A 217,560-nucleotide genomic window follows, 5' to 3' on the forward strand; every position below is an offset into this window, starting at 1 on the left:
TTGGTATTAAGCTGGTTCCGTTGCATGTTGCTACGGAGGGTGAGGCAGGGCTGCCCGTTGCAGTTAAACTTGTATCTGTTTTCACACTCTATTTTATATTAAGTTACCTCATACAAGATTATAAAGGGGGTACAATGTTTATATATTTGTTATTTATTTATTTATTTATTTATTTATTTATTTATTTATTTTGGGATGGAGTCGCTGTCCCCCAGGCTGGAGTGCAATGTACGATCTCAGCTTCTGCAAGCTCCACTCACGGATTCCTGTTCTCACCTGCCTCAGGGTAGCTGAGACTTGAGAGCTGCAATGCCACGTCTGGCTAATGTTTTGTATTTTTAGTAGAGGATGAAGGACATGACAAAGCCAGGATGGTCTGCATCTCCTGACCACCGTGATCTGCCCACCTCGGCCTCCCAAAGTGCTGGGATTACAGGCATGAACCACCCGTGCCTGGCTGGGGGTCAATGTTTAAAATTAGGTTAGGGCTAGGTGCACAGGCTCCTTATAGTATCAGGGCTTTAAAGGTATCATATAATCTCAGTGCTTGGGAGGCTGAGGCGGGAGGAGGATTACTTGAGGCCAGGAACAGGACCAGCCCTGCCTCTCCTGGGATGTGGCCATAATGAGATCCCTATATCTACTAAATAAATAAATAAATAAAATAAACTCAAATAAAATTACCCAACTGTGGTGGTGCACACCTGTAGTCCCTAGCTGCTTGGAACTGGTGGAAGCATCCTTGCAGGCCCAGAGTTCAAGGCTGCAGTAGACTATGATCATTACCCACTACATTGTAGCCTGGGCAGCTTAGAGGTGAGGCTTCATCTCAAGAATTAAAACACTGAAAACAAAATGGAAATAAATGAAATAAGTGGGACCTGGGCATAGCTATAGATTTGGAGCCACAGGTATAGATTAAGATCCATAATTTATTATTAGGTACATTTATACGTCGCAAAATTAAATTCCGAAACCTATTTTTGTTTAGAGACACAAAGCCAATCAATACCCTTTTTAATCCTTTTAATGTAGATCCTTTTAGTATACATTTTATCACCCATATTGTTATATATATCATTTGTCATATACATTTTTAGATATACATTTTGGATTTCTAATTGGGTTAGATTATGGGCGCTTGTTGTTTTAATTATATAATATATAATTTATTTATTGTATAATATTTTTATAGGTGTATTTGTTATGTATATTTTGTTGGTTCCTCTTTCTCCCTTCCTATATCTAGGGTGTTTTTCCTTCTTCTTCTCCCAGCGTTGTTCCATTTTAGGCTTTGGCCCACTAAGTTTTGGGTTTGTCTCATTTGGGCAAGAGGAAGTGGTGGTGTGGCAGGTGTGTGTGGTAGGACAGGGGTGTGTGTTCAGTTGGTATTGTGTGTGTGGGGGCAGGGCTGTGTGTTGGGTATATATATGTATGTTGATGTGTGTGTGTGTGTGTGTTAAGGCAGGATGTGTATGTTGAGGGTGTGTATGGGCGGGGCTGTGTGTGTTGGGTAGGGGTGTGTGTGTGGGATATGTGTGTGGGGGCCAGGGCTGTATGCCAAATTAATGTGTATGTGTGTATGTAGAGTGTATGTATATGTGGGAGCAAAGAGTGTGGTAGGGGTGGAGGCCATATATACATGTTGGGGAGGGCGATATGTATGTGTGTTAGAACATGGTGTATGTTAGGGATTTGAGTGTGTGTTGAAATGAGGCGTGTGTTAGGGCTAGAATTATGTGTGTATTAGAAGACAGAATTGTAATGTTAGAGGGAATTATAGGAATTATATTCAGGGCTAGTGCAATATTTTATGGGCATGTATGTGTGTTAGGAGTGGGAAGTGTGTAGTATTTAGTATGTATAATATTGAAGTTAAGAGCCTTGTTGGTGGGAGGTGTGTTGGGGTGGGTGTGTGTGTGTGTTTCAGGCGGTGTGTGTGTTCAGGCGGGTGTGTGTGTTGGGGGGGCATGTGTGTGTTGGGGGTGATGTGTGTGTGTGTGTTAGGCCAGATTGTGTATTGTGTTGCAAAAAGGACAGGGGGTGGGTGTGTTAGGTGCAGATGTGTGTGTGTGTGTATTTGGGGTGGTGTGTTTCATGTGTTAGAGGTAAGGTATTTTGTGTGTTAGAATGGAGTGTGTGTGTGTGTTAGAACATATGTATTTATGTTGGGTGTAGAGGTATGTGACTACAGGGTGAAGTGCTGTGGCATATGTGTGTGTGTTGTGAGTGTGTGGTATTGGGGCAAGATCAATGTGTAATATTTGGTGGTGAGGTGTGTAGTAATGTATGTTGGGGTAGAGGTGTGTGTGTTAGACCTAGTGTATGTGTTAGGAGCCAGGTTGTGGTGTTGGGGCTGGTGTATGTGTGTTGGGGCAGCTGTGTGTATTGGGGTGGGGTTGTGTGAGTGTTGGGGGGTGTGTGTGTTGGGAGGTGTGTGTTAGGCTGGTGTGTTTGTGTTGTTGCCAGGTCGTGTTGGGGCAGGTGTGTGTGTCAGGGTGGGTGTGTGTGTTGGGGTGTGTGTGGGGTGGGATTGTGGAGTGTTGGGCAGTGTGTGTTTTGGTGGTGTATGTGTGGTGAGGCTGGAGTGTATGTTGGGAGACAGTGCATGTTGGGGTATGTGTTGGGAGTATGTGTATTGAGCAGGTTGTATGTGTTGGGGTGTGTGTATTTAGGGCCAGGTTGTATGTTAGGGTGTGTGTGTGTTGGGAATTGTGTGAGTGTTGGGGCAGAGTGTGTATTGGTAGGTATGTATGTTGGGCAAGGTTGTGTGTGTTGGGGAATTGTGTGTGTGTTGGAGGTACGTAGAGTATTAGGAGTGGAGTGTGTAGTATTAGAGGCAGGTGTGTGTATGTGGGGCAGAGGTGTGTATGTGTGTTAGAGGGTGTGTGTGTGGGAGGTGGGTTGTGTGTGGGGTGTGTGTGTGTGTGTGTTGGGGGTTGTGTGTTGGGGTGTGTGTTGGGGTGGGTGCATGTGAGTGTTGGCGGGTGTGTGTGTGTGTTGGGGTGAGTGTTGGGGCTGTGTATGTGTTGGGGCGGGTGTGTGTGTGTTGGGGTGGTGTGTGTGGGGTGTGTGTGTTGGGGAGGGTGCATGTGTTGGGGTGGGTGTGTGTGTGTTGGGAATTGGAGTCTTGGGAGGCAGTGTGTGTGTGTGTTGGAGTGGGATTGTGTGTGTGTGTTGGGGCATTGTGTGTTGGGGGATGGGAGTGTGTGTGTCCCAGATGGAAGTGCATTAAAGGGAGTGTATGTTAGAGGCCAAAGGAGTGTAGTAAAGTCACGTGTAATGGCAATGTTAGGGCATGTAGGGAGTGAGGTGTAATTAGAAGTGTATGTTAGAATTATGGCAATGTGTTGAAGTGAGGTGTGTGTGTGTGGGTGTGTGGTAATGTTGAGGAGCAGGTGTGTGTGTGTTAGAGTGAGTGTGTGTAGGCAGGACCATGTACTAATAGGCAGAGTGTGTATTTGGTGCATGTGTGAAGACTGGAGGGATGTGTGTGTGTGTTAGGGGGCATGTAGTAGAGTAGGGTTATTATTAGAGGTATGTAATAGTAGGCATATGTGTGTAAATATTTAGAACGCAGAGTGTGGCATGTATGTGTATTAGAAGCCAGGTGTAATGTGTATGTATGTATTAGAAGCCAAGGTGTGTGTGTGTGTGTGTGTGTGTGTGAGTAAAGCGGTGTGTGTGTTAGGGGGCAGCGTAATGTGAAGTGAGGGATTGTGTGTTGGGGGGCCATATGTATTTGGGGCCATGTGTTGTGGGGTAGTCTCGCGTGTGGGTGTTGGGGTAATGTGTGTATTGTGTGTGTTGGGATGGTGTTAAGTGGAAAGGATTAGCCATGTATGGGCAGGTGAGAGGCATGTCATGGGGTGGGGAGTGTATGTATGATGAGCAGGAGTTATACTATAAGCCAGACCATAAGGAAGACTAAGAAATTATTGAGAATATTGAAATTATATATATTTGGGCCTTGCATCATATTATGATGGGATATGTTAGAACAGAACTCACTATTGAGAGCTGGATCTCTGAGAAACATGAGACTTTGTGTCAAATCATAAAAGCATGAGATATCTCTCAACCAGGCAGCCAATACTGAGGCAGGACAGAGGCTGGAGACAGGTGAGCCAGGTTATGTGTTAGGTGTTAATACCAATAATATTAGAAGCCCAAGAGTATGTGTGTCTCAGGCAGGTATATATATCTATGTTAAGAGAACATGTAATAGAAATGAGGAGTGTAATGTTAGAAGTGTATGTTAGAGTGTATGTGGTAAGGTGTAGTGTAGAAGTAGGTGTATGTGTGTTAGAGAGCAGTGTGTGTATGTTAAGAGGCAGGTGTATATGTATTAGAAGTAGGTATATATGTTAGAATTATGTATGTATTGAGGGAGCATGTGTAGAAGTGAGGAGAGGAGTATGTGTTAAGTGTATAATTTAGAAATTATATATGTTAAAGATATATGTATTAGAAGTAGTGTATATGTTAAGTAGGTATATGCTAAGTAGGTGTATGTGTTAGAGGGCATTAATATGTGTATGTGGCCAGGTATATATATATGTATGTTAAGAAGTAGATGTATGTATGTTAGAAGTAGGTGTGTGTATGTTAAGTGAGTGTATGTATGTATATGTTAAATTGGAGTGTATGTGTTAAAGTGAGTGTATGTATAGAAGGCAGGTGTATGTGTAGGAGCATGTAGAAATGAGGGAGTGTATTGAGGAGTTATATGTGTTAGAGGTATGTATGCATTAGAGGCAAGAGTGTGTGTGTGTGGTAGACGGAGTGTATGTGTTAGGAGTAGTTGTGTATGTGTGGGATATATATATATATATATTAAATAGGATATATATATATATTAAAGCCAAATGTAAGTAAGGTGTATGTTAGAGGCATGTGTAGGAGCCAGGAGTATATGTTAGAGTATATATATTAGGCAAGAGTGTAATATGTTAAAGGAAACATGTACCAAGTAGAAGTGTCAATGTTAGAATTAGCTATATATAGCCCAAGTGTAGTGTGGTGGGGGCAGGTGTGAGTGTAGGGGGGAGACTGCCCTGTCTGCAGCCAGTGTTTGCCTTCCCCTTTCCTTTTTCTTTTGCTTCTTTTTCTTCCTTTTTTTTTTTTTTTTTTTTTTTTGAGGCCGGAGTCTTGCTCTATGCATGAGCTCAGATGCAGTGAAAGCGATCTCATCACCACCCAACCCCTCTGCCTCCCGGATTCAAGGCAGGCTCTCCTGCCTCAGACTCCCGAACAGCTGGGTACGAAAGTGCAGCCGCCCGGCTGATTTGTGTGTATTTTAGTAAGGCGAGATTTCGTGTTAGCCAGGATGGTCTCGATCTCCTGACCTCGTGATCCGCCTGCCCGCCTTGGCCTCTCAAAGTGCTGGGATTACAGGCGTGAGCCACCGCGGCCGGCCTTCCTTCTTTTTTAAGCAAAGTCTGTTAGAATGGCTTGGATCTCGAGGTGGGTAACATTTTTCCTTTTGATTTTTGTTCCCCACTCTATCTTTTCAGTGTTTATCAGATAAAGTCCTGCTGACCCCTCATGGCCCTGTCCTTAGGGCTCTGGAGCTACTGCGGGAGAATGACCCTGTCGGTATTTTTGAGGCTGTGTTGAGTGCGGCCCCCGTGGTAAGCTCTGGCGCTCAGGGAGACCCACGCACCGAGCATTTCATCAGCCCCTCGGTCCACTGGCGGCCTCCCCCGGGGCCTCAGGCAGGGCAGGGAGAGAGTGCTTTGTCCTTCTTCTATTCAACACTGTGCCCCTGGTCCGAGCCTCCTGCCACCAGTCCCCAGCCGGTCCACACCAGCCTCCTGAAGGCAGCCTCCCCCACCGGCCGGCCCCCCACTCCCCCCAGACAGGCTCCCCCACTCCCCGCTCCCCCACCTCCCAGGCTCCCCCACCCCCAGACAGCCCCCACTCCCCCACAGGCTCCCCCCACTCTCCCAGAGAGGCTCCCCCCACTCCCCCAGACAGGCTCCCCCCACTCCCCCAGAGAGGCGCCCCCACTCTCCCAGAGAGGCTCCCCCACTCCCCCAGACAGGCTGCCCCCACTCCCCCAGACAGGCTCCCCCCACTCCCCCAGAGAGGCTCCCCCCACTCCCCCAGACAGGCTCCCCCCACTCTCCCGGGCAGGCTCCCCCCACTCTCCCAGACAGGCTCCCCCGACTCCCTCGGCAGGCTCCCTGATTCCTCCTGGGCAGCTCTCCCCCTACTGGGGCCTCCTCCGTCTCCCAGCTGCCCCCATTACGCCAGGCAGCCTCCCCTTACTCTTTGAGGCAGTCTCCCCCAATTCCCCCAGGCAGCCTGAAAAGCCCCCCAAACAGCAGCTCTGTTTGCTCCCACTTAGCAGGGCCGCCTGCGGGACACCCCCAAACACTAGGAGGAAGTCCCTCCCGTGGCTCCCTTTGGAGGAGCCTTGGGGAACCTGGCCAGCCAGCCAGGAAGCGAGGCTGGCACAGTTCAGATCAGAGCTCAGAGGACCCAGGTCCTGAGTTCGGAGCGGAGAGGCGCCCACAGCAGCAGCACCAGGCGGCGCAGGCGGCGGCACCGCACGTCCCTGGCCGCCCGGTGGAACCAGTTACTGAGAGCAGAGCAGTGGCGCCTCACTCCACCCTGCTTGCTGCGCCGGCTGCTTGAAATGCGGGTTTTATTATCAGGTGTAGTGAGGCCCATAAATCAGGGGATGTTGCCCTTGAGAAGATGGTTTGTTACAGTTCCCCAGAGCAGGGGCAGCACCACACGGCGTGGGTCGGGGACACACGCGAGAGCGCTTGGGTCTGCTGGAGTCAGGGGGAGGAGAAGGAAACGTGAGCAAGAGCCTTTATTGGGGTTTCTGTGGGAAGAAACAGTCAAGGCAGGGTGAGCAGGCTTTGGACTGGCTGGTTTGAGTAATTTCAGGGCTCTGGGACAGAGGAGCTGGACGGAGTTGTCTGGTACCTGGCCCTGGTATGATCAGGGCAGGGAAATACTGGCCCTGAGTGTGAGAGACAGAGGAGGTGGTGGGCTGTGGGCTCTGGGGTGGCCATTGGCATCTGAGAAGGAATCTCTAGTCCTGGGAGGGGCAGCCTCTCTATGGTCAGCTAGGCCCCAGGACATCAAAGCATCAGACACAGAAAATAAAAATGTTGCTGTGGGTAGCAGTAATTCATTTTTTATTACCACCCACCATTGCAGTATAAGGAGATAGCATATGCTGGTTATCTATTCTTCCTTTTGTTGTTGTTGTTGTTGTTGGACATTGGAGTTACCTCCAGCTTTGGCTTTTACCAATATAGCTGCCAGGATTATTCTCGCACATATATTTGATGGCCACACATGTTCACTACTCTTGGTATAGACCTTGGCATGCGCAGTTTTCATAGATATTACTGAAGAGTTTTTCAAAGTGATTAAGCCAAATTTTAATGTTGTTGGCACCCTTAAGCCTTTTGGTCTGAAATAATCACTGTCTCTGTCATTCATTCAGCAAATCATTATTATTTTATTATTATTATTAGTTTTTGAGACGGAGTTTCGCTCTTGTTGCCCAGGCTGGAGTGCAGTGGCACCATCTTGGCTCACTGCAACCTCTGCCTCCCGGGTACAAGTGATTCTCCTGCCTCAGTCTTCTGAGTATGTGGGATTACAGGTGCCCAGCACCATGCCCATTAATTTTTTTTTTTTTTTTTTGAGACGGAGTCTCACTCTGTGGCCCAGGCTGGGAGTGCAGTGGCCGGATCTCAGCCACTGCAAGCTCGGCCCCGGATTCACGCTTTGCTCCTGCCTCCGAGTAGCTGACTACAGGCTCGCCACCTTGCCCGGCTAGTTTTTTGTATTTTTAGTAGAGACAGGGTTTCACCATGCTAGCTGTGATGGTCTCTGACCTCCTGGACTCCTCGTGATTCACCCGCTTCGCCTCCCAAAGTGCTGGGATTACAGGCTTGAGCCACCGCGCCCGGCCCCTAATTTTTTGTATTTTTAGTAGAGACAGGGTTTCACTGTGTTGGCCAGGCTGGTTTTGAACTCCTGGCCTCAAGCAATCCATCCACCTCGGTCTCCCAATGTGCTAGGATTACAGGGATTAGCCACCGCGCCCGGTCCAGCAAATCATTATTAAGAGCAACTCCTTTGCCAGAAAATGTTCTAGGCATTGGTGATACCAGGGGTGATCCCCAGAAAACAGGGCATTCTAGAGGAGGCCCTATTATAATAGACAAGGACAGCTGGGCGCAGGGGCTCACACCTGGAATCCCAGCACTTTGGGAGGTCAAGGGAGGAAGAGTGCTTGAGCCAGGAGTTCCAGACCAGCCTGGGGAACATGGAGGCTTAAGCCATCCTCCCACATTGCGCCTGGGACTACAGGCACAAGCCACCACACCTGGCTAATTTTTGCATTTTTTGTGAAGACAGGGTTTTGCCATGTTGCCCAGGATGGTCTCAAACCCTTGGGTTCAAGTTAATCTGCCCACCTCTGCCTTCCAAAGTGTTGGGATTACAGGCATGAGCCACCTCGCTGGCTAGCTACTCAGGAGGCTGAGGTAGGAGGATCACCCGAGCCCCGAAGGCAGAGGTTGCAGTGGGCTGAGACTGCACCACTGCACTTCAGCCTGGATGACAGAGTGAGATCCTATTTCAAAAAAGTAATAATAAAGTAAACAAGTAAATAAGTACATGCTATAATAATTTACTTCCAATAGGGATAACCCCTAATTACATATAATTATAGTTATAATTTCAGTAAGATGACTTCTATGAAGGAAACAAGGCTGAGTGGGGACCAACGTTGCCTCTCCTCCATCCTCTCCTAGAATTCTGTCTGGCTATGAGGCTGCTTGGATCCTGAAACTGTCCTCAAATCTCGATTCCTCCATGGGCTCCATTTCAATAGAGGGGTATGGTTTTTATTTTTTTATTTTTATTTTATTTTTTTGAGATGAAGTTTGGCTCTTGTCGCCCAGGCTGGAGTGCAGTGATGAAATCTCAGCTCACTGCAACCTCTGCCTCCCGGGTTCAAGCAATTCTCCTGCCTCAGCCTCCTGACTAGCTGGGATTACAGGTGTGTGCCAACACGCCTGGCTAATTTTTGTATTTTCAGTAGAGACGGGGTTTCATCATGATGGCCAGGCTGGTTTCGAAGTCCTGACTTCAGATGATCCACCCGCCTCGGCATTCCAAAGTGCTGGGATTACAGGCGTGAGCCACCTCATCCGGCTCGGGTGTGGTTTTTAAACAAGCACTTTTTAAATGTCTGTCTCTAGTTTAGTCTTGGGAGCCCTGCTCCCAGTCCTCCATCGGGTCTGCTTTCCTCAACGTCTGTTTGTCAGGCTCTGCTCCTTCTTGGGTCCGTTGCCCCTTTCATGCTGTGTGTGCCGTCTCCGGGTCACGGGCTGTCTGACTCCTTGCAGGCTCCTGGGAGGTGTAGGAGGGCAGTGTGGAATGTGTTCTGCAAACACAGGGCAGTGGAGGCCTTTCTGCAGGGGCAGCCAACACTGTGGTGGAGGCTGTTGGGTGGAGGCCCACCCTGTCCTGGCAAAGCACTCTGGCCGGGGATTTACAGTCGGGGCCCTCTTGAGAGGTAACCAACACCCCACCCCTGCTGCTGCCTCGCCCAGGGGCAATGGGGGTGTGGAGGGAGGCCAAGGGGCCACTGAAGAGTAGCTGGCCATGGCAGCCTTCCTCTCAGTTTCCAGTCCACAAGAGTCCCTGCTTTCCAATGCTGTGTGTGTGTGCGTGTGTGTGTGTGTATACACTCCCAAACTTTATATTTAAAATAAATTATATTTTGGCCCAGTGGGGTGGCTCATGCCTGTAATCCCAGCACTTTGGGAGGCCAAGGTGGGTGGATTCCTTAATTCCAGTTCAAGACCAGCCTGGTGATCTGCCTGCCTCGACTTCCCAAAGTGCTGGGATTACAGGCGTGAGCCACTGCACCTGGCCTAATAAACTTAATTTAATTTAATTAATTTATTTATTTTTTTGAGATGCAGTCTTGCTCTGTCGCCCAGGCTGGAGTGCAATGGTGCAATCTCAGCTCACTGCAACCTCTGCCTCCCGGGTTCAAGCAATTCTCCTGCCTCAGCCTCCTGACTAGCTGGGATTACAGGTGCCCGCCACCACGCCCAGCTAATTTTTGTATTTTTAGTAGAGATGGGGTTTCACTATGTTGGCCAGGCTGGTCTTGAACTCCTGAGCTCAGGTGATCCGCCCGCCTCGGTCTCCCAAAGTGCTGGGATTACAGGCGTGAGCCACCGCGCCCAGCCATAAACTTTATTTTTAAGAACAACTTTATATTTACAGAAAAACTGTGATGATAGTTTAGAAAGTTCACCTATATGCCACACCCAGTGTCCTTTATTTTAATATGATAATAGGGTGCGTTTGTTGCCTTTGATGGACCAATGTTGATACACTATGATTAACAATGGTCCAGCTTTACTAGGCTTTCCTTAGTTTTACCTAATGTCCTTTTTCTGCTCCAGGATCCCATTCAAGACACCACATTACAAATGAAAATGTATTTTCTGTCATTTCTGGGACCAGCGACAGGTTGAGGAGGCAACACCGTGAAGCTGGGTTTCTGGCTCCCCAGGAACTTGGGGAGCACTTGGCAAGGGCATCAGGTTTGATTTCATGCATCCTGAGTGTCTGTTCCACACCCAGGTCTCCTTCAATGTGTCCTCTGACTCGTCCCCTCTCTGGCATCGGTTTCCTCATCTGGAAAATGAGGGCCTGGGTGAGTTTCCTCTGGATAGGCGGTGGCCTGGGGCTGAGGGAACTGGCAGGCTTGGTGTTGTCCTGAGGGTGGGGCTGGGGCTCAGGGTGGTAGGTCTCACGGAGTTCAACACAGGGGCGAAGGCTCTGATTTTGGAAGCTTTTTAACTCAAAGGTCAGGGGCCAGAGTCCTGCCCCAGCCTTGCTGTTAACTCCTCTGTGCCTCAGGCAAGGCGCTCCTCATCTCTGGGCCTCAGTCTCCTGATCTGTAAAGTGATGGCTGGTGGGATGGCTTCTGAGGACCCTTCTGGCTGGGAACAGAGCAGGCTGCCCTGGGAACAATGAGTCTTCTCCCAAGTGTGCAAACTGGGCCGGGGGGCCTGCTGGGTGTGGCAAGGGGTGATGGCCATGATGGCACTGTGGGTCCTCCTGCTGATGGAAAATCTGGCCTCTGTGCCCACCTTTCCCATGGCTATTTCAGGGGATGGTGGCTGGCGGCTGCAAGACACCCATGCCCTCCTTCTTGGCCCGTTCCAGACTGCCTTTGGCCCTGAGTTAAAGGAGGCCTGCCAAGTGTACCAAATCCTGGGCCATGGACTTCCACGGGATGCACAGAAGCGCACCCTCACTATGTGTGAGCCTGTGGCAGCTCTGGCTGCTGTGTCAGTCAGCTCCCAGGCAGCTGCCAGCGGAGGCCAGGCTCTGGCACAGCAGGTCCACCCTCCAAAGATCCAAGGGAGTGAGAGAAGGAACAGAGGCATCACTGAGAAGGTGAAGATGAGGGGCCCTGTGCCCTCACCCCCCAAAAACCAGACTTTCCATTTGAGAACATTCAGGTTCTTCCTTGTTTTGAAGCCTTTGCATCTGTTGTTCCCTCTACCATCAATGTCTTTCCCTTTTCTAGTTGTTTAACTCCTACCCACCCCTCAAGGCCCAATGCAAAAGTCCCTTCTACTGGATCCTAGCTGCTTCAGGGCCTACCTGTGTCATGGCACGTATCACCCTGAATCGTAACAGCCACTTCTGTACCTGTGTCCCCATCCAGACCTCAAGTTCCCTGAAGGCAGGAGTGGGTCTGACTCACCCTGTGAGGTTGCTGCATACGCATTATCTCCCCTTTGCATTATTGGTTAAACGGGCGGGTGGAGGAAGGGAGGATTGCTGCACGAACCTTTCCTAAGCTCCTGTTTACTGGCGCATCCATTCCACGCCGATCCTCCGCAGTCCCTCTATCCTACCAGCGGCTCCTCCGTGGGGCAGGGGCGGCGGGAGTCACAGGGGCGTGCCCGAGAGCGGGTCGGGGCTGCGGAGAGAACGGGGCCGGGGGAGGGGGCGGGAACCCGACGGCTGCCTGCGGGTGAGCGGGGCGCGCAGAGCCGGTGGGCGGCCGCGACGGCAGCAGTGGCCCCGGCGCATCGAGGGACCCAGGGACTCGCGCAGATCGCGCGCGGCCACCTTGGTCCTGCCGGGGAGCTTTATTTCCAACCGAGACAGCTGAGGTTCCCAAAACCCCAGCGACCCGTCGGGGTCTGGAGGGCGCCGGGGCCCGGCCGCCCAGCCCAGCCAGAGGTGCCCCGCCCCAAGCCTGGCGCACCTGGCTCCGCCTCGCCGGGACCCCGCCCCCGCCCCCGCCCCCGCCCGGATCAGAGTCGATTCCGCGCCGCGGCTGCAGCGACAGGTGCAGCAGAGCCGAGCCGGCCGCGCTCCGAACGGCACCTCCCGCCCCACCATGGGCAACAGCGCGAGTCGCAGCGACTTCGAGTGGGTCTACACCGACCAGCCGCACACGCAGCGGCGCAAGGAGATACTAGGTGAGCGCGGCGCGGGGCTCCCACCGGGTGGTGACCACCCCGTTGGCCTGTCTAGAGTCGCATCGGGGAGTCGAGCCCAGATGGGCCGCTCCAGCTCTGGCCCAAATGCCGGCGGGCGCTCCGCCATTGCTGCTCCCCTCGCCGGAGTCCCCGGCCGGCTCCCCGAGGGTCCCCCACCCTGGCCGGCTCTGAAACTCCCCGGGACCTGAGGATTCCGAAGACCCGAGTACGGGTCCGTGCGCCAGGGAGCGCGTCTCAATTGCTCCTCGCGGGTCGCGGGACACGAGCCACTCCCGGGGCCGGGGCACTGGGATGCTGGGACGCGAGGGCGCAGGAACGGCCCCGGGACGCGCTACGAGGCGTACGCGCACCCTGGCGCGGAGGCAACTTGCGCGCTGCGGCGCCTCCACCCGCAGTCACTGGGCGCCTGCTGTGCTCAGAGCCCCTGGGTCCCGCGGCCACGGGCGCCCCAGCCTGGAGTTCAGGGCGGATGATCGTCAGGAAGGGAGCAAACGCGAATGAGAGGGGCGCGTGTTTTTCTTTGAAAAAAAGCAAAGATGGTACTAAGGAATCCGTCTATTCTGGCATGTCGCTTATTGTGTGGCGGCTGTTTTCCTTGTCGCTTCGTGTCCTCTGCGAGGAGGGCATCTTTACCCACTCGGAGTCACTCTCGTTCATGTCAGAGGCCCCATCCAGCCCACAAGCAAGGTGGCCGCAGTGAGTCGTTCTTGGCCAGGGCTTACGGGGTCAAAGGGTCAGCGTCTGGAGAGTGGCTTTGGCCAGATGCCACCAAATCGCCGCAGGCTGAGACAGGCCCGCTCCCACGCGGGAGACACCCCTGCCTAAGTCAGCACCGCGCGTTGGCACACCTTGTAATCTTCAATCAGACCGGGGAAACAATACTATTACATTGTGGCTTTAATTTGCACTTATTTGATGGATGGTTTCACATTTTAATTGGGTGTTTTGTTTTATTTTATTTTATTTTATTTTATTTTATTTATTTATTTATTTAGAGACAGAGTCTCCCGATCTGGGCTCACTACGACTCCGCCTCCCAGGTTCAAGCGATTCTCCTGCCTTAGCCTCCCGAGTAGCCGGGATTACAGGTGTATGCCACCACACCCAGCTAATTTTTGTATTTAGTAGAGATGGGGTTTCACCATGTTGGCCAGGCTGGTCTCGAACTCCTGACCTCAGGTGATCCACCCGCCTCTGCCTCCCAAAGTGTTGGGATTATAGGCATGAGCCACTGTGCCCAGCCAACTTTTTCTTTCTTCCTCTTTTTTTAATCCCATGGCAGCATACTGAGATACCATGACTTTTAAATGTTTGAAACCCAAGATATATTGGGTGGCTAGCCTGTGACTGCATCCCGAGGTAGCTGGGGCCTCAGGAGCTGGAAGCCTCTGTGTGGGTTTGTGACTGCTGTGGTTTCTCCTGGGAGGTGAGTTGCAGCCCAGCATCGTCTGGTCCCAGCAGCGGTAGCTGCCTCCCCTATGCGGTAGAGCTCCTGGGGAGGGCCAGGACGAACCTTGGGGGTCATCTGACCCTCCCTCCCTGCTCATGATGTGAACAGGGCAGGTGTCCTGGCTACTGCCCCTCAGCAGGTCTGAGGTGGGGCTGAGGTTGAAGCAGGGGCCTGCTTGGCCCTGTTTGCGTTTCTGTCCCCTCCCCTGGTTGTCCCCAGCTTCCCCTCACAGCACTCACTGGGTATCTGGCCCCATGTGGAAAAGGCAAGAGGCACATGGCAGCCAGTGTCCTGGTCCCTAGGAACTCATATCCGTAGAATAGGAGCTGGGCCTACCCAGGGCCACCTGGAGGGACCCAGACACTCTGGGCTGTGGCCTCACTTTCCCAATCTGCAAAACGGGCAGTCGTCCTACCAGGCAGAGTAGGTGTGAGGACGAGATGAGACCTCAGCTGGGAAGGTGCCCGGGATGGTACCTGGGCCTCCGGGACATGGGAAGGAGCTCTCTCTAAAGAGGGAAGCCACAGGCCCTGGAACCAATCCAGGAGGCTTTCTGGAGTGGGTGACTAGGAAGGTTGAAAGACTTGGAAGAGGGAGAGGCACCTGGGGCCAGGGCTTGGGGATCACAAGTCCTCAGGGCCGGCTCTCCAGCTTGACCCACGCTCCTTTTCCTGCATGGAGGAAGCAGGGGCTTCCTTTCCACCTGTTAGTTTCAGCTAATATGCTTGGAACGTGCCATTCCCTCCCTCCCTGGCACTGGCACAAGCTGTTTCCCGGGTGAATGTCCCTCCTCCCTGCTCTGCCAGGCTCTCTCTTGGTTAGCTTTGCTCGCTTAGTTCAGTCCCACCTCCTGCAGAAAGGCCTCCACTCCTCCCAGGCCTGGCCCAGCTGGATGGGGACCCCTCCTCTGGGTTCCCCTCCATGGCTACAAGCCCTCTGGGCTCTGGGCTCTTTGGGGGCACAGTTCAGGAGCTTGGATGTGGAGCTGAACTCCTGGCAAGGACCCTGACACCCACTCATTAGCCACGGATGAGTCTGTAAACAGAGGAAGGAGTTGAGGCCTGGGCGAATTAAAAGGGGTTAATAAATCATACCTTCCTAATGGGGCTGTTGTGCAGATGAAATGAGGTGATATGTAAAGTGCTTATTCCCGGACTCGTGAGTATCAGCTGCGATAATAGTTAATGTCTCAGAGATAGACCTGGCAAGGCCTGTCGTTTCCCTAAGGGCAGGGAATAGTCTCCATGCCTGTGCTATTCCCAGTCCTCGCAGAAATGCCGTGAACTGCCAGCATCTCTCTATAGAAGAGGCAGGAGTGAGGCTCCGAGAGGGGTAGCAACTTGCCTGGGAACACACGGGCCAGGCTGGTGCTCAGGCAGCCTCCTGCCCCACCCAGTTGGCTCCTGCAGCCCATGCCAAGCTCCTGGGTGCTCAGGGATGTTCAATAAAGATAATAATCTCAGAGTCAGAATCCAGGAAGTCCTTGCAAAGAGCTGGCTCCAGGAGCTCCGTGGGTTGGGGCCAAAGTCCGTCTCCAGCTCCTGCCTGGGAGGGAGACATGCTCCCCAGCACATAACTTCCTACGAAAGTGGGGTCTCCTAGGCCAGGGCTGAGGCTCCCTGGCCTGAAAGGGCAGGACCGGAGCCAGCAAAACTGGTCCCATCAGAGATCCAGCCAGGCGTGGCCGGTGGAGTAAAAGGCAAGCTCTGGGTTTGTTTTTTTTTTTTTTTGGAAAATGAATAGCTTTGTAATTTTGTTTGTTTTTAAATTATGAAAGCACGGCACACATGGTAATACAAAAATTCAAATAAAGAAAAACAAAAGAGGAAAACCCGGAAGCGAGACTGCTGGCCGTTGCTAGATTATTTGCTTCAGAAAGGCTGGGACTGGGGCTCTGTCAGTGGTAACTGGTAAAATCCAGAACCAAACTGCCAGAGCCACGAGAGGAACTTGGGGCTCCATCTCCCAGCCACGGAGCTGCATGGCTGCAGGGCAGCCCCATCTCTGTAATGTACATGGGCCTGGCTGCTCCCAGACCTTCAGTATATATTTGTCACTGGAAATGAAAGGCAGGTTTAGTGAGCGGCCGGTGAGAAGGTGAGCACTTTCCACAATTGCCAGATCCAATTAGGTCCCAGGGCGCCTTCCACAATGGACAGGGTCAGGCTTGTCTCTTGGCACAAAACCTCAGGTGGCAGGGATGGAAGCTGTGGGTAGGTGGCTTCCCGGAGCATTAGGCCAGGGCTAGGGAGGAAGACGTTTAGGAGGGAGGGGATTAGGAGGACTTTGCTGCCTTTGTGAGGAGAGGCTTGTCCCAGGTCGGGTTGCTCAGCCGTGGATGGGTGGGGGAAAGGCCACGCTGTATGGAAGCACTTCCTGCTGTGGCCACCAGGTGACACTGTCAACCCTGAGCAGCTTTGTGGTGGAACAGGGAGCTGGGAAGCAGGTGGCAGCAGAGGTGGAATGATGGAGTGATGACAGGCAGTGACAAGGGGCACCTCCCATATGGCCAGTAAGTGACTGTCATGCGATGGCATTTGGCCTCCCTGGGAAGGTGGTAGAACAGGTCTCCCTAGATGTTGCCAGAGCCAGGGCTTGGGGGCTCAGAGGGGTCCAGTGTGGAGGTAGTAAGAGGCCCCTTAGCTTTTGGTAGCCCTGCTGGGGACAAGACAAAAGTGACTTTATTGCCAGCCAGTCAGGAGGGGCAGGGGTGGAGTAGCCTGCGACTGAGAGGAGGAGTCTGACATGGGGTGGGCCCTGTCTCTGCCACTCTTGGAGGCAAGGGCACAGCAGCCTCTCTGGCCTGGCTGTCTGTTTCTGATGCAGTCCCTCTGCTCAGTGGCTCAGTGGATTTGTCAGGAGAATTTCTGGGCAAAAGCTGTAACTCATCAGAGTCGCACCAGGGTGATGCAACTGTCCTGCGGGTGCAGGGAGCTTTGGGCTGGCCTCCCTTCAGCAGGCCCTGCCTCCGACTCTGCCCTCTGGAATTTTATGAGCAAGCCTGCTAACTGATGTAAGTGTGCAGATCTGCTGGTGCCAGACGTTTCACACCTTGGCACCGGCTGCCCCTTCTTTCCCATGGGCCCCTAGGGAAGACCCCATGTCCATATGCTCACAGCCACAGAGGCTGTCAGAGCAGATGCCTTACAGATAGAGACTGAGGAGACAGGTCCAGAGAGGGACAGGGGCTTGCCCAAGGGCGCACAGGAGTCTGATTGAGCCTGATCCATGACTTTTTTTTTTTTTTTGAGACATTTTGTTGCCAGACTGGAGTCCAGTGGTGGGATCTTGGCTCACCGCAACCTTTGCCTCTTGGGTTCAAGCAATTTTCCTGCCTCAGCCTCCCAAGTAGCTGGGACTACAGGCGCATGCCACCTTGTCCAGCTAATTTTTGTATTTTTAGTAGAGATGGGGTTTCGCCATGTTGGCCAGGCTGGTCTTGAACTCCTGACCTCAGGTGATCTGCCCATCTTGGCCTCCCAAAGTGCTGGGATTACAGGTGTGAGCCACTGCGCCCAACCCTGATCCAGGATTTTCTCTGGGTGCTTTGTGGCAGTGTAGCCAAGCACTGCATCACTGCTGATGGAGTCCGAGTCCATATCAGGGCCCTGCTCAGCATTGTGCAGGCCTGGAGTCGGGGGTCGTGAGTTCAAGTCTTGGCTCTGTCAGCCTTGCTGCACGTTCATGGGCCCTTCTTTGCACCTCCCTGGACCTCAGACCCTTCATTTCTGTGTCCTGCCTGGACAGGGTGACTTCTAGCAACAGCTGTTGTTCATGGCCACCTGCCCAGATGCCTCGTGCCTCACCTGGGGCCACTGCTGGAAACTGTGTGGATCTGTGTATCTTGGTTCCAGGTGGCTGTGCACGTCGGGCTCTGTGCTACCCCACGGAGCAGAGAGCCCTCAAGGCACATGTGTCACCCAGCTACTCCTGCCATCCAGGCTGGAGGTCTGGGAGGGCAGAGTCACTCCGGAGGTCAGCTGAGTGCCCACAGCAGGACAGAGCTCCCCAGCTGGGCGAGGTTTGGGTGTCTAGCCAGGAATTGCAGGTCTGCAGTTCCTCGCGGGGCTGCCAGGGAGCCTGTGTTTCTGCCTGTCCTTCTCTGCCTTGGGCTTTCCCCTCTCTTGTGACCCAGAGAAGATGGAGCCCAAGGCCATGGAACCCATTGACTCCCACTCCCCAGTCCCACCCATTCTCCCTGTCCCCCTTTCCTTGAGGCCCTGGAAGAGGCCCCGAATTGGTCAGTGTTCTCCAGAGACAGAACTGATAGGATCTATGTATCTATGTATGTGTGTGTGTATCTCTCTGTCTCATCTATTATCTATCTATCTATCTATCTATCTATCTATCTATCTATCTATCTATCTATCTATCTATTTTTGCCATTACTGTCACCCAGGCTGGAGTGCAGTGGTGTAATCACGGCTTACTGCAGCCCCGAACTCCTGGGCTCAAGCGATCTTCCCACCTCAGCCTCCCAAGTAACTGGGACCATAGGCACACACCACCACACCTGGCTAATTTTTAAACTTTTTGCATAATAAGGTCTTGCTGTATTGCCCAGGCTCATCCTGACCTCCTGGGCTCAAGCAAACCTCCTGCCTCAGCCTCCCAAAGTGCTGGGATTACAGTGTAAGCCACCATGCCTGGATCGATCGATCTATCATCTATCTATCTGTCTGTCTGTCTGTCTACCTACCTGCCTACCTACCTACCTATCTACCTATCATCTATCCATTCAAAGAGGGGATTTATTAGGGGAAATGGCTCATGTGATTATGGAGGCTGTAAAGTCCCATGACAGACTGTCTGCAAGCTGGAGACCCAGGGGTGGCAGTAGGGGTAGCATGGTTCAGTCTGAGTCTGAGGGCCTCAGAACCAGGGAACTCGATGGTGGAACCCTCAGTATGGTATTGAAGGTCTGAAAGCAGATGGAGGGTAGGGGGTGCTGGTGTGGTTCCTGGAGTCCAAAGGCTGGAGTTTTGATATCCAAGGACTAGAGAAGCATGTGTACAGCTCCAAGAGAGGGAAGCAGGGGGAGAAGGAGAGAGGGATGGGAGGAGGGAGAGAGGGAGGGAAAGACAGGAGGGAGACCCTTGCCTCTGCCTTTTTGTTCTATCGGGGCCCCAGCTGACTGGATGGTGCTGGTGCACATTGTGGGCAGGCCTTCCCCACTCAGTCCACTTACCCTCTGCCAGTCTGGAAACACCTTGACAGACACACTCCATAGCTCTTGAGGAGTTCGAGTCCCCTTGGCACTCAGCTCTGGCGCCCCTTGCCTTCTCCATGATGCCCACCCTGGCATCTCCATGACGCCCACCCTGACATCTCCTTCCCATCCTGCCATCCTCTGGTGCCTTCCTGTTGCCCTCCCTGCCCAATGCCCTCGATGGACCCATCCTCGCCACCTCATCTCACCCTTGCCTTGCCTTGGGCTGCACCGGAACGGCTCCTGCTGAGACGCCATGACCTGGCTAAGTCCAGGGACGCCTGCACTCTCTTCTTGTCCCTGAACCTCTGTGACCCCTAGCAGCTAACCACTTCCAAGCCATGGCTTCAGTTACTACCCCATCCTGACTGCACCCAGGGTGACCTCAGCCACGGCCCTCTCCTGCACATCCAATCTGCACGGCGTGGTCGCGAGTGTTCCTGGCATGTCCCCACTCCCACTCCCCCAGGGACCTGGGCGCTCTGAAGCTGAAGATGGTAGATCTTTGCAATCTTTGCAAAGAGCGTGGGTTGTTTTCTCCTGGCAAGGAGTTAGTCAACTGACCTTCTTGGGTGGGTGCGGAGTAGACCCATTCCTAAGACAAGGCTTCTGGGGGCCACTGGAGGCTGGGGTGTTCAGTGAGGCCTCTCTGCCTCAGTGGGTTGGGACTCCCAGCCTATGCCACCTCTGGAACTCCTTGGGTGCAAAGCTCCAGGAGCTACTGTTTTCAGAACTGTCACGGGGCTCCTGCTCTAGCAAAGCTTCTCTGGGCCCCGGGCCTTTGGCAGGAGCCCCTGTACCAGCAGTGTGGGCGTCTCGGGCTCCCTGAGTGCCATTCTCTGCTCGTTCAGCTCCTTGGGGGTCCCTCAGCCCCGCGCTGCAGTCCAGCAGGTGCCTGCAGGCAGGTGAGGTGACCTGGGGCTCCCTGCATCTGTTTCCTCCTTGAGTCACGCCTGTGCTGCCCGTGTTCAGCTACCTCATGCACTGCCCAGTTTTTAGTTACTTCCAGCTGGCAGCTCCCGGGCCTGTAAGCTTTGGGCCTGCTCTTGTTAAAACAAGCCAGGGCCAGGTCATTGCCCCAAGACCAGCTCTTACTCTCAGAGCACCTTTAATGACAACAGCACCAGCTCGTGCCTACTGAGCGCTGGCACCCTCCGGGCTCAGACTATCGTGCTGGCCTCCCCACAGCCTGATGGACATAGAGGAACGGCATCCCCATTTCCCAGATGGGAAGACGTAGGCTGGGGGGGCCCCTGCTGTTGGCCAGGTCATGGCTGGGGATGGGCCCCTGAGGCTTGTTGGGACCTGCCTGCACTAGGCCTCCTGCCAGATGCGCCAAGTTAGAAACAGCCCAGAGTTCACGCAGAGGGGACTTAGGGGCATGCTTGTGGGATGGGCCAGCCCAGTGGCTGTTTCTGGGCTCCCAGCGGCTCTGGAGGCCCCAGCACACCCATAGGAGACAGGACCAGCCCATAACTGGGGCTGGGTGAGGGGCTGGCAGGGTGGGCACTGGTGTCCTTCTGTGTGCAGGTTTCTCCTCTCTGGTGGTCCAAAGTGGAGTCCCTGAAGGCAGGCTGGGGCTTGGAGGGCAGCTGAGTCCTAGGAGGTGCCGAGGAAAGCAGGAAGGGCACGGGGCTCCCTGAAGGTGGGCTGCACAGGGCGTGGGGAGGGACCCTGAGGCCGCACCACACAGGGAGAACTTAGTATCTCTGTTTAGCAGATGGGGAAAGTGAGGCCCACTCTCCAAGGTCAGGGCTGCCAGGCTCTGTCGTGGCTCTCGCTTCTGAAGGGTGCAGGAGTGGCTGATGCTTGTCTGCACCCAAGAGCTGGAGGCCTGGGCTGGCCCTCCCCAGAGCTGCTTGCTTGTGGCTCACCTGGCACAGGTGTGGCCTGCCCCTCCCTCTTGCCCCAAGGCTTGGCCTCCTTCCAAGGGGAAGCAGCAGCTGGTTGCCTGTGGAACGGGGACTGGGAGCGGGGCCGGGCTTAGGGTGGGAGTGGGGCTGGAGCTGGCCGGCCCCCAGGTAGGTTGGCTACTGCCCTGGGGGCAGGGGCGTCCCTGGGTAAGAGGGAGGCAGTGGGCAGTGGTGCCCTTGGACCTGCGGTCTCAGCCTACATCCAGGCACACAAAGGGGACTTTGCATGCGACTCCTTAGCCCTGTGCCTGGGCCAGAGCCTTCCTGAGTGGGAGCTGCCAGTAGGTCCTCCTTGCTTTGCCTGACAGGAAACATTGCTTCCCTGCCTGGGACCACTTTGCTGCGGGCGCTGGGCCCCGACCTCTGGGCTGAGGCCCCCAGTGTGCCTGAACTGAGGCATAGCCTCTGAATCGTCCCCGCTGGCCCGGACCTACTAGGTGGGAACAAGCTGGGATGAGGCCTGGCTCAGGGAGCAGCAGGGCCTGGCTGCCAGCATGGGCTGTATGTACCTCTGCTGCAGTCCTGACTTCTGAGTCTGGCGGGATGAGGCTCGGTCGGGGGAGGGGGGCAGCAGGCCCTCGAGGGACAGGCCCTGTGTGCAGGGGCAAAGGGACCGGCGAGGTTTGCTGGCCACTCCTGCCTTCTCAACCCTTGGCCACCGCAGTGGGAAGGAGCGTGCAGAGGAGGGTGGGGTGCAACCCCACTGAGCAGGGCCTCACACCTCCCTGTCTTCCTTGCAGCTAAGTACCCGGCCATCAAGGCCCTGATGCGGCCGGACCCGCGCCTCAAGTGGGCGGTGCTGGTGCTGGTGCTGATGCAGCTGCTGGCCTGCTGGCTGGTGCGCAGGCTGGCCTGGCGCTGGCTGCTCTTCTGGGCCTACGCCTTCGGAGGCTGCGTGAACCACTCGCTGACGCTGGCCATCCACGACATCTCACACAATGCGGCCTTTGGCACGGGCTGCGCGGCGCGCAACCGCTGGCTGGCCGTGTTTGCCAATTTGCCTGTGGGTGTGCCCTATGCCGCCTCCTTCAAGAAGTACCACGTGGACCACCACCGCTACCTGGGTGGTGATGGGCTGGATGTGGACGTGCCCACGCGTCTGGAGGGCTGGTTCTTCTGCACGCCCGCCCGTAAGCTGCTCTGGCTGGTGCTGCAGCCCTTCTTCTACTCGCTGCGGCCCCTCTGCGTCCACCCCAAGGCCGTGACCCGCATGGAGGTGCTCAACACGCTGGTGCAGCTGGCGGCCGATGTGGCCATCTTTGCCCTCTGGGGGCTCAAGCCCATGGTCTACCTGCTGGCCAGCTCCCTCCTGGGCCTGGGCCTGCATCCCATCTCGGGCCACTTTGTGGCCGAGCACTACATGTTCCTCAAGGGCCACGAGACCTACTCCTACTATGGGCCCCTCAACTGGATCACCTTCAACGTGGGCTACCACATGGAGCACCACGACTTCCCCAGCATCCCGGGCTACAGCCTGCCCCTGGTATGTGGCTGGGGTGGCAGGGCTGTGGCAGGGCAGGACTGCACGGCCATCTGAGGAGGTGGAGGCCCTGGAAGGGCCTTGGGTCATACCCAGCAGCCTCTCCCTTTTTGTGCTGGTCATAGTATGGCCACTTGCACTTGTCCCCAGGGCAGGAGGAAAGGCCACACAACACAGGCGAGTCCTCTGCTGGAGGCTGAAGCAAATTCAGGGAAGTAGGGTCTGAGAGGCATTTCACAGTTCAGGCTGCCTGAAGCCGCCATGACACTGACGGGGTGTCTTCCTTGAAGCGGGGCGCATAGCAACACTGCATGGGGAGCACTACCCTTCCCATCTGCAGGCTCTTTCCCTGTCATTCCTTGCCATTGCCCTGTGACCCTCTAGGGGCCAGAGAGGACAGGGTGGGCCTCGCTCTTTGCAGCCCAAGGGGCTTGGCCAGAGCTGATGGGGAGTGGAAGTCCCAGGTATGGGCACCTCTGCCTCGGGAGACCGGGAGCTGGAGAATTTCTGAATGAGAAAGGAGGAAGGGGAAGGGGGAGGGGGAGGAGGAGCCGTCCCTCAGCCATTGCCAGCCTGCGCCTTGGTAGCCTCTGGCTGTCTGGAAAGAGCTGGAGTGACCTGCAGGCAAAGGGGGCGGGAGAAGGTGGCACTGGGGAGGTGTTCGAGCGCCTGAGTGTGCGCCTGTATGCACCGGGGTGTGCCTGTGTCTGTGTGTGAGCATGTCTGCCCTGTGACAGTGTGTGGATGCCTGCCCACGTGTGCAGGCATTTGTATGTGTGCTTGAGCGTGCGCGCCCGTCTCTGTGTGTGTGGTTATGTGTGAGCGCTTACCCGGGTATGCAGGTGTTTGTGCATGTGTGTGTGCACCCTGGCTTGTGTGACTCTGGAATCCCTCAGACCGAATTCCAAGCCTGGGCCATGGTACTGCCATTCCGGCTGGCAGTACCAAGGCGGTGCTCTGCAGCAGGCATCATCTCACTTGAACCTCACCACAGCCCAGGAAGCAGCTGCCCCCTCATCCATTGTCCCTGTTGTATACATAAGGCAGAGGTGCAGGGAGAGAGGTGCCCGCCTCAGGAGGTGACGGGGCGGAGGGGAGAGGTGCCTGCCTCAGGAGGTGATGAGGCACAGGGAGAGAGGTGCCCATCTCAGGAGGTGACAGGGTGCAGAGGGGAGAGGTGCCCATCTCAGGAGGTGGCAGAGCAAGAATCCGGACCCAAGTTGGCGTGAGTGCCTGCTGTTAGCCACAAGCCTTTACCTCTCCTGAGCAAAGTGAGAGGCTCTGGGTACCTGGTGCTGGCCCCGCCTCCTGTGGCCCTGCTGCCCTGGCTTTGCGGCCGGGCTCCCTGCGTCCTGAGAGCATCCTTAGGAGGTGACGGGGCGCAGAAGGGGCAGGAAGGGCATCCCTGTGGTGGAAGCTGGGCCAAGGCTGCATGCTGTTGAGCAATGGGGTGGCGTGGTGGTGGTGCAATTGCAGGTGCTGAAGCTGGGAGCACTTCCTGGAGGAGGTGGGTGGGGGTGTGTGTGTAGAACAAAGGCTGGAGGGGACAGCAGGTGCTCAAGAGGCCCTTGGAATGTGACAAGCAGTGAGGCTGGCTGAGGCCGAGGTTGGCGGGTCACAGGGCTGAGATGCATGGGCGTGACACCGTGGCTTGGCAGGACTCAGGTAGGCACTCAGCACTGTGCAGGCACCGCGGGAAGAACCCCCCCCAGCGGTGGGGTCTGCCAGACCAGAAGGTGGGGTGGGGCCAAGTGGAGTGGGGCACTGAATTCTGCAACTACCACCTGGGGCAGGCGCTCCGAGCCGAGCCTGTGGGTGCCTCTGCCATAGCGTCCTGGGCTCAGCTCAGGCCACCAGGCCCTCCAGCAGCCAGCACCAGCCTTCTGGGCACCCAGGGAGTGGTAGGTGGCAGGGAGGGCCAGAAGGGTGGCCTTGTGTTTGGCTGAGCTGGACGTGGGCACCCCAGAGGCGACAATGTGTGTGCATTATGTACACCCGTGTGTGTGTGTGTGCACGCAAACATGTCTATACATGAGTGTGTGTGTGCACGCCCGCCACGTGTGCTCGGGTGTCTGAGTGTGCTCACGGGTGTGGCCCCGAGGAGAACCAGCCCCTCAGCCCCGCCCTCCTCTCTACAGGTGCGGAAGATGGCGCCCGAGTACTACGACCACCTGCCGCAGCACCACTCGTGGGTGAAGGTGCTCTGGGATTTTGTGTTTGAGGACTCCCTGGGGCCCTACGCCAGGGTGAAGCGGGTGTACAGGCTGGCAAAGGACGGCCTGTGAGCCCGGGCTGCCTCCTGGTGGCGGTCATCGTCCCCCACCAGCCCCTTTGCCTCATGCCCCAGCACCGAGGGGCTGCATTTCCTTCCTGTACCCTGGACTGCTGCCCTTGTCCCCGAGGAGTGTCCTGGGCAGCCACACCTGGAGACAGCAGTGTGGGCTTCAGGGCTCCACCTGCACATGGAGTTGCCCTGGACCTTCAGCGTGGCCCTCCCTGTCTGGGCCTCACCAGGTGAGACCTGGCCCTGCCCCATCGTGACCTGCGTGCTCTGAGCCCACGGTCCCCACGGAGCTGACTTCTCTGGGGTGCCTGTGCCCTACATTAAACCCAGTGTTTGTTTCACAGCCCGTGGATTGTGCTCTGAGGGGGTGGTCTGGGCTTGAGCCTGGCCACAGGGAATGGGGCGCTAGGCCACCCCAATGGGTGGAGCTTGAGGCCTGAGTGCCGCTTCCTCCAGGCCAGGCCCAGGTCCTGCCATGCACTCCTGGCTCTTTGTGGGATGGTGGCTGCTGCTGGGTGGTGCTCCCTGAGGCCCTGCCACTGTGATGTGCACACACACTGAGGTGTGGACAGCAGAAAGCTCACTTTGGTCATCTGTGTGGCCCAGAATCCCCTCCTAGCAGCCCGGGGACCCCACTGCTGGCTCCCCCATCCCCCTGAGCCCATACCACCTGCCTCGCCCACACCCCTCAGGCCTGTTCACCTCCTGCTCTCCCTATCCCTGCAGCGGGGAGCATCCCTGAGCCCAGAGAGGGTCTGTACCCCATACCAGCTCGGAAAAGGGGCTGGCATGGGGTGGGTCCTGATGTCCCAGAGGTGGGCAGGCAGCAGGAGGGGTCCCTGGGTGAGGCCCTCCCTGCCAGAGAGGGATGGAGTGGGCCCAGCCCTGCAGCTCCCACCACAGCCCTGGGGAAAGGCGGCGTCAGCCTCCACGACTTAGGAAGGGAGACTGAAGCTATAGTCAGGGCTTGAAGGCCTCTCCATGAGTGGGGTGCCAGGGGCTGTCCCTGCTGACCTGGGAGATACAGGCCTCCCCCTATACCTGGGAGTGGCCCCACATGGTGCTGGGCTCCTGTGTCCCTGAGTGGGCAGCTTGCTGAGTGGCGCAGGGAAGGGGCCTGAGCCCAGGACTTGTTCTGCGAAGGAAGTGCCGCTGGCCCCAGCACCAGGACTTTGAGCCGGGCAGCCCCTCCCTGTGCACACAGGCACACCCACAGGCCGAGGGGAGCCCCAGAGCACCCACTCCTCCTGCTGTGCCTGACAGGCACCTCGTCTAGCACACTTCTGCAGACAGCGCAAAGGGACATGTCCCGGCCTCACCCACAAGCTGGAGGCTGGGCCCAGGGTCAGAGGGTGGCTCTGAAGACAGTCCTTAGAGCTCTCCTGGGGAGACTACAGGACTCCTGGCCTGGGGGGCAGCAGGGAAGCAGGAGAGAGCAGCTCTGAGCTGTGGTCTGCAGGCCCTGGGTTAAAAGTGCCACCAGACCTAAGCGAAGCCACTCAGAGAGCTGAGCCTCCTAAGGGGCAGAGCAGTCCTATTACTGTTGCTAGGGCTGCCAGGAAGCCCAAAGACATGCAGTGTGCTAGGAGCTGGCCCTTGAGATCAGCCACTGGGTCCCCCCAGCAGGCCAGTGCTGGCTCCCTCCCGTGCCATGGCCCTCGGGAACTGCTGGACACACTGCTCTGTGGCCGCGGGAGGTCATGTGGGAGAACTAGGGGCATGAATGGTCACAGGATCTCAAGGCCTGCCTGTTGGTGACCCTGGGTCCTTGAAGCCGAGGGTCAGAGCCTCTGTCTCTGGCTGCTGCCTCAGGGCAGGGGTCTGGGACAGCCCATTGCAGGCCAGGTGGTCCTCCCAGGAGACTGTGGGGCTGAGAAGGCAAAGCTGCCTTGCATCTGCCTGGTGCCTGCGGAGCCCCACGTCCGTCCCTGCCCCGAACAGGCTGCTCGCGGGGCCCTGCCCGTCAGAATGCACACAGAGGCCTGTGAGGTTTGGGGTGTGGGCTGCACTTAAGAGCCATCTTTCTGGGGGTCCCATAGGGAGTTCCCTACAGACAGGACCTGAAGCCCAGCCCCAGGACACCAGCCCACCCTGCCAGGGCTTGGGAATGTTTGAGCCCAGGTTCCTGTTGAAGACTACCACCTTGCTCCTACCTACGACTCCTGGTCACTGTGGTCCCGGGCGCTTCCCTGAAAAGGGGCATCCCCAGCCTGCAGCGTGAAGGATCAATGCGAGGGCCTGAGCCTGAGGGTGCAGACAGTAAACTGTTTATTACTGTGTGGACACAGACACCGTGGTGCATGACAGACAGTTTCAACACCATGAGCGCTGGGGACAGAGCTGCGCCTGGACAGCTCTGCGGTGTGCAGTGGCGCCACACCGGGCCGGCGGTCACTGCCAGCTGAGGCGTTAACAGCGTCACCTGGGAGAAAACCTGGAAACCGTCTAATGAAGCAGGTGACTTAGGGGCATCTCTCTAGAAACCCAAAGAAATGTACCTTAAATAAGCAAATATAAAACACAAAAGATGAGCAGACCTGGTGTTCTGTGTCAGGTAGAATCTAAAAAACCCAGGAGTTGCACTTGGTTTCCTCACTGTAACGTGTGGTCACAGGTCAGGACGTTTCACGGCAGCGCGCCCAGGCTCCTGTGCGTGCTCCGGTGCACTGGAGTCTGGGGCTGGCTGGGCTCCTGGCTGTCCTCTGTCGCCGGATGGGCTCGACGTCTCAGCGCTGCGAGGCAGGCCCCTTACGTGGTGCTGATCCCGCTCAGCTCCTGCCTGATGGCTGCGGGACAGGGGGCGGCAGCTCAGGTGCAGCCAGGACCGTGCAGCCTGGCTCATCAGGGCCCTGCACCCCTGGTGTGGACCTGCCTGGTATCTGCCCCGCTCCATCTCCAGGGAGCCCCACCCAGGCTATGGCGCAGACCTCTGGGGTGACGACAAAAGGCTTTGGGTCTCATCTGCCATTCCTCCTGCGGTGGCCCCTGCTGTCACTGCCCTTTTAGGGGAGGACCTGGCATGGAGACAGAGGCTGATGCCCTGCCTGTGGCCTCATTGCTGCTGAGGAGTGGTGGGCACTGGAACCCTGGTGTGAGGAGCTGCTTTGTGTGGGGACGCAGGGTCTTTGTAGGCTCTGGACAGGTGGGTGTCCAGGTGCCGGGGGCCCGGGACCCCTTCCCCCAACATAGTGGAGGCCAAGGCTCTGCCCTTCCAGCTCCTACAGGGGTCAGCAGGAAATCTTGGCCCTGGACCCCAGGGACCACCCTGGCTCTGCTCACTCCTCAGGAGAGGCGGGGCCTCTCTTGTCTTCTTGCCTCCTCCCCGCTTCCTCACCACCCCAAGCTAGTGCACCAACCCCCTGCCTCCCAAATTTGGGCCTTTCCCTCCTTCCTCTGGTATCCATCCCCTCCCGGACTCCCCCTCCTCTATGTCAGCTCAGGCCTCTCCCTGGATGGACCTTGTTGGGCCAAGAGCCAACAGCTAGGAGGTGGTGAGGGGTGGTGGGGGCAGGCATCCCCCAGCAACAGGGAGCTGCTTCTCAGGGCCCCTGGCATAGCCCCTGCCTCCCCCTCCCCTGGCTCTCAGCCAGGGTGGCCTCCACCTGGGGCTGCACCACGGCAGGTGGAGAGGCTGTGGTGGGCCCTGAGTTTCTGACCCAGCTGTGCCTGGGGCCGGATGGCGCCTGGCAGTAAGGTGGTGTGACCAGTTGGCTGGGTGCCTGCCTATCGCCCAGGCTGCCTCTTTCCCCTCGTTTGTTAACTCCTTATCTCCCCAGCCCAGGCCTTTGGGGAAACTGGACAAACAGGAACTGAGTGCTCTCTGCTCAAACAAGGGTGGGCCGGCTGCGGGAGGAGGCCTGGGTCTTCGGACTCCCACCTGCCTCTTACCTCTGCCATCAGCCTCCACCCCTGTGTGCTTGTGGGACCCTTTTGCCCAGGTCACTGTGATGCCCTGGGGGCCAGACTCAGCTACACACCTAGGTGTCAGCCTTCGTCACCCTGGTTGGGGAGGCAGGTGGGGGAGCTGGCACAGGCTGTGCTGCACAGCTCTGTCCCCTGAGTCTGCCCTGCCCAGACTCCCCCTTTTCCTCTGGCTGCAGATCTGAGCCAGTGCGCTCAAAGGCTCTGGTGGAAACCAGAAGGACGGATGTGATGCATTGAGGCCCGCCCTGCTCTGGAGCCAGAGGCTGCTCCCCGCCTGCGCCCCAGTCCAGGACCAGGCAGATTGTGAACGAGCTCAGGCCTGGAAGGTGCTTCTGTAGTGCTTGGTCTCCCTGTACCCCCAGGAAGGCAGAGTGGTCCCCTCAGAACCCCAACACCAGTGACTCGAGGTGGCAGTATCAAGAAGGCAACATAAACCACCAGGGGGTGAAATGACAGAAGCTCAGGTGGCTTCCTCCAGACCTGGCTCTGGAACGATGCTGGGGTCTCCCCTCCATGCACTTCCCACGTGGGTCTTCCAGGAAGGTGCAAGGGTGTGGAAGGTCAGATTCAGGTGTCATACCACCAGGGAGCTACAAATTCTTAGGCAAGCCACTTAGCTTTCCTGAGCCTGTTTCCTCAAGTAGAGATTGTAAGAAGAATGAAATCTCTCACAGGGCCCAGTACAGCATGGGCTTCAGCTCAAAATTGCAGGTCCCCACCCTGGGTGACAGGGACCCTCGTCCTGTGGCCCCGCCTGGGGCTCCACTCACCGTCAATGATCTCTTCCTTCACCTTGTGGAGCTCTCTGACCACCTCCTCTAGGATCTCCTGTTGGGAGAGGAGCGTCCAGGTGAAGGGACAGGCAGTGGAGACAGAAAAGCCGGCCTGGGCTGGGCTATGTCCAAAGGGTTCGGGGCCTCCTGGGCCTCTCCAGAGTTGCATCTGTCACCCTCGTCTCCTCGTGGCCCCTTCCCACGCTGAGGGGGAACGGTGTGGGAGGCCTGGGAAAATCCTGCCACCACCTCCCTCAGGTAGACACCACTGAAACTAAGGGCTGCCTCGGGGCAGAAAGCCCCAGAGACAGGCCTGAGGGAGGTGCCCAGAAAGGTTGAGGGACATCCTAATTCTGGTGATGGCAGGGGCTGGGGACGAAGGACAGGCTTGGGCACCCCCTTTCCTCCACGGCTGTTCCTTCACTGGCCTTTTGGCAGCCACGTGTGGGCCCCCAGGGCCTGCCTGGCCGTGCTGGTCAGAGACGGTCCCCAGCCTACTGGCTGCCCTCGGCCTCTGAGGGAAGGGCGCAGGGCACGCTCACCTGCTTCATCCGGTCCAAGTCGAAGGCATCCAGGGCCATGTCATTCACGCTCCCAGCAGGCTTCATCCTGGGAAAGGGCGGGTGCGGTAAGTGGGAGCAGGGCCTGTGGGTGCCCTGGCTGGAGATGGGTGTGGGGGAAAGCTGGTTGTGCAGAGGCCGCGCTCAGGCCGGGCCCACCTGCTCCCCTCGCTCCACAGAGGCTGCTTGCTTCGGACTCTGGCCACCTCAGACCCAGTCTCTACCTGGAGAGGTCTCCATGGATACTGTGACCATATTTCCCAACCCGAGAGCCAAGGCTGGCTGGGGTCAACAAAGAAACTGCTTTCTGATCAGAGAGCTCTTACACAGAGGTGGCAACTTAAGTGACAACATCGCACCCACCCGCTGCCTCCCTGGAAAGAAAAACAGTATCGACAGCCTCCTCCTCAGGCTGGGAGCTCATGCTCCAGGTTGAGCTGGGGCTCGGGGAAGCAGCAGCGGCAGCAGGAGGTACAGTGTGAAGTTGCAGAGTTGACACCAGCCTGGAGGCACGCTCCTGACACACACCAGCAGCCCCGGTGCTGGAGCCAGCGTTCGATCTTGGCTCACTGCAACCTCTGCCTCCCAAGTTCAAGTGATTCTCCTACCTCAGCCTCCCAAGTAGCTGGGATTACAGGCATGTGCCACCAAGCCCAGCTAACTTTTGTATTTTTAGTAGAGACGGGGTTTCACCATGTTGGCCAAGCTGGTCTCGAACTCCTGACCTCACGTGATCCACCCACCTGGGCCTCCCAAAGTGCTGGGATTATGGGCGTGAGCCACTGCACCTGGCTGGTTTTGCTCTTTCGGGGTAGTTTGCATGGACCACTTCTTTGAAAAGTTTCTGAACTAAGATAACTGATTTGAATTTTATTTTTATTGATCTGAGACAGGGTCTCACTGTATCACCCAGGATGGAGTGTAGAGGCATATCATGCCTCACTGCAGCCTCAACCTCCCAGGCTCAAGTGATCCTCCCACCTTAGCCTCCCAAGTAGCTGGGACTACAGACATGTGCCCTACTTTTTAAAAATTTTATCTGTAGAGATGAGGTCTCACTGTATTGCCCAAGCTGGTCTCGAAGTCCTGGGCTCAAGTGATCCTCCCGCCTCGGCCTCCCAAACTGCTAGGATGACAGGCATGAGCGCCGTGCCGGCCTGATTTGAATGTTAATGTGTCACATATGCACCTTCCCTGGAAGATCTTGGCAAAATGCTTGTCTATCTAGTCTTTTCAACGTGACTTGGTGCTGCAAGACACACTGCTGGGACCCAAGTTCCCTCCCACATGGACAGGATGGAGGCTGGAGCCCATGGTTTCAGGGAAACGTATGTGGCATGAGCCCCTGGGTGTGACCACGGGCACAACACATTTATCTGGCAGGGCCAGCCTTGGCTGCTGAGGGGTTACGGGCACAGATGAGGACCATCTGGTGACTCTGAGGACCACTGTTGCCCACAGCCAGGGAGAATAAGGATGAAGAATGCGTGTTCCCACACCCTCCAGATGAGCTCAAGAAAGAGTTGGCCAAGCGTAGCCCTAAATAGGTCTGTAATTCTGGGTCCTGAGAGTCAAACGCATCCAGCCAGAGGCCCCTGGGTCCTTCAGACCTCTCCTGTGGGTTCCAGACCCTATTCCAGCAACAACTGCTAGGACACCTGGGCCGACTGCTCCACCTCGCCAGGCCCTGGCCCTCTCCATCTGCAGCCCTAATAGCCACCCAGCGAGAAACACAGCAGGCTTCCTAAGCAATGCAACACACCAGAGGGGTGGTGGTACATGCTCCCCTTGGAGCCATCTGGAAATCAGAGAACAGATTTGTCTCAGAGCTGAAAAGAGACCCTATTCCAAGCATGAATGGCCTTGACAATGTTCCTGCCCAGTGAGCGACCCTTGGCCACCCACAACATGGCAGCCTGCCTTTGCTGCACCAGCAGGACAGGGCGGGGTCCATTGGGAGCGCTGCAGGCTCCCCCTGCTGCTGTATCTGCTCCAGGGCCCTCGCTTTGCCCACTCTGGTTGCCTTCCCCTCCCCAGCCATCATCATGGCACCCTGTGCCTCAAGCTCCCTGACGGCCCTGCACATGAATACAATGTAAACTTCTAACTCGTTGCTCCCTCACACCCTGCACATGAATACAATCTAAACTTCTAGCTCAGCGCTCCCTCACACCCTCTTCCTCACCCTTCCCGTTCCCCCGCCCCATGGCCTGCTGTCTACTCCAAGGTGTGGGAGAGCTCGCGGGTGGCTGCAGGCTCAGGGCCCTGGCACTTACCCTTCCTTCTGCTTGGAAGGCTGTCCCCATGATCTCCGTACAGCAGACTCCTCCTCGTCCGGGTCAACGAAAATGCCAGCTCCCGGCAGAGGCCTGCCCCACCCCACTCCCCAAAGCACCCTGTCCCTTCCACCATGTGGCCCCGCACCCTCTCCAGAGCACCCCTCAGGACCACAGTGGCCTTGATCACGCGGTGCTCTTTGCAGGCAGGGACTGTCCCCAGCACACGGCCCGGCTGACCATAAGCCTTCGACAAACCCCAGCTGACTGCTAAGACCGCCTCATCTCTGTCCACCTGCACTGGTCTTGGCATTGCTGCCAGGGCCAGGCCAGGCTCTGCTCTGCTCGACACCTGTTTAGCTCTGCAAGGCCAGTTTCAATGCCTCCTGCTCTGTGACAAGGGTGGTTTCCCTTCAACTTGTGGTGGCAATGGAGACATTCTTGATGCAGGTTCTAGAGGCCTTCAAATTCAGGCCAAATGTGCCTCCAGATACTATGTGGCTGGCTGCCTCTGCCTTTTTGGGCAACCTCAGTTCCAAATGTTCTATCATGTTGTCATGCCAGCTTTTGACTCGGGAAATATGGTCAGCATGTCTGTGGGGAAACTGGCTCTGTGTGCTGGACGCAGAGGAAGGACTCTGGGCTGGAGGAAAGGGGTGGGGCTCAGGGCCAGAGATAGGACTAGTTGAACTGCAGTGTGCGGCCCTGGCTAGTGACCACACTCCATGTCCAGCTGTTGTTTGCACAGCTGTCCCCACCACTGCCCTGTGCAGCAGGGGTTAACACACCTCACTTTGTCGGGGGGGAAAGAGAGGCTTGGAGAGGCCACCTAACTTGCCCACTGTCACACGTAGTGAGTCCAGAGCTGGGACTCCAGGTTGGCACCCTGCACTACCTCTGTGGACAGGTCACTGCCCTCCTTGGTCACTGCCCTCAGAGGGAGGAGGAGGAGCTGTCAGGACCCCAAGGTCCTGGGTCTGAAAGAACAGATCATCTTCCCAGAGCAAGCTGTTAAATGCCAGGACGTGAGACAAGGTGCAAGGGTGTTAGTCACGGGATGGGGGACAGAGGAGCCCCAAACCCTGGGGAACATGTGAGCAGGAGGGTTGTTCGGTACCTAGAGTGAGGCTGCGACTGAAGGGGGCTCTTAGCTTCGGGGCTCTTTGCCACAGACGGGGTTCTACGGCAATGGAATGAAACAGACATGTGAATCGGCGCCAGCGCCCACCTCTGCCCCACCAGCCTCACCACTCAGGCCTTCCCGGGGCAGCTCACCTGGACAGAATCGAGGACACAGGTTTCTCCACCGAGTTGCTCCGCTCCCAGGGCTTCCGGCCAGCCTCTGTTAATTCATTTCATGGATGAAGAACCTCACAGCTGAGAGGACTCAGTAGCCACCCCAATCCCCTAAACATCCCAACAGGAAGCCCTCACCCATGCCGAGGGTGCAGAGCCCCGTGGCACAAAGGTCTGATGTGAGTCGAGCCAAAACCTGGCTCCTTGTTCTCAGTCCCCCATGGCCTAGGTCAGATTGACCCTGACCTGTCACCTGGTTCTGAGGCCTTCACTGTGCCAGGTCTCTCTGGAATGTGAGTCTGCTGGTAAGGGACCCAGTGACCAGAGCCACAGGGTGAGCAAGCAGGACCTCCCCGGACATCCCAGCACAGCCTTGCTCCCACATGTGGTGCGGCGGCCAGGCCCCTTACCCTGGCACCTGCTACTGAGGGGCTCCTTAGTCTGCCCCCAGTGCTGCGCCTGGCTCTGTCCCATGCTGGCTGGCTTGTCTTTTCTTTTTTAAGGTAAGTGGTATTGGGTTATATTTTGTTCTACTCCAAAAGATTTGTTGCATTTGTTGCATTAAAAAGATTCGTTGACTTTGCAGGATGAGCAGAGGCAGAAGACAAAATCTCTAGGGGTAGTGGGGCAGCTGCCTGGCCCCGAGCTGAGCCTTGGCACCCTGCAGACCAACTGTGGGACTGAGGCAGTTTTCCACAAAGCCACCTTCTGGGACAGGCGCTGGGCCTGCAGGCACTAGACCTGGGGCTACAGACATGTCCCAGGTGTGTGGCCTTGAGCAAACCACTTTCCACACAGATGGGAACCAGGGAGCCCACTCACTGGACTGTTGGAAGCGGCAAACAGGGCGGGGCATTGATCATGTTCATCAACCAGAGGAGGCAGACCAACATGCCAGGCAAAGTCTTTGGAGGAGAGGACATGGGGTGCAGTCTCACAGGGAGGCGACACCCAACCCGAGCATGCCCGAGAGACACACACGAACAGCTGGCAAGAGCCTCCTCTGTCCAGCTAGGGCAGCCTGACGCCCCTGCCTCTCCTCGCTATGCTCACGAGCACAGGCCTGGCACAGAGCAGGTGCTGCAAAAATGGCTGTCGAATGAACAACCCTGGGGTCTTCCTCCCACTGCGAAGCCTCATCATACTCTCCTAACTACCTCCCATCTGCCACAGCTTAGACAGAGAGAAACCTGAGCCAGGGAAGGGGCTGCGTTTTGGGTGGAGCAGGATCTACTGCCATCTCTGTAATGTCAGTCATCAGCTGGTGTTTCACCGGGAGACATGAGTGCTGACAATGACACTGCTTAAGAGCACTGGCCCCGGCCAGCCTCAGGAGCCCTGGACACAAACTCCCACCCTGGGTATGTGCTATCAGGCAAGTGCCTTCCCTCATGCGGGACTCAGGGTCCTGGTGGGAAGGTGACGTGCAGGTCACCCTGGGGGCCCCTCAGTGGGTCTGCTCTAGCACTTCCTGTGCTCCCGCACGGGCTCCTCGGGGAGGCTCTGGAGGACCCTTAAGAACTGGGCCTCCCAGCGGCCTGGCCCTCTGCTCAGGCATACTAAAGAGGCTGGATCGGAGGGTCCTCTCAGAAGGGTCCCCCCCTCCCACTCTGAGACCTCATGCCTCAGTGGGGTCAGCGGGGGGCGCCCTCTCACCTGAGGAGTTAGGTGGCTGGCTGGCTGCTCGGGTCCCCGGAGAGGGGGAGGTACTAGGATCTTCCTAAAATGGAGAAGAAGGAAGTCTGTTTAGGAAGGCCACCTGGGGCTAGGACAGGACATCACTGGACACTTCATTAAACCTGTTTTCCAAATGTCCCCAATGAACACACATGACTTTTATAATTAGCAAAACATTAAATATTTAAAAGTGAAAACTCAAAATCTCAGTGGGGAGTGAATCGAGCCAGTGGACAAACCTGGGGAAGGGAAGGCTGCAGGGAGCTACAGGTTCTCTGCAGGGTGATGCAGAACTTCCTTCTGCCCCTCAACACCCCCAAGCCCTGAGCCCGCCGTGGGCCGGATGCCTCCCGTGTGTCATCTCGCTGACTTCTCGTGAGCACCCCGTGGAGTGGCCTGCTCCCCCTGTGCAGCACACACACCTGCCGGTGTCATAGGTCTGTGGCAATGCTCGAATAGTGGCCATGTTCACCCAGCAGTGGAACACCTAACACTCATCATGCACGGCATGTGCGTCAGGACGATTTTTCAGTATCAAGTACGTGCCACTGATTTAAGAGTAGCCCTTCCACTTGACGGAGCAGGATGCACAGCATTCAAGCTGCTGACAGGCGGCCTCCCAACCTGACGTGTCATTCCACTCCGAAGCAAAGAACCTCTGTCACCGTGGCAGAGGTCTTTGCTTTGTCTCCTCTGCTCACTACGTCCCCACACGAGAAGAGGCCTGGCACCTATGAGGAACACCCTGCGTATCTGTGTGGTGAATGAATAAGTCCTGGGGGGCTCTGGTTGAGAGGCAAAAGCAGGTGCCAGGCTGCAGGTGTTGGGATGAGGTCCTTAGGCCTCCTCATTTTAAAGACAGCTGAATAACAGATTATGTCAATCAACACACACGTGTGGGGGCCACGATGCAAGCTATATAGGGTGACATCAGAGTCAAAAAAAATTATCATCTTTTCTCGTATGTTTTTTTTTTAAACCCTCCCTGCTTAAAAGGGAAGTTATGCTTCGACTCCAGGCTGGGAAAGAGGTGGCCGCAGCACTCCCCGGCCCTGGGCACAGAGGCTCGCATCCCTCCTCTGGCAGTCGCAGTCTGTGAGGCAGCCGTGCCTGGCGTGCCTGGGTGCAGGTTTTCAGGTGGTAGAACTGGTCCTCGGAGCAGTAACTCCATTGGCCCACGGCCAGCTCTGCCATGGCAGAGTGCCTGCCCAAGTCACCGGACTCCACATTTGGGGCTCTTTTCATCTTTCAGAGAAGCCTTCTTTCTTCTCTGTTAATGATAAACATAGTGCATGTTCACTGCAGAGAATCGGTGAAATACCGGGAAGCATAAACAAGAAAATGAGCGCCGGCCATCAGCCTCTCTCCCTCCCACTGTACTTGTTTGGTGCGTGGATCTTCTGAAGGCCCTGCTCTCTTTAGAGGCTAGTCCCGAGTGTGAGAAGGGACCATGGCAAACAAGAACCAGCTGTAGCCAGGGGCCTATCAACAAGAGAGAAAAGATAGGGGTCTGAGGAGGAGAGTGCCATCCTTGGGGTTGAAGGTTTCAAGAATGTTCCTCTTCTAGAAGCCCCTGGGCTTTGAAATCCATTCTTAGAGCTCGAGGAGTGAGTTTCAGTTTTCAGGGGCTGGGACTGCAACATACTGGCACCTGATTAAGAAAGGCCAGCAATGTCTTCGGAGCCCCAGGCCTGTGGCTGGAACCAGGCCACAGTATTTTGATGTCTGTGATTATGCTGTGGCCTGCCATTTCAGAAATTAATGGCAAGTCAGTTGGCTAAACTCCACAGCATGTGCAAGGTACGGAAATGGTGGACGTGAGAGAAGCCCAGGCCTGGCCCTCCAAGGGCCTAAGATCTGGCAGGAGACAGTGAGTCTGCACAAGCAATCGTGCCTGTGCTGAGGGCCTGGGGAGAAGACCAGGGCTGGGATCAAGTAGTGAAGAGCTTGTGAGGCCTGGGGGTCGGGAGGCTGTTTTTTGTTGTTGTTGTTGTTGTTTTGTTTTGTTTTTGAGATGGAGTCTTACTCTTGTTGCCCAGGCTGGAGTGCAATGGTGCGATCTCCGCTCACTGCAACCTCTGCCTCCCAGGTTCAAGGAATTCTCCTGCCTCAGTCTCCCGAGTAGCTGGGATTACAGGCATGTGCCACCACACCCAGCTAATTCTATATTTTCAGCAGAGATGGCGTTTCACTATGTTGGCCAGGCTGGTCTCAAACTCCTGATCTCAGGTGATCCATCTGCCTCAGCCTCCCAAAGTGCTGGGATTATAGATGTGAAGTGTTGCGCCGGCCGGGAGGCTGTTTTTTAAGGAGTAAGGTTTATGCAGAGAAGTGTAGGCTGAATGGGAGCTGGCTAGTGGGGCAAAGGGACCCTTATGTGCCCAGGACGGGGCTGAGAGGTGCGGATCAGCTGGGAGGGCTATAGCCTCAGGGTAACACCAGCATGACCCTGACTAATGGGAGGACAGGGCAGGAAGCCTACTCTGGTCCCTGGCAGTTGTATTTCCTCTCTCATTCTGCACTGAGGTGGAACCTTTAAGGCATTTGTAGTTAAGGCTAAACTTAGCCCTGTCAGTAGCAGTCTTTTTATAGGAAAAGCTTAACACAGAGGAAAAGAGAATTAGCTGCCCTAAGTGGAAGCAGATGTTGGGAGTTCCGGCAGCCAGGCTGGCTCTGGGCTGCCTGCTAAGGACAAGAGCTAGGGGTCCAGGGCTCCTTTGCCACAGCTCACCTGAAGCTCCTGCTGGAAGAGAGGTCTTTAGAAACAGAAATAATTTGAAAATAAAAACCTCTCTGGGCTTCTGGCAGACGTGCCCCACTGCAGTGTACTCTTGGAGTCCCAGTTCCGACGAGACCCTGGCTGGTCCGTGCTCCCTGGGGCTCCTGGGCAGGCGAAGAAGCCCTGCGGTGCAGTGCCAGGGCCCCAGGTTTCTCCCCTGTTGGGCTGCAGCTCCAAGGGTGGAGCAGTGTCTGGTCGGTGGTGCTCAGTGAGGGCAGGCCTGTCGCTGGGGCCAGGGTGGTGCAGGGCCAAGCGCTGCAGAGACCCTCCACCCCTCCTGTGAATCACCTGAAGAAGTGCCCATCCCACGCAGGTCCCAAAGGCCTCGCCTGAGATCAGAGAGCCTCCCTGCCGATGCACTGATCTCAGTGGGAAGCCTGAGGGTGGGGCAGGCTGCTTGCTCACCATTTGGCTTTCATCTTCCTTCTTCTCAGCTGGCTTGTCTGACTGGGAGGCTGCTTTTCTCCTAGGCACAGAGAAGGGGAAGATACAGATCAGCTCCTCACGTTCTCACACTGTCCCAGAACTCTTCTGCTTCCTCCCTGCCAGACCCACCCCAGCACTCAGATAAACCTGTGGGGGAAAATGACGGTGTGAAGGAGGCGGCTTGTCCAGGCCCCATCTGGTGAGGAGCCAGGCCCAGGCAAATGTCCAGGACCTCTGTGTGCTCATGGCCTGGGACATGAAACTGGTTTAGATAGAGAGGGCGAGATGCCTCTGTGTCTGTTTAGCTCTACTGGCGGCAGCTGTAGTGTCTGAGGGGTGGAGGGGAGGCGGGCGCGCTCTGTTCCCAGGACACCGAAGACCTGGCCACATGGGACAGAGAGGCACTTCTCTGGGCTGCAGTCTGTCACACAGGTCAGGACATTGGACACTTTCACCCTAAGGCCCTCGTGTCTCGGAACTCAGTTAACCCAGCCATGCCCTCCCCAATCTAGAATGCCACTCAGAGCCTGGAAATGCTCAGAAGAGGAGCCCTGGCATAGGGCCACGTGACGCCCTCCCCAGGATGAATCCCCGTTTCATGTACTCTAAAACCTCACCCACATTTTTTGGCCTCAGTGGTATCTGCTGACCTCCCAGGTCTACACAGGCAGACCCTCAGTGTTCCCCAGAGATAGGCTTCTGTAGCTCTTCAACTTGAGATGAGTTGCCCATCAAGCATGGAACTGGTCTGAGGTGTGGTGAGGGGCCGTGGCCTCTGTCTGTGGCCTGTCTGTGATGGGCCCAGCTGGCTCTCCCTTCTTTAGCTCTCATCTCAGGACAGGTCTGCCCACCTCGTCCCTCAGCCCAGAAACCAGGGAACCACCCCTGACACCAGCTTTTTGTAACAGTCAGCCTGGTCAGTCCTGCCTCTAAATCTGGGAACCCGCCTGTCTTTTTTGTCTTTACTTTTGACACCTTCCTGCATGCCCCCATCATCTCTTCCTGGACTGTCAGAGTCTCCTAACTGGCCTAGCCATGATCATTTTCACCTCACCAGCTGCCCCCAGCAGCCAGCGTCCCATCTCCTAGAAACAGAACGCTGACCAAGCCACCCGCTCGCAGGGGGTGTTGGCAGGAGGAGTGTCTGTGAAAGTGCTGCTAAACAGGGGCTTTCCGTCCACATTTATTTCCCTCCTGTCCTCCACTACTGGCAGAGAGACTCAACTGCATGCCCTCAGAGGCAGGAGACAACCGACATGAAAAGAAACCTGGCAAGGGCATTGTCATGGTCAGCTCCGCCCAGGAGCCATCACTAAGGTGGATTTCAAAGAGCAACCTGATTGACCCCTGCTGAGCTATGCAAAGCATGTGTGTTCTCGGGAGGGCCTTGGCTCTCCCACCAGCATCTGGCATCTCACTGGCTCCTGGCAATACTGGCCTTTTCCTGTTCTCAGACAGAAAGGTGCTTCCCCTCAGCGTGGTCTAGGACTCAGGGAGAGCATTCATATTTTCTTTTCCAAAACGATTTCTATTTCTCTGTGGCCCATCCTCCCCTCTGAGTGCTCTGAGGTGGAACCCAATGCCCTGCACCAGGAGGCTCCCTCTTCCAGCCAGACCTTTGGTCCATTTCCTCCACACCTAGCTCTCCAGGCACAGGGGGCGTCAGCCTTCCCAGCTTTACCTTAACTCTGCCCACTGTCCCTCTTACAGCACAGGACATCCTCATCCTTCCGCGAGCCCTCCCGGCCTCTCCCCCATGGGGCCCTCCTGGCCTCTCCCTCCGCGGGGCCCTCCCAGCCTCTCCCCTGCGGGGCCCTCCTGGCCTCTCCCCTGCGGAGCCCTTCACCTCTGTGTGACCGCTGTCAGCCCCGCACACCTGGACTCACTCACAGGAAACTGCTCAGAAGCCTGCCTCCTGTCTTGGCGATTTACACATGCTGAGGCCCGTGCTGTGGATCCACCTTGCTGTTCCCTGACACATGCGGAGCCTCCCCTCCCTGCCATCTGTGATGCACGCAAAGAGGCCCTTGGCAGGAAACCCAGGCTGTGTCCCCGCCATGAAGTGCCACACCAGCTGCCTGCACCTGTGGGCCTCTGTCATCTCGCGTCATCCTCATGGAGCCACGGGAAGGTAATGAGAGGAACTAGGACTGCAGTGTGAAGACCCTGGGGGCACACAGAGTTCTCACTTGGGTCAGCCAATTGGAAGGCAGCTGGGAGGGCCAGGAGAAGGCGACAAAGTGGCAGGGGGTGGAGGTTGGGTTACCAAGGGAACAGGGTCCCTGCTGCAGCTTCCTCTATTCTGGCAGGAGAGGCCTGCTCCTGTGCCCTCTGGTGCCTAGGTGAGCCACGATATTGGTAGTCCAAGGTGAGCACATTCCTGATGCCAAGTCATATTTTAAAATAAAATCCAAGCTTTGCATCCCTTTTGAGAAACACCTGGATGATCTCCCCACCTGCTCGGGTTTCATCTGGGGAACAGCAGAGAGCCACAATGGCAGGCTGCAGCCACACCTGCTGCAGCGAGCAGACACACATGGCCAAGTCTCAGGCCCTAGAGTCCGGCCGGGATGTAGATGGAACTGCTCTCTCTCCGTCACTCAGGGCAATGGCCTCTGGGCTCCTACCCTTCATAACTCCTCCTGAGTCCTCCATAATGAATCCTGGAGGATGGGGCGCCTTCACCACACATTCACCAGAGCGTCCTCTGCAAACTCGACCACTGTAGCCACATCTTATTTCTGTTAGGATCTTAAGAGCAAGGACTGTTCTTTTTCCTGCGTTTATCTTTGAAATTGTCTCCAAATTTATCTCTGCTCAGGACAGGGCTAGTACATGATAGATGCTTCAGGAAATACTTGCTGAGCTAAAATGAAGGATTTGGAGTTTAGAGGACTCCTGTGGGCTTGCTGCTTCACACTAAGCCCTTGGGAAGGGTAAACTTAAGTAACAGTTTCCCCTGCTTGGCTAAACCCAGGGAACAAAGATTCTGGGGTCAAGCAAGGATTCTGTGTGCAGCACTGGGGGCCAGGAGCTTCCCACTAGGCACAACAAGTCTCGGGAGGTGTAGAGACCTACCTCTTGGCCAGCAGTTTGTTCATTTCCTCCATGAGGCCTCCTCCGCCACCCCCACTGCTTGCCCGGTTGGCATCGGACTTTGAGGTCCCACTGGGACTGGAGCCTCCAGATGCATCTTCTGGCTGAGGAAAAAGGAGGCCACGTTTTAGATTCTGCTGCTGATGGCAGAACAGGGAGCAGCAACTACGTGAGGGGATGCAGGCGACTATGTGCGTGTGAATCCTATGGCAGCAGCACTGCAAGGGGCCTCAGGGGCCATCTAGTCCATTATTCCCCAACCCCACAGGGGAGAAAACCAGAATCAACGGAGGGACAAGGACCAGCCCAGGTCACACAGGTCGCAGACACGCCCCAGCCTGCAGGCTCATGGTCAGTGTCTTTGCCAAGACCAGCCATGACACATGGCGGGAGGGAGGGAGGGGAGAAGAGACTGTTCTGTGGGAAGGAAACGCAATATAAGCCAAAGGTCTGTATCAGAGCTATTCTTACAAGCACAGTTCCAGAATATATGAGCAAGGGTTAGGGAAGAAACAGCCAGGTGGACCTAGTTGCCAGGATACAGCTTTGTACAGTGGAAAGGGCAATGGACTTAGATTCAGGAGACCCAGGCTTGAGTCCAAAATCTGCTATTTATAAACGGTGTGACTTGCGCAAATTATTCAGCTTTTGTGCTTCCACTTCCTCATCTCTAAAGCGGGACATATTTCTGGCCCCACGTATGAAGGTCAATGTGAGGCTCAATGGCTAACTAAAGCACCTCATAATTTCAAATTGCTGTCCCATGCGATTTCTTATTTGAGAAAAAGGGGCCAAGGGCCAGCTAGCTTTGGGCAGGGAGGCAGTTTGCTCAGCGTCTCACAGATGGGGGAAGGAATACCATCACTTTGCAGACGGCATAAGCATCCCTCGGTCCCATTCCCGCCCCGCGCACAGGAGGTCTTACCCGTTGGACTCTTCTCAGCTTGGCCCCAGCTATGGCAGCGGCCAGTCCTGACATGGAGCTCTCGTCGTGGCTGGACCCCTGGGCTCCTCCAGCTGGCAGTGGGGGTGGGGGAGGTGGGGTAGCCCCTGTGGGTGGAGGTGGGACTGGGGGTGGGGGTGGCGGTGGAGGCCCACTACATGAGATGGGGGCGCTGGCTGCAGATGAGGGATGCCCTGGTGGGAGGATGGGCCCTGAAACGCAACAGTGAGGCTCAGCGAGCTCCAGCACCCAGCTGGGGGCTAAGCCTGCTGCTCTCAGCTCAGGTTTCCCAGAGGAAGGACAGAGGGCAGGCTGCTCCTCAGAGGGATGAGGAACAGCTCCAGGCCTGCTTCATCCAGGAAGCCCCCATGGGATGAACTTGGCTCTGGCACAATTATTCCCTATTCTGGTGTCCTCAGTACTCCGGGGCCTGGCTGGACCCACAGTGTCCTCTATTTGCTTAACATTCCTTGAGCCCAGGCAATTTCCTCTTGCTCCAATCATGTTTTTCCAGGGGGAGAGGAAGCTGGCTGGTTACAGTTTGTGCCTCTTCTCTTCTCTGCTCCTTCTAAGCACCTAGCATCCCCTAGGCAGAAGCTAGTCACCAAGATCCAACTGTGACTGACACTTGGTCTTTGGAGGCCGTGGCAGGTACTGTGGGTCCCAGGGCCAACTGGGGGCGTGGGTCAGGGCGCAATGCTGAGTGCTGGGCTCCAGCATCATCCATCCAGCCCCCTCCGCCAGTGCTGCCTGAGCCTGTTTTGTGCCAGGCAATGTGCTAGGTGCTGGGTATGGTGCCGGGGGAAACCAGCCACAAGCTCTCTGCTCAGGGTGCTCACAGCCTGTGAGGAACAGTCAACGAATTGCACGGGTGAATGCAGATGGAAGACTGTGGCAAGCTGACAAGTGTTACCAAGGGCAGGCACACGGCGCCATGTTGGTATACAAAGAGGCGCCCCAGCCTGGCCAGAAGTTCACGGAAGACTTCCTCACAGAAGTAACTGTGGAGCTGGGACATGACTGGAGAGCAGGGGTTCAGTTAGGTGAAGAGGCGGAGGCAAAATGTGAGGAAGGAGGAAAAGGATGGAAAGTGCTTGAGGCACTAGAGAGAGAGAGGGCGGGCACAGGCTGTTCCAAGAGTGATGGGGAAGGCACGACATGATGACAGTGTCAGACCTGCATCAGAAATGCAGAGTGGCTGGTGGGGGGGGCAGGAAACCTGCAGCAGTTAGGTGGGGGTGATGGGGTCAGTCAGCATCTCATGAGCAGGGCGCTCCTGTAACCAGTAAGGGCTCGAGTTTCTCATCAGTAAACAGGGTAATAGTCACCTGCTCACTTCATAAGGTGTTTGAGAAAATGAAACAAGACAAAGAACATGAAAGCACTTGGTAAATTATCTAGTCCTTTGCCTATCAGTGAACACAACAATTTCTGGAAAACCCTTGTCCTTCTCCTTTAATGTGCTAAGCTCCACCAAACGTCCCAGACGGACGCGTGGCAGCACCTCCTGTGGGAAGTCTTCCCTGACCCAGGGTGGGCCTTCAGCACCTGCTCGTCACTTGCCACAGTGTGCGCTATGTGACATGGCAAGGGTGGGTTCGCTGTCTCCTTGACTGGACAGTGGGCTCCCTGAGGGCAGGAACTGCATCTGCAGTCGTAGTCATGTCCCCGGCCCTTAGCACGGTGCCTGAGACACGGGAAGTGCTGGCTGAATGTCTACTCCGGAGGAGGTTGGTGGGCAGTGGCCAGACCCAGCTGAGCAGACTCCCCAAGCCTCTGCTCTGCTGTCTTTGCTACCCTCACCATCTGAAGTGGCGGTCGCACTTTGAGACCTAGGCTCCCCATAGCTACTCACACAGCGCCCCATGTGTCCCTGGGCCTCATCTACGTGGAGGGGCTACCACCCGGCACCAGCATGGGAGTCAGCCCTAGGGGAGGAGGGCTCTCACCTGTGGCCGAGGTTCTTCTTTCTAGAGATTCCTGACGCTGCTGCTGGTGCTGCTCCATTACTTGTCTGAAAAGCAACCACAACGGGGCAGTCTGACTTCTCCACACTGGAGAGCACACTTGGTGCCTGCGCTGCGCCCACAAGGCCCCGGCTTCAGAGTCAGGTTTCGCCAGTGCTCCACAAGCACCACGGTGTGCCACAGCTGCCTCTACTTAACAGGAGGGGGATGTGGCTGGGTCCAGCTCCCGAAATGGGAGCACCGGCTCTCTCCTGAGTCTCAGGCACACTGAACACAGAGCTCCTCATGGAAGGCCAACGTGATTCCACTCCCCAGAGTGACCAAGCTCTTCCCTGGGCTAGATGGGCACATCTGGCTTTTGGGGGCCTGTGGCCTCAAAAGACCCAGTCTCAGGAACGCCTGTTCTTAGGACGTGGCCAAGCTTCCTGGCACAGTTCTCAGGTGTGTTAGTTGCCAGCAGAAATGGACACAAAGGCTACACTTCTCATTTTCTTTACCACAGACCGGCCACAGCCCGCCTTCGTCTAGGGGGCCGTTTGGTATGCTGTGGCACACTGCTACATGCACCACAGTGGGAACTCACATCCCAGTTCCTTATGGCAGAGTGGCCTCAGGGTGCTCTTAAAGGCAAGATGAATGAGGACACTGAGCCCCAGATACATCTACAGAATCCAGGGACCGACTTCTGGAGTGAGAGGCACCTTAAGAAATCATGCAGGCCACAGACAGCATCAAGAGCTCAGCTGGTGTGGTGCAAACTGAACACCTGCTATGGAAACACAGGGTTAAGGACTGCTCTGAAGGCAGCTCTGGGCTTGGTGGGAGTGCCAGAAACATCTATTTCATGGGGTTCTTGTAGGGTATATGCCTTAACTAAAACATTATGGAATGCCTGGATGCAGTGGCTCACACCTATAATCACAGCACTTTGGGAGGGTGAGGTGGGCGGATCAGGAGGTCAGGAGTTTGAGACCAGCCTGACCAACATGGTGAAACCCCGTCTCTACTAAAAATACAAAAATGAGCTGGGTGTGGTGGCGTGCGCCTGTAATCCCAGATACTCAGGGGGCTGAGGCAGGAGAATCTCTTGAACCCAGGAGGCAGAGGTTGCAGTGAGCCAAGATCACGCCACTGCACTCCAGCCTAGGTGACAGAGCAAGACTCCATCTCAAAAAAAAAAAAAAAAAAAAAAAAAAAAAGAAAAGCCCCTTTTAGCATTAAGGTCTGAAAAGCTCCCAGCAGCATCTATATTAGTGTCTCAAACTGCTGAAACCTCCCCAGCAGGAGCCACACACCTAGAAAACCATGGTAAAATGACGATGTGTGAAAAATATTCATTCCGTCTGAACCTATGATACTGTTTGGATGCTTGGAGTCTCTGCCTCACTAAGTCTTGCCCCTGTCCGCCTCCAATAAAGTGGCGTGGGACAAGCGAGAGTCTCCCCTGCCGTGTGTGTGTTCCTGCCTTGAGGCAGGTGTGTGTGGGTGTGTCTTTGTGTGTGATTCCGTCTTGGGGCAGGTGTGTGTGTGTGGTCCCACCTTGGGCAGGTATGTGTGTGTAGACCTGCCTTGGGGCAGGTGTGTGCTTGTGTGTGTGTGGTCTCGTCTTGGGGCAGGTGTGTGTGTGTGTGTGTGTGTGTGTGTCTCTGGTCCTGCCTTGGGGCAAGTGTATGTGTTTGTGGGTATGTCCCCTGCTGTTTTTTTTTTTTTTTTGAGGCCGGGTCTTGCTCTATGCAAGCCCAGGCTGGAGTGCGTGGCAGGATCTCCAGCTCACTGGCTCCAGCCTCCCAGGTTCACGCCATTCTCCTGCCTCAGCCTCCCGAGTAGCTGGGACTACAGGCACCCGCCACCATGCCCGGCTAATTTTTTGTATTTTCAGTAGAGACAGGGTTTCACCGTGTTAGCCAGGATGGTCTCGATCTCCTGACCTTGTGATCCACCCATCTCGGCCTCCCAAAGTGCTGGGATTACAGGATTGAGCCACCGTGCCCGGCTGCTGTCCCCTGCTGTTCACACCCCGACCGCCAGGCGGTGCTCCCATTCCCAGCCGGCCAGTGACCCCACACAGCTTGGTTTGGGCCCTGGGGTACAGAATTCAGCACTGTGGGTGTTGAAGCAGTTTCGAGAGAAATGAAGGACCCATTTAGCGGCCATCCACTCCTGTATGCTTACACCTGGCATCTGGTGGCTCATTCCTTCACGCCTTTTTGTGGGTAGGGCCGGCCTTGGGTCCTGCCAGGGAGCTGCAGCTGGAGTGAGACCTGACTGCCAGTCTGGGTTCTGCCTGACTCCCTGGTTACTCTGGGCAAGTCACTTCCATTCTCTGGGCTTCAGCTGGCTCATGGGGACAACAGTAAGAAAAGCCCTGAGGGTGAGTGGATGAGACAGGCAGAGCAAAGCCAACACCATCTTCAAATTGGGAAACTGAGGCTTGGAGAGGAACTTGCCCAAGGCTGCAAGGCATTCATTTCTCAGTCTCAGGAAAAGGCCAGAGGAGAGGAGGTCTTGGGATAAGCCCCATGCCATTTGGTGAGAGGGGGAGGTGGGGGCAGACGCCGGCTTTCCTGACTCCTGGTCCAGGACTGGACTCGAGCGCAGCCACAGAGAGTTGCAGCTTGACTCCCTGTCTGACAAAGCTGAGTGAGGAAGGCCTGGGCTGGGCCCTACCTCCCTTGACACAGAAGAGGCAGAGGACCCATCGCTGAGAGGGCAGACCTAGGTTCAATGTGACCTTGGGAGGCTGCTCCATGGGGACCCACCATGACTGTAATTTCAGGACAACAGCCTTGGCCCTTCCTCTTCCCTTCATGCTAACACTTTAGAAGCTCCATGGGGTGAGAGTGTCATGGGGTGAGAGGGTTCATTCCTATGGTCCCTAGCCCCATCCCATGGGAGCGACTGCCCCCCAGGCTGAATCCCTCATGCCTGGACTGTCTCCTGCTACGTTGGGGAAGAGGAAGTGAGGCGACAATGGCGAGCACTTGGGCTCTGCTGGGTCACCCTGAGAGCCATCCCGCTGGAGGTCAGTAGCACTCTCTATAGAATGCCAGACTCCCACGGTCATTCCTGGTCTTGGTGTCCGGGACTAGCGGCTGTGCACTGGCCCCCTCTTTCTTCCTGGTCTGGCCTGCACCCTGCACCCTCCTGCAGTGTATGCCTCTAGGAGTCCTGGCCCTGGCTGCTGGTACATCCTCACCCATTGAAGGCACCCCTGGCCACCCAGCCTGGCCCCTGTGGGTGCTGGGTTACCTTCTCTGGATGTCCATCTCATCAGGAGAGGGGCCATTCTGCACCTGACGCTGGCTGGAGGGGCCTGTGGGCAGAGAAGCACAGAAACAGAGTGGTTAGAGGAAGAAAGGCCCCAACAAACCCACCTGGAGTGCTCTCTATCTGTGCCCACCTCCTGGCTGCAGAAGAGACATCTTTAAGAATCTTTTTAAATGTTGGCCTCACTCACACCTGTGCACCACTCACCTCACTCTCTCAATCAGCCTCTCTCTCACTCATGGCTCTTCATTCTGAACCAATAAATGAGACCCAAACTTTCACATGGTTAAAAATTACCCCTTTCAGTTACTGACCCTGCTTGCCTTCTCTCTCAAACTATCTTCTTGCTGCTTCAGCCTTCTTGCTGGCCACCATCCCCTCAACCCTTTAACACTGAATCTGGCCTCTTTACATCCCACCAGGATGTTCTAATTAAAATCACCAGGGAACTGGGGATTGCCAAACCTAACAAATCCACTTGATTCCACTTTTTTTTTTTTTTTTGAGACGGAGTCTCGCTCTGACGCCCAGACTGGACTGCAGTGGCGCTATCTCGGCTCACTGCAAGCTCCGCCTCCCGGGTTCACACCATTCTCCTGCCTCAGCCTCCCAAGAATCTGGGACTACAGGTGCCCGCCACCACGCCCGGCTAATTTTTTTTTTTTGTATTTTTAGTAGAGACAGGGTTTCACCGTGTTAGCTAGGATGGTCTCGATCTCCTGACCTTGTGATCCACCTGCCTTGGCCTCCCAAAGTGCTGGGATTACAGGCGTGAGCCACCATGCCCGGCTGATTCCACTTTCTGAGCAAAGGACAGACACTGACAGCTGGTGGATGTCGCGGTCAGAGTTAAAACCTGGGTGTGTCTGAGCTGAGGCCCATGCTTCTAGCCCTGGGGTGACCCCTGCTGTCTGAAAAGGGCGTCTGGAGCTGCAGGTGGGAAGCAGCCAGGCCCTGCCCTTGCTCCCCTTGTTCTGGACTGGTGCGGAACTTTCTGGCCACACCCCTGCCCTGGACCCTGAAGGAGGGACCTCCTGCTGTGCAGACCTCCTGTTCAGAGGAGGCTGGAGCTGGCGTCTGTGCAGGGCTTCCTGTGCTGTGCCACAGCTAAGCTTCCGCCCCCACCTAAGAAAAAGCTGACTGTTCCTTCTCTGCCAGCTCAGGTGTCACTAGGGGACTGCAGAGTCACAGTGACTGGGGGAGGGACTCTGGGCAGGCTGCTCTCATACTTCCCTGACTAGATGGGGAAGTGGCTTTGTTTCTGCCCCAGGATGTCCCCACACACCCCTGTTCCCTCCTACTTCATAGAGGACCAAGGTCTTAGTGGTTCTTCCTTCCTTGTTCTCAAGAAACAGAAGGAATGAATATGTGAATATTACGAGAGCAATGTCCAGGCACTTTTCTTAATTTAACGTTACATCTAACTCTCATTCTCACACCCCTGTAAGAAGGCTCCCATAAGGACTTGTAACAGCTGGGAAGCCAGGCTCAGAAAGGCTAAATGGCTTGCCCAAGGTCTTATATACAGCAAGTGGCAGATGCAAACCACGTGCAAATGCCACTTTCTTTCTTAAACTCAATCAGACCGTGGTGTCAGATTGAGACCAGCTTGAAGAACGAAGGATGAAGCTGGCAGACTCATATGCTGCCAAAAGAGCTGCAAGCTGTCCTCGGACGGCGTGCGAGGTGCTGTGGACATGTGTCCCCACCCCCCCCGACTGCCACTCATCCTGGCTGAGGTGGGAGGAATTCCTGGCATTTCTGCTCCATGTCCGGCTTATGCCTGAGCTGCTCTGCTGTGAGTTTGGCACAGGCCTTGGGCTCTGGCTTGGACAACTGGACATCCGCCTTGTTCTAAGACCGGGTCTCAAGGGCTGAGTTCACTCCTAGATCTGGATTTCATCCTTCTGGGGGCTGAGTCCCTGTCCCAGCGACCCTGTCTAGCATTTGGTCTGAGGGTTGGCCCTGCCCTAGGATGGAGGCCTTTCCACGCTTGGGCTCCACCAGCTGCCGCAAGATCCTTCTGTGTCTGTGGGCTGGCCTTGCCCAGGTCACCGTAACTGTCTTCCACCCTTGTCAGGACCCCAGATGGCCGCCAGCTGCCCGCAGAGAGGCCTGTGTGGTTTTGTGCTTTGGATTCCCCATTTTGCCTGCTGGGCTGGCGTCCTCCCAGCACCCTCCCAACCCGTTTCTCCAGAGGGTGGGGAAGTCCAACAGGAGCCCTGGCCCTTCGAGGGGGCTCTGGCCCCTGCATCTAAGACCTAATTAAAAATTGGCTGGAGTTTTAGACACGACGGAGCAGGAAAGGATAACACTTGATTGCATTGATTGCATAAAGCTTGCCATTCTTCTTAAACTAAGAAAATGTTCAATTGTTTTGAGCCATCATGGCCCTGAACATCATGAAGTACAGTCCCTTTGTTTTAGGGGTAGGAGCTAAGGCACAGGGGTCTGTCCAATGTCACCCAGGGTAACTGTGACAGACCTGAGGTTCCCATCGCCTCCTTATTCCTGGCCTCCTCCGCCCCCAGCACAGCTTCCCCGTGGCCGTCAGCAGGAGGGACAGGGACGAAGGTCATTGCTGCAGACTGCTGGTGGCCCTTGGGAAGCTCCAGGCAGCAGTCCCTCGGCAAGTGATTCTTCAGTGGGAGGAGTAGCTAAGGAAGGCTCCTGGCTGCTGGTAATCAGACTCCCTCGTGTCTCGTGGTGAGGCACTACACATGACTTCCCTGGGTGATGCAGACAGAAGCCAAGGCGGAGGATGTGGCACCTGTCCCATGCTGCAGATGAGTACCTTAGAGCCACTTCCTGCCGCCCGAGCTGAGCTTGGATCCCACAGGAGCCAGGGTGATGGGGATGGTGGGGGTCCCAGTTCTTCCCTCTCTGCCTCCCACAGCTTGTTAGGTAATGGAGTCTCATTGGTGCTGTGTTGGCTGCCCCACAGAATGCCCCGCTTCTCTGCCGCCACCTGGCAGCCTTGGTGTCTCTCTCTCTTGGACCCTCACCTCCACTCTCATTCTGACAGTGCGGCCTAAATGACGTCTGGAAAACACAGACATGACCTGCACTAGGTTGGGCCCAGGCTCCACTGAATAAGATTCAAGGCTTTCAGGCTAGGCCCCAGCCCACCTTGTGGCTGCGCCTCCCCGACAGCCCTCCATAGCTGACCTCCTGCACCTGCACACTGGGCCTGGCCGCACTATGCTTCCCGTCTCTGTTTTGTGCGCTACTCAACCCATGTGGGTCACCTTTTTCTGCCGTCTCCACCAAGCAAGGCTTCCAGGCCCAGCTTGGTGGTCACCTCTTCCATGAAGCCCTCCGCAGGTCCTCATGCTCCTTCTCACCAACCGGTGCCCATGCACCTCTCTTAAAAACTCACAGCTTTCTCACCCATATTCTAGTAATTTGGGAGCTGCCTTCTCTTCTGTACTAGACCCCGGGCTTCTCGCGGGCAGAGAGCACGTCTCACTCTGCACTCCACTCTCACAGCCTGGCTCACATCAGACACTCCGTATATTCTACTGAACTGAGTCGGGAAAGGGAGAGGGGGCTCAAGCTCACTTATCCTGGGGGAAAGGTTCAGGTGAAGGAGTCATGCTGAACTGACCTGAGTGAAAACAAAAACCTAGGAGGTAAGCCACAGAGATACAGGGCTTAGAAGGGGTCCCCCAAGTTCATGCTTGTCCAGAGAAGAGGCAGCAGTGTAATGATGCCCTGCCAGCACCAGGTACCCTCTGTTGACCAGAGGCATTAAGGACAAATTAAAGCCATGGGGCTGCTGACCCAGCCTTTGTCGCAGGGCTGTGAGTTTCAGACGCCTTTCTGCTAGAGGACCTGTAGCTCTGCACACAGTGGCAGAACGTGGAGTCACCTTCTGTGGTCATGAGGTGCGCTCCTTTGTACAGTAAATGTACAGCAATGACGGTCTGTGGATCACATCTTAATTGTCTCGTTCCCATGAGGTACTAACCTGGGCAGGCAGTGGGCACGAGAGGACCTGGCCTGCGTTCTGCCTCATACCTGCCTAGCCATGCACCCCTAGGCAGGCTACTGTGCCCTGATCTATGAAATGGGAGTCCTAATGCAATAATGCTAATAGTGGTACCTCACCAAGCTGCTGTGAGGAATAAACAAACTCTAGGAGTAAAAAGTATATGGTAAGCCATAAAGTGCTGGAAATATTTGTTTGCATTACTGTTGAAAGTACACTGTTGATCTTTCTGCTGAGTTGGATAGGAATCTGCCTGTGTGCTGGCTTAAGTGGCCCTCTGCCCCCGCGGCCTTGCTGGTGAGGTCCCCTCGGCGGAGCACCTTCTTCTCTACAGGCTGCATGCACTCACTGCCCAGCTGGTCCCACCATGGCCCCCTGAAGTACACAGGACGAGTGGTGGTGGTTCTCAGGGGTGAGGGGACTTGCCCAAAGCCACAGGGTTTGTGACGCTGGCCCCAGTATCCCAAGCTTGTAGAGTCTAGGAGCTGATCTTGCCGAGGCAGGGGCCTGGCCCATTGACTTGGGACTCCAACTAAGAAAACTCTCATCCTCTTCTCACTCATCTCAGATAAATTTTGTCGAGTCAAAATAAAGAGGATGAGATAGGAAACAAGCATGAGAGAAATTCAAAAATTAAAAAAGGAAAAATAAAAGGACCCGTCACGCTACAGACAAATGAAAATCAGAAAGGGAAATTTTAGGTCCAACATCAAACAAGAGCAGGGTGGCTGGGCATTCCTGGTGTCATGTGGGTCCAGCCCTTGGTGGCAGGGCTCACACCTGGTAGCAGGCCAGGCCATAGGTTCCCTGGCTGACCTCTTCTCTGAACACAAAGAGCTGCAGGAGGACAGAGGCTGAGACCCAGCCAAGGCTCAAGTCCAGGCTGGCCTGCTCCAGGGCCCGCTGGACTATGATGACTCTCAGGAAGGAGGTGACTTCCTGCTGTCCTGGAGGCCCACTTTCCAGCTTCAAGTCTAATTTCCATCAAACACCCACTCCTCCCAAACACAGCAGTGACTCAGAGGAGCCCTTTCACTCTTAGGAGCCATGAGGTGGGGAGAAACACACAAGAGGGGAGGGAAGGCTGGGCCAGACTCAGTCATGCGCCCTCCTGAAAGGGAGGGGTGGTGAGATGGGGTGAGGGGGCCAGTCACAGGGGACAGGAGCTGATAGACCCAGGGCAGTCTATATGACTGACGGGGAGTGGGGCCAGGAGGTCTGAGTCCCTTCTCACTGGGGAGAGTGAGCCCTGGAAGAGGCCGGCTCCCGTCTGGTGGCATCTCTACCTGGGACACACTGCAGGCGTTTGGCAGGTCACTCCCCTTTGTTGCTATTCTGCAAGCAGGGACATGAAGAATTGCCATGTGCCCTTCACAGGCTGCTCCGAGGAGGAGATGAGCTTATACCTGGTCTTTGTATTGTACCTTTTCAAAAGGCTTTTATAGCATCTGTCGCTGACATAAGGATTTGACAAAAGATTCCAAAGAAAGGTACTGCCATCTTCAAGAAAGCTGTCCTGGTGTAGTGGAAAGGGGTAGGGAGGGCACAGAAGAGAGGAAAAATCTGGGCACGGCCGGGCACGGTGGCTCACGCCTATAATCCCAGCACTTTGGGAGGCCGAGGAGGGCAGATCATGAGGTCAGGAGATCGAGACCATCCTGGCTAACATGGTGAAACCCCGTCTCTACTAAAAATAAAAAAAATTAGCCGGGTGTGGTGGCAGGCACCTGTAGTCCCAGTTACTTGGGAGGTTGAGGCAGGAGAATGGTGTGAACCCAGGAGGCGGAGCTTGCAGTGAGCCGATATCGCGCCACTGCACTCCAGCCTGGGTGACAGAGCAAGACTCCATCTAAAAAAAAAAATCTGGGCGCACATTATGGGCTTCACAGAGAATGAGCCAGATGCAGGTGACACTCCTCCCCTCCCACTTCCTCATAGCCTGACTGAGGTGCTGAGACTCAGTCGGGTCACAGGACAGAACCAGGTCAGGCGTGGCCCAAGTGTAGGAGAGCACCTGCTCGAGGGACTCTGAATGTGAGTCCCTGAGTTCACCAGGATCCATGACACATGCTTGCACGCAGCAGGAAGGGCAGGAGGAAGAGCATGGCCAACAGAACAGCCTGACTTTAACTCCACAGACATAACTGCTTTGCTTACCTCTGTATTCCCAGTACTTACCATAGTTTTTGACCTATAGTCAATGCAATACATACTTGTTAAGTACGTGGATGACTGGCCCTGGGCAAACTGTCTGAGCATCTTCAGCCACTGGGCGAGACTAGAGTGAGTGACACAGTCTTAAGAGAAAATAGCAGAAGTCTAATGGTTCATAAGCTCCCAGAGCGGGAAACAGTGGCTGAGCCGAGGACTGGGTCTCACGAACTATCAGTAAGTGAGATACCACAGGCTACCAATGGCAGTGCCACTTAGAAAATACAATGAGTTGGGGTAAGGAAAGAACTCAAGTTTATTGAGTGTCTATTACACTATGTACTAGATCCTGTGCCAGAGACTCAGATGCCACCTTGTTTAGCCTCCCTCGTCCTAGGAATCCTGCTGTGAGCTCCACTTTACCCATAAGAAAGCTGGAGAGTTGGAGAACTGAAGTAGCATCTTTGTGGCCTCTGAACAGTCAACAGTTAAGCCAGGCTTCAACCCTAAAACAGAGGACTCTAAAGCCCTCCACAGAGTCACCAAGACTGCAGGTGGATAGGACACATGGAGGAAGAAGGGTCAAGCGGGGCACAGAGGCAGGGAGAGCAAGAAGGGGAGCCCAGCCCTGGCTTGAGTGTGAGAAGCTGCAGCTCGGAGCCCCCTGGTGGAGCCCCTTCTTGGGCAGGAGTGTGGCACACTGCAGCCTCTCAGCACCCAATGGCCTTGCTGCCTCAATGCCCATCCATATGGCACCAGGAGAGGTATCCCAGGAGCTGGACAGGTTCTCAGGGCTGTACAGAGAGCCTTGGGAGCCACCCGGTCTGACCTCGAGTGCGAGGCCCTAGCCGGGGTGGGTGGTTCTCACTGGCAAAGTCTTATTCCCAAAGGGTGAAATCTGTCTTGCCAGGACTGCCCCCAGTGGTCTGTCAGGACCACAAAGGCTGTCTCTCTGTGCTGGTCTGGCGGCCCTGGTGCGCTCCCCTCCAGGCCTCTCTTGGTCCCCGTCCTGTCTTCTGTCTTCCAGTCCCTTCCCGCCTTGGCTGTGCTCTTCCGGACAGTTCTGGTTTGTACTAATCCCCTTCAGAGTGAACTCTGCTGGAGTTCTGCCAGTAAGTTAGGTGTGTGGGAGTCCCTCTCCTCTCTGGGCTTCAGTTTTCTATAAGGTGAGAAGGGTGGAACCAAGGATCATCAGCTCCAAATTTCTACAACTCTAAAGGACAAAGGAGGAAATATACTAAAATGTTAACAGTGGTATCTCGGGATTGTGGACTTATATTCCTTTTTTTGGATTTCCAAATCATGCACTACCTCTAAACAAATAAATGTCTAAGAGTCCCTACAGAGAATCCCTGCTCTGCGATCCATCCCCCACGAGGTGTGGCAGGTGCGGGGTAGGCAGGGAGCGCGGTGTGGCTCCTGTCTGAGGTAATGCATTAATTTATACAGCCAAAGGCAGGCAGACGAGGTGAGGCACTACTGACCCCTCCTCCTGACGAAGGCCTTCCTCTTGCCCACCCCTGAACATTTATGAGGCTCTGGGACACCAGCCCCCAGCTCCTCTGGGATGGAAGGGATGGGCTCAGTTTCCAGTTAGTCTCTATGGGAAAGGCATCCCCTGGGGCCCCTGAAAAGATAGAACCTGAGATGCTAGGAGTGCCAGAGACAAAGGATCCAGCACTTGCTCAGTGATGCTTGATGGAATTTCTGGCCAACAAACGACAGCCACCTGGTGTGAGCTGGGCAGAGTCCCAAGTCCTTCTAAGGCCTCCTCCCTGCTCTGCCATCTTTCTGGCTGGCTCCTTTCCCTCTTTCCAGAGGGTCCCCTCATTTTACAGTGAGATTGGGCCATCCCCGGCACATGTCTCCCTCTTGTCACAAGGCCCTGCTTTCCTCACAGGTGCCATTCCTATCACCAAGCGAACAAGTGTCCAAGCAAGGATGGAGTCTGTCAACTGGGCTAAGCTTGGTCTGGCCACTACTTTTACTGTCACCTGGCCAAGGCCATACAGGAATTGGTGGCAGAGCTGGGACCAGAGCCCATAACAAATGTCTCCCGGCCCAGGGCTCTGTCCACCCCAGTGCACTGATGCTCAGCCCTGGTTAATAAACAGACAGCTCTGCATTTGTCTTTGGGAAACAAAGGCAGCTAGTGTTTAACTCTATCCTCCGAGCTCAGCTCAGGAGGAGACAAATACCCGACTGTCACCCTCCCTATTCTAACACGAGCTTAGACAGCTTAGTTGCTTGCTTAAAGGAACCCGGAGTGAATTTTCCAGTCTTTCCGGCTGAGTCCTTACCACATGAATTTAGGCTCAAACAGGCTGACGTGTCTTACTCAGATTACCACAGCCAATGACCCACTGAAATCCTGCAACAGACCCTCCTGCCTAAGCCCTGGCCCTGGGCTTAGCAGAGACAGCTCAGCTCCATGGTGACCAACAGGTAAAGCTGTGTCTAGGAGCTCAGGGTCTGAAAGACCTGTCAGGCTGGAAGGTCATCACTTACAGATGTGGGGATGGCACTTCAGAAAGTGGGAGACTGACCAGGGCCACAGTGGGAAGCACCACCAGCCCTTGCAGTCATGCACCAAAAAGGAGACACCGGAGAGGAAAAGCGTTTGAATTCTGACAAAGGACAACAGGGGGCCTGGTGCTGCCCATGTACCGGTGAGCAGCACCCCTTGTGTAGAGGGGTCCCGAGTCCCAGGGAAAGGGCAGGGGCTTGCCCAAGCTCACATTCACACTGGGGAAAGCAGGGCTAGACCCAGTCTCCAGCTTCCAGGCCAGGACACCCCACTCCCATGGCTTGGGCCCACTAGGCTGTGTTCCTTAGGTGAGTTATTTTCCCTGTAGAATACTTTTTCTCTCTTCCTAATATGCTTATTTCGGCACACAAAACTAACCTTAAAATGAACCTCAAACAGAACAAGTTGCAATAAAAATCTGCCACATCTTAAGCTTAATGGTTCACAGAGCATCACTGCTTTTTTTTTTTTTTTTGTGACTAATCTGCCCAATCATCCATGGCTGGGCCTATTAACCCCATTTTATAGGTGGGGAAACTGAGGCTCGGAAAAGCTACCCAAGGTCATGCGCCTCCAGTGAACGGTGCTGCTGGAACAGAAGCTCAAGTCTCCCAGTACCCAGCTGCTGGTTCCACCCTGCCGCTTCCGCAAGGATGTCATTGCAAACCCCGTAGTTGGTCAGTGACAGATACTCGCCCCAAGATCCAGCACTCCCACCCCCACCCCCGGAGCAGGTGGGAGTGAAAGGAGAGGCCCATGAGGAGCAGGGAGGAGAGAGAGGGGCTCCCGTCACCTACAGCTCACTCTGCAAAGCACGGTGCAGTCCCAATGGCAGAAGCAAAAGCAGTGGAAGGCCCACTCCCTGCTGACCATCACGGGCAGGGCTCCGCGGCACAGGCCAGGGGCACCTCTGACACCGGGCCACTTACCTCTTCCCTGTCGCCTGGCTGGCGCAGTGGGAAACTGATACGCCATCCAGCCACCAAGTGGGCTTCCCCCCTCAATCTTTAATGAGGCTGCTCAGCTAACCTATCAGAACCTTCCTGCCCACCTGACTCCAGCAAGCTCCCAGGGCCCTGGCCCTGGAGGACTGTCCAGACCCCTCGTGGGGCCCAGCTCACAGGCCTCGGTGACACCAGGTGTCTGCCAGGAGACACTCCTCTTAACCCTGTGGGCAATGGGATGGAACAGGGTAGGTGTGGCGTCAGAAGGGAGCAAGTGTGCAGAGAATGCCTGTGAGGCATGCCTAAATTTGGCGCCACCCCAAACTTTGGTATGGGAAACCCAAGTTGGCACCCTCTCACAGAAGTAAGGCCCATTTGATTCCCTCCGGCCTTCCTTTGCTTGGCCCCCTGCTGGACTCCATGAAATGCTTCCTCTCCTGCAAACTGTCTCTTAGGAGCATCCTCTCTGGCCTGTCTAGATCCAAGCCTCATGCTCTCACTTGGAGAGCTTTCCAAGAGTCTCCAACTGGCCCCTCTGCCTCCGCTTATCCCATTGAGTCTGCTTACGGAGTCAATTTCAGAAAGCACAGGTCTTCCAAGCCATTCCTGGGCCAGGAAACTACTGTGGTTCTCCACTGGTCCACATGGGAACCTTGGGATTGGGTTCATCCTTACTTTGGGATTGGAGGCCTCTCAGGCTCCAACTTGCCTGTCCTAGTGCCCTGACTGCTGCTCCCAGCCAATGCCACCAAATCTCTCCCCTCCCTAAATGTCCCAACTCCCTTAGCGCCCTCTCTCAGGAACACCCATCATTCCCTCTTTGCTTCCCGGGAATCCAGTTCAAATAGGCAAAATACACATGGATTTTAAGAGCACAACACCGGACTTCAAAGGAATCCCCCCTCCACCCCTCACACTTGCTGCCTTGTGGGGGGCATCTGGAGCTTGGGACCTCATTCCTTCCTTGATTTCCCTCCTCCCGGCCCAAATCCTTCCCCCACACGATGAACAGACTGATTCTAGTGGGCCTTGTGACCCTGGGCCGGCTACTCACTTCCTCTCACTGGGACTTAATTTCCACACCTAAGGGGCTAGAGAGGAAGCATGAGGAGGATGATGATAGCAGCACCCACCGCTGAGTGCTCACTACCTGCCGGGCACTGTTCTGAGCACACAGACTGGAAGCCATTTAGAGTTAAATCTGAGTCCTGGCTCTCACTTGCTCTTTGACCTTCCTCGCAGCTTCAGGCATGAGGCTAAGCCCTGGGATGTTATGCTCAAAGCCTGCCCTTCTAGGCCTGGTCTTGCTTGTTCCTCAGCCCTCCCTTTCTCTTCTCCCACATGCATCCAAGATGGCAGCACTAGGTTCACATGCCTCTGCGTCGTTGCCTATTTTGCTTCTTTTTGGGCTACTCTTGTAACTGGTGAACGTCTGTCCAGCCCCTTTAAGACTCAGATCAGGCATGCCCGCTCTCGGGCCTCTCCCAGTAGCTCTCCCCTTCACCACAGCCGCCCCCGCAAGAAGCCCTGTGTTCTCTCCATCATAGCATAACATACACTGTATTGACAAGGCTCTCTCTCCACCCGGCTGTGAGCTCTGTGAACACAGGGACCATGTCTTATTCATCTTTGTGTTCTGGTGCATGGCCCAGAATAGATGCTCAGTAATTCACAGATGGGGTCATAGCTGTGGATACAAATGCTCCCCTGGAACTTACAATCTAGAGAGGAGAGACAGGCAACAAATAAAGATACAACATGTAGGAAGAAAAACACAGCAGAGAATGAGAATTAAAGGAATGTGTGTGGGTCGTTCTTCAGACAAACTGCGATTAGGTGGTGTAAGCAGAGGCCCGGATGAAGTGAGGGAAGGAGCCCTGAGGTTTTGGGGAGAAAACATTCTGGGCAGAAGGGGCCTTGCGTGTAGAGGCCCTGAGTTAGGAGCATGCTTGGCACATCTGGGGCATGGTGTAACTGGAATGAAGGAGGAGAGGTAGAGAGTAGGAGAGGAAGTGAGTTCAGAAAGATAGCGTGCCGGGCTACGCAGGCCACGGTAAGGATGTGGACTATATTCTGAGTTAAGCTAAAATCCTAAAGAGTTCTGGGCAAGGGCTGATGACCTGACTGAGAGGTGAAACGCAGTCTGCTTGCTGTGCAGGGAATGGACCAAAGTGGGCTAAGCGCAGGAGCAGGCCAGTCAGGCAGTGGCTGCCGTGAACCCCCGCTGTGTGGACACCCTGGATGAGTGATGGCAGGCAGCCGACAGGCAGCGGGCAGGGCCTCAAACACTCACAGCCTGTCCACTCTCACACTGGAAACTGTATCTCAAGTTCAGCACTTGGCTTTCTGAGTCTCCAAGTTATCTACCAAAATATTTGAGCTGGCTCTTATCCTATATGACCTGAAGCTGGCAGGCTACTTGTAAAACTCATTCCTTAGGAAAGAAATGATACATGCTACGTGAGGAAAAAAGAAAACAGCTATGAATGAATTCTTCCCTCACTTTCGAAGATGTGGGTATGTGGCTAGAAAGACGGGGCAGGTTAAATGTTTGTAACAATCAACCTCTGACCAAGCTGGGTTATGGTTTAGAAAGGTGGAGGGCTGCCAGCTGAGCAGGGTCTTTTGTGAGGCAGTCTGCTCCACTGGGCAGAGACCTGGACTGGAAATCAGGACATCTGGGCTCTGGGCCTTGAGCTCTGCATTCACCAGAGTGGCCTGGGGCAAGTTTCTTAGCACTGTGAGCCTTTGTTTCTTCCTTCTTAAAATGGAGAAAGTAATTCCTGCTGTCTCCCTGCAATCTCAGGGGGTTGTTGTGAAGGCCCAGGGAGCCGAGATCCAGGCACAAGAGCATCCAGGAAGGGGTTTGTTCCTTTCTGTAAGGACTATATGGCTTAGCTGTGGGGGGTGGCACACCAGAATGAAATGACCCTGGCTACAACTGAAGGGTGAGATCCCAGTGTCTAGGGCCTGGGCACTCCAGGAACAACTTGCATTCATGGTGTCATATGCTTACAAATCACAGTCCTATCTATTTTATCATTTGAGCCTCATGACAACCCTGTGAGGTGGTTGTTACACCCATTTTAAAGATGAGGAAACTGGCCGGGCACGGTGGTTCATACCTGTAATCCCAGCACTTTGGGAGGCCAAGGTGGGTGGATCACCAGAGGTCAGGAGTTCGAGACCAGCCTGGCCAACATGGTAAAACTCTGTCTCTATTAAAAATACAAAAATTAGCCAGGCATGGTGGTGCACACCTGTAGTCCCAGCTACTCGGGAGGCTGAGGCAGGAGAATCGCTTGAACCCAGGAGGCAGAGGTTACAGTGAGCTGAGTTCGCGCCACTGCACTCCAGCCGGGGTGACAGAGCAAGACTCTATCTCCAAAAAAAAAAAAAAAAAAAAGATGAGGACACTAAGGCTTACAATGGTGAAATAGCTTGCTCAAGGTTTCACAGCTGCTCCATGTGACAGGGTGGAGCAGGCGCCTGGAGCTAGGGCATGGTACTACTCTGTCACCTGCCCCCAGAATCTGTGCCACTTCTGTCAACCTCTGTGCTGACCATGGCAGGCACACCTCAGCTGGCTGCTCCCTGAGCCCCACCAGGAGGCATCAGGAAGGTGCTGGTGAGGTAAGGCTGGGGAATGAACCACCACCTATCTCAAACCCTGACTGGGCACATGGCACCTGGGCTGTAACTACGGAAGACTAAAACTCCAAAGGAATCTCGCCAGTAGTGTTAGGGAGATAATCCTGGGACTGGTGGAAGGAGGAGACCTCTCTTCTCTGGGATGTAAACTGCAATAAGCCAGCAGCTCTTTTGAGGATAATGGCAGCAGCAGGATGTGGGCGGGATGCTCTGAAATTAGGGGCCCCGTGAGGCATGCGCAGTACCGCCAATGCACAGAGGGAGATCCCCAGGGTATGGCAGAGCCTCTTCTCAGACCTTGATTTGAATTTCCAAACCACTGAGATCTGCTGGTGCCGTGGTCCTCCTCCTCATCAGATCCCCCCATCCACCCCCAGCCCTGCAGGGCCCAGGTTCAAGCCCCGCTTCCCTCAGAAAGCGTTCCCTGGCCATCAGGATCCAAGCAGCCTGGCTTCCCTCTGTGTCCCAATGTGATGGCTGCTGGGACTACACAGGAGTTGATATTGTTAGTCACTTTTTTTTTTTTCCCTGAGACAGGGTCTTGCTCTGTTGCCCAGGTTGGAGTGCAGTGGTGTAATCACGGCTCACTGCAGCCTCAGACTCCAGGGCTCAAACAATCCTCCTACCTCAGCCTCCTGAGTAGCTGGGACCACAGGCACACGCCACCAAAACTGGCTAATTTTTAATTCTTTTCTAGAGACCAGGGTCTTGCTATGTTGACCAGGCAGGTCTTGAACTCTTACACTGAAGTGACCCCTGACCTCCTAAAGTGCTGGGATTACAGGCATGAGCCACTGTGCACGGCTGATATTGTTAGTTACCTTTGCAAGTAATTTTTTTAAAAAAGAGTAACTTCAAACTGTTACAGTAATTTAAAGGTGACAAAGAATGTTTACAAACATCATCCATCTCATGGTTCCCTCACAACAACCCTGTGAGGTGGGTCTGATTCAGCCATTTCACAGATGGGGAAACTGAATCTTAGAAAAGTCAGTCACATGCCCAAGGGCACACTCCTGGCACAGCTGGTACTGGAACCAGATCCGAGTTCACGTCCGAAGTTCCTTCCACAGTACGTACACCTCAGGGCCACAGCAGCTGAAGGCCCTTCCACAGGCTGTGGCTGGAGAAGGCGTGCTCCTCTGTTTGGGGTGGTGATAAGTAGGCCAAGGTGACGGGTGCGATTTCTGTGTGAGACAATTCCATTAACCATGTCCCTCAATCACAGATAGCACCCCTCACCTTGAGCCCAGTTTCACAGGCCGGCCAGCAGGCGGTCTTGGTTCAGGAACTCCGACTTAGTCTGCAAAGAAGGGCGCGATGGCAGGAAGTGTCAGGCTACACAAGGCACATAATATGACGTGGGCGCAAGCTGGGCGCTCGTTCAGTCACCAGACACCTCTGATGTATCAATCTCTCTTCGGGGCTCCCGAGACACAGAAACAGACACCTGCCCTCGAGGAGCTCACAGTCTAGACAAACAAACCCAGGGTCCAAACAAATGAGACAGCAGCAGTGTACGCGGAGTGGGAAGGGGTGCCTGAGGTCTCCTGGGGCACCGGGAAGGCTTCACAACAGCAGGGCAAAGGCTGAGCAGAAGGAGACCAGGAGTATGGAGAGAACGTGCATGAGGGCAGGCGCGGGGCCCTTTAGATGCAGCCCAGGGAGGACAGACTGAAGAAAGACAAGAGAAGGTGGATGGGTTACAACCCCATTATGACACTTCAGGTGACAATGGGAGCCAGTGAGTCAGAGGGACCCAGGGCTCAGGCCAGTGCACAGCCTTCACTGCTGGACATGGTCCCACAGGACCTCAATGCTGAGCTGGGGCCTGGGCTGAGTCAGGAGACAGGACTCCAGGCACGGCAGCCTCTGGGTCCTGGTGTGCGCCTACAGCCAGGGATGGATATACTGAGAGCTTATAATGTGGGTTTTTGGGGTCCAGAGACTAAGATGTAACTTTCCGAATTTCCAACCTGACTGGATTCATGCAGTGGGAATAGCAGGACATGTCAAGTGGCAGCTGACTGTTAGGACAGAGGCAAAAGTAAGCCCTGCGGGAGTGCAGGAGGGAGCGCAAAGTCACGGTGCGGGCGGGCGGTGGCTGGAAAAGGCTCCATCTGTGGAGCCACATTCTGACAGGACGAGTGAGATTTTAGAAGTGTGGGGAAAAGTGAGAGGGGAAGAAGGGCCAGGGGCACAGGAGAGCCTGAGTAAGAGTGTGACTGACGGTGTGACTTGGGTAGCTGCTGGCATGGAGGTGTACGAAGGCCCTGCCTCATCCAACATCTGGAGCCCCGGAGTGAGAACAGGGGTGGGTAAGTAAATAGACACATCCAGCTTTCAGAAGGTGGCCACCAGAGGGCAGCTGGGAGCAGGCAGGAGGCCAGGGGCTTGCCGTCCTGTTCCCTTCAGGCAGGGCCAAGCTAGGCCTGCTTTCTCTCAGGTGGCACAAGGTGTCAAATGGCCTTGGCGGCCAGGGAGATGAAGACAGTACAGTACTTCCTTCTCTTTAGGGGAGAAAGAGAGGTAATTTCCAATGGAAAGAGGTTCATGAGAAGCAAAATTCAGCCCCACCTCCAAGAGCTATGAGGTTTAACAAACTTCCACTCCCCTCCAAAGAGCACATGGAGCTGGGCCTGATTCTTCCCGGGAAGGCCTGTCTGTAAGTCCCTTTCCTGGGCTCTTTCTCAACACTGTGCTGAGGTTGCAGCCATTGGGCCACTGGGCATCGATGAAGGGCGTAAGAGGTTGAAAAATTGGGAAAACATTTATTATCCAGCACCAGGAGCTTCATATTTTGAAATATACCAATGATGTTATTACACGCAAACCAAGTAGGAAAAGGATGTACATTATGCTCCAAGAGCCAAAGAGAATAAGCACTTCATCTGTGTTTTAATTTGCCTGGATTCCCACTAAGCTATGGGGTTTTTCTTTTTCTTTTCTTCAGAGTCCCACTGCATAAAATCAATGAAGAACTACTCTGGCTGCATCAGGGCGAGGGCCCTGGTATACCTTGGTGGACCCCTGGAACTCCTCAAAATAGCCAGTTTGAAATCCACTGCATTCAACCCCCAAACTGCAATAAACTTGCCTTTGACCACACATGCTTCTGTCCCAACCCCACCCAATCCAGCAGCAGGGGCACATCTGACAAGATTTCATTAGTGAGAACCAAATGGGAAGAAACAGTCAAAATTTAGTTACTCAACCCTCTCCGTACCAGCACTGTTTTCCGTGCACCTCGGCCCTCTTCCTAAAGCCTGGTCCTTTTCTGGTCCTTGGCCTGGAAAAAGTGATCTTTCATGAGGGAATGCTAGCGGAGGAATGCTGGGTGTGGCCACGGTTCTGCCCAGACTTGTCCTGTGGCCTGCACACACCCTCCCCCTCACTGGGTCTTTGTTTTGTCACCTGTAAATGTAAATCCAGTCTCATGACACCCAAGCCTCCTCCCCTGGCTCCCACTCACTGGCCCTACTATCTGCCTTCTACACCAGCAGAGGCTTTGAGGGGGATTTTCTTTAAAATTCACTCCCACTATGTGGTCGAGTGCCATCAGCTTGCGGTTTTGCTTCAAGTGCCACCAGGGCCCTGCTCTCCTGGAGTAATGGGAGACGATGATACGATGACTCTGGTAAGTTCTGAGAGGACCTACAGTGGTTTAATGGAAAACTGTTGGATGTGGGGACAAAAAGAGGAGCAGCATGGGGCACAGCCCTGAAGGCCACATATCAGGCACCGGGCATCTTCGTGTCATGTGAACTGCCACCGGCCTCTGGTGTCATTCCATCTGCTGATGGGGGAGGTGACTTGCTCAGGGTCACAGAGACCCAACGTAGCCCGGCTCCAGGACATGCACTCTTCCCACTAGACCAAGCTGCTCCCACGACACTTCCTGGCACTGGAGAAGAAGAGGAGTGTGTTCTCATCCCAGCTTCTCTTCCTGACTGGGTCATATCAGGAAATGGTTTGGGCCAAGTACTCACTTCCTCCCTCTGGGGCTCAGTTTTCCTGGCTGTGAGATGAGACAGACACTGTGCTATCTACACAGCACTGTTAAGCAACGACCAGGCAAGACACGGATACAACGTAGGAAGGAAGCAGCCCGAGTTTCACAGAACTTCAACTCTCTCAGGCCTAATGGTCCCCTTTTTATTATAATATTTTGTAATGACGCTTGTATTATCCTGAAGTGAAATTCATAGATTACATAGCCTATCTACATAAATTAGGAAAAGATCAGTATAATGCTTTACATGTACTGCAAAGGAGAGAGAAAAGAGAAGTAGTCTATAATAACATGTGCATTACAACACATAAAGAACCAGATCCAGCTACGCTAGGAGACGGAGGTGGTCCACACCTGCACCCACCCACAGACCCACTGGGAGTGCTGCTGCCGCAAACGGATGTGACGAAGGGGAGGTCTATGGATGACTGAAACGTCACAGTGACGATGCTGGAGATAGGACTTTCCAAAACAGAAAACAACTCTTGGTAAAGTTACAAACAAAATTAAGTATGATTTTCTTTTGATGTATGCAGTAGCTGAATTCCTAGAAAATTCAGCACATACTAAACCTGGTTAAAAAAAAAAGTGCTTTTTCTTAAAACAGAGCAAGCTCTGGCTCAGATAATAAAAGAGTTTTTCAACGGCATGTTTTGGTGGGACATGCAAAACAAGACTTCACTGTGCAGGATGATCCTGCACACTGCAATGTGTCTAGCGCCCCTGGCCCCGCTGCCCCTAAATCACCAACACCTTCTCTGTTTCCACTTTGTCTCTGGTGAGAGCTTCTTGTCTAGTCTGACGTTGCCATTTCAGAGTCTAGAACATCAACATCTACAAAGAAGACAAAACGTAACTGAAGCCACATGCGAGGCAATGGCTGAGTGGGGGCAAGAGCCTCCTCCTGGCTTCCAGGGCAGGTTCTCCCCCTGACTCAAGGAAGCTCATGGAGAGTCAAACTTTCTGCAGAGTTTCAGACACTGTGGCAGGGGAGGCATGTTCCTTATTCAGCTGGGACGTGGCCAAGCGGCTGCTGCTGCTACAACCACTACTACTTACTGCTAGTCACCATCACAGCCCTTCCTGCCTGTGCTAGGCTGTCTGTCTCAGAATACTTCTACAGCCATCGTCCCCTTGGACTCTCATGCTGCAAGACAGACATGCCACGGATAACCACCTACATTGCATAGACAAAGAAACCAAGGCCCAAGAAAGAGAAGTGAGTTGCCCAAATCACATGCAAAGGAAGAGCACAGCCAGGTCTAGCACCCAGGTCTCTTGGTTCCCTCAACACCATGACCTCTTACCAAGCAGATGACAGCTTACCCAGCACCCTGAAGAAAAGGGCCTCTTGCCTGGTAAAAGACTGCGGAGGACAATCAGTACTCTGTGTTCCAAATGAGGATACTGAGGCTTGCAAATGTCACTAGACCTGATGAGGTCACATAGTAAGCAGATGGTGGGACTAGGGCAAGAGCCAGGCCTCCTGAGTCTCAGTCTGGAAGGCTAGAACTGCGGTCCCTGTTCTTAGAGGGTTGCTGAGATTCAAAAGGTGAAAAGGTTCGTGCAGTTATCACACATATCCTGAGTCCCCGTGGTGGGTCCCCTCTGTACTTGTTCTAGAGAGGCAGGGATGACTGAGACAACACAGGTTCTGCTCCCCGTAAGACTAGCGTGCTGGTAGGGATGCTGGTACCAAAGAGGCATCCTGAATAAAACATGCTAAGTACCACGAAGGAGTAAACATGCAGGGCCAAGGGCACTGGCTGCAGCTGCCCAACAGGAGGCAGTAGGTGGAGCAGCAAGGGTGTGGCCCTGGATGTTGGCATGACCGGTGCAAGGTGTGACTCTGGGGCCCAGTGGCTCTACTGTGAGGCCAGCTCCCATCCCTTCTTTTCCTTCAGCTACAGCAGTAGCTCCAAAGGTTTTTTTTTTTTTTTTTTTAAAAAAAAAAGGTAAAGGGAGGAGAAATTGGATTATACATCCCTAAAACCCTTCCTATCTTTAAATTCACTTGTGACTGCAGCTCAGTGAGGGGATTCTTTATCTACACATTTGATCTCACAGTGGAGCTGCCATGCTTCTTTCTCACGTTCCTGCAGTGATTCATCCAGGGAAACTCTTTCTCAAATAGGCACTCGGACTTCTTATAGTTCCAAATAAAGACTATTATTAGGACCATTAACTGTTATGACTATTTTTAATGCATAACTACCTCATCCCCAACATAATGGGAGCTTTGTAAGGTTTATAAAAACCTTGCAAAGTTCTCTAAGAACTTTCTGAGGAGCAGGGAAACATCTTGGCGCTGGGACCCTCACGCTAGTGTGGAGAGCTCCTTATTCCTTAGAATTGTCTCAAATAAACCAAGTGGCCACCTTCACTAGTTAGGAGGCACGACCCATAAAATAACTCATGCTTTGAGACAATATTATCCACATGAATAACCAATTGATCCAGTACGAGGAAAGGAGCAGCCAAAGCCAGAGATCTGATAAACCATGAAAAGTAATGACTTTCAGCTTTCAGGACCAGATATTACAATAAAGAAAAAGAAAAGTAATGGCTGAAGGTCTGCCTGAGAGGAAGAAGATTTAAACCACTACTGTCATAATAAATAGAAGAACTCAAAAGTCAAGTCCCCTGGGGCTGCTGAATGCAGAGGCAGACTCTGCACTTGTCCCCAGCCCAGTGCCACCTGAAAAGGTCACAGTGGGTTTTAAAAAGACAGCAACTATTTGCCAAATACTTACTGGGTGTTAGGAACTGTCCTGAGCACTCTAAAGGGATGATTACAGTTAATCCTCAGAACAACCAATGGGCAGGTACAGGTCAGGCAACTGGGGTACACGGAGATCAAGTAACTTGCTCAAGATCAGTACATACACACACCCCCCCCCACATGTATACACACCCACTCACACGCACCCTCCTGCAGCACGTGCATGCATATACCCATAGCACACAGGGCCCTGGGCGCAGGGATGTGAAAAACACAGACAGGTGGCACATACCACCTGCCCTCAGGAGCTTGTATCTATGTACTCAACACCCAACAGCTCTTTTGCGTCTGTAGATGCATCATGCACTGTGATGGGTGCTGGGATCCAACGGGGAACAGGAGCTGTTGTGTCTGTGCCTCTCACAACAGCCTTGTGGGAGACCAAACAGCAACCGGATCTTAATGTTACAAAGTTGTAAATGGCAATGGGGAGCATGGGGAGCACACAGAAGGGGCGCCTCACCCTGACCTGGGGTGGGCATGAGGGGGGGCCACAGAAGTCGTCCCAGAGAAAGGGACACCCAGTAGGAGAGGAAAGATCAGTACATGAGCAGGCAAAATGAAGAGGAAATGGATAAAGAGAGGTAGAAACCAAGTGTCCCGGGAGGCCAAGCGGAGAGACAGAAGTTGAGGGAGGAGGAAAGCTTTGCTGAGAGAGCATTAGGCTGGATCCAGAGGGCTGGGGAGGATGTTGATAAGCAGAGATGCTAAGAAAACATTCCAGGGAGGGAACAATATTTGAAAAGCTTGGCATCCAATCCCTATAGGACGCTGCCTTTTCTACATCTGTCCTTGGCTGTGTGCCTTTCTACTGTTTGTATATTTTTAGAAAAGAAAAACACAAGCTCATCTGAAAGCTCCCTGTGTGCTCTTGTCATTTTTGGTATCCTTTTCCTTAAAAAAAAAAAAAAAAAAAAAAAAAAAAAAAAAAAATCTCTGGGACAATGTAAAATGACAACCTCTCAAGCCCCAGAGCCACGAAATCTTGCCTCTGGTTTCTGTCCCTTTTTTTTTTTTGGGACGGAGTCTCGCTCTGTCACCATGCTGGAGTGCAGTGAGGCGATCTCAGCTCACTGCAACCTCTGCCTCCTAGGTTCAAGCGATTCTCCTGCCTCAGCCTCCCAAGTAGCTGGGACTAGAGGTGCACGCCACCACGCCCAGCTAATTTTTGTATTTTTTCTTTTAGTAGAGATGGAGTTTCATCATGTTGGCCAGGATGGTCTTGATCTCTTGACCTCGTGATCCGCCCGCCTCAGCCTCCCAAAGTGGTGGGATTACAGGCATGAGCCACCGTGCCCAGCCTTTCTGTTCATTTTTAAAAGTAGGTGACAGTACAATGGTGGGTGCCAAGATCAGCAGGCAGCAGAGAAATACTCTGGTCGGAAGTGCCCTTTAAGGAGAGAAGAGGAACGGGTGGGTGTCGGCCGGCACGGGAGAAAGAAAATGCCAATCCTCCCTCTGGCACTTCTGGAGGAATCTAGGTCTCCTAGCTGCTAGCTCGCCCTTCCCCACCATTACACCAGATGGCGTCTCTTTGGAAGCCAGACGAGGAAGAGCCAAGGAATCTGTGACCCACCAACATGACTCTAGGCGCTAAACAAGAAGTTTCTCCAGCAGAAGGAAAGGTCCAAGGAACGACAAACACAAATAACAGTAACTCCTAAAATGTAGGCAACGTAGACATCACCTGACAGTCAAAGAGGTGTACTTATCCTCTATCATGAGCCTGGAACATACCACATGACATCAGGCTGCCTCCATTCATTTGCGGAAGGAAATACAAGATTGCTTTGTCATTAGAGGATGCACGCACCTGGGGAGTGGGAAATCATGCAGATATAACAAAAGGTGCAAGGAGGCTGTGTTCCTCCATGCTGTGCTGCATTTGTCAAAGGTACTGATAAAAATAATGGAAAAGATGAAATTGCCTACTAATGTATGAAAAATGTTCATCCTTACCAGTAAAGAAAAATGCAAGTCAGACCAGGCGTGGTGGCTCACACCTGCAATCCCAGCATTTGGGAGGCTGAGGCGGGTGGATCACTTGAGGTCAGGAGTTCCAGACAGGCCTAGCCAACATGGCGAAACCTTGTCTCTACTAAAAATACAAAAATTAGCCAGGCATGGTGGTGGGCGCCTGTAGTCACAGCTACTCAGGAGGCTGAGGCAAGGTAATCGCTTGAACCCAGGAGGCAGAGGTTGCAGTGAGCCAAGACAGTGCCACTGCACTCCAGCCTGAGTGACAGAGCAAGACTCCATCCTCCCCAAAAAAGAAAAATGCAAATCAAAATGTTTTCCCTTCTCTTGTGTTTACAAAGATTAATGAGAGTATTAATGCCTAGTGCTTATGAAGTCTGAGGGGTGGGCAACTGCCTCTTGCTGGACAGCGTGTAAACCAGGATGTTCATGCTAGAAGGCATTTGGCGAGACTTCCCAAAACTTTATTTTCTAATTTTTATTTATTTATTTTTTGAGACGGAGTTTTACTCTTGTTGCCCAGGCTGGAGCATAATGGTGTACATCTCGGCTTACTGCAACCTCTGCCACCTGGGTTCAAGTGATTCTCCTGCCTCAGCCTCCCAAGTAGCTGGGATTATAGGCATGTGTCACCACGCCCAGTTAATTTTGTCTTTTTTTTTTTTTGAGATGGAGTTTCCCTCTCGTTGCCCAGAGTGGAGTGCAATTGTGCAATCTCAGCTCACCGCAACCTCCGCCTCCTGGGCTCAAGCGATTCCTGCTTCACCCTCCCGAGTAACTGGGATTACAGGTATGCGCAACCATGCCCGTCTAATTTTATATTTTTAGTAGAGATGGGGTTTCTCTATGTTTGTCAGGCTGGTCTTGAACTCCCAACCTCAGGTGATCCGCCTGCCTCAGCTTCCCAAAGTACTGGGATTACAGGTGTGAGCCACCGCACCCGGCCTAATTTTGTCTTTTTAGTAGAGACAAGGTTGGCCGGGCTGGTCTCGAACTCCTGACCTCAGGTGATCTGCCCACCTTGGCCTCCCAAAGTGCTGGGATTACAGGCATGAGCCACCATGCCTGGACCCAAAACTTGAAAAGCACATATATTGTTTGACACAGAAACATGCCCAAGGAAAATAACTGGACAAGCATACAAGTATGGACACATGAGATACAAAGTACACATACACATAAAAATACAAGAATGCCCTCTACCACATGAGGGTAATCGTGGAAAATGGGACAATCAACATGTTTCCAAGTAGATGGTGCTTACATCATGGCATTATCTTTGCATGGTCCTCAGCAGACTACCTTAGCCACATAAATATTGGAAGGTTCATACTTCCATTTTTTTTTTTGAGACAGACTCTTGCTCTGTCACACAGGCTGGAGTGCAGTGGTGCAATCTTGGCTCACTGCAACCACTGCCTCCTGGGCTCAAGCCTCAGCCTCCCAAGTAGTTGAGACTACAGACACATGCCAACAAGCCAAGCTAATCATGCACACTGTATGATTTCATTTACATGACGCTCAAAAACAAAAGTGGACTTCCTATCTATTCTTAAGTTCAGGGACTGTGGGGAGGGGCCTTTCGGTGCTGACCACATTTTCTTTCTCGGTCTGGCACTGGGAACCGCGCACGCACGTGTGTAACAGCTCAACAAGCTGCATCTGCGCATCTGCGCATGGTACTGTCAGTAGACTTGGACCTCGGCTGAAGCAAAAGCTTATTCGTCAGTGGGCTGTAGGACCTCCAGTCCATGCAAAGGAGGCCACTGCCAGCTGAACCAGAATGGATAACTAACTGTTCCCCCTCATGAAAGCTTCAAACCAGGGTACTCTCACATTCTATGCACACATCCAAACTAGCTGATGTTTCCCACCCCTGCCTCAACAAGACACTCATTCAATCCCAGGGGATGTAGGAGGTCGGGTTCTGGATCTTACCATCTGACACCGAGAAGTTATTTCCTCATAATGGGGCATGGCTTTCTTATCTGAAAATGAGGGCAGGATTAACTGAGTTACCTGTGATTCTCTGGTGAATTTAATAAAATAACTAGTAGTTTTTACTTAATTTAAGCACTAGCTCTGAAAGTGCCTTATTTTTTTTTTTGCCCTCAAGGTAACTGCATGTACAAGTAAAATAAAGCTTAACTCCCACATCCTGGAGGCAGGCGAGGTAAGTTCAGTTGGAAATGTTAAACTCAGCTCACGGTTCTTGGGTGGAAACAGTTTCGTAAACATTTGCCGGGCGCTTACGATGCCTCAGGCCCTGTAATCATCACTCAACACTGCCACGGTTAAGATGCTTCTTTACGATGCTATCCAAGTGCTAAGCAGAAAGTCCACAAACTTTGGAGCATTGTCAAGAAGGGAAAGCTGCAAGTACCTGCTCTATGCACGACCCGTGGGAAGCATGTTCAAAACATGTTCTTTATTTACTTAAAAAACCCACAAAACTCTCCTAGAGAGAGAGAGAGAGAGAGAGAGAGAGAGAGCGGGGGAGTGTGTGTGTGTGTGTGTGTGTGTACGTGTGTGTGTAAGAGACAGGCTCTCACAATGCTGTCCAGGCTGGACTCAAACTCTTGGACTCAAGTGATTCTTCTACCTCAGCCTCACGATCTGCAGGCATAATGCACCACCATGCCCAGATCTCCTAGAGCTTAAAGCGGGTCCTAAAGCTCCAACATATCAGGCTCTGTACACACATTTTTTTCTTTTTTTTTTTGTAGAGACAGGGTCTTGCTATGTTGCCCAGGTTGGTCTTGAACTCTGGACCTCAAGTGATCCTTCTTCCTTGGTCTCTCAAAGTGTTAGGATTATAGGCCTGAGCCAGCACGCCTGGTCCCAGGACATATTTAAATGCCATAGCCCTCCAGGTCCTGAGTACTGTGTCTCTTCATTTCCCACCTCAATTCTGGTAGCAGTAACAGCAGCAGCAACAATAATGATCGTAATAATACTCACAAATGCTAATAGAGTTGTTACTAGGCCAGGCAACCTAAGAAACATTTTACATTCTAGTTCATTTAAATGTAAAAACAACCCTATGTCCCCCCATTTTATAGGTAAGGAAATTGAGGCACAAAAACATTCAGTAACTTGCTCAGGAGTTCCTCTGCTAGCATATGTCAGAACCAGGACTCGAACTGACCAGTGTGACTCCATGCCTGGTTCTTAACCACCAAGTTCTCCCAAGGTAGGCTCTCCAGCCAACGGCAGGACCATAACCCAGGCAATCAAGACACCCATCCTGGGAAAGCCTCGTTTCTCCCTCCAAAGCTACCACTGCAAATGTCCAATAAAAGCCACACGTAATTTTGCTTCTTTGCTTTAACTGCCCTGCTGAAAAACTTTTTGCTAGTCCCTCTCCCATGGTCTACCCTAAGTATCAAGCCAGCCCAACGTCTTCCAGTATTTGGGGCCTTTCACTGTGCAAGCCCCAGCGCCGTTCCAATTTCATTTCCAATCTCTTTCCTGTCGGCACTCCAGGCCCCAGAAATGCTGCATCGCCCTCTTCCCAGCACATGCAGGCTCACTCCGGCCCTTCTGCCTTCGCTGCTTTTCCTGCCTGCGATGCCCACTCCAGCCTCTGCCTGTGACCTGCTCACCCAGAACTCCGGCTCAGATGGCACCACCACTGTGGAAGTCTCCCTTGGCGGCTCTGACGGGCAGTTACTTACATCCTATTCTGTGGTCCCTAAGTACCTTACATGTACCTTTATTAAAACACTTACTGCAATACATTCCACTTAGCTGTTTGAGAACCTGTCTACCCTGAAAAACGAAGAGCCTTGAGGGGAAGGCCGCTGTTCACTTCTCATCTATTTTGCCAACACAGTTTCTTGCCCTAAGTATTTAATAAACTTTTGTTAAACATATGAATGAATAATTAAATTCAAAAATAAAGTCTTGATTGTTTTCTCCCATCTCTCTCAAACGATTGTTCTGGAATACGGAAACAGGATGGCAAGTTTAAAACAGATCTGGATATGTAGCTTCAGGGACACATCTGTACAAATCTACATCTCACAAGTGGCAAAGAGATACAAACTCCATTCTTTCCTCCTCTGAACTGTTGTATCTCTAAATCTAGAGGCAGGCAGCAGCTTTCTCTGAGGACACATGCAACCTCGGCTCAATGCAGTGACAGTGCTAGGACACCTGGAGAGCCAGAGCTGTGGGAGGGCAGAGGTAGAACAAGAGAGGGTCTCGGCATCAGGCCAAGACAAAGTCCTACTTACCTCCTTCTTGGGAATTCATGATGTTCAGGGCAAACAGCATTGCATTGGAGAACGTGGTTGCCTCTTCTTTACTTGCAAAGTTTAAGCCGTAGACCTGGCGGGCATCTCGCCACTGGTGGAAGGTTGGCGTGGCCTGATTGTACTTCAGCCCTTTCACGATTGAATAATTGATCACAACCTGGAGGAGAAAGGAGAGAGAAATACGTATAAATAAATAAAATGTAAGTGAGCTGGAGGGCGCTGCGATGGGGCAAGTATACTGTATCCTTGAGAGGACAGGAAGATGAGGATGGGGTTTGAAGAAGGGAAAAGCAGTATCAGGTAGATTTTCAGACCATAACATATAGAACAGTGAGGGTTTGCAAAACCTGTTCTTTCCTTTCACTAACAATGCTATGTAGTTACAACCTCCAGATGAACAGCTGAGCTCGGAGGCAGGTTCCCTGGGCTCTGGTTTGGCCCTGCCTCTCAGCCACTCCACTCATGGCAGTCACTGTACTTCGCTGGGGTTATGATGGGGATAATAATTCTGACTTTATCAATCTAATGAGGTTACTGCGAAGATCACACTGTGATACGTATCTTATCTACATCTTATTTATAGCTTACCTTCTAGATATAAAGCTCCTAAGGGCAAGTCTTCTATAATTCATATTTATGCCTCCTATAGCCCTCTGCACAGTGTCCAATACTTCGAATGCATTAATAAGTGGGTTATTTGTCAAAAGAATAACTTGGGAAAGTTTATGTACCACACATGTATACAGCATTATTCATACCTTCATTATTAATCAAAAAGCATCAACTACTGCCAGGAGCAATGCCAGGCCCAGCAGGGAAGGATACAGAGACGACAGAATCCAGACATTCAGGTGCTTACAAGCTGCCAGGGGATTCAACACCAGGTCTGCCTGACCTCTAAACCTCTGCTCTTTTAGACATTTAAAAGAGGATTATTTCAAAGGACTTTAAGATTATATTCCTAAGTGGTGCCCTGGAGGAAAAGATGCTGGGGCTGGAGCCCTAATTCTGCTTCCCATCCCTTCTAGCTCAAAGCCACATGATCTAACATCACCACACTCATGAATGATCAGTTTTTTGGTCTGTCAAATGGAGAAGAATGTGATATGGCTATGGCATGGCACCCTCACAGTGTGTTGTGAGGATTAAATTACATATGAGAAAGTAACTGACACAGCTCCTGGCACAAGGTAGGCTGTCAGTGACTGAACCGAGAAATATGATGATCTCTATGAATGGAAGCATGCAAGCAGAGTCTGGATGAGGCCGGAGCACCAGCTCTTAGAGACGTCATGGAAAGGATTTTGCTTTAGAAGTAAGTACAAGATGATTTCTCAGATTTTGTCTGGCTTTGAGGTTGCAAGGACTGTGTGATCTGAGGTTGGGGAAAACTCTCTCTATGCTGATTTCTCATTTTCCTCTACTGCTCCACACAGCTGTGCTGCTGGATAAGGTAAAGCCAGAGGACAGCAAACATGAGTGACATCCAGAAAAGCTGTTTTCCAAGTCTTGGGTGGAAGGTGGGCTTGGGTCTTCCTATGACAGGCAGAGGCAGGGAAAAGGGGAGACACACACACAGTACACTAAATCAGCTAAAGAAGTGTAACTGAGGCCGGGCATGGTGGCTCACACCTGTAATCCCAGGACTTTGGGAGGCCAAAGTGGGAGGATCACCTGAGGTCAGAAGTTCAAGATCAGCCTGGCCAATATGGCGAAACTCTGTCTCTACAACAAATACAAAAATTAGCCGAGGATGGTGGTGGGTGCCTGCAGTCCCAGCTACTTGGGAGGCTGAGGCATGAGAATCGCTTGAACCCAGGAGGTGGAGGTTGCAGTGAGCCGAGATTGTGCCACTGCACTCCAGCCTGGGTGACAGAGCCAGACTATGTCTCAAACACCACCACCACCACCACCACCCGTAACTGTTTCACAATTTAATTGTTACATATTCACAGGCACATATTTTGGCCAGCATCTACACACAAGTTCCAGGGTGGTTCTCTATTTTTTTGCTCTTTGTGCTAGGAGTATAGATTCACATGCATACACCACTAAAACAAAAGATCTGGACTGTGGGAGACTAGGTTTAGTTATAGGTCATCAGAAAAATGACTAATAATAACTAGTAACTAATAACTACCAGAGAATAAGAACTAGCAAAGTTAACTGTTGTTAAAATAGCTCTTTAGATTACAGGACACATTAATATTGGTACAGCGACCAGAATGAGGGAAGAGAAGAAGCTGCTCCATTCTGCCCTAGTAAATCCCTATCAGAAGTTCTGTGTTCAAGTTTTTTTTGTTTTCATTTTTGGTGTTGCATTTCTAGTGGACAGTAGTGAACTGAAGCAAGCCAGGGGAAAATGCTTTAAAAATTGAAGAAGGTCTCGAAACCACCTTATATCAGGAATGGTTAAGAGATACTGAAGCAAGATAAAAGATGCTTCAGTGTCTCCCGACTACTGTCTCCAGATATTTGAGGAGATATTCTGGGGAAATGAAATTTAGAACCCTATGATTTGATTTTAAAAAAAAATTTTAGTATGGTTTTTTTTTTGGATGGAGTCTTGCTCTGTTGCCTAGGCTGAAGTGCAGTGGCGTGATCTTGGCTCACTGCAACCTCTGCCTCCCGGGTTCAAGCATTTCTCCTGCCTCAGCCTCCCGAGCAGCGCCCGCCACCACACCCAGCTAATGTTTTTGTATTTTTAGTAGAGATGGGTTTTCACCATGTTAGCCAGGATGGTCTTGATCTCCTGACCTCGTGATCCACCCACCTCAGCCTCCCAAAGTGCTGGGATTACAAGCGTGAGCCACTGCACCTGGCCTTTAGGATGGTTTTTTTTTAAGATAGTGTCTTGCTCTGTCGCCCAGGCTGGAGTGCAGTGGCACAATCTTGGCTCACTGCAGCCTCCACCTCCTGGGTTCAAATGATCCTCCTGTCTCAGCCTCCGAGTAGCTGGGACTACAGGTGCATGCCACCATGCCCCAGCTAATTTTTGTTTTAGTAGAGTCAGGATTTCACCATGTTGGCCAGGCTGGTCTCGAACTCCTGACCTCAAGTGATCCTCCCGCCTTGGCCTCCCAAAGTGCTGGGATTACAGGCATGAGCCACTGGACCCGGCCTAGAACCCTATGATTTGAGATCTCTGGTTGGCTACACTCTCAGAGGGGAACTTAAGGTGAGTGAGAATATTTTTTCCCCCAAACCTCAAAGTGGCTCTTGGAGGAAATGAGAATTGAGGGGCAGCTGATGCCTAATCCAGAATATGGATAGTATGGCTAGCAGATAATCATTGAAGGGGCTAAACAGCACCTTAGGGATTATCTAACTCAATCCGCTCTTTTTACAGTAGGGAAATGAGGTCCAGGGAGAATGAGTGACTTGTCCAAAGTTACACAGTAAGCTAATGGGAAAATTGGATTTAGAAGCTGAGGACTTTGTGATTTTTTTTTCCAGTATGGTAGTCCCCGCTTATCCATGCAGAATTGGTTCCAAGACCCCCAGTGGATGCCTAAAATGTGGGTAGTACAGAACCCTATATAGACTTATGTTTTTTCCTATCCATACATACCTATAATAAAATTTAACTCATAAATTAGCCATAGTCAGAGACTAACAACAATAACTAATAATAAAATAGAACAATTATAATGTTTGGGACGGCACATAATTTAAAATTTATGGCCGGGCGCGGTGGCTCAAGCCTGTAATCCCAGCACTTTGGGAGGCCGAGGCGGGTGGATCACGAGGTCAGGAGATCGAGACCATCCTGGCTAACATGGTGAAACCCCATCTCTACTAAAAATACAAAAAACTAGCCGGGCGTGGTGGCAGGCGCCTGTAGTCCCAGCTACTCGGAGGCTGAGGCGGGAGAATGGCGTGAACCCGGGAGGTGGAGCTTTCAGTGAGCCGAGATCGCGCCACTGCACTCCAGCCTGGGCGACACAGCGAGACTCCGTCTCAAAAAAAAAAAAAATTTAAAAAAAAAAATAAAATTTATGACTTGTTTATTTCTGTAATTTCCCATTTAATATTTTTAGCCTGCAGTGGACTTGGGTATGTGAAACCTCAGAAAGCAAAGCCACAGCTAAGGGGGGTACTGTTGTATAATGAGCTGAAATCCTTCTTCCTAGAATTCCCTCTCTGGTCCTAGCACTAAGCTTTGGAGCCTCACAAATCACTTCCAACTGCAGGAGGTTTTAGGATTTGGACTGGGAGAGTGCAGTGAAGCCTTTCTAGAGGATGCATCCCTGTTCTGTAAGTTCTCTGGGCTCTGCCACACGTGGCTGGTCGCTGACTGAGGGCTCCTGGCCCTGCCGTTTCTGTTCTATCTGTAACCGCAGTACAAAGGCTGCTCACCAAGTGCTGCTGTTTGGTGTCTACACACAGCCCCAACAGTCTACAACTGCTTTGAAGACAGTTGTACTAGGTACAAGGAATGAGCAGAGGGTTTTACATCAGAGGGTACTGCATTAAAACCCTGGCTTTATTACTTTTCGGTTGTATAACCTTAGACAAGTTGCTCATATCAGTTTCCTCATATGTAAGATGAATATTATAAATAACACTGCACTGAATAGTCTTGTGAAGATGTATTTCTACAGGATATATCCCTGTAAGCCAAATGGCCAGAGAGACATGAGCATTACAAAATTTGTATTTATTATTTGAAAATTGACTTCTAAAACAGGAGTCCAGTGCAATGTGTTTTGGACGTATGTGCAGTGACAAAAGGCCAATGTCACTTGACCATCTGTTGAGGCGGCCAGTGTTTCTTAATTGCCAGACCTGACCAGCCAACAGCTAAAATCTCAGTATCTAATGGTTCCACCTCTTCGTTTACTCTGCTTAGAGTGAGTCAGAGTATCCACCTGAACATGTGCATTTTTGCAAGTCCACTTTTGGGTGAGGCTGCTTCATTTAGTACCCATCACCCAACACTCACCTGTAGAGATAACCATGTTTCTTATTTCTAGCACCATTGGCAAAATATGTCTGTTCTTTCTTTTTTTTTTTTTTTTGAGATGGAGTTTCGCTCTGTTGCCCAGGTTGGAGTACAGTGGCGCGATCTCGGCTCACTGCAAGCTCTGCCTCCCGGGTTTACGCCATTCTCCTGCCTCAGCCTCCTGAGTAGCTGGGACTACAGGTGTCCGCCACTACACCCGGCTAATTTTTTTTATTTTTTAGTAGAGACAGCGTTTCGCTGTGTTAGCCAGGATGGTCTCGATCTCCTGACCTCATGATCCGCTTGCCTTGGCTTCCCAGAGTGCTAGGATTACAGGCGTGAGCCACTGCACCCAGCCGTGTCTGTTCTTAAGCTACACAGAAATGGACTCCTGTGGTATATGGTATGTACTCTTTTGTTTCTGGCTTACTTCCTTCAACGCAGTGTTTATGAGTTTCACCATGTTATTGCACATATCCATTATTTCATTCTTTTTCCTTTTTGAGATGGAGTTTCACTCCTGTCACCCAGGCTGGAGTGTAATGGCACAATCTCAGCTCACTGCAACCTCTGCCTCCTGGGTTCAAGTGATTCTCCTGCCTCGGCCTTCCAAGTAGCTGGGATTATAGGTGTATGCCACCATGCCTGGCTAATTTTTGTATTTTTAGTATTGATGGGGTTTCACCATGTTGCCCAGGCTGGTCTTGAACCCCCGACCTCAGGTGATCTGCCCACCTCAGTCTCCCAAAGTGTTGGGATTACGGGTGTGAACCACCGAGTTTGGCTGAATTCTTATTGACTGTTACACAGTATTCCATTTTTTAACCACAACTTCTCCATTCTCCTGCTGATGGATATGGGTAGTTTTGCATTCTTGGTTGTTATGAATACAACTGTTACGAACATTTTCATACATGTCTTTTAGTAGACATAGGTACTTGTAAGGATATAAGAAAAACTAAAGTGTTTTTCCTATTCTCTTCAGACCCCAGAATGAGATGGGCTCTCATTCTGTCACCCACGCTGGAGTGCACTGGCATGATCATGGCTCACTGCAGCCTCGAACTCCCGGGCTCAAGGGATCCTCCTGCCTCAGCCTCCGGAGTAGCTGGGACACAGGTGTGTGCCACCATGCCTGGTCAATTTAAAACTTTTTTATTTGTAGAGACGAGGTCTTGCTATGTTACCCAGGCTTGCTATGCTGCTATGTTGAACTCCTGGGCTCAAGTGATCCTCCTGCCTCAGCCTCCCAAAGTGTTGTACACTCATACAGTCGAGAGCCACTGCACCTAGCCTCTATTCTCTATTCTCACACACCAAGTAAGCAATTCTGCAGATTCTCAAGTACACATCAAGTGTCCTCTATAATTCTGATGTTATGTACCTGGAGATAGCATCAGGTTCCACAGGTTGAGGGCTGAGTCCCACAAGACTATCCTAACTTCAGATGCCAGTCCAAGTGCAGGTTGTGACTTGTGCTTCTGACCCATAGGCTATAAATCAGGGTTATCATGATCCCTGCCTTGGGTCTGATGAATTTGCTAGAGTGCTCACAAAACTCAGGGAAACAGCTTACCTAGGTTTACTTGTTTCTTAATAAAGGGCATAACAAAGGCTACAGATGAGTGGGCAGATGAGAGATGCACAGGGCAAAGGATGCGGGAAGAGGATGGAGCTTCTCCACCCTCTCTAGGCATGCCCCCTCCAGGAACCTCCACCAGGTCAGCTCTCTGGAAGCTCTCCCAACTCTGCCTTTTTGGGCCTTTTATGGAGACTTCACTGGACGGGTACGATTGACCACTGTGTAGAAATGTGACTGGACAAAAAGGGTATGATCTCACACTAACAGACTGAGTGGGAAAACCCAGCAAGGCCTGTTTATTCAGATTCTCCTTGGCCTCTCTGCAGCATTCCTTCCTCCAGGGTATGGGGCAGAACCCATTCTGAAATGAGGGTCTTAGCACCTACAATCAGACAAGGTAGGTCAGGGAATTTCGTTAAGACCAGTTTCCAGTCAGAAAAGCAGGGGACGATTCCTGCCTTGGGGAGAAAAGCGGCAGGTGAGGCCGGCAGCATGACGACATTCTAATAAGGGATCTGGAATCTACCAGCTAGAAAGTGTGGATGAAAACTCATACATACATGATAATATCACAATCTTCTATCCAGTGACCATGCCAAATTCACTTAATATAATTATATTAGTATATATTCTTATATTACTATAATAGTTTGTAGCTTTCACATTTTCCACATACACTATCAAGTCATCTGCGATGTAAGATGGTTTTGCTTCTTCCTTTCCAACTGCTAAATCAGAGAGGTGACAGTGAACATTCTTGTCCTGTTCCTGAATTCAGGGGGCAAGTGGGATACTGAATATGATATCAGCTATAGTTTTTGTTTTGTTGTTGTTTGAGGATACCCTTTATCTGATTAAATAAATCACTTTTATCTTTTAATTACAGTTTCCTCAATTTTTATCATGAAGGGATACTGAATTTTACTAAATGCTTTTTCTACACCTGTGAGACGACCTTATGGTTTTCCGGCTTTATTCCATTAAATTAATCTTGCATTTCTGGAACAAATCGTATTTGTCAAAATTTTCTTTTTAATACATTATTAGATTCAAGTCATTAATCTTTTGTTCAGGCTTACTTACTGCATTATCGTTCATTAGAAATAATGGCTTGCAATTTTCTTTTCCTGTAAGGTTCTTGTGCAGTTTTTGTATCCCGGTTATACAGCATGCTTATAGGAAGACACCATAAGAAGTGGACTTTGCTTCTCTCATCTCTGAAGGAGTAATGTAAGATTGGCATTGTTTCTTCTTTATGTTTTTCAAGGAATATGTCCATCTTATCTAAGCTGTCAAGTTTACTGGCATAAGGTTATTAATAATGTTATCCTATGTTTTTAATGTTTCTACGATCTGTAGTGATTTCCCCTTTCATTCATTATATTGGCAATTTGTGTTTTTCTTTCTCACTCTCAATAGAGGTTTATTAATTTTACTTTTCAAAGAACCAACTTTTTCCCTCAAAAAAACCAAGATATTTTGTGTGTCTCTATCATACATCTGCTTTCTACTTTATTAGTTTTTATTTTTTCCTTCCTTCTACTTTTGTTGGGTTTAATTTGCTGTCATTTTTCTTCTACCTTCTTGAGATAGTGGCATAGATCACTGAATTTCAAACATTCTTCTTGTTCTCATATATGCATTTATAGCTACAAATTTCCCCATATGTACCTTTTTGGGGCTTTTTTGTTTTTGAGACAAGGTATCACTTTGTCATCCAGGCTGGAGTGCAGTAGTACCACCATGGCTCACTGCAGCCTCAAACTCCTGGGCTCAAGTGATCCTCCAGCTTCAGCCTCCTGAGTAGCAGGGACTATAGGCACATGCTACCACACCCAGTTATTAAAAAAATTTTTTTTGGTACAGGTGGAGTCCCGCCATATTGACCAGGATGGTCTCAAACTCCTGGCCTCAGGTGGTCCTCCTTCCTTGGCCTCCCAAAGTGTTGGGATTACAGGCATGAGCCACTGCGCCCAGCTCATATGTACTGTTCTATCTGCATCCCACAAGTATTGCTATGTTATATTGTCATTACTGTTCAGTTCAAAATATTTTCTAGTTTACATTGTGATTTCTTTTCTGTCTCATGGTTCATCCAGTATTACACTACTTAATTTCCAAACATTTGGAGATTTTAAAAGTTACCCTCTGTTACTAATTTCTGGTTTAATTCCTCTGTGGTCAAAGAACATACTCTGTATGAGTTCCATCCTATTTAACTTGACACTTGCTTTATGGCCCAGCATATGGTCTATTTCAGTAAATGTTTTATGTTTACTTGAAAAGACTATGCATCATACAGTTGTTGGCTATAGTTTCTACAAATGTAAATTAGCTCAAGTTGGTTAACAATGTGATTCAAGTTTTCTGTCCTTACTTATTTCTATTTCTTTATTCAATCAGTAGCTTGGAGGTACGATTAGAATCTCCAGCTATGCTTCTGAATTTGTCCCTTTCTCCCTTTAGATTTTTGCTTTATGTGTTTTGAAGATATATGAATGGATTCATACAAATGTAGAGATGCTATGACTTCTTTTTCAACTGTCCTTTTATCATTCAAAAGTTTGTCATTATCTTTAGGAACACTTGTTGCCTTAAAGTCTACTTTGATATTAACATAGCCACATCAATTTCTTTTGGCTAGTGTTTGTAAGGTTTATCTGTTTCCAATTGTTCACTTTCAACTTTTTGTTTTTGGAGGCTTGTTGGGATCTCCTTATCAGCTTTATTTTAAAAATAATTCTCCAAGGTTTGGCTGAACTGATCTGGACACTTGCTGAAGGATGAACATTTTAAAATGTCGAACTTTTTGCATAACAGCCCATAATTACAACGTTTGCACAAGTTTTATTCTGGGGAATGTAGGAGTAAGTAGGGTGCCTTTCCTGTTCTTTTAAAGAAAGGTCTTGCAACTCCAAATATAATCATGGACCACATAAAGATGTTTTGGTCAACAACAGACTATATACGATGGTGGTCCCATAAGACTATAGCACGGTGTTTTTACTATACTTTTTCTACACTCACGTATGTTTACACACACAAATACCACTGTTACAACTGCCTGCAGTATTCAGTACGGTGACATGCTGTACGGGTGTGTAGCCTAGGAGCAACAGGCTGTACCACACAGCCCAGGCGTGTAGCAGGCTGTACCATCTCGGTTTGTGTGAGCACACTCACACGACAACAAAATCCCGCAGGGGCGCATTTCTCGGAATGTATCCCCGTCGTTACGGGGTGCATGACTGTACTGTCTTCACACGTTCTGGGGGCTTCTGGGTAAAAAGAGTCAAGAGTCCTTTACAAAAAAGAAAGATGCTTGATAGTGGAGAACTATCTTCTTGACCCCACATATACCTGGATCTAAAAACTACAGAATCTACAGACTGGCAAAGACTTTAGAGGTCTCATCTCATCCAAATCTCTACTTGATGACAGACTGTCTTTCCCAGAATCTTACCTCTCAGGCTGGCAATGTAATAGTTTCCATCTTTCAACGGTATGTTTGTAAGAAAGCTCATCCTTTTACTGCGTTAAAATCTTTTTCATTATAGCATCCATGCAATATTCCTAGTTCTGTTCTCCAGGGTCCACATTGAAAGTGAGATTTCTCTTCCACATGGCACCCTTCAGAGACTTGAAAACTGTGGTCATGCCCCCTTCAGTTTCTATCTTCTCCAAGTAAATATCTCTTGTTACTCCTTTGATTGTTCCCCATATTATACCGCTTTCAGATCTTTCACCAGTTTGGATGCCCTTCTTCTTGTAGATTCCAGTTTGTTGTACTCAGATGCGGTACCAGCGTTCTGTGGGAAGAATGACCCATGCAGACCAGAGCAGGACAGTAGTCTCCCTTCTTCTGAACCTCTGCCTCCACAAATTCGCTCCACCTCTATTAATTTATTCTACCTCTATCAATTCACTCTACTACTAATTCAGCCTGAGAACTCACTAACATTTTTTGTTTTTGTTTTTTTGAGACACTCTTGCCCTGTCACCCGGGCTGGAATGCAGTGGCGCGATCACAGCTTACTGAAACCTCAACCTCCTGGACTCAACAGAATCTCCCACCTGGCCTCCTGAGCAGCTGGGACTACAGGCATGCCCCACCAGGCCCAGCTAATTTTTATATATTTTTTTGTAGAGATGGGGTCTCACTATGTTGCCCAGGCTGGTCTTAAACTCCTGGGCTCAAGTGATTCACCTGCCTTGGCCTCCCAAAGTGTTGGGATTACAGACATGAGCCACTGCAACAGCCACATTTTTTGGTGACCAAAACTCATTCTCAACTAAAAATCCTTTAGGTTTTTCACCCTGAATGTGCGATTTAGTTAGATTTTGGCTAATGGTACCACAACTTACTATATATTTTCCCCACAACTGATTACCTGGTTTTATGTCTACCTGTTCAGCAAAATGGTGATAATAATTCTTGTATCATTATCCTTACTGGGAGAATAAAATAACAGGCATGAAAAGTGCTCCATTAACCATAAAGAGCATTAAACATGTAAGATATCCCTATTTAGTTATAAAAACCAGGAATCTTTGACTTTCTTAACATGTCTGACCACTTTAAGGTGGTAGTCCACATGGGCTAAAACCAAATCTGTGAAAATTGGTCTTTCTACTGAGGTCCCTAAAAATTGTTATGGACCAGATTTCCTGCCATTTTCTCTAATGTCTTGGTTTACCAAGAATTTCTTTTCCATTCCTAGCTAAACATGCCCCATCCCTCAATCCTGTCTGACAGCCTGTCTCCTGAACATGCGATTCCAAGTGGGAGGCTGTGCTCCGAACTTCGCAATCAGACTCCAGGAGGCCTCTAAGAATCAACATAGCCCTCCAAATTTAAACAGGATACCACTGAAGACTGCTGTCAGTCCCTCCCGGGGTGGGGAAAAGGTCTCTTTCTCAACATGTGGTTTCCTCTGAAGGAGGCTGTGAGGTGCTGAGGTCCCTGAGAACAGGTAGTGTTTGGGTTTTGGGGAGCTCTCCCTTCCCATGCCCTTTCCAGTACACCATGCTGTCTTCCTACTGTGCCCTGGAGGGCAACCAAGAGGCAGGAAGGGAATGGAAAACTTGTCATAATAAAAGTAATCACTTAGGGAACATCTACTATGATTCAGGAACCGCACCTAATGGACCTTGTGTCAAAGATATGGAGGTACTGCCCTCACAAGCCCCAACTACCAGGTGTTCTAAAAACTTGAGATATTTTTGACACCATAATTGGGTCCAAAGGTTCTGTATATCCTGCAATGTGTGGCACAGTGTGTCACTAAAAGGCAGATCTAGAATTAGTGAATTGGAATTTTAGGAAGGCAGCTTCTATAAGGTTTCTAGAAAGACATTTATACCATTATACCATTAAGGCTCATCAACAACGGAAAGGGATGCCTCTGGAGGTACCAAGCTTTCAAGGTTAGAAAGACTACCTTTTTTCTTTTTTCTTTTTTTTTTTTTTGAGACGGAGTCTTGCTCTGTTGCCGGGCCTGGAGTGCAGCGGTGTGATCTCGGCTCACTGCAAGCTCCGTGTCCCGGGTTCATGCCATTCTCTCGTCTCAACCTCCTGAGTAGCTCGGACTACGGGTGCCTGCCACCATGCCTGTCTAATTTTTTTGTATTTTTTAGTAGAGACGGGGTTTCACCGTGTGATCCAGGTTGGTCTTGATCTCCTGACCTTGTGATCCGCCCGTCTCGGCCTCTCAAAGTGCTGGGATTACAGGCATGAGCCACCGCGCCTGGCGACAAAGACTACCTTTTATCAGGGGTCCTGGGGTAGGGATGTCTCTGTTAGCCATAAGCATCTGAAACTTAATACGGCTATTTTGGTTAAAGCAAAAACCCAATCAACAGGCAACACATTAAAACAGAACCTAGAGTTTCTGTTCTCTCTCTTCTGATTGCTGATTTTTTCCAAGATAGCAGCTAACCTGCCGCTCAACTTAGCTGAAGCTTGACCCACTGAGGCTGCCACAAGATGCTGTTTATGTAGAGTTTTTCACAAATGCTATAATTACAGATCTGTTAACTTCACTGCTATAAATGCCCTTGTGAATCTCTAAGAAGAGAGTCGGAGGGAGAGCACCGAACTAACCAAAGTCACTGTGGTTAAACAGGTTAAACAGCCTGTTTCTCCACGTCCCTATTTTAGGCCATGTCACATCAGGCTCTTTTGCCATTAATTATGTGTGTAGGACTATTCACGACACAGGTGGACATGATTGTTCTCTCGTATTTATGTAGGTATTTACCAGGTACACTCACAAACTATCTTATCTGATTTGCCTAGGTTGAACTATCAGGGAGAGAAATGACCCCAGCTTCTCCCAATCATCTTGATACTCTTTCTAAAGTAAGACTTAGAAGGCTGATGAACCCCAAATCTTAATAGCCACCTTACATGTGAGTAAGATGAACACATTTTTGCAATACTACTTTTTCAAAGCTTTCCCACATCTATTATTTATTTTAATCTGACAATAACACAGTGAAACAGGGAGGGTATGGATTTCTGTCTCCATGTAACATAGGTAAAAAGTGAAATCCAGAAAACAATTTGCTTAAGGTGTCATACCTTGAAGTATGAGGATATGGAGTCATAATCCAAGCCCAGGTCCTCTGATTCCAAATATTGACCTTTTTGTTCTGACCTCTTAATGATACGTGTGTGTAAGGGGTGGGTGGTGAGGAGGTGGTGCACAGGCTCACGGGTATAATCTGTAATTCCAGCACTGACCTGCTGATCCTGCAGCTTGACTCCAACGACTCTGAAGGTGTTGCTGGCAGTGTTGTGGTAGATGTTGATCCGGCTGAATCCCTGCTGGCCAGGTTTGATTGGTACCCATTTCTTACTGGTGTCATCGTAGACCATCACGGAAGCCCGGGCTTGGCAGATACTCTGTTCACTGCGGAGCAAGAAAAAACTGGTGTCAGCCTCAGCTACAGGGGATGGAAGTTGACTTTGTCCTTTTCTGAAATAGAGGCCATTTGCTACTTGACATAAAGAAACTTTCCAATTGCCAGAACTTCCAACTGTCTATAGAAGAACTGTCTGGTGAGGTGATGAGCTTACATTCTCTAAGGAGCCTGCAGAATGGAGAGAAGGTTCTGTGCCAAAACTTTCAATAGCTTGGAAGACTCACAGCTTTGTTTTCAGGGGAGAAGTTGCTTGAATAAGAAAGGAATTACAATTATAATTTGCCAACTGTTCACAACATTCCATGTACTGTATTATATAAGAGAATGTGGCCAGGCACAGTAGCTCACGTCTGTAATCCCAACACTTTGGGAGGCTGAGGCAGGCAGATCACTTGAGGTCAGGAGTTCGAGACCAGCCTGACCAACATGGTGAGATGCCCCCCCACCATCTCTACTAAAAATACAAAAAGTAGCTGGGCATGGTGGCACATACCTGTAATCCCAGCTACTCGGGAGGCTGAGGCACAAGAATTGCTTGAACCCAGGAGATGGAGGTTGTGGTGAGCCAAGATTGCGCCACTGCGCTCCAGCCTGGGCGACAGAGCGAGACTCTGTCTCAAAAAACAAATAAAATAAAATAAAATAAAATGAAAAAGAGAGAGAAAAAATGCATTAAAGCACCTAAGCTTCACAACTTAAGAAGCAGCTATTTATTACCTCCATTCTCCATTTTTTAGATGAGAAAAAAGTGGCTCAGAGACTTGCAAAGATATGTACAAGTTCACACAGGTATTCAGTGATTAAACTGGAGATTTCCAACCACTTCTGTCTGATTCTAGAGCATATGACATAAATAATATTCTTTGCCACATCCAACAAAATGCTTCATTTATGGCATTATACTAGGGTAGCACCAGATAGGCTACACAGGCAATGAAATATTTAGGTGATCTAAAGAAAAATGCGGCCAGCACTCTTGGAGGCCGAGGTGGGTGGATCACGAAGTTAGGAGATCGAGACCATCCTGGCTAACACAGTGAAACCCTGTCTCTACTAAAAATACAAAAAATTAGCCAGGTGTGATGGCGGTCACCTGTAGTCCCAGCTACTCAGGAGGCTGAGGCAGGAGAATAGCATGAACCCGGAAGGTGGAGCTTGCAGTGAGCCGAGATCGTGCTATTGCACTCCAGCCTGGGTGACAGAGTGAGACACACACACACACACACACACACACACACACAAAAATCTCATTTGTTCAAAATATGACAGAGAAGCAGGGAAGAAGCCCCTGGAAGGATAAAATGGCCATCACTAAAATTAACACACTAAAACTCCTGCCACGGTATTCAGAGGAAGTCTCTCAGAGCCCACCGGCTCTTCATAAGCCTACTAATCTTTAACGTCTTCTCCAGCATATTAGAATTCCCAACTTTAAAAAAGCAATACTCCTTCGTTCCTATTTTTTTTTTTTTTTAAAGAGGGAACCTTGCTTCCTGAAGGTAGGCACACTGGCCACAATGAGGAGTGGTCATCAGCACGCGAGGCTGCGTAAAGACAACAAGGGACTGGAAACAGTATTGTAATGCCCAACAATTTGGGAGCAATCATACAGAAGCAAAGTGTGTACGACAGTGGATTATTATAATGCTGAGACCAAGCAGTTGAGAAAAAGTCGTATTATGTTCACTTCCCCACACTTAAGAAGACAAGCAAAGTATTTGATAAAGATCAAAGATCTGTACCCCCAGCCCTGTGGTTATGAGACGAAACAAAAAAAATAAAAATAAAAACAAAAACAAACCGTGGTTTTTATAGGATTAGTTCTCTGTGACTTGGAAACCTCAACTTGACCAGCATAGGCAGTTCCTCAGTGTTCCAGAGGGCTGAGCTTTCTCAGGGTCCAACTCCCCTACTTCTTGGAGACTGCGGATGATCCAGTATATGGATTATTATCACACTTTTTAACAATATTTTTGTGTACAGTGCCATATATAAGGCCTTCCCCTACATATTCCCTCAATTTCACTTTGAATGAACCCCATGCACATCTTACGGCGTGAGGGCCAGTGCTGGGTCTCGGGCCTGCTCTGAATGCCTGCACTGCTGGGTCTCCATCTTGCTGCTGACTACTTGGCTCTGTCTCTGGCGTTTAGGAGCCTAGGGCACACTTGACCTCAGCTGTCCCAGCTTTGTGTTGAGGGTCCTGGGCACATCTGTGGACAGATGTATTCAGAGTGAATCATAAGGGTTTTGGTCTGCAATTTGTGCTGCATCGTTCTTCCCTGTAATTCATCATTCATTCCACAATATTTAAGAGGGTGGCAGTTACCATCTCTGTGTTTTGGGGCCTGAAACGTTATCTTTTAAGAGAATGTGCGGCTGGGCGCGGTGGCTCACGCCTGTAATCCCAGCACTTTGGGAGGCCGAGACGGGCGGATCACGAGGTCAGGAGATCGAGACCATCCTGGCTAACACGGTGAAACCCCGTCTCTACTAAAAAAAAATACAAAAAACTAGCTGGGCGAGGTGGCGGGCGCCTGTAGTCCCAGCTACTCGGGAGGCTGAGGCAGGAGAATGGCGTGAACCCGGGAGGCGGAGCTTGCAGTGAGCCGAGATCGTGCCACTGCACTCCAGCCTGGGCGACAGAGCGAGACTCCGTCTCAAAAAAAAAAAAAAAAAAAAAAAAAAAGAGAATGTGCTTAGGTAAAGTTGTTCCTTCCCTAGTTAAGTCTTTGGGGCCCTGTCCTCAGGAAGTCTAGTAATTAAGAGTAAACTAGCTGGGTATGGTGGCTCACACCTGTAATCACAGAACTTATAGGAGGTTGAGGCTGGAGGATCACTTGGGCCTAGAAGTTTGAGACGAGCCTGAGCAACATAGCAAGACCTTGTCCCTACAAAAAATAAAACACATTATCCAGGTGTGGTGGTGTGCGCCTGCAGTCCTAGCTACTTAGGAGGCTGAGGCGGGAGGATCACTTGAGCCAGGTTGAGGCTGGAGTGAGCCGTGATTGCGCCACCACACTCTAGCCTGGGTGATAGTGTAAGATTCTGTCTCAAAAAAATAATAATGATATTAATAAATAGGCGGGTGAGGTGGCTCACACCTGTAATCCCAGCACTTTGGGAGGCTGAGGCAGGTGAATCATGAGGTCAGGAGATCGAGGCCATCCTGACTGACACGGTGAAACCCTGTCTCTACTAAAAATACAAGAAATTAGCCGGGCGCGGTGGCAGGCGCCTGTAGTCCCAGCTACTCGGGAGGCTGAGGCAGGAGAAGGGCGTGAACCCGGGAGGCAGAGCTTGCAGTGAGCAGAGATCGCGCCACTGCACTCCAGCCTGGGCGACAGTGCGAGACTCCGTCTCCAAAAAAAAAAAAAAAAAAAAAAAAGTGTAAACTGTACCCAGAACCGATAGACGTTGGGTCAAATCATAGTTCTATCCCAATGTAAATGAGCCATAAATCAAGTGATGGGCTAAATTCTGGCACTTACTGCTTCTGGTACACTCAGCTGCAAACTGTGACAATCGACAAGTAGGTGTGTGTTCTGGATGCTGTCTCAGGAGCTAGGAGAAATCCTGAGATGCAGCATGGTCTTGGTTAATAAAACATGGGTTTTATTAAATCAGAGGGATCTGAGTTGGAGCCCAGCTCTACCACTTGCTAGAAGGTGACCACAGAGTTGGAGTCCAGCTCTACCACTTGCTAGAAGGTGACCACAGAGCCCCTGACATGATTCTGGGGGAGCACTCTGGGAAGGTGCTGTGTGAGGGGCAATGCTTTCTAGAGTCCCTGTGTGGCAGCCATGGAAATGTGCCTTTCAGTCACCCTGGAAAAGAACCTGCTATGGGAGCAGGTGCACAGAGGCCATGCTGCTCCCAGGCTGCTCCCAGCCACTGACTGAACATGGCAGGGGGACCAGTGCCAACCCATTCCTGCCCAACACAGGACCCTTCTGTGGGGGAAGCCTTGGTTTGGGGACGTTCTATCAGCCTGGCCCAAATGTTCTCCACACTGTGATGTGGTCTGAGACGCTTCTAGTCCTTCCTTCCTGGCCTTTCTCCTTTCGCAGACTTTTGACCTGTGTCAGAACCTGGCACAGAGCAGGTGCCTAATAAATGCTCACTAAATAATCTCAGAGCTGAAAAGAACTATAGACACGAATCCACTTTTATGTCCAATGAAGCTGCCCTGACAAGTCCACACTGAGCTTTAGGGGATAGGAAACTTAACTTACTACTCTCCAAAGCAACCTGTTGGTTGTAAATGGTTTTAATTTAGACAATCCCTCCTTGTTCTGAGTGACATGCAACTCGCTGCTCTCCAGAGTCACACAGGGTGCTCTGCAGAGCCTGAGACAACCCACCAGATAGCTGAAGGAAGAGCGCTTCCCTCCATCAGCCACACAACAAACTACCAGTCTCCTCGCCATCCCAGTAACTAATCAGTCTGGGTCCTAAAACCGGGCCAATATTTCAGGCTTAGTCTGACCGGTAGATGCTAGTGGGTCACAAAACATCAATGAAAGAGAGATAGGTAGAACAGTACCTGCCCTCAGCGAGCTCCCAGCTAGTTAGGCAGTCAGACGAGTAATTATAAACCTTATGCAGCCAGGAGGGATGCGATGGAGCGGGGGACAGGGGAGGCTTTCTTCTTTTAAATTTTTATTTATTTATTTATTTTTTGATACAGAGTCTCACTCCATTGCCCAGGCTGGAGTCCAGTGGTGCGATCCTGGCGCACTGCAACCTCTGCCTCCCAGGTTCAAGCGATTCTTGTGCTTCAGCCTGCCATGAAGCTGGGACTACAGGCATCTACCACCACGCCTGGCTAATTTTTATAATTTTAGCAGAGACAGGGTTTTACTATGTTGCCCAGGCTGGTCTTGAACTCCTGGCCTCAAGCAATCTGCCTGCCTCAGACTCCCAAAGTGTTGGGATTACAGGCATGAGCCACTGTGCCAGGCCTGGGGAGGCTTTCTGAAGAAAATGCTGTGTGGGTTTTAAGATGAAGACTTTCAACCCCCAGATGAATTCAGGAAGGGGATGTGGGGTTTTAGGCAGAGGAGAGAGGCAGCTGAGCAGAGGCAGGGAGGCAAGAACCGCATGGCATATAGAGAACCGCGAGCACTAGGTGTGGGTGAAGCGTATCGGGCATCACACACCTTTTAGCGGAGTTACAGAGATGGCATAAATAAAGCACTGTGCTTGCCACTAGATGCCTGAACACCAATAACCATTTTTCCCATTTTTCTTATTATGATTATAGCTACAGGTTCTTTTTATTTGCTGTTGTTAGCACTTTAGGTTCAAATTAAACTGGTGGTTAACCAAAACCCCTGGTTTCCCCCCACCCTTTAAATAAGTGTTGGTTTGTCTCTTATTTTATTGCTACTAACAAAACCTAAATGCAAGGAAATACACATTTATTCTACTTAAGATTTGTTTTGCTAATTTGGGCTTATTATACCTTTGAAATTTTTTTGTTTTAATAAAATCTCGATTGCTATCTAACCTCGACATTGCCTCTGAGCAATATATATTCACTTGCCTTCTCAACATCTTCACCTGGATAAATACTCAAACTCCGTAACATACACATCCTCCCTAGGCATCGTAAATTTAATTTGTCCAAATCATCTATCTCTTGAGGAAATTTATTATTATTATTATTATTATTATTGTAGAGACGGGGTTTCGCCATGTTGCCCAGACTAATCTTAAACTCCTGGGCTCAAGTGATCCTCCCACTTGGTCTCTTTGGTCTCTCAAAGTGCTGGGACTACTGGCATGAGTCACTGTGCCCAGTTACGAGGAAATGTGATAGGCAAAAGTTTTCTTAAATTATTTACTGAATAACTGAATGGATGAGCTATTTTTTAAAACACATACATACGAAATTTCATTTACTAAATGGTTCCCATGAGGTCTGCATGTCTCACAGACTTCTTTCATACGATCAAAACAATCTGTTGATTAGTTGGGGAGTGAAATCAGTCAAAATACACTGGTTTGTTCTGTATGGTGTTAAATTAACAGGTTGGTGGACTTCTTTCCCCCCTGGGATCTAACAGGCATCTCTGAGCTGTAGGTGTAACTAGAATTTCTCTCTTGGGGGAAGGCTCTTTTCAAGCAAGCAGTCCAATTCCCCTGTCATTTTGGGCCTTTGTACATGTACTTGTGGGGCCCATATAATTTGCGCCTGTAATTTCTCTCTGTGTGTCATGTGAGACCTAAACTTTTTTTTTTTTTAATTATACTTTAAGTTCTAGGGTACATGTGCACAATGTGCAGGTTTGTTACATATGTATACATGTGCCATGTTGGTGTGCTGCACCCATTAACTCCTCATTTACATTAGATGTATCTCCTAGTGAGACCTAAACTCTTATACGAGAAAGACCATGTGACTCTAGGCCTCAGCTTCCTCATCTGTACAAGGTGAGTCTGACCTCAGAGCTCCCTCAGACAAGCGCTGAGTCCTCGCTGAGCTCTGCCCATGAGTTCGGCATGGGGCAGGGCATGGCAGGGAAGATGGGAAAAACCATAATCTTTGTTGTGTTGCTGGTTCAGCAGTTAATTTTTTTAGACCATACACCAAGCTTGTCCAACCTGTGGGCCGCATGCAGCCCAGGAAAGCTGTGAATGCAGCCCCACACAAATTTGTAAACTTTCTTAAAACATTATGAGATTTTTTTAAAAAAGCTCATCAGCTATTGTTAATATCAGTGTATTTTATGTGTGGCCCAAGACAATTCTTCCAATGTGGCCCAGGCAAGCCAAAAGACTGGACACCCCTGCTATGTATCATAGACCACTTTTGAATGTCTGTTGAAATCTCTCACTGAAGAGAGAGAGAGAAAAAAAAAAGCAAAACACACCCCAAATTTCCTGCATGTAACTCTGAAACCTAATCATAGACCTTCCAGGACTCGATGTAGGAAATCAGTAATGCATTTCAAGATAAAACTATTACACAGGCAGCTGGGTGTGATGGAACCTGCCTGTAGTCCCAGCTACTCAGGAGGATGCAGGAAAAATCTTGCAGCATGGCCCTCTGTAATGACAGCCTGAAGTCATTCTTGGGCTCTCACTTTCTAATCCTTCTGGGAAAAGTCCAGGCTCTGTGCCGCCGGACTCTCACTCCCCTACTCCCTGGGTGGCTGGGAGCAAGGTTTCTGAATTCTCATGGGCTTACATAGACACACCACCCTAGCCCTGTTACTTCCTTGAAGGACAGAGCGTAAATTCATAAAGTAAGGGCAAAAGGAAGGTCCACAGGGTGGAACGGGGCTAACCACAAGAGGTTTGTCGGGAAATGCAAGTCCAGGGTTGAACCTGGAAAAAGCACAGGATGTAGACCTGTCCACAGAGAGGCTGGCTCCTGCAGCCCCTTGCTTGCTTCTCCCTCTGCCAGAGCGCTTTTCAGTTTGTCCTGCCTCTCAGAATCTGCTGAGGTGTCTGCACCACCAGCCTGTGAGCTCCTTGAAGGCAGGAACTGTGTTGTTTTCCCTTTGGTAAAGCCAGTCCCTGTATGCTGTAGACATCAAAAACTGTTAAACAAATGACCCTGACTGTGGGAAAAACAGTGCATTTATGATTGTGTGCCCATGGGAACATTCTACTCACAATCCTCTCCATTTATTCTCAGAGAAAGTGTAACTGCCAAGCAAAAGCACCCGTCACAGATTACCATCAGCCTTCTGTCTCATAACAGCCTGGGATGGGCGAGTCAGGAAACCACAGCTCTGCAGGTGGGCTCCTGTGCAAAGCGAGGCTCAGCCCTGTCTGCTGCCTCTAAAGATGCAACTCAGCTCTGCCTGGGCCCAGGCCTGCAGAGAGAGACCCGCTCCTCCAGAGGGAGGCCTCTGGGAAGGCACAGGCTGCCCACTTTTGCTCCTCTGGAGTGTCAGCCTAGGAGCCACTCTCCTCCTTCCTGGAAAGCAGGTGGCCAATGCCTTTCTCTCCCTGGGACTGGCACAGTGGTCCTTCTCAGCCTTAATGCTCGGACTTGGGAGCTTCCTTTGGACAGAACAACTCTTCATACTCTGTCTTGAGGGCCAATTTTGTCTTCCCAGTAGGACTGGGAACCAGCATTTGCCCATAACAGAAGGATTTCCTAGGAGGTAGGGCATTCGGCACTAAAACTGGGATAATCCAGGGCAAACCAGGGTGAATGAGCTGCCCTGCTGGGAATTCCTTTCTTATCTTTCACCACAGTAACCATCGCAAGGGTGGGCACCTAACAAGCAGCCCCCCAGCTGATACCACTGGACCTCACTCCCTACTTCCCGCTGTTCCCCACCCAGTTCGTCCTATCACTTGCTCTCTCCATGTCCTCACCCTGCCCCACCCCCACCCTGCTGTCACTCTCTGAGCCCCCACTGGAACCTGGCCCCTGGGCCTAAGAATACACTTAAATAAGCCCAGACAAGGTTACTGCCTTTCCACTTCCAGCTCCAATGCATGCTTTCCAGCTCTCGAGTCACTGGGCCTGTTAGTGAGTCAGGCACTGCTGACTATGTCCTCACTTCTGAGAACCTCTCCTCCTTAATCCCCAGTCTTCAAATTCTCCTGGCTTTCCATTTCGCTCTCTGTGATTCCTGTTCCGCCTCCTTCACAGGTTTCCTATTTATCTCTTATGTCAAGTGTTTTTAATCCGGGGTACAGGGAAAGGCCTGAAGAGTCTAAGAAACCTCCAAAATTATCTGCAAAAGTGAGAGTGCACGCTGCTTCTGGAAATGCATTTACCATGTTCTTAAATGGGTTTGCGCTCCAAAACAGATTTTAAAATCAATGTGAACTACGTGGAATTTCTTATTTTACTCTATGCTCACGAGTCTCAAAACTGTATGCACGGCCGGGTGTAGTGGCTCCCACCTGTAATCCCAGCACTTTGGGAGGCTGAGGTGGGCGGGTCACAAGGTCAGGAGATAGAGACCATCCTGGCTAAAACCCATCTCTACTAAAAATACAAAAAAAAAAAAAAAAACAAACCAAAAAAAAACTAGCCGGGCGTGGTGGTGGGCGCCTGTAGTCCCAGCTACTCGGGAGGTTGAGGCAGGAGAATGGCGTGAACCCGGGAGGCGGAGCTTGTAGTGAGCCGAGATTGTGCCACTGCACTCCTGCCTGGGCGGCAGAGGGAGACTCCGTCTCAAAACGACGACGACAAAAACAAAACAAAACAAACAAACAAACAAAAAACTGTATGCACTGTAAGAGTCAGGTGAGTGTTTATTAAAACATAAATCCCTAGGCCCCCATTTAGGAGATTCTGATGCAATAAGTCTCAGGCGGGGCAGGGTCTCTATTGTAACACACATGCTTGCTGGTTCTAGGCAAATGGTCCATGAAGGAAACTTTGAGGACCATTGGCTTTCACATCTCCTCACAGGCTCTGTCATCCATGCCAGGGTTTACACGATCACCAATACACTAATAAATCCCATAAAGATGAGTCTCCAGTCCTGTCCTTTCTTCTAAGATATGGAGCTATATTTCCAACTGTTGGACATAACTTAGAGACTTCACATATTCTTTCTACTGTTTCCCATTTCAGGGAATGGAACCAACACCTACCCAATCCCCTGAGTCTGAAACCTGAAGGCCATTTCAGATGCTTTTTTGTGCTTCACCCTCTATGGACCAGTAGCCATCTATTCTATTTCTTAAACATCTTTTGGATCTGTCCCTTTCTCTCCCTTCTTGCTGCCAGTTCCAGCCCTTGTTATTTCTCATTTAGACCACAATAGCCTCCTAGCTATTCCCCTGCCTCTGGTTGAAATCTCATGCCTCCAACTCTTCAATTGCAATGTCACCAGAAAGACCTTCATCAAAGGCAAACTGACTGAGCCTCTTCCCTCATTGGGAGCTCTGCCACTTACTAGCTATATGACCTCATACAAAACTTATGTATTCCCCAGTTTCTATCTATAGCTTATACTCCTTTATCTGCCCATATCTTTCCTCTTTCCTCATCTTCTTTATAGGGTTGTCTGGAGAATTAAGACTTAATATGTGTAAGCACTTGGAGCAGTACCTGACCCCATGCGGCATGAGGAAGGGAGTCATCGTTATTACAGAATATAATCCCAGCTCTGGGGCAGGCACTCAGGGGCCTTCACATTGTAGCCCTTGCCAAAGTGTCCATAGCCGACCCAACCCTTGGCTTAGTCTTGTGGAAATGCACACAGGCCCCTAACACACACCCCTGCACTCTGTGGCCTCTGCTCTGGCTCAGGCCACTTCCTCTGCCTGGGATACTTTTCTCAGCCGAGCCGAGCTGACCCAAGCCGACCCACTAACTCCTACTCATCCATAAAGACTTGGAATATCTGTTATCTGTTTTAGGAAATCTTCCCTGAAGCCCCAGGCTGAGTTAGATGGTCCTTCTCTGAGCCTTATTATCCCTATTGTCATGGTCCTATGCCTACCATCACAGCACTTACTGTAGCAATGTCTACGCTAGGACCCTCTGCTGGCCAGTGAACGCCTCCAGGGCAGGGGCCATTTCTTCTAGGCAGGCTTCTCTCTATGTAGAGTGAGGACTTAGGCCACAGTTCTCTTCCTATCTGTTGACCTCTAGAGGTCCAAGACTACAGGGTAGATTCCTCTGCTGGTCCCAGGGAACTTCCCTTCTTGCTCTGCTGGACCTGAGGCTGCCCACAAATGGCCTAGCACATTTCAGCGAGGAAGGACCTATCTGATCACACAGCCCAACCAGCAGCCTGGTACTAAAGCCAGGCTGTACCTGGCAGCGAAAGCATCCCCATGACACTGGGCCAATTAAGATGACTTTTCTGCTACTCCTCAAGTAATTAGGAAGAGATATTTCTCCTGCCCAAGATGATTTCTTTTTCCTACACCCAGAGGTTTGAATCTTACCTTTTCTCAAAGCTCACATTGTCATTGCTTTCAAAACACACCTATCCATCCATTCCCATTCATTTAATAACTACTAACAGGCATATGGCTCAGCTCTGAAGGAGATTACAATCTATCAGGAAAAACAGATCATTGCAAAATGGGTGTACCAGAGTATTGGGAAGGCAGAACCTCAGGCTTTGCATGAGGAGTTCTTGTCTGTAAACCAGAGCTGATAAAAATAGTATGGTCTATTTATATGGTGATTAATAGATAAGACATGAGGGTGCCCAGTACCATGCTGGGTATATTCCTCATACTCAGGAGGTGTGTGTCTCTGTCCCCCAAACCCCACCCCAAGGTGCCATGTGCCTCTGATTACTTTCAAGCTGTCACGACAGCCACTTTGAGCTATCTTCTTCCCAAGACTGTGGGCTTCTGGAGAACAGGCCCATGTCTGAGTTCAGATACCCTTCCTCAGCGAGCCATCGTCCTCAGCGTAGCCTGGTGCCTCTGGCCTGGGCTCTGCAGCTGCCAAGTGCATTAGTAAGGGGTGAGTACTGAAGGGTGGGGGGCTAGAGAGAAGTAGCCATAAATACATGTTCCCAAAGCTAAACAGAAACACAGCCAGACTGAGGCAGTTTGTAAAGTCCTGACTTGTTTACCTTCAACATACAAGCAACAAAAGTGAATCTTAAAAGCTGGACCGAGAACCATCAGTAAGGAGCCTCCTGGATGGAAGCAGAGCAGCCCACACTGAGGGGTTTATACAAACCTGTCTGGGCACTCCAGCGCAGAGCAGAGCTGGGGTCTACCCAGAGCCCCAAGACAAGGCCCAGCACAGAGGAGACAGGGGCCTTCTCCTGTGCCAAATTCCAGTCTCTCTCTGAAGCACATCACTTGCTAGTTCAGTAGACCCCCTGTAGGCATGCAGCTTGGCTCTGGTAACACAGGTGACATCTACACTGACTTCACACAATGCTCAAACCACTGTCACAAGGTCATTATCACATTTATTCCCACTTCACATTGTGTGCTTCCCCCGAGTCACACACGGAGTCAAGTCAGAGACACTGCTGGACAGGACCCTGCCTCCTGCCATCCAGAGGCCTCTCCTTCCAGCTCTCGGAGAACTCTCTCACACTATGAACTCCCCTCTGCCCACAGGCAGCCCCGCCCTGTCTCCCCTCAGCCTGCCCCAGCCTCACCATTCTACTTTTGCCACAGACTTGCCCTCCTTGCCCTCCTTGCCTCCTGTGTGAAACTTCTCCATTGGCTCCCACGACACCGCACAGCTTGGCTCTTCTCTGGACTGCCCCTTTTCTGACCACTGTCTTTCCCACGGTGGAGAGGGGCAGAGAGAAAGAGTACTTCACAGAAAGTCTGGCTGGCTGGTGCCCACCAGGAAGCAGTGTTGTGCTGGGAAGCAAGGCTGGGCACAGAGAGTTAAGGCCAGCCCTCACCATGGAGTCAGCGTGGGGAAGTGAGAACACTCTGGACAACAGCTCCAGCTCTGCCCCAGGTCTGGCTCTGTCGCTTGCCAGCAACAAGACTTCAGGGAGGTAAGTTGACAGCTCGGTAAGACGAGGAGAATCATCTTTTTGGACTTTCTTTTGCATTTGCTGGAGATCAAATAAGGCTGATGAAATAAACAGGAGAGCAGTTTACTAACATGATTAGCACCCAGCAGATACCATCTTGAACAAGGACAATGCTGGTTGAATAAACAGCAAATCCATATGAGGCAGGACTTCGGGTGGAATCCGCACGAAACTGCCTTCCGTGTCCACATGGAGAGCTGTCATTATCACGTAGTCTTTTAACTTCTAAGGAGAAAAACAAGGTGGCAGGTTCCTCACTGTGGCCTGGGGAATTGCCTCAGGCCTCATCAAGTGGGACCAGGCTGTCAGGTTCTGTCTTTGTGGAATGGCCCAGATCCACTGTGGAGGTCACTGAGGGCCCACTCCTGAGCCCTGCTGTTGGGAAATCACAGTTTCTGGGCCCTGATTTGCTCCTGTGCTTTCCTCTAGCCTCTACTCACACTGCCCTCCATCCCCACTACTGCCCCCAGGGAAGACTCCCTGAACCACACTGAAGAGAATGCTAATGCCCACTCTGGGCCCCTGCCGCTCGCCTCAGCTGCTTAGCTTCTCTGCAGAACACTTACCATACACTTGCCACTGAAGTGAGGGGCAAGCGCCTCCACGAGGCAGGCTGTTTGGTTTGGTTTTTAAAGTAGTGTTCAACTCGGTAGCTCTAGTAACTGGGACCTAGTGATTGCTCAACAAATGCCTTTCAATAACTGCTGGCTTTTATGTTTGCTGAGTTTTGCCAGGTATCGTGTTTCTCAGCCTGCAAGGATTTTTGTGGTGGGGGTGGCACGACTCACTTGAGATCTGGCCACCTCTGCTTTCTCTTTCTTTTTTCCTGTATTTATTTGAAAAATAAAACAAGGGCTGGGCACAGTGGCTCACACCTGAAATCCCAGCACTTTGGGAGGCCAAGGTGGGAGGACAGTTTGAGCCCAGGAGTTCGAGACCAGCCTGGGCAACACAGATCCTGTCTCTACACAAAATAAAAAAAGTTAGCCAGGCATGGTGGTGGGTGCCTGCAGCCCCAGCTGCTCAGAAGGCTGAGGTAGAAGGAGGATCCCTTGAGCTGAGGAGGTTAAGGTTGCAGCGAACCGTGTCTGCATCACTGCACTCCATCCTGGGTGACAGAGCAAGACCCTGTCTCAAAAAAAAAAAAAAAAAAAAAAAAAAAAGAATAGAAAAAAGAAAAAGTGCTGTACGTGCAAAGTGTCACAAGAGGAGGGCATTTAGTTCTGCCTGAGGGACCCAAGGGATGCTGTCATGAAGGGGAAGCAAGACTTTTCAAAAGGAAACAAGGAACCATTTCAAGCAGAGGGAAGAGTGTCAGCAAAGGCAGAGTGGTGGGTGGGGGGACCTCAGTCATCACCCTGGGGCCTCATCACTTCTCAACACCTACCCAGGGGAATGAGGAAGCACACCCACGTTGCCATGTCCCAATTCAGGGACTGAGAAACAGAGACGCTTGGAATCACAGCCTCATCAGAGCTGAAAAACATTCTGCAGTGATTTTCTTAGGAAACAGGCCTAGAAAAGGAAGTAACTTGCCTGACACCCATGGCTGACCCACGGCAGAGCCTGGACTAGACAGCAACCTGACGTTCTGTCACGCAGTAAGGCTTTTCTGCTCCACTTGGCGACGCAGCAAAACCCAACTCCAACTTTTACTATTTTGAAGCTGTTTTTCACTCCACCTTTTTACTCTGAAAAATTTCAAACCTACAGGAATATACAAGGGACACTCTTGTACCTTTCACTAAACATGCCCGTGGTTAACATTTGCCGCATATGAGTTATCTCTGCCTTTCCCCTGAGCCATCTGAAAGTCAGCTGCAGCTATCATGATACTTCAATCCTAGGGACTTTAGCATACATTTCTTTAAAATAAGGATATTCTAATATATAACGTAAATACCATTGTCACAACAAAGAAAATCAACAATTTACTAAAAATCTAATACAGAGTCCTATTAAAAGTTACCCATGTAATCCCAGCACTTTGGGAGGCCCAGGTGGGTAGATCACCTGAGGTCAAGAGTTCGAGATCAGCCTGGCCAATATGGTGAAACTCTGTCTCTACTAAAAATACAAAAATTAGGTGGGTGTAGTGGCACACGCCTGTAGTCCCAGCTACTCGGGAGGCTGAGGCAGGAGAACTGCTTGAACCCGGGAGGCATAGAGAGGTGTAGGTTGCAATGAGCGGAGATAGCTCCAATGCACTCCAGCCTGGGCAACAGAGGGAGACTCCGACTCAACAACAACAATAAAAAGTTACCCAATTTTTACAAAATGTTAGATTTTTTTGGGATGCAGGATCTGCTCATGGATTACATTTGGTTGAGCCGTCTGCTTACTCTCTTTCAAGCTAAGCTAGAATGTGAAACTATTTAAAATTTTTTCATTGACAAAGGTGTTGTGTGTGTGAAGAATTCAGGCCAACTGAAAGTAGACTGTAGGTTGATTAAGAGGTGACTGCCAGATCTCCAATGGAAAGCTATATTTTCCCCTTGGTAATTATTAACTCACTTAGAGGGTGCCATTTTTTTCTTAATGGGCACAGGTGTGAAACAGGTTTCATGTTATGAAGTTGACTTAAAATGTTTATTGTGAAGTATTTCAGGCCTGTGAGAAGTAAGTTCCCACGGTCCCACCACGCAGTCTAGGAAATCTGACAGCAAGTCCTAAAGCTGTTTAGTTCGCCTTTAGTGACGCCTGCATCCTCCTCCCAGACCCAGAGCTTCTCCTCTGGACCAGGGGGAACTGCCACCTTGCAGGTGGTGTTTTCAATTCCATGCATGCTGTCTGTAGTACAGCCATACAACTGACTATATTACATACATGGTTCTCAAACTTTTTTGGTCAGAGAATCCCTTTACACTCAATTATTGAGGATGCCAAAAAGCTTCTGTTTTATATAGGTTAAGTCTATCCATATTCACCTTATTTGAAATTAAAATTAATACTTTTTTAAAACACAAGAATATACAAGCAGACATTTCATTAGCTGCCACAGTGATGATGTCAAAACATCACATAGCTCTGGAAAATTCCACCATGCATTCATGAGACAAGAGCTGAAATGGCAAATGATGTCTTAGTAATATTATAAATATAGTTCTGACCTACAGACTCCTTGGAGGGTCAACGTCTGGAGTACGTTTTGAGAACTGCTGCATTACAGCAATGAAAGACAATGAATTCGCTCTCTGTGTATTAACATGGGAAATCCAAATGGTGACTGAGCCCCATTTTTGAGAGTGTTAGAATTAAAGAAAGGCTTTGGGTAAATAAAGTCTACATTCAGTGTTAAAACCCTGACACCTTCTTTTCTGTCCAAATTGGTTGCCCACGTTGCGGGCAATCAAGATGTTTGCTTTTTCTCCTTGGATGCCACCCTCTCAAGAGATGCCTGAACAGCGGGTCTCCATTTCTCTGTGAAGTCTGGTGCAATCTGGAAAAACACTCCAACCAACTGCTGGGGAGTCTGATATTCCTAGACTGCCCCTGTCTCAGACGCATCTCCCACACTCTTTCAAGGTCACCGACGTAGCCCTTTCTTTGGGGAGCATCTGACAGTCACGTGGACGTTAAGGCTACTCAAACCTCAGAAACATTTATATAGGTTGCTCTGTGTCTTCATCCCAAAATTTGTGTCCCCAGAGTCTGTGACTCTGATCACTTGTGAAGTAGAAGAGGTTTTAGCACAGCCTTGGGACAACAGTAGAGGCCTGGCTTGGGCCAAGGATTGGGACAGTATGTCCAACTCCAAGGATGAATTAACAGCCTGGGAACAAAGACCCTGGCTCTGCCCTTACAAACACCCCAGATGACAGAGCAGCCACTTGGACTCCATGTTATTTACTAGGCACAGAGACAAACATGAATGCATAACACAAGCGTCCTGCTCTGAAAGAGCTCTAGGCTGGTAGGAGAGATCCTGAGCCGACAGAGCATCGACAAGAGATACGCATGCAGGCACGGGGTGCTACAGGACGGACGAGGTCTCTTTTGTCTCCTGTGGTATTAACAGCGCAGAATGATGGAGACTGCAAAATAGAGATCAGGAGGGCCTCGATTCTAGCCTTGACTCTGCAAACTGAGACGAGTTTAGCTTTGAGAAGTTAAAGTTGAGAGGGCAGATTTTGATCCTCTCAGAGATCAAAAGCTCTGCCAAGTGACAACAATGTGACCTGGAATACGTTACTTTGTAGGCCCTTGTTTTCTTTTCTTTTTGAGGTAGGGTCTTGCTCTGTCACAGGCTAGAGTGCAGTAGTGTGATCATAGCTCACTGCAGGCTTGAACTGCTGGGCTCAAGCAATCCTCCCACCTCAGCCTCCTGAGAAGTTGGGACTATAGGCTTCAGGCATGCACTACCACACCTGGCTAATTTTCATTTTTTTTTTTTCTTTTTTTTTTTTTTTTGTAGATCACTACGATGCCGAGGCTGGTCTTGAACTCCTGAGCTCAGGCGATCCTCCTGCGTTGGCCTCTCAAAGTGTTGGGATTATAGGTGTGAGCCACAATGCCTGGTCAACCCTTGTTTTCTTATCTGTAAAGTGGGAATAGTGATACAAAACCTCAAAGGGTGAGAATTAAATAGTATGTATATCATGTATCTAGCATAATGATTGGTTTATAACACTCAGAAAAGCTGAGCTGTTATTTTCCTCTTCTGTGGGTTCAGTTACCAAAGTGAAGCCTTTGGACTAGACTAGTTCTCATCCATTTTCTGCCCCAGCCCACCTGAGTATCTTAACACTCTAATGAGAATAACCTAGAATCTCTAGAGGAATGTTTCCCAACTAGAGGCACATGGGATTCTTTGAGACAGAGGAAGGCAGAGAAGCATCAGAAGCTCTCCAAATGATTTGGCTACAGGTCTTCAGGGAAGTGTGTGTTCCTATGGAGAGTGAACAGACCACGTGATCTCTGAGGGCTTGTTCAATTGCCTCTGGGACTCTCTCATTTGCCTGTGAGGACTGGAAACACCTGTGAGAAAAGGAAACACTAGGTGTTCCTGGAGACTCCTCCAAACCCTGACACAAAGGCGTACAACTGGGTGGGAAGGATTGTAAGGTGAACCCTGGCTGTGCGAGACTTCTTACATCTTTACAGCTTCAAGATGTGCAGCACAGTGGAATAAACAGTAATGATTGTGCCCAGGCAGCCACAGTTCCTTCACTACCTGACAGCAAGTGAAATGTCTGTTTGTCTGGTCTCTTCTCTAACATGCCACACCAGGAAGCTCCACCGAGTAGCAGCTTTGGTAGCACAGGAATCTCCAGGACCATATATCGAAGTAGTTAATTAAATCCAGCAGTTCAATAAATGTGTACTGCCAGGCAATGTTTTAGGCATTGGGAATACACCAGTGAACAAAACAGGCAAAAATCCCTGCCTTCTGGGAGTTTACATTCTAGAGGGGTAAAGACAGACAGTACACAGTAAAACAAATACCTTCTATAATATGTTAGAAGATAGTACATGCTTTAGAAAAAACCCACAGCCTACCAAGGACAACAGAGAGACCAGTGAAGGAAATGAAATTAACTGGCTGGCCCCAAAAGTGGCAGACATATCACACATCCATATCACATTTCCTGCTGCTGCACCGCGATCTCAGCTAGTTCCTGCTCAGGTCAGCCTTGTTCAACCCACATTTCCTGGGAACCTGTTCTGCTAGGCCCACACCTCTACAGATTCTTCCAGCTAGCACCCCAGCTGCCCCAGCGTGGTGAAAGGAATCACCACCCACCTAAGACATGTCTGACTCATGTTTCCCCGACACCCACATGTGATCCACCAGATAGTCCTGGAGGCTACAGCACCACGGCACTTCCTAAATCTGGTGACTTCTCACCACCTACCCTGACTGCTCCACTGCTGGCCCAAATCACCCTCATCTCTTACCCGGATGACTGTGGCAGCCTCCCAAGAGGTCTTCCTGCTTCTATTCTTGCCACACTGCCAGCCATTATCCACACAGGTGCCAGAGTGATTTTCTTAAGCTTCTGTTGGATGTCTTTCCCTTTGCTTCGAACCCTTCCTCCAAAGGCTTCCCCTAACTAAATTCTGACATATGCGCTAAATTCAGCACAGCTCGCAGGCTTTGCCGTAGGGCCTGACAAAGCCTGGGCCCTTATTTGCCTTCACTCTTTCTTCTTCATGTTGCTCCAGCCTCTGTATTTTTCTTGACCTTTGAACCCAACAAACTGTTCCTATTTCAGGGCCTCGTCCCCATCTGAGGATACCTGCTGCCCCTTCCACCCCCAAAGTCTTCAGATTTTACATGGCTGCCTCATGTCCCCATAGAGGGCACTGGCTAAGGCAGTGGCCCCGTCATTCTCTACCACGCTGCTCCATTGTTTTCACATCTCTATTGATGGTTTCTTGACTATATTCTGCCTCCCTACTCTGCCCTCAGTTGGAGGACAAGCCTGCCTGTCTTGTTTACCATTGTGTCCCTAGCACCCAGAGCAGCCACTGGGTGACTGGCTGCCTGCGACGCCTGCCAGTGCCTTCTAAAAAATCATTCCTATCCTTCAAAGTTCACCTGAGATCCCACTTTCTCTTTAAGGTCTTCCCTGACAGTCCCCAACTTCTCAACTCTTACTGCCCCTCCTGTTTATGCTTATTACTGTCTATGCTACAGGGTCCTTACAGCGAGTCGCCTCCTCATTTCTGTGAGTGCTGCCTTCCTCACTCCCGACCAGTCCCTGAGGACAGAGGCCGCTCCAACTCAGGCGTAAGAGCAAAAGGGCAAAGCATCTGTGGTCAGGAGGCACAGGTTCAAGTCCTGGGTCTATCACTCACTGGCTATGTCTCTTGTCAAGTTACTCTCTCCTTCTATGAAACAGAAACAATAAAAACAATGCTAGCTGGGTGTGGTGGCCCACACCTGTAGTCCCACTGAGGCAGGAGGCTTGCTCGAGCTTGGGAGTTTGAGGCCAGCCTGGGCAATATGGCAAGACCTCATCTCTAAAAAATACAAAAACAAAAACACCCCACAATGCTACCTTCAGGATTATTGCAGTAATTAAATAAAATAATGTCAGTGAAAGCATTCTGTATGTTGTCATGCACTCAAGAAAATTCCTAGCTCCTAATCCAGTTAGAGCTTGGAAAACGTTTCTTGATTGGTGAGTAGCCAGAGCTAGAGCTGGTAAGATATATTTGCACATTAAAAAGGCCCTTTGTATCCCCACCACAGGCGCCGTGGTATCCCCATATGTCAGTCAGCATGAGGAAAAACGAAAAGTTCACAGCTCCTATGGCTGCTGACCTTGCAGCTCCATGAACGCTGCTTCCACCAGGACTGTCACTACGGGGCCAGGCCAGGGACCTGTGGCAGAGTACAAGCAGCCTTGTACGGGGAAGGGACGCTCCAGAAAACCTGGGCTTTTGCCTTGGTTCAGCCACTACTCTGCTCCCCGTAGACAAACTCCGCTCCACACTGGGCCTCAATTTCCTGATCTGTGCACTCAGGAGCTGGACTAGATTAGCGTAATCTTCAGACTTGAAAATCATCACCACCAACAACAATATGACTTTTTTTCCCTCAATTAATTATCAAGGAATACATTAAAAAGACAAAGCCGGGCGCGGTGGCTCAAGCCTGTAATCCCAGCACTTTGGGAGGCCGAGACGGGCGGATCACGAGGTCAGGAGATCGAGACCATCCTGGCTAACACGGGGAAACCCCGTCTCTACTAAAAAATGCAAAAAACTAGCTGGGCGAGGCGGTGGGAGCCTGTAGTCCCAGCTACTCGGGAGGCTGAGGCCGGAGAATGGCGTGAACCCGGGAGGCGGAGCTTGCAGTGAGCTGAGATCCGGCCACTGCACTCCAGCCTGGGTGACAGAGTGAGACTCCATCTCAAAAAAAAAAAAAAAAGACAAAAGTAGAGTTATTTTGGCTGAAGTAGAGGATAAGATGCCCAAAGCACCACTAACCTAGGTAAACTACTGTAGATCATCTCCAAGGTCTTTTCAAGATGGAAACTTCTAGATTTCTACGATTTTAAAACTGAAAAAGAGATTGATGTGCCTCCTCCCCATTTACTTCTGATATAATTTTCTGCAATTAGTAACTGACAGGGTAGAATAAGCTGCTGGAATTTTTCACAATGTAATTTACAACTAAAAATGACTTTGGAAGTTGATATGCCTTTGAAATGAAAAGTATTCTGTTTTCCGAAGTTCCATTCACAAGTCCTCTAAAGTTAAAAGAAAGTTACTAAAATGATAGGAGCAGAAATAAAGCCCACTGGAAAATAAGCAGCCCTGGACAAGTTCTACCTACCACCATGTCAATTTTAACAACTCACTGCAAACTGCTTCTCAAGAGCCTGTGTAGCGTGCTGCGAAAACCACCGGACGAGGCCATCCTTGTTAAACCCTGGTTCCATTCCTTCCTCCACCTGCCATGTGACCTTGGACAAGCCCCACAACTTTTCAGAGGTTTTCTCAGCTATGAAACAGGAGTGATGATGGCGTTCTCATCGATCTAACACGATTAAAAGATTCAAATAAGAAAACTGGTGAAATGGCACTTTGAAAATTGTGAAATAATTTTCAAAGTGAGAGACTGTTACTTTATGCTAAAAAACAAAGCCGTCATGAGTCAACCAAACAAATGCCCCAAACCCCACAGGATAAAAGTCTGTCTGTCCTATCATCTATAATCTTTCAGAGTTGTACGGCAGGGGAGAGGCAGGTCCAACATGTAATCTCCCCTTTAGAAAGAACAATCTCAATGAGGAGTGCAGTTTGTAGACTGGCTGGCACTCACACATGTGCTAAACAGCAACAGCCTAAGGTCACAAGTCTCACAAGTGGAGGGTCAGGATTCTTGCTATTAAGTTCATGAAGTTCCTATAATAAAAATAACTCTCTCTGTCTATATTTAGATAAAACAACCAGTCTCAGGTCATTCTAGAGAGAAGAGCCAGGACTCACCAAAATGTACCTCTGAGCTAAACAACAATCCCCTAGATGGCTCAGACCCTCCTCCCTATAATCTGAGGCAGGGGCTAATTTCTGAGTAAATCCTTCATCCAGAAGCCATTAAAGGTCACAGGCATCAAGAGACACAGGCCTGTGTAATGGAAAGACCAGTGGCTGGAGAGTGAGCAGATTGTCACTAACGTGCTGTATAACCTCATGTAAGTCCCCTGCCCTCTGGTCATGGATTTATTGATCAGTATACTGAGGGGTCATGAGATGATTTCCACAGCCCATTCACCAATAAGATTCTAGGTTTCCTCTTGACATCCCTCTGTTCCCTGTATTGGTTTCAGTACTCACCTTGTGGCCATGGCAGAAAAGTGGCAGCACAGGGAACCCTGAGGAGGTGAGTCCGGTACTCCCACTGGGCTATGCTGATCAGAGGACCACAGACTCTCTGAAGACAGCAACTTGATTTTTATAGACTACTTAAAACCAAACAGGAAAAGGAAGCTGAACCAGAGACAAAGGGGAAACAAACCCAAGTGAAAAACTGAAACCTAGGTAGAAAATAGAGAAACAAGAAGCTAGCAGTGCAGAGCCCTACCAGCGTGGGTGGCTGAGAGGCACTTCACAGGCCCGACACCTCCACAGCTGGCAACCTCAAGCCTCTAAGCGCTTCCTGCAAGTGTGCAAGGGTGAGTGATGTCTGCTGGAGGTAGGGGCCAGGTCGTGGTGCTGGCCCCCGACGAACTAGCTCTATAGTCTGTCTAAGTCAATGCCATTTAAGAGGTCTGGGCCTCGGTTTTCCATCTGTTATAGAAAGTGCAGGCTCAGCACAGACGACTTCCTATAGGCCTTAAGAAAAGGCTACAAGAACTCGCAAGAGTCCCCGCTGACTCTCCAGAGAATAGAAGGCTAGATGATAAAGACTATAAGCTGATCTTTTTTTTTTGAGACAGAATTTCACTCCCATCGCCCAGGCTGGAGTGCAATGGTGCGATCTTGGCTCACCGCAACCACCACCTCCTGGGTTCAAGCGATTCTCCTGCCTCAGCCTCCTGAGTAGCTGGGATTATAGGCATGTGCCACTATGCCCAGGTAATTTTGTGTTTTTAGTAGAGACAGGGTTTCTCCATGTTGGTCAGGCTGGTCTCAAACTCCCGACCTCAGGTGATCCGCCTGCCTCGGCTTCCCAAAGTGCTGGGATTACAGGCATGAGCCACCATGCCAGGCCGCCGATCAAGTCTTAATATTTGACTCTGGAACAAACTTTGTACTTCTACCGAGCAGACACCTCTCTCTAATGAGGACATTTAAGTCAGCAATTTAGAGCCTGAAAGGAAAACATTTGAGGAACACTGAGAACTTGGCTTTGTCACTTGTTCATTAAATGGGTGGCCTCAACTGTAAAATGGGGTTAGTTATACTTACTTTGCCTATCTCCAACAGGGTTCTCATGAAGATAAAATCCAGTTCAATCTTTCTTTCAAAATCTACTGAGAACTCACTAAGAAGCATGCACTGTGTTAGAAATCACAGACAAAAAATTCAGAACGACCGTACTGGTCCTTAAAGGACTTTTATGGCTTAGAAAAGAAGAATCCTACCCTCTGGTCATGGATTTCTCGATCAGTATACTAAGGGGACCTGAGATGATTTCTATAGCCCATTCACCATTAAGGTTCTAGGTTTCCTCTTGACATCCCTCTGTTCCCTGTATTGGTTCCAGTACTCACCTTGTGGCCATGGCTTGATAATGTTAGCAAATATTTAATAGATCCATTAAAATACTGATATAGTGAAAAATAGCTGTACAGAGTACAGTACAAAAGAAGTATCAGTTCTAATTGCAGAGATGAATGCACTTTGAATGCTAAAAATGCATTTTTAAGAGGCTTTTAATGATATACATTTCCCTTTAAGCACTGTTTTAGTTGTAAACCACAATTTGGATGTATTGCAGTTTTCTTTTTTCTTTTGGTTCAAAATATTTTTAATTTTCTCTAGTGATTTCTTCTTTTATCCATGGATTATTGATAAGTGCTTTGTTAAATTTTGAAATATTTGGTGTTTTCCTATATCTGTCGCTACTTATTTCCAATTTAATTCTACTGGGCCCAGAGAACATATTTGGTGTGACTTCTTCCTTTGTTTTTCCTGGTATGATCTCAATCCTTTCACATTTATCAAAATGTGCGTTATGGCCCAGCATGCAGTCTACCTTGGCGGATGCAGCATACGCACAAGGAAAGAACGTGTATTCTGAAACTGGTCGGGTGCAGTGTTCTAAAATGTCAATTAGGTCATGGTGGTTAATAGTATTGTTCAGAACGTCTATGTCCTTGTTACTTTTTGTTGCTGTTGTTTGTTTTTGTCTAATTATTCTATCAACTGCTGAGGGAAAGGTCCTGAAATCTCCAACTGTGACTGGATTTCCCTCTTTAATTTTGTCACTCTTTATTTCATGGGTTTTGAAGCTCTTATTAGGTACATTTTTCCATGCCGCATTGGTTTTCTGCACTGCTGTAACAAATTACCACAAACTGAGTGGCTTATAACACACGCACTTACTATCTTAAGAGTTTTGTAAGATCATAGGAGGTAAGAAGCCCAACATCATCGTAAGTCCCACATGGGTTTCTCTTGCTCACCTTTCTCAGCTTCTAGACACTGCCTGCATTGCTTCCTCACAGCCCCTCTGTCCGCTTTCAAAGCACGCAGCATCGCTCTGACCCTTCTTTCACAGCAACGTGTCTTTCTGACCACGGTGTGGACAGGTTCTCTGCTTTTAAGGACTCATGTGATTAGACTGGACCCAATGGATAATCCAAGATAACCACTCCATCTCAAGGTCCACAACTTTAATCACATCTCCAGAGTCGTTTTTGCCACGTAAGGTAACATTTTATTTATTTACTTTTTTAGAGACAGGGTCTATCGCTGTCACCCAGGCTGGAATGCAGTGGGGTGTGATCATAGTTCACTGCAGCCTCAAACTCCTGGCTCAAGTGATCCTCCTATCTCAGCTTCCTGAGTAGTTAGGACTATAGGCACACACCACCATGCCTGGCTAATTTAAAAACATTTTTTAAAATAGAGATGGGGTCTTGCTATGTTTCTGAGGCTGGTCTCAAACTCCTGGTCTCAAGTGATCCTCCTGCCTTGGCCCCCAAAGTGCTAGGATTACAGGCATGAGCTACCATGCCCATCCCATGTAAAGTCACAGAGTCACAGGTTCTAGGGATTAGGGCAGGGTGATGGCATTACTCTGCCTACTACACATCCTTTCACCTTCAGTTGATTTGTATCTTTGTCCTATAGATAGTGTATGATTGAGTCTTGCATTTTCACCCAGTCTGACAATTTCTATCTTTTAATTGGGGTATTTAGTCTATTTACATTTAGCTTATTGATACAGATGGATATAGGTCTACTACTTTGCTATTTGTTTTCTGTTTGTCTCATCTGTTTCTGGTTCCTCTGTTCTTCGTTTCCTGTATTCTTGTGGGTAAACTAAATACTTTTCAGAATTTCATCTGAATTTCTCTGTTGACTTTTTAGCTATACCTCTATTTTTTTACAGGTCTTTCTAGGGATTACAATATACATTCTTAACTTTATAAAGTACACTGAGTTAATATTGTACCACTTCAGTAAAATGTTAAGAACTTCATAATTGCTTAATTTCATTCTCCACTCCCATCCTTTATGGTGTAGCTGTCATATGTGTTACATACTCAAAATATAATGTTATATATTTTTGTTTTAGACAATCATATATATATATAAACAGCTGACCCTTGAACAGCACAGGTTTGACCTTCATAGGTCCATTATACTACTACTTTTTTTGAGATGTGGTCTCGCTCTGTTGCATAGGCCAGAGTACAGTGGTGCAATCACAGCTCACTGCAGCCTCAACCTCCTGGGCTCAAGCAATCCTCCCATCTCAGCCTCCCAAAGTGGTAGGACTACCGGCATGAGCTACCACCACGCCTGACCCAGGTCCACTTGCACATGAAATTTCTTCTACCTCCGCCACACCTGAGACAGCAAGACCAACCCCTCCTTTTCCTCTTCCTCCTCAGCCTACTCAGTGTGAAGATGACAAAGATGAAGAACTTTAAGATAATCCATTTCCAATTAATTACTAGTGAAACTAATTAAATTTTCACTTATGATTTTAATAAAATTTTTCCCTAGCTTAATTATAAGAATACAGTGTGTAATACATATAATAACAAAGTATGTATTAACCAACTGCTTATGTTATTGGTAAGGCTTCCTGTCAACAATAGGCTCTTAACAGTTAAATTTTAGGGGATGCAAGTTTTAGGTGGATTTTTAACTGTGTGAGGGGCCAGCACCCTAATCCCTGGATTGTTCAAGAGTCATGTGTGTGTGCATATGTGTGTGTGTATTGAAGAAATAAAAGTCTTTATGTTTACTCATATATTTCTCTTTTCCAGTAATCTTTATCCATCCCCGAACATCTGAATTTCCTGTTTTTTTGTTTTTGTTTTTGTTTTTTTTTTCAGCCTGAGGAACTTCCTTTAGAATTTCTTCTTGTTTTTTTGAGACAGGGTCTTGCTCTGTCACCCAAGCTGGAGTACACTGGTGTGGTGTGATCTCGGCTCACTGAAACCTCTGCCTCCCAGGCTCAAATGATTCTCCTGCCTCCTGCCGTCTGAGTAGCTGGGACTAAAGGTATGCGCCACCATGCCTGGCTAATTTTTGTATTTTCAGTAGAGAACGGTTTCACCATGTTGCCCTGGCTGGTCTCAAACTCCTGGATTCAAGGGATTCGCTCACCTCGGCCTCCCAAAGGGCTGGGATTATAGGCGTGAGCTACTGTGCCCGGCCTCCTTGAGCATTTTTTATACAACAGGTAAGTTGGCAATAAAATTCTCTTACTTTTCTTTTATCTGAAAAACATCTTTGTCTTCAAGCCTCAAAGCACTTTTTGCGAATAGAGAATACTGAGGGTTTTTTTGTCTTTCAGCACTTTAAAGGTATTGTTTCACTGTCTTCTGGCCTCCACGGTTTCTGAGAAGTCAGCCATCATTCACATACAACGTACGTAATGGATCCCTTTTCCTTTGGTCATTTTTAATATTTTCTTTTTCTTTCGTTTTCAGCAGTGTGACTGTGATGGGTTTAGGTGTGGTTCTTTTTGCACTGATTTTGCTAGGGTTTCATTGAGATTCTTAGGTATGTAATTTAAGGTTTTTCACCAAATTTGGGAAATTTTAGTCATTATTTCCTCAATTATTTTTCTTCTGCCTCATTCTCTTTCTCCTCTTCCTCTGGCACTCCAAGTACATGTATGTAGACCTCCTGATATTATCACAAGGCACTGGTAATTCTTTTTAAAATATTTTCCCATTTTTCAGACTAGATATCTATTGATCCATCTCCAAGTCCACTACCCTTTCTTCTGGACCTCTGATCCACTTTTAGTCTCATCCAGTAAATTTTTCATTTCATTTCCAGTAGTAGAATTTTTAATGGGCAAGTTTTTTATAATTTCCATTTCTCTGTTGGGATTTCCTGTTTGTTCACTTTATCCACCTTTTATTAAAGTCTGTGAACATATTTATTATGGGTAACTTGAAGAACTTGCCTGTTTGTTCCAACTTCAGGAGCATTTCAGGGTCTACTGACTGCTTTCTTCCCCTTAAGTATATGTCATATTTTCTGACTCTGTATGTCCACTAACTTATGATTGTATGTTAGATACTGTATGATACATTGCAGAAAGTCTGGATTATGCTGTCTTTCTTTAAAGATGTAAAGTCTGTTCTGGTAGTCAGGGAGATTACTGGCAGATCCTTTTGGTGCTACCAAGCTTGGCTCAAACCTTTCTTCAGTTCTATTTCCATTTTGAACTTAGCCTTAGGGGTGTGCCTCCCCTAAACAACCCCCCAACTCCACCCCCCACCCCCTACCCGCATCTGACTCAAGAGCACAGTCCTACTTCTAAGGTGTGACGTTCTGGGATCTCAACTGAATGCCTGAGGTGTTCAGGGAAGTTTCTTCGTTCAGGTTAAGCTGGATCTGCAACATCTCCCAGAACTGAATGATCTCTGGCATCATCATTGGGTTCTTAGCCCTACAGCAGGTGATCTCTGCCAGGCCTCATGAAGAGTCTCACTCTGCACATGCACACCCAGCTCTCAGCCAACAATCCAACTAGAATCCTTACAAAGAACTCTGCTGTCTTTGCCCCATCACAGGGCTTCCATTTCTCTAGTTCCTTGCCCTGCAAACTCCAACTATTTCAGTGGCATAGAATTCTAATGTCTGCCCCGAGCTGACTAAAATCACCCTTCCATTTGGGCTCCACCACTCCATGCCGAGACTAGATGGTAACTGCAGGCAGAAAGCCAGGGGCTTCTCATGGCGTTTCCTCTCTCAAGAATCAAAGTCCTATCCTGTCTGTCCAAAGTCTGAAAATGGCAGGGATTTAATATCTTCCATGAGTCTCAGTACCCTTTGTATATTCAGTTGCTTCACATATTTTACACAGTTTCGTAGTTGTTTTTGTCAAGAGAGCAAGTCATTACCATTATTCTGCCATGGCCAGAAGCAGAAGTCAATTATGATTATTAAACTACAAAAGGGTATTCTTTCTCATTTTCTGAAGATGCTAGCCTAAGAGTAAACATCTTCTCTGTGAGAAGTGTCTTTCAGTTTCACCCCTCGTTTCCTCTGTCCTTCACATGTTACTACTACCTTTTATCGGTTTCACTAGGTAGGTAACACGTAAGAGTGAACCTTCTGGGGCTATTATTTTAACTCTATCATCTAGCTTTAATAAAGCATTGAGAAGAATTATGAAAAGCAGCAAAAAATGTGGCAAGCTTTCTGAGCAGGGTGCGATGAGACAGGGATTCCAGCCCTTGCTTTGTTATTGACATGCTGTACGTTCCTGGGCATTCAGGTCTCTACTTTCACCCTGGTGTCTCCAGGTCCGATGAAAAAAAATGATCTTATAAATAACTATGTACTACAGGTATGGTACCAATTCCTAAATCGACCATGTCAGGGCAACAGAAAATGTTGGAAAGATGGAATAGGAACTGCTGACACTTGTGAAGCAATTTAGTGAGCAAGTTAAGAAACATATCCTGTTTAAGGTAGCATCTTATAATGTGACACCATGAATTGCACTCAGCACCTGGTATACCGCTTAGGTAGCAGGTACAGTGTAAGTGGTGATTGTATGAATAACTATGCATGGATGAATAAATTAATTAATTAATGAGGAAGAAGGGCATCAACTCATACAGGATATTGATATTAAATCCTAAGGCATTTGGCTTTGGATTTTGAACACAGTAAATGCTCAATAAACAACAACTGTGTTGACTTGAATTAAAAGACGTGCTTTCCATGTATCCAGACCCCAACAGAAAGCAGAGTGGGCTGAAAATAAATCATAGAGCTATACTAGAAGACACTCTACTTAGGAGATCTAGTTCAAAAACTTGCTGGGGTGACTTGGGAAAGTCAACTTTCTTCTGTGGGTTTTAGTTTTCTTTTCTGTAAACAGACTAATCTCACTTCTCTTTCTTTCTCATTGGGATGTTTGTGAATGAAAGGGTCCTTCACTAACCAGAAATGAATTATGTTTGTATAATACTGACATTTCATGAGAATTTGTGTTAAGAAGGCAGGGTGTTTTGAGTACAAAGGATTATGTACAAAGGATTATGAAATCCTATTAACAATGCTGCAGTAGGCTTTTAAAATATAATATTTTATATGTGCTATCATTAGTTGACTCCTGGAACCTCAACTATCACTCCAAAAACCAAAATGGAAATTGGATCTGCCAGAGATTCTATTATTCTCAACTACTTTGCCTGAGAGACATTTCCTTAAAAAGTTTACACTAAAAAAGCTCAGCCAGCCACAAGACGCTAAAGTGCCTTTTCCTTTCCAGTTCACTCACAGTTCAGTTTCAGCTCTTGCTGATAGGGCCTGCCTAAGCCTGCCTGCTCTGTGAAGTCCAAATGTTTATCATACCAGAGGGAAGACATGAAGAACAAACAACTCAGGTAAAAAAAAACAAAAAACAAAAAACAACTCCAAATAATCTTTCTGATGATCTGAGACCTGTCCTCAGAAAACGTTTCATTTCCAGAGTTACAGCATCTGGAAAGAAAGCGTAGATGGCCAAATAAAGAAACTCCGATGTCAGCTGAGCAATCTCTTAGGGGGACTGTAATATGGCTCTTCACCAATATCTGTGACCTTAGACTTCCGTGGACTTGTGCTCCTGAGGACACTATGCTACATATAATCTTTCTCCACATACATCTTTCATCATATAAAGGGAGAAGTAAAGGGGAAAGGTAAAATCCCACCACCAGACTCCTGGAATGGGAATCTAGTTTCCGGTACACGCCCTGGTGGTTCAGGCTCCTGTGCCTTTGTAAACACAGCTGCCCTCACCTCCTGAAATGACTTCTTACCCCATCTACAGGCAAACTTGGGTTTGTCCTTCAAGATCCAATTTGCCTATATCTTCTTTAATGAAGTGTTTACTGAGCCCCCAGGATAGAGAAAATTACTCCTGCACTGTGCTACTTCTGTATTTTGAAATTTTATCAATTTAGTGGTCACAGAGCATTACCCCTTTAGGAAGCGACTATCATTTCTTATTTATCTTTTATAATCAATTGTGGGCAGCACAATTCTTGGTACATGGTGTGTGTTCAGAATCTTTGTTAAGCTGTTTTGCCTGAAAGGACTGGGACTCAAGAAGTGCACGAATTACTAGTGGTATAAAAAGGGGACAGATAGGGCCTTGTGTTTTCAAGCCTAGAGTTTGCTGAGTCTAGCCTCTGATACCAGGCCACCCTGCCCTGAGGTACTCCCTTTTCAACCACACTCCTGGTTAAACTCATCTGCAGCAGAAGTAGACCATATATGCCAGCCAAGGAAACCGAATATTCTAAGGAAATCATTACTAATTCCCAGAAGAAAATCGTAACGTCTCAGAGAAACACAAGTACCATAAAAGAAAAACTTAAAAGACAGATAACAAAACAAATGAAGCAACCTCTACCATGGGAAATAGAATTTTAAAATCCAATAAGTGTAATAAATGTCTTTGGAGACACAAGGGAAGATACTTAAAACATTAAGTGAGAATAAGCCATAAGGAAGAACAACCAAGCACTTTTTTTTAGTATAAAAATATAATTGCTGAAATAGAGAACTCAACAAATATGCTCAGCAGAAGCAGCAAAGATGAGAAACTGAGAATCGGGTCAAAGAGTTGACCCTAAAACATCAGGTAGGGAAAAAGGGACAGGGAGGACAGAAGTATCAATTTCTGTGTAAAAGGCATCTCAGAAGCAAAAAAAAAGAGAGAGAGAAGTGAAATGACAGAAAATTTTGTAGAATTCAAGAAAGATGTAAGAGCTCAGACTGAAAGGGGTGGGCTGGGCGCATCACGCCTGTAATCCCAGCACTTTGGGAGGCAGAGGTGGGCGGATCACGAGGTCACGAGTTCAAGACCAGCCTGACCAACATGGTGAAACCCCGTCTCTACTAAAAATACAAAAATTAGCAGGGTTTGGTGGCGCATGCCTGTAATCCGAGCTACGCAGGATGCTGAGACAGGAGAACGGCTTGAACCCAGGAGGTGGAGGTTGTGGTAAGCCAAGATCGAGCCATTGACACCAGCCTGGTGACAGAGCAAGACGCCATCTCCAAAAAAAAAAAAAAAAAAGAAAAAGAAAACAACGTGCATGTACACATACAGACACAAACACCAATTATGGTATCTAATAACAGCAGAGACAGAGACAATTCTAAAAGCTTTCCACATAAAACCAAGTCACCTACAAAGGAACAAAAATCAGACCAGACTTCTTCACCTCAACTAGGGTAAAACAATGAGGTATTATCTTCAGAATGCTGGAGGAAACAAATTTTTGAACCTTACATTTCATTCCATACCAATCTAAAGTATCATATACATGCAAGGAAGAAAGAAATATATTTTTAGGTATACAAGATTTCAGAAAGTTTTACAGGTACAGACCTTCTTTGGAAAAATTTCACTGTATATATTCTAGCAAAAAGAAAATTTACCCCTAGGAATAAATAGCAGGCTATGGCACGTGGGAGCATCCAACTGAATACTTTTAAGCCATGAAGAGGGAATGAGGTACTGACACACGCTACAACAGACAGACCTTAGGAAACATTATGTGCAGAGAAAAACGTGAGACACGAAAGGTCACATGTTATATGACTATATTTATATGATACTCAGAATAGGCAGATTTAAAGAGACAGGATACAGATTTATTATTATTATTTTTTTTAGAAGGAGTCTCACTCTTGTCGCCCAGGCTGGAGCGCAATGCTGCGATCTCAGCTCACTGCAACCTCCCCATCCCAGGTTCAAGCAATTCTCCTGACTCGGTCTCCCAGGTAGCTGGGATTACAGGCATGTGCCACCAGGCCCAGCTAATTTGTATTTTTAGTGGAGATGGGGTTTCACCATTTTGGTCAGGCTGGTCTTGAACTCCTGACCTCAGGTGATCTGCCCGCCTTGGCCTTCCAAAGTGCTGGGATTACAGACATGAGCCACTGTGCCTGGCCAGGACACAGATTAGTGGTTGTCACAGGCTGGTGACAGGGGATGTATGCCTGGGTCTTAATTTATAAAGGTCACTGAGAATGACACAAAGAGGTCAGTGCCATTGAAAGAAAAGTTTAATGTCATTCACAGTTCCCCCACAAAATAAGAGGCACAGCACAACATGCAGGGCCACGGGGGAAGCACCAGAGTCAATAAGGAGACAGGAGCAAGGGGAAGGCACAGGCCACAGCCCTTATTGGGGCTTCCATAGGGAACGCAAGGCAGGCAGGATAAATGGCTTAGAAAAGGCTATAACTGAATAATTCTAGCAGGCTTTGGGGCCTACGAGGTGTCCCTAGCTGTCTGGAACCTGGCTCTGGGTTGATTTAGAGCAGGAGAAATATTGGCTTGGTGTGTGAGCATCAGATAAAGAAAGTGGCTGGGGTATGGACTCAGGATTGGTTGGTTTGTACATGAAAGACAGACTCACCAACAAAAGCTTCTTCTTATTGTCTCTAGGAATTAGCTAACCCTGGGGGGGTAGTCTCTTCCCCAGCCAACAAGGCCCCATAAAGATGTCAAAACGTTGGGCACAGTGGCTTACTCCTGTATTCCCAGCACTTTGGGAGGCCGAGGAGGGCAGATCATGAGGTCAGGAGATCGAGACCATCCTCGCCAACATGGTGAAACCCCGTCTCTACTAAAAATACAAAAGTTAGCTGGGCTTGGTGGCACATGCCTGTAATCCCAGCTACTCGGGAGGCTGAGGTGGGAGAATCGCTTGAACCTGGGAGGCGGAGGTTGCAGTGAGCTGGGATCGTGCTACTGCACTCCAGCCTGGTGACATAACGAGACTCTGTCTCAAAAAAAAAAAAAAAAAAAAAGGATGTCAAAACATCATAAAATACAAAAAAAATGATTGATACGAAGTGAAGGAACAGACTAATCAATATGGAACTTCCTTTTGTGATAAAAAGAACTATGCAAGAGGAGCTGGGCACGGTGGCTCACACCTGTAATCTCAGCACTTCGGCAAGCTGAGGCAGGATTGCTTGAGCCCAGGAGTCTGAGACCAGTCTGGGCAACATGGTGAAACCTTGTCTTTACCAAAAAATACAAAAAAAACATGGGTGCAGTAGCATGTGCCTATAGTCCCAGCTACTCAGGAGGCTGAGGTGGGAGAATAGCTTAAATCTGGGTGATAAAAATATATAAAAACTAGATAAAGATAGTGGTTACACAGCCACAATTTTACAGTGTGCAATCCAGTGGTGTTTAGTACATTCACATTAAAACAAAAATCTCATGAAGTTTCTTATTGCCTAAGGTTTAATGATGTTTGAATAAACAACAATAATCAATGACTATTTTTAAGTAAAATATCCATAACTTTGCTCGAAAATTCGACACAGCAACTTTTGTATACGTATAGGGTGTTATTCTATGAAGAACAGAAGGCGGTAAGAGTACATTAAAGACTGAAGGAAGCTGCAGACACTGACAAGCTTTAAAACGACGATAAAGAAAAATAAGTATAAGCATGGGTCACACTAAGGGAGGAGTAGCCATGAGGAGAATAAAAATAGAACCTATAGTTTCCCACTCAACTGAAGAAATGTAATATATCCATCAGAAGGCGAAATGAGAAAAAACAAGGAGAAAAAGCATAAAAAATAGAAAATATAGAATAAGACAGCAGTAATAAAAGCATGCTGATCTTTATTTTTTATTTTTATTTTTTGCTTGTGTACTGCTATGGACTGACTGTGTCCCCCAAAATTCATATGTTGAAGCCCTAACCCTCAACTGGAGACAGGGCCTACAGAAAGTCAATTAAGGTGACATGAGCTCCTAAGGGTAGGGCCCTGATTGATAGGATTAGTGTTTCTGTATGAAGAGATGCCAGAACATGTGCATGCTCTCATGTGCACTCTCTCTTTTTCTCTCTGCCAGGTGAGTGCACTGCAAGAAGGTGGCCATCTGCAAGCCAGGAAAAGGGTCCTTGCCAGAAATTGAACTGACGGGCATCTTGATCTTGGACTTCCCAGCCTCCAGAACTGTGAGAAAATAAATGTCTTGTTTAAACCACCTAGATCTATGATATTTTGCTACAGCAGCCCATGCAGACTAATACACATACCTTCTAAAAGTATTTAGAAAATCTGTATATCTTGCATTTTTTTTTTTTTAAGACAGGGTCTCCTGCTGTTGCCCAGGCTGGAGTGCAGTGGTGCAATCTGTGCTCACTGCAACCTCTGCCTCCTGGGTTCAAGCGATTCTCCACCTCAGCCTCCCAAATAGCTGGGGCTACAGGTACACACCACCATGCCCAGCTAACTTTTGTATTTTTGGTTAGTGACAGGGTTTCACCATGTTGCCCAGGCTGGTCTTGAACTCCTGGGCTCAAGCAATCTTCCTGCCTTGGCCTCCCAAAGTACTGGGATTACAGATATGAGCCACCGTGCCTGGCCCCTCCTGCATATTTTTAAGGTGACACCAATTTTTCAAGATAAATTTAAATGGCTGCAAAAAGATATAATATTTAGAAACATTATATATGACATGCATGTGTTAAATATATTACATTTATAATTGCAATTTAATATGTAAGTGTAAGCTGTTTCAGAATTTACAAAAAAGGTCTGACATAGAACATAATTGGCAAAGCCTGTCTGCTCTGTCAAACATTCAGGCGAATCAGATTTACTTTCTGTCAGAAAAAGTTTGACCTTATTTTCAACTCAAACATGCTCTACACATCACAGTGAAAGCACAGCACTTCGGGATTCTTAGTTTTAAAACCAACTACCAGATAGGTAAGGCATGGGGATGCGCCATGAGTTGGTAGCCTGGAAGAGAAAAGACCTGCCCTTCTGTTATTTTTCACAGAGACCTTCTTTGCTTTGCTTTTATGAGACTCTGTTTTAGGGCCAACGAGTTCTCAAATTATTTCTGTTTGGTTCACCGAGGTATTATGTCCTGAGGTAAGCTAAGGAAGCATCGTAAAATGTGGAAGGGGTCGGTGATGTGTCTGTCTTCTGTACACTGAGAGGAGAAACACGAAAGCTGATGGGAGAAAGGAGCAGCAGCACGCAGGCACATTTCCTAACAGATCAACACTGGCCTGGAATATACACGGAAGTGAGAAATCAGGGAATTGGCTCCCTTGCCAATTTACCCCCAGGAAGTCTTTATGTACCCCCAGGAATAAACATGCCCCAGTTTGAAGACTGCTGTGCTAATGTAACAGCAATGACCATACTATAAACAGGTTACAATTACTGGCCAAGAGACAGGAATTGTTAGATTGAATAAAAAACAAGAACCAGAGTTACGAAGTCTACACAAGATAGCTAAAACCAATGAATGCTTCAAGACTGAAAATAAAGAAATAGAAAAGTTATAACGCTGTTATAAGTAAAAAGAAAATTACGTTAGCAATTTTAATATCAGACAAATAGAATTTAAGAAGGAAAAGAGATTAAAAACCAGAAGATTATACAGAAGTCACCTTCATCCATGGGGATACATGTTCCAAGGCCCCCAGTGGATGCCTGGAACCATGACAGTACTGAACCCTATGTATACACCATAGGCAAGAGTAGATCTGATAAGCTGCTAAGTGACTGACAAGCAGGTAGTGTGGACAGCGTGGATAGGCTGGACAAAGAGATGATCCATGTCCAGTCAGGACGGAGCAGGACAGTGCAAGGTTTCATCATGCTACTCAGAATGGCCTACAATTTAAAATTTACAAATTATTTCTAGAACTTGTCATTGAATTTTTCTGGAACAAAGTTGATCTCAGGTAACTGAAACAGTGAAAAGCAAAACCATGGATGAGGCGGGGGAACTACTGTATGCTAGTAAAAATAATAAGGCTGGGTGCAGTGGCTCACGCTTGTAATCCCAGCACTTTGGGAGGCTGAGGCAGGTAGATCACTTGAGGCCAGGAGTTCAAGATGAGCCTGGGCAACACAGTGAGACCCCAATTCCTTAATTTTTTTTTTTAATTAGTTGGGCATGGTGGTGCCTGCCTGTAGTCCTAACTACTTAAGAAGCTGAGGCGGGAGTACTGCTTGAGTCTGGGAGGTTGAGGCTGCAGTGAGCTACGATCTTAACCACTTCACTTCAGCCTGGGGGACAGAGTGAGACCCAATCTCAAAAAAAAAAAAAAAAAAAAAAAAAAAAAAAAAAAAAAAAAGCATGAGCTCATACACAAATAATATAGCATTATGGAGAGAAATAAACACTTGTAGCAAATATTGTTAAAATATGAATTAAATATTTTTTAAAACACACAAATTTTTAAAAAGCAAGGACACGTTAGCTCCCCACTGAGATATCTCCTGTTGACATTTCTTTTAAAGTTACATATGTTTAAAGATAGAAAACTCAAAGTACAGGAAGATACAGAAGGTAAATTAAAGCTCCTCTCCTTTCCCCGATCCTTTCTTCCCCAAAGATAACCACTGTTAACACTGGAAAAAAATGTTTTTAGAGGGTGGGAGTTGGGGGATTTACAATCCTCATTTATGGCAGTCCACTGTTGCTTCCTTTATACCTGTGTCCCCTTGAGCGAGGATCGACTAACGTAAATCCTGCTTTGTAAAGAGGCCAGAAAACTTGTGCAACTTAATGGCTCAAAAAGTGATGCAAACATGCTATAACATGGATGAACCTTGGAAACATTAGGCTAAGTGAAAGAAATCAATCACAAAAATCACATATTGTCTGATTCCATGCATACGATATGTTCAAAAGGGGCAAATCCATAGAGAAAAAAGTAGATTGGGGTTGCCTAGGGCTGGTGAGGAGAGGCTGCGGGAGACGGGAGACTGACTGCTAGTGGGTTGAATCTACTTTTGGGGTGATAAAAACGTTCTACAATTAATTGTCGTGATTGTTGCAAAACTCAGTGAATATACTAAAAACAACTGAGTTGTATACTTTCAAGGCGTGAATTTTATGGTATGTAAATTATATCTCAATAAAGCTATTGTTTAAAAATGCCCCAAATGCAGACTGAAAATATAAATGCTTCCAACTGGGTTATGAAGTAACAGGAGAATTTTGAGACTGTTGAAGAAAACCATCCCATCATTCTGACTCACATCAGAAACAATACTCAGTAGAAAGGACTGCATCCAGGGTGATGATTCTCAAGTTATTTCAGCTGTCCAGAGAGTAAAACGACATAAAACGAAGCAAGGGCACTTCTGGCAAAAAAGGCCTCCCTAGAATACAGTAGTTGCAATACATGTGCTCTTCGGCTTCCAGGCAATTCCTGTGAACTTGAACGACGCTCACACACTTTGACGCAAGCCTACGAACTGGACCTGAGAACCGTTTATTTCCCAAGCTAAAAGTTTCCAAATCTTCTGCTTCCTTTCAATGATTTCCAGTGGTTTTAAAGAACATTTAAAGAAAAATAGGACACATTAGCTAGACTTGGTTAATTACAAATCAAATAATGCAAAACTACTTCACCACTTAAATTACTAGAGTTTTTGTTTTTCAGACCTTTTTGCTTGCTTTGGTTTTGCTTCTATTTCATTTCCACGAATGTAACACCTGTATAGATTGGTGATGTAACCACCACCACAATCAGAAGGCAGAAGAGTGCCATAACTCCCAAGCTCCCCCAGCTCTCCCTTTGTAGTCATACCCACCCCCAACAATTCCCAGCAACCACTGATCTGTTCTCCCTCTCAATAGTTTTGTCTTTAGGAAAATGTCATGTTAATAAATCATATAACATGTAGCCTTTTATGACTTCTTAGGCCTCCTTTACTCAGTGTAATGCCTTTGAGATTCATTTGAGCTGCTGTGTTATTAATAATTAGCTCCCGAACGGGCGAGGTGGCTCAAGCCTGTAATCCCAGCACTTTGGGAGGCCGAGACGGGTGGATCACGAGGTCAGGAGATTGAGACCATCCTGGCTAACACGGTGAAACCCCATCTCTGCTAAAAAATACCAAAAAAAAAAAACAGCCAGGTAAGGTGGCGGGTGCCTGTAGTCCCAGCTACTCGGGAGGCTGAGGCAGGAGAATGGTGTAAACCCGGGAGGCGGAGCTTGCAGTGAGCTAAGATCTGGCCACTGCACTCCAGCCTGGGCGACAGAGCGAGACTCCGTCTCAAAAAAAAAATAATAATAATAATTAGCTTTTTTTTTTTTTTTTAAATGCAGAGTCGTGTTCTGTTGTACGTATGTATTACAAGTTGTTTATCCATTTAATCGAAGGACAATTTGGGTTGTTCACAGTTTTTGGCAATGGTCATGAAAGTTTTCATTTCCATAGGGTGACTATGTAGGATTGCTGGGTTAAATGTTAACTGTATGTAAAACTTTATGAGGAACTGCCAAACTGCTTTCCAGAGTAGCTGGGCCATTTTGTATTCCTTCTGGCAGTGTAGGAGAGTTGCTGCTCTGCACCCCCAAGGCACTGTCAGTATTTCATCTTAGTCACTCTAGTAAGTGCATATGATAATCCTAATTTTAACCTGCATTTCTCTAATGATTAATGATGTTGTGCATCTTCTCTCGTGCTTATTTGCCATCTGTATATCCTCTTTGGTGAAGTGTCTGTCTTTTGCCCAATTGAAAAAACGGAATTACTTTCTTACAGTTAAGTTTTGAGAGTTCTTCATACATTCTGAAGACAAACCCTTTGTATTTGTAAATATTATTTCCAAGTCTGTCTCTTGTCTTTTCATTCTTATAAGATTATCTTTCACAGAATAATAGTTTTTAATTCTGATGAAGTCAAAATGTATCTTTTTGATGAAATTTAATTTGATGAAGTCTAACTTCTCCTTTTTCTTTTACGGATGGTGCTTTTGCTGTCATGTCTAAGAACCTCTTCCCTAAATCCCAGGTCATGAAGATTGTCTCAAGTTTTCTTCCACAAGTTTTATAGTTTTAGATTTTATATTCATATTTATGAACCATTTTGAAGTAACTTTTGTATAATGTGTGAGGATTAGGTCAAAATTCACTTCTTTTTGCATAAGGCTGTCTAATTGTTCCAGCACCATTTGCTGAAAAAGCTATACTTTCTCACTGAATGGAGTTTTTGCCTTTGTCAAACATCACTTGGCATTTTTGTCAGGACCTATTTGTGGACTTTCTACCCATGTGTCCAATCTCTCCATAAGGTATCTTGTAAAAACACCAGGCTAACTCAGAATCTGAATAATGAACAGTGGTTGGGGACCTGGTTTATTCTGTGATACAGGTTGCGGACTGTGTAACCCAGGCTACATAAATGAAATATTTAGATCAGTTTTTGATATTGCAATATAAACAAGGCACTGCCAACCTGGAAGCATTCCTTGATGGTAACCAAGGTAATGAGGCAAACAGAAATCATCACATCTGACAACTGGCTGAGGAAAGCTTCTGTCCTGGAGAGATGAAAGGAGAGTGTGAGCCCTGGCTCTGGACCTGTGCAATGGAGCTCAGTGGAAAGAACAAATCCTTCTGTGTGATCCCTAGGGAGATGACTCTGACCAATGACTAGAACCAGGCACTGGTGCTTGGGTACAGGGAGTCCAGAGATAGATAGGCTATGCTTCCTGCTTTCAGAGGGGGAAGCTACAGGAAAACTATTTTGGTTTGACATTGACCATCTAGCCAATGGTACTATAGAGCACCCATCTACTTTAGGTAAGAGACTGGATCAAAGGACTTGCTTTGACTCTGAGCTCTGATTGTTTTCAAATTAAAGCCAAGGACAGTTTCTGTCCTTGGTGTAATGACTTCATGAAGAAACTGGGGTCATGTAAAACAAACAAAAAAAAGAGATCTGCCCAAGGTCTCAAAATACTGGCTGCTAAACTGAGTTTAGAAACCAATCCTCCTGTTGGGCGCAGTGGCTCACGTCTGTAATCCCAGCACTCTGGGAGGCTGAGGTGGGCGGATCAGGAGGTCAGGAGATCAAGACCATCCTGGCTAACACAGTGAAACCCCATCTGTACTAAAAATACAAAAAAATTACCCAGGCACGGTGGTGGGCGCCTGTAGCCCCAGCTACTCGGGAGGCTGAGGCAGGAGAACAGTGTGAACCTGGGAGGCAGAGGTAGCAGTGAGGTGAGGTCGCACCACTGCACTCCAGCCTGGGCGACAGAGCGAGACTCTGTCTCAAAGGAAAAAAAAAAAAAAAAGAAATCAACCCTTCTGATGTTTAGTTCAGGCCTCCTTTCCATTATTTGTCAAAATTCTTTTTTTTTGGCGAGGCGGGGGAGGAAGGTCTAGCTAGCTCTATTGCTCAGGCTGGAGTGCACTGGCATCATCTCGGCTCACTGCAACCTCTACCTCCCAGGCTCAAGCGACCTTCCCACCTCAGACTCCCGAGTAGCTGGGATTACAGGCAAGGGCCAACACATGCAGCTAATTTTTGTATTTTTTGTAGCAACAGGGTTTCGCCATGTCAGATAGGCTGGTGTTGAAGATCAAGTGATCTGCCCGCCTGGGTCTCCCAAAGAGTTGGGATTGCAGGTGTGAGACACCTCACCTGGTCTATTCGTCAAAATTCTTAATCAACACTGTGTTTGTTAAAGAATAAATAACCCAATGCCTTCTTCAATGACCTAAGCCTCATATATACTCACTGTATGTGTGAGGCTGAGTATCCTTAATCCAAAAATCTGAAATTCAAAATACTCCAAAATTCAAAACTTTTTGAATGCCGACATGACACTGGAAGGAAATGCTCATTGGAGTATCTTGGATTTCCTTGTTAGGGATGCTGACTCAGTAAGTATAATACACTGTCTCCTGCGTTTTTCTTATCATTTGGCTATCTCAGAGGCCTTTACAGAGAAAGTAATCCTACGATTTGAAATTTCAACACTTTTTTTTTCAATGACAAAATGGGGGAAAAATCAAATCAAATCAAACAGGTCTCTTCTGAAGATTTTATTTCTGCTCTGAGCTGTTCTGGGTGACCTACTGCTCTAATTAGGCTGGAAATAAACCTGGCTTTCATGAGATGCAGGACATGGCTGGAGGAAAAAGTTGTCAAGACTACTTACAATCATCAGTGCCCACAGGTCTCAGAGCATTCCAAGAATTCATTGATTCATTCCATAATTCATTCTGCCCATTAAGCACAAACACAGACACCCAGGGAGAACAAACACCACTGGCTGATTTAGCTTTACTGATCTGCCCAGGGCAGGACAGAGATGAAAAAAACAATAATGCTGTAGTTTATCAATAGTGCCTCAAATGGGTAGTGTGGTACAGCAGAAGTCAGCATGGCTGACAGTCCTAGCTCTACCTCTCTGAATATGTGTTCACTGACGAAATGAAGATTAATCCCGTCCTTTCAACTTGACTGAGGGCTGGTGGGGATCAAATGAGACCGAGGATACGAGAAGTGCTTTGCAGACTGAAAATCACTGTGACCTACACAAGAGAGTTCTTCACCTAACAAACATGTGCTGGGCACCTATTACGTGACATGCTCATGCTAAACACCAAGGATAGGAAGTAAAACATAATGCAGTCCTGGCCCTCAAGAAGACACTCAGATGTCTGATAAAGTGTGGCAGGCATGATAACGAGGCAAGAGCAGTGGATGTGAGAGCACAGGAGGGCCCTTGGTTTACCCTGGACACTTAAAAAGATGACCAGGAAGAGGTGCCAGGAACAGAGGATTAAGGCAGGAGTAGGAGTTATGCACTAGCTTCTGGAAAATATCACACACTCTTTTATTTAATACACAAAACAATTCCACAAAGTGGGCATTATTTTTATCATCACTGTTATTGTATTATAGAGCAGTGGCTCCCATCTGCAGAGGGGAGTGAGGTGCCTTAACTACATCACCAGGCTTACTAACCCCTCTGGCAGCATTTAACAACACACTAGCTATAACTAGGCACTCCCTCCTTTTTACTGTCTCTATGCCTAGCTTTCGCTCCAGTATTTATTTATTATTTATTTATTTATTATTATAGGGTCTTGCTCTGTCATCCACGCTGGAGTACAGTGGTGCAATCATGGCTCACTGCACTGTTCCCAGTAGGAAAGTGGTATAAAAATGCTCCATGGTCCCCCCTCCAAACCCCCACCAAAGTGGGCCTGCTTCAACTCTTACATCCAAGCTATCCTGGGGAGCTCATTGCTGAAACACTCCATGCTATTTCTCACTGTCCACTCAAGCAGCAAGGACCACCCCTGCATAGGTTACCTCCAGCTGATGTGTGGAGACGGTTTAGGCTTGGTCTTCTCCAAGAAGCCTGGACCGGGGAATTAGATACCCACACGTACCCCAGGTCTGCCTGTGGCACTCCTTGGGTCACACTGTAATTACAATGGTCTATTTCCAGGTCTGTCTTTATGCTATGAGCTCTCAGAGGACAAGTATCAATCTTCATCCGTCTTCCCCAGTGCCTGGCAGACTAAAAGTGTTCAAATTATGTTTGTTCTCCTATAGCCCTTGGTTGAAGTCTTCTTGACAGTTTTAATATGTAATTCTGGATTAAGGGTTTGTTGTTCTTGTTGTTATTGTATGTATATTTAAGCCAGAATCTCTGTATAAGAAATACTGTGTGCTGTGAAAGTCAAAATATTAAAAAAAACAGGGACTATCTCCCTTCCCATCCTAGCTTCCTCCCAAGGGAACTGCTGTCATGAGTTTCTTGTATATTCTTTCACAACTATGCTATGCATGTTCACACATGTTGTGAATCCCCCAACCCCCTTTTCCCTCACAATGGGTGCACCCTATAATACTATTATAAACCATTATAGAAAGAGGAGGTGATCGATAATTTTAGACGTCAACTTGACCGGATTCAGGAATACCTAGAGAGCAGGTAAAGTGTTATTTCTGGGTGTGTCTCTGAGGGTGTTTCCAGACTGGCATGAGAGTTGGTGGACTAAGTGGGGAAGACCCACCCTCAATGTGGGCAGGTACCATTCAATCAACTGGGGGCCCAGATACAACAAAAGGGCAAAAGCACTTTGGGAAGCTGAGGTGGGAAGACAGCTTGAGCCCAGGAGTTCTAGACCAGCATGGGCAACACAGCAAGACTCTATCTCTACAAAAAAATTTAAAAATTAACCAGGCGTGGTGGCATGCATCTGTAGTCCCAGCTACTTGGGAGGCTGAGGTGGGAGGATTGCTTGAGCCCAGAAGCATGAGGCTGCAGTGAGCCATGACTGTGCCACCGTACTCCAGCCTAGGCAACAGAGTGAGACCCTGTGTCTAAAAGAAAAGAAAAGAAAAAAAAAAAAAGGCAGAGGAAAGGTGACTCCCCTCTCTTCTGGAGCTGGGACACTTCTTCTCCTGCCCCTGGGACATCAGAACTCCAGGCTCTCCAACCTTTGGGCTCCAAGACTTGCATGAGCACCTCACCCCACCCCATCCCACCCCCACGCTCACTGGCCTTTGGACTTGGATTGAGCCACAATACTTGCTTCTCTGGGTCTCCAGCATGCAGATGGTCTATCATGGGACTTTACAACCTTCATAATCATGACTTAATACCTCTAATAAGTCCTCCCTTGTATATCTATATCTATATCTATATCTATATCTATATCTACATCTATATCTATCCTATTGGTACTCCCTGAAGAACCCTGACTAATACAGAGGGGTTCCTAACCGGAGGTGCTCAGATGGATTTCAGTGACCTATAAAACCCTAAAATTTTATTCAATGTTGTTCCACGGTGAACAGGTCTATGTAAACCTACCCACAAAGGTTGATGGAGCTGAAATGCTGAAAAAAAGAGGTTGACAAATCCAGTTTTTCAGAAAGAAAAATTTAATAAGGACTCACAAACAGAAGCCATATCTCATGTGGTCTTGAGAGAGTCGATCCCTGCACTGTCATCCACCAGACTCAGGGCTTATATACCACAGAAAACTTGACTAAGGGCAGGGTTTATGGTAAGTATGTATTTACAATAACATCAATGTTGGTAAGTATATAAAAGTAGAAATCTCAGAGGCATTCCTGGAACTGGGGTCAATCAGAATTCAACACGGCAGATTAGCATCCCAAATGGAGTGGCTTTAGCCTCCACAAACGTTGTAGCTTAAGCATATTATACTTTTTCAGGAGAATGTGCTAATAACTACCATTAATTTCTCAAAGTAACTCCTGGCCTCCAAAAAGAAACCTTCCTACCAAAAAAAGCATATGAACTGACCCTGGGCACAGTGAATGCTACTGAAGCACCCTCATGGCATGTTCACCCTGGCCAGAAGTTGCTGGGCCCAGGGCCCAGGGATGGGGGAGGTTTCAGGAGGTAGCATCTCCACTGCGCTCTTATCAGTAGCAGAGAAATGAGAAGCAATTCAGAGAGTATTCTGAAACCTGTATCAATGCAAATCTAATACAGAGCAAAGAATATCACGTAAGTCTGGAAATTCTATTTGGCCCGGCACTTTTAAACCCATTTGCTAAATGTAACAATGTAATCGAAATTCTCTGTCTTAGTTACTTTCTGCCTCAGTTCATCAGGGCTCAATTTGGTAGCCTTTGGTAGCCTCAAGCCACGCGTGACTACTGAGCACTTGAAATGTGGCCGGTCCGAATTGAGAAGTGATGTTAGCATAAAATACAGCCCAGATTTCAAAGACTTAGTACAAAAATGTAATGTAACATAGTTACTTAATAATTTTCATATTACCATAGTAACACTGTTGAAATTATATTTTGGATACAGTAGTTTAAACACATACATTTTTAAAATTAGTATGATCTGTTCTTTTTACTTTAGTTAATATGGCTATTAAATATTTAAAATTCCACATGCAGCTCCCATTTGTAGCTTGAGTTGTTTTTACTGCACAGTGTGGCTTCAGAGATCAGTGCACAACTATTCACTATTCTCTGTTCTCCAATTAATTGATTCCCACCTTAGAAATGTTTTCTTCTGGAAATCAAAAGTAAAGCTTTCAGATAGGGTTTTCTAGTCAGGCATTACTGTTGGCACACAAATAAACACTTCACCAAAAAATACCTGGAAAAATATACTAAAACTGACACATTTATTTATGGGGTCTAAGTCCATGGTGAAATCCATTTGGCAATACCCAACTGAAAATATCTTTGAAGGCTGGGATGCATTTTGCACTAATATCACTTCTCAGTTTCAGCAGGATGTAAGTCTAATAATAATCTCTTAAAAGGCATTTACTGAGCACCTACTGTGTGTGGGAGTCTTCACATTTATTACAATCATTTCCACTTTAAATATGAGAAATCTGAAGCTCAGAGAGTGGCTCCAGGCCACTTGACTAGTAAGCAGCACAGACCCAGGTCTTGGCCACAGGAAAACTACCCCATCCCTCCTTCTGCCCACATTCTGCCCTCTTTTATGTTTGCATCACAGGACAGTTCACAAAGTTCTGATACATTGTATCATTTAATTATTTAAACTATGCTGTGAAGTAAACGGGGATGTTACAATTACCGTATTAAAAGGAGGCATCCAAGCCCACCTCACATCTCATGGCTTATAATAGGAGAGTATAATCTTACAACAGGGAGTTCTGGGGAAAAAAGTTCATTATCTTTTCCTTTCCATGCTACTAATCGTAACTTCCTCCTTTTAAAAGTGACTGCCTTCCTAGCTTTGGAGTTAAAAGGAATAGGGAAGAGGAACATTTATTGTTAACAATAACCATACTGTATCAACAACGCCACTGTTTCTAAGTACACATTTCTGCACATTATGTATTATTATTAATACAACATCACTGTGAATTTATAGTGTTTATTGACCTGGAACTGGGGTCAATCAGAATTCTACATGGCAGATTAGCATCCCAAATGGAGTGGCTTTAGCCTCCACGAACGTTGAAGCTTAAGCATATTATACTTTTTCAGGGGAATATGCTAATAACTACCATTAATTTCTCAAAGTAACTTTATGTTATTACATCCTCTATTTCATTTGCTCTTCCATGCCCACATTTATTATTCTTATTTCAAAGAGGATGAAACTGCAGCATACAACAGCTAAGTGACTTATGAAAGCTTTCAGAGCTACTTGTAGACCAAAACACAGGCAGTAAATGTAATGAGTTAAATGGAGACGCGGAGACGCACTGAGGCAAAACCTCTCCTCCCCATCTCGCATCGCAGGGAAGGTGCCTCACTATTCAACATATAAACCCTTTGGTGCAGACCGGGGAGATATAAAAGCAAAGGAAAGGAAGACCTCCTTTCTTGGGGTGAATTGCGTTTGCTGTCTAGGAGTCAGGCTCCGTTCTGCCCTGCCCAGATGGCTGCTTTCTCAGGAGCAGACGAGCAGCCACACCCTACCTTCTCTCTGCTCCCCATGCTAAAAGGAAAAACATGGGGAAACAATGACAAAAAGAACTAATCCAAGTCCAGAGAATGTGCAGTTTGAATGTAGACTAGACGGGAGGCTAAATCTGAGCCGAGGAGAAGATGCAGGGGGAAGGGAAAAGCTACATGGTAGATTGCGAACAAGGAAGAGTTCAAAAGAGAAAAAACAAAGTAATGTTAAAAATGCATAAAGTAGGGAGAAGAGAGAAAATGGAGGAACAAAAGGAGCTGGTAAAAATCTGTAGTAAAAGCAGCAAAGTGCTAGTAACAGAATCACTGTGCATTGAGCCGTTTGCTGAGGTTGTTCAAGTGCCACACGCAAACACACAAAGGGACAGAAGCTCATGGGGGCTGGGCACAGTGGCTCAACGTCTGTAGGCCCAGCACTTTGAGAAGTCAAGGCAGGAGGATCCCTTGAGCCCAGAAGTTTGAGATCAGCCTGGGCAGCAGAATGAGACTCCATCTCTACAAAACAGTTAAAAAATTAGCCCAGTGTAGTGGTGTGCACTTGTGGTCCCAGGCTCTCAGGAGGCTGAGGTGAGAGGATCACTTGAGCCCAGGAGGTCAAGGCTGCAGTGAACCATAATCGCATTCCCAACTTGGGCAACAGAGCGAGACCCTGTCTCTATTAAAACAAAAACAAAAAGCAGCTCATGGGGTCAGCCACACCCCCCAGACACACAAGCCAGAGAGAACAGAGTGGGTTAAGATCTAGACCAATTCCAGGCTAGGAAACTACTTACCATCCCCTACTGTAGACAGAACCTCACTCTTGTTGATTTAGAAATTTCTTAGATGTGGTTTATTCAACACTTCAGTAACTCTAGTTATTTTACCCATATTATGTGTCGAAATTATTCATCTGATTAAAGTTTTGCTTTAAAAGGTCTCTAACAACTGGGTGCAGTGACTCATGCCTATAATCCTAGCACTTTGTGAGGCTGAGGTGGGTGGATCACCTGAGGTAAGGACTTTGAGACCAGCCTGACCAACATGGCAAAACCCCGTCTCTACTAAAAATACAAAAATTAGCCAGGCGTGGTGGTGCATGCCTGTAATCCCAGCTACTTGGGAGGCTGAGGCAGGATAATCACTTGAACCCGGGAGGCGGAGGTTGCAGTGAGCCAAAATTGTACCACTGCACTCCAGCCTGGGGAACAAGAGTGAAACTCTGTCTCAAATGGCCTCTAACAAGGATTGTTTTAACTAGAAAATAACTGAACTTCATACTAACCCTTAGTGGAAAGTTAGAAAAGCTGAAATCATGGGGTATTCACATGAGGAATCCTATTTTTAAAATATTTGTCACCCACAGGGTCTCTGCCCCCAGGGTTTAACTTTGAAAAGCTCAAATGTTCTCACCTGTCCTTTTTCCCTTCAGTTCTTATACTTATTTGGTGACTTGGTTAATGATTCTGTTTTCTGAAATCTCATCTGGAGAAGCCAGTCCTGGCATGGCTGCAGAAGGAAACACAGTCCCCGCTCTTGAGGACTTAATCTGCTTTTGGGAGAGGCAGGATATATTCGAGAGAACTCAAAAAGTCGGAAAAGTAACCAATAACCCAAACTGTATCCCTAGTTTCTGATCTTTGTGAGTAATCAAAGCTATATTCTTTCTTTACAGATACACACACACACACACACACACCCTCCCCAGGGCACAGTACACAGGGTACTAACTTGTACCTAAGACCATCTCAGACAACTACCCACCCAAGCTGTGGCCTCTGCCAAGAGTTGAGGGACATCAGTGAAGTTCTAGCATTATTCTGTTTAAGTTTTTTATTATGAGCGGTTAATAATTTTTCAATTAATAAAACTAGCTTATTAAAAATAAAAAAGTTTAATGGCACAAAGGGACAAGTGAAATGCAAATGGGACCCAGACTTGTTCTCCTTGTTAAGACAGTATCCTATTTGGGACTAAAAGCCCTGGCTGTCCAGACCATGTGGGCTTTAAAACCAAGAGGAGGTAGTGGTGGGCAATCTTATCCGCCATCTGAGTCCATCGCTTCTGCTCTTTGATATGGCAGGTCAGAATATTTATGGCCCAACAGAGCTGGGAAGTTTGTCCAGACAAGAGCATGATAAGATCAGTTTGTTTAAAACTTGCTGTGGATTTATTTGCTCTGTCCATGCTTAGCAATTCTCACCACTTGCCACAACTTCTTCAGATTTTAATTTCCTTCTTTTCCTCTTAATTCTATAGACATGGCCAACGTGGTGTTTTATTAAATCTACAGAGCTGGTTGCCAGGCACTTCCTTCCTTCTGCTGCCTGCAGCTCTCCATCTGCAGTATCCTACCCAGGATGATTTCAGCTTTCCTTAGTCTACACTTTCCCCTCACTGAAAAGCAGCAGAATGGGAATCCGCACAGCTAGTTCCAGTCCTGTTGCTAACTAACCTGGTGATCACAACCAAGCTCTGACCCTTTCTAGGTGTGTTTCCTCCTCTGTAATTTCTACCTTGCTGAATGTGGTGTTAATTAAATGACATACTGTTAATACAGTTCTCCGCCCTCAATAGTTGAATAAATAAATGGAAGCTATCCCATTTGTATCCCTAATGTTTAGCTCTGAATGAATGAAAGAAGAAAACTATAGATTGCCTGGGAAATAGTGGCTGTTTCGGAAATAATACCCACTGGAAATACCTCAAGGGAACTGGCCATGTCTGCTCTGGGGAAGTAAAAGGTAAACACTGTGTCCAAAAGAGGGACTCATAGAGATCTGAACGACGGGATACCTACGGAACTTTTTTGGTTCTAATATTCTATATTTTATTTGTACATTTAGCAAACACTGCTGAAGACTTGAATCACATACTGGACACCAGCCAGGCCTGGAATTAATGTCACGTGCTCCTTCTAGTAATGCATATCTAGAAGGCAGGGAATGACAAATCCAGTAACAAAAGGGCGTGAGAAGTACAGAAACACAAGTAGGTGCAAAAGTAGTTTTAGAGTATACGAGAAGGAAGATTAACTCTACCTGGGGGAATGAAAGAGGAAAAGGTAAGTCTCAGACACTGAGCAGAAGGCCCCTGTTAGAAGGGCTTTCCTGGAAGTGATTCCTTGAATCAGTGTCATCTAGCTTTCTACCTGGATGCTACACCTTGGAGAAATGACTAGACAGTGATTGTCTTTCCAGAGCCTTTTATTCCAGGATCTTCAATGGACTGCCGTTCAGACGTGGTCTTGAGTCCCCTCACCTTGTTCTTCTTTCTTTCTTTTGAAAGAGAAGCCTATCTTAGTTAGCTCAGGCTGTCATAACAAAATACCACAGACTGGGCAGCTTAACGGCAGCAACGTATTTTCTCACAGTTCTGGAAGCCCAAGAGGAAGGTATTGGCAGGTTTGCCTTCTCTGGAGGCCTCTCTCCTTGGCTTGTGGACAGCCACCTTCTCACTGTGTCCTCAGAGGGGCCTTTACTCTGAGCATGAGCATCCCTCATGTCTTCACCTCCTTTCACAGTCCTATTGGACGAGGGGCCCACTCTTAAGACCTAATTTAACCTTAATTACATCCTTAAAGGCCTTATCTCTGAATAAAGTCACACTGAGGTCACGGGCTTCAACCAGTGAATTGTGGGAGACATAATTTAGTCCATAACAGTGCCCTAGAGTGCCACGGTCCTCTGTTACACACCTAGACAGAAGGTAACACTGCAACTGTGGTCTGACAATTCTGAAGATGACTGGGATGGTCATCTCCTTTGGATGTAAAAATGATACACATTTTAGTCTGCTTTTTATTTCTCTTGCAGTTTTGCATTATTCAGGATTTTTTAAGTTGCAAGTAACAGACATTAACGATGAAATCTGTTGTTTATATACTGCAAGAAAAAAAAAAGTTTATGGGTAAGCCTGGCTTAAATTAAATGCCTGAATGCACATGGTCAAGGTTGCCATGAGAACTTGCTCTTTTGCCATTACTGAACTCTACTTCCCTCTCTCTTGGCTTATTAGTCTTTCCCCACACGATGGGAAATAATGATTTGAGGCTTTCATGATCTTGACAGCTCTTGATCCCAGGAAAAAAAAAACAGTATCTTTTATAATAGTTCTAGCTCAAGGCCCCGACTTTTTTTGGCAGTGGGGACCAATTTCAAAGAAGGCAATTTTTCCATGGACTGGGGCGGGGTGGGGGGATGGTTTTGGGACAAAACTGTCCCACCTCAGATCAGGCATTTGATTCTCACAAGAAGAACACAGCCCGGTTCCTTCGCATGTGCAGTTCACAGTAGGGTTTGTGGTCCTATGAGAATCTAATGCCACTGCCAATCTGACAGGAGGCAGAGCTCAGGCAGTAATGCTCACCACTGCTCACCTCCCGCTGTGTGGAATGGTTCCTAAAAGGCCACGGACTGGTACTGGTCCTCAGCCTGAGGGGTTGGGGACCCCTGCCACAGAGAATTCTTAGATGACAAAACTGCCCCTAAACCAGTCACCATAGCCAGGGGATTGAGTCTTGGTCTGGCCAGGTCTGGGTCATGTGCTGCCCCTAGGTGAGGTGGGGGATTAGGCCACAGTCAGATTACTGTGGAATAGAAAATGCTAGCTCCCCTCTACCCAACTAACCAGCTGCTGGCAAAACACATATCTTTCTAGAAATAACAATGCCATCCTAGCAAAAAAATAGGTGTGTTAAAACTGATCTGAATGCCTTTTCTTTTAAATTTCTCAATCCTTGTGCAATGTCTTACCTATTGGAACAATCTCAAACTGATATTTGTTTCTTTGGCCAGGTGCTAGAAAACAAATGTCTCACAGAGGGTGTATGACGACCTGCACATCTCAGTGCTCTCTCCATCAGTGGAAACCACACTGGCATGCCAAACGGCAGCACAATTCTCTTCCTGACAGTTCTTAATAAATTAGAGCTAGACTTGATCATACAAACAGTAAGAGTAACTACATCAATAGGGTGATACATTAGAAATTCCTATTTAAAAAAAAAAAAAAAAACAGATGGCCACATTTGAGGGAACGAGCAGTGCATAAAAAGAAAGAAAGAAAAAAAAAGAAAAACACATACACTGTTGAATGAAATTACCATCTTGGAACCATGCAAAACATTTATTGCTGCCAAAAAAACACATAACAAACTCCCTAAGGAGTCCAAACCAGGGTACAATACAGTGAATGAAGGAAACACACGTTCTGATTTTCTAATTGAGTGACTTCATTATAACTCCAAAAATACAAAAACCAGCAAAAACACAATTTAGAAAGAAAATTTGAGGAATAAGGCCGGGCGCGGTGGCTCAAGCCTGTAATCCCAGCACTTTGGGAGGCGGGCGAGGCCGGATCGAGGAGTCAGGAGATCGAGAGACCATCTAGCTAACACAGTGAAACATCTCTACTAAAAATACAAAAACTAGCAGGCGAGGTGGTGAGCCTGTAGTCCCAGCTACTGGGAGGCTGAGGCAGGAGAATGGCGCAAACCCGGGGCCCGGAGCTTGCAGTGAGCTGAATCAAGCCCACTGCACCAGCCTGGGCGACAGGCCGAGACTCTGTCTCAAAAAAAAAAAAAAAAAAAAAAAAATTTGAGGAATAATGTCTCATTTTAAAAGTTTTTCAGTTGTAACATACCAGTTACAGAACCCAGAGACACAGAAGGCAAACTTCATTCATTCCTCCAACTGTTAATTGTTCTAGTAGCTGGTAGTTGCTGTGCCAGATACTAGGGCAGAAATAAACTTGGTAAATAACTATTTTAAAAACAACTTCAAGCTTTACTGTTTACTAAGCACTTTTGCATATATAACCATACTTTTCCTCACAACAACCCCATTTTACAGATAAGGGAAACTCAAAACGAATATACAATTTGCCCAAAATAACACCGTAATTACCAATAAGAGGAGGAGCCTGAACTCACATCCAAATGAGACTTCAAATCTTATACTCTTTTAGCTTAGCCTTTTTTTTTTTTTTTTTTTAAAGAGTTGGGGTCTCACTCTATCACCCAGGCTGGAGTGCAATGGTGTGCTCATTGTTTACTGTAGCCTCCAATTTCTGGGCTCACATGATCTTTTTGCCTGAGCTTCCTGATTACCTGGGCCCACAAGCATGCACCACCATGCCCGGTTAATTTTTTATTTGTTTATTTATTTTTGGTAGAGACAGGGTCTTACAATGTTGGCCAGGCTGGTCTCAAAATCCTTGCCTCAAGTGATCCTCCCACTTTAGCCTTCCAAAGTGTTGGGATTCGTTTTGACCTAAAGATTTTCTTCTTCCTTACTCTTCTAATCGACAGACCCAGATTCTCCTTCCACTACGGCAAGCAGTGTTTTCTAGAGTATAAACTCAAAATTAAGTGTTATGTTTAGTATGTGGGAAACTCAGGGGCAAAATCAACATTCCCCTTCCCATAAGACTTCTCAGACCCTTCATGCTACTATGTACTGTCTTTCTTGGGGCAGAAGTGATTACAATTTTTCTTTTCTTTTTCTTTTTTTTGAGACAGAGTCTAGCTGTTGCCCAGGCTGGAGTGCAGCGGCACGATCTCAGCTCATTGCAACCTCTGCCTCTTGGGTTCAAGCGATTCTTATGCCTCGGCCTCCCGAGTAGCTGGGATTATAGGCACCCACCACCATGCCTTTTATTATTATTATTATTATTTGTATTTGTATTTTTAGTAGAGACGGGGTTTTGCCATGTTGGCCAGGCTGGTCTTGAACTCCTGACCTCAGGGGATCTGCCCGCCTCAGCCTCCTAAAGTATTGGGATTACAGACGTGAGCCATCATGCCCGGCCTCCAGTTTTTCTTAAACTGACCACAGAACTTCTTGTTTTTGTTTTGTTTTTCCCATGAAGCCTTGTGTATGACTAAAACAGCAGTCAAAACACAGGTTCCAGAGTCTGATGGTTTTGGGTTCAAATGCCAGCACTGTGTGATGCTGGATACATTTTTAAAGCAGCATATGACTCACTTTCTTCATCTGTGAAATGGACATGACAATAACAGCAGCTATCTCACAGGGCTCTTGTGAGGCTACAAGTACATATGCTTATGCATATCAAGTGCTTAGCAGGTTACACTGATCACAGTCAAGTTCACTAAGTGTGAGATAGTCACTTATTCAACAAAACATTATATAAAACAAATGTCGCTAGAACAACCAATAGGTTTTCCTTGTTTTACAAAATTAGGGTAGAAAGCAGCTACTGAATGATGAAAACAAATGTTGACTTTTTAGTTAGAAGACGCAGATCCAAATCCTAGCTTTGCCACTTAAGCAGTGTGACTCTGAGGAGGTGATTTAACCTCTCTGAATCTTAGAAGCCTCTTTAGGTAAAATGGTAATAATAATGTAACCACCTGACTCTAGAATCTGCTTTTGACTGGTGCTCATAGGATTACTGTGAACATTAGATGTGATAACGAAAGTGTCCACAGTACAGTGGGCGCATTTGAAAGTGTGTTACCTTGTTTGTATGTGAATCTAGAAGAATCAGAAGCTCTTCATTTATATACGTAAGGACTTTTAAAATTTCACATGGGTTTTTACTAACTCAAACCCTTTTGTCAATCCCTACAGCTTTGAAAATCTACCATTCGGCCCTGTTAGTCTTTCCGGCTGATCCTTCCCATCCACAAACAGATGCTGCTCACTGGATTCAGCACTTCCATCAAAATCCCCAAAAGCCTTCATGCTTAGAAAGGAACAGACATCAAAAAGGCAGCAACTATCCTCTTTACTGCCATTTCCTCTTCTAGGGCCTGCGACAAGACCAGGATAAAGTAGGAGGTTAAAAAAAAAAAGGTAATAAAAATGAATAAACAAAGAGTGCTGAGAAGCTGAGATGTATCCAGCTCTGCTCAAGTGTGACAGATGTCTTCAACTAACCCTCGATCCAGTTAAGAGGATAAGACAGAGAAAATTAAATATCAGATTATTTATTATATACCTTAAGTGTTGCATGAGAGTTCAGAAAAAAGAGAAATTTTGTGGGCTGTAGAGGTCAGAAAAGGCTTCCTGAAGAAATACTGCATGCACAGGGCTGGGTTTTAGAGGATTTCACGGAAAGAAAACAAAGGTTTAGAAATGGGGAAGCCAAGTGGTGAGTGCAGATCCAGACTAAATCATTTTTATGCAGTGCAAGGAGCCATGCTTCAAGAGACGGTAGCCAGACCATGGAGAGCTCCACCTGTGGAAAACAATGAAAAGTTGTCCTGGCAACGGACAGAATTTTATATCCACAAAGTACTGGTATACCATCCTCTCATCCCACCTTGCTATGAGGCAAGCTGTGTTTAAGCATTCAGTCATGTGTAGGGATGAACTTAGTACTTTGTTCATTCCAGGGATCTGATAATCATGAATGTCCCAACCAAGAAGCCCAGGACAACAAACAAGAATTTTATCAACTGTAGCAAAATGTGTCAACTTTCTCTTCCTTAGGAATCTCTATTCCTTCACTCCCCAATAAGTGGAGAATAAAAGTACACAGTCTTCATTCTGTGGCTTTGGAAGTGCTCTAAGGTACATCTGATTTGAATGCATCCTCTCTCCAGGAAAAGGAATTCCATCACTGAGTACACTTCTTAAGTCACAGAATATGTTTCATTGCCCTGCTCATAAAAATACATCCAACCACTTTTATCTATCTCCTCACCTCCCTTAGGAAGCCTCTATCTTGACTTGATACACAGGTGTCTGATCTAGCAAATACAGTAAAAAAATGAGTAAGAGTGGTAACTTCCAAAAAACTAGGCAGGGGAGCCTTGCAAGGGGGCGCTCATCTTCCTTGCTCCTGGTTCTCTTCCTTGGTGTCTTTGGTGTGCAGTCTGTGCACATGGGACCCAGAGTTGATTTTCAAATAGGAAAGAGCTCCAAGTGTTCCTGTTTCTCCCAGGGTCACACAACAAGTGAAAGTAGATAGTCTTTTCTCTCTTCTAGCATTCATGCTGATGAAGAGGGGGGGCAGAGTAGTCGCAAAGAATGCACTGTGAGTCAACCCTGGCATTTGGCAGAGTCTGAACTGGTTAACTGGAGTGAAAACAATTCTTCTTGTCTGTAAACTATTACGAAATGCTCTGAAGAGCCCAGTGACTACTTATTGAGGTATCAAATCCAAGAAAGACCACGAACCAGCATAAGTTCTAGATCAAACATTGTAGTCTGTACAAGCCACACTTCTAACACATCTAGGTTCACTATGCCTTTGGAGGTGCCAGTGGAATTCCAAAGCACGCTATAGCACTTTTCATTTTCCAGTGCTCTTGACTATGAAAGCTCACACACGGCCATTCTTCTCTCTGAACATCTCTGCAAATAAAATATTATTCCTATTTTTCAGGTGGAAAAACTAAGTCCCAGTGAAGTTATGTGACTCACATAAAGTAATGCAGCATCATTAGAACCTAGGGTTTCCAGGTTCCCAAGCCCGTGAACACCAGCAAGGTGTATACATCAGAATCATCAGTGGGACCTTAAACAGTGCACATGTCTGGGTTTCATCTGTACATATCTGGACTTAAGAGGTTTGAGGAGTGGCCTGGGCACCTGTCTTTAGATTGCAATGGGCCCTCTCAGTGAGAAACATTACATAGAATTCCCAAGTTGAAAGTCATTCTTGAAAGCTCTTCAGTAGATTCTCTTGCTGTCCAGGAGAACCACCCCAGAATGTACCCCATCATAGCTACAATTGTTGGAAGGGTGCTCTTCACTGAGTTTTACTTGTAATTCACTCTTCCCTACACAGAAGAGACCTCACACATCACAGTTGTCCACTGCAGTCCTAGCTAGTTCAACAGACGCTTACTGATTACACCAGGCTCCAAGGATAATGAAATATGACACGGAGGAACGTAGAACAATGAATAATGTAATGGGCTGTGGGCTCAGTACAGAAGCACTGCAGACTCAGAGAACCAGGGGTCACTTGGTGATGGGCTCTGGTTCTATTATCACAATTAGCCAGAAAGCACTGTAGTCCCTGTTTGTCAACTGCAAGGAACTTATTAATCTCTCAGACCAGTGAATCTGCATGCAAACCAAGCCAAGATCCAAGCTCTCAGCTGATTAGTCACACCATGTTTGGTTCACTGTGTCATAAACATTTCAGTAGCAAACATGATTATCTTCCAAGGACTGATTTCTGGCATTCAGAGTCTGAACACTCAGGGAGAGGGGAAGACTAGAAGCACCCTAGCTTGAGAATGTGTCAGCCTTTCTCCTGGCTCCCATGCAATTTCTAATCCAGGATAAGGGTCTATAAAATGCTTTGCTGATCACAGTAAATTAAAACAATTAATTTATTGAGTATCTAAATGCTTTATAGAGGTAATCTCGGCTGGGAGAGGTGGCTTATGCCTATAATCCCAACCCTTTGGGAGGCTGAGGTGGGCGTATCACCTGAGGTCGGGAGTTTGAGACCAGCCTGACCAACACAGAGAAACTCCATCTCCACTAAAAAGAAAAAAAAAAAAAATTAGCCGGGTGTAGTGGTGCATGCCTGTAATCCCAGCTACTCGGGAGGCTGAGGTATAGGAGAATTGCTGAACCCAGAAGGCAGAGGCTGCAGTGAGCCAAGATTGCGCCACTGCACTCCAGCCTGGGCAACAAGGCGAAACTCTACCTCAAAAAACAAAACAAAACAAAAAGTAATCTCATTTAATTAGCATAATAACTCTCAAAGATGGGTAATAGTCCCATTTTACATATAAGGAAACCAAGGCACAGACAACTTGAGTAATTGCTCAAGGTGGTAAGAAAAGTCAAGGTGCTAGCAGCATTGCAAAACACCTAGTAGGGTTTCCCATCACTACTACTTATTCCCCAAAGGTGAAAACGTTTATCTCTGCACAGCAGCCAACTTCAGGGCAGAGAAGTCACCACTCACAGGGAAAGGACAAAATGGACTTGGGTTATACCCTGAGAAGAAAGCAAAAACTCTCCTGTCAATCAGCTAAAGCATGGCGAAGAGCACACTGTCCCTCTGCTCCTACACCTCAGCTCCCGCACACCTACTAGCAGCCCTCGTCTTGACTTTCATCCACCCCAATCCTACACCCTCCAAGGCTCACTCCCGCAGATGCCTCCTCCTGAGTCTCTTTTAACTTTCACTATGGCAAAACTGTGTCCACCTCCCGGCCACAGCACGTTATCTGTATCCCTATGGAATCCATCCCAATCTCCTATGTTAGTCTTATCTTTGCTACCTGCTACTGCATGCTTTTGGTCTGTCTGTTCCACCCCTTTTGAGGACAGTGTTCTGAGGCAGGACTAAGGATTACGCATATTTACATTTCTACTGTGGCTTATATTGAGTAGATGTTCCAGAAGTATTTGTTCAATGAATGGTTATCCTAATATCAAAAGGGCCCTCCCACATCCCTACCTCCAAAATGACCCATTGCCTGACTTTTCAGAACCTATATAGTTGAGGATATGTTTGCAACTACCCTAAGTAGCTAGCAAGAGACATACAGACCCAAGTCGGTATTCTGTTCCAGGACTCACTCCTCTGGGGAGTAAGTCCAGTTAAATTCTTCCTCTTTGTTTTCTTTCGTTATTAGCATAAGCGACTACTATTACACTAAGCAAAGAGGAATGGGAGATATCAGAGACTGTTTTAAAACATGGCATTTGAATCTGTTAAACATTAACTGATTAAACTTTCACTGATTACAAAATATAAAATATACAAACAATACAGCAATGTTTTATAATTTATACACTTCTTTCCTATACATTATCCTCAAAATAGTCCTTTTACTATAAGTGAGGTAACTAAGGCCTAGAGAAATAAAGTGACAGTCATAGCTTACATTTCTCTCGTAGGAAACGGAGCCAAATATTGGGACTCCAGATCTACAACACTGCTTCACTTTGAGTAAAACTCAACAACTGCACGCTTATTTAATAATGAAGAACAGATTTTTTTTTTTTTTTTTTTGAGACGGAGTCTTGCTCTGTTGCCAGGCTGGAGTGCAGTGGCGTGAACTTGGCTCACTGCAACCTCCACCTTCTGGGTTCAAGCGATTCTTCTGCGTCAGCCTCCCGAGTAGCTGGGACTACAGGCGCCGGCCACCACGCCTGGCTAATTTTTGTATTTTTAGTAGAGACGGGATTTCACCATGTTGACCAGGATGGTGTTGATCTCTTGACCTCGTGATCCACCCGCCTCGGCCTCCCAAAGTGCTGGGATTACTGGCGTGAGCCACTGCACCCGGCCGATAGATTGATATTTTTAAGTATATCTGCTTTGCCATCTTAACAACTAAATTATCTGTTTCCCAGTGCATAAAGGGCTCAAACAACTCAATACAAAGAAAACAAATATTCTGATTTAAAAATGGGCAAAATATCTGAATAGACATTTATCAAAAGACATACAAATGTCCAAAAGGTATGTGAAAAAATGCTCAATATCACTAATCATCTGGGAAAGGCATATCAAAACCACAATATTATCTCGTACAGTTTTATCAAAAAGACAGCCAATAAGTGACTCTAGCAAGGATATGGAGAAAGGGGGGTCCTTGTACACTGCTGGTGAGAATATAAATTAGTACAGCCACTGTGGACACTCCAAAAGTTTGGAGGTTCCTCAGAAAAAACTAAAAGTAGAACTACCATATGATCCAGCAATCTCACTGTTGAATATATATCCAAAAGAAAGGAAATTGGTATACTGAAGAGACTGATTTTACTCCCAAACTTACTGCAGCATTAGTCACAATGGTCCAGATAGGAATTAAGGCTGGGTGCAGTGGCTCATGCCTATAATCCCAGCACTCTGGGAGGCCAATGTGGGTGGATCACTTGAGGTCAGGAGTTTGAGAGCAGCCTGGCCAACCTGGGGGAACCGTGCCTCTACTAAATATATAAAAATTAGCTGGGCATGGTGGCACATGCCTATAATCCCAGCTACTTGGGTGGCTGAGGCACAAGAATCGCATGAACCCGGGAGGTGGAGGCTGCAGTGATTTGAGATCACACCACTCTACACCAGCCTGGGCAACAGAGCAAGACTCTGTCTTAAAAACAAACAAAAAAAAACATACAACTCAACCTAAGCGTCCAACAACAGATGAATGGATTAATGGATTTTAAAAAGTGGTATAAATATACTACAGAATATTATTCAGCCATAAGAAAAAACGAAATCCTGTCATTTGCAGCAATCTAGATGAAACTGGAGGACATTATGTTAAGTGAAATGAGGCAGGCACAGGAGAGACAAATACTGCATGTTCTCACTAATATATGGGAGCTAAAAAAAATTGAACTCATGGAGACAGAGAGTAGAATGATGGTTATCAGAGGTGGGAGAGGGTAATAAAGAAGGATAATTAGTGGGTACGGAAATACAGTTTGGTAGAAGGAATAAGATTCAGTGTCGGTAGTACAATAGGGCAACAAGAATTAACAATAACTTATTGTATATTTCAAAATAACTAAAAATGTAATTGGAATGTTCCTAACGCAAAGAAATGATAAATGCTTGAGGAGATGGGCATTCCAATTACCCTGATTTGATCATTACACATTGTATACAGTATACTTGTATCAAAATATCACATGTACCCCATAAGTAGGTATACTTATTATCCATAATAATAAAAATTTTTATAAATAAATAATTTGCTTCCCCAAGTAACACTTTGCTTTTGGTTTGTCAGATGGACACCAGGTGAAACTGTCAAGTCAATGAGGTCTTAGCTGTCTTAGCTGCTCCATTCTCTCTCCCTAGTCTCTCTGCCCTCTGCATTCTTCCACCAACCAGTGCTCCCACCATCGTCTATCAAAGACCCACATGGTTGTGGATTCCAACAGGCTCCGGGGATCCAAGACAGAGAGGGATCATAGCTCCCATAGTTGGGGACTGTGACTTACTTAATTCAAAGTATTTTCATTATCAGACATTTAATAATACATCCCAGAGCTGAGAGTATGCTGTCGGCAGTAGTTGGTAGGGATACAAGATGACGACATTCTCTCTGACCTCAAGGAGCTCATGCTTTGGTAGAGGAGAAGATGTGAGAGAAACTAACCATCATACAACCACACAGTAGTAAGCACTACACAGAGATGGGATGGAAGTGCTGCGGGAGCTGGGAAAAGGGTGGGTCATTCTACCCCAGGTGGGCCCTCCGCTCCTTTTCTGTTCCCTACTTTTCCTACATCTATGGAGCATGTGTCAGGCACCACAACAAGCTCTGGGCCCACAGGAAAGACTGAAAGGTTGGGCTGATGGTTAAGAGAGAGGGTCAATTTATAGGATGGTATTTCAGGCACACAGTATCTGGGAAAAAGAGACTGAACTGAAACTGACTGACTCCCTTAACAGCTGGGTGACTTGAAGCAAATTACTTAACCTCTCTGAGCGTCTGTTCTCATTTCTTTCATTCATTTAACAAATATTTATTAGATACCTTCTGTGTGCAAGGCACTAGGGATACAACAGTGGTTTTTGTTTGTTTGTTTGTTTTTCTGAGACACTGGAGTGCAGTGGCATGATCTTGGCTCACTGCAGCCTTGAATTCCTGAGCTCAGATGATCCTCTCACCTCAGCCTCCCAAGTAGCTGGGACCGCAGGCGTGTGTCACCATGCCTGGCTAAGTTTTGTATTTTTTGTAGATATGGGGTTTTGCCATGTTACCCAGGCTGATCTGGGGCTCCTGGGCTCAAACAATCTATCTGCCTCAGACTCCCAAAATGCTGGGATTACAAGCGTGGGCCACTGTGCCCTGCCACAGCTGTCTGTTTTTTTTTTCTTTTTTTTTTTGAGATGGAGCATCGCTCTTGTTGCCCAGGCTGGAGTGCAGTGGCGCGATCTCGGCTCACTGCAACCTCTGCCTCCCGGGTTCAAGTGATTCTCCTGTCTCAGCCTCCTGAGTAGCTGGGATTACAGGCATGCACCACCATGTCCGGCTAATTTTGTATGTGTTTTGTATTTTAGTAGGGGTTTCTTCACGTTGGTCAGGCTGGTCTCGAACTCTTGACCTCAGGTGACCCACCCGCCTCTGCCTCCCAAAGTGCTGGGGTTATAGGCATGAGCCACCACGCCCTGCCAGCTGTGTATTTTTTTTTTTTTTTTTTTTTTAGACGGAGTCTCCCTCTGTCGCCCAGGCTGGAGTGCAGTGGCGCAATCTCCACTCACTGCAAGCTCCGCTGCCTCCCGGGTTAACGTCATTCTCCTGCCTCAGCCCCCCTAGAAGCTGGGACTACAGGCACCCGCCACCACACCCGGCTAATTTTTTTTGTATTTTCAGTAGAGACGGGGTTTCACCGTATTCATCAGGATGGTCTCGATCTCCTGACCTCGTGATCCGCCCGCCTCGGCCTCCCAAAGTGCTGGGATTACAGGCGTGAGCCACCGCGCCCGGCCAAGCTGTGTATTTTTAAAAACCTATCCTTGTGGCACTTAGGTTTCGCTGAGGGAGGCAGACAATAACAAATACAAAATTTAAATCCACAGTATATAGATGGTGATATGTGACCTGGCAAAAAATAAAGCAGAGTAAAAAGAAAGGGAGTGCCCACTGTGGGGAGAGGGATATTAAAAAGTTAAGGGTAACATCTGAGTAAAGGCCTGGAGGAGACCAGGGCATAAGCCACGTGGTCACCTGGGGGGAGAGCAATCCAGGCAGAGACTGTCAGTGCACAGGCCTCAAGGAAGAGGCAGTCTGGTGTGTTCAAGGAACAGCACAAGCTGGTAAGGCTAGAGAGGTGTAGAGGAGACAGGGTGCTGTTAGAGATGGAATCTGATAAGAGGGCCAGGCCGAGCAGGCCTGGTAAGCCATTAAAGGAGCTTGGGCTCTCACTCCCAGTGAAATGGGAAGTTACTCGGGGTGGGGGGTGGGCTGCTTTGAGAACAGGAGTGACATGATTTGACTTCTTATCTTAAAAAGGAAAATAGGTGAAAAATTGAGACTCGAGAACGAGGCAGAAAGCTTGGAGGGCAGTTACAATGCTACTGCAGCAATTCAGATGCTGACATTTGGACCAGGCTGGTGGTAGTAGAGCCAGCAGGAAGTGGTTGGATTTGGTATATATTCTGAGACAGAGCAGGTAGGACTGCTTGATGGATGAGAGATGAGATGTGGAGAGTAGGAGAAAGGGGTCAAGAATGACTAAACAACTAGAAGAAAGGAGTTGCGGAGCTGCCACTGACTGGGTCGTGGAAGACTGAAGAAGGGATAGGAAAGAGCTGGAGAACCGTGTTAGACATGTTTGAGATGCCTAATTAGGCTTCCAGTAGTGACATCAAACAAGCAGATGGATATATGGGCCAGAGTTTAGGACAAGTTCTGATGTGCACTGTGTTTTCATCTCCAGCAAGCCACATGGCTGCCTGGGGGCAGGGCAATCCAGGCAGAGATACAGCCAGTGAAGAGGTCTGGAGGAGGAGCACAAGGCTCACTTGGCTAGAGTGGTATGCAGGAGAAAGTCCATTTCATTATGTGAGTTAAAGTTACCTTGGGCAAAGCAATCAGTAGTGATTAGCACACAGCAGGTATTCAATGATCAACGTTCTTTTCCTTCCCCTTCCCTGCCTGGCCCAGTCTCTACCTCCTGCTCATCTGAGACTTACTTCCTCAGCTCAGATCAATGTACTAAACATCTGTTTCTTCAAGGTACTACAGGAGCCTGGAAAATGAGAGACACCAAGCTGGCTTGGGCTCTTGACACTTGGATGGTTCTTTAGCCTTGCCAACTTCAGGTCTTCCCCAGTACTACTCATTTTGACTCGTTTCAATATTCTAGTGAAAGGGCAAGAAAAATCATAACATTTCCCAAGACTAGATATAAATTTGAATTAATAAAGAAAGCTGGTTAGAGTTTGAACTTCAAATCCTTCCATGATGTTTTTGTTTAAAAATAAAGCAGACTCAAAATAGTAACTTCCATTTTCACGTGACTAACAAATAGCAATTGTGGATTTTAGATCTTGGTACACTACATTCCTCCTGGAAATAGATCGGAATAAGTCAAATATCAGGAGTTCTGAGAAACAAAGGTCTCTGATTTGGGCTCCAGTCTCACTTGACAGATTATGGGGGAAAAAGTTACACTTAAAACTCTTCATTCTGGGGTGGTAAGGAAACGTAGGCAGTGTTCTGGGTCCAGAGGTAGAAGGAAAACTACACGGTATTTCACAAAATGCTCAAGACAGTCTCTGTGGTGTGTAGAAACAGGCAAATGTTTACCTAAAACTTGCAGTTCAGTAAGGAAGGAAATCTAAGACAGCTTTTTAAAAAGGGAAAAGGAGGCCAGGTGCGATGGCTCATGCCTGTAATCCCAGCACTTTGGGAGGCTGAGGCAGGCGGATCACCTGAGGTCAGGAGTTTGAGATCAGCCTGACCAACATGGAGAAACCCTGTCTCTACTAAAAACACAAAACTAGTTGGGCATGGTGGCACATGCCTGTAATATTAGCTACTTGGGAGGCTGGGACAGGAGAAGCACTTGAACCTGAGACAAGAGCGAAACTCCATCTCAAAAAAAAAATATTAGCTGGGCTTCGTGGTGGGCGCTTGTAATTCCAGCTGCTCAGGAGGCTAGGGCAGGAGAACTGCTTGAACCTGGGAGGCAGAGGTTGCAGTGAGCTGAGATCGCGCCGTTGCACTCCAACCCAGGCAACAAAGTGAGACTCTGTCCCCAAAATTAAAAAAAATAAAAAATAAAAAAGGCAAAAGGACAGTGACCTGTGTCTACCCCAAGAGCCAGCTAGAACAGCTTGCCTGGTGGTAGAACAATAGTCTTGCAGGCAATGGCAGGCAAAATTCCTCTAGGCAGCTGTAAAACACTGGACCGACCGCTAAAGCTCCTATTACTCTCTAGGCTTGGGACCCAGGCAGCCGTAAATCATGACAACCATCAGTGCGCTGTGGAGTGAGATCATCTGCAGGGATTCCTTAATGAAACGTGATGACTTCTCTGGCACTCCAGCAATTGGGGTGTGCTGAGGACACCACATTTTTCTCAGGAGGTCAGTTATCAGCTTTTCCACATGATCTCCTAAACTAGCAAACAAAACAGCCCAGGTGGCACCATGACACCGATCTCAGGACTGTGCTGAGCTAGCTACATAGCTTGCTTACTTTTCCTTGTTAAGTTCTGGTTAAAATGCACTGTACCAACTGCTTATTAAAGTCTTACTGTGCATCAAGCAGTTGTAGGCACCAAGGAAACAAAAACAGACAGGATTCTGTCGTTTGCATGAATTCTGCTCCTGAATTCACAGTCCAATAAGTAAATGCGTCTGAGTCAAAATCAGACTTCCTTTTAAAAACAAATATGGCCAGCCAGGTGTGGTGGCTCACGCCTGTAAACCCAACACTTTGGGGGGCCGAGGCAGGTAGATCCCATGAGGTCAGAAGTTCAAGAACAGCCTGGCCAACATGGTGAAACCCCGTCTCTACTAAGAATACAAAAAAATTAGCTGGGCGTGGTAGTGCATGCCTGTAACCACAGCTACTCGGGAGGCTGAGGCAGGGGGATTGCTTGAATCCAGGAGGCAGAGGTTGCAGTGAGCTGAGATTGTGCCACTGCACTCCAGCCCAGGTGACATAGTGAGACTCTGTCTCAAAAAAAAAAAAGACTGTGGCCCTTCTTCGTGCTCTTAGGGCTGGGGATGTGTGGAGGAGCGTGTCCACAAACAAGGCCTAATGGCACGTGTGGATAACCTGATGGAGTTGGCCCCAGGATGTGCTTCCCCCTTTATATTCATGTAGGAAGAACTCCTGCAATTTATACAGTTTATATTGTCCCATTAAATTCTAACAGTGTTATGGGATTTTTTGGTGAGAATCACTCTCCCCATTTCAGTTGACACTAGGAAAGATCAAGAGACTTGCCAAGCCCACCAAGTTAGTTCATAGCAGCATCGAGATTATAAACCAAGTTCTCTGATTCTCATCCCAAAGAAATAGCGAACTTGGTTTATAATCTTACTGCTCTGCAAGACCTCCCCTGGTGACAGATGGTTCACCTACCTGTCCTTGAACTGCTTCTGTCTGCGCTCAATTTTTCTTACCCATACCTCCAGCCTGCCTTTGCCTCAAACTTCCCATCTCCATGAAGGTCAATCTTCTGCTTTTCCTAAGCCAATGGTTGTAAGTCTGGTCTCCAGACCTGCAGCATCAGACTCACCTGTGAACTTGTTAGAAACACAGATTCTTAGGCCTCACTCCAGATCACTCAGTGAGAAATTCTGAGAGTGGGGTACAGCAATCCGAGTTTTCATGAGCTTTCCAGGGATTCTGCTGTATGCTAAAGCTAGAGAACCCCCTAAACTAAGCTAAAAAGCTAGGTACCTCTACAGTCCCTGTGTGGCCCCACCATGATCACCGGGCCCCACAGACACAAACTCCGTGACTAGAGAAGAAAGCCATTTGTCTGGCACCATGCAGCAGTGAAAATATGCAGTCACCTCCACTAAAATTTTTCAGGGCCAGCTTAGGCAAAAGCTTGAAGCAGGAGGCAACAGGCCTCCCCTTTGTGGTCTACCCTTCATAATGATGGCCCCTTTTCCTCAATCAGTGCAACGGCATTTAATTCAACCCCTCCCACCTCATCAGACCCAGCTCTTGACTCTTAGATTAGAAGCCCACCACAATGGGAGTGGATGTGTTGATACATAACCCTCTTCCCTAACCATGAAATGTAATGAAAGGCTCCAAGCTCTGTTCAAGAGGGTAGATAAGGGGTACTTCATCTAAAGTAAATGCTAACAATAAAACGTGAACCATGCAATTGTGCTGCTTTCTACAAATTACAGAACGCTTCCATAACTCTCATAAGGATCACAAAAGCTACTTTTGAAACAGACACTAGAACCCAGGACTCCTGATTCATTCCCCTAGGGGCCTATCTACTGTAACATGCCAGACATTATATAAATTCTTGTTAGTCATCTAACGGGGCTACTATAAAAGTTCTGGTCACTCTGTAAGGGCAGGGGTCCACATCACCAGAGCACACTGCCACATAGAAAGAATTTCTTTGTTGCAAACCCAGGCCATTAGAAATAATGCAGAGACACATGGTTAAACAAAGGATAACTTCCTGAATCCAAAGCATCAAGTTTACTGAAAAGGGCAGGGGACAACCTTTATGGTCTGACTTTTCTTTGTGGAGTTCTAACCATCCTCTTATCTACTCCCTTGACTGGCTAACAAGTCTGTAGTCTTCTCTCAGAAGAATGAAAGGTGGTTATTCTCTTATTGTTTTAATGTCTATTGCAGCAACATTTGGAGGAACAAAAAAGGCCCGCAGAGGTACAACTGAGGTTCCCGCACAATCACTCTTTGCCCATCAATATGGAATTTATGTTGAGTTCTAAAATGCACAAAAATTGCATTTGAAAAATGAGAAGCTTTCAGAGGTCGGAAGTGCGCGCGCACACACACACTCTTCCATATGTTCCAGAAAGGTGGAAGTATGCACAAGAAGAATCTGATGACCCTCCCATTCTGCCTCCTTTATTTTCATTTCCTAGAAACTCTTTCTATTGGAACATCCCTTCCCATATTTATTTATATCCAGGGATAGATTCCTGGAGAAGAGAGAGGGAGTAAGATTCACAAAAGATCTAATTTGGAGCACTAATAATTACAGCAGCTGAAAAGCATACGAAAGCAAAGAGCCCTGTTAACAAAACACTATCAGGGCACTTCCCAGAAAACAGCCCAGCGATGAGATTACTACTAAAAATAATGAAGACAAGAAGAGCCAAAACCAAATCTCAACTATGCAGACAGACTTGCAGAATTTTTCACCTTCACTGCTACAATGAGCATTTTTTAAAAAGAGCAGTAGACTGCATGAGTTGACAAAGGAAGAAAAACAAAAGATAGCAAGAGACTCATTCTGGACACCCAGTTTCTATTCTGTATTCATAACTCTACACCAGCAACAGCAGCTCAAATAAGGCACAAGGTGGGGTCCTGGACAAATTCACACATGATCAGACCAATTATCCACGCTGCACTTCTGCACACAGTAAACACCCCTGACCTGCACCACCTCTGCACCTCCCACCCCCATGACCGGGATAAACCCCACCATACGCTGAAAAGAACCCTGCTTTTTTTGTGAGAACCAGCCAGAGCCTAAGCTGTCATTACACAGCAAAAACCTAGCGAGAACAAAAAGCCAGCAGCAGACTGATGTAGAAAGCCCAGAACATACCTGAATTCTTCAAATGCAAACATGACCTAGTAAAAGCCAATTTCCTTAGATTGTGTGGTAGTCTTTTTGGTATGGAGGACAATCATTTAGTTAGTCAGATGGTGCAAAGTGCAGAAAAAAGAGGCGGGGTTTCCACACCCCCCAATATTCTGAAGTAAAAGGCTTTCTGCAGACAGGGGCCTGCAGCCTCCAGCTCCGCCAGCTGCTGACAAGCAGCAGCTAACAGGGGAGGCAGCTAGAAAACCATGTGATCATTCCAGCAAGTCTGATTAATGCAGTGTATGCTTAGGCTCCAGGCTGGGAACTGGATTAGTCTAGAGAAAGAAGTCGAACCCAGGGCATGCCTGGGATCCTGGGTAAAGCATGTAACACAACCCGCCCCCCACCAGAACTGTGCAGGTTGGGGAGAGAGGAGAGAAGGTTGAAAGGAATGTGATTGCAACCTGTTCCGCTGTGATCTGCCTAATTACCTCACCTTCCTGTGGCTGCTGCTGCTGTAAGATCAGGCATGACCAACATTATACGTGAACGTAAGTACTGAAAAATTCTGCAGAATTCTGTATTTTACCATTCCATTATCAAACATTATTTTAGCACAAATGCATAATCTGTTTCAGAATCACAAAAGTCGCATTTTATGTCCACCACTTTACCATGACCAGCGTGACTTTACATGTCACTCCTTATTACTGATCTAATTTGATTATTCATTTATCGAGTATATAATATGTACCAGGTTCTCACCAATTCCTTGAAGTACAAAAATTGCTATAATCATTTCAGAAGAGAAGAAAAAGGAAACGAGATGCCAGCCCCCAAAAGAGAAATGTTTATCAGGCTGGCAAGATTTGGCAAATGAGCTGAGGCTGTATTCTGAAACTTGCCATGAAGGAAAATCTTCAGCATTCAGGTTGCAACTCTTTGTGAAATAAGCAAGACAGATCTCAAATAAAAACTTGTGAGTCACTCTTGACTTTTTCTCTCTCCCTTGCACCACCGTGTCATCAGTCACTAACTATAATCGACCTGGAAAAGGTGGCCTGAACCTGCCCCTTTCCCCTCACCCAGCCACGCAGCCTGGGTATGCCCTCAGGGTTCCTCACTCAGGCTTTGGCCTTAGGAAAATTGCCCTGGTTGATTTTTAGAGAAGGGGTGGAAGAAGGAAGACCAGTTACTAATTCTGATTTTGATGCCCCTGTTTAACCCTGCATTATAATTCCTCACAGCTCAAGAAATAAAGCTTTTTAAGCTTCATCATGACATACAAAGTCTTATTTCTCCAATTCTTTCTTCCACTAAAACTCTTCACAAACCCTCAAATTCAGTCAGACATTCACAGTTCCCAAAATCTGTCAGGATCTCCTTTCTCGGGCCCATGGACCAGCTGGATAAGGTTCTTCGCTGCTCCCTAATGTGAGCTGCTGCCCATGTGCTGCTCCCTCACTGCTCCCTCTCCAAGGGGCTGAGATTCCCACAGGGCGGTTCACTGCTCTCTCTCCTTGGCTGCCATCTGCATGGCGTCTGACATTCTGTTTGCCTCTCCTGCAAATCTCAGAGTTCCTTGAGGACAGGAATGTGTGAAGTTAATTTCTGTATTCCCAATGCCTGGCACAGCACTTGACAAAAAGGAATTATTCACATAAGATTTGTGGAATGAACCTCTTTTGCCTCAGCTTTTATTAGGGAGAAGAGTGATCCAGTACATGCATTCGCACAAAGGTGCTCTGGGACAAATGTATCACTCTTCATACAGTTATCTCTGTCTCAAAGAGAAGCAAGAGAGTCCAGGTCTTGACTCAAAGAAATGCAGTGACAAAGGCCAAATGAGGTAGACTGATGAGTGAGGGAGGTGTCTGGGGGAATCCTGTGGTCCCTCAAACCACACAGCAATCACCTAAGCTGATCTGAAATGTCTTCTGCAGTATTCCCGACCAGCCTCTGCCTGAGACCTTCTGGTGATGGCAGCTTCTTGGCAGAATCGTAACAGCAAACACAAAATATTCAAGTCAATAAATAACTCAGTTTTAAGTCCCAGATCTGCCACTTACTCTGTGATCATTAACAAGCTACTTAAATTCCCTGGGCCTTGGATTTACCCTATATAAAACCAGAATAATATTGATACTGCCTGTGCCTCTCTCATAGGAGTGCTGCAAGAAGCCAATAAAGTAGGAGTTGGAAAGTTCTCTATCAAATATATTAAGTTATATAAATATCTTCATCAGCTTTATGATCTCACAAGATGATCTCTTACTGGACAGCTCTGATGACTGGGTGGTTCTTCCTCATGAAGAGACTACTACTCCTTGGAAGTATTCTGTCTGCTCAACGGGTGGCTCATTTAATTTTGTGAAGACCTCTAGACTCTGCCTGCTTTCCACCAGTGACTCAAGACTCTCCTTTTGCAGGTATAACCAGCACCTTTCAGGGCAATTCATAAGGTCCTGGTAGAAGGCAGTTGGTAGAAATGGTGAAAAATCAAATCCCAGCACCAAGCTCATTTTACGCCTAATATTAAGAGATTCTCCCAATTTACTAATAAGGAGACGGAGGCCAAAGTGGTTAAGGAACTTGTCCAGGGTCATACAGCTATAAGTGGCAGAGTAATGACATGGACCCTGGCTGAGCTAACTCCAACATGCTCTCCTGGTGTCCTTATACCAATGATCCAACCAGCTCAGGCTGCCTCCAGAAGAGGACTCATTTGATAAACTGTCAGGCAGCCTGTGGCCCTGCAGAGGCGGTGGGACACTAACCCTTTTGGGCTATTTTATGTAGCTGGCCAGGTGAATCCCCAAATTTCATGGCCAAGCAAGAGACCTGCAAGGGCTAAAAAAAAAGTGCCTCAACTGTTCCAGGAAGTGAGAGGTAGACACCTCAGCTGACATGGCATTGGGGTCCAAATGGGAACTGAGTCTGCTTCAAAGGCTAGAAATCCTCAACCACTTGATAACATCAAAGAGTCAGAAACAGAAACATCAGTGAGGGTCCGTGACTCCTGAAAACTCAGCTCCACTCCTGTCCGCAATAGGGCTCAAAAAGGCACTTCTGTGACCACATAATGTGTTTTGTTGTTGTTGTTGTTTTTGTTTTGTTTTTTGAGACAAACAAGCTGGAGTACAGTGGCACAATCTCAGCTCACTGCAACCTCTGCCTCCTAGGTTTAAGTGATTCTTGTGCCTCAGCCTCCTGAGTAGCTAGGATTACAGGTGCGCGCACCACACCCAGCTAATTTTTGTATTTTTAGTAGAGATGGGGTTTCACCGTGTTGGCCAGGATGGTGTTGATCTCCTGACTTTGTGATCCACCCGCCTTGGCCTCCCAAAGGGCTGGGATTAACAGGCGTGAGCCACCGTGCCCGGCGTTTTTTGTTTTTTTGTGTGTTTTTTTTTAAAGGCATTCCAAGCCATTCACCAACAACTCAGGCTCAGATAATGCACATTCCTACTCTGGGACTTAATTTCCCTTTGTACCATGAAAGAATAGCCAGAGGCTAATTTTTTTTATTAATAAATAAGTTTTTGTTTTGTTTTGTTTTGTTTTGTTTTGAGACAGAGTCTTACTCTGTCACCCACACTGGAGTGCAGTGGTACAATCTCAGCTCACTGCAACCTCTGCCTCCCAGATTCATGTGATTCTTGTGCCTCAGCTTCCCCAGTAGCATGCACCACCATGCCTAATTTTTATTTTATTTTATTTTTGGTAGAGACAGGGTTTCGCCATGTTGGCCAGGTTAGTCTCAAACTCTTGGCATCAAGTGATCCGCCCACCTTGGCCTCCCAAAGTGTTGGGATTATAGGCATGAGCCACTGTGCCCAGCCAATAATTGTCTTATTTTTAAAAATAATACTTCCATGGAACCCTAATATGTACAACTGATCAAGGTAGAATAGTTCTAGCTGAAGAAGGTGGAGGGGCCCTAGAGTCCCTGCTGCAAGGCCTTCCCTCTCTCTACCAGGACAGGCTCAGCCTGAACACACTGGCCCGAATGACTCTGGCAGTCCCTGTTGGCGCTAATGATCTGTGGGGCTCTCCCAGCTACAAACTGTCACACTCACCCTAGTTAATCTGGATTCACTTCCTCTTTCTAGTTTCATTCCTAAGAATACCGTCCCTACCCCCAGTGGTTCCTCCTGCCATGGCAGAATGCTCATCTGCAGTTACTGGACATGTGAGGGGCCCGGGACTTCTCCAGAGAAACAAACATGGAGACACTGATACAAACACAAATATGAACAGGAAATGTCCCTGGGTTCCTGACAATGTGGGGAAGCTAAAAGAGAATATTTTACACAAGTGTCCTTAGCTTAATCGGTACCTTAGTTTTGCAACCCATGTCTTTTCATATGAAATGGTCAATTGTCCAAGAAAAATAATTTATGATTTATTAGTACTGAATCTCATTACACTTCACTTGGAGGCCAATAAACAGAGAGTTTAAGGCCCTGATGTCCCGTGGACTTGAAACCTTACAATCAACATTTCCTCTGCCAGTTTTTTAGGCTGTAGGCACACAGCCATGATGGACGTGCAGCAAAATAAGGACTGAGCATCTGAACAGAATCTAATGTGCCAATCAAGTAAAAAAAGAACTCTATTTCAACATTTACTAATATGCACATTCACTTCTGTGCTGTGTAGGGATGAAACAGAAGAAGCCACAAATGGAAGTCAGCTATGATCATGACTAAAAATACTATTCTTCTCTCATGGCCCAATCAAGGATCTTTCCAATGGCCAGGGGGGCTGAGCGGTAATAAGAGGACTTCAACAGTGTCTTCAGAGGCCCACTTCTCCCTGGTTTCACTTCTACACCCCTAATTCAGACCCTTCTAGCCTCCACCTGATCTCCCGCCTGTCTTACTCCCTTCCTGCACACAGTTACCAATCCCACCACACTTGCCAGTTAAAAAACCCACAATTCAAAAACTAAAAATAAGGTTTTCATATGATCCAGCAATTCCACTGCTAGATATACACCCTAAAGAAAAGAAATCAGTATACTGAAGAGATATCTGCACTCTCATGTTTACTGCAGCACTGTTCACAATAGCCAAGATTTGGAAGCAACCTAAGTGTCCATCAACAGATGACTGGATAAAGAAAATGTAGTCCATATACACAACAGAGTACTATCCAACCATAAAAAAGAATGAGACCCTGTCATCTGCAACAACATGAATGGACTGGAGGTCATTATGTTAAGTGAAATAAGCCAAGCACAGAAAGACAAACTTCACATGTTCTCACTCATTTCTGGGAGCTAAAAATTAAAACAATTGAACTTGTGAGTAGAATGAGAGCTAAAAATTCAATTTAAATTAAAAATCAGAATAGGGGCTAAACATTACAACAATTGAACTTGTGAGTAGAATAGAGTGTAGAATGATGGTTACCAGAGACTGGGAAGGGTTGGGGATGTTAATGGGTAACCAATGGGCAGGGGACTTATTATATTTTATCTAACTATTAAAATATAGTTAGAATGAATAAGAATCAAATGCTAGTTATCTGATAACACAATAGGGTGATTACAGTCAACAATAATTTATTGTACATTTAAAAATAACTAAAAGAGTATAAATGGCCGGGCGCGGTGGCTCAAGCCTGTAATCCCAGCACTTTGGGAGGCCGAGACGGGCGGATCACGAGGTCAGGAGATCGAGACCATCCTGGCTGACACGGTGAAACCCCGTCTCTACTAAAAATACAAAAAACTAGCCGGTGAGGTGGCTGAGCCTGTAGTCCCAGCTACTTTCGGGGAGGCTGAGGCAGAATGGCGTGAACCCGGGGAGGCGGAGCTTGCAGTGAGCTGAGATCGACCACTGCACTCCAACCTGGGCGACAGAAGCCCGAGACTCCGTCTCAAAAAAAAAAAAAAAAAAAAAAGAGTATAAATGGAATGTCCGTAACACAAAGAAATGATAAATGTTTGAGGTGATGGATACCCGATTTGCCCCATTTGTAATTAGTTATTACACAATGTCTGCCTATCTCAGAATATCTCATGTACCCTATAAATAAAAATATCTACTATGTAACCATAAAAATATAAAAAATAAACCTACCATTCTCTTTTACTGCCTGCATAATAGTCTCAGCCCCCAGACTTGGCATTTGGCTCCTGCACAATCTGACCGTTCTATGCTTCAACCCAACTCTCAAACTTGCCAACCTGGCCCCTCAGCATGGTCCTGCACTAACTCCGCACCCTAACCATATCACCTCCACCTGTGCTGTGTGGAGATGAAACACAAGGAGCCACAAACGGAAATCAGCTATGAACATGACTAAAAATACTATTCTTTTCTCATGGCCCAATCAAAGATCTTTCTAATGGCCGGGGACCCTTGGTCCTGGGTCCATAGTGCTTCCGCCTTCTCTCCACAAGTGGCTATGGAAAGGCATGATTCTGAATCCAGTTCTACTCCTATCTCCCTGAGAAGCCCTGGGCAAATTCTCACCAGTCTAAGTCTCAGTTTCCTCATCCTAAAATGGGGAAGACAGCATGTATTTTGTGGGGATGCTGTGAAGTGCCTTACACACATTCACCACAATCAATGGTAGCTAATATCAAATATGCCTCAAAAACCCATCGAGTTGCCCTCCTGACCAAAACCAGTCTCAACTGATCTCTAAAACTCCTGAATTCCTATCATAATCAATAACCATTTTTAAAAATGTTCACACATTGTCTTATGCTGAACAACTCCGTTCATTATGTGTCTTGGGACCCTAGTCAAAGAGAGTCCCTGGGGACGGACCTAGAATGGCTAGAAGGTGAGGCCTGAGGGGTTTAACTCCCCACAACCTCCATCAGACAAGAAATATACACACAATCTAAGTAATAACAGCATGCTTGGTATGCAAATACAGCTTCAAAAGGAAGCCATTACAATTCTGGGCCACTATCCTCTAATTCTCCTATTTTGAAATTGTGGGGAGTCCACTAGCACTGACCTTGGTTTTAGTCCTAAGCTTTCACAAGGCACAACAATTCTTAGTCATACGTAGTAAGTCTTAGAGACGGTTTTTCTCACAACTCAATTGCTTCATGTGGCTCTCAGATTACTAATGAAACAGAGCCAAAATCGAAAACATCTTAAGAGAAAATGAAAACTACCACCAGAACCATAAGCCAAAGGAAGTGTTAACTCTATGAAAGGAGGACCCTTGTCTCATCCTTACCATTCTTTCTCCAGGCCTGGCACACAGAATTGTTCATCTGTTGAGTTAATCAATCTGTGATTTGTCGACTTAGAGAGATTTAATAAAAAGATGAAATTAGATTAAGTCAGCAGTCCTCTTTCCAGTACAAGCATCAAATAACAGGGCAGATTACCCTTTTGAATAAGCAAGTAAAGCTGCTCCAGTGTCACCCTGATTTACTGAAATTTGCTAATTAAGAAGGTATTTCCAGGAAGAAAGGAATAATCAAGAAGATAAAATCATGTAAAGCAAATGCATACATTCAATAAAGAAATATATACTGGGCACCTGCCATGTGGCTAGCACTGTTCTACCCGAGGCGGGAGAAGAGGTCAAAGAAGATTCAGACGCATTTCAGGCCTTTCCAACAGTCAGAAACAGACCCCATAACCTAAAAAAGCCGAAATTATAGTTAGCAATGGTAAATCAATACCAAGTATATGAAGCTGGAGTACAGGATTTTCTATTTATTCCTTCAGTGTTACTAGATTTTTTTTCCACTTCAATTCACTGTTCTTATCAACGTCCCTTTTGAACCCTGGCTCCATCATGAAGTGCTGAATGAACTTGGAGTGTGACTAGCTGGGCTGTGGTCCCAGCTCCATTCCTTAACAGCTGACTGTCCTTTGGTAAAACACTTTATCTGTCAGCATCTCAGTTTACTCACCTATAAATTGTAAATAATAATTCCTACCCTGCTTCCTCACATAGAAATCCTGAGGATCACATATAATAACAGGTATGCCAATCTTTCGTAAATTTTAAGTGCTATGCAAGTCAACAGTAGAACTATTATTAACAACAACAAAAGAAATTATCCCTTTCTACTTTGTGTCATTTGAGATCTTGATAAGGCAGGCATTCTAAGTCTTCATCCAGGCCACATAATTAGATTATCCTTAAGAGCAACTTACTATCCAAGTGACCAAGAGAATATGGATAAACACCCACAAGTACAGGAATGCAGGGCTGATAGAATCCCATAGTCAATTTAGTCAAACTTTTACTCTTGGGCAATAGTCTAAGCCATCCAAGATGCTTATATGCTCAATATGCTTATATGCTCAATACATACTCATTGTGTCAAAGTCTAATTTTCAAAAAGCTAAAAACACAGCTCTCATAAAAATATTTAGTGTACATGTGTCAAAGGTTGATTAATCTTGCAAAGTTAGATACAAAACTGGTTAATGTTTCATTTCAGAGCAATGAAACCATAATCTTTGAGGTTATCTTTTCTATTAAAACAGGAATCATTTAATGTCTACTGGACAAGAATCATTTGTAACATCAATTTTCTAGAAATTAATATCTAACTTTACAGAGTCTAAACTCTAGTCAAAAGTAAGTCAAGTAATTACCTTCTCCGGGAATGCTCTATGTCCCTTCAGTGGACTTTCTAAACAAATGCTTTTGAGTGATACTGAAAGGGCACACAATAATCTTTTTGCCTTTTCTCCAAGTTTTAGATAACATTTCTAAAAATCTTCAAAATATCTAAACATAGTTTATCATCTATTCCAGTGAACTAGTTAATAAAAAATTTTTTCCTATCTGGCCCATTTTTGTATCTTCCTCATTCACATGTTCTTCATAAAAATCTTCAAGTGAATAAAGTCAATCATAAATAATTGCTTAGTTTTCTTAGGACAAATCATCTTGAAATCCAAAGTTGGGGAGGGCACTATTTTCCAAAACTTCCAGTCTTCAGTGCCTCTCTGCATTCTCTGCAACGACCTCAATTTTGGATCTCCTAAAGATGAAAAATGGAACATTTGATTCACAGGCTTTGTAAATTCCCTAGAGGCTCTGGCTATTCTGGGGCAGTTGCCATAATTAACCCTAATTTCCTCATCTTCACAAACCCATCCCTGTCACCCCTTTCTTTCCAATATAAAAAATGCTTGGAAATCATAAACCAAAATCAACACAGAGGTACAAACAAACAAAAAACCTGCTGGGCACAGTGGCTCAACGCTGCCCATAATCCCAGCACTTTAGGAGGCCAAGGCTGGTGGACCACCTGAGGTCAGGAGTTCGAGACCAGCCTGGCCAACGTGGGGAAACTCCGTCTCTACTAAAGATACAACAAATAAGCTGGGAGAGGTGGCATGCGCCTGTAATCCCAGCTACTTGGGAGGCTGAGGTAGGAAAACTGTGGAGGTTGCAGTGAGCTGAGATCGCGCCACTGCACGATCTTGTTGTCTGGGCAACAAGAGCAAAACTCCGTCTCAAAAAACAAACAAACAAAAAAACCCAACCCATACTAACTAGCACAATAATGAGGACCAAGTTCTGATTTTTTTTATCTTGCCCAAATTCCTACCTAAAGGCTCTAGGGAGTTATGTCCTACAAACCATAAATTCTCATCAGATGGGTTTTATTTTAACCCTGTATATTGTGACTTACTTTCCAATCTGAGTGACTCTGGCATAACAAGGAAGAAAATCAAAATATTTTACCTCCAAATATATTTCCTTGCCATACCTTGAAATTGCCCTGCAAAGTCTCTTGTGGGAAAAATCTGCATTCTATAGAGAACCTCCTCTTTTCCCTTTGTTTTTCTTCCTTCCCTTCCAGATCCAGGAGACAAACAACTAAGAGTCAGGTACCCTTTTAAGTCCGATAAGAAACATTTTACAACCTGCTCTCTCTGAAGTCTGAGAGTTTCCTCTGCACAATAAAACTTGGTATCCACAATCCTTTGTCTTAACCTGAACATTCCTTTCCGTTAATCCCAGGTCTTCAGATAAACTCAACCAATTTTCAACCAGAAAGTGTTTAAATTTACCTACAGCCTGGAAGCCCCCACTTTGAGTTGTCCTGCCTTTCTGAACCAAACCAATGTATTTCTTAAATGTATTTGATTGACGTCTCATGTATAAAACCAAGCTGTACCCCGACCACCTTGGGCACATGTTTTCATGGCTGTGTCATTGGCCGTGGTCACGCATATTTGGCACAGAATAAAACTCCTAAAATATTTTACAGTTTGACTCTTTTCATCAACAGTAATATGAAGTCAAAAAAGAAATCTAATTAATCTAAGAATGTTTTGTTCACATCTGTATTTTCCAGAGGTTAGGAAACTGGAATGACTGAATAAACAAATAAATAAATTGAATGGACTAAAAAAATGGAAACAATGAATGGATTCCAAAGGTTTTAGCATGTTAAAGTGTCTTTCAAGAAACTAAGTAAGGAAGGCAATTTCTGGGGACTAGTCCAGTGAGGGCTTCAGAAATGAAGACTACATGAATGAACATTGTGGGAATTTCAAGCATCTACTGGCAAGGCAAGATGGAAGGTATTTTATTTTGAAGGTAAGGAGATCAAGGAGGGGAATAAATATGCACATCTGAAATGAGGCCACACGGGTATGTTCTCAAAGAGAAGTAGTAGGTTCCCATGTTTTCAGAGCCTAAGGTATGGAGTCTAGGTACCAATGCTGACCATGCAACCCCTTCCTAATCTACAAGTACTAAAAATGAAAACCTTCATTTAATACATGTTCTGACTGGAGAAGGAGGTAGAGGGAAGGCAGATACAATCAAAAAGAAATTGCACAAACATATGCCTAAGAGAGTTGTTATCTAAGAAGTCTTACAGGAGATAAACGTGTTTTGTTTCCTCAAAAAGCTAATTTTTCTTTCTCACATTCCATTTCTGATAATCAGGCCTTCTCTATTTCTGATTTCCTACTAAAACGTACAAAGCAGTGTTTTTTCCCTCATCTAAAATAGCACTGCTTCTTTTTTTTTTTTCTGAGATGGAGTCTTGATTTGTCGCCCAGGCTGGGATGCAGTGGCACAATCTCGGCTCACTGCAAGCTCCGCCTCCCGGGTTCACGCCATTCTCCTGCCTCAGCCTCCCAAGGGGACTACACGTGCCCACCACCACTCCCGGCTAATTTTTTTTTGTATTTTTAGTAGAGACGGGGTTTCACCATGTTAGCCAGGATGGTCTCAATCTCTTGACCTCATGGATCCACCCGCCTTGGCCTCCCAAAGTGCTGGGATTACAGGCGTGAGCCACTGCGTCCAGCCAGCACTGCTTCTTAGTTTCAAAAAGTTCTACTTGCATTTCATCTCATGAGTCTTGCAGTGTTGCTTACATTCCTTCTTACAAAAAGCCCCAACACCCAACCTACAACCATGGTATTTAAATTAATAGGTATAAGGACAAATTGATTAAGACCGTCCCATGGATTCCTAATGCCACACTGCGATTTGTTAGGTGACTGACTACATTTGAAAACGCGGTTATTTTTTAAAAGATATATTCATACTACCATGAAAAAAATGGGCATTTGATTATTTTCTAAGCCTCCTTCTCAAGCCATTCAACTCTTTCTTGGACCCTAAAGCAAATACTGCATACAGAAGAAAAAGAAGGGTAAAGCAGTAGTTGCCTTCAGACACCAGAACAGGCACTGAATGAACCAAACCTTGAGAACCACGGTGTTACACGCAAGAACATGAGGGTTTCACAGATTTCATTAATATGGTAAGTGACCTAAGAAAAGTGTCAGTCTGATCTCCTCACTTTGAGCAAAGAAACAGAAAAACGCAGCACCTTGCCTAGGGTCACACAATCACAGTCAGAGATGGAATTAGAACTGAAGTGCCCTGATTTCTAACTCAAGTGTTTCTTCTCCACATTAGTGGCTCTCAAAAGTGGGGTCATCCACCAGCCGTATTAGCATCACCTGGGAGCTTGTTAAGAATGAAAATTCAGATCCCGCCCCAGAATTAGTGCATCAGAGGCAGGGAGGAGAGAACCAGCACTGTTTTAACAAGCCCTCCTGGGGATTCTAATGCATGCTCAAGTTTGAGAACCACTGACTGCCATACACTAGCGGTTCTCAACTGGGGGCGATTCTGGGCCCCAGGGAACATATGGCAATGTCTGGAGATACTTTTAGCTGTGACAACCGGGAAATAAGGGTTGGGTGTTGCTTCTAGCACCCAATAGGTAGAAGCCAGAGATGCTGCTAAACATCCTACTATGTACAGGTAGCCCTCTACAACGAAGTATTATCTGTCAACAGGGCTGAGGTTGAGAAACTCTGCCCTACACCTACTAGTGGGAGGGCAGAACAACTAGGAAAGCTGTGCGTGCTGCGCTCTCTCTCTCTCTCTCTCTGAAAGTGTCTATCTCCTTTAGCTGGAAGTTCAGTTCTCTTTCATGAATGCATCCTGTGAAGCTGTACCTCCCTGCTGGAGTGCGTCCAATAGTAAGGCAAGCCGACACACTGAGTCTTTGGCTACCTCTGAGATCAGAGCCTCAGACCCCTTGGCCAGTCACTCCCATAGCAAACAGCTGCATCTAGTTCCCAAGGGTATCATGCAAACATTAGCATTTTTCATGAGTGCCATGATGTGAGTAAAGATAAGACAGCAGCACAGATCTTTTTTTAAAAAGTCAGAGTTCCTCCTGTGAAAGGAAAATAAATCTTGGGGCCCCCAAATCACTAAGCTAAAGAGAAAAGTCAAACTGGGAACTGCTTAGGCCAAACCTGCCTCTCATTCTATTCAGTCATTCCTCTGCACACTGAGAAAAATACATATCTGATTTGCCTCCTCTGGAAAACCTAATTAGAAACTCAAAAGAATGAAACCGTTTGTCTCTCACCTACCTGTGACCTGGAAGCCTTCTCCCTGAGTTGTCCTGCCTTTCTAGAGGGAACCAATGTATATCTTACATATACTGATTGATGTCTCATGTCTCCCTAAAATGTAGAAAACCAAACTGTGCCCCGACCACCTTGAGCACATATCGTCAGGACCTGTTGAGGTTGTGTGACAGGTGCACGTCTTCAACCTTGGCAAAATAAACTTTCTAAATTAACTGAGACCTGTCTCAGATATTCGGAGTTCACATTTTAGTAACCATGAAGGGATTGAGTGAAGATGCCCCTGACCTTTGACAAATCTCCTATTAGTGCTTGTACCAGCTTGAGCTATCTTTATGGCTCAAACCAACAGGACAATTTGCTGAGGCCTGGAAGCACCTCCTACAGAGAATCTCTGATTTCCCAAAATCTGGATGAGATCTAAAGTTTATTTTGCTATACAACTCCTTTTTTTTTTTTGGATGTTTTACTTGCTTCCAACACAAGGAAGGCAAGTTTCTCCTGCTTCCATGAGGGAAGGCAGGAACTCCTTTATGGAGTGTGAGCTCGCTTCCAACAGGGAAGACGAATTTGAGTTTTTTCCTGCTTCTTGGATGGCACAGAGCAGTCTTCAGACTGAGACCCATCCCTAGGTCAGTAACTGAATTGGGGTTTGTCTTGGCTAAAGTTAAGATTAATATGCCAGGCGCAGTGGCTCACAGCTGTAATCCCAGCACTTTGAGAGGCCAAGGCGGGTGGATCACTTGAGGTCAGGAGTTCGAAACCAGCCTGGCCAACATGGTGAAATCCCATTTCTACTAAAAATACAAAAAAATTAGCCAGGTGTGGTGGCAGGCACCTATAATCCCAGCTACTTGGGAAGCTGAGGCAGAATTGCTTGAACATGGGAGGTGGAGGTTGCAGTGAGCCAAGATCACACCACTGCACTTCAGCCTGGGTGACAGAACAAAACTCCGTCTAAAAAAAAAAAAAAGATTAACAACCAGCTGGTTTTAGTTTCTCCTTACCATTACAGCATTCAATAATCGTATAAGTTGTGCCGTCGTTTGTTTTAATTAACTGTTTGGTTGTTGTTTGTTTCTGTTTTTGTTGTTGTTTCGGTCTTTTTCCCACTGGGTTTCATCAACTCTATCCGACTTGATCAAATCCAAAGGAAAGTTCCAAATTATGGGGAACAATGCCTCTGAAGTGGCTAAAACTCCCTCACTTCCAACACACACAAAAGTGGTGTGGTGTGGGGGGAGAAAAATGGCCAGCAAAAGGGGGGAGAAAAAAAAGGAAAGATTTTTTTTGACTACTTAAAGTACTTTATTTACATCACATGGCCACCTTTTTGCTAGCCAGGCCAAACTGAAAGAGTAATGGCTGTTGACCCATGCTGCAGTTCCATAACTAAGCATTCTGCCTTCTTTTTTTTCCACCAGGACAGCCTGGGTTTGGTTCCTAAATCAAGCCCTTTCTGGTTTGATGCTTGGTACTTCTGCAATAGTAGCAATTTGTGCTAGCTGAAATATGGTAATGAGATTTAAAATGTTTTTTTAAAGAAGCTCAATGGTTAAAAGTCAGTTTAATTAAAAGCTAACATCCAAGGTATGTATGTATTTAAAAGGCCTTCATCCTTTTTGTTTTTCTCCTAGAACGTTGTCTTTTTTTTTTTTTGAGCAAAAGTTTTCTTCTCAGTTGATTATGTTTTCTCCATTTACTTCTGCTGTCTCTCCTTTCTCTTACACCCTCTGATGCATGAGGGACCAGGACATACTTATCCCTGCCAAATAATATTAGGTGTCAAAATTTGGCATAGGGGTTATAAAACTATAAACCCAGCTCAAAACAGAATGATCTTTGCTTGTATAATTTTTAATAAATAAGATATTGATATTAGTTTAATGAAAATAGCTACATCTTCAATTATTTAGTAAAATTACCATAACTTCTAGTCTTATGGCTTTAGGCAGTCTAGTCCACAGGCAGTAAGGAGGTTTGTTTTGGGAAAGGACTGTTAATCATCTTTATTTCAAAACTATCAACTAAGTTCCTCCCAAAGTTAGTTTGGCCTACGCTCAGCAATGAACAAGGACAGCTTGGAGGTTAGAAGCAAGATGGAGTCAGGTCACATCTTCTTCACTGTCTCAGTTATAATTTTGCAATGGCAAGCTTCACATCTTTAAATGATGATTGTGGTAGTTTTCATAAGTAATCTAGCTAAATGATTAGAATAAAATAATCAGGTAAATGTAATGGGATAAATACTTGTAGACAAACTTGTCATAATTTAGAATCTAAAGTTAAATTAAATAATAGATATTTCATTATTTGGGTATGGTCCAATAAAAATATACTGTAGGAAAACATTCTAAAAAACACATGTGTCCTGTTTAAAAAGGTGAACAATTTTTGTCTAATTCAAAGCTTATTTAAAGGTTATATATAAAACAAAGTAAAAGGAACCAGGAAATAAGAGAAATATAAAGAAAGTTACAGAAATAAAGGGGCATTTTTTTGGAAAGAAAGCTTAAAGAGAAATAATTTTATATGAGAAACAATCTTGAATGGTAAATGTAGTCCTAGAAAATGACTGGTTATTTAAGAAAGAGGGACATTTGGGACAAACCAGAAAGTCTAAGCATGTCATGAACGGTGTATGTAAGTCACAATAAGAGGATTTATTAAAACAAACAAAACTTTTATATGATCAAATTAAAGAGAAATTAAAATAGTATTTCTAGAGACTGAGTTTGATGTAAAAAACAACACTTATACACTAAAGAACTGACTAGAGCAATAAAATTTTCTCAAGGGATTGATTTACTCTTAATAAATGATAAGAGATTTTAATTTTTTCTTTTTTAACCCAAAGTTCAACCTTTATTGCACCTTGCCACTTCGGTTTTCTCTCCCCTTTTTAAAGGTGTGAAATAGTACTGCCCTCCTTCGACTCATTTTCAGCTCATAAAAGTTTTTTTTTCCCTTGAGTTCTGTTTGTTGTAGCCTGATGCTAACAACATTTGTTTGTTTGTTTTGAGACACAGTCTCTGTCACCCAGGCTGGAATGCAGTGGCACCATCTTGGCTCACTGCAACCTCCGCCTCCTGGGTTCAAGTGATTCTTGTGCCTCAGCCTCCCAAGTAGCTGGGATTACAGGCACATGTCACCACATGCAGCTAATTTTTGTATTTTTAGTAAGGACGGGCATTTACCATGTTGGCCTGGCTGGTCTTGAACTCCTGACCTCAAGTGATCCACTGCCTTGGCCTTCCAAAGTGCTGGGATTCTAGACGTGAGCCACTGCATCCATACTCTAACATTTTCTTAAAGGTCTAAAAGAAATGTTTTCTTCCAACATAATATTCTGTGCACTGCAGAAGGTCTCTTCTTTTGCCTTTTGGTAACTGGTCTAACAGATTTTACATTGTATCAAAATAATTCCTATGCCATTATTATTGAGTTTGGTTTGCTCAGGAAAAAACTGAGATTAAAAAAAATTTGTTTTAAATTAAGGTTATTGGCTGGGTGTGGTGGCTCATGCCTGTATTCCCAGCACTTTGAGAGGCCAAAGCGGGCAGATCACCTGAGGTCAGGAGTATGAGACCAGCCTGGCCAACATGGTGAAACCCCATCTCTACTAAAAATACAAAAATTAGCCTGGAATGGTGGCACATGCCTGTAATCCCAGCTACCCAGGAGGCTGAGGCAGGAGAATCATTTGAACCCAGGAGGCAGAGGTTGCAGTGCGCTGAGATCACACCATTGCACTCTAGCCAGGGCAACAAGAGCAAACCTCTGTCTCAAAAAATAAAAATAAAAATAAAAAATAATAAAATTAAGGTTAGTACATCCATGTATCTTTCTGTGTGCTTTTAAAGTACTCGTGACATTGAGTTACAGGGCTTTGACTCCCAGGTTAAAAAGGACACCAGGTCCTGCTAAATGTTAAACAGTGACAGCAATTAAAACCTCATCTTCAGAAATGCAAAAGAATGCAACAACTCACGCCTGTAATCCCAGCACTTTGGGAGGCCAAGGTGGGCAGATCACCAGGTCAGGAGATCCAGACCATCCTGGCTAACATGGTGAAACCCCATCTCTACTAAAAATACAAAAAAATTAGCTGGGCATGATGGTATGCGCCTGTAGTCCCCGCTGTTTGGAAGGCTGAGGCAGGAGAATCGCTTGAACCCAGGAGGCAGAAGTTGCTGTGAGCAGAGATCACGCCACTGCACTCCAGCCTGGGTGACAGAGCGAGACTCTGTATAAAAAAAAAAAAAAAAAAAAAAAAAAGCAACAGTTTGTCTCTTCCCTACCTATAACCTGGAAGCCCCATCCTTGCTTGAGTTATCCCACCTTTCTGGACAAAATCAATGTACATCTTACATTTATTGACTGATGTCTTGTGTCTCCCTAAAATGTATAAAACCAAGTTGTGCCCCGACCACCTTGGGCACACACCATCAGGACCTCCTGAGGCTGTGTGATGGGTGTGTGTCCTCAACCTTGGCAAAACAAACTTACTAAATTAACTGAGACCTGTCTCAGGTATTCGGGGTTCACACTTCCTATTCCATTCCAATACTGGTGGACTAGCTGTAGATCAATGTTTCTAGTGAAAACAACCAAAAATGTCAGGTAATACAGTTAAGCAAGCAAACAAAAGCACTTCTAAAGGCTTCAAATGGCTGTGAAGACAGTAAGGAATTACTAGGCAAAAACTAAAGAGAAAAACAGGGGTTCCCCAAAAGACAAATGAGCACAGAGCCCCTTCTGCCCTGAGGGCATTTGTTGATCCCAGAAAACACAAACTTTTGTGCTGATGGCCTCACAGGTGAAGAGAGTGACCCCCCCACCTTGGTGATGCCCTCTTCATAGTAAGCTCCAGGGGTCCACAGACATCTCTCTGCAGAAGCAATCCATGGCACTTCAAAGGAAGAATTCCCACCACCAACCATAAATAAAAGCTGACATGTTTTATTTTAATTTTTAAAAAAGTGTTAGAGACAGCATCTTGTGTTGCTCAGGCTGGTCTCTAATTCCTGGCCTCAGGTGATCCTCCTGCCTCAGCCACCTGAATAGCTGTGATTATGGACAGGAGCCACCACATCCAGCTAAAAGCTGAAGTGCTGTTTATTGAGCACTTATTATGTCTCAGGTACTGTTCTACATACTTTATATGTGTGAGCAGATTTAGTCCCGAGGGAATGGCAAAGAGGTCTGGTTATTTTATTTTATAAATGAGGAACCTGAGGGACAGAGAGAAGTAATTTGCTCAAGATCACATAGTTCAAAAGTGGCAGAGCTGATCACACTGAAATTCAGGCTGCCTGACTCCAGAATCTGTATTCTTAATCACTACAGAATAAGTTAAAACCAAAAGGGCACAAAGATATTTATTCCTATGTGACTTCAAATAGCAAAAGACTAAATATCCATTGGCAAGGGACTGGTCAAATAATGTGTGGTAGACACAACAGAGTACCAGTCACTAGAAATATAGACCTTCACTAACTATATGAACATTACTACTGTTGAGTAAAAACATTATAGAAAATTATTATAAATTATGACTTGTATAATAAACACTTCCACAAATCAAATAAAAAAGCAAATATAAAAGCATAGACAGTATATTTTCATTTATGTACCGTGATAATATTATATACAACATAGTGTAATAGGACCAAGCATGGTCTTGAGATTCAGAGACCATTACTGGACCTTGGGCAGTTTACTTCATTATTCTAAACACCAATTTCCTCCTGAGCAAAATGAGGCAACATTATCTATCTTGGAGGGTTTTTTGTGAGAATCAAATGACATAATGCATATAAAGTTGCTCATCCCAGAACCAGTACACAAACGTTAGTAAACATAGTTATTCCATTACGATTATGCTTTTATCTGTATGTATGTTTGTATAAAGAAATATTTGGCATCATGTTAGCCAAAATGCTAACTACTACCAACTTCCAAGACATGTCAGATGATTTATTCTTTTTTTTTTTTTTTTAAATGGAGTCTCGCTCTGTCGCCCAGGCTGGAGTGCAGTGGCGTGATCTCGGCTCACTGCAAGCTCCGCCTCCCAGGTTCACGCCATTCTCCTGCCTCAGCCCCCCGAGTAGCTGGGACTACAGGTGCCCGCCACCATGCCTGGCTAATTTTTTTGTATCTTTAGTAGAGACGAGGTTTCACCGTGTTAGCCAGGATGGTCTCAATCTCCTGACCTTGTGATCTGCCCGTCTCGGCCTCCCAAAGTGCTGGGATTACAGGTGTGAGCCACTGCACCCGGCCCGATTTATTCTTTATTTTTGTACTTTTCTGTATTGCAAAATTTGTAGAATGAGCAAGTATGATTTTTACAAAACTAGTAACTTTTATAGATGTAGACATGTATATATACGTGTGTATGTATCTCCTCCCAGCATACAGATAACTGCGCTTGTACAAAATGAATATTCTTCTATTATGACAGCATTAAAGTGATAAGACAGTATCTCAAATTAGAGATCCACGGGAAGGAGAAAGAACAAGTTGAGGAGAGTGACATCCTAGACCTGGAACACTACTACGCACATAGCAAATATTTTGTTGGGCAGAGTGCAGTGAGTGGCTCACGTCTATAATTCCAGCACTTTGGGAGGCTGGGGTGGGAGGATCACTTGAGCCACGTTTGAGATTAGACTGGGCAACATAGTGAAACTATGGCTCTACAAATAATAAAAAAATTAGCTAGGCATAGTGGCGCAGATCTGTGTTCCCAGCTACTTGGGAGGCTGAGGTGGGAGAATTATTTGAGTCCAGGTGGTGAAAGCCACAGTGAGCCATGATCACACCACTGCACTCTAGCCTGGATGAAAGAACAAGACCTTGTCTCAAAAAAAAAAATAAAAATAAATAAAATAAATAAATGAATAAAGAGTTGTTGAATGAATGAAGGAACAAACAAATTGAGAGGCAACAGTACAGATGGGAGGCTACGGATCCAAGAGGTTAAATGACTTCATCAGGCAAACCTTGCATTTCTAATCATGCTTGATAACAGAAAGGGAACTGTATAGAGTATTTCCCCTTAGGAAAGGAGAGGTAAGGGAGGAAAAATAAAGCTGTACTCTCAGCTCTGCTTAATGAAGAGTAGGGCCAGAGGATGACATCCGGGAACAGAGTTTGAAGTTACTTACATGAATGTCACTTCTTTCTAATGCAAACAACCAATAAAAGGAGAAATTTGTGTTTATTGCCTCACCTGACCTAGTTCTGCCCTAATTTTGGATGTACAGAACCCTGACAGGTTTGTTCTCTCTTCACCCATTCGTCAAAACACTGACTTCAGACCTATCTCCATTTCACAACAACTCTACTCCCACAGCCCTCCCCATACCTTCCTTGTCCTAATCATTTCCTCTCCCAGAATAAAAATCATTCATCTTGGTCAATGGACACTAAGCATACACTGCACGCCCAACTGTGGCATAAGACACCTTAACCTCGTGACCTGGACAACATAAAGGCTAAGCCTATGTACTGACTAATATGTACAGGATGGTTGCCTCCCTGCCCTTCAGGCAAGAACAATTGAGCAAGAGAAACTGAACTGTCATCATTAAACGCGTACATCATTCTTCCCTTCCAGCTTCTTAACTTCCTCAAAGCTTGGAATTCTCAACAAGAAGTCGGGCATTTACATTAGCCATACAAGAAATGCCAAAGGGGTTACACTTAGGCAAACAATTATTTTTGCAAGTGATTATAAAAAGGAATGCGTAATAAAGATGGGGAATAGCACAAACTGAAGGTCTAGATCAGGTATTAACAGAGTATTTAAAATTTCTGAGTTATGACAGTTTGAGCAGTCCAGTCAGTACAGTGACTCTCAAGCTTGGAACTGCTAGAGTCTACAATTTCTAGCCAAATGGGTGTCACCTCATCACTCTGCCTCAGGTTCTTCCCCTATAAAAAGAGGGCAGTAGGCCGAGCGCGGTGGCTCACATCTGTAATCCTGCACTTAGGGAGGCCAAGGCAATTGGACTGCTTGAGCTCAGGGGTTCCAGGCCAGCCTGGGCAACATGGTTAGATCCCATCTCCACAAAAAATACAGAAATCAGCCAGGCACGGTGGCATATGCCTGTACTCCCAGCCACTCAGGAGGCTGAGGTAAGAGGATCACTTGAGCCCAGGAGGTTGAGGCTGCAGTGAGCTGTGACTGCGCCACTGACCTCCAGCCTGGGTGACAGAGAAAGACCCTGTCTCAAAAAAATGGGGAAAGGGGAAAAGACAGAGTAGTAGTAATACCTACTTCTTGGAGATATTGCAAAGATTAAATGAGATAATGTATGTTAAGTGATTAGAACAATGCCTGGCATGTAAAAATAGTCAACAAATGAGTTATTTTTACTATTTCTGTTAATTGAGGAGTAGAATTGAAGTCCCCTTACCAAGTTGCACTTTTGAACTCAGAGTTCACATTTTATCATATTTTGCAAACTATATAAGGGGATTAAATTATTTCCCAGAGAAGGCTGACTCCAAAAGAGAGAGCACTAGAGAGGCTATGGTCAGGAAGTTGATGGAACAGAAAACACCAGACCCTCCTTCCCCCACGGAGATGAATTAACAATGTTAGACAGCCTCTGTGAGAAATCCAGAAACCAGTTAAGAGGTTTCTGCACCCCAAGTATGCCAAGAAGAACCTCATGAAAGCCAGCACAAAAGTTCATGGCATATACTTGCCACAGCCTCTCCCCAGCACAGCACAGCACCATTTGGAAAAAAAAAAAAATCCCAAATCCCATCTTCCTTCTGGGATGAAAAGATAAAAGTAGAACATACATTCAGTGTTCTCACTTTGATGGGGCGGTGGGGGAGGAGGGGAAGCTGCCCGAGGGAGTGCTTTCTTAACTGAATCTAAGACAGAAGTGGGCACCAGGTTGGAAGCCACTGAAAACAAAGATCACTGCAACTGGCTGTAGCACCAGAGAGTGTGCAGTACCACTGACAGACGCTAGGGGGGAACTCCAGTACCAAGGCTTGCTACAGCACCAGAGAGGCTGCACTACCACAAACAGATATGGAAATGGGGAAGTGAGAATCCTGAGTACAGACAGGTAAACCTCAACTAGGGTATTACATGCATAGAGAAGACCAAATCCAAGAAAAGGCTTGAGAGGTCTCCAGATTATCTAGTCAAGGTGACTGGTGATGGTCTCTCCCTGTACAATGCCAGATTGTAAGGACTGGGAGGGGTGTTGTTTTTTCAAATACTCAAGTCTTAACAAAAGATAATAAAGTATACAAAGAAACAGGGGAACATGGCCCAATCAAAAGCACAAGTTAAATCTCCAGAAACTGACCCTAAATAAACAGAGATATATGAATTACCAAAGAATTCAAAATGGCCACTGTAATGATGCTCAATAAACTAAAAGACAACACAGATAGACAACTAAAGAAATCAGGAAAACAATGCATAAACAAAATGAGAATATTAACAAAGAAAAACTACGAAGAACCAATTGAAAAATTAACTAGAGGGGTTCAAAAGCACTTAACTAGGCAGAAGAAAGAACCACTGAATTCAAAGTCAAGACATTCGAGATTATTGAGTCAGAGGGATAAAACGAAAAAAGAATAAAGAAAGGTGAAGATAGCCTCAAATAACTTATGGACCACCATCCAGTGAAACAACATGCAAATCATGAACATCTCAGAAGACAAAGAAAAAGAGAAAGAGGCAGAGAGCCTAAAACTTCTCAACTTTGAGGAAAGTAATGCAGACACAAATTCAAGCTTAAAAAAACTCCAAACAGAATAAATCCAGACACCTATACTAAGACACGTAATAACCAAACTGTCAAAAGTCACAGACAAAAACAGAATCCTGAAAGCAGCGAGAGAAAGGTGACTCTTCACGTATAAAGAAGTTACTAAAGATTATCAAAGAATTTCTAAGTAGGAACCCTGCAGGCTAGAAGGGAGTGGGATGATATATTCAAAGTGCTGAAAGGAAAAAAAATAACTGTCATATAAGAATACTATATGTAGCTCAAGCCTGTAATCCCAGCACTTTGGGGAGGCAGGGCAGGCGGATGCAGTGAGGAATCAAGACCATCCTGGCTAACACGGTGAAACCCGTCTCTACTAAAAAATACAAAAACTAGCGAGGCCGAGGTGGCGAGGCCTGTAGTCCCAGCTACTCAGAGGCTGAGGCAGGAGATAAAGCGTGAACCAGGTGGTGAGGCTTGCAGTGAGCTGAGATCCGGCCACTGCACTCAACCTAGGCTGACAGGCGAGAGACTCGTCTCAAAAAAAAAAAAAAAAAAGAATACTATATGCAGCAAAACTGTCCTTCAAAATGAAGGAAGGAAAAATGAAGACTTTTTTTCCTTCCTTCAGATAAATAAAAGCTGACACTAAACCTCCCCTACAAGAAATGCTAAAGGGATGTCAAGTTGAAATGAAAAGATGTAAACAGCAACATGAAACCATGAGAATATATAAAACTCCCTGGTAAAGGTAAATATGTAGACAAATATAGAATTCTATAGTACTGTAATGTAGGTGAGTAAATAACTTTTAAACAGTAAAGAATTTTAAAAACAAGATAAAAAGTAACTATAAGTCTGTTAATGGATATGCAATACAAAAGGTAATTTGTATTATCAATAACATAATGGGGTGGACAGGGATGTAAAGAAGTAGAGTTTTTAATGCAACAGAAATGAAATTGTTGTTAGTTTGAAGTAGATTGTTATAACTTTAAGATGTTTTATGTAATTGTAATGGTAAGCACAAGTAAAATATCTATAGAATATATACAATGGGAAATAAGGGAATCAAAATATGTCACTACAAAAAAAAATCAATAAAACACAAAAGCAGGCAACAAGAGAAGAAATGTGAGACAAAAAGCTACAAGGCATACAGAAAAACTATTAACAAAATGATAATAGTAAATCCTCACAATCAGTAATTATTTTAAATGGATTAAACTCCTATTAAAAGACATAGATTGGTTGAATGGATAGAAAACCAGAATCCAACTATATGCTGCCTACAATAGATCCACTGTAGATCTTAAGACACAAATAGGCTGAAAGTACAAAAAAAAAAAAAAAAAAAAAAGTCAAAAGGCCAAGTGTGGTGGCTCACAACTGTAATCTGTAATTCCAAACTGGATACAACTTAAAAGAAACTGACAAATTCCTAAAAATATGCAACCTACCAAGACTTAAGAAATAAAAAAATCTGGGCTGGGCACAATGGCTCACACCTGTAATCTCAACACTCTGGGAAGCCGAAGCGGGCAGATCACCTAAGGTCAGGAGCTCAAGACCAGCCCGGCCAAATGGTGAAACACTGTCTCTACTAAAAATACAAAAAAAGTAGCTGGGCACAGTGGCGGGCACCTGTAATCCCAGCTACCTGGGAGGCTGAGGCAGGAGAATTGCTTGAACCCGGAGGGAGAGGTTGCAGTGAGAGAAGACTGTGCCATTGCACTCCAGCCTGGGCAACAAGGACGAAACTCTGACTCAAAAAGGAAAAGAAAAGAAAGAAAAAAACTGAAAAAACTTATAATTAATAAGGATACTGAAGCAGTAATCAAAAACCTCCCAATAAAGAAAGATGCCTTTACTAGAGAATATTTCCAAACATTTAAATAAGAATTAACATTAATCCTCAAACTCTTCCAAAGAATTTAAGATGAGGGAACACTCCCAAACTCATTCTATCAGGTCAGCATTAATCTGATACCAAAACCAAAAACACAGTAAGAAAAGAAAACTAGAGATCGCACCATTGCACTCTAGCCTGGGCAACAGAGCGAGACTCCGTCTCAAAAAAAAAAAAAAAAAAAGAAAGAAAGAAAAGAAAACTACAGACCAATATCTGATGAATACTGATGAAAGAGCCCTTAACAAAATACTAGCAAACTGAATTCAACAACACATTAAAAGGATTAAACGACCGTGCACAGTGGCTCATGCCTGTAATCCCAGCACTTTGGGAGGCCAAGGTGGGCGGATCACAAAGTCAGGAGATTGAGACCATCTTGGCTAACACAGTGAAACCCCGTCTCTACTAAAAATTAAAAAAAAATTAGCCAGGAGTGGTGGCACGCGCCTGTAGTCCCAGCTACTCGGGAGGCTGAGGCAGGAGAATCGCTTGAATCCAGCAGGCAGAGGTTGTAGCCAGCCGAAATCGCACCACTGCACTCCAGCCTGGGTGACAGAACAAGACTCTGTCTCAAAAAAAAAAAAAGGATTATACACCACAACCAATATCTGGAATGCAAGAATGGCTCAACATACAAAAATCAACGCAATACAATAACAAATGAAGGACAAAAACCATATAATCATCTCAATTAATACAAAAAAATGCATATGACAAAATTCAACACCCTTTCATGATAACAAAACAGAACACTCAACAAACTCAGAATAGAGGAAACTACCTCAACATAATAAAGGCCAGATAGGAAAAGTTCACAGTTAACATCATACTCAACAGTGAAAGGATGAAAGACTTTCCCCTAAGATCAGAAGAAATAAGGCAATGATGTCTATTTGCATGTGTGGTCAAATAATCTTCAACAAGGGCACAAAGAGTACACAATGAAGAAAAGACAGACTTTTCAACAAACTATGTTAGGAAAACCCTTACCTTACACCATACACAAAATTTAACTAAAAATGGATTAAAGACCCACCATAACACCTATAACACTCCTAAAACAAACCGTAGGGGAAAAGTTTCATGACATTTGATTTGACAATGATGTCCTGGATATAACACCAAAAGCAAAAATAGACAAATGAGACTAAATCATATTTTAAAACTTCTGCACAAAAGAAAACAATCAACAAAGTGAAAAGACAACCTACAAAGTGGAAGAAAATATTTGCAAATCACATATATGGTAAACGATTAATATCCAGAATATATAAGGGACTCCTATAGCTCAACAATGAAAAAAAAAACCCAATTAATAAATGAGCAAAAGACTTGAACAGGTAATTCTCCAAAGAAGATATACAAACAACCAAGAAGCATATGAAAAGATGCTCAACATCAGTAATCATAAGAGAAAAGCAAATCAAAACCACAATGAGATACCACTTCACACCCATTAGGAAAGAAAACAGAAAATAAGTGCTGGCAAGGATGCAGAGAAACTGGAACCACTGTGCACAGTTGGTGGAAATGTGAAATGGTATAGACATTTTATAAAATTAAAAATAAAATTACCACACAATGCAGCAATCACTGGACACACACACACACACACACACACACACACACACACACACGGAGTTGACCCTTAAACAATGCAGGGGTTAGGGTGCAAACTCCTGCCCTCTCACCACACAGCTGAAAATTTATGTATAACTTTGACTCCCCAAAATCTTAACTACTAATAGCCTACTGTTGACTGGAAGCCTTACTAATAACATAAACAGTCATTAACACATCTTTTATAAGTTACATGTATGTATTACATACTATATTCTTAACCCTTTTCCCCTTTGCCCCAAGCATACTTGCTGGCAGCGCCTGTGGTTGCTGCGATTACCCTGAGATAACTTTGCCAGGAAATATCTTGCTTTTATTATTATTTTCGCATTGCTCTAGTATATCAACTTTGGAAACAAAAGATATCATTCTATTTATAGCATTCTGTTTTTAGTAGTGTTATTTCCATTTACAAAATATAGTAATTCTCAATTGCTGAAAATGCCAAATCCTAGAAAATACCGCATTCCTATGTGTGATGTTAACATCATTCTCAGTTGTTGGCCAAAGATTCATTTGATGAATCTGATTTTTCCAAAACAGACGATTCTGATGACTCAGATGATTCTGATGTTACTTTGTTTAGAAATAACTCCGACAACAGTTTTTATATTTTATTTTCACATAGAAAATCAATCAGATTTGCTTCAGCCTCAAAGAGTGTGTTTACGTAAAATTAAATGAGCGCTGGCAGTGAGCTGCACTTTTTCTAAACAGGAAAAGGGTTAAACTAAAATAAGCTAGAGAAAGAAAATGTTAAGAAACTCATAAGAGAAAACATATTTACTATTCACTAAGTGGAAATGGATAATCATAAATGTCTTCATCCTTGTCTTTGTGTTGAGAGGCTGCGGAGGAGGAAGGGGAGGGGTTGATCTTGCTGCCTCAGGGGGTGGCAATTCATCTCCAAGTTTTTTTCAAATTGTCACAAATCTCCAAAAAGTTTTTCCAATATATTTATTGAAAAAAATCTGCATATAAGCAGACCAGCATAGTTCAAACCCATGCTGTTCAAGGGTCAACTATATACATACAGCTATATATACAATTGGGTACACACACATACACACTCCCCATATATATATATCCAGAACCATTTCTGGGTATGTATCCAAAGAATGCAAAGTAGGATCTTGAAGAGGTATCTGCATACTCATGTTCACTACAGAATTATTCACAATAGCCAAGAGTGGAAGCAATCCAAATTCCATTGACAATTAATGACTTTTTTAAAAGTGGCGTCTCTCTCTCTATATATATATGTGGAGTATAATATTTTGCAGCCTTTAAAAAAAGGACATCTGGTCATAGGCTACAATATGGATGAACCTCAAGGGTATTATGCTAAGTGAAATTAGCTAGTCAGAAAGGGACAAATGCTATATGATTTCACTCAGTTTAAGTATTTAAAGTAGTCAAAATCATAGAAACGGAAAGAAGAAAGGTAGGTGCCAAGGGTTGTCAGGAGAGGGAGAGTGGGAATTAGTGTTTAACGGGGCTTAGAGTTTCAATTTTGCAAGATAAAAAAGTTCTAGAGATCTACTGGACAACAATGTGCATATACTTAACACTAAAGAACTGTACACTTAAAAATGGTTAAGACGGTGGGTTTAATGTTTTTACAATAAAAATTAAAATTAAAAAAGAGAGAACACTGGAAATAAATTATTGTTAAGCAAGTTTTCTGAACTTCGTTGATATCCTAGTATATGCTAGAAGATGAATCTGAGCAAAGTAAATTGAAAACCTTCTGAAAAGATTCACCATTCTAGATGTCATTAAGAATATTTGTGATTCAGGGAGGAGGTCAAAATATCAACATTAACAGGAGTTTGGAAAAAGTGACTCCAACCTTCATGGATTACTCTGATCATGTTATACAAAGCTTAAGTAAACAAAGTGTTTAACCTAGAGAAGACAAGACTTGGGGGAAATGATTGCCATATCTTAATTCTTGGGTGCTGTTTTGAATTATGCAAAAGTTGGGTCAACAGTAAAAATTTCAGAGGAGCAAATACTAGCTGAGTATAAGGGGAAGGAAAAAATAACTAGGGCTAGTTTAGTAATTCAATTCAATAGTAATAAATTGCCTCATAATCCACGGACTGACTTACTATTACAAGTATAAAAGCAGGAGCTTGGTGAATACCTGCCACAGATAATAACTATGATTATATTCATTCATTTACCAGATATTTACTGAGTGCCACAGTAAGCTATGCCAGGTATTAGACCAGTACTGTCTATTAGAACTGTCCGCAATAATGAAAATGGTCTATAATCTGTGCTGTCCAATATGGCAGCCACCATGTAACTGCTGATCACCTGAAATGTGGCACTACAATCAGAACGAGTATTATATACAAGGTAAAAGATGTATAAAAAATATATGAGGGTGGATTCCTTATAACAGGGAAAACAGAAGAGATTACATCTGGAGAGTCTTCAAAGAAGTCAGCTCACGCAAGACTTTGCATACTCTCTAGGAGTTATGACTTTATTATAAACATACGGGAATATCCTCAAGAAACCTAGGAAGAAAACATTAACTCACATTTGAGTACTGCAACAAAGCACAGAGGAGACATTTTAAGATGTAGAAAACAAAAGTGGAATATAATTATGGCGTTTTAATAATGATGAAGACCTGACTTAAATCAGTATCATGGCCCTGGGGAGATGGAGACAAACAGAAGAGATTACTGAGGAAGACGAAATGATAAAGACACCTGGATGTGACAGGAGGGAATCGAGACACTCCATCACACCTCCAGGTTTCTATTTTGGATCACAAAGTGTGTCTCTCTGGGAATAAAGGTTGTGAAAAAAGACAAGTCTGGGAAGGAACACAGTGAGTTCAGTTGTTTTAAAAAAGATTTACTGAGGAACAGATTTTTTTTTTTCCCCCCATAAAATTCACCCATTTAAAGTATACAATGGTTTTTAGGATATTCACAGAATCGTGCAACCATTACCATAATCCAATCTTGCAATACTGGCATTATCTCCAATAGAAATCTTGTGCTCATTAGTAGTTACTCCCCATTCTCAAACTGACCCTCAGTCCCATACCCTCCACCCACCCAAGCAACCACTAATCTACTTTCTGTCTCTATAGATTTGCCTATTCCGGACATTTCATGTAAATGGAATCATACAACATGTGGTCTTTTGTGACTGCACCTTTCATTGAGCATAATGTTTCCAATGTTCATCCATGTTATATCAGTATCAGTATTTCATTACTTTTTATTGCACTGTATGCATATACCACATTTTGTTTATCCATTCATCGATTCATGAACATTTGGGTTGTTTCTACTTTGAGGCTATCATGAATAACACTATGATCATGTGTGTGTAAGTTCTGTGTAGGGATATGCTCTAATTTCTCTTGGCTATCTTCCAATGAGTGCAACTGATAGGTCATAGCATAACTCTATGTCTAACATTCTGAAAAACTGACAAACTGTTTTCCAAAGCAGCCGCACCATTTTACACTCCCCAGCAATGTATGAGGGCTCCAATATGTGAGGTTTATCCACATTTCCAATGTGTAAGGGTTATTCTCATCCTCACCAACATTTGTTATTATTTTTTTAATTCAAACCATCCTAGTGAGTATGAAATGGTATCTCATTGTGGTTTGGTTTGCATTTCCTCTTGTCTAATGATGTTAAGCGCCTTTTCAAGTGCTTACTGGCCATCTGTGTATCTTCTTCAGGAAGGTATCTATTCAAATCATTTGCCCATTTTAAAATCAGGTTGTCTTGGTCAGGCGTGGTGGCTCACGCCTGTAATCACAGCACTTCGGGAGGCTGAGGTGGGCAGATCACCTGAGGTCGGGAGTTTGGGAGTAGCCTGACCAACATGGAGAAACCCCATCTCTACTAAAAAAATACAAAATTAGCCAGACGTGGTGGTGCATGCTTGTAATCCCAGCTACTTGGGAGGCTGAAGCAGGAGAATTGCTTGAACCCAGGGGGCGGAAGTATTGGTGAGCCGAGATCATGCCATTGCACTCCAGCCTGGACAACATGAGTGAAACTCCATCTCAAAAAAAAAAAAAAAAAAAAAAATCGGGTTGTCTTTTCATTGTTGAGATGTCTTAGTCTATTCAAGCTGCTATAACAAAAATACCAGAAACTGTGTGGCTTATAAACATTTATTTCTCACAGTTCTAGAAGCTGAGAAGTCCAAGATGAAGGCACCAGCAAATTAACTATCTGTTGAAAGCCTTTTCCTCATAGAGCCTTCTTGCTGCATCCTCACATGCTAGGAGAGGCAAACAAGCTCCCTCAAACCCCTTTTATTTATTTGTTTGTTTGTTTGTTTACTTAAGATGGAGTCTCGCTCCTGTCACACAGGCTGGAGGGCAGTGGTGCAATCTCGGCTCATTGCAACCTCCACTTCCCAGGTTCAAGTGATTCTCCTTCCTCAGCCTCCCAAGTAGCTGGGATTACAGGAATGTGCCACAGTGCCAGGTTAAGTTTTGTATTTTTAGTAGAGACGGGGTTTCACCATGTTGGCCAGGCTGGTCTCGAACTCCTGACCTCAGCTGATTCACCCACCTCAGCCTCCCAAAGTGCTAGGATTACAGGCGTGATCCACCACACCCAGCCTCTAACCTCTTTTATAAAGACACTAAGCCCATATATGACAGTTCAACCCTCATGACCTAATCATATTCCAAAGGCCCCACCTCTTAATAATATAATCTTGGGGGGGTAGTATTTCAACATATAAATTTTGGGAGCACACAAACTTTTAGACCATAGCAAAATATAAGAGCTCTTCATATATTCTAGATATAAAGCTCTTATCAGATATATGATTTGCAAATATTTCCTCCCATTATGTGAACTGTCTTGTCGCTTTATTGATAGTACCATTTTCAGCAGAAACATTTTTAATACTGATGAAATCCAATTTTATTTATTTATTAGTCATTTGTGCTTTTGGTGCTATTTCTAAGAAACCATCGTCTAACGTAAGGTCACAAGATTTACTCTTATATTTTCTCCTATATGAGTTCTAAAGTTTTAGTTCTTCCACTTAAGTTTACAATCTACTTTAAGTTGAATTTTGTATACGGTGTGAGGTAGGGTCCAATTGTATTCCTTTGTATGTGGGTATTTTGTACCAGTATTTGTTGAAAAGGCTATTTTCCCCCATTGAATTGTCTCACACTCTTGTCAAAAAACAATTGCTCATAAATGTAGGGTTAGTAAGTCCAGTTGTAGACATGCTGAATTGCACGTACCTATGCTCTATCTCCTTGGAACTAGGCTACATGTATAGAAAACCATGTCTTCAATTCATAGTCCAGAAATCAGCACAATGAACTCAATAAATATTTGTGGAATTACTACCATATGTGCACTTCACAGTCATGCTGCCTCATCACCCATAGCCTTGGACACTCTGAAGCATATCACTCTGATCTTGTGAAGGCACCAGCTGGTTCTCTTCCTAGTGCTGCTCCTCTAATTGGGACACTCTATCTGATTCAGTCTGTTGCTTACAGTTCGACTTTGCTTAATGATACAAATTGAGGAGAGCATTTTCTTTCTTCCCAGGAAACAAAATGTTCATAAACGGGACCCTGAAGCTGTTCTCTTAGAAATCTCAGCTGGTAGAAGGACACAGTGCCAGTGGATAAATTTGATCTTTTTTTTTTTTTTTTTGAGACAGAGTCTCACTCTGTCACCCAGGCTAGAGTACAGTCGTAATTTCAGCTCACCACAACCTCCACCTCCTGGGTTCAAGCAATTCTCATGCCTCACCCACCCGAGTAGCTGGGACTACAGGTGCATGCCATTACGTCCAGCTAATTTTTATATTTTTAGCAGGCACGGGGTTTAGCCATGTTGGTCTGGCTGGTCTTGAACTCCTGACTTCAGGTGATCCACTTGCCTCAGCCTCCCAAAGTGCTGAGATTACAGGCATAAGCCATCGTGCCCAGCCAATACATTTGATTTTGATCTATTAGCAAAGAGGCTCCAAGGTGTAGTATGTTTGTGTTTTGTATTCAGCGTTTCATTTGTGTGCTAGGTCGAACAACTTTCTGCATTCAAGCCAAAGTTAGAGATCTAAATTGCTAAAGGACTTCAGCAGGCCAGAGCTCAGTGAAAGGAAGGTCTACAGAAGGACCACTAATTAGTAACGAATGGTTAAAAGAACAAAGACTTTTCTTTTTTGAGAAGGAGTTTCACTCTTGTTGCCCAGGCCATAGTGCAATGGTGCGATTCTGGCTCACTGCAACCTCCACCTCCTGGGTTCAAGCGATTCTCCTGCTTCAGCCTCCTGAGTAGCTGGGATTACAGGCATGCGCCACCATACCCAGCTAATCTTGTATTTTTAGTAGAGAGAGGGTTTCTCCATGTTGGTCAGGCTGATCACGAACTCCCGACCTCAGGTGATCCACCCACCTCAGCCTCCCAAAGTGCTGGGATTACAGGCATGAGCCACCATGCCTGGCCAAGACCAAGGACTTTTAACCAAGAAAAGGCAAGGCTTACTGAAGTCCATTGTCTTCAAGCATCTGAAAAGCCAACTGGAAGAAAGAATAGAACAGTTCAAGGAAGTACAAAGGTGAAGAACCAAAACAGAAGATAAGCCCAGTCAAAATCCTACCAGTTCCCCTAGGCCCATCTCAAACGTAATAATAATAATAAATAAGAATTATGTCATTCATAACATAACTTTTCATTTCTGACACTTTCATCTCATATGCCCCATGCTATTCTTCTTGGCTACAAACTCCTTGAGGCTTATGTAGGTCTCCATAGCTCTCTATCCCTAGCCCCACTATCTTGCATGTAGTAGGTACTCAATATGTATGTATCTGTCAAGCAAAAATGTAAGCGAATATGATTAAAATTAAATAAGTGAAGTCTGAGAAACCATTACCACCAAGAGGAGCATAAAGAGATATAACAACTTAACATTGTTATACACAAACTAAACTAATGTCTTGAATGGGATCCTGGAACAGAAAAGGGATATTGGGTAGAAACAAAGGAAACTTGAATAAATGCTGGACTTTAATAATAATGTCAGCTGGGCACAGTGACTCATGCCTGTAATCCCAGCACTTTCAGAGGCCCAGGCGGGTGGATCACCTGAGGTCAGGAGTTTGAGACCAACCTGGCCAATATGGTGAAATTCAGTCTCTACTAAAAATATAAAAAAATCAGCTGGGTGTGGTGAAGCACACCTGTAATCCCAGCTACTCGGGAGGCTGAGGCAGGAGAATCACTTGAAACTGGGAGGTGGAGGTTGCAGTGAGCCAAGTTCACACCACTGCACTCCAGCCTGGGCAACCAGGGCAAAACTCCGTCTCAAATAATAACAACTTATCAGTAATAATGTATCATACTAATATAAGATGTTAATAACAGGAGAAACTATATGTGTGCAGGAGGTGTACAGGAGCTCTCTGTACTACCTTCTCAATTTTTCTATAAATCTAAAACTGTTCTAAAATACAAAGTCTATTAATTTAAAAAAGAAAGAAAGAAAAGCATTCATTCATCCTTGGGGATGGGGCTGCGGTCTCCATTTTGGAAAGACACACACATACGTACAAATGCCCCCAAGTGATTCCTATGCATATTCAAGTTCGAGAAACATCTGGGATATTAAGGGTCACAGTGGATAATGTCCTTACAAAGAAATCACAGAAAAAAATACCCATCCACACATCACCAAACAAATCATGACTTATGGCAGCAGTAAGGACACACTAGACTAAATCACTGTCACCCCAGTAATGCATTAAGTCATTAAGCACATAATAAAACAGCTTTCACTTGGATGCTAGCTTCTACTATTTGGGGGAGGCTACCTGAAATGTTGTCCTTAGAAGGATCCATGCCAAACTGGGATGAATGCCACAATCAACTATCCATCTTAGGTATAGGTGGCAGTGTCAATGTTTTATTAAACATCTACCAAGTGCCAAGTACTAGTGCTAGGCTCTGGGGTTCTAGCAGAGATAAAAACAAGCATAATCTCTGCCTTTATAAAGCCTTCAGTAGATCAGAGAAATTTTAAGTAATTACATATAAACAGTTACAGAAGAGGAAATATGGGATATCACAAAGGTAATTAACAGGAAAGGACCCTCAGCTAGGCTAAGGGTCAAAGGCTGCCTCCCGGAGGAAGTGATGTTTCAACTAAGATTTGAAGGCTAAGAAGTTAGCAAGGTGAAGAGGAAAAGGAAGCAGCTAGACTGAGATCAACTTGCATGATTTAGTTCATCAGACCTTTTCTTATTTAAGAATTCTTTGAGAGAGAAGGGAGAAGAGAAGATCAGTGCAATAAACACAGCTCTACAAAAGCAGCAGAGTAGTAGGCAGGACCCAGAGAATGGTTGAGAGTGCTGGAACCTTTTAAAGAAGAGGCCCAGGACAAATACATCACATGGGAAAAGGACTGGAGAAGCTTGTAAGCGGCTGCCAACACCAAGCTCTTGTAAGGTCCACTGTCTCTTTAAGATCCATAGAAAACACACCTTTAGAGCTATAAAATGGCACATCTCTCCTTTATTACCCAAGGAGAGGCACACAGTGGCTTATGTTTCCCTTTTTGCCATGACTGCCATGAATTTCACAGCTAAGTGTGCTCGACTGAAGTAACTATTTCTTAATCTAAGTTTTCTGGTACAATTATCTCCTCTACCCCCAAATATTATGTCTCCTGTTTTAACTTTATTTTGTCTATTTCATGTTTCACAGAGAATATCCCTGGATCTTTCTTAGAAGTTGATACATCAATAGCAACTGCAGTTTCTAAACCAAAGTTTATCATATATGAAGGTAAGTTTTATAGTCATCCGATAAAAGGGCAGAATATTTGAAACCAGAATTGTCCCATACCCTCATGGAAGATAAACCCTAGAAAATAAATACTAGGTGAGGTGAGGCTGGGGTGGGGTGGAGTAGGGCAGATAACTAACCTTTATTGAATATCATAAGCTAAGAACTTTTCATGTATTCTCATTTGATCCTCACAAAACCCTCTGAAGAAAGTGAACTGTCCTCATTTATAGTTGAGAAAAATGAAGACTCATAAAGGTTAAGTAAATTGCTAAAAGTCAAGTTAGCTGATAAGCAGTACCTCTGGGGCAGAATCCAGGTCTGACTCTAAAACCCAGGCTGCTTAGTATACGGGGGTTAAATTAAACTAAAACATTTTAAATCTAACTCAAATTCTTTTTAAGAAGTCCCTTTACATACCTACATTAACTGCAAACTGAAGAGTAGATGTCTTTCACACAGCCCTAAAGACAAAGACAATACATCTTCGTATGAATCGCTTACAGAGGAACTGGGAACAGGGCTCCCTCCACTGGTGAGCAGGCAGAACTACACCATTTCAAAGTAAGTAAGTTTTCCCCCCTCTCCCTCTTAACTCCATTTACTTCTCTCTTCTGATTCCTTTCCAAAGTCCTTCCTTTGGTGCTTGCTTTGTTTTTGGGAGAACCTCCAAGTTAAACCTCAAGGATTAAACTTCTATTCATTACTCTCTTTCTCTCTCCTTTAAAATTAACATTCTGGTAGTACATATTGATAGCCTTTAAAATGTTTATACCCTTTGGTCCCCAAAATGCCATTAAAATATATAGCATACCATCTGATAGACTATTATTCAGCTATTTTAACTGTTTTCAAAGAATATTTAGTAAGGGGGAGTGCACATATAGTAAATGTACAATGCCCAATACAAATAAACAGTACACTTTCAATTTTGTAAAAATGTTTCACTTATACCTGGGAATGATAAAGGAACTACACCACAGGTTTGATGTGGTTATCTGTAAAGAGCAGGATCTATGCTGATTTGTATTGTCTTCTTTATATTATATCATTCTATTTTCAAACTCTACTTAACTGTTTCATGAGGGGACCAGCCACTCTTCTCACCCTCACTCCGACATCAGCTGGAAGTGCTTTCCCCTGAGTTACCATCACTCTTACTATAGCATTTGCGATATATTCATTTGGCAACTCAAAAGTCCCTTCATCAAGCTTATCCAGACAGACCTCGTTTCACTGCGCTTCACTTTATTGAGCTTCACAGGTATTGCTTTACCAATTGAAGGTTTGTAGCAACTGCACTGAGCAAATCTATTGCCATCATTTTTTCCAATACCCTATGCTCACTTTGCTAGCATTTTTAAGCAATAAAGTGTTTTCTAATGAAGGTATGTACATTTTCTAGACACAGTGATACTGCACACCTAACAGACTATGGTATAGTGTAAACATAACTTTTATATGCACTTGGAAACAAAACAATTCCTGTGACTTGCTTTCTTACAATATTTGCTTTATGCCTTTATTGTGCACCCACTGTATCTCCAGGGTGAGTCTACTGCAAGGCTCCTCAAACATGGGCAGTTCACATATTCTCTTTAATGGGGAAAAATCTGTATGTGAAACAATATGACTTAATTTCTATTTATTTGGCTTATATATAATTATTATTATTTTTTTAATTTTATTTTTGAGACAGAGTTTCACTCTGTTGCCCAGGCCGGAGTGCAATGACATGATCTCAGCTCACTGCAACATCCGCCTCCCGGGTTCAAGTGATTCTAGTGCCTCAGCCTCCCAGGCAGCTGGGATTACAGGCACCCACCACCACGCCTGGCTAATGTTTGTATTTTTAGTAGAGACGGGGTTTCACCATGTTGGCCAGGCTGGTCTCGAAATCCTGACCTCAGGTGATCCATCCGCCACCTCGACCTCCCAAAGTGCTGGGATTACAGGTGGGAGCCACCATGCCTGGCCTATTATTTTTCTTAATCAACAGAAGTGCTAGCCAAAAGCCTAAAAAACAGATGCCTGCACCTTTTTTTTTTTTTTTTGAGATAGGATCTCACTATGTTGCCTACCTCCCCACACACCCCCCACAGCGCTGGTCTCAAACTTTTGGCCCCAAGCCATCCTCCTGCTCAGCCTCCGAGTAGCTGGGATTACAGGCATGTGACACCACACCCAGCTTATATACACAACTATAAAACTAAGTTTAAATGTCTTATGCTTATATAACTAGATAAGCAAAAACCAAATGTATAAATTAAATACAAACAAAATCACCAAACCAGCAAAATTCAAAACACTAATCAAACAATGATGCCGCTCAAATTATAATCACTGTCCACAAGGTATGGTAATGGCACAGGCCTAAAAACAGGCAGACAGAACAAGAGAGCCTGGAAAGATACACACAGAATCCCTACAGTCCTTACAAAAGCCATCTTAAGAAATGCCCTGCACCCGCAATTTGCAGCACTGGGTTCAGAAATGTATTTGGACCCAACTGTGATAGCTAGTACAGGCTAAAGGTGAGAAATGAGGACTGTGTTAGTACCTGTTTATTTTATACTGTATTCTGCAATCACACTGCGTTCTGTAGAACTCCAATATCAATAAAGTGCCGTTGGCCCCGATGAAGCGGTTCTTGGCTCATAACCAGACCTGCTGACAGGCTGGACCGGCCATGCCTCACATATACAAGGCTGGCCCTGGGAGAGGCAGGTAAGTTTTCTGAGAATTAGAGGTGATTCTCACGCATGCAGACATTACCAGCTACAACCACACGCCCCGGGATGCTGGGATCCAGATGCCTGCACGGACGTCCAACCCAAAAAATGTTGCTGTTATCTCTACCATATAAACTACTGATATGATCAAGTATCTGACCAGCAATTTTGAAAAAATGTAATTTCAGTCTCTACCTCATATTTCAGACCATCTGAAGAATGAATTTTTAAAACTGTTATACAGTCATACTCAGTATCCACAGGAGTCTGGTTCCAGGACCCATCTCAGATACCAAAGTTTGCAGATGCTCAAATCCCTTATGTAAAATGGAGTCATATTTGCATATAGCCCAGGTATATCTTCCCATATACCTTAAATCATCTCTAGATTACTTTATAACACCTAATACAATGGAAATGCTATATAAATAGTTGCTATACTATATTATTTAGGGGATAATGACAAGAAAAAATGTCAGTACATGTTCAGTATAGACACAACCATCCTTTTTTAAAAAAAAAAGTCCATCCAAGGTTGGTTCAACCTACAGATGCAGAATCGACAGATATAGAGGGCCAACTTCACGTATAACCGAAAAAAAAAAGTTTAATAATTAAAATTCTAGAAGAACAATATCCTAAATGTCAGAAATATGGAAAAATCATCAGGAACAAAACTTAATGACCTAAAATTTTTTTAACTTCTGTATCTAAATCTTTAAAAGCAGATAGGGAAAATGTTCACAGAAGAGAATGTTCCTGATAGATAAATGACTCGAATATATAAGTAGAAATAGATTGCATATTGTATATATGTGGGAGGGTTTTTTTATTTGTTTGTTTTCAACTGCAGAAAGACCCAGTAAGTTTCTGTAAATCTTTTAGGTATGGGGATTATTTGTGGATGGGCGGTGAGAGTGGGGGATGGGAGTGTCTAGTTCTTTCCACCTCCTTACCCCATCTAATCCAGTACCGGACAACAGTAAGCCTTCAAAAAATGATTTCTCAATGAAAATATGAAAATACATAATAGAGTCTGTTAGAAAAAGAGAAACAAGAATTCAGGCAGTAGTCTAGAAAATAAAGAAAAATTCAGACTTAGACTTCATTATCTGAATAAGTTGATTCAACAGTACTTTATCTGAATAAGTTGATTCAATAGTACTTTTTCACTAAAACAAGTGGACATGTGCCTCGAGTGTTAGAATGCATCTCCGGCATATGGCTTCCTGAGGTGCTCCAAAAGGAACACAGTTTGGATATTACATTTTAGACTTTTAGCAATAGGTCATATCTATATACTCTCATGAGAGTATATATCAAGAGAAACAATACGCTCCTTCCATTTTAAAAATCTAGGACTGAACAAAAAGGAAAGTGTTATCATAGGTAAAACAAATTGCTTACAAATAATCAAATCAAATCTGACAACAAAGGTAATGAATAGTCCCCTTGGACTCATTTAAATCCATGTACTAAAGTCAAGTACTTCAGGTACAGGTAAATATACACGTACAGGTATTTAACTATAAGCAGTCTGCAATGGAGAACCATGTTAAACTGTCTGTAGCAATTTTAAAAATCTGTGTAAAAAAAATGATTGACTTTAAAAAAAGAAAAGAAAAAATGGTTCTTCATTCTGGAAAAACCACTAAGAACTTTTATTTCTATATCCATGACTTTTTTTTTTTTTTTTTTTTTTTTTTTTTGAGACAGAGTCTCGCTGTCACCCAAGCTGGAGTGCAAAGGCAAGATCTCAGCTTACTGTAACCTCCGCCTTCCAGGTTCAAGTGATTCTGCTGCGTCGTCAGCCTCCAAGTAGCTGGGATTACAGGCGCCCACTACCACGCCTGGCTAACTATTGTATTTTTAGTAGAGATGAGGGTTTCACCATGTTGGATAGGCTGGTCTTGAACTCCTGACCTGAGGTGATCTGCCTGCCTCGGCCTCCCAAAGTGCTGGGATTACAGGCATGAGCTACCGTGCCTGGCCAAAAAGTCTTTGGGACTTTTTCAGATCCCAAAGAATGAGATCTGAGAATGCTCTTATGCTATTGTTGACTCAAAAATTAAACCTTCTGGCTGGGCGCGGTGGCTCACACCTATAATCCCAACACTTTGGGGGGCCAAGGTGGGTGAACCACGAGGTCAGGAGTTTGAGACCAGCCTGGTCAACATAGGGAAACCCCGTCTCTACTAAAAATACAAAATATTAGCTGCATGTAGTGGTGGGTGCCTGTAATCCCAGCTACTCAGGAGGCTGAGGCAGGAGAATCACTTGAACCCGGGAGATGGAGGTTGCAGTGAGCTGAGATTGCACCACTGCGCTCCAGCCTAGGCAACAGAGTGAGACTCAGTCTAAAAAAAATAATAAAAATAAAAAATAAATTAAATTTCTATTCAGGAGGACTGGTTAGAGCATAATTTTTATCAAATAAATAAGGAAATCAAGACAGGAGAAAGGAACCACGGAAAGGAGATAAAAGTACTTGCCCCCCAAAAATTTTGCTTTATAGTAATGACCTGAGCTAAACTGCTATTTTTTCAATTAATTATGTATTAAGGAGAGCTAAAGATTTATTCTTAAAGTTATCTTGATTCCAAAAGTATTTCACAAACTGGCAGAATCTAATACAATTAGGACAGAACACAAGAAAATAGGTGTCACTGTTCTCTACAGCTTCCATAACCTGGTAGCATGAATCTCCACAATTGAATATTGACTCAAACTGTTCCTAAAAATGCAAAAATCAGGGACTTTTACTGCTAGTAACTGTGGACTAAGGAAATCAGAACAATCCTCTACCTAAAAAGAACTAGAAAAGCTGGGAAAAATGTATGAAATACCTGCCTGGAGGCATGGGAGAGGAAAGCGAGTCAGAGCCTGAGAAGGTGAGCTCAGTGTTTGAGGCTAATTTTCCTGAAGGGTGTTTATCAATTCTGAAGGGAATGCTAAAAGTTTGGTGTTGGGGTGGAGAGTGAAGGTGCTGGCAAAGAAGAAAACATTAGGAGGAAAAGTGAACAGAACAGGTTTGTCTTCACAAGAACTGCAGCTCAGCTTAGAGATATTTCAATTCCTGAAACTGTACTGAAGGCATTCCCACTTGTAAGTGCTCCCATGTGCCTGACAACAGCAAATGTGAATTATCTCTGGAAGAAAAGCATCATCTTAGATCTCAAATTATTCCTACAAATAATTTTGCAAATATGATGTTTACCACACATTTAAAAAAAAAACACTAGGCACATAAGGAGACAAGACAATATGAATGAAAATCAACAGAAACAGACACTGGAAACAACTAACAGATACTGCCATAATTGAACACGGACTTTAAGATAATTACACTTACTATGTTAAAAGAGATAAAAGGCAAGATTGATAATTTTGGCCGATAGCTTGGAACTACAAAACAGAAACAAACAGAAATCTAAAAATCAGCTGGGCACAATGGCTTATGCCTGTAATCCTAGCACTTTGGGAGGCTGAGGGAGGAGTATCACCGGAGGCCAAGAGTTTGAGAACAGCCTGGGCAACACAGCAAGACTCTGACACTTAAATAAATAAATAAATAAAAGCTGGCCATGGGGGTGTGTGCCTGTAGTAGCAGCTACTTGGGAGGCAAAGGTGGGAGTTTAAGGCTGTAGAGAGTCATGACTGAGCCACTGCACTCTAGCCTGAGCAAAGGAATGAGACTCTGAAAAATAATAAAAATAAAAAACAAAAAAGAAATTTAAAAATAATATTTTAAAACCCTGAAATTAAAAACTCAATGGATGGTTTAAATAGCAGATTATATACAGCAGAGGAGGGGGGATGGAGAGAGACAGTTAGTGAGAAGGAGATAACCAGAATAAAGAACAGAAAGAGAAACATGTAAAACGCAGAGAAACAGTTAGGAGACATAGAAGATATAGTGAAATGGACTAACATGGGGGTCCCCAACCCCTAGCCATAAACTAGTATCGGTCCGTGGCCTGTCAGGAACCAGGCCGCACAGCAGGAGGTGAGTGGCAGATGAGTGAGCATTACCGCCTGCAATCTGCCTCCTGTCAGATGAGCTGCAGCATTAGATTCTAATAGAAGCGTGAACCCTACTGTGAACTGTGCATGCAAGGATCTAGGTTGTACACTCCTTATGAGAAGCTAATGCCTGATGATCTGAGGTGGAACAGTCTTATCTCGAAACGACCCCCTAACCCCCCATGGAAAAATTTTCTTTCATAAAACCAGTCCCTGGTGCCAAAAAAGTTGGGAACCGATGGTCTCACATATATCATTGTAGCCCTGAAGGAAAGGTAAGAGAAAATGTGGCAGAAGAAATAACTGAAGTACTAATGGCTGATGATTTCCAAAACCAATGGAAGACATGAAGCCACAAATTCAAGAATCCCTAAAAACTCTAATTATAAATAAAAAGAAATCCATACTAGGGACAGTAAAGAAAAATTGCTGAAAACCAAAGACAGAGAGAACTTTAAAAACAGCCAGCGAAAAAGACTACTTTCAAAGGAACAACAGACTGACAACTGACTTCTCAACAGAAACTAAGTCATAGATAATGAAATAGCTTTAAAATGCTAAAAGAGTTCTCCAAGAAAACACCAAATGGCAAATGAGACCAGTGCAGTGACAGGGTCTAGAGGCCCCAAAAATGGGAGGCCACAGCAGTGGCATCCAGGGTGAAGGCTGGGGCCATGGAGCTGGTGGTGGCAAGGCCAAGGCCAAGGAGTAGCTCCCCATCATCAAACTGGGCAGCATAGTCAAGGACATGAAGATCAAGTCCCTGAAGCTCTATCTTTTCTCCCTGCCCATCAAGGAGGCTGAGATCATTGACTTTTTCCTGGGGGCATCCCTCAAAGATGAGTTTAAGATTATGCCAGTAAAAATGTAGACTTGCACTGGCCAGTGGTCCACGTTCAAGGCACTTGTTGCCACTGGGGACTAAAATAGCCATGTTGGTATGGGTGTTAAATGCTCCAAGTCGGTAGCTACTACCATCCAAGGAGTCATCATCTTTGCCAAGCTCTCCACTGTCCCCGTGCAGAGAGGCATCTCAGGAGACAACACTGGCAAGCCCCACAGCATTCCTTGCAAGGTGACAGACCACTGCAGCTCTGTGCTGGTACACCTCATCTCCACCGACAGAGACAATGGTTTCATCTTGATCTCTGTGCCCAAAAAGCTGCTGATGATGGCTGGCATTAAGGACTGCCACACCTCAGTCAGGGGCTGCACTGCCACCTTGGGCAACTTCACCAAGGCCACTATTAATGTCATCTGTAAGACTTAACAGCTATCTGACCCCCAACCTCTGGAAGGAGACCATATTCACCAAGTCTACCCATTAGGAAACTAGGAATTCACTGACCAGAGTCTCCACTGCAGAGAACCCAGAACCCAGGCTCCAGCTATGGCTATTATACAATTAAGGATTTTTATACAAGAAAAATAAAGTGAATTAACTTTTTAAAATGCTAAAAGAAAACAATGGCAAACCAAGAGTTCTATAACTAATAAAAAGACACTTCGCAAATGGAAAAAAAGTTCTAAAATTAGATGTAGTAATGGTTGCATAACTGAATATTCTAAAAACCACTAAACCATAGGCTTTATTTTACTTATTTATTTTTTGGAGACAGAGTCTCGCTCTGTCACCCAGGCTGGAGTGCAGTGGCATGATCTCAGTTCACTGCCAGCTCTGCCTCCCGGGTTCACCCCATTCTCCTGCCTCAGCCTGCAGAGTACCTGGGACTACAGGTGCCTGCCACCACACCCAGCTAATTTTTTGTATTTTTAGTAGAGGTGGGGTTTCACCGTGTTAGCCAGGATGGTCTCGATCTCCTGACCTCGTGATCCACCCGCCTCAGCCTCCCAAAGTGCTGGGATTACAGGCGTGAGCCACCGTGCCCGGCCAACCATAGGCTTTAAATGGGTAAATTTCACAGTATGTGAATTATATCGCAATAAAACTTAAAAAAAGAAAACAGTGAAGAATAAATAATGACGTTTTTAGACAAACACTAAGAATTTGTTGCCAGACCTGCACTGAAGAATACTAAAGAGTATTCTTCGGGCAGAAAGCAAATGACTCCAAAGGGAAAACTGGAAGATGACAAAGGTGGTACAACAGAGTTATGGGGAAAAGATTATCTTTTTAATAAATGGTGCTGAAAAAAATGGTGTTAAAAATAAAATTTAACATAACCACATTATGTTATACAAAAATGAATTCCAAGTGAACCATATATCTTACTGTAAAAGGGAAAACACATGTAAGCTTTCTAATATTTTACAGGAAACTATTTTCTTGACATGTAAACGCCAAAAGAGGTTGGGTGCGGTGGCTCACGCCTGTAATCCCAGCACTTTGGGAGGCCAAAGCGGGTTGATCACCTAAGATCAGGAGTTTGAGACCAGCCTGGCCAATATGGTGAAACCCCGTCTCTACTAAAAATACAAAAATCAGCCAGGTGTGGTGGTAGGCACCTGTAATTCCAGTTACTCCGGAAGCTGAGACAGCAGAATCGCTTGAACCCAGGAGTCAGAGGTTGCAGTGAGCCGAGATCGCACCACTGCAGTCCAGCCTGGGTGACAGAGTGAGATTCCATCTCAAAACAAAACAAAACGAACAAACAAAAACCCAAAAGAAATGTGGGCAAGATACGTGAACAGGCACTCCAGAAAATATACCAAATAAAAATGAAAAGATGTTCAGCCTCATCAATCAACAGGAAACCGCAGATTAAAACCACAATGGAATATCATTTCATAATCACCAGAATGGTTAAAATTTAAGACTGACAATACCAAGTGTTGGCAAGGATGTGAAGCACCAAGAACTCTCACACACTTTTTGGTTAGAATGTCAACTCGTAGAACCACTTTGGCAACTTGGTGTTTACTGCTAATGCTAAAGATATGCGTATCTTTTGACCTAAAAATTCTATTAGATATATACCCAATAGAAATGAATGCACCAGGAGAGACAAACAATATCCATAACAGCATTATTAATAGCCGACAAAGCTAGAAACAACTAAAATGTCTAGTAACAGTAGAAAGAGTGCACTGTGGTATATTCTTACAACAGAATACTATAGACCAATAAAAATGAACAAATAACGATTACAACGGAATGGATGGATCTCGAAAACATCCTGAAAAAACACAAGACACAAAAGAATACTGTATTATTTCATTGACATAAATAATACAAAACAGACAAAAGGAAACAATAGTTACAAACTACAGTTTTTATGGGATACGTGTTTAGAAAGTAAAATCACAAATGGAAAAAAAAAGTGATTACCCCAAAAAAGTCACGACAGGGTCTGGAGAGGAAGGGAGGGTTTAGCGACTAGGAGAGGGCACCGGGCTTCTGGGAGAAGCAAGGTTTTATTTCTTGGCCTGATAACCAGCAGGCTCCCCAGCTGGGTGATACATCAATGAGTGGTACATTTGGGGGTCTTGCACTTTACTGGCGTGCAAGAAAAAAAAGGGGGGTTGAGAATTGGGAGACGAAGCGGGTGACTGGCTCCAAGCCAAGGGGTAACTACCCCTGTAAAAGCTCAAACGCGGCTCTGGGCGCTGGCAGGGGGAGGCTTCGGCAAGGCCGGAGGGCTTCAGGCCAGCCTCCTCCGGACTGGAAGGCACAGAACGGGGGCTTCTGCCAACTTCGGTCCTCGCGCGGTCGCGACGCGGCCACACCTGCCCGCGGGGGTCTGCCTCCTAGGCCGCCGCAGGCCCCCCGGAACCTAAGAGGACCCCACAAGCAACCAAGGCTAGCGCCGCCTGCCCCATGCAGACCACCACCCCCCACAAGCCCCGCAGACCCTCCCGGCTCTCCAGACGCCCCCACGACTCTCGCGAAGCCATTCCCGCGCTCTGAATGCCCCCGAATCTCTGCAGAGCCCCCGTGGTCCTCCGGACGCCCCCAGGCCTCTGGACGCCCCACCTCCCGCCCTCGGGGGCACCGCGGGCCCCCAGCCCAGCCCCTCCGACGCTCGCCGCTGCCGCCTCCCACGAGGCGCCGGCCCCGACTCACCTCATTGTCGCTGCCGGGGACGGGCGCGCCGGGCCAGGGGCGACCCGGCGGCGGCGGCGGCGGGGCGCTGGGCGCGGGCGCTAGCGGGGGAGCCGGCCCCGGGCGCGGCGGCTCCGCGTCTGACTGGGCTGCGGGGGGCAGCGGGGGCTCATCTTCTCCGGGCGGGCGTCGGGGCCGCTAGCTGCGGGGAAGGGCCGCGGCGGCGGCGACTGACAGCTGGGCCCCGGCCCCTGCCATCTTGGCGGGCGCGTGCCCGGGCCGGCGTGTGCGCGGGCGCGTGCTGGGGGGCCGCCGCCGGGGAAGGGGGGTGGGGAGGGGGTGGGAGCGAGCCGGCTGGGGTCCGGGCGGCGGGAGCGCGTGCGCGTCCGTCTGAGACTCGGGGCGGCGGCCCCTGGCGAGCGCGCAGGCGGCTCCGAGTCCTCGAGGGAGAGGCGGGCGGGCGTGCGGGCTAGTCTCAGCCCAGCAGCCGAGAGCTAGGATACGCGCGTTGCTGTGCGCCCCACCGCCCGCCGAGGGGACTGCGCGCGCGTGCGCCCCTCCACCCGCGGCCGCTGAGGTGAATGAGCGCGCGCGGCGGTCAAAGCCCGACACAAAAGGCGCGGGGCCCCACCGTCCGCGCCTCCGGGAGCGCCGAGCTTGAGGCTGCGAGGGGCGGGGCGGACGCGAGGGGCGGGGCTGAGGGGCGTGATTTTTTGAGGGAGAGCGAGGGGCGTGGCCGGGGTGGGGGCGGGGCGCCGGCCGGGCACGTGGCGCCGTGCGCTCCTTCCCAGCGCAGACGCTCCTCCAGTCCCCGCCAGACCCCACAGCTCACAGAGGCCACTGGGGAAGCCAGGGTCCGTGCTCGATGGCCCCATGATTCCCATCACCCGGCCCTACTGAGCACCCCGCTCCCTCGGACTCGGAGCATCCCTGATCCGAGGGGCGTCGAGGTCACTGACGACTAATTCCCTCTCTTTGTACATAAGGAGCCGTGGCAGGGAGGAGAGTTGCAGCTTTGGGACGATATCAGTTTTGGAAGTATCTCCCCCAGCTCCACAAGAGCCCACACGGTGCCCCAAAACCACAGCCTGTGAAAAATCACATTTACCGTACACAGCGTCAAGTAGTTCGTCCAGGTTGTGTCTGGTTTTTAAATCCCCATCTTTCCTAAAGGTTAGTGATCCTCACTGCTGGCTGGAAGCCCCAAATCTTCCAGGGTCTCATTCCCTGTGTGTAAGAAGACACAGTTCCGGCCCAGGGCGGTGCCTCACTCCTGCAATCTCAGCACTTTGGGAGGCTGAGGCGGGTGGATCACCTGAGGTCAGAAGTTCGAAACCAGCCTGACCAACATGGTAAAACCCTGTCTTTACTAAATACAAAAAATTAGCCGGGCACGGTGGCGCTCACCTGTAATCGCAGCTGCTTGGGAGGCTGCAGAAGGAGAATCGCTTGAACCTGGGAGGCAGGGGTTGCAGTGAGCTGAGGTCTTGCACTCCAGCCTGGGAGACAGAGTGAGACTCTGTCTCAAAAAAAAAGGAAGACAAAGTTCCTCATACATTACCAGTATGGGCACTATTGCCTCCCGTCTGTGTCACAGAACATTAACAGCTACCTTTTAAAAAATGATCTGAACAAGAGCATTTAAGGCGTTTGTCAGTGTCTGGCAGTTAGGAGGGCAATGAAGAGTCGCTATTTTCCTCCTGTCCAGGATTCAGGAGAGGCTGTGTGTGGTTTTTTCCAAGATATAGTAAACGGTGGAGCCAAGTCTCAAGCAGTATTTTTCTGACTCTTAATCCCAGTGCCCATGCATTCTAGTTTTCTGGGGTTGAACATCAGTGTCACGGGTTGCAGTTTGGGTCTCTATGTGCTTATCTCTCTCCGTGTCTCCCTGTATCTCCCTCACCGTGTGCGGGTCATCAGAGTTCCCTAGAGGTTGCTTGTAGCATCTCTGCTTTCCTTCCTGTATTTAAGCCCAGAGTTGTCAAAACTGAAAGGGTAGCATGATCTCCTACAGCCCTGGTAGCAGCCCCTGAGGGTGTTACCCTCTCATAACCTCATTTGTCCTTCTCTTCACAAGTTCGGAAGTGGTCTCTTTGCTACAGGAGAGCCTTGTTGCATCCTAAAAATTACTAAAACGGACAAGCCTCAGGTCACCTGGAGACATTCCAGCTGTGCTTTGGAAAGGCAAGGTTAACCCCTGGTCACTGCCTATCAAAGTCCTGCGCTGAGACCTTGGGATACAGGCCTGCTTGTTCACAGCCTGGTTTATTGATGTTCTTTCAGCATGTGGCCCACTCTGATCTCCAGATCAGGTATTTTCCCTGCTGCCCTGAAGTCTGACAAGTTGTTACCATCTTGTTCCTGGGGAGGTTGTTTCTTGCATCTGATGTTTGTTCATCAGAGGGCTTCATGAGCTGCAGGAAGGGCTGAGAGAGGACAGATTGGGACCACTCACATCCTATCCTGTGCCCTGCTTCCACCTGAGTGGGCATTGGTCTTTGTCTAACACACCCCGGGATGCCTGGGGAGTCAGAGGCTGCTTGTGTTAATCCTCCAGCTCACAGCTCTCTGACCTCCACTCCTGCACTGGCAGGTGGGAATCCTAAAGCCCATCTGGCAGGTGCTGCTGAGGCTCAGATGAGATGCTGATGTCCACACAAAGTAGATCCCGAGAAAGGCCTTTTCTGCCCTTCTTCAGTACCCTCCCCCTCGCCTCCCCTCCCCTCTTCCTTAACGAAACGTAATTTGAAACCACAGTCTATTTGGCACGTTTTGCATTTTCTGAACAAAGGCTTTATTCCTTAAAAGTACATGAATTCTTGTTTCCCATTCTTCTGATTAAAAGAAAATTAACATCTGGACACGTGGTTCCCCCAAATGACTTATTTCTGGAGGTCACCAGTCCTAGGATTTGGAAAGATTCCTTGCCAGAGTCAGTGATTTCATGACATCTGATGTGTGTGGGTGCAGGACACTCAGCCAGGCTGATGACCCATGCCTCCAAGCACTCCTGGGCTGGAATTCCCATTCGTAAGGGAGGCAGGAAAGATGATTTTGGCTGTTTGTTGGGTTCAGGATAGCCACAGAGCCACAGATAACAGAGCTAGAAAGTCTTCAAAGGGCATCTCATCCAACCTACTTGTTCAGAGGGTGATGAAACAGGCCCCACGAGGTCACACAGACGACTGGAATAAGAGCCAGATGAGCATATACTTCTGCAGACTCTAAGGCCCTGGACTGCCTTTCCAGTTCTTGAAGTTTCCAGTCCTGGGGTCACTGCTGGGGAGCCAGCCCCAAAGACCATCTTCTCCATTACGTAGTGTTTGCCAAAAGGAAACTCACCACAAATAATGGAAAGAAACACAGTTGCTTTTGATGATTCACCAATAAGACCATGTCTGGTTCATATTAACCAGCATAAATGAATTATAAATGCATGCCAGAATCCAAAGTAAAGCATGCTTAGACAACCACAGATGTCTCAGGGGTTTGGGGGGCCACCTGTGACCCTGCACCCCTTTTTCATTCACACCATTAATCTCATTACCCAACTCAGTTATTACCAGCAGTTGTTTTCCTTAAACACAGCACGGCTAGTTTTCCTTCATTCATCCATTCATTCAATGTGCCTCGAGCGCCTCAGCGCGTGTCTGCCTCCTCTTTTGCCCTGCCCGCTGCCTCAGCCTGCCTGGCAAATTGTCTTCAATACTGCTATGTGTCGGGTCTCCCCCCGACCTCTCAGCACCACCCTCCCTCACCACAGGCTGCAGGCTCCTCTACACTGTTTCAGGGTCACACTCCTGCCCTCCTGCATCGGGACTGTCTTCTTACTTGCAGGCTCCCCTACTAGGCTGTGAACTTCATGAGACCAGCAGGCGAGTCTCATTCCTCTTTGTACTGCCAGCCTCTCCACCCCTGTGGGCTTGTGACAGTGCAGAATTGAAGGAATCCTGTGTGAGCGCCACCATTCCAACCCAAGCAGTGCCCTGGGAGGGTCAGGGACGACTAGCCTGTGTGCGCGGGCATTTTTGGAAACCACAGCTCTTGCTTGTGTTCTATCTGGCAGGAAAGAGAAATTACTTCTGGTCCATTTTGGCCTCCACACCGTGAAGATGGTCTGTGGTTCACAGCTGGAGCTTTTTTGTTTTTGGTTCTAGCAATTCTGGTGCCTTAGCCTCCCGAGCAGCTGGGACTACAGGTGTGCGCCACCACACCCACCCAGCTTATTTTTTTTGTTTTTAGCAGAAATGGGGGTTCATCATATTGGCCAGGCTGGTCTTGAACTCCTGACCTCAGGTGATCCGCCCACCTTGGCCTCCCACAGTGCTGGGATTACAGGTGTGCGCCACTGCGCCCACCCTGGAGTTTATTTTCACTTCACTTCTCTCGGGCTCCTCCACTCAAAAGTGACTTTCCCTAAGATCGTGTTTTACTGGCTTTGAAGGCAGGAGGGGTGATTCTGGAATGAAGGCCCTGTCGTCATACCAGGGAGTACTCCAGCCTTCTGCTGGGGTGACTTAGAGATCTGGACCCATCAATAGGAAGCGTGGCCAGATGGGGCTGGGGGAAAATCTTTGCTACCTGTTTTGTGGAGGGCAACTTCTTAGTGCCACTGTTCACAAGGAGAGAAGGAGGACCTAGTGTTACCGGCGGAGGGTGTCCAGGTTCTTGGCCTCTTGAACAAAGAATTGGACAAAACGCACAAAGAAAGCAAGGAAAGAATGAAGCAACAAAAATAGAGATTTATTGAGAACGAAAGTACAATCCACAGGGCGGGAGCGGGTGAGCACGGGGGTTCAAGAGCCCCATTTTCTGGTTTTCCTCTCGCAAGGCCAGAATCCCTCCGCTAGAGTGCTTCCCGCCAGGCAGTTGGAATCCCAGGTTCCACACAGGAAGAGGAGGGGCCAGGCTCCTCCCTGCTGCAAACCTTTGAACTTCCCGAGGCTCCGCCTCAGTGGGCAGGCTGGCTGGCATTTCTCCAGGGTCCGCCTCCCACCTGGCTGTCTCATAGGACTGGGCGAGAGCAGGCCTGCTGTTCTGGAGCCAAGTCTGAGTGTTCCCACTTTATGGGAACTTAATGTCCCCACTTAATTGAATTAAGAAAACTAAGCCAAGTACATGCCTGAGACAACCAGCCAGCCATCCTGGAGAGCCTAAGGGTCTCCCTGGAGCCCGTGCCCTTCCCAGGAGCCCTGAGGCCACCGGGAATGGAAGCCCCACCCAACTCACACCTGGGAAAGCCAGAAGCTCTCCTTGCTCCCAGCTAGTCATCAGGTCCCAACCTGGGGACCCGTTCACCATCAGCTTTGGGGAAGAAACTTCCCGGTCACTTTATCCTGCCTGCTGTCTCACAATTACCGGGGGGACTCTGGCAGCCAGGGCTTTGTGGGAACCACCGGCACTTCATGCGCAATGAGGCTGGAAGGCCCAGGCCTCTGAATGTGAGCAGACATTTCAGGGATGTTGGGAAGTTTAAAGGCTGCAGCCTCCCCACTGGTCTCCGCCAGGCTGAGCAGTCAGAATGTGGCATGTCTAAAGGAGGGAATCGTAGAGATGTTATCAGGAGAGTCAAGAAGATCTTGCATAAGAGCAATTGGAAAACAAACAAAAAACAAATCTTGAGAATATAAAATACATTATTTCAAAATTAAGACATTAATTAGAGGCAGTGAAAAACAGAGAAGACACTCCCGCAAAACAAGGGTCAGCACACTTTCTGCAAAGGACCAGCTGGTAAATAGTTTTGGCTTTTTCGAAGCCATTTGGTCTTGTCACAACTGTGGCAGGTCAGTTCTCCCTGACAATCACACAGACGGGCCTGCATGACAGTCGACAGACAGGCCTGCACAGCACCCCAGTTACACAAATTTCCACAGTGCCTTAACACTGAGCAAATAGTTAAACCTAGGGAAATCAGTGCTCAGACATCAAAGCAAGAAAGAAAATATATGATCAATAGAAGCCTTGCACGGACCTCTCCCTAACCTGGAGCAAGTCAAAATAATAGAGTCTAACATTCCCAGTGCCAGGACCTGCCTCGGGTCGACATAATCTGAGACAAGTCAAGGTAACAGAGGCAACTGTTCCAATAGATTCATTGGAGAGTCTAGGGCAGCTCTCCGGACCAAGCTGTAAAGAATAGAAGATAGAAATAATCACTCTGGTACTACAGGAGACAGGCCTGGAAGGCACTGGGGCCCGCACAGCTTAATCAGACTTGGCAAGCATTTTTTTTTTTTAATGTTCCAAATGTGATCGGTTTATTTTATTTTACTCTGATGCAAAATCAAAGATTCCACAATAGCACAGAGACCAATATATTACAAAGTCATGAAAAAAATGGTGTGAACATACAGGACACAAGGTACAAACTGGAGAGTCAGATCGTCTCCTCTGACACGACACTACACTGTCGCCGAGGAACACATTTAATAACACTGCGGAACTGAACCGAAACGTGGCACAAACATGACAGCTTCCAGGCATGCCTTCCAGCGCCTCCCCTCAGGAGGGACTCGTAACCCCTAGACTTCAGTGTTGGGAGGATTACAATTTTTTTGGAAGAATAAAAAGTTCACACTTTTGAAATTTCACAGAAGAATTGTAAGGCCAAAACATGGTGGGTTCATTTCTCTTCACTTCCAGGGACAAATCTGATGCTTTCCTCAAACCACATTACACTTCCAGTTCAAATCCTAAGCCAACCTTGCGACCTCCTGCATTGAAGTTCTTTCCATTGATTAAAGCTGATAAAGGGTCAACTTGACTCCGGGTCGAAGGGTCTGAGTAGAACCCAGTCCAATCAGGCTGGCATTATTTGCTTTAGCAGAAAGAGAAGTTCTACAGTCCAGCTTGTACTTAGCAGCAATGCCAAAACGGGTGTTGTTACTTCCAGCCGTCCAAGCAAGGTTTATTGGCATTTCAATCTCATTAACCTTCTGGTAGACAGAACCTCCAAATTCAGTGCCATCCTTCACATGTATGTGCAGCTGGAAGTCTGCAGCCTCGTAACCCGGGGCAAAATTATTCTGTGACAATTTGGATTTGGCTGTGTCAAAACTCATCTGACAGCCGACAAGCCACCCTTCAAAGACCAACACAGCCCAGCCATAGACGGTTGATCCAGAAAAATCTATATCAACGTCACTGCCAACACTAAAACAATCCCATTTATAGGAGGCCTTCAATTTCTCACTCTTCTTTCCTGTGTTCGGTACCAATATGGTATCAAGACTCAGTTTCAACCCTTCAGCCAACTTATTCTCCAGAGATTTCTGTCCCAAGAGTATTGTCTGTGTTCCGTTTTGGGTGAAGGTAAGTCCATAGTTACAGACCTTACATTCGGTTTCTAGGTTGCCTGATGCTTTCCCTGTATCAGTGTAAGCGTGACCAGAAGTAGAAAATTCCACTCCACTACAAGACTTGGTTTTCAGGTCTATCTTCACCATGCCAAAGCCATATCCTTTGTTGAAGACATCCTTAGCAGCCTTTCCCAGGTCACAGTAAGTTGGTGTGTTACACATATCTTAGAAAAATCTGTCAGGCTCTTATGAAATCAAAGACCTCCACCCCCGAGGGCCTGTCTCCCGCAAGCATTTTTTTGCCTCTGACTTTCTAGTTGAAACAAAATTAGTTACCAATAGACTTAGGCAAATGCTGTACTGCACATAGGCACATAACCCCAACTTATATAAGAAGAAAATTGTAACACTTCGAGTTGGTCTGGTGGAATTATCTCTGGCCTTCTCCCTGTATCCGGTTACAGCAATAAATTCCCTTCCTTTTTTTTTTTTTTTTTTGAGACGGAGTCTCATTCTGTCACCCAGGCTGGAGTGCAGTGACGTGATCTCGGCTCACTGCAAGCTCTGCCTCCAGGGTTTACGCCATTCTCCTGCCTCAACCTCCCAAGTAGCTGGGACTACAGGTGCCCGCCACCATGCCAGGCTTTTTTTTTTTTTTTTTTGTATTTTTAGTAAAGATGGGGTTTCACCGTGTTAGCCAGGATGGTCTCGATCTCCTGACCTCGTGATCCGCCCGCCTCGGCCTCCCAAAGTGCTGGGATTACAGGCGTGAGCCACCGCGCCCGGCCAATTCCCTTCTTTACTAGTTTGTCTGCTTCTCATTATTAGGCCTCGAGAAAATGCAGCCAGACCCGGCTTAGTTCCAGGAACACAACTACTTCCCTCGGCCTTTGACTTGAAGACAGCCATAGACCATATGTGAGTGGATGTCACTGTGTTCCAAGAGAACTTTAGTTACAAAAGCAGGTAAAACCATTTCTATTTTCAGATGACATTATCTTACATATAGAAATTCCTAAAGAACCCACTCAAAAACTATCAGAACTAATAAACAAGTTCTGCAAGGTCCAAGCATATAAGATCATCATATAAACATCAATTATAGTTTGACAGACTTGCTATGAAGAATCTGAAAATGAAGAGAACAATTCTATTTACGTGACATCAAAAGAATAAAATACTTATGAATGAATTTAACAAAAAAAGTGTGAGACTTGTATACTGAAAACTATGAAATGTCTCTGAAAGAAATTAAAGAAAACCTATAAATGGAAAGATATCCATTTACGGGTTGAAAGAGCTAATATTATTAAAATGGTAAGAGATCCCAAATTGACCTACAGATTCGATGCAGTCCCTGTCAAAATCCCAGCTGCTCCCCTTTTATTTTGTGCAGAAATTAGAAAGCTGATCCTAAAATTCATTTGGAAATTCTAGGGACCATAGACTAGCCAGAACGTCTTGAAAAAGAATAAGGACAGATATATACATTGATGGAATAAAAGAGAGAGTCCAGGCAGGGCATGGTGGCTCACACCTGTAATCCCAGCACTTTGGGAGGCCGAAGCAGGTAGATCACCTGAGGTCAGGAGTTGAAGACCAGCCTGGCCAACATGGTGAAACCCCATCTCTATTGAAAATACAAAAAATTAGCCGGTTGTGGTGGCGCATGCCCAGCTATTCGGGAGACTGAGGCGAGACAATCGCTTGAAGCCAGGAGGCTGAGGTTGCAGTGAGTCAAGATCATGCCACTGCACTCCAGCCTGGGCCACAGAGCAAGACTCCATCTCAAAGAAAAAATAAAATAGAATAGAGAGTTGAGAAATAAACCCTTAACTTTACAGTGAATTGATTATCAATGGGGGTGCCAAGTTAAAGAACAGCCTTTAATAAATGGTGTTGAAACAACTAGATACCCACATACAAAAGACGAAAGTTGAAACCTTATTTCCCTCATTCATAAAAATAATCTCAAAATGGATCATAGACCTGCATATAAGAGCTAAAACTATAAAACTCTTAGAAGAAAACATACATGCAATCTTCATAACCTTGAGTTAGGCGGAGGCTTTTTAGATATAACACCAAAAGCAGAAGTGACCAAAGAAAAAATAAATAAATTGGACCTCATTAGTATTAAACACTTTTGCTGCAAATGATACCATCTAGAAAGTGAAAAGACAACCCACAGAATGAGAGAAAATATTTGCAAATATCATATATCTGATAAGATCTGATTTTGACTTTACTGTTGCTATAAAGGAATACCTGAGGCTGGATAATTTATAAAGAAAAGAGGTTTATGTGGCTCATGACTCTGCTGGCTGGAAGACTGGGCATCTGGTGAGAGCCTCAGACTGCTTGCATTCATGGCGGAAGGTGAAAGGAGCTCACGTGTGCAAAGATCACAGGGCAAGAGAGGGAGCAAGAGAGAGAGGGGAGGGGCCAGGCTCTTTTTAACAACCGGCTCTCTCTGGAACTGATAGAGCAGGAACCAGCTCAGTCCTCCTCCCCCCGCCCCGGGAAGGCATTAATGTATTCATGGAGATTCCCCTACCCACCACCCGAATACCTCCCACTGAGCCCACCTCCAACACTAGGAATAAAATTGCAACATGAAGTTGCAAATTTTATAAAAGACAAGAGCCCAGTTAAAAAGTCAGCAAAAGCCGTGGCTCACGCCTGTAATCCCAGCAGTTTGGGAGGCCGAGGCGGGCGGATCACTTGAGGTTAGGAGTTCAAGACCAGTCTGGCCAACATGGTGAAACCCGTCTCTACTAAAAATACAAAAATTAATCAGGCGTGGTGGTGCGGACTTGTAGTCCCAGCTACTCAGGAGGCTGAGGTGAGAGAATCTGTTGAACCTGGGAGGTGGAGGTTGCAGTGAGCTGATACTGCACCACTGCACTCCAGCCTGGGTGACAGAATGAGACTCTGTCTCAAAAAAAAAGAAAAAAGAAAAAAAAGTGAGCAAAGGGTCTAAATAGATATTTCCCCATAGAAGATATAATATGAATGGCCAACAAGTACCTAGAAAGAAGCTGAACATCATCAGATATTAGGAAAGTGCAAATCAAAATTACATTGAGATACAACTTCACACCCACTAGGATGGCTATAATTTTTTTAAAAAGGAAAATAACAAGTGATGTTATAGAGAAATTGGAACCCTCATACATTCTGGTAAAATTGTAAGGTGGTTCAGCCACACAGAAAAACAGATTGGCAGTTCTTCAAAAGGTTCAACATAGAGTAACAGTATGACCTAGCAAGTCCACACAAAAGCTTGCACACAAATACTCACAGAAGCATTTTTCGTAGTTGTAAAAACATGGAGACAACTCAGATGTCCCTCAACAGATGAATGGATAAACAAAACTGGTATATTCATACGATGGAATACTGTTTGGCAGTAAAAAGGAACGAAGTACCCATACAGGCTGCAATATTAACGAACGTTGAAAACATTGTTAAGTGAAAGAAGACAGTCACAAAAGACCATATATTGTCTCATCCACTTATATAAAATGTCAAGAATAGGCAAATCCAATCCGTCGAGATGGAAAGTGATTCGTGGTTGCTTGGGTCTCGGTTGAAGGGTAGTGGGGGGAATAAGGAGTAATTGCCTCTTATGGACTGAATTTTCTTGCCCCAAATTCATATGTTGAAGCTCCTTTGAGCTACCCCATAGTACTTCAAAATAGATTTCTAGGGAGATTCAGGAGGAGTTTTAGAAAAGAGATATTTAAGTTAAAACGAGGCCGATTAGGGTGCCGTAATCCAAATCTGATGGTTGTCCTTATAGGAAGAGAAGATTCAGACACAGAGAAACAGTAAGACAGAGGAAAGGACCCCGTAGGATGCCACGAGACAACATCTGAAAGGTGGGGAGAGAGGCTTCAGCAGAAACCAACTGTCTGGGCGCAGTGGCTCACGCCTGTAATCCCAGCGCTTTGGGAGGCTGAAGTGGGTGCATGGTTTGAGCTCAGGAGTTCGAGACCAGCCTGGAACATGGCAAAACTGCATCTCCACAAAAAACACAAAAATTAGCTGGGTGTGATAGCACACCCCTATGGTCCCAGCTACCAGTGAGGCTTAGATGGGAGGATTGCTTGAGCCTAGGAGGCAGAGGTGGCAGTGAGCCGAGCCGAGATTGCGCCCCTGCACTCCAGCCTGGGCAACAGAGTGAGATCCTGTCTCAGAAAAAGAGATCAACCCTGCTGACACCTTGACCTTGGACATCTAGCCTCCAGAACTGTGAGCAGATCGATTTCTGTTGTTTAACCACAGTCTGCGGCATTTTGTTACGGCAGCCTGAGCCAACGAATACACTGCCAGGGGGTGTGGGTGGTGAAAATGTTCTAAAATTAGATAGTGGTGATGGTTGCACAACTCTGTGAATGTATTAAAACCATTGAATGGCATACCTTAAGTGGGTGAATTTTATGGCCTGTAAATTATATCTCAATAAAGCTATTAAAAAACAAAAAACAAAAAACAGCTCAGGAGGTATCAGAGAGGATTAGTTTAGAAAGACACACACCTGAATCATTTCTGGTAGAAATGCCTCATTTTGCCCTCCCACATGAATGATATCTTAGCCAGGAGGTGATTTTAGGCTAGCAGTCTCCTTTTCTCAGATCTAGAAACTTCTAGTTTCAAATTGCAGATAAGAAATCTGGTAGTCGGCTGGGCATAGCAGCTCATACCAATCATTCCAACACTTTGGGAGGCTGAGGCAGGGGATTCACATGAGTCCAGGAGTTTGAGAGCAGCCTGGGCAACATGGCTAGATGCTGTCTCTACCAAAAATACAAAAATTAGCTGGGCATGACAGCAGGTGCCTGTAGTCCCAGCTACTTGGGAGGCTAAGGTGGGAGGATTGCTTGAGTCCAGGAGGTCAAAACTGCAGTGGGCCAAGATTGAGCCACTGCACTCCAGCCTCGGCAACAGAGCGAAACCCTGTCTAAGAAGGAAGGAAGGGAGGAAGGGAGGAAGAGGGAAAAGGAAGGGAAGGGAAGGGAAGAGAAGGGAGGGAAGGAAAGGGAAGGAAGAGAAGGAAGGGAGGGAGGGAGAGAGAGAGAGCAAGCAAGCAAGCTGGTAACCAGTCGGAGTCCCTTTTTCACATAGTGTCATATCAGTTTCCTATTGCTGACATAAGTTACCAACAGCCGAGTGACTTCAAACAACACACATTTTATTATCTTACGATTCTAGCGCTCAAAAGTCTGGCATAGGTCTCTCTGGGCTAAAGCCAAGGTGCCAGTGCATTCTTCTGGAGGCTCTGGGTGAGCTTCCTTGCCTCTTCCACCTTCTCTCAGAGGCTGCCCATATTCTTGGGCTCGTGGCCCCTTAGAATGGGGCTATTTTCAAAGCCAGCCATGGGGGTTAAGTCTCTCTCACATGGCAGCACTGACCTTTCATCGGCAATCTCCCTCTGACCTCCTGTGCCTCTGTCTTCCACTGTTAGGGACCCTTGTGATGACACTGGGTCTAGTGGCTGCAGGTGTAATGATCCATGATAATCTCCCTTTTTGAAGGTCATCCGATTAGCAACCTTCATTCTACTTGAAACCTTAATTCCCCTTTGCCATGTAACCTACATATTCACAGGCACTAGCTTTGGGCATATTGGGGTGGATGTAAGGGGAACATTCTGTACATAAGTAATCTAATATTGGCTTCCAGGCAGAACAAACAGATTACTTATGTACAGAATGTTATCCTTGGAGTTCAGAAATTTCACTGAAGTGCAAAAAAAAAAAAAAAAAAAAAAACCCTAGATAACCATAAAAACAATAAAAACATAATAAAACATTAGAAGTATAAAAATACTCTTCTATTATAGATAAGTTTTAGGTTAAAGAAGAAATCGGCCAGGCATGGTGGCTTACGCCTATAATCCCAGCACTTTGGGAGGCTGAGGCAGGATGATCACTTGAGCCCAGGAGTTGGAGACCAGCCTGGGCAACATGGCAAAACCCTGTCTCTACAAAAAATACAAAAATTAACTGAACATGGTGGTGCACACCTGTAGTCTCAGCTACTCAGAAGGCCGAGGTGGGAGGATTCTCTGAGCCTTGGGAGATCGAGGCTGCAGTGAGCTGTGATCACGCCACTGCACTCCAGCCTGGATGACAGAATGAGACCTAGTCTCAATTTGGAAAAAAAAAAAAAAAAAGAAATCAATGTTAAAACCACAAATTAAAAAGAAATTAATGAAAATGAGAAAACTTCAGAGCAACATTTATGGGATATGGTGATAGCATACTGTAAGCACGTTTGTTATTATACAACAAAGAATATATATAAATGGGCCAGGCGTGGTGGCTCACGCCTGTAGTCTCAGCACTTAGGGAGGCCGAGGCAGGTAGATCACTTGATGTCAGGAGTTCAAGACCAGCCTGGCCAAGACGGCGAAACCCCATCTCTACTAAAAATACAAAAATTAGCTAGGCATGGTGACACATGCCTGTAATCCCAGCTACTCAGGAGGCTGAGGCAGGAGAATCGCTAGAGCCCAGGAGGCAGAGATTGTAGTGAGCTGAGATCACGCCATTGCACTCCAGCCTGGGCGATGGTAGTGAAACCCTGTCTCCAAAACAAAACAAAACAAAACAAGACCAGGCGCGGTGGCTCACATCTGAAATATTAGCACTTTGGGAAGCAGAGAAGGGCGGATCACCTGAGGTCAGGAGTTCAAGACCAGCCTGGCCAACATGGTGAACCCCTATCTCTACTAAAAATACAAAAATTAGCCAGGCATGGTGGCAGACGCCTGTAATCCCAGCTACTTGGGAGACTGAGGCAGGAGAATCGCTTGAACCCGGGAGGTGGAGGTTGCAGTGAGCCAAGATTGTGCCACTGTACTCCAACCTGGGTGACAGAGCAAGACTCTGTCTCAAAATAAAATAAAAATAAAAAAGCAAAACAAAGAATATGTATATATAAGTGAATTAAATATTCAACTTAAAACACAACAAAATAGGCTGGGTGCAGTGGCTCATGCCTGTAATCCCAGCACTTTGGGAGGCTGAGGTGGGCGGATCATTTGAGGTCAAGAGTTCAAAACCAGCCTGGCCAACATGGTGACACCCCATCTCTACTAAAAACACAAAAATTAGCCGGGCGTGGTGGTGGCGCCCATAATCCCAGCTATTTGGGAAGCTGAGGCAGGAGTACCGCTTGAGCATGGGAGGCAGAGGTTGCAGTGAGCCGAGATCCTGCCTCTGCACTCCAGCCTGGGAGACAGAACGACACTCCATCTCAAAAAACAAACAAAACAAAACAAAAAACCCAACAAAATAAATAAAAAGAAATTGTGACCGGGCTCGGTGGCTCACGCCTGTAATCCCAGCACTTTGGGAGGGCGAGGCGGGCGGATCATGAGGTCAGGAGATCGAGACCATCCTGGCTAACACAGTGAAACCCCGTCTCTGCTAAAAATACAAAAAATTAGCCAGGCGTGATGGTGGGCGCCTGTAGTCCCAGCTGTTTGGGAGGCTGAGGCAGGAGAATGGCATGAATCCAGGAGGCGGAGCTTGCAGTGAGCTGAGATCGTGTCACTGCACTCAAGCCTGGGCGACAGAGCAAGACTCTGTCTCAAAAAAGAAAAAAAAAAGAAATTGTGAGGAAGAAATTAATAAAGACAAAAGCTGAAAATAGTGAATTAGATAACTGAAATACTGAAAAATAAAATTAAAATATGCTTGTTCAAAAAAAAATTGAAAACTCACAATGTGCAAGAAAGAAAAGAGAAGAAAAAGCACAGAACACAAGGAATGAGAACTGAGACAGACTCACAGGGGCAAACGAGAGGAAGTTAATTTCCAGGGGATGTTACTGCAGTTGCATTTCAATAAATGTCCACCCATTCTACATGCAGTAGGTGATTTTCTTACAAATCAAGTAAGTAGAAATGTTGGTAATAGGGGAACTTAAATTGGACAGAATTTAAAAACCAAACTAGTACCTGGGGGCACCTGGGTGTTTAACCACTGGGGGAAACCAGATACCTCCGGCCGTCCTTGAAGAAATGTGCATTGTAACTGTGAATAAACGAGCAGGCTCCTGTCAAGACAACCATCCCGGAACCATCCCGAGACTGAGCCAGGAGCCTAGCAGGTCGACTCCGCTCTGCCACCGTTCACTGTGGGGATTTGGGCAGGTCCTTCCTCTCCCTGAGCCTCAGTTTTCTCCAGAGGCGGCTCCAAGATGGCAGACTCTGGAGCCCTGTGGGGCAGGTGGAGGTGGCCAGGGCCGGGGGTGTTAGGGAGGAGGAAGGAACAAGCATAGGGTGAGAGTGCTTCTGAGTCACCACCACCTCTGCCTGCTTCTGCCAGAGCAGCCCATTCTCAGCCTTATTACAGAGTGGATTTTCTCGTATGATTTCATCTGAAAAAAGGTTTTGCTGCTAGTATTAGTCAGGGTTCTTCAGAGAAACAGAGCCAATAGGATATATAGTGTGTAGACAAATAGAGATTTATTATGGAGGATTGGCTTATGCAATTATGGAGGCTGAGATGTCTCATGATCAGCCATCTGCAAGCTGGTGGCCCAGGAAAGCTGGTAGTGTGGTTCCAGTTCACACTTGAAGGCCTAAAAACAAGGGGAGCTGGTGGTGGGAATCCCGGTCCAGGTCCACAGGCCTGAGAACCAGGAGCTTCAGTGTTCTGGGGCAGGAGAAGATTGATGTCCTAGTAGATGTCAAACAGAGAGAGAAAGTTTGCTCTTCCTTTACCTTTTTGTTCTGTTCAGGCTCTCAACAAGTTGGATGATGACCCTCTGCTGCCCCCGCTTTGCCCCGCGTTGGTGAGATCAAACTTCTTTCATCCACTGATTCTCTTCTGGAAACACCCTTGCAAACGCCACCAGAAAGAAGGTTTGACCAGCTCTCTGGGCATCCCTTAGCCCAGTCAAATTGACGCATGAAATTAACAATCACACTGTTGAAACAAAGTGTGAAAACCAGGTGATCCCCCAACTTCCACGCTCCTTCCACCTCCACACTGTTCATAACATTCACCTGCCAAAGTTCATTGGTTTTGCTTTGACGACTTTCTAGTTTCTTTGAATGATAAAGATGTTCATAATTTAGCCCCAAAATGGAGATGAATATGTGTGTGACTGTGTGTGTGTGTTTTCCTTCTTTTGCAAAATCACTGCTTAATTTGGAATATAATTTCAACTTGCTTTTCCCAAATGACCTAGAGCTTGGGAAGAGCAGAGGGCTGATGAGCCTGTGAGGTGGGTAGATAGCTTCCTCACACATGCCCGACTTTCTCCTTGGAGAATGATGAGGTTTACAGCCTTTAGGTAAAAATAGCTTTGTGTGGCTTCCGCCAGGAAGACACTTAAAAAGGGAGAGAGGATTAGGTTGCTAAAAAAGAAAAAAATCTACCAAATTGCTACCATAATTTTGGAATTCATTTTTGCAAAACATATCAGGAGACATAAAGATGATCTTGCCTGCTAACTCAGTAAT

General features: G+C 47.0%; 2 protein-coding genes, 4 long non-coding RNA genes and 1 pseudogene across 15 annotated transcripts; 4 read left to right on the forward strand and 3 right to left on the reverse strand.

Moving 5' to 3' along the window:
* The first annotated feature begins 12,308 nt into the window (after nucleotides 1–12,308).
* DEGS2 (delta 4-desaturase, sphingolipid 2) lies at nucleotides 12,309–27,370 on the forward strand. Its single transcript, XM_003902262.5, has 3 exons — nucleotides 12,309–12,506; nucleotides 21,840–22,582; nucleotides 24,718–27,370. Exons 1-3 carry the CDS (start codon nucleotides 12,425–12,427, stop codon nucleotides 24,862–24,864), a joined length of 972 nt encoding a protein of 323 aa, XP_003902311.1. The 5' UTR covers nucleotides 12,309–12,424; the 3' UTR covers nucleotides 24,865–27,370.
* Nucleotides 27,112–201,429, reverse strand: EVL (Enah/Vasp-like). 9 transcript variants are annotated; one of them, XR_002523525.2, is made up of 16 exons: nucleotides 109,348–109,478; nucleotides 99,919–100,094; nucleotides 87,414–87,582; nucleotides 74,121–74,298; nucleotides 47,830–47,893; nucleotides 44,563–44,627; nucleotides 42,596–42,825; nucleotides 41,653–41,774; nucleotides 38,554–38,614; nucleotides 35,349–35,412; nucleotides 33,672–33,738; nucleotides 33,514–33,576; nucleotides 30,103–30,169; nucleotides 29,558–29,615; nucleotides 27,460–27,649; nucleotides 27,115–27,339 (listed from the first exon to the last, which is right to left on the reverse strand). XR_002523525.2 is itself a non-coding variant. In XM_021941556.2 (15 exons), exons 2-15 carry the CDS (start codon nucleotides 100,050–100,052, stop codon nucleotides 27,612–27,614), a joined length of 1,275 nt encoding a protein of 424 aa, XP_021797248.2. In that variant the 5' UTR covers nucleotides 100,053–100,094; nucleotides 109,348–109,478; the 3' UTR covers nucleotides 27,115–27,611. The 9 variants fall into 9 exon arrangements, 8 of the variants coding, with proteins under 8 accessions (XP_017817021.1, XP_009210504.1, XP_003902309.1 ...); XM_021941556.2 differs by having other exon boundaries at nucleotides 27,115–27,649; nucleotides 42,596–42,720; XM_021941554.2 differs by having other exon boundaries at nucleotides 27,115–27,649.
* LOC108586986 lies at nucleotides 54,282–68,979 on the reverse strand. Its single transcript, XR_002523532.2, has 2 exons — nucleotides 64,338–68,979; nucleotides 54,282–55,148 (listed from the first exon to the last, which is right to left on the reverse strand). It is a non-coding gene; the product is annotated as an uncharacterized LOC108586986 (long non-coding RNA).
* On the forward strand, nucleotides 62,889–64,219 carry LOC108586985. Its single transcript, XR_001905085.3, has 3 exons — nucleotides 62,889–63,158; nucleotides 63,358–63,429; nucleotides 64,065–64,219. It is a non-coding gene; the product is annotated as an uncharacterized LOC108586985 (long non-coding RNA).
* Nucleotides 64,664–73,460, forward strand: LOC116268640. Its single transcript, XR_004184773.1, has 4 exons — nucleotides 64,664–64,748; nucleotides 71,999–72,055; nucleotides 72,945–73,075; nucleotides 73,369–73,460. It is a non-coding gene; the product is annotated as an uncharacterized LOC116268640 (long non-coding RNA).
* LOC116275685 lies at nucleotides 113,755–121,779 on the forward strand. The gene is made up of 4 exons (XR_004184774.1): nucleotides 113,755–113,878; nucleotides 113,993–114,066; nucleotides 116,939–117,053; nucleotides 121,550–121,779. It is a non-coding gene; the product is annotated as an uncharacterized LOC116275685 (long non-coding RNA).
* Nucleotides 201,430–206,394: 4,965 nt separating the features above from the next.
* Nucleotides 206,395–208,540, reverse strand: LOC110743835 (annotated as a pseudogene). The gene is made up of 2 exons (XR_002523524.2): nucleotides 208,339–208,540; nucleotides 206,395–208,300 (listed from the first exon to the last, which is right to left on the reverse strand). The product of XR_002523524.2 is annotated as a voltage-dependent anion-selective channel protein 3 pseudogene (transcript).
* Between the last annotated feature and the right edge of the window lie 9,020 nt (nucleotides 208,541–217,560).

This window comes from Papio anubis, chromosome 7, assembly GCF_008728515.1.
Source record: "Papio anubis isolate 15944 chromosome 7, Panubis1.0, whole genome shotgun sequence".
NCBI lineage: Eukaryota > Metazoa > Chordata > Mammalia > Primates > Cercopithecidae > Papio > Papio anubis.

Excerpts from the sequence above, each read along its gene's own strand:
- DEGS2 (XM_003902262.5), top strand. The coding sequence starts at position 12,425 with ATGGGCAACAGCGCGAGTCGCAGCGACTTCGAGTGGGTCTACACCGAC. Across the intron at positions 12,507-21,839 it reads GCGGCGCAAGGAGATACTAG|CTAAGTACCCGGCCATCAAG; the intron begins GTGAGCGCGGCG and ends TCTTCCTTGCAG. Across the intron at positions 22,583-24,717 it reads CGGGCTACAGCCTGCCCCTG|GTGCGGAAGATGGCGCCCGA; the intron begins GTATGTGGCTGG and ends TCCTCTCTACAG.
- EVL (XM_021941554.2), bottom strand. The coding sequence starts at position 100,052 with ATGATTCTCCTCGTCTTACCGAGCTGTCAACTTACCTCCCTGAAGTCT. Across the intron at positions 44,628-47,829 it reads GAGATGGACATCCAGAGAAG|ACAAGTAATGGAGCAGCACC; the intron begins GTAACCCAGCAC and ends GTTGCTTTTCAG. Across the intron at positions 35,413-38,553 it reads AGGAAGATGAAAGCCAAATG|GAAGATCCTAGTACCTCCCC; the intron begins GTGAGCAAGCAG and ends TCTCCATTTTAG.